We start from the raw sequence: 220,836 nt of genomic DNA, 5'->3' as shown, positions 1-220,836 counted from the left end.
GGATCATCTTTTATTGTAATCGTAGCAAAACCTACTTAATTTAGCTATTACTTGCTAATTATTTTGCATTTACATCTAAACCTTTTTATAATCGTTTTATTTTTTAAATTTATTTGACCTGCATGAAACATTTTTCTCATGACATGAAGTTTAAAAATTACTGACAAAGTTTGAAAACCTTTACAGTTATTTTTATTTTCTCTCTTAGTTTATTTCAATTACACAAAACACTTTTCTCATGATATGTAGTTAGACAGTTAGAATGGCAAATGTTGTTATAAGTTAAATACAAATCAATTTTCTGTCCAAAGACTTTTTTATTACCTGGGCAACGCCGGGTTATACAGCTAGTCATAATATATATGGTAGAATGTGGGGGTATAAAACATTTTTATACTGTAGTTAAGGCAAGTTGGCATCTTTTTTCTTTCTTTGTGAAGTGCTATTCAGGTAAGACTAGATGATGGGCACCGAGCACAGCTCAGTCATGATCGTGCACCTATTTTCTTCATTTCTTTAATGTTTTTCGGTTTGATTATGTCTACACATTGCTTTGACTGCCTGTCCTCTATTGTTTCATGACATTGCAAAATGTTTTCATGATGAATTACGAGTACATGTAATTACCAGAACAGAAGCTGATACTCTTACCCTAGTTCATTATAGAAATTGTGCTCATTTTATTTTGCACTTCAGTGAGTTGGAGAGCTGCCATTTAGTGGTGGCACAGACAGTAGTACTTGGTGAGACCAAGTACTCTGAGCTGAAGCGAAAGCTCTTATAAGAGTTAAGCCTGTCACAAGAAGAGGCAAATCATGTACTAGCTCCAGGCCACAGTTGGTACACGAGCCTCTGCATTGGAGACAGACTATCCACTTGTACAGTGACTGACACTGTATTTCCAGGGTAAAGCCTATCCAAAGATTTGAGCTGTTGTCCTATTATACTTGGATATTCAGTAGCTAGAGGCAGACTAGAACAATGTAGTTTTACTCGAATTTTATTTTACTTAACACATTAGCTTCTAAACTATACGAGCTACTTCTTTTCGGCACTCTGCCAGCACAATAGCAACCTAAACTCTAAAAAGAGAAGTAGGTTGCGATGGGTAGAGTAGCAGGATAGGGTAGCAAGTTGCGATGGGAATGATTCTACATATGACACATATATTATTATAGGACATGGTTCAAACCTGCCTCGGTATTGCTATATAAAAGATGAGCTTTATTCTCTTTAAACCTACGTTTTAGTTTGCTCATACATAAGCCACAACAAATGCTTCTAGTGCAAAGCCACTACTAGGAAACCTGAAAATCTTAAAACTGTTAATTAAACGGATGCTCAAAGGATGAGCTCAAAACTTAGGTACAGCTATTTCCCTTAATCATGTATTTAAAGCTAACCAGAGTTGCGTGACTGGGCTTACAGTAATCTATCACGTCAACACAAAAATCTGAAATAGAAAAAACTTTATGAACAAGTGATTCATTAATACATCCATTTAATTTGAGACATTTCAACCTGAATGATGCTTTTAAAAGTTATATACGCAAACATATTGTGCCTGAAATTTGATATTGAGCACTCGCTGTACGCGTTATCCGTCTTAACGTATCGAATAGCGTCTACTCAAAGACAAAGTCATCCTACTAGTAATATTATTATTGAGTATCGCGTCAGTAACTAACAAAAATGAAACCGGACTGATACGCTACAATAGCTTGTTTCTGTTGACTTCTTTACGTTGTTCAATTGATTGACGAAACCATAGCGTTAAACCCAAACTGTCGTTATGCCGATTTTATGCAAGCTTCCTGGGCTAACTCATATAGCTTTATTGTGACTCGAGACAGTACTTAGTCTTATTTTCGCTGCTAAGCAGGCGAACGGTCAATTTCATCATAAGATTTGAATGAAATTTTGGTAGGATGGTGATATAAATTGCGTAATAAGTGGAAAGATGTTTAATATGTTATCTGTAATATAAATTGTTTGCTTCGTTCCTTATTGTATATAAGTTAGGTTGTTTATCAGCCTTATTAAAACGCATAGAAAGCTGGTGTGGGTCATCGAAGAAATGCAATTTTTGCCGACTAAATGGAGCATAGGCCCGTTTGAGCTAAATACAGATGCTGACCTGAGTAGAAGAATGAAAGTGAATGCAATTCAGTCCAAGGCTATTTGCGTTGAGCTCCTAGGACTGGCGGTGCAAAACGGCGTCTTTTATTGAGTTCACCATGGCACTGAAATTGTTTTTCCAATAAACTATGCCACTCACAAGCTAGTCATAATTTGAGGAACATTGAGCAAAAATTCAATACCTGTGGAGTCTATTGAAAGTACAATAGTCAATATAGCAGGTATATCTCATGATTTATTTAATATTTACTTAATAATTTATTCAATTAAATTTTCATTTACCATATTTATATTAAATTATATTTGATTGTGAAATGTGTATTAAATTATTAAATATTAAACTTAAATATATGTAGGACTATGGTATTAAAATTAAATATTTTATATTATAACAACAAATCATATAAAAATAATACATACCTATGAAATCAACTATATTTTGCAATCTTATCTCTGACTGCAACTATATTGGCCTATATTTGATAATCATCAAAAAGCATTCTACATCTAGTCAATCACAAAATATATTATGTTATTTGATTAAATTTCTATTTACTACTATACATGCAGGTTTGTTATTTTGAGAGTAAACTCCTTCTGGCTACACATTTGGAATATAGAACTTTCTTTTATGTACATATTTACATATACACATTAGTTGCATATATGGTAAAATAATATCATGTACCATGTACATTATACAATGTAACCCGGTTAATGTATAACATAATATGAGGGGAATTGGGCACTCATGTATACATTCTGGTGAGACATTTTCTAGGGAAAGGTATATGAGTGAATAGGGCACATTCTGGGCTTTTCATTGGTTACTCCTGTTAGAGCCTTTGCTTCTAAGGAATGTGATATTTCAGAGGCCAAATTTACAACAATTCATATTAGCTCTAATGGTATAACTGGATATCCGCCGCCAGTGCTTTACCGGAAATCGATCAATGCATCCACTCTCATTCTTCCACTCAGACGCTGACGACAAGATTGAATTTTGGTTTTTTTCATTGCTAGACTAAAAAAATTCCCGAATACTTTTGTCTAATATAGATTGTCAAGTAAACCTACATGGATTTAGTGGTGGCACAGGCAGTAGATTTTAATGCATTATCAACTACAAATATGCTTTTTACTAACCTCAAACAAAAACCGGTTATAAAGTTGTGTAGGACAATAATTATAAGGAACGATTATTTTCCTATTGCTTTCTTTTGATGATATTTATAGGTAAACCAGTTGGAAGTATGTAGTTATCAAAAGAATCCCCATTGACATTTGAGTGTTACCTCTGATGAGGTAGAATGCTCTTTGTCATTGTTGGTGTAGTGATAGTGCTATGATACATGCTGTGATATAATTGGCCGAGTTTCAGCAGTAGCGCTGATCATGCTTAGATGTCAGCTGGTATTCTTGGACAACCCGTTATTTTGCGTATGGTCCTTGGTAGAAAGCTTTGGTGGTAGCATCTTGAGTTTGCAGAAATTGATGTTGGCCCGCCATGAGCTGCTGATCATGTAGTCATTGTTGTTATTGTACGATCATTTACTATCTTGTCATAGGCTGACGAGAGTTCACTGTGAGTGTCCTCTGCTGGCAGGATACGGTCAGCAAGTTCAACCTGTGCTTTATCCATTGATTTTGAAGCTCTCAGTTTTAATCTTTCAAGACATGTACATTATGTATTATTCTATTGTTTATGTTGTCTAAATATTTTGTCAGAATGAGACAAAGGCATCTATAATAATCTTATTATTTACTAGTACATTGAATGGTTATCCATTCTGTCATAATAGGCTATTTACATCTTAAAGAACCATTTATCCTTTTTCATAAAATCACTTCAACATGATTTGGCAATAGCACAACTGAATCTTGGTGGCTTGACGCATAGACACTAATGTTTCAGCATCAGCCATTTTATTGCTTAGCACAGATAGATTTTGCTTACTTTGTTTACCCTGCTCATTCTATCAGAGTTTTTCAGCTACCTCCTTTCTCCACTCCCCTCCCTAAGAATAGTCTCTACAATCGGGAAGTGAAACTAACTAAATGAATCGCTAATCAAGCACAAAAAATGTGTTTATAAACCAGTAAAGCAGGATTATGCTACATGTTACGTCAGATAGTTAGAGCGTATGTGTTAAATAATCTAACCTTACAATTTTTCTGTCAAATTAATAAAAATGATGCTATAACGATACCTACCTACCATATTCTGAAAACTGCTCAAGAACAATATTGTTCTCTATAATTTCCAAGAAAACATCAGAACATAAGATTATCAATTCATGTTGATGAACAAATGGGCTATGAGACAAAAAATATTTGTATTTTTTTAACCATAAATGTTGTACAAAAAAGGTTATTGCGGTACCATATTCATTCTCAGGAAGTGATAGATATGGCTCTTTCTAGACGTCATAGATTACCACGCAAGGTTAAATATTCACCTTTCAACTCACAGAGTATGCTTGCTGAGCAGATATCAGAAGAAGAGATTGATGAAAAAGCAAGTATATCTATTCTTCTTCCTCTGGTCTTCTTTATATTCATCATGAAATGACATCAGGAATCTAAATACACAGTCGAAACTCTATTTACGAAAGACTCTACATATGAAATTTCAAAGTTACAAAACATTTTTTTTAGAAATATTGCTCCAACTCACGAAAGATGTCTGGCGTTTAATATTTTGGTCTTATGTTCCCCGTGTGTACATACAATGGGTCTCACTCAATACCATTTGCTAGTGAAAGTCAAGAAACATATTTTGTTTTCATTCATAGTTTTTTTTTTTAATTTTTAATAACTTCTATTCACTGTCGTTATAATCCTGCAGTTTTTGCTTAGCCTGGTCTTGCTGGGCAGCGTTAAAAGTAAACAAACATCATTTGTGGTTTTATTCATTCTCTCAATTCTTTTATCCATGTGGACTTTCGTTTATTTATTATGCTGTAATACAATTTTAACATGCATTTGTTACAGATTTTAACCATTAATAATTTTTTCAAATCTTATATCCGAGTTTTGAAGGACCTGGAACGAATTAAGGCATTTATATAGTAAAACCTGTTCCTACTTATGAAATTTTCTGCGGACAAAACGGCTTCCAAAACGAACTAATTTTAAAAGTAGAGGTTCTACTGTGTAGGAAAATCATTAAATGCTTTGGTAAAATTTGAGTTACGATTAAAGGCTAATTTGTCCTTAACATACAAACTATTTGCTATTAACTTAGACTTTTTGCATCTTAAGCTGATTAGAGATTCAACTAGATTAAATGGATTTACAACTGTTTCATCATGTTGGTTATATATGTATTGCATGTCTGTAATTGAATGACCTACTGAACTGGATGTCGTTTAGCTTCAATGTATTTCTTGCATTTTCTTAGAAGCATAAGCGAGCCATGGAGCTTATTCAGCATTTGCAAGAACGGCAGGAGCAAGTAGCAATGACTTTGGCAAAACACCATCATGGCGAAAAACTATCAGGTATTTTGTGCTTTTTCTGTTATCCAGACATTGATAGCAAAATCTATCATGTGATTAAACAGTATGTCAAGTCAGTTTTAGATATTAGAAATTGTCTTCTCTTGTATTTAACTTTGGCAGCTAAGCCTTGGTCAAAAATGTGTAATCAATATCAGCAACAAACAACCATAGCCAAATAGCCATAAGATTATTGTGTGCGTAACATTCTATTTGGTAATTTTTCAATCACGAGAAATAAGAAGATTTTTCGTTGTATTTTTTCCATGTTTTTGCCATAAAAGAAGATGTATTAGTAAGTTGACAACAACTCTTTGTGCTTTTTGTTTCAACTTATGCTATATAAGCTTTTTCAATTTTGGTTGTTAAAAAATCTACAGTAGATCTATTTGTGTAAAAATCATTGCTTCGTTTTTGTGAGGTCATACACAGAATAGATACTTTTAAATATAGCTGGTTTGTTGCTTTAAGCATTCTAGATAGCAGCTAGGATGTACGAGCTCGTATATCCTCTTATGATGATATCATGTTTATACGTGTTCATTTGATACGCGTTATTGATAAGTGGCATTGCTGAATCAGGTTTTTAAAATTGTTCTATGTTAAACATCATTAAAGCATCATCTAGAATTTGGTCAAGTAACACAGAAAAGGTCTAGGTGAATGCTTGGAGACAGCATATAGGCATGCGCATTTTGGACCTTTATTGACGGTCTTTGAGACAAAAAATTATTCAAAATACTTTACTTGTGTTCCTAGCGTTTTCCGGACTTTCAGGTGTGTTTCGGTGGAATAATTGACAAGGTATCTGGCTCGGAGGTTTATGGTTGCAAGTTTGGGTTTTACCATGTCCGTAAATAAGTTTTAAGGACATTGAAACTAGCAGGGTTTCACTTAGAAGCATCTAATTTTGCTTTGTACATCGACAATTTTATGTTGGTTATTCTAGAGTTGATAGTAGCAAATACAAAGTACCAAAATATTTGTTTGCTTTGTTCTCAGATGAAAAACCAAAAGTATTGCATACAGAGAAACAAATTTTTGTCTTTATAATCATTTGCTTTGTTATAATCATAATGTAAACATGCATTATTTGATAGTGTGCACTGGTATAGGAAATTATCAGTGAAAATCAACATACACAATTCACAACTATGTCATGCATTTTTTATTTACAAGTAAGACTATATACCGTAGATGTGCTAGTTTGTGGAATTAATGACAGGAAACCTTAGTACTAACAACACAACTTATTTGACTTCATGCTGCCCATCAATACCTAGTACATGCTCAAACCAATCTCTCAAAGTATATTCTTCGTCAAGCAAGAGGGAGAGTAAGGCAAGTAAGGCAAGAGGGAGCAACTCTTATAAAAAAATCCTTGTTGTGTCTGGGTGATGCGGTCAAACTTTAGGCATGCAGTGTACGCTAAGCATAACTGTGTACCATGTTAAAAGGTCTAAACATGGATTCAAGCTAATCATTGATTGGCAAGGTTTCGCATAATCATTTATGAGTATATTTTTATATTGACTGCTCAGAAACTTGTCAACTAATTGAGAGAACTTAGATTTGAACATGCTAAAATTTTAGTTGGTTTTTGTGGTACAACTAGATCTATCCAATGAGACCATGACACTCGACAAGTGCATTTTCAGTTTGTTATTAACAAAAGATTTGGTTGGCTTTTCCTCGGAACTTCTTCACTGCTGGTTAGTTTTTAGAGTTCTTTTTTTACTACCTTATCAATCCTTGAATTATTGGTTTTGTTTATCTAACAAGTTTTACTGTGTTTTATCTAAAAAATAATAATATATAATACATGTATATCCTTGAATGGTGTATGTAGAAGAGGACACAAGTGTCTGATAAAATATTACTCTAACATAGTAATAAGCCATATTACTAGTAGATGTATGAATGGTGTCTGTAGAAGAGGTCCTGGAGAGTGAACTAGAAGCTATAGCAGAGGCACTCAATAGACTTACACGAGTATTTAAGTTGGCTAAAGACCAACTGAACAATAGCCAGTGCTTTACGACAGCTCTTCAATCCACACAGCGAAAGCAGATTCAGATTAATTCCAGGTGTTGAATACTTCTTCATTCTTTTCAAATATAGAGTTGACATACTGATACTTTTTCTGCCAATGTTAGTGCATTGGATCCTATTTACAAAAGCATTGCGGTTTGAAACTAGAGGACAAAACTTCAAGTTTTCTGTATCCGATTGATATCATGTCATGCAATGTACATGTACATCTCTCTTTTTCTATACCTTTTAGGCTCACCAAATGTGCTAAACTAACCCGTGCTCATGGGGCTTTGATGGAGCAGTATGCTGAAGTAAAAGCTCAGACAGAAGAAATGGGCTTTCTGGAAGGCCAGGCTAAGATTGCTGGGAATGGTAACTGTGTGATTATTTACACATCCGAGCAAGTTATTTTATACATATTAAGAAAGAAGTTTCAGTGCTACCGTTTGATTCAAAAATACGATTCATCAAATATATCATAGACCCACAGTACTATCGTAATATTATTATAGTATTTTTATTAGAATGACTCACAGTAAAATACTCTTAATAACTATAAAAAGAACTGTTAGTTAGTATTTACAATTAGTGCAGTGTGTGTATTGTAGATTAGTTGTGGAACATTGGTAGCACATATTACAACTTACAATAAACCTAAAGCATGACTGATAGAGCTGAAAAAATCTTTTTGGCTGAGAAGGGGTAGAAAGGTATATTTTATGCAGGCGGAAGACAAGGTAATAGATACAAGCATTAGTGGTAATTCTCGAGTTAGTCATTTTCTCTAGATAACTGACGTGTCGACAATATTTACAGCCGAGAATAGTTTTGTGATAATCACCGAATGTTTGATCTTGATGCAAGTATGCTGCAGCAATGTCATGCCTCAGTCATGAATTTGAGTGTGAGAATTACATGTGATTTGTGCTCTCTAGCTCTATTGGCAACTTTTACTATAAGCATGCACTGGTTTGGTTAATTGTACTATCATTATTAATTTTTTTCTAATCTTTGCTTAGCTCTTCTACTTTGTTCTCTCTCATTTAGCGCTTGCATCCTTTTTGACAGTTTGCTATTCAGCTTGACCTACTTATATTAAGTAGAGATACGTAGTTTTTGATGGTTAATCAGCAGCTGTTAAATGTATTTTTCCAGCAAAGTAACTTCCAACAAACCAACATCCACCAAAGTATTTACCCACTCAATTTGCAATTGTCAGAGTTATTTTGAAAATATACGAGCAACTCGAGACATAGACCTATTCGCATAGTTTTTACTTTTTAATCTATGCATTTAGCATTCATATCATGTATCCATTTGTTTATTTCACAGATGTCTTTTAAATATCTCCATCATAAAACCTTAACGGTTTACTTGCAACAAAATTCACATTACAGTTATTCGATATCAAATGGTTCACCATGTCTTACTCTGCAATATTGTAGGTGCAAAACATGTGAAAATGTGATTACAAGCTCTTAAAAGCTCAAAAACGAACAATTAATCGCAGCTATCACAAAAACGCCGTAGTTTGGAATCTTTGGAATCTCTTTATTTTGATGATGTTCTCAAAAATTTTGGTTATTGTTTTAACACGTGATGTTATCATTTGAAATTAAATGCTAGGAGCAATAATAGGCTCGATATAAAACATCTGGTAGCACTAGTTTATGACAAACACTTCGGGTTCTACCGAAAAACCTGTATCAAATATAGATGATCGCTACTTTACAGTGTTGTTTTGGCTTGGTCTAATCATCTAGTCGTAATCTGATCACGTGACCCATACTTCCTGCCAAACACCGCGAACAATTTCTGCAGCATTTTTCAATTATCACAGGTGACCAACAGGCTCTTCATGTTTATCAGAGGATGATATTCACCCCTTCGAGCTAAGGTTAAAAAATTAAACCAATTTTCACGGTAGGTTTTGAGATATCAATGCTCAAAATGACAGCATTACGATGATGATGAAATGGACGCGTAAGGGCAATAGATATGGTTTTATTGAATGCATGAAGTATATTTGTGAAAATATTTTGATGAATGAGGTTGCATTAAAGTGTAAACAGAAGCCATCGTGTTCAGCTACGTCCCATTTGAGCCGTTTTGGAAAGGGATTGCAATCTACGGGGTTTTCGTGATGGCTGCGATTAACTGTTCGTTTTTGAGCTTTTTAAGAGCTTGTATTCACATTTTCACATATTTTGCACCTACAACACAGCAGTGTATGGTCAATCTTTTGATACCAAATAACTGTAATGTGAATTTTGTTGCAAGTCAACCTTTAAACCATGAATGAATCATGAGCCATGAATCATGTAGCCTTAAAGTAGTTATCCTACAATTAAATGGTCTTGTGACTAAAAATTATTATGAAAGCAGTTAGGTGTATTCATATAAATGATAAAAGGTTTTTTCTGCATTTCCTAAGGCAAAAGTTCTAACCATTAAATGATCAACTGCAATGATGCGATAAGAAGCCCGTATTTGGTATAAAATTATTAAAAGCTACGAGCATACTTCGGAGCTGATAGGCTGCGAGAGAAAGACCAATGGTAATCAAATGGTTTATGCATCAAGTTTCCTCTATTTATAAACTTATTCAAGTATTGGATGCGTGGTTTCTTCGCCTCCCTATGAATTATCATAATTGATAGATGACAGAAACAAGACATCTGACATGTTTGAATAAGTCTATGGAAAAGTATTATTACATGTATCAGGAATTATTTTATCTCACATAATTGTTTGTTATTGCTAGCTCAAGATAGCTCAGCTCATGAGGAAACAATTTTATTGAATGAAGGGGGAACAGATGAAGATGATGAGATGTGTGACGCCGTTAGCCTTACACAAGAAGATATCCCTTTTAGCCAACAGTTTTACTCTCAGCCACCGCCTTCTCAGCCCCTGTATGTATATCATATATGTACATGTATATCTGTGTATGTATATCATATATGTACATGTATATCTGTGTATGTATGTCATATATGTACATGTATATCTGTGTATGTATATCATATATGTACATGTATATCTGTCTCAGCCCCTGTATGTATATCATATATGTACATGTATATCTGTGTATGTATATCATATATGTACATGTATATCTGTGATCTTTTTGGATAGACCAAAGTTATATGTCGAGTGATGCTACTCAGGGAACACTGGTTGAAGAATAGTATATAGGACACAGATGTTTGTTTGACTGCCAGCTTACTTAAACATAGACCTGTTCTTGTGTATACCATGAGGCAGAGTCAGTGCTAAAATGTTAGGATTTTCTGCAGTGTTTGTAAAAAATTAACCTTTTCTTCAAATGGATTTTATTGGTATCTTTTCTGAGTGGATTTGTCGGCCTAACTATTTAGTTCTGTGGGGTTCCGTCTGCTGCCTTGAATCAATCAGTGTTTGGCAGTTTTATAGTTTTTCAATGGTCTATTCTAAAGCTTCATGCTTTAAGCTTTTAACACATATATTTTTAACAGTTTATGCGACTTTTGACTATTGAAGTTTTTTCGGGTGTTCCAACATACTCTTCATTAATAAAGATACACTTTGTTTTTTAGGTCTGCTGCACAGAGTTTCTTAGATGATCTGCTTTCTTCAGATATCGACGGGGAGACTAGGAGAGCTCCTCCTGCTTTGATTGGCTGTTGCAATGGAAAAATGTTTGCATCACCTCCTCGGCCACTCAGTATGCACTTGCGACCAGCGATTCAGCATTGCAGAACAACTGAGAGACAAGTGCAGCTCAACGAGTCTTGTGCTAGCAATCCAATGGATGCAACAGGAGTCTTCGAACCATCACAAAGAGATGGAAGATTGGCCTTATCTGATTCTGCTTCCACCGTGGATGCTCTCTCAGACACAATGAATGAGGATCCTTTCTTTTTAAGTAAACAAATTATACTTGTTTGGAGGCCCTTCAACTCTGCATTATTTTATTCGTTTTGCCAAATGCGAAGTAGTCTCAGAAGTTTTCTTCTCTTTGATGATAGTACGACTCTAATAGCAGCCAGTCCTCTATTTTAGCTGGCTCAATTTCGGATGTATTGCAATTGAGTAGGATTTTAGAAGTAGTTTGGCTCACAGATGTAGCATGTATGGTATTCTATTAGATAAATGTATCAATAGACAATTGGCTTTATCCATCAGCATGAGCAGTTACATGTATCTTTGCAAAAAGTCTCAAAAACTGTTGAATGCTTATTTTCTATGATGATTTTAAAAATATCCTTAGCAATGTAGAACAAGCAGTGCAGTGATGGCACTAAGCCAAGCAATGTTTAAGTCTATTGCGTTATAGAACTTGAACTACATTCAAGGTACAAGTACTTGTTTTAGACATACAGAAAGCCAAGACAAGCTGCCCTGCGACAAATATTCATCTGACAAATAAATGCGAGATGTAAGTGGTTGAACTGTTCGGAAATTTTGACTACTGCATGTATTGTTTAATCACTGTTCATTTTTTTAACATATGTAGTTTTGTTCTAACAAATGCACATAGTATGATTGCTCATTCATTGCAGCAGTATTGGAAGAGAAACATCTTCAATAGAGAAGGTAAAAATGCCTGATTATGTAATTATTGCTTTAGTGTTGTGCACCACTTTTAGAGAAAACAGACAATTTGTCTTATCTACAACCACCAAAATAGATGTCCTATCTAACAGTGAGCTTACAAGTTCTTCATGCACTGCTTGGTACAGCCTTCCTCAGTCGGCCTTGGACTGCATTGACTCTTGGGACTAGCTTAGAGGTATACATAGCTTATAGCAACATCGCTTTGTTCAAAATCTGTTTTTGTTAATGTAGCTTTGTACTGACAATATATTATCATAATATCTGACGTAATAAAAATGATATACCATGGAATTAAGTAACTATCCGTGCATTTATAACATGGCAATTTCAGAATGTGGGGAATAAATACCAACAGTATCATTGTACAATTTGGTAAATACATAGCTTTGATTCAAAACTAATATTGCTACACATGCGTCTACAGAAAAGTATAATACATTAAGCTCTCTATGATACAAAAATATGCATTTAGTAATAAACTAAGATCTGCATTTAGAATGCAAGTTATTATAATCTACTTAAAATGATTTGTGAGCGACAAATGTGTTAGCTATGTGTTGGACTCCAGAAGTGAGCCAGACAATTGCTGACTAACCCTTTGAAAATGCATAATATTTGGCATGTTGTTCATTTCCAATTCAGGAGAGCTGGCTCTAAAGCGTTCTCGCTCAAGCCAGTCTCGCAAGGTTAATGGTTCTCTATTGCCTCCTGGCTGCAATCTTTGCCAAGCTGTCAAAGTTTCTTCTAGAGGCTCTACACTTGCTTCATTCAACGTCAAATTCTGTTTGGCTTTATATTGAGAAAGTGCATCTTTAAACAGTTCTATGTCTGGTGCTCCACCAACTGTGTGTCGTCTCCTAACCCGTTTCTTCTCATCACTCATATGCCGGTGTATTAGTGGTTTATTCTCATAATTCACACTATTATTGTTTGCCATGTCTCCATCATCATCATCACTGCTGGGATCTCCATGAGCATGATCTCTGTGCGATATGACACTGCCTGTTGCATTAACAACCCGTGTTTGAGTTGTGTTAGTCGCTGGTGGGTAACCCATTGGTTTCATGTCCTTGCGTTCTATTCTGGAGGCAATGCCTACTTTTGCATCTGGACGGTATGGAACACTGCCAACACTTGATGTAGAACCATCAAAACCTCTATCTGAGCTCTGCATGTCCTGTGTAGATGAAAACGACTCACATGCATTCATGTGGTCTTTGTTACTGAGTATACTGAGCAAACTTTCACGACTTTGCTCAGAAGAGCCATGACGTGATGGGCCTGTTGAAGTACTAGTTCTTTCTCGACTACTACTACTCTGTCCAAATGATTGCTCTTCTAAAAGTTTTAATTTGTGATCAAATGTAGCGGTAAGACTTGAAAGCAACCCTGAGCCATCTTGTGACTCTGTGCTTGAGCTTGATGAGTATGCATGGAATGGCTCCAGTGTATCCATCATTGAGTCTAAAGAGCCACGTCGACGTAAGCTAGCTGTTTTTAGTTGACTTTGGATGATTCTCAGAGTTCTTTGAGGAGGCATATGTTCTGGTTTTTCCAATTCTAAATGTTCATAATTCTCATATAGTTGGCGAGGTAGGCCTTCCCACTCGGGGGAATTGATGCACGTGGGTTTTGCGTGGTACAACTGCATAGGTTTTGGCGGCAGCGGTGGTTTAGAGTCAACACCACGAGCGGGTATTGGTGGAGGTGGTGTGCTTTCATGTTCCCCATAGGAGAGCTGTCTCACATGCCTCTCCGAATGATTATTCGAGCGATATGGATACTGGTCATGCGTTCTCTTTTGTGTATGTTCCATGAGAACAGATTCTTCGGAATGCCATCGTGGAATTGTTGAATTATCAATAGGATGTGGGGCTAGCTGTTGACTGCACCTTTCTTTTACTGATGGTGTATTTGTTCCCTGTGCAGCATAATGAGGGACATGCCATTCTCTCAATTCCTTTTCTTTTTGATGCTGCAGCCGTTGATTCCTGGCAGCAGCCTGTTATGTAAAAACGCACATGTTAATACGCAAGCTTGAGAAGTTAACTGTTCAGTGCATACACATGAAGCTTTTTGTCAAACTCCATTATTGTAGTCATTAACCTAATTTAACAAAATAGCATCTGAAATTTTCAAATTGAAAATTTCAATTATAAGTAGTATTTCTTCAAACCTTTACTTTAGCTTTGGGCAATCTGCTAAGTAATTCATTATATTATATGGAGGTATATTCATCAACTGTATAACAAGCCTAAAAAGCGTGTTCAGCTTTCACTGTCATGTATCATTAAAATTATCTATTGTATGAAATGACTCGATGATTCACACAGAACTGTATGAATAAGCGAGTTGTAAATGTGATGCCAATTAATAGCAAAATTAATACCTTTTGCTGAAGATCACGGTTTTTAAATCCGTGGTCATCTCCAGTAGCTTGCTGCTCGTCATTAAGTGGTAAAACAGCTGTCGTGGGAGATGATATGGATACTGGACCATGCGGTGACTTGTTTTTCTTGCCTACGGCACTGGATAGAGCAGACACCAATTGGGCTTTACTTTTTGACTCTAAAATTTGAAAGAAAGTGAGTAAAATGGAGAAGTGCAATGTTCTATTGCCATAAAATTTTAAACCCCTAATATAGATGTTTTATGAAATGTGGAATTGTAAGCAAATGTTAGAAAGACATGGATCTATTTGTAATGACTTTTCTTAATTATTTGAAAAAATGTTTGATGTGGTCATCTATTAGTGTACTAAAAGTCCTATCAACCTTTAGTCAATACTTATGCATGTAACTGATTTGTTTGATGTTCAGTTATAGAGACCGACCAGTCAAGGTCTCAGCTGTTTGGTTAGCTATCATTGTTAAGTCAGTGATGAAACATTAGTGATAAAAAATAAAACTGGCCAAATTGTTAGTAACTCACTGTCACCAGCAATTGCGACTAAATCTACAGCACTCAAGTTGTTCATGGTCTCGCTTATAGGAGCAGCCGAAACAGACACATCTTCCTCGTTGATAGCTGGTGGATTTTCATCAGCGGAGGAAAACATCCAATCACAATAGAGTATAATGCTTTCTATGATACAGCATTGTGCTGACATATCTTTCACAAATGTCATCATATCATCACCAGCCCGCACTATGGTTGGTCCAAAAACAATGGCAATATTTCTTGTATCCATCTGAAAAAGAAATAGATTTCAAGCTTTATACTGATTGTCTAACTCGATATCATCAAATGAATCACAGTAAATAGTTCATTTCAAGCCATTACAAAAAAATATTTTCAAGTTGACAGGATATACGACAACCATAGCTCCACAAAAGGTATTTTGTATGAGAGAATTGATTATCTCGCCACTATCTGTATTTTTAATCTACCGACAACAGCTATTCTTCGCATAAACATGTGTTGATTAATGAACTCATTAATACATTGAACCCATGTTTACTCTGCTTAACCAACAGTGAACTAGGAAGGAATTTTTTTCAAATTACCTTGTTTTGTTCACCATGCTCCGCCACTTTGCGAAGATGAATGGCAAGATATTTGAGTGTCTCATAGTTGTAATCTGGAAGGGTCTTGATCAGCTGTTTAAGCGCAACTAGTCTTGTTCTGGCATCTGTTATTTTATTTGTTTCTATAAAACTTTTGTACTTGTTAGCAGTGATAAGTGAGTCTGGAAGCTGTCGGAAATAAGTTTTTAGCAAGCTGCTGAGGACGTTCACGTCTTTCCACTTGTCGTTCTCTAAGTTTATTATGCCCTGTAAGATTAAACAATCACTTGAGTTGACTGCTATATGCATTGTTTTCACAAAAGCGTCATTGCAGTAGATTAACATGAGCCACAACATATACGGTGTCACTCTTGGCATCATTGACAAGTTAGGTTGTGTTAACACTATACCTGGTTTAGCTCCTTTTTCAGCATTTCTACTGCTGCTTTGTTGCCAGGCACCCTGTAGATGCCCACAAAGTCGAGCCCTCTGTCCTCAATAGCTTTTGTGCATAGTTCGACTACTAAGGGCACAAACTCATTTTCATGAGATGGGGAGCAATCATGAATAGGCATGCCAAAGTCTCCTGATGGTTGCTCTGCTGAATTGTCAAACGGGAATTTGTGTGTTTCAGAACTTGTTTTGGTCATCTTGACATCCCCCTTTTGACTTCCATCTGCCGTTACAATATTGATAGTGGTTAAACACATTCAAGAGTTGTGTTTTGTAGAGAATTCTGGGTAATTAGCATATGATTTCATTAAGCAACTATTTTTATTGTTATAGCTGTTTCTCTACAATAATTATTGACTAAAACATTTGATAACATTTATTTAGTAGAGTTTCAAAAACTTCGGTGTGGCGGCCTTTATATCCTAGAATAACTAAAATGGTAAACAAAAAGTGTAGATGCTGCATGAATTGTAAAAAAAAAGCTCAATCACTCTTACCAGTACCTCTAAATGGAGATGTGTTTTGTTGTTTGGACTTGAATGACAAGCCTCCAAGTGATCTCTTTTTCTTGGTGTGGTGGTTATTAATTCGTCTCACCAGCTCAGCACTAGTTAGCCGCTCAGACTAAAGGAAATGAGTCGACATTACTGTACTGTCAGCTTAGTTGCGCATAAAATATGATAAAATATGTTTCATGTCTAGCAATACCTCAGAGCAGAGTGTATTGTTGTATGGTTTTTGAGAAAACTAGCATGAGCTGTCATAAAAAGAATTTGTCAGAACTGTCTTAAGATACCAAGGATATTTTGAGATATGAGCTTGTAAGAAAATTTTACATGCTTCCCATATTTACTGGTATTTCGGCAGTAAAGGGTTGACGCTTTGACAAGAATTTGTTAATGTTTGCAGCAGTACCTCTGCACTCCTTTGTTACTCACCAGATTGGCGCTCAAAGCTGATTTCTATCTTCAAAATATAATTAAAACTCTGCTAGAGTCCACATCATTTTATAATTTATAAAAATGAATTAAGTTTAATGTCTGACAAGGTTATGTACTAATAGCCATTAATCAATAAAAATGAGTGGAATTTTGTGAACCGGAACAAGACCTCAAATAATCGACATTAGAAAAATTGTTTTGTGTGCAGGATTATAAACAAATTAAACATACACCTCAATATTTATTATTTAGCTCGATAGATTATTAGAGTTTGAAATTATTAAAATTGAGTTATCTCCTGTAGTGAAATATAGAGTATGCCGCATGTCATGCCATCAGCTGCACTATTTGACAGGTTTTAGTCAGCTGTAGTTTTACACATTTTACAACATAGAGATCTGACTTGCTAAGTCTACAGAGGGAAGGAAATGATTGGTTGAAATTCTACAATTAGTAGCATTCATCACTCCACAATCATTCGTACAAACAAGCATAAGACTAAAGACAAAGCGTCAAGCTCGCAATCTTTGAAAAATCAGCCAGTCATTTGAATTATAAAGCGACCCGCAGCCAGGAGAGGGTAGAGATACTAGATCTAGGGAGGCACAAGCATGCATGAAGGTTTGGTATTTTTTTCTTAGGTCACATATAGCTTGTTTGCAAATACTACCTTGATTGAAGAAGACTTCTATAGCATGCAAAAGAACAAAATATCGTTCAAACACGTTCTCTTAGATAGATACCTTTCCAGGACATGTACATTGATTTTGGAAGGAGATAAATGTAAGCGAGGCATTCTAACACTGATGAACCAAATTCGAATACAGCAAGCATCTAGCGAGGTTGAAGCAGCGATGCTCAGTCATATAAAGCTTAACAACATGATAAGGTTCTATATTTTACATAAGAACTCAAAAGACCATTAACAGATCAATAATGTAGCGATTTGTTGATATCCATGTAGCTGAAACATGCGATTTCCATTGTGAGCTGTGAAGGTTCACACAACTCACCTCTTTATCTGGGTGCCTGTTGGCTTCGATGGCTCTGATCCACTCAATCATGTCTCTCTCGTCTTCGGCTTGCAGCAGGTATTCTGACGTAGTTGATGTGATGAGTTTAAAAACATGCCGTTTTTTGGTGTAGGCGTATTCTATGGCTACATAGCAAGCCACAATACAGATTGGTTTCTCATCAATACTGAGGGAACCAGAAGGAGCAGTCAGCTGCAACCATAATCGGGTAGTACAAATGAACGTGTTCTGTTGTTGGTGATAGAATATACTGAAATAATCTTTATTCTGAAAAGTTCTTGTCTTACCATGTTTGCATTTTCTTTTTTGTCTTTTAGTAGATAGAGCATTTCTCGGCTCAGTACTGCTCCCATTCCTCTCCAGGATCGAGTATGAGATTTCTTGCCTTCGATCGCAAGAATTTTTACAGCTAATATTCCAGTCTTTTGCACTTCAAGGTTGTCAGGCAGAGTGAACAGCTCTCGTTGGCTCGAAGGCTGAAGGGCTTTCTCTTGGCCTTCCTTTATCGAAGGAGTGTTTTCTCCAAAAAATTTCTTTAGCTTTCGGTATTTTTGATTTCTGAAGAGAAATAAAAAGTGGGTTGAGGTATGCAAGTATTTTTGTATCGAAAGATCTAAAGTGCTTTTAGTTTTTTTGAAAATAACAACATCTGTCACTGCAAGTTATATAATTTAATTTAAATATTTTTGCCTGTTATAATTTTGGAGCTAGAATTAGTACCTTTTTTAACCACTATCAGATCTCTGCATTAAAGATATATTTGGATGTCACTGTTAGAAATGTAATTCATTTATCCTTCAATACAAAGAATCATCTTGTGTGTTGGAACAGGCTAACAACAGCGCAATATTCTGATGAAATGAGTTGTCGGTAAACCTAATCCAACTTGACTTCAAGAATATAGTCCTAATATGACTATTATAGGAAATGAAATAGTGACAGTCTAAATATTGTGCGAACATATTTTCAAACAGATAATTTTACGTGAATGCCAAATAATTTTTTTTGAAAAATGGCTTATCATGATTGCGCAAGAGAGTTAGCTTAAACCAATGACAAAAGTATTATTATCACCGTTGTTAGGCAGCTTCTCCTAGCTTCAAGCTTTGTTCAAACTGAAAACTTTAAGCTGTTGGCAATGTCTAATTACGATTAAGGCTTTTCTTTAATATAAGGTGTTTGCAGAACATTGTCAAAGATGACTAATGTTGTTGTAGAAAAAAAACTTAGGTCCAATATAATTAGCTTTCTAAGGTTTTCATTGTGAAAGTCAAGTCCATCACATGCAACTCTTTTTCAATCCAAACCTTATCTCATGCGTGTAATATTTAAAAAGTAAATATGTTCAATTTGTATCTTTGTTTTTGTTCAGCTTTTTTCAATATTATAAAAATCAAACACAGAACACTGTATTTAGCTGCATTACAAATCTAAAATACCTAATTTTTCACTATATATGCTTAGATGAACTATTATGCAAACAGCAATAAAAATGTGTAGTTGGAATGTATTTGGATATATGCTATTGCACGAAAGGTATTCAAATCAGTAAATGGTTTTAGCATAAATCGGACCATCAAAAAGTTAGCACTGTTTGAAATTTCTATAAAAAAAAATGTTGTGGTTTTGATGTTATAACTCAACCCAGTATGAGCTCACATTCCTTGATTAAAATTGGGATTTTTATTCCAATTAACTCAGTGTCAAAAGATTTTTATCTGTCTGATCCGAGCTCAGTTTACACATAGGACACACCAATATTTTAGCACCTCATCTTTGCCAAGCGTTTGCAACATTTCTCTAAAAACCAGTTCGGTTGTCCATGAATCTTTTGTGCAAAATGTGCTGATGCTATACGAAGTGGTCATTGAAACATTTATTTGCGTATTTGTCTAATGTAGCATCAACAATATGACTGGTAATCAATTAAATTGCATTTCGTTAGTAGGTTTCGAGTGGTAAGATATAGTTTTTAGCAAAAAACTGCAGTCAGTTAAAAGGTAAGTTGTTGTAATCCTTAAAAATAATAAACTTTTTTTTGTAAATAGTCAGTCTACAGGACGTTATTGGGTATGACTCAATCCAATATGATTGATTTTCCTGTAAACAAAACAAACCGTTGCTTTTTATGTATACAACAGTTTATATAGGTAAACTGCTATTGGTCAAAAAATTATGAATTTCTTGATTATACAATGTGTCGCTTCAGTCAGTATTTATTAGATTCAAACATTTTCCTTACTTTGAGTATCAAAATACATTCATAGACTGCTTTTTAGACTACCATGCGTTTAAGGCTTTTGTGAAAGTTTCAATCATGATGAATTAAGAATGAACTGACTTACCAGAGCATGTAATAATCTTTTCTGAAATCTTAGCATATGCTAATTATAAACACTATCAGCAACTGGGTACATATAATTAACAGTTACTACTTACGGTGTTTTCTGGAGCTCCTCAGTAGGCGATGCTCTCAATGTAGCCATTATATATGATGTTCTACGCTGAATCTTTTGATGAGCTTCTTCTGAAATTTAATTGCTTTTACTGAAACTATGCAATCAATGCTACCATGGAAAGTGGGCTACCACATTCGAGTTGCATGGGGGCCCATTTTAATGTCAAGCTATCAAATATTCCAACTTACAATGATACTAACTGTTAAATAGTGCTTATAAATAGTAGTTCTCCGGTAAGGTGCTATTCAAAATTTTTATGTTTGGTGCAGCAAAATTTTGATACAACCAATCTAAGTGGCTTTAGTTTTTCAAGATTTTATCTTTGCATGATTGTAAAGAGACCTATTGTCTTTTGGCTTTAAACTGCAGGGCTTAATATCCGAATCTAGCATGACTCCAAAGCGTGTTTCAAAAGCATTACTTAGAGTTATTACTAAACCAGTCATAAAAATGGTTGAGTGGTATAAACTTGGAAAGTGTAAGCAAACATGGGTCACACCTGAGCTTCTAAAGCAAAACATAAGGTTACCATGTGTTGCATGTCATCTCAAAGGAATAAAAGTACGGAATAGTAACTCCTTACCCGTTGGAGGTGATGCGTTGTTTCTCAAAACGACAGCTGAAGTAGAATATGCATTCTCCTCATTCCTCGAAATCTCTGGATAAGCAATGTCAGACAATTGTGTTTATAACTGTATGCCATTGAAAAGCGTAATATGATTATATTCACTGTTTGAAAGCTACGGAGCTGTTCCTAACTACTAGCTTCATAGGCAAAAGGAACAGCAAGTTGCTGGCACAGGCCTACATTCTATCTACATAGATCAATCACAGATATTAGCTAATGAACATTTTCCTTGTTACGCTGCCAATGGCCGTCCTAAACACAATCATGCTTTTGTAAGGTGATACATGCAGTTCTAACCATATCCATGACAACAGTATTTACTCACTCGGTCTGATAGGTTTATTCATAGCTGTGAGGTAGGATGGCTGGCGGCTTACAGGAGAGGTTGGAGTTGTACTACCCCTTTTCCTTGTGTATACAGTGGAATCATTGAAAACGTCATCACATGAGTTCACCCTTTGAGTCGGAACACTGAGCTTCTGTGGACGGCTGTTGGCCGTATAGGAATGTCTTGTATTAAGATTGTTCTCTAGTGGTAGGCCGCTAGGGCGACGGACATTACCGGCAGAATCCGATCTCTGAGGAGTTGGCGGTGATGGTGTAATTAGCTGGGCATATTGCGGAAGACTTGTCATGCTACTAGACGCTAAGTAGGGACCTGAAGGTATTGACGTGTTTGAAGAAAATCGGGACGAAGAGGTATACGGTCGGTCTACTTCCGACTCACTGTTAGCACCTCGAATATTTCTGCCATCAACTTGTGATTGTGAAGAGCTATCGCTAGACATTTTACCACTGTTACTTCGCATATCACTATGAGAGGTAGCTTTACGTCTATAGCTCATAGGTTGTGATGGGTGTTGCGCATATGGCATAACTCGTCTGAATGTTCCATAGCTACTAGACTCTTGTCGGGCTGCTCCATAGTTGGGATCGTGTCTAACCGTTCCATAGTTGGGATCATGTCTAACCGTTCCATAGTTGGTATTATGTCTAACTGTCCCATAGCTAGAATTATAATTGACTGGTGATGAATGCCTAGGTTGAGAATATGGCATCCCATTATAGGTCTGAGGTTCGACCGCTCTCATCGGCATTCGTGGGTGTGTGCCATCATTTACGCGAGCATTCGCTATTGTTGACCGGTGATTTCTGTTCATATTGTTATATGCCCTAATCTGGGGAGGTGGAGTGCTGTAAATTCTACCAGGTTGTGGATACATGGTATTGTTGTAGTTTTGCATGATGGATGAAGAACTTTTAGCTGATGGAGACCTGTAAACTGATTTGTTATTGGCTGGTAATTTGACAGCTCGTGGAGACCGATCTTGCATCATTTCTTTAACAGTTTTTTCTCTATACGCTGGTAGAAATCGAATTTTATTTGTGCTTCTCTCAGCGCTTGTATGCTCAGCTCTCTAGAATAGGCAATTCTTGCTGATTAAACATAAGATATTCACACCATTCAGGATTTGAGCAGGCATCAAGTTCAAAGCAGATGATAATCTAAAGTCGATGCGAACAGCAAACAAACTTATAATAGTGCTCACATGCAGAATAGCTATGATTTTGTAGTATGAAAATATAACACTGGTCACACCTCAAGATCAAAACTTTTTAGTGCAGTATAATACAGCTTACCTGAGTGTTACTGTCCAGCGAATGGCAACTATCTTCTCGACTAGTTTCTCCTTCAGATGTGGATATGTTTCGAGGACTAGTTGGCTCAAAGCTCACGTCAGTATTTGTAGTATCAACAAAATCCAACTCTAGCTCTGGTGATGTGGGGTCTTCAATTGTAGCAACAGGAGCTCTTGCACTGTGGATGTGTTGGTGACTCCCTCTTCTTTCGCTTGTTGCATTAAATACCTTTGGACTTGCTGTCAGAGTTTTGGTTGGAAAATGGTCCGTTATTTTAGCAGTCGCTGAGTAGTGGAAAAAGTCTGATAAGCAGTCAGATGATGAAGTATGATTGGTTAATCTTTGGATAGTATTAGCCTCTTCAGAACCTAGGTCATCATGAGCAACAGCAGGACTTGGTGGCAGCGAAAGTTTCAAGCTTTGTTCAAAATTATCTGACGTTGCTTGCCTCAGAGCTGCAAAAAGTAACTAATGTTCACATTGTTTATGGTTTTGCCATTGCTTCTGTACATGTTCAAGTTGGTGAAATATAAATCGAAACTTTTTACTTGAATACGAGTCTTTTTCGAAGGTACACGCAGTTCATCAAGAGATGTTATAAGATTTATAAAGCACATAAAAGTATTTAGCATGTCAGACATCCGCAGTTGACTATAAAAGTTTTGCATTTTCTATGAGCGACTCATTTGTTCAATTTAGCTTTTAGTAAGTAAATACACTGTCTTGTGACTATTTTATTATGTCATATTTTAGCTGCTCACTTAAGCTATTTTTTATATTACTATATATATTACTGGTTATCATTAAATAACGTTCATGCTGTCAGTCGTGCTAAATGACTAGAAATACTACTAGTTCATGCATGTCATTAGAAAATAAAAACAACATTAAAACCATTAGCATAATTTTTGTCTATTATTTCATAATATTTTAGGGGTCAACATGAGTACAAACTTCTAAGGGAATTCTTTGGTGGTTGTTTAATAGCTGTAATTGTAAACGCAGCGGTTTAACGGATGAAAGAAAAATTGCCTTTAAAATTATAGAAAAAATACTTCAACCAGTGAAATTATTTATCAATAAGTCTCAAATATGAGGCGTGTAACTGAAGTTTAGCTGCAAGAATAGTCTGTTTCGATCCTATGAACACATAAGTACTATACTAAAAATAATCTAGTGTATCTAGTAACCTCTGCTACTACCGCGTCAGCTGCAGCTGGTAATTATGGTGTATAGTGCATGTTTCAATATTTTATATATATGAGGTGTCTTGTAATGGGTTTTCCAGATGTAATACAGAAATAGTTACATCCAGTAGGCTTTGCCCCAGTCCCTCCTTGTTTACTATGGTACTTTTACACAAGGGTTCACCATGTCAACTACTTAACCGACACCCTCCCGTCAGAATAAAGAGGGGTGCAAATGAAATAATAATTGTATTATCCCGAGAAACAACAGTTTACATATTTCATGTTTACAAACAACAGTGGTTCAAAGAAATAATATTTGATCAAGGAACTCTGTATTACAGCTAAATTAGAGGATATTTTAGGTATAAGGAAGATAAATCTATTAAACATGTGGATGGCTTAGATTGCAAGATAAACTTTGTGTTATTGTAATATATTGTCTATGATAAGTCAGTTTGAAGGATAATATGTATTAAATTCAAATTAATAGCTTTCAATGACTCATAGTGTCAGCTGACGATCTCTACAGAAGGATGTGATACTTTCAATTTATTAATAGTTGTTGAGAAGGTTGACTTATACGTAAATTGAAAGCTGCATGTATTTTGCTTCATAGCTATCATACTAGACCACATTTGCCAGAGAAATCTAGCAGGCAGATGTTATTAGAGCCCTGTCTCAGACTCTTTCGACACCAGTGTCATTGCTTACATCATGATTGAAGTTTTATACTGTAAACACGTCTTTATAAGGATTCCATGTACTTTGTTATATTAGAGGTATGATTATCAAAGAGTGAAGACCTGTTTATATTGCGTACTCCAGCATGCTGTACATACTTCTCATACATTTAGATAAAGCCCTGTGATTATTATTACCTTTGAACTCGAAAAATGCAAGGGCATGCTGTGTGTGTCAGTTTTGATGAATTGTGTGGTCTAGGAGTATAGCAGCGCACATCATATGCTCATTCATGCATAAACCAAGTTCTTTGTTAATCAACTATAACTTACAAATTTGCACTCCCCGTCTATGCGTCGGCAGTGCCTTAAAGAAGCTAAAAAGAGGTCATTTAATATAAACTTATTAGCCATTGGCTCTATCGACTGATTTAGCCATAACTTCGCTTCGGTGTAAGAAAATTCAAACAGGATAGTAGTGGCTGCTCTTGTGTCCAATTTAAATACAGGTTTACCTGGCTAAACGAAAAAATAGCCTGACTGCAAAGATTGAAGTAATAGCCATGTAGTGGAAAGCTGCAACAGAAATCCTGTGTAAGATAGTTCCTTTTTGCATTAGCGGCGTGGTATAGCAAAGATATATCTAGAGGTAACCTGGAAGGGTGGAAACGGAAATCTTTGTTTGACTGCCTGTTTTTGCAAAACACTCCCTTAATTTTCTCACATGTAACCACAAAATTCCAACTGTTTATCTCCAAAAAAAAAGGTTCCATAAATCACAACTAAAATGCAGTATATGCCAATTATCTGATTATTTCCTTCTACTTATCAACAGACCACAGCACCAAAACGGTGAACTTTTTGAAAATTAGCATTAGAAGTTGTGTTACTTGTACTTAAAGAGAACTAGAATAAGCAGGAATGATAACGAGATACAACTGATAAGATCCACGTCTAGCCTACCTTAAGCCAGTGCTGCCCCATTCTTGTCTGGCTGATTAACGCTAAGGAAGACTGTCCCTCTGCTCTTCCCAACACCCTAGCTACCTATTCTACTTATTGTCCGACAATACTAGCTCCCCTGAAAAGGGGCTAGAATAAGCAGTTATTATACTCATTCTAAGCTAGCAAAGAATTTAATGGCTAATAATGACTAGATATTTAAGCGCCATTGTTAGTCACAGAATAGAATCACTTCTATATGAAATGCCTTTAGAAAACATTGCCAGAACACCCGATTTCTAGTTACAGATTGCCAACAACAGCGCTTCAATTGTAGAAGGTAAAACAAACCTCAAGAAAGAAGCTGCTGAAGGAGCTGAGTGAATGTGAATAAGATATGTTTTGCATAAGTAGTGTAAGAAAAACAGCTGCAAATGATTGCTGCTGCTCCTTTGCCGACACACTGCACCGAGACATAAGCTAAAGCAATGATACAATGAAATCTGATAATGTAACCCAGTCCTTTAAAACAGTCACGAAGTAGCCCAGCCCGAAGTATCACCCGCTCCTCAGTTAGGAGTACAAGGTTACAATTGCTTGATGTAACAAGAATGTTATGATTTGAGCTTGACAGCTTCATTTCACAAACAGCTGACCTTTGTATGTTACTGGTTCAATGTTATGATTAACGCCCTGTGAATAGATTGCCTACTGTTCAGTGGTTTATAAGCTATGATTAACTTGAAGCAGCACCTCAAGGAAATTTTTACACTACAAAAGCAGGACATCAGTAATTTTCAATAGCCCTGGAGCAGGGTAGATCAAAGACTAGGTTATTTCAAGTATTTCTATAAAAAGTTAAAAACGATTACCTTACCTTTATTGCAGCTACATAACCAAAACTAGACTGCCTCTTCAGAAAATCTACTAAAAACTGAAACGCTTTAAAGCGTACATATTACACCAAATGAGCTCTCACACCCTTTTCTGCAGATTCACTCAAGCGTAACAAGCCCTCACCAAACCTCCCCATTCTCTGAATGGTTGCACGTCATACTTACACAATATACAAGCCACCAGGACAAACATGGCTATGACCCAACGTGTTGCAAAAGGTGAGGCAAGACACAGGTGCAAACGCTAAGTGTGCTGGGAAATGTTTAGTTTGGCATAGATGCCTTCCAAAACAGTTGATCATTCTATTTAGTACAAGTCTAAGGTACTCTACCTTGATTAGTAGAAGAAGACATGCACCAGGTAGTAAGAGGACAGCAGCACGCCGGCCACTGCACATGATCTGACTCAAAAAACTAGTACTGAAAACCCCTCAGCTCAATCGACTGCCTTCAGGACATGTCCTCTTCGTCACTGCTCCCGCATTAATGGTTTAACTAGCTTTTATGTACATTGTTGACACGAGTGAGCATTGTAATTTATTGGATTTGCTAACAAGTGATAGTAGGCAGTGAATGTTTGCAAACATCGCTTATGTTAGTATAATAGGCTCAGCACGCAGCAATTATCGATAAAGATGAACAACAACACTCTGACCAGCATCTACTGTTAGTCATGCACAAGCGTTCATCGCGGTCCGTGAGAAGACAGTCTGTTTATTGAGGCGACTGTCTGCTGTCTCGAAAGGCAGGAAGTTCCCTTAGGCTGTTGACCAGTCAGCCAAGTATTGATAGACATAAGCCTATATATTGTATATTCATGATAGGTGCTGCACATTCATCAAGACTACCATGGTAATAATAGCTTTGTGATGGTAGTGCAGTGGATGACAGTAGTTTTTCTAAGCATGGTGCTTTAAGCAATGGTGTTTGGCAACTTCATTTGAAAAGAAACTGTGGTAAGCAAAACAAGGTTTTGCAGCTAACAGATTCAGCAGCCCTGCCAACAATTTTAAACAGCAGTCGCGCAGTAGCCTTAGATCAGTCTTGAAAAAGTTGTCATAGATTTTTACTTGTATTAGTGAGTAAAGCTTGATTTTGGTCAATGAAAGGGTTGCCATACAAGAAGTAACGTGATTACATGCAGTAGGATTCCTAGATCTTGTCTGTACAAACTATATCCACATACATCTATTTGCATTATATTTCAGAATGTAAACATATTAACGAATGCAAGCCTTTTTGGCTACCGGAAAGTTTTGTAATGCTCGAATTGGTGTGAAATTTCAATTCACCCGACTCACTCTATACATTATTTACATAAATTGTGTAAACATTCATTAGAGCACACACTCTGGCCTTAGTTTAGCAAAACTCTAGCAATCTTGAAGGAGACGAAACAGGCGGCAGTTACAAACTCGCATCCATATTTTACTAGCGTTTAGTTGTTGCTACAATTTATTGGCATGCTTGTGGTAGATTCATTGCCCAACCTATAAAGCTTAGCGGTTTTGAGATGAAGGTAATATGATTTAGAAAATGCAGTTTTCAACCGAAGTAATTAATGGAGGTAATTGTAGATGACACGCACTAGCGAGGATTCTGGTTGCTTACCCAGATTTCCATGTGTGTATCTGTTAAATCATTCTGCGCAACAGTATCAAGATCTTTATCGATTTCAAGGATAACATCTTTTAAATTGAATTGAACAGCTTTCATTAGTGATTCACACCAAGTTGTGGAGACAGCTGAAGGCCTATTTGGTGAGATGTAATACTTTCACATTATTGACAGTTTGTCAAGAAGGCGACGGTCTGTATGCAAATTGAAATCTTTGACATGCATGTATTTAACATCTATGAACATGCATGCATGTAAGTATGTATGTTCATAGATATGCTTCATAGATTGCATTGTTTGAGTATTTAGGCAGGTCAGGCACCTGATATTTTATTCATACCCAAGCTGGCATCAAAAGCTGCTGGGAAGTTGTATTGTATTACCTTAAATTGAGTTGTTTTATATTGATGCACAGCCATGTCATTTGGCTGTTGTTCACTTTTGCAGTATAGTTAGTTATAAACCTCCAAAATCATTGTTTTTCCCTAAAAGTTGTCTTCTTTTGATAATCATAAAGAAGACAATTTCAATTTTATTAAACATTTCTCATACTCCTAGACCACTGTAATGCACGCTTATAAGAACACTTATTTGCATATACCAATGAATTATTTCTGTCTGTTCCTAGTTATTCAAGGAATATCAATAAAGGCCAGCATGTTAGTACACCTTTGAAAAGGGCAAGGAAATGTTGAAATTTTAAGCATTTAGCATTAATCTTATTGATGTTAATAAAACATTAACAAAAACAACTTTTAATGACAACTGACAGGTGGTTTTGGTCAATGAATGAATCTATCACAACACAGAAAAGCGAAACACACAAAAACCATCTAGCTGCTATAACCGTGTTTTGATCCTTTTGGTTCGACTGATTATTACGCATCAAGTAAATAACTAACATACCGAGAGTGGCAGCAGACCCTTCAGAAGTCACGCTGCTTGTGGAGTTTTTCCGTGATGTCTTATTGTCAACAGGAGTTGTCGCACCATCGTTTTCCATCGTGTATGGCAAGTTATATGTAGGCCGATTCGGACTCACAAATACCATCGAGCTATATCTAGAAGGTCTACGCAAAGCTAGCTCACCATGCTCTACAAATAGAAATAAGTCTATGGAATATGATTGGCTCTATGTAACCTAACACCAAGGCAGTAAAAGTCTAAAGGTCCGGCCACACGTAACGAATTATTCGTTCAATCTGACCGAATCCACGAATTTCACAGAATTCACAGATCTATTCTGCCGAATATGCTAGATTCGTCTGAGCTGTGCATGCACACCGAATTCGTTACCGAAACGCGTTTAATTGGCTAACCAATTTTTTTAGCGAGCACGATTCTATTAGCTTTGACAAGTAATATAGTCCAAGACACGTACGACGACCCACAATAAAAGTTTTACCGCGATATGACTTGATACATACGATGCAACTGCCTATATGCGCTATTGTTGGTTCTCTCTCGTTGGTTCACCATGACAGGAACTTCTCATCGTGTATCTAGAATTTTTTTTAGATATTTTAGAAGTTATGAATTATTTCTTTTTCAATAATAATAATTTCTTTTTATGCAGCAAAAGCTCCGTCGCAAAAACAGTCGCTATCTCTAGCGCATATAGGCAGTTGCATCGTATGTATCAAGTCATATCGCGGTGATACTTTTATTGTGTGTCGTCGTACGTGTCTTGGACTATATCACTTGTCAAAGCTAATAGAATCGTGCTCGCTAAAAAAATTGGTTAGCCAATTAAACGCGTTTCGGTAACGAATTCGGTGTGCATGCACAGCTCAGACGAATCTAGCATATTCGGCAGAATAGATCTGTGAATTCTGTGAAATTCGTGGATTCGGTCAGATTGAACGAATAATTCGTTACGTGTGGCCGGACCTTAAAGCTAGCTCAACTAGATGAGTTAGCAAGCTTCTAGAACATTCACAGAACTAGCTAGACTTGAGATCACAACTGCTCAACAGTCTTGCGTTTTGTTGCTCGGCTTGAGTAGTAGTTGGTACATTACTCAAGAGTCTGAGCATATCAAGAAAGTTGTTTAAAAAGTTGCGATTAAAAACTATGCTTAAAAACAGACTAACAACTTGCGCATATAGATATGAACATAAGTGAATAGTATGTTTTAAGTGTGACCATAAATAAGGCATTGCACACTGCCTGGTCAGCCAAATGCATGTTATGTAAGGATAGTATTGAGCTAAACACATGCGGTATTTAGCTAGCAGCTGTAAGCAATATGTAGAACAATGAATAAAACTAAATAATTACAAAAACAAGTACATTGATTAAAACACGAGTTATAGCTTTAAATATAGCTAATATTCTATACCTGTGTAATGGCTACCCGATGACGTAAGACTGCACATACATATGGTAAAACAGAAAACAGCATTGCCTCTGTGCAAAATAAACTTGGTGCTGCCAGCTAGCGTATTGGTATTGTTGCAAATACATGTTGAGTGTTGTGCTTATATTGTACCGCAGTCGTTTAAGCTGTTATGTAGATTTGCTCAAGTTGTTGTATTTTCAAGTTTATTTTTCTGTGCCATGAAGTCTGCGTGGCTGCTTGTGGAAAATGGATGATAAGGTTGTTAAACTTTAAAAATGATGGCGAGAATAGCGCTACTTATTTGATTTTTGTGTAACTTAGTTAAGGCTCATTAGTTAGTACTATCATGTTGTTCTCTGTATCCCGGCTTTTCTATTTCCTCTTCAAAAAATATTATCGAAAGCTTTGCCGATTTTAATTACACAGCTTTACTACCTTTATTTTATAATGTTTACTCTGAAATGTAAGGCCACAAAACACGATGAGATCAAAATGAGGCAATAATAATAATGATAATAATGATAATCAAAATATATATCAATAAATCTTACTTTGTAATTGTGTCTGTTAATCTGCCTTAACGCTATGCATGGCCACATTTTTTTGCCGATTTTATACGAATTTTACACGTGCCTTCCAATCCGTGACTTTCGCCAGGATGATAAAAATATTTCGGTTTATAACTTTATCTGGTTCCTGAAAACCAACTTCTTAAACACCCACCTGCAGGCTATCTTATTGATAATGGAAGAAATCCTGACCACCACTGGAATTTTCACTAATCCCACGAGCAAACGAGCGGAGCGATGTGTGGGAGTTTTTATGATAAATGCATGTGCACACAACTTACGAAAATTATTCATCAACAATGAGACGAACCCTTGGCTAGAAATTTCATCAAGAAATTTAAGCATCGGAATGTAAAGTCGTTAAAGTATCATAACGATACAGAACACATTTAAACCTATTTAAATATGTTACCAAGTCTTTGTAAATTATCGGTATTATCTTTAAACTTACCCATCTGATCGGATTATACACAAATAGACAGATTTATTTGAACGAAAATTGCCACAAAAAGCTTGAAAAGCTCGGTTTAATAAAAGTTAAGACCGAAAATTGAAACGCCAATAAAGCCGTGCGACCGATTGTAGAACTATTTAGTAGTGCGTATTTCACGAGAAAACCGTGTTCATTTTACCAGTCTATGGTGCTGTTTACTTGTAATCGAATTTATTCGAAGGTTTTTGTAATAAACGTAGACCGTTTGAGGCGTAGACCGATTTACAGGTACGAAATTGTGGTACACCGTTTATCAGCCTATGTTTTTTGTCCAATCACCGAAGGTTTCATTATTTAAAACGTTAGCCGAAATTCTTTACAACTTACGTACAAGCTAAGGCCAAACTACAATGCCCCTTCATGACGAGAACATTTTTTATTTTGCTACATTTTTATGCGAGTGAATGCTCCTACCCGCTTAGTGTTAAAGATCGCTTATCAAAACCATTCTACATTCAACGCAACCAACTTTCAAACTGTGTATAGTACACAGTAGCTTGCCATTTTACTTCTAATTTTGCATTTCAGAGTTATAATAAACATATTTCTTTATTGTTGTTGAATTACATACATTACAGTAAATTGGGCCTACAGCTTTATAACACTTTTATAACAGCTTTTATTTTGCTGCAGTTTGCAGAAATCTTCGAGACGCAATAACGCTCATAGGTTTTCTATTATTGCTGTATTACTATATTAACAATATTGGTTATTTTAATAATATCAGTGCATTTTACTTATAATATTGACCAACATTGCATTTCTCCTATTGCAAGGGAGAGATATAAACGTATAATATTTTCCTTTCATTGTTGTTGTTTGTCATGACCAAACACTTTTTAAATAAATTTTCTAAAAACCTATATAAATACCACAACTTCTCGATATTGCTACCTATGACGTTTTGAAATGTAAACAAAATTGTGTATTGGTTTTCTATTATTACTATATTAATAAAATTGATTATTCTAAGAATATCAGTGCATTTTACTTCTAATATTGGCCAATATTGCATTTCTCCTGTTGCAGGGGGAAAATATAAACATATTTTCCATTCATTATTGCTTATTGTTGTATATAATAACACCCACACCCAGTACATTACAGCTACCATTGCAGTTATCCTATTGCACTGCAGAGCCATTTGATTGCTAATATTGCATTTCTCAACCATTAGTACCCTTTATTTTTTTGCCAATATCTCTGGCCATCTCTTTGGTCGTGGGCTGTATGACAGTGGAATTTCTAGTAAATAATATATATTACTTCATTGGCAATAGTTTCATTTCAAATGGAAATGTTTTTCAAGTTATGCTATACAAAAATCATAACCCAGGGCAACAGTTAGTCATTTAAATCAAATAAATGGCTTAATATATACCGCTTAAAAAACCTTTCTTTGTTATGAGAACGGATGTTAGGTGGAAGATTTTTAAAGGAGTTTACAATGATATTTAAAACTAATTGTAAAAGTTGTATGCAATCCGCTCATATCACGTAAGTTGAAAGGAGTTGAGTGAAAAACCTGTAATCGGCACATTAAAACTGAGGACACAAACTATGAAAGTAATAATAAATAATAATAATAACATGTTTTTAATTCATGCTCTTATTGTGAATAATTATAACTAAATTTGATTCAGTACCTGTAATTGGCTGTATAATGTATAAATGCACAGCTAATCATGCTCTCATAATAAACTAAAGTTTCATATATTGGTGCCAAACCCACTAAAGTCATCAAGGTCATCCCCAAGGCGGAAACATCAAAACCCGCAAGTCTAGCGAGTTGTGTTACTCTGCAAACTTTTACCAAGTGTTTCATGTTTTCAAAAGATGTAAACAGCACTTGCGAATGATGTGCAAGAAAACACTGCGGAAGCTATTCTATTTGAAGCATTTACTACACTTTATTTGCTCTAATTCCAATTTGACGAAATAAGCGTGTGCTATTATGATCTCTGGCGGAGAATCCTTTATCTTTTGTAACAAAACTGCCGAGTTACTCCGCAGCACCCGAATGTTCATTAAAACACTTATCACACCTTAAGTCTACGTATAATTCCAAATCCACCTCCGCGCAATGGAAACTGTGATTTCTGCGCTACCAGCACTAAACATATCAAACACTAGTGTTACATGTTACGGAGTTTTGTCGTATTTTTCATCTTCGTAGCATGTAAATGGTTCAAAAGGTCGAATCTTTAATTCTTCCAAGCGATTCAAACCTCCATTTCAAGGGGAGTATTTTTGAAAACATCGTAGCAACGAAGTACTGCGTATCATGTAAACATCGATATTCGTATTATTACACAAATCTTTGCGATCGGAGGTTGGATTTTCATAGTTTTCGTTAGTGATGTCCTTACAGCATCTCTGTTTTTAATGCATGTGTTTTAAAAATATTATCTTCAAAATAAAAATTATTAACTTTGAAATTTAAAGAAAAACTTCTTACATGCTTTGACATTGAATTGATGTTTGACCTTGGATGCATTTTAGGAGTGCCAGCCACGATATAAATTTTACAACCCGTTGTAAATAAAAGCGCAACAAACTAGTATAGAAAACGCAGAGTTGTCCGACAATTTCTTCATAGCTCGTAAAATCATCAGCTACTAATAATTGCGAGTTGTGCGACCACTCCTGTTTATCATGTAAATTCGTCCTCCACATGTCTATGATCAAAACCATAACTTTGAAGCTCAAAACTTCGTAGCATGTAACACGAGTGATTGTTAGCATTTTCTTGCTCAAAGACCGAGTGACGTAGAGTCAATAATTGTTTACTCACAACATTCGTCATCCATAATAACCAATGAATACACAAAGAATGTGAAAATGTATCTTGTTTTCATGTGAATAAACCAGTGCTTGAGAACTCCTATTATTTACATTGTTCTGCTCCAATCATTCTTCTACAAGTTGGCTAGTATGTAATAATTAACTGGCTACTAGCTACAATGAGTAGTGACATCGCTCGAGGATAAATTGCGGATCATCTAAACAAGTGAATAGGGAGTGAGAATATGAGCCATGAGACCTAAAGGGGACCTTCAGGAATGCAGATCAATATATATTATCAAAGCAAAAAATGGAATGTTTACAGAAAATGTGCTGCTCAATAGCCCAGCAAATGACTATAGCTCATTATTTACAGACTTCATTGACCATCACGATTGAATTATGCATTGACTAAAGACAGAAATATGAAGTTTGCTTCAAACTCACTCTAGAATATTTATAGTATAATATATTTAATATGATATATTTAATACATATAACAGTTATGTATATATATAATACATATATAGATAGAATTTGTATATACATGTAGATCCATCTCTACATGGTAGAGTTTTGCTCACATCATAAGTTCTGTTCTCGTTGGGAAAATACCCATCCGTGGCGTGTGAAAATAAAAATAATTGAAATAGCATTCAACGTTAAATATTAAACACTGTGAACTCACTAAGTTATAGGTTTTGAAAAAATAGAGTTGTCTTCTCTTGCTTATCTGCTAATAAAGTCTTTTATACGCTTCACGATATGGCTATTTAATCGCTTGGTGGTGATTTTCAAGGTAGTCGATTTAAAAATCGCCAACATTTAAAGAGATATCGCCAATCATATAAACAATATAATAGTGTAATGGCGATTTATCCCATACCTGATGATTTTTAGAGTGAGTGATACTGGAGCTAAAACTAGTGCCTTGTTTTGTAAAATAGAGTTGTCTTTTCTTGCTTATCTGCTTATAAAGTCTTTTATACGCTTCACGATATGGCTATTTAATCGCTTGGTGGTGATTTTCAAGGTAGTCGATTTAAAAATCGCCAACATTTAAAGAGATATCGCTAATCATATAAACAATATAATAGTGTAATGGCGATTTATTCCATACCTGATGATTTTTAGAGTGAGCGATACTGGAGCTAAAACTAGTGCCTTGTTTTGTAAAATAGAGTTGTCTTCTCTTGCTTATCTGCTAATAAAGTCTTTTATACGCTTCACGATATGGCTATTTAATCGCTTGGTGGTGATTTTCAAGGTAGTCGATTTAAAAATCGCCAACATTTAAAGAGATATCGCCAATCATATAAACAATATAATAGTGTAATGGCGATTTATCCCATACCTGATGATTTTTAGAGTGAGTGATACTGGAACTAAAACTGGTGCCTTCTAGTCTTATAATAAGCTCATTCCATGGCCCTCCACACACACGGGCATTCATGAAATAAATGTTTCTAATTATCATGAACACAAACAGTTTCTTTTTAAGTTGAAATATACAAAAAATATTAACAAAAATTTATGTTTTTTTACATAATAATATAGCAATATATCGACGATCATTTTTTTGTAATATCGAATAATTTGGTGATTTTTAGAAATTGGAAAGCTTTACTTTTATACAGCAAACAGGTACTAAAACTTACATCGTTTTGGTTTTGAGGGATTTACAAAATTTTACCGTTCTTGAAATGATTTACAAGTATTACATAGTTATTATAGCTTGGGCTCCAAGTATTACATAGTTGTTATACCTTGGGCTCAATGTATTACATAGTTGTTATACCTTGAGCTCCAACCCTGCTTTGACACATGAATTCACTATCGAGCTTATTCAAGTGACGTCGCTTAATAAACAACGATTAACCTGGATCAGGTCGGTGGAGACTAAAGCAAGCTTATGAGGGCTTTCAAGGACAGGTTCACACTATATCGCCGGATGTTGGAGTTGTCCTTTCGACATTCTTTGTCCACTATGTGCACTGTAAATCGATAGCATCGACGAAACAACGCTGATATGTTGAGAAAGTCTGCAGCTGTTAAGCCTTTTCGATATTTCACTGAGCATTGACGACAGCCTGTACAATATGCACCATTTTGGCGATAGCTATTGGATATAGCGTGATTTATTTTTATTGTTTATGGTAGTTGCTGCCGGAGTAGTATTCGAAAAGTATGCGAAAACAAAGAGGTTTCTTCAAGAAAAATTAAAAAGAAAAATGAGAACACTACGTCACGGAGTATTCGCTGATGTAAACGCGGGTGGGTTTGCCATAGTGCGAACATTGTTATCATCGACAATCACAGAAGTATTGTGATAGCAATGCCAAGATACGGACAGCGATTCAGTACGAACCAGCATTAAGGCTTTGCTAATCGCGGTAAGACTGGAGCGCTCATTGGTTCTTATGTTAAGTTATTGTTTTTCTTACCAATACGAGTACCCTTAATGAGAAAATAGAAAAACCTGTGCCACTTGCCAGCCATTCCATTATAGATAGTCGATATATTATTATGTAGGTAATCTCTTTGTATGTTTGAAATATTCACTATGTTTCCATGGTGCGCAGTACTGCGAAGCCAGACCCCTCCGAAGTCGAGGGGATTGTACGTTTCCATACTGCGCAGTGGATTTCAGCAAATACCGCAAATTAGCCAGAGAAGAGAAATTGTATAAATCGAATCGCCTGATGGAGAAATATAAATGATCACGGATACCGAACGTCATAAACGGTCTTTTTATGATTCTGTCGTCATTATACTTTTATTTACAATACACATTCACAAGGTTTTACAAATCTTAACACACTTTTTACATAGTATTATATTTTTAATAAGTATTTTTAAGTAATATATTATTTAAACGTTAATTTAGGACTTGCCACCTATTTTTCGAAAAGTGTTGGCATCGATAACAAAGTCCAGGAAAGTAATCACCTCATCATCGTCGTGAATGCAGATCATAATTAAATTTATGTGAAAGAAGATCGAAAGAATAGTAAAAAAACAAGATTAGCAGGACAACCTTTGTACTAGTTTATGGCTCTCGAAGAATCCGTCTCCACGACATTACAGCTATGCGCAGCCACTGCGCAGTCGCTGTTTCTTTGCTGCGAATTTGCACTGGCTTCGCACTGATCAGTGCGCAGTGATTTCAGTGCGAAGACGCTGTTTCCATGATTCGGAGATAGCGCAACTCCGAAGCACTGCGCATCATGGAAACATAGTGAATGTCTCTCACCTAACTGGAGTAATAAGCTCTCAAAGTTCACATAGTGACGCCATGTGAACTTTACTAGTAGGCGAGTTTGGTAATAAAGTCTAGGCTAAACCACATCTGGTCAAGCGCAGTTTTTATAGTGAAATCTAGAAGCAAGTTTATAGCTTCACTCCATGTCAAAATAATAAGTACCAGAAGGTCACCAAACATGATCGGGTCTGTACCTATGTTATTGCCATGGGATATCTTCTTGTAAAATGACAATGCCTAATCATATGTACTGAAAGACGAAAATTGTATGGCAACACCTTCCCGATACACACTACTTTGTGTTCGAGGAATAAGTTTAATCCGAAAGTGAACACTTTGCAGACCCTGTCCAGAGCCTTTATACATATGCTATGTTTCCCATGACACGGTCAATCCACAAGTTGGCATCTTCAGAAAAATGGGAACGGCAAAAGTTTCACGAGAAGATGAAACAGCACTGCAAATAAGCGCCAAAAGGTGCCGTGCAAGCGAGACAGAAGTGCGCCGCCATGACCTCTAGCCTAGAATTCCTTTATTTGTTTTAACAAAGCACCCGTGTTAACCCGGCATTAACATGCAGTGTCCACTGAAACTCTTATAACACAGTAACTAAATGTGCACACAATTCCAAATCCACATCATCCGTGTCATGGAAACATAGTGATAGTACCTTTAAATTTGCGTAAAAATCTATGACAATGCATATCCAATGCCATTATATTTTTACTATTTTCATAAGTTTAATTATATGAATTAGACTTATTCTGGTATCATTTCTAAAGCTACTAGATATTGCATCTGCAATGTGACTCGAAAACCCAAATATTCTTTCTGTATTTAACAAAACTGGCATCTTGGGAAATGTCTACATTTAAAATACACAATTTTCAGTCTGTCAATCATTGAAAGACAAAAGAAGTCTGCCAACATTTGCTAGTACATAAATACATGGCGTTAGCTGCAACTGGTACATGCCTCTTCAAACCGCCCTTTTGTCTCCCTCTTTTTCATTTATCACTAATTAGATGACGAATTCGATTGCAACCAGCCTAAAGACTAACTAGTAATATTCACTGTTCTTGTTGATGGGATTATTTGCAGATAACGAAGGTCAAAGTCAAGTTTCACCAGAATGTGTGACGCATTAAATCAGATCTGTCGGCAGCAATAGCAACGAAAGCAAAACGCAAGAGACTCGTTTCTTATTCCTTATCTATAAGTTCACCATTTTTGCTCTTGGTTTCAACTTTCAACAATATTTATATTTGTCAAGTAAGCAATCAGAACAAAGTGACACTTTTTGGTCACTGGATAGTTTGTTAGTCTGTTGCAGCAGCGCATTCTCATTAACCTTGTCTGACACCCGGTTGGCAGGCAGTTACAGTTCCTTAGCCCATGCTCGTTGCAGCATCGTTGCAGCATCTGTTGCAGCATCGGCTATGCACACTTGAGCAATTTCAAACACACCAACATCTGAAAGCATTGTCTACGCCTATGAGCTGCCTATGAGCTCGCATTCAATAAGCATTTATATTTAGTGGCATCTTTTTTAACCGTATGCGTATTCTTTTCTATGCATAATTATTTCATAGTTATTTTAATATGTTGTTAATAAAAATCTTAGAAACATTCAACTACATGCACATACCATATATATTATATACAATATGTGTCATGATCACAGAAACCATGGTTAAGTCAGGATTATAAGATTTAGAGGTATCTGCATTAGCAGAAAGAGAAATTTCTCACAGCCATTTTGCAAAAAAAATTTGATTCTAGCTTAATTACTGCAGATTCTATGGTCAAAAAACTGAATGCATGTTTACCATTAGTGCGAAAACATAGTTCCGAGAAAGCTGGCTTTAAAGTTTGAGAAACGAAAACCAATGCACAATTTTGTTTACATTTCAAAACGTCATAGCAACAAATATCAAGAAGTTGTGATATTTAACTAGATTTCTGTATTTATATTCAAAAGAATTATGCTGAATTTAAAAATCTAAACAGATTTTAGCTGGTTGTCATAAAAATAGCTTTATATTTATAAAAAAACGTATTACTTAATTTTGTAGATATTAAAAACGGCTTGGCAGTATCGCGATATTGGGCCCAGCCGAATCATCAACAAAATCTTAAGAAAAATAACAACAGTAACATATTGCACACCATCGATAACTATATACTTCGATCTTGTAAACTCGAATGATTGTTCTTAAAATTAAATCTGAAAACAATCTTATAAAATCGAATAATTATTCTTACAATTAAATATTGTAATGAGCTTGTAAGAATTGTTAGGAAAATAGAATCGTAATTTCCTTTACTTTCACTGCTTTTGAAATCAGTTGGAATACCAAAGTACTCATTATAAGTGTCCAAAATGTCAAAGTTATCTTTAAAATCGGCAAAAAAGAAATGATTATATTTATCGGACGCCATTTTTCAGTACTTTCTGTTTAGCATAGCAACGGTTTTAAGGGAGTTTTCTGAGGGTTAAAGACTTTTATTGGCTAAACTGACTTCAGATTCAGAAAGATCACTCTTTGATTGGTCCAGATGCACGTGTTACAAAAATCGTTACCAATATTATAAATTCAGTTAGTGCAACTTCAAAGTCGGATAACTCAACTTCGTGATTTGCGACTTAACCATGGTTTCTGTGACCGCGACCCATATATAATTGTATATTATACATTGTTTATTACATATACTACATATAAAATAATTATATGTATATGATATATTATATATACTATATTATATGTTTCAGTGTACATATATATACACTGAGAGAACCCATTCAACGATGTTTTACAGATTTCTATGAACAGAAGAGTTAATGACTAGTAATTGGCTGCTTACATATTAATACATATTAATTGCTGAAAGATTGCTGGCAGCAGTTGCAACATAAGCTTTCATAATTCAATAAATGTTTCAAACATGATTTTGCTATTTTGTTGTTTGTGTAACTTGTGCAATCATACCTTTTCGGCATTCCTGTCTGTCGGTGTGTTCACATTTAGTAAAAAGTTGTCACAACTTTTAATGGGCATGAAAAGGAAAATGGGATCATGTATTCGTGAAATCATGCAAACAGCAATATTTCAAGAGTGGATACATTGGCTGATGTTTAGTATCAAAGACTCAGGTACCAAGAGCTGCATGTCGCTGCTCGCTCAGAGCACTGTTGTCTTGCTTCTATCTGATTGACTAATTCAGTTTGCTATAACTGCGCAGCAGCTTTGAAAAGTTGTGCAAAATGATAAATTCACAATTACAAAAATTTTCTTTGTGACTAGAAACAAAAACAAATAAACCAAATTCCAAAATGATCTTAAATTCATCATGTTATTAGCTACTATACAGCCATAAATGTCAACTATGACAAAATAGCCCTTTGCGGTTTGGAAAGCGCTATAAAAACTTTGGTATTTGCAGAACCAGGCGCATTGACACCCCAATACCAGCTCTTCAAGGCCTCATCTATATTGATAGGTGTTCATCCTTAAATCGATATGATATAAACAGAAAATCTGGAGCAAACAACTTTTTATTTGAGTTGATCAGATCTTTGACACGTAACTGTCGGCCAATAAGAAGTGGGCTAAAAATAGCGACCGTATTGACATCCTAAGTACAAGTGTATTCTGTCTCAGTTTTTCACACTTTGCTGAGTTCTAAAGGAAAGGATTTAGAATAAACTATTTGATTATATAAAACTCTAGTTCTCATTCACGATAAAAATTTGAATAAGTTAAAAATTCTGCGAAGACAATCTATTCACCCTTCACATAATTCGCAGTGTAAATAAAAAGGTGCCAAAGTCCCTCTCAGCATAACAATAAGTGAAATATCACATCTAGCTTAACTTGAGAGCCTAAATTGTCTCAAACAGTCATTCCATAGATAAATCTTTGTGTCTACATCTCTGTTTATCTAATTTCCAACATACAGCGTAACTATTATAGGTTTACCCGCTCACAAGCACCCAGAAGTATGCGTCACCAAGACCACCCACTGGCACTTTATTTCGTAACTTTTCTTATCAGAGAAGGTAGTTACTGGCATCCCCTATCTATGATGTGGTGTGATCTTTGTAGGTTAATGTAGAACGGCGCTGCCTAGTAGAAATTGTAAATGAGTGAGCGCTGTATTGGTGAAAATTCTACTCATAACTCCTTTGACAGGCCATCCCCCAATGCTTAGAAAAAGATGACAGGCATTTTGTAAGCAAAGCATTATGAATGGGGAGAATGGTGACAAACTGGCATGCATCTGGTGTGAAGGAGGATGACACAAGCCATTTTTTATCGTTGAACCAGATGAGCAGAGCCACTGAGTCCGCCATGTGCAAGAAAAACGCTCTTCCAGCGAGCCAACCATGGCTTGTTACCATGTGGACCACTCCATGTTAGAAATTGGTGTGTTGCCACTCTTAAGTTTATGAAAAGAGGACAATTTACAATCAATTTACGATCAAGCATTTTAGTAATTTCGGTCAAAAAGCCTAATTTCTGATACCCAATAAAATGATGAAAATATTGGTACATTATTACTATAGGACACAACTAAAATGTATCACCTCCAGTTACCTAAACATTCACAATAAGAATTGCTCTACGCCATTCAAACGATTTATTTGAAATTTAATAATGGCTCACGCCTTCCAAAATGTTTCTAATTAATGGAGTGGCTAAAGATCTGTTAGTTGATATCCTCTTGTGTGTGCCTATAGCAATAGTAAGTACAGTTACCCGTTATACCATTTGTATCCCATTGGCAGGTTTGTTAGTGAGGCAGGCATTCTAGGTTTTAAAAGTTACCAGAAATAAAGACCTGTCGTTGCAATAATTTTTTTCAAAATTAAATCAAATATCATTGAATGCATAACTTTATCAGCTGAGACAAGGTTTAAGCAATATTACCAGTAGCCTGTGGGTACGTAGCAATGCTAAGGGAGCGTAAGCCTACACGCTCCACCTTTGGAACCACCAAAGCACCAGCACAATCCACCAAGCTGAGCATTGGTGCTCTAAAATGCTAGCCTGTCCAGCCACTCTCTGTAGTTCTACTAGCAGAAACCATTGCAGTCGCAAACGTTGTGGTGCGTGACCTCTTTGAATGGTCAGGTTAAAGTGCTTGATGTAATCTGTTTGAATATATTTAACCACGTATCAAAGTGTGTTTCTATAAAGAGATTTTGGAAGGGTGTCAATGGGTGCGTGTAAGGCTAAATTAGCATGGTTTAGCTGATATAAGACGCTTACGTAGTTGTATGGCTAATTTCTATAGACATTCTGTAACTCAGTAAATGATTGCATAATATCTTCTCTATGTGAACCAGTCTGTTTCCTTCCGGAACCTTTTCACATTATTTTAAGAGCATTTTTTACTACGAAGTGGAAAAGTACAAGATATTATTTTCAATGTCAAATAAATAATTTTTTTCAATTTGAAAATGTTAGCACTGTAGCCATCTTTTATTGCTTGTAGTTATTTTAAAACTGAAATTGATAAATTTCTCTTACTTTTCAGTTAATTAAAAATAGCATTTTCTACCTGTATGTACGTATGCACCTGTATGTACATGTACATAAGTACATACATACATGTACATACATACATGTACATACATACATGTACATGCATGTACATACATACATGTACATGCATACATGTACATACATGTACATGTACATACATGTACATGTACATACATGTACATGTACATACATGTACATGTACATACATGTACATGTACATACATGTACATGTACATACATACATGTATGGACATACACATACACGTATGTATGTAAACTTTCTACTGACATTAGTATTCATCAACCAAATGCTTTTCATTACATACCAAAAAAATGAGTGATTTGAACAAAAGTGTTTTAAAAGTTGGTAATCTAATAGTATCGCGGAGAAGTCGGAATAGGGAATTGAAGGTTGTAGTAACAGAGAGTTCATAAACTGAAACATTCGATGGTGGATGTAGTGTGTTGGCATCACGAAATAGAAAACAATGTTTGTCATACATTTAGAAAGTTAAATACAAATATTCTGGGCAGAGTTTACGCAGCATTTTGAAACTTCTAACACAATGTCAGAAAGATGGTAAGATAAGATGATATACTTTCAAAATAGACTACAGGACATGGACAAACTCTGAGACTAGAATAAGACATGACATTACTGTAACTTATCTAAGCAGAACTCATTAAGGCCGTGATTCTTCTGCAAAGGCAGCAAGCATAGGAAAATAAAGAGTAAAGCCTCTCACTCCTTTTAAATAACTGTCAGCATTAAGATGAAAACACTCTTGAATCATCAAAAGACCGTGACTAAAGCTGGTTCACATTATATCGGCCTATGTCAGTGTTAATCACACAATACCTCGGTGATCGTCTGTAATAACAATGTTCACACTATCACAAACACATCTGCGAAATTTCCTCAGCATTGCGTTCTTATTACACAATGAGGTGGCGAAAACGATGAAATACTAGACCTGCAGCAACTGTTATAAAAGAAAATATGAATCGAGCAACACGCGACGACCAATCACCATTGCCGAAGTGGTACACGTTACACAGGCTGCCATGGACACTCGGCAAACTATCGGAAAGATTTGTCAGCTGCAAACCTTCCCGAAGTATCCGCAGTACCTCGACGATGCTTTCGGTCTACAGTATACATAATCGACAAGTAGTTGTTGACAGGACGACACTGACATATAGCCTTCACATTTGGAAAACTTAACTCAAGACTTTCCTACCTCTTTACATTATACTATTAGTGAGTAAATTCACAATGCTAAACCGTTTTTCTAAACCATTTGAGGAAACCATTACAGAACTATAAGTGCAAGAAGAATAGTGGCCGTAACTGATCCCTAGTTTCACTCAAATTTACTAACTCATAAAGTCTGTCTCTTGCTCAAATGCATCAGGCAAACCTCAAAGCCTCATATCTAGAGAACCCAGACAATAGAAGATTAAGGAAAGGACACAGGAGTCGTCTCGCTTGTTAACACCTCATAAATTATGCAAACTGTCATCATTCATGCTCGGTCTTACGATTCTCTTGTTGATTGAGATCGTATTTCGCTATTCCAATGTTTGACATCAACTGTTACATTGACGTTGGTAAACAAACCAAGGGTGTCATTATATCTTAGTTGTTGTGAGATAACTATGGTTGATGCAAGGTTTCCTCAATGAGTGTAACAAAAAGGCAAAAACCATTTCTGGCATTTCCTTGTAACTTATCGCGTCACAACTGATGTTCAAATAGATCATGGGATCTTTACTTGGAAATATATGTCATGATGCAATGAGAATTTCAATAGAGATTAGACCATGACCTCTCTGTTGGCAAGGTCAAAGTTTCCTTGGCCGTTAACCCAGCATTCCACCCTATAGATTACTAGGTGACAATGCTAGAGGCATGATCTGCAGGTTATTTAAGCGTGAAGGAACTCAGAGACTTTACCTGCCTTGGAGGAATTCCTCATAGCAAGCCATCTACAATCTGCTAATCTTGGCAAATAAATGCAGAATCTTTACTCTAATAAAAATCGTATTCGTCTGAAGCCCCGGCTGGAGGTAGAAGAAAAGATTGCTCCATAGAGGATTTGAACTTATGACCTACAGCATGGTATATTAACACTCTATCACCTTGGTCAGTCAACTACCATACAATACTTAGGAATAATTGTAGGCATATTTCTTTCATCTAACATCTCTCACAGCACACTAAACCGCCAGGGTATTGGTAGACAATAAACCACGTATTCATTGTTTGCTTGTAAACTTTGTGCATTTCACCAAATGGTGTTGCATCGATTGAAAGAGCTTATCTTCAAATGCAATGATGAAAGACAAAATGACCGACACTTCCTCTCCTGTAGGTTCACATAAAGGTGAGCGAGAGCCGCTGTAATGGCCATGGCAATATTGAATGACAAACAGTTGCCATTGCAACAAAACGGCTATTCGCAGCCATTCACTTTGAAGTGACTTAAAAGAAATTTCATAACTTTTCAGCTAAAAACATGTTTAACCAAACTTAATGCAAATATTTATAATCAAGTGAACAACTATGCTGCAGTAGGCAGAAGGTGACCAACTGGGTCATCAGCCACGGGCATTTTATCACGTAATACCTGGCGGCAGCAGCAGTAAGGATGAACTCCGTAATGTTTTAAACAAGAACAACAAGCTATGAAACAGAAAACAAACTATGCCATAAAGCCAAACTAACAAAAACACTCTGATATTGCTCAGAGTAGAAAGCAAAGCTATTTGAAAACAAGCTCTTCTCAACACGCTCAAGCCTGTTCGCATGCTGGTTGCTCTGTGGTTATAGCCGTCTCTTTGTTATGCGTTTCATAAACACAGCTCAGTGACCCCTGCAAACCAAGAGACCGCCTTATCTCCTCAAGCTACCAACAAACAAGGTCAGTCGTGACCAGCAGACCTCACCATCATTGATTGCGATACCTCTTAGCTATAGAATTTTTACAAAACAAGTATACCATTTAACCCTTTGAGTAGTGACTTCAAAATTTCCCAGAAGGCCAAAAACAATTTGCTCTTTTTGAGAGTTTATTTATAGCATCTAGATTCTAGTGAGAGCATTAGTTGTTGCAAAATGACAAATCAGATGTTAGTGGAAGTCTTTCAATATAAGTGCGCACATACAGGTATGGCTCATCTTGATTTAAACCATAACTGTCACGTACAACTTTTATCGTACTTTTTTACTTTTTCTTCGCTTTTTTACAGCGTTTTAATATCGGTCTCGAAAACAACACGATTGGCACAACAAGCTCCACCCATAAATATGTGACGTATCCTAGCTTTTTATGAACGGAAGTTAGAGATGTTTCGCCCGATTTGGAATAATAGAAATGGGTGTCTTAAAACCCATTATTATCTAAATTCAGCCTTCAAAATAATCTCAGTATTTTCTGGAAGGTAGATAAGCTATTTAACATTGCATATTTAAAAATGAGCTCAAACAAGCGCGATAACAACACTAGCTTGTAATAAAATCGGCGCTTTTTTGAGCTGGTTTTTCTCAGCGTTCAGCCTATTAACCCAATACATGCATATTATGTTACATGTTTATATGTTTATATGTTACACGTTACATGCATATTATGTTACATGTTTATACGTAACACATTACATGCATATTATGTTACATGTTTATATGTTACACATTACATGATATTATGGAGCTTACTTTCCCATTCCCTAGTCTGGCCTAGACCTTCTTGGTACCCCAATAGAGCATGAGCGTGTGCGGACATTCAACTCGAATTCATCAATTCCGTGAGCATTAATTTCCTCCGCAGAAATGAAAGCAAACTTTCCAGTGCAAAGTAGCTGAGTGGCGTGTGTAGGGCTTAGACCTACATCGCTACTGTCTCTACTGTGTCACAATCTCATACTTACTAGATCTGACAAAATAGTGGCTATTTATGGCAGCAGAAAGAATAGAACGCATGTAATTAGACTCATTTCATGGTAGCAGATCAATAGCAATAAAAGTTAAGAACCATGAAAGCTAGAACATATGGCTACGATTTCATAAGCCAGTTAGCAAGCCATATAGCATAAGCCATATAGCGAGTTTGAGCTACTCGCATTATGGAAATAGCAAATAGCAAACACCCTTAAGTTAAGCGAGTTTTGTTAGTTGGTTCCGCTGCTAAGAGAGACAGGAGTGCGGAGAAGAGAACTCTGGTGTAGAATTCTTTATCTCTTTTAACAAAGCGCCTACGTTAATCCACAGCATGTGAATGTTCATTGAAACGCTTGTCACAAGGTCACTCAAAGTGTCCGCAGTTCCGAATTCGAATTCCATCGCCAGCTCAATAAATACCACCAAATCCATTCGTAGCCATTGAGAGCTGCAGCTAACTTAACCACTGAAAAACCACAGTTCGCGATTCCACCCACCTACCTTCTCTGTACTTTGGAATAATTACTACGATATTACCAGGGCGTTGTGCGCCACACTGCTCCTAGTTTCACAGAACATGCGCTAATGAACATTTCAGATCAGCAAACAAGCCTCTTTTCAAGCAGGAACCACAACAATTTGTGTAAACAAACATTCTAAACTGTTTTATAGGCGTATCACTCGATGACTAAGTCGATAAACTGCCATCTCTGCGTAAGGTTACTTACGATGATTATACTAACACGCACTTAGTCGCTCCACCAACGATTTATCAGTAAAAGATGATCGCATAATTTTGACACGAATGGCTATCTGTGACTACGTCATCTGGGAAGAGCTGAGAGAAAAGTTGCCAAGCATGATTTAATCGAAACTAATGGATAAGGAAACAAAAATAAGTTGGAAATTCCTATGATCTCTAAATTGACTTCACGTGTCGTTTTGCTGGCACTGCTGTCAGATTAACGGCAATTAGAGGCATCACATTCAATCATCAAGTTTCTTGCTGCAGTTAATTGCGTGATGCCGAAAGAATTTAATCAAGATGCCAAAATGTTTCGAGTCATGCAGAGCCACTGGTGTCTTATTCTGGCCTATTAGTCAGGGATATTTGAGTGAGAAGTCCAGTAAAAACTTTTAAGAGAGAATCAAAGAAAGTATATCTTCAAGATGAGCTTACACAAAATCTTACTCAATCTTATCAGAAAGTATCGGTATTTTTTAACATTTGCAGTCGATTCTGATGTTTGAGGTGATCTGACTGCCAGGACACTTTAAGATTAAAATCTACAACATTTGACCGAGGTTAAAACGCTCAAAACTAGCAAAAATGTGATTATGATGTCTATAGTTGCGAAGAGCCCGACGGAATAGAGACGCGTAACGCTGCAACTCGAATGCAATAGCCGATAACAACCAGTGACGTCATTTGGCAAGTATTCTCCTGAGCTTTTTAACCGCGATCAAGATTTCTCGATTTTTATCTTAAAACATCAGAGCAGTCAGATCGCCCAATATTTTTGTCTCCAACTCGAAATGACAACACACAGGATCTGGCACAAGAATGATTTCTATAAAACATAAATGCTTGATAATGATAGTGACGAATATATTTCTTAGCGAAACAAGAGCTTCCTTGGAGACGTGAGTGTCTACAGGAACTGACGGCCTCCGAGAATACTTAGCTGAGCTTTTGTATAAATTAATACCTAATAAACCAATTCTCTGCGTCAGAGTCAACAAAGAGCTCTAGTGTTACATGAGTAATCACACAAAGTGTTAAGGAGACAGACTTGGGTGGCACAGCCTTCCACTTTAACAAATCGCTCCACTCGTCCAACAGGAAGTCAAACCTACCTCGGCGAGTTGTGCACCAGAGAAGAATATTGGCTACCTCATTTGATCATTCCAGTACTTGTCAAGCTAAATGAACTTCTATGATTACATGACATTTACTTCGTCTTAACAGAATCAGCGCTGTTGCTATGCTCGGACTCGTCACCGCCAATAATACAGCGAATAGTCAGTAGTACGCTGGAGCTGCTGGAGCTTCGAGTCTCCATCTATTGTAGCTGTAATGTTAATCTCTCGTGTCAAGTAGACCAGCTCAGTACGTTCACCTCAGAGCTAAAACAGGCTCCGGCCACTAGTTTCTCTAATAATGCCAACTTAGAATAATATTACAAAGTGCAGCATCCTCAGTTATAAGCAGATGGTCGAGCAATCGATGCTGCCTCTGTGGCTGTGGCAGCTTCAGTAAATTTCTAGCTGTTTAGTTATGCTTCAGTAGCAACCCTAGCAAGCTTGACTTATATTTACTCCGCTTCCTCTAAATCACCCACCACCCCTTCCCCACAACAGTCCAATATCGATACACCATGATAGGTCTGCGCATAAAGAAACAGAGAACCAGATAATCAACTTTGAAATGTTTGGTAAATACTGTCATTTTAAGAGAATTTTGCGCTTTTCTATTTACTTTCTTTTAATGGCTGCAGTTTTCAAAATATAACAAAAACGACTTTTAACATTTTGAGCAAGGCTGATTTGTCGAGAAGTGTGAGAGAAAGAAAGTCTGTGAACAAAGAGGAAGCCATTGCCAAAAGCATTTTATACCAATACTGCTTGCCTTAGCAACTGAAACCAAATTTAAGGATTGACAAGACAATATGCTGGCACCTCTAGAACACTTGCTATAGCTGTCAATCTGAAATGGCTAGCTTTATCTAATGAATTTTGAAAACTATTTTTTCTCAGTAAAGGAAATGGTGCTTCACCTACTCTGGTGGCTGTAGGGTGGCAGTTCATACCACCCTACAACCTCTCACCTCAATCACAGCCTTACGTACTAGCTGACGACTGCAAGCAATTTTACATGCCATCTATTTGAATCAACAAACTTAGCAACAATTTAAAGATGAACAGGCACAAGATATTAGTAGATGTTATCCAAAAGTATTTTTTCATCATTTGCGATGTTTTTTTTATTTGAAGTGATCTGACTGACAGGATGTTTAAAGATTAATTTCAACAAAACTTGAACAAGGTTAAAATGCTCAGATCAAGCGAAAGCGTGATTATGACGTCTGCAGTTTCAATGAGACCGACAGAATAGAGAAGTGTTTGAAAACTGAAATTTGTGTTTGTGTTAGTGATGTGTTTGTAACGGAAATTTGAATATTGACAATCCAATATCAACTATAGCAACTAGTTATGCCATTTCGCACGTAATTTTCTCCTGAGCAATATAACCACGATCAAATTTTGTCAATTTTAATCTAGAAATGTTCTGGCAGTCAGTTCAAACCAAACTTCAAAAAACAATCGCAAATGATAGAAACGTACCAATACTTTCTGAAAAAATCTACTAAAATTTTGTATCTGTTCATCTTTAAGCTTTCTATCATATTTTGCTAAGACTTTTGGATAACATGAACAGTAACGAGCTTCACTTAGAAACTGAGGCTAGCTTTCCTATTAGTCACTAATGTTTTGACTAAGTTCAGATTACTCAGCTTGGCTGTTGTAATTACTTTCATAAACAACTAGCTATATCCCATCGGAGTATTGCGATACCTGACCTATAAGCCTTGAGCTAGAGATATAACGAACCCTAAACCACTACCCTGACGACTCCCCTGCTGCAATGATAAACATCTTTTGTGTTAGGTTTATAGCGGGAATCACCTCTGCCCTGAATAGATTGGCAAACGAACACATATTGAACAGTTTTGCGAGAAAGTAAAAATCTCCGTTAAGATATGGCGAGAAGGCTGAGGTTGTAGAGCGTATCTCATGAAGTGACACAAAAAGTTGTAGATAAGGAATAAGTTTGATAGGAAAAGGGAGTTCATGGCCATCAAAGGCTGATAGTAAAACCATAGACTTGACTTAAACATGAGAAGGCAAATACAAAAAAGTGAAAAAAGGCAAAATTGACCACACACTAGTTTTGTAGATATATAGAGAGAATGTTTGTCTGCTAGTTTCATTGGATTCTAGAGAAAAATAATGATTTTAACAGCTACGAAATGTAGGACTGGTTTTGCGATGGATGATGTTGCAATCGCTGAACTGTCTCAATGCTATCTTGTTTGTTTAAAAAACCACTCCGTGTGAGTGTGGTTGGAGTGTCATTGTGAAATAATTTGTACAAGTGCAGAGCCGAGTACAAAACCTGTCTAGTGAAAACTAGTATCACATTTTTAAATACTCCTGGAATGAATTCAAAGCCCTGAACCAATGGAATCCTGACTGATGAAGCATCGGAAGGGCTACTAGCAGATTTAGTTTTGACATTTCAAAAGATTAATTGGTAATACAGATGTGTGTAATAACGAACAATTAAAAATAATATTTCTCTCATCAACTAAACAAGTTGCGTTATGTTTCTAATGACCTAAGGCTAAGCTAAGGCTAAGCTAAGGCTAAGCTAAGGCTAAGCCAAGTTAAACTCGCTAAGTGTTCTGCTTTCTGAATTTTATACATAGTTATAGAACCAGCACAAATCAGTAACCAAATTTATAATTAGATATAACCTAGCTGTCATCAAAATCAGGGTGGATGTAGCAAATTCCAACATCTACTAAACAAGGAGACTATGAAATAAGGCCAATTCAACTCCCTCATATTTAACCATCTCACCTCGAAAAATAAAACCAGACCACTTAGAAAAAACTGATGAGCGTGAAGTGGGCATTCCAAATTTCAAAATCTCAAATGGGCATTCCATTTACAACCACTGGTCAACAACTACTACCCGTTTAGTAAAACACATTTTACAACTAATCCTAGCATCTGGCCAGTTTTTAAGTGAGCTCTTCAGCTGGTGCAAACAACACCAATAATTACAATACTGATGAGAGGTCTTTTGCAAAGCTGTGTCATACATTCATTGTGCGCTATTCAATTGCAAAGGATTTGAGTACACAACATTAACATCTCATCTTATCCCATAATTCCTTGCACTACCAGTAAGACATTCCTTCAGAGATAAATGTTTGGAGTGACCGCGGGAATGGGTGATTGTAAGGTGTAATCATTTAGGTTTGTTTATAAATAGGTTTAAATTGAAACCTGACACTTTGCCAGTCTGGCGTTATGACATGTAAACAATACTTATATCGGTAGTACATCATGGAACAAGAGAAGACAATGGGGTCTGGTATCAGCTCCATCTGAAAGCTCGAATCACTTATGCTAAATTCTTTCGAAGTTATCTGAGAATAGAGATATAAATCTTTTTAACTGTCCCTTAGCTGTATTATGATTGTGACTTCATAAGTTTTGGTTAGGAAATCTTTATGCAAACTGCAAACATTCCACAAGAAAACCGGCCAGGTGTTCAGTTTAATGAAGTTGGGAGCGATTGAAAAATTTCCAACAAAAACTGTTCGATTTTTGTTTAAGGCTGCAAGTGAAATACTGGCTAATGAGGGAACATACACGCTCAAGCCCGAGTTAAGTTACTGCGACAGTCGAGGATGAGATATACTAGAACAACAAATAAATAAGACCATCAACTTAAGGCAAAGAATGCTCATGTCAAGCATCGCTATTCTGCAGACGCCTACTCTCTTCATTCAAAACGACAATATTAGCCGATTAAATGCTCAATAAACCTCGGAGGATGTTGAATCTCACACCAATAATTAAAGCCATTAGCTTCGCCTTCCTGATACCTAATAACTTTTCCCTAGAGGCCAATCAATAGACAGGTCGCTGCCTAAAGATACTCAGGAAATACTGTGACAAGATGAGATCAATATGCAATTCCTGTTGGGACTAGAACAACAACATAGGCTTTTAATAAGCCTGACCAGTTTTAGGTTAAATATTTCAAGTCTGATTGAGTAAGTCCATTGTAATAATTTAACTAGCAAATCTAAGTTAGAAACCGAACGTAGTAACGAAGGCTTGAAAACGAGTGTCACCATCATTGAAAAGTTGTATTTGCGCAAACTTTCATCTTACAGACGAGGCTTTTACTGCGTATCAGCGATCTCCGCTGCACTCTATTTTGTGTAACAATTTTAGCCGTTGCGGTGTCTCCGTCTCGTTTTTCAATGTCTCCCCTGATGTTTTTTCCCCATGTGAACTTAGGGCAAGGCCGTACTTATATAAAAAAATTGAAATGTGAAACCAGCTAGACTCTTCGAAAAACATTCCGCCATAAACAGAAAAAAAACAGTCACGCTTCGCTTAACGTTCTTCTTGTTTAGCAGAGTGAAGGTGGGCGTGGTCCTGCTAAATACGCTGGCCTGCTAAACATGCGAGCATGCCTCACATTTTGTATACGTAGAAAGTACGTTAGCAGTGCCTCTAGTGCAATAAGATATCAACAAACGGGAAGCAGAGCTGTGCAGGGCTCGTCTGGCTGTGTTTGCTCTACGACTAGAGGCATTTAAGATAACTAGCTGTTTAGTCGATGAGAGTCAACATAGTAATCAGCAGTTGGAGTGTCTCTTGATGGATATCTCGCTGGTCTACACGGCGCCATTATGTCATAACTGACCAGAAATGAAGTCGTAAAACTTTCTAAGTATGCAGCTGTTATGAGGCAACTATACCACCTAGTAAATCGCTCTCTTAGATGAGGGTTCAGTAGAATACTGTCCCATACTTTGTGATGGGCTGTAATGGCAACCAAATGTCACTGAACTGAGAGAGCAGAAGTTATCTTGCAAGGTGCCAGTCCATGGCTCACTCTTACTGTTTGAAAATTGAGTGGGATGGACATGAAAAGGTCTAAATATTGGTCACCATTAGATTTTTCAGACAAACTAATACAGTAAGTACTGTACATAGTATGTACATTACTTTACTGTATTAGGTAATGCGCTTAGTGTACGGTCTTGATTGCTCATTTTCTTGCTAAAATTCACATGGTCGGATCCCACGTGAAAGACCTCAATTGCTCATGATTTTTATTACAATTCAGCGCCTCTTTTTATGGCTGCTTTTATTTAAAATCAAACTCCATTAAATGATTTTGAAAGCGTTAAAATTCTGCAGTCTGCAAACACACGAACACGCCCTCACTTGCCATTTTTCACAATTTTGAAGACATAAGCTAAACTTGACACCGTCCGACCAGCAAAAAACCACTAAAGATACATAACATGAATTATTGCAACTTACACAAGCGAGTGAGCGATAACTTTTAATCCAGAGAAATAGTCCAAGGAACGTGTACTAGACGTGGGCCTTCCAACGACTGCCAATGGCTGAGAAGGCTAGCTCAGGATTAACTATCAATTGAGGATAAATCAATGCCGTGACATAACATCAATCAATGTAGAGCAGTTGACATGAGAGATGATAATAAAGCCAAGTGGACTGCATCGGAGCGCGAGACACCAGAGTGAGCAAACGTGGAGAGCTAGTCGCTCGAGATTGACCTATCACATGATCCGCTCTTCAGTGCTTTGTCATAAAGCTATGGTCCGCTACCTCACCTCCCTTAATCATCTACGACTGATAAACTGCACGTGGCCCACACGATGAAATTTGAACCTTTGTACTTTTTAGAATAAACGCCTTCGCCGTTGAGATATTCTCCAAATAGATTGTTGAAATTTGTAATACAAGAGACAGCCTTAGAGCCATTAAGACCTTAAATGTTACTGACTATAGTCGTGAGCTGGCAGTTTCATCGACCCAAGTCTCTGATTAGTGAGCAGAGTAGCTGGACATAAATGGTGGATTGCTTTGGCCCATGCTTTAAACTAGCTTCAATTTGATAGTTTTTTTTGTTGAGATCATTGTCTCACTCACACCTGATTAACTAAACCTGTAGGGAACATTTTTGTCGCCCTTGTGTCAAATTGGCTACTTTTGTTGAGAGCACTTCCGCATCAAGAGTGTGGTTGGTTAATTCCGTTAGTAGCATTTTATGTCACTCACATCTGATTGGCTAATTCTGTTGAGAATGTTTTTGTGTCAATGACTTCTGATTGGCTAATTCTTTTAGTGATGAGCCTTCTTTCTGTGCATTGAAAAGTTACTATAAATAGTAAGCTCAACATTTTAGTAATCTTTGTGCGAATAATGAAAAATTAATTGAAATAAAGTTCTGAATGTGTAATTTTATTGGTCAGTAAACAAATAGGTCCACCATTACGTGTTTAAAAGTATCCTGAAGTCGACATTGAGGCTGAGAGCTAGTCGTAACATTCTGTTCAAAGACACAACACACCAGTGGTAAAGGTTCATTCTTCAACCTACTTAGGACAGCCAGTTGCATGCATATTCATCGGCTGTAAGGTGTTGACAGTTCATCATCACCTCAGCTGTTGCAATAAGCTGGTAGCTACAGTTAAGCTTTCAAATATTCAGCTGTCAGGGCACTTGGCGCAGGCTGTCGCAGCAACTTGCTGTCGAACTTACGCAAGTTGCTGGCAGCCGCGAGATCACTAGTTTACACATTGTGCTTCTAGGATTGATTGCATAAGATTGAGAGCTATTTTTTGTTTGAGATCTCTAATATTATATCAATTATATTCTAATATTATATCACTATAAACACTGAGTAAAATCTACTTTTTGCAAAAGAATAACTCAATTTTGAATATCATTATTTCAAAAAAAATACCGCAAAGATATCTAAAAAAACAAGTGGCTTCCTACAAAAATTGATAACTTGAAAAATGCACCAAACAGAGAAAGATCGGAGTTTCCCTCTCTCTAGGTACACGCAGCTGACCATAATGTGCATGTGCTTTAGGTTGACCCCTGACAGTATAGTTTTCTAGCTGACATGGTGACAAACTACCATAGCTTACTATACCTGCTTATTGACAGTTGAGTTATGCCTCAGTAACTGCATAGGTGTATCTGTAATGAGACTCTGGAAGGTGCCATTTGACCTCTCATTGATTAACGTGTTTTCAAGGTCTTATATGATACTGAGTATTGACCAGTGCACTAGACCATAGCCCAAAAGACTGAGGTAGTATAAATGCCTAGTTTCAATCAGGTAATTCTTGAAAAACTTAGTATTGCCAATTCTGTTACCAAACAGGAAAACACCGACGGATTTAACAGGTTTTGAACCACCATCCTCCAGTTTGAAAATGAGATGCTCTTGCAAAAGCATCCAATCCATCCTAATTGGTGTAGAGTGACAGACTAGAGCTTTCGTGGTTGCTATGCTTTTCAGCTGCTGGTCAAAGCCATAAAGTTAGTTTTCAATTAATTTTTCTTATGAATTCGATCGAACACAGATGCCCAGCCTTTTTAACAACTATAGTAGAAATTCGACAAGCAAAGATCGACGCAATAAGATCAATAGAATTTCGAATGATGATTCTCTTGAATAAAGCGGGTGCTTCAAAATTAACCCAACTTGGCCTAAAAGTAATGATGCAAAGCAATCAATATGGCCGAAAGATGAAGACAAACAGTATATGTCAATACTGTTTGTCATCAGGTTCTAAACCTTTTAGTAGTTACTAGCAGTAAGTCCAGTCATGACCAAGATTTGGACAAATATGGAGAGTCATCTATTGTTGCTACCAACCTTGACTTATAATTTGTATGATTATGACCTATTACTTACATGTTGTGAAGTAAGTAATTGCTACTTACATGTTACTTATAATTTTATATGTTACTTATAATTATATTTGGCACCTTTTTTTAAAGCGGGAAAGCCCACTATTCAAGAAGCTAAAGATTTCATTTTAGTGAGAATAGAAAAAAATTAAAAAATTAACATTATACAAAATCGGCAAAAACCTAATACTAACCGGTTGGAGTGGAAAGACCAGTTGGCACAACGGAATTGCTCAGGCAAGCCAATCACTGCCACATCAAACTTGTAGCGAGTATATTTGCTTTCTTTTTTACACGGCGCTCAAATTTTTATTATTGCATCATCAGTTTACCAGAAGCCATAGCCAAACACTCAATAGTGTCATGCATTCAGTATTCAGGTATTGAACAATTTATGAAACTTTTAAAACCCCAGGCTATTTGGTTAGATATAGATTTTGTGTGAGGAACTTCAACTTACCAGCAACTTGGTGTTCTGTCGCAATGTTAGTGTAAACATGTGTTGAGATTTGACAGTCGTCAGTAAACAAACATAGAAGCGATACGCCTTTATTATATATGTAATTAATAGATAGCTGCCAATGTATGGCTCTGTGACTGTTTTAATAAAATAATTAAGCTGATAACTCCAAAAGTCAGAAATTGTAAGTTAAAGAAAAGTTTCCAGCTTCCCCTGTCATCTTTAGCTAAGTAAGATCTGTCTTGTTCATTAATTTGTTGTAAGTTAAAACAGTATTAGTGCGGCATCAGCGCATTAGGATGATAAAAAACCGGCAATCCAGTTGTCTATGATGCGCTCTGATGAAGTTACCATGACATTGAGACGTCAACACCATGGCTAGCTACTTAGGAGGCTAAATATGCTGTATGAACGTTCAGCTGATACCCAGTCATGTCAAGGTTATAGCGCAGTTAGGCAATACAAGTTATTTACACGCTGCCGAGCAGCCCATTGCTGATGATATTATAACTAAAATCCAACTGGTGATCAAATATGGGATTAGAAAGAATTTTAATCTGAGATAAGTTTTTCTGTGGAATGAACAATGACAAAGTCCACAGTGAGTGTCACTGACCATCAGCTTACCTAATATAGAGTGGAGTTTTTGGTGAGAGGCAAACATCTGTCGCTTCTCCGCCTGCATCTCGGCCCGGCTTACTTTGGAGCGCCTGTACTCGGGCTAAAGTCAAATAGCAGAAAAATGTAGCCAGCTAATTTCTCTTAAAATACATTAGCTATTAGATATAGTAGGTTGGAGATCTATATCAACATGGTATTAAAATCTGAGAAAACGTAATTCTCTTGGCATATGGTTATTGAGTTAGTAAATTGTAATTTTAATGAGCTATACCCCTTTTTTTTTTTACTAATAATGCAAAACCTTTTCTTTCTCTCTTTACTCTGTGTTTATTTCTCTTCCTCTCGGCCCCTCTTCCCCTCTCTTTCTGTCTCTTTTTCTGTCTCTCTCCCTCTCGCTCTCTTTCTCTGTTACTCTCTTTTTCTCTCTCTTCTTCTCTCCGCCCCCCCCCCCTCTCTCTCTTTCACCCTCTCCCGCTCTCCTAACCCTCTTCTCTCTCTCTCTCTCCCTCTCCCTCCCTCTCCCTCCCTCTCCCTCCCTCTCCATTCTTTCCTGTCCCTCTCTCTCCATCCTCTCCCTCCCCGTCCCTCTCTCTCCATCCTCTCCCTCTTTCTCTCTCCCTCTATCCCCTCCTTTCTCTCACACCATCTCTCACATTATCTCTCTCACTCTCTTCCTCTCTCTCTCACTCTCTTCCTCTCCCTCTCCCTTCTCTTCTCCTCTCTCCGTCTCTCCCTCTCTCTCCCTCCTTCTCTTCCTCGTCTCCCTCTCTCATTCTCGTTCTCTTCCTCCTCTCTCTTTTTTCTCCCTCTTTCTCTCTCCCTTCCTTACTACCCCTTTCTCTCTCCCTTCCTTACTACCCCTTTCTCTCTCTCTCTCTCTCTCTCTCTCTCTCTCTCTCTCTCTCTCTCTCTCTCTCTCTTTTTCTCTCTCCATCTTTCTCTCTCTTTTTTTATTCCTCTCTGACTCTATATCGCTGGTTCTCACCTTTTTAGCTTTTCCAGTAATACGTGGTCATAAGGAACAATGTCATGTTAGTATTATTCAATAGTATTATTACTGTATATTATCACCTTTACAAATATAATTGGTTACTAAAAATGTAAGGAAAACTTTACTGGTATTAAAAAAATAAAATGCAATTTAGGCCTGCATTAAAACAGATATTTTTATTGAAATCTTAAAATAATAGCTTCCTTAATATGCTCAGTGATATATTCTGACATTTCACACAAATCATGATAAAACAGGAAGGGCAAATATGTCTGGACAATTGCATCATTAATAATTTTTATGCTGATAATGATGACACGCGCTCTGTTTTGCGTTGGGTACACCAACCGCAATAAACGTTGAGCAGACACCCAAATAATTAACCTGGAAGCAGGATATAATAAGCCACATTTTATAATACAACTTGGATCATCAAAAGGTTGACAAGCAAAGATCGACATAATAAGTTCAATAGAATTTCGAATTATGATTCTCTTGAATAAAGCGGGTGCTTCAAAGTTAACCCAACTTGGCCTAAAAGTAATAATGCAAAGCATTCAATATGGCCGAAAGATGATGACAAACAGTATATGTCAATACTGTTTGTCTTCAGATTCTAAACCTTTTAGTACTTACTAGCAGTAAGTCCAATGATGACCAAGATTTAGACAAATATGGAGAGTCATCTATTGTTGCTACCGACCTTGACTTATAATTTGTACGATTATGACCTATCATTTACATGTTAATACATTGTCATTATTATGTTGGCTATTACTTGTTCATGTTCAACTACACTAAGAATGAGACATAGTGGAGTGGATAAAATATTGATCTTGTGAAGTTTTACCGACCTACTGACAGAGATCGCAATTTTGCATCTACAATGATTTATTATTTAGAAGATCGATCAAATTTCAATCATGGCCTATGAGCGTACCATAGGAGGTTGCAACTCTTTTTGCAACCTATTTTGAATAGCTCATTTTCATTTTATCGCATTATTAGTACAGTTGAATGTCTAGCCAGGCTAAAAAGAGCAAAATGAGGTGCTCAGAGAAAAAGCTGCAATAAACAAATAATTACTTGATCCTCATTTCTGTTACTGAAGAAAGAGCTGAGCTAAACAATTTGTTTGACTATTTGGTGAAATTATGAACCATAACAAAATAAGATTAACTTTATTATTTCGTTATGCAGTTTTCAGCCAACTAGAGCTTATTAATAAACACTGTGAATATCTTATTTAAAATATAATAATTATTGACTAAATACGAACCAAAAATTTAAATAAAAATAACACCAAAGTCAGGCGATCACAGCTCACACCACGGCTTTTATATGCGGTGACTAGCTGAAGGCTGAATTCATCGTGTCAACCTAATGATCATGTGACAGTTCTATCGTTACATTACTAATCTCGTGTGCCTGCATTACTGCTCATTCTGAAATAAGTTTTTTACCATCCCTTAACTCTCCCTTCCTCTCGCATACTTATCCACTCGATCTAATAAGATCTCAATACTGTTTGTCATCAGATTCTAACCCTTTAGTAAATACTAGTAGTAAGTCCATTGTTGACCAAGACTTCTTTTAAGTTAAATTATATAGCCAACAGGTAGATGTTTAGAAGGCTGGTTCTCTAAAACCAGAAGAAGTTTTAAAACCAAATATTTTTACTGATGTGATGAAAGGCATGGAGTGTATTTAGGTGAAGATTGCATGAAATCGACCAAAAAATGTAGCAAGGCACAGCATATACACAGACTAACAGACAGACACACATAATGACACAGTGGAATTTATTAATACTGTGGACTCTCACCATATGATTTTAATTCTTTCCAGTGTTGGCATCATAAGGCAAAAATGTCGTATATACGGGTATAGAAACCCACAGTAATTATCTGATGCAAACACTTTCTGGTAGAAAACATCAAAAATTTATATACGTACTGCACTTATTAAAAATTACTAACAAAATAGTACGTTAAATCTAGTAACTATAGCTACTTACAGTGACTTTAGTGTATTTAGTGGTGATGATCTGCAGTAAAATGTAATATTACAATGTACTGTGCGCAATGCGTACAGTAGGGAGTTCTTACCTTTGAGGTAGATGTATAATAAAAACATTGAATTTTACTTAAATGAATTAAGCTTACAGAACACACACTTGAAGACAAGTTTTAGTATGTATTTTACTGAACTAAACTGTAAGTTTGTCATCGTCTAAACTTTCATCACCTATCTGTTTCTGGTTTCGTTTTTATAACTTATAACGAATAACGGTGATTTAAAAGCGAGAGCGAGCACCATATCTCTTTCAGGCATTGTTGCAGAGATTTCATTGAATAGAATATCGGCAGCTCCGTTATGCCGACATATTCAGTGCACCGACTGCAAATTTGAATTTTGAGAAAATTTGTTGTTGATATTGTTGATGTCGTGTGGTGAAAACCATGTTGTATGGCGGGGTAAAAAACCATCGTGTTCCACATAGTGAAGCGAAAAAATTGTATAACAGGGTAATTGTAACTCGGGGGTGCACTGTATAGATGTGAAATTACTATATTGATTTAAATTTATTATGGCTCCACCAACATTGGTACTAAATCAGCTTGTCTTTGACAAATCTTAATAAAACTTATTAAAATTATAAATCTATGAAAGGCTTTTCAACTATATTAGCATAGTTTAGCTGCGTGCGCAGTGAGAATAGTTTGAGTTTTGTAAGGTTACAGTGATGTTACTTGCATGTATACTATGGCTCCATGTTGTCATGGAAAGTAACTCAGATTCAATCCTGATGGACAAAGACAATATTTTCATGAAATAAAAAAAAAAACTTTTTCAAGGTCAATTATTTATGATCATAATTAAAAGTATTCCTTATGAGGTTTAAAACAAAACTATATTTAAAACTATTAATAAAAATAAAGACGAGCGCAAGCAACGATACTCTTGGTGCATGCTTCTGATAAAACCAACACTAAGTTCCAAGGAGTTGTTGCTTGTATGGTGCATTTGTACATGGTTTGGACATCATTGGCTAATTCTCTCATCAGCAAATACACTTTTTGTGTTTTTTTAATTTATTGTCAATTCCAATAATAAATTACCAACAAATAGCAATAATTTTTTTTGCAGCAAATAGCAAAAAGAAAATAGTTGAAAATAACTTTCCCACCAAAAGTATTGAACTAGAACTAGTGCAGGTATTATGGAAAAAACTATTTTGTATAAATTATCATAAAGATAGAACCAACAACCATGTTCAAGCTGCTTAGCCACCTACACACCAACATGATGCTTTTATGTTTAACATGATGCCTCTATGTTTAATATGATGCCTCTATGTTTAACATGATGCCTCTATGTTTAACATGATGCCTCTATGTTTAATATGCTGCCTCTATGTTTAACATGATGGCTCTATGTTTAATATGATGCCTCTATGTTTAATATGATGCTTCTATGTTTAACATGATGGCTCTATGTTTAATATGATGCCTCTATGTTTAACATTGATAACCTAAAAGTCAGCTTGCGTAGCAACTCTGAATTGAAAAAAAAAACCGAACATATTTACTGGCATATCAGTCAGTTAAGAGACAACATACAATATTAGATGTGATAATCAACATACTTTTTGGAAACTTTTTTATAGGAGAAAAACTTAACTGTCAAAGTTACCTTCTCATGAGATTTGTGTTGAATGTTAGTTGGCAACTGAATGCATTCTATTTAATGAAATGTCATGTTTTCAAAAATGACTATTAACCGTTTTGTTAACTTAGACCAACTTTTAGCTCTACACGAATGACAGCCACTATGAACTGCGTAGTTGAATCATGTTGCAAGACATAACTACCGATTTACTTGTTAGGATGGTTTTAAAAGACTGACTACAAGCAAAGATTTGCCTACAGAAGATCATAAAATAACATTTAAGTACCTTGTCGAAGTATCATACTTTCTAGTATCTTTTTTGCATGTTGGCATATCACAGCGATATGTCTTTATAACTCAGAGCTATGACTGTTTACAACTATAATCATAAATGGTTTTGCAGGTTGTTGGTTGCCATGGTTACAGACCATTCAATCTATGCTCTTCATTTTGCAACAAAGAATATTGACAATTGCCATTGTATTCTCAATCCCGTTGCTGACTAGAAACTAGCAATATCAACTGCTGTAATCTCTCGATGTCATTTAAAAGGGTGACCCAAGGCCACCCCTTTTGCGATTCTATCTTAGGCTATCAGAATATTTATAGATATTAGCCCTAAGCTAATTGCCCCATTACGCACATGACTGGCCAAGCGTTCAGTGCGTCCAAAATGACTTCATCATGCTGGAGCATCTGAAGGAATTATTACAATCATTACAAGCTAGCAACTTAGTAATATTTGGTTTAGTAGCCACGTAAGGAGGGGTGGGGTAGCACGGGTTGATGTTGAAGGCTTTTATTTTTGACATTCGGTCAGAGGTTACACAGGTCATGCATGCATGACTATGTTCCTTATATACAAAATATCTATTAATAATACCTGCTATGACTATATATTAGTGAATAAAGTGTTTGGTTCAAGATCACATTTCATGATAATTTAATATTTCCGTTAGTTGCGAAAAAATATATAATTGAAAGCTTTTAGTTTTAGGCAAGATATGAAAATAACTAAGTGTGCTCACCGTGAACAAATTGAGAAGCAATGAGAAGCAAGTACTGTAAAAACACAAAAATGTTGCATCTAGTGCTGATGCCAGCAACAGTATTTGCTGATTGCATCAGCACCTGGAATCCTGGTTTACATTATTTTGTATAGCCATTCCTTAGGCTTGATGTCAGTTTGTGAAATATTTTATATTCCAATAAATGGTGAAATTTATAGATTTTTAATGACTGTGTTATAGACAATTCAGTTGAGATAAATTTCATGTGAATTATTGAAATTCCAAAAGCTAACTTGCAGTTTGCTATAAGCCACCAGAGCATATGAGTACCCGCTTGTGTCACATGTTCAGTTCTTCAGCTTTTATCATCAGAGATGTTTGTTTGATGATGAGTGTAAGCACAGTCCAAAAAGGATGACAGCAAATTCTACTGAAATCTTACAAAGCAAATCTGAACTGCTCAAGATCAACTGTGCAGTCGTTAAGACTCGGCAGCTCAGTGTGCTGTACGAGATCATTAGGTGTTCTAAACAAATTGTGGATAAAGCACAGCGAATCAGATTTGCTCAATTATTCTTAAATGCTAGGACGTTGGTCGTTTGGTGCAAGAGTAAGAATATTGGCTATGAAGAAAATCGCCTGTTCAAATCCTGTACTAGGTAATATTTTGTCTCAACTTCGAACCGTGGCTCAGACAGATGAACTGATGAACACTTTATTATGGTATAGCTTTATGACAGCCACACCTTCACGCAGCCGATTTGAAAACCTTGCATTTCCAAGTTAGATTATAGAACAGTGCAAAATCTTTATAAATATTTTAATGCCTTGAGGCTATGATTCCCGTACATCAACCTTATAAAACACATTCAGCATAAGCTGTATTTACCAGATTCATTCTCAGGTCATCTATGGAGTAATCACCGTATCAGTCACATATCATTGAAAGTGGCATATGTTTTATTTTAACCTCTAGCACTGGTTTCAGATAGACGGATGGACAAACAGACACCGCTCTCATAGTAAAGATATATTTTTGTTTTGCTTTATTTTGAACATATACTTTTTTCTTTGCAGTGAAAGTCTTGCTGAGTAAAAAAAGAAAAATCGATTTAAACTGACACTGAAGGTGTACGCTCTCTTTAGCTTAACGTAAATTTACCGCAATCTCGAACCTTAAACCAGTGAAAATGATAAGCAAAAAGTGAAAAGGTGTCGATGCAAACCTATAATGCCACAGTTACTGCAAAGTCATTAAATTAAAAAGTTATGTTTAATTTTTTCTTTTTGAATTGCCAAAAGGGTGAGTTTGAGAAGATCTTGGAATCATTTTACGGTTTGTATAGTGTGAAATCAGTATAACATAAATTTTCTCAGAACTGATTATTTACATTGTAGAAGTGTCTACTGTTTGACCATTTCTCAATATCTCTCACTTCTGCCGTATCCACTAAACCACCTGACCTGTTTGACCTCGCTGCCAGTGAATAGCCAACAGATTTGTTAAATTCATTTTTGCTCATGCTCACTAACTTCTTGTATTACGGTAGAATTAGCCAAATAACTAGAGACGATTTGCCACACCTAAACGCATCTATGAAAATAGATAAACTTACGTGCAGAAAGCCAAATCCGTGTTCGTCAGCCGGGATCAGCAGCAAACTGAGGAATGAGCTGCAAAATTGTGGCAGTAATAAGATAAGAAGTGCTTAGGATCTGATATGATAGCAAATTAGACGCATGAGCCGTGATAATAGGCTTTGGAATAAACACGGAGATAAGTCGCAGATGTCTGCACAAGGTCGTAACTTATTTTATGGTGAGGAAAAGTAAGTGTTTGAAGGCACTCTTGTCAAAGAGTATTCCAAGGCGTATTTATCATTTTGTTGATTAGCAAAGGAAGGATTAGCCTATAATGTGCTTGCACAATATGTATTAAAAATTACGGTTTATTTTATGAAGGATAAAGGGAGTTGTGACCCTTTTCACACGTAATCAAACAACCACTTGTAGATGTTCCGCTACCGCAAAACTTGGGAAACCATAGAAACATGAATAAAAGGTGTTCTACAAAAGAAATAACAGAGCTGATTTCCTGAAAAATGTTTTTTATTAAAAATAATATATTAGAATAAACATTTATCTAAATATTGATTTAGTTTATTTAATTTGATATTTGATTTGTCTAGGTATAAATAGAAACATAGTTGCTTTCACCACAATGTGAACGTTGCTTTGCAAAAATTATTACGACTTTAAGGGGTTTATGGTTACAAATTTGTTATTATTATATATATTTCAATATATTAGTGTAGAATGAAAACAACACTAAAAAAAGTTACCTATTTGTGTCAGTAAAAAGACTACAATAACTTTGTTACAGATTCTTAATAATTATGCGTTACTTTTAAATTATTATATACGAGATGCATGAATTATAAACAAATATTAGCTTGTAGTCTAACAATTGCACACATTGAACTATATTATTTTTCTACTAACATTCTGTTATGATTATGATTTATCAATTAAAGTGTCAATATCGTAAAATTTATAGTACAATCTTTACTATAATAAGAGCAGTGTCTGTCTGTCTGTTCATTCATCCACCCATCTGTCTGTCCGTTCATCGGTCCGACGCCCCGCTAAGAGTGATAGGGAAAAAAGTGCCCAACACGAGAGTCGAACCCGGTGCACCAGATTCAAAAAGGAAATTCACTACCACTACACCACTTGGGACACTTTGTGCTTTGTGGGATAAATATTCATATACTGTTTACACATGACGATCTCTCACAGTCCACAAGCTGGCAAGCATATCAGTATTACATAATTTGCCTAAAAAGGTTTTTGGTAACCATGGAAAACTATTAGAATTTAATAAATGCAATATTTCTAAATAATGCTTGGGTGTCAAATAAATGCTATTAAAATGATGATAGTTTTTTTTTGAAATTTACTCTAACTGTAAAAAAGTTAATTTTGTTTGACTAGCAGTCATTATTATCGTTATTATATTTTGGCAGTTTTTTCAGAATTCCATAAATCTTATTTTTAATTCATTTGCATTCATGTAGACGAGTAGTGTTTGCATGGTCAGTGTTTGTGCTCCTCACCAGAAATGAAGAATTATATTAAATAAAATTTGCAAGAATAAATTTTTGAAAATAAGGAGAATTTTTATAAGACAGTCTGAATTGCGCTAAACTGCTAAAGGTATCTATACTTCTGACTATATCCTAGTATATAATTAGTACACTGCTGTTTGCTAAATAGATTGTAATTACTTTTCAATTATACCGAAGCTATGCATAACCAGTGTTCCTTGAGAGGGAAGATGTAAGAGAGTGATCACCATAGGATCATAGATTAACGAATACATTGTAGATAGTATTACCGAATAGCAGGCAGAGTTGAATGGTTGATACATTCACAGCACTTGATGTAAATAGTTTGGTTACAAAAAGGAATTTGCGTAACATTGATTATTCTTATTATTGTGCTTAACAGATATAATACAATTGAATTGTTTTATTTAAAAACTCAATCAATAGATACTGGCATATTATTTATAAACAAGTTTTTTCATAAAAAAATTCATTTGTTCTAACATTTGCTTTATATGTCAAAATTGTTGCATGTTGAAATAAATTTTTTTATGTGAATGGAAAAAAAACATCTAAAAATAAGCATATATAAAACAACTTATTAAATTAATTAATAAAAATTTCTTTAAATTCTTACTTTAGAAATATTAGTAGAGAAGTGCTGATCTGACATCTGACGAAGTAGAGGTTCATAGGTAGAAGTGATGATATACAGTTATATGGTGTAACTTACTATAATTGAGTCTAGGTGTAATTTAAACCGACTTACCTTATATATATTTGATTATTGTTTTATGTTTTATTTATAAGGTTTACAGGCTATATGCTCCCTAGCAAAATTGTAATATTTCAAGAAGTTTTAAATTTCATCTATTGGAAATTACATTGAGTGCAAAGGAAACTATTTAACAAAATTTTATGTCACAATTTATATGTTGTAGTGATATGAAGTTAGCTGTATAATTGAACATACTTTGACTAATTTCTTTAATATTGATTATTGCTGAATTAAATAACATATCCTTACACTATTAAATTGTTCTCTGAAACCGCAACCTTTGAATTGTTGAATGAATTTTAAAGCATACAGTTTATGTATTTTATGAAAACAAATCTTTCTTCCATAATCTTCTTTACATAAATATGTAACTTATATAACTATGGATAATCTATAGATACAAATTTCAAAGTTTGTCATCTGTTCGGATGTCTGTCTGTCCAGCTATAGCTATTAAAATCTTGAAATGCAGAGACCGCATCGCAGAAGATTTGATTTCGCAGCCTTCCATTCTCCAGACAAAAAGCTAAACCATTGAGCTATGCGAGGAGATTGATGAGTTCATTAGGCAATATATGTCACTATGTAGGTGAAAATACGCACACCGCTCTGCGTTACAGCGCAACATCATTTAATGCTTGCTCTCACGGATCTTATTAGTAAGTTTAGCAATACTAGCTTACTCAATTTAGCCATTGGCAATGTGCCAGGCTAATAGCAAGTGACAAACAACTAAATTACTTGCAACTGTTTATAAGCTGGTTTTGATACTCAACGCCGGGCATTCGGTTAGTTTTATATAAAGGTACCACTTTTGTTAATAGCTAATATAACAATTACCTTTGAGCGACTATTGAGAGAACAGAGGAGTTGTCAAACCCTGTAACACTGATACCATTAAGAGACACAATCCTGTCTCCTGTGCACATGTCTGTCTGGTCAGCACAGCTACCAGCAATGATGTCTCCAACGAAATAGAGCTGGAGATTATCTGAACTTCCTGCGAAAGATTTTAATAAATTATCAAACATAATTAAGGGTCGTGTTCTCTAAAACCGGCAGAATACAACTAACTGGGATACACTGATATATCTAAAAATGTTGCAAAGACACTTTTTAAAGTTAATCTTTACTATAGTAAAAGCTGTGTCTGTCTGTCTGTGTGTCCAAAGCTATTCTTAGAGATTAGGAAAATAATGGCTTTCGATGAAATTCAAACTCGTAATTTTCAGCTTGGTAGACTAATACTCTACCACCTGCCTTCCTCAACAACCTTGTTGCAGTTTGAAATATTTGTGCTCTTAATTATTACACTTGATCATCTCCCATGACGCACTGGACTGCCAGGATATAAATATTTATAATTTTGTTCTTGTGAGCAGTTATTTATACTCTCTACTTTGACAGCTAATATGCAAACATGATACTAAAAGTCAATAGAGTTCAACAGACTCGACAAATCACCAACTAAATCCACTTTTCAAATCTAAAAATTACTTTAGGCTTATCAAATTACAGCAGATGAAATTGTTTCTTTATAAACAAAAATTATATTTTTTTTGACGACAATCCCAAAGCCACGACTTGCGTATTACGGGCTTCATCACTCTTCCAGCTTTTTTCTTTTGCTCAACTAATTTTGTTGATGAGAATAAATCACAAATCACATAAACGCAAAAATTTTGTATTAATGTTTCAGTGCTCTAGTAATAAGTTTGAGTGCTGTTAGCCTTTTGCAAGTCAGCCTGTCTGTAAGTCAGCGTGTCTAGACATACGCATCATTAGCTTTGTGAATGCTCTCTTATTAAAATACATAAATGCAAAATGTGATTCTAGTTTCTGCCACGTAGCTATGATTATTGTCCGCCGTATGTTGCCAACGACTTGATGAGACGATGTGACTCACTGAACAATTTACAGCTGAGCTCTCTTTAGCCAAAACTCTCAAGTTTAGACAATCCTTTTTGAGCCGATATCATAAATATTCCTGATGTCAAAAAGGCCAAATAACAGTCCATAACTGCTTTGCACCACTCTAGAATTGATATGAATATTAATGTAATATTTCCAGAAACTTCTAATAACATTTCTATCACCCTTGTTATTCGATCCTGTTGTTTATGCTACAAAAGGCTGCCAAAACCAGAATTAGAAATAGCCACAGCACAAAGAAGCGCGATGATTCAAAAGGGTTCCAGAATACAAGCAATATTATTTCAACGAAAAAGTTCCTGTTGGGACACGTTGCTACCTTTGTGACATCACTGCAGCAATCAAGTTATTTTGGCTATTTTTACTCGGTGAATCACAATCTTTCTGGAATTTTCAAATTTTCAACACTGTATTTTGTCAGCAAGTGTTTGTCTTCATCAATTTTACACCAGAGCTTTAACTGTCAAGATGGGAGTTCACTGGTTTTACGTATTTCAGATATATGTTATATCTGACAGCGACAATCGATTATATCTTACTCATACTATTCAAGCATCTTATACATATATTCTGCAAGTATTTTATATGCAAGTAAACTGAGTTTCTACGAGCACTTAACTAACTCTCTTCTGGGAAGGTGCAATAAGGTCTGGTTATACATTTTTATCTCTTGAATTTGTTGTAATTGCATCTTAACTATAAATCACCTTTATTTTGGTTGTTATTTTAAACCCAACATTACTGTAACTGTACTTGTGCCTTTCTTGCAATGTTTCATTACTTATATCATTTTATGTAGCAACATTATGTTAGCCAAATGTATATATCTTTGTAGTTTCACGGTGTTCTGTGGTGTGTATGAATAAAGCTACATATATACATCCTAACACCGGTGTATCATACGCAACAAAATCCAGGGGAGCAGTTACAATTAAATAAACATAACACTTGTTCCATCAGAGAAACATGGTAAAAATTCTGTCCAATTTTTTTTACCCATAATGCAACTGGTTTCCCAAAATTTAAAATTTAAATTGTCACTCACATCAAATTTTAAAACATTTTATTAGAAAGTATGAATATTTTTTATAATTAGAAATTTAGTTTGCTGTTTTAGTTGATCTGATTGGCAGAATATTTTTAAATAAAATTTGTAAAAAACTGATCTTGAGTAAAACGATTAAACGAAGAGAAGGATGCGCCCAGATTCCTCCCAAAATAACATCAAGAGTCATGCATATTGTTTGTAAGTGATAAATATAGTTTCATCATTATCGTTACCCATATGTTTAAAGAGCATTTAGAGGAAAACAATGGAACAAATTCAAACCAATTACTTTTAAATAATTTGAAACATTTACAGAAATGTACATCTGAGGCTATGTTTGAAGTTTTATTCCAACAATCATGAGCCTACTTATTGTGTTTCTTGTACAGTCATACATGCTGTTTATGCCTTCGGGAAGTTACGCTAACATAGTATTTCACACATGCACAGTATTTCCACCTGTTTAGTAGAAATCTTGCTAGTTTTCCATCTTTTTATAGTAAATGATAGCAAACATGAACCAAACCTAATGACCCGAAAATTTTTGTAATAGTTTGGTCTGCATGAAATGGTTTCAAGTATATGAATGGCCACCAAGAACCAAGAATCAAGAGTTTGAATGAGAATACTTTATAAAATGACCTTTGAACAGTCTCTCTAATAAACAAAATTCTTTAGACATAACAGCCAGCACAAACCTTTCTAATACCCTAAAACAGACCTGAGCACTTTTTACGAATTACTGTTTGAAGAGTTAAAATCAGACACTATAAAAAGATGCATTTTAAAGTATGAGTAATGTATTGCCAACAGTACAATTATTAACATTGAGAAATCTCATATCATAACATTTAAGAGCAAAGGACATAATTTTTGTCTATTTATTTGGGTCTCTTAGAGTAACTGAAAGGACAAAATAGTTAGGTTTCCACATTAACAAGTCATTGTCTTGGAATAAGCATTTGGAAGAATCGACTGCCACAATCAGTAAATAAATAAACCCATTACAGACGCTTCCCAGCTTATGAATGAGATTTGTTCTGGATGATCATTCGTTACGCGAATTTGTTTGTATCTTGACTCAGACTATAACTTGTGTAGTGTGCTTGGGCTAAAAGTTCATCTTTTTCCGCAAAAACTTTTTCAAATAACAAAGTGTAAAAGTTGCTCTGCTAAAAGATTTGTTTGAACGCTAACATCAACTAGTTCAGCAGTACAGAAAAACAGTTGAAGTAAGCAAACACTTTGGAAGGAATTGAACAGGTAAAAGAAAATCGTTCAATACACATCAAAAAGGCCACCAGCCAAACAAACGATGCAAGTATTTTGTTTGAAAAATGTTGAGTTTCTGTTTCTGTATATATGATAATAATGGTTTGTTTATGTCACTTGTTCTTAAATATATATTCGCAGCATTTGATAGATTATTATATAACTTATAAGCTTGCAGGTTTGTAGCATATTATTTCATAGCATCATTGCAGTTATGCAGTTATATAAACTGGACTTACAATGGGTTGATGCTCATTATCCCGTCTTCTATTGCACATAAAAAGCCAGTTTTTGCTACAAATTGTTGCAAACATATCAATGAGCGCACTGAGCTTTAATGTAACATCGTTAAAAATAGTTATAGAAGGTTATAGGGTAGCGCCTGTACGAGCAACACTGTCCGTGTCTACTGTTGTTTGTAACATGAATGTTCGTGAGTAAATTCTTTGATGCCATTTCTTTTGCCTGGCAGTTTTATAATCAATTCATTCAAATCTATTTTTTTTATTTAAATACAAGTTTATTGCAGTTGATATTCTAAATATCTGACGGAATCTTTGTTTTTGTGTCTAAATTTTGGAGTTGTCATCAATGTGCATATAATGGGTTTGTACATCATCTATGCAGTCCCTTTTGTAGTTGCACTAAATACTTTGGCTTTGTTTATACAGTTTTTAAAAGACCGTCCAAGTTACATACCTATCTGATCTTTTTGTATTAAGCCCAGATCATTATCCAAGGAGAGACAACTACTTACTTCCCCATCCTACTGACAGACTCAATAATACCATTACCACTACATTCCCCTCACTGCTGAAATACAGCAGTGTTATTCAGAGTCCCTTTCCTAAAATCTAGCTTGTTGTCACTTTTCTTTAAATTATGATTTTGAATAGCCCATCACAAAAACTTTTTTTTTTGGGAATGATATTTACGCAAAATAAAGTTTATAAGAAAAATATTTTGGTATGAATTCCAAAATTTTTAGGAAATTTTTTGCCTGTATGTATGAAATAATTCTACTCAGCGTTGCCATTAAATCTGCTTGGGTGGCCAAAGTGTAGCGGGAGCAATGCATTATGTATATTTGAGTATGTTGTGTTCTCAGTGTTAGGGCATATGAACGATTACACCTACTTATGCCAGGAAGTATCAACTTAGTAGTAGATAGCAAAAGTAAAAACTAGCTGATTATTGCTTTAATATTTGTATCATAAACCATAACTTTCATATTTCCTGAGTAATCCATAATTTTATTCTCTGAAGTACAACATGAAATGCAAGTTGTCCTACCTTGACTTTCTATTTAAATACAAAAATTTGCTCAAAAGCGTTTAAAAGTATCCTGTAAACCCTGTCAGGTAGCTTGTGAAAATGTTTACACTTCAAGCCTCAGGGAGTCATGCCTTCTACATTTCATCTCCTTGGCTAGTACCATGCATCTATAGCCTTAGGATTTACACAAAAGGTTGGGGCAGGTATAATGTACCCTCCATAGTCACAAGCAAGCTTTGGCCAAAATCTTTAGGCCGCTGTTTTGCTAATAACTTCCATGAATAAAGCCCATAACAATAGTTGGTACAATGTAAGCAGTTCATCTATTGGTCGAAACATATAGCCAATGGGTACAGGAATTATCAAATGATGACATTCTCATATCCTCATAATATTTCATAAAAACGATCTTTTGTTACATTGAGCTGACGTTAGTAGCTTCTCAACATGCGCTTCATTTTATATTTTGATTATCTGCTATATTTATTAGTCCCAATTACATTTGTATATATTTATCTTCACATATCTTTTTCTATTTATACCATGTACATTTGTATATATATGTAATTCTCAGTGTCTGTCTTTTTGACCTTTTGCTGTTTTGTTAAACCTGTGTCCAGTTATAGCAATTAAAATCTAGATATAAAAAATCACCTTTGTACTGGATTCAAACTGGTGAAACGCTGATCTCAAATCTACTAACAAGCACGCATAACCACAAAGATAAGCCATTTATACCGCAACCATCTCTCTTACCATATACTATATATATAAAAATAAAAATATAAAATAATATATATATATATTATTTTCGATTGCACATGCTAAATTATTAATTAATACTATATTAATTAATATTATGGGTTACAATGCCTAGTTATAATATTTTTTTCACCTTACATTATAGAACACGATATATCTTTTGTCCTCGCCATTCAAAGACAAAAAATTTTAAACCATAAAAATTTGGCAGTGGCTGTACTGATTAAGACAAAATAATGAAATTTTCCAAGATCTCTCCCAAATTGTCTCAACGAAATATGATGCTCACTCACCTCTATCTCACTTCAGCATTATTTGTTATAAGTTATGCAAAACTGAAAACATATAAGTGATAAACGTTTAGCCTAAAGCTAAATTCATTTAAGTTAAATTCAACATTTACCATAAAACCTCTAATTGAACGCCACCTCTATTTGAACGTCACCTCCAATTGACCACCACCCTGAGAGAAGAGTTGAACAATACACCGCCACTCTCCAATTGAACGCCATCTCCATTTGACCACCACTTTGACATAGTTTGATCTTTTCGAGCCCATATTATCAACTGATCAGTAGAAAACTGTTCAGAAAATTGTATTCAAAATGAATCGTTTATATCAATAACAGTTATTTCTCTTGTTGTCCAATTCTAAAGCTTTTCCTTTTGTTCGTTAAAACTTTGAAAGCAACACTGTAGGAGTTATCAATAATGGTCTCAGGCTAGTAGTAGCTTTCTGTTTAACGCGGTCGCTTTATTCCGAAGTAACCTATATACATGTATATAAAAATGGTTTAAATTTACGATGGTAGATGGAACTTGGAAAGCAACGCCATAGAAATAACTACTAACTATCTCAGACTAATAGTAGTTCCTTGCCCTAATACTTTAAAAGACATGCATATAAAAACCGGTTCACACGTTTTGGACCAAAGGTTATACGTTTAGCAAGCAAACTTTTAGCACTACATCAGTGCTAAATGCAGCGCGTAAAAGTTTTGCTCTGCCGACAATTTGTTTGAACGCTAATATTGGCTGGTTCAGCAGTGCAGAAGAAGAATTGAATGCAGAAGATATTGTGGAAGGTATTGGATAACCAGAAGATGTTCATTCCATCAAAAACAACAACCAGAACGCAGCTATCCAAGCGAACGATGGAAATTTTTTGTTTTGTTTTAAAAACGTTCATTTTTGTTTCTGCATGTAATATAAATGTGGTTCGTTTATATCACTTGTTCATGAATATATATTTGTATCATTTAATAGATTATTGTTGTATAACTTATATTTATGCAGATGTGTAGCATGTTATTTATAGCATTTTGCGGCTATCTCAACACGGCTTACAATGGATCGATGCTCATAACTCCTCTTCTATTGCACATATAAAGCTAGTTTTGGCTCCAAACTGTAGCAAACATATCAGTGAGTGCAATGAGCTTTTATGCAAGATTTTGAAATATAGATATAAAATAAAAATATGTCTTCAACTATAGAATGAAATAAAAATTGAAAATGCCAACAAATTGTAAAACAGGACGCAGGCTATAATATCATCGCAGGTCAATTGCAAGCAATAGATATCAACTAGTAGAGATATTTCTCGGTTTCTTGATGCATATTTATTAAGAGATCTTTGACATGTTAAAGGTAAGTTAGCATAGGTATTTATTGCAGTCAAAAGGTTTAATATCGCTCCACCGGAAAAAGAGGGAAAAATATAGGCGACATTCGCTTCGCCCGCAATAGAGCTAAATTTATCTTCCGAAAATTCTGACAAGCTATTTGAAAAATCGACCGCCAGCCTCTATTTAAACGCCGCCTCCAATTGATCGCCACTGGAGAAGAAGGGTTGAAAAATAGAGCGCCATGGCATTCAATTAGAGGTTTTACGGTATATTATAGGCCTACGTGTCTTGAAGGTAAGAACACTCCACAGTACGTACTGCACATAGGACATTGTAATGTTACATTTTTTGCAGATCACAACCACTAAATACACGAAAGTCACTTTAAGTAACTATAGTTACTAGGGTTAACATGCATTATTTTGTTCCTAATTTTTAATATGTACAATACATTTATAAAATTTTGATGATTTTTACCTGAGGTGTTTGAATTAAATAATTACTACGGGTTTCTATACCCCACTATATGACATTTTTGCCTTACGATGCCAATGCTTAAAGAAATTAAAATCATATAATTGTATACCAAATCATCTTTTAATTCTAACCGTAAGAAAACAGGCTTTATTTAGTAATTACTTGATAATTATTTCACACTCAAATTCAAACACCTTTACAGTTATTTTATTTTCTCCTAATATATTTCAACTGCACAAAACTCTTTTTCACGATATGAAGTTTGAAAGTTTGAACGGTAACTGTTGTTATATGTCCAATAAGATAATTTTTTGTGCAAAGACTTTTTTCTTACCTATTATTAAATAAAAAGAGTCTACGATCAAAAGAGTACCTTCATGTACAAGTAATAGACAGAGATTAATGCAATGCTTAAATAAAAAGAATTTTTAGCAAAACAAATCATAATTGGCTGGCATCATAGACACCGAAAAAACCGAGCATCTACATTTGAGACCAGATTTACCAGTGATGTCACAAAGAAGGAATTGAGTTTCTGCCAATTCAACTGTAAAAATCTAAGTGATTTTAATATCTACAAAATCATAAGTAAAAGTTTACCAATGTGTACCAATTCAAAGCCAAGATAATACAACCTCCTATTTTATGAAATATACATGTAGTATGGCTGAGAGTTACTCTGAGCTGTAAAGAGTAACTATTCGCTATTCTAGGTAAAAGTTTTATAACACTAATTAAATTGCTTGTAGTATCCACTAGTTGTAAAGAACTAGTTTTACATGGTAGGGGTAATGAGATGATTTACTGTTTGACAATATTGCTTTAGATGTGCTTTCACACAGCTATCAATCCTTATTCTCAATGCTCTCACACTACCATCATACTAAATCCTTTTAAGTTTAACTGTATTCTCAATGCTTCCACGCTGTTATCATACCAAATCCTTCTGCTTATGCTCCATCAAACTTGGTTAACTTTGAAGATCGAACAGGTTATGTTCATCTCAATCCGGTCAAACTTGTCCTAATAAAAGGTATTTACTTTGTGTTTGTGTTTGTATTTTAATTATTTGTGTTATATTGTATTTACATAATTAATTGTAGATTTTTTTGCTCAACGCAATGCTACACATATGAAATTTATTTCTATTGAAGGCGCATACGGTATCTGTAATAAATAAGACATTTGGTTGTTTAGCCTTAAAATGTGCTTTGCATCTTTGCACCACGGTTTATCAGTTGCTGTCAGATATCATTTCGGCTGATGCAAGCGTTTAGCTGACTTTTTGACCTAAAATCTAACAAAATTGGCTCAGATAGCACTCATCAAAATGCTATAAACATTGAAATGCAATTTCCAAAACACTGTGGTCAACTGTTTGATGTGGTTGGAATAAATATTTTAGCTGTAGGATATCCCAGTACTTTCTCAGTCTACCACACTTGTGAGTGCACTAAAACTTGAAGACATGACACATGACACATTGCATGGTTCAGGATCTACTCTGTAGGTTTCTATGATTGAGAGACAGATGCAGAAAACTAGAAGTACACAAAAAATTGATCACAACTCCTCTTCCATTTTGAGCTTTCTTAAAATTTATAGTCTTTGAAGATTCCGGCTTTACTAAAACCAGAACCCTTGTCCATGTTCTAGTGCAATGAGAAATACACCTTCACTCAGGTCACAAGACTCCATATGCTGTATAAAAAGAATCAAACTCATTAAAAATTTTAATGCATTTATTTTAGTTTCAAAGCCAACGATGTTTAAAAATTCTGAAATTTTCATATGGAATAATTTTTGAGCCCAAGCCATTAACCTCTAGAAATACTTTAGCTTTACGAGTCTGTCACTTCAGACCTCTTGTCATTAGATCTATTAGTGCATTATGATTACTACGCTCTGCTAGTTTGGAATGTTGAGTGATCTAGAATGACCTTTGTTTATATACATGGGTCCTGAAGGTCAAACAAATAAAAAAGTGGACAATATCTTCGCAGTGAACTTCGCAGATCATGTCATTGCGAGTCACCGCCTTTCTCTACTGGCTTCTTCTATCAACAACCACTTCAATGGTTAAAGGTCATACCAACGTCTGTCAAAGGTCATCAAAGCTAAAACTACTTCTTACCGTCTGTCAAAACAATCACGGCAGCAGAGGTTTCTAATATAAGATTATCATAACAACTGTTCAGTTGCAGTCGGCTGAGTAAGGAGATATTAGCATAAATTGGGAGAGACTGGAGTCAAACAGATACTGTTCTGATTTGCTCAGTGCTCATCCTCACCCTCTCTCTCTCTCTCTCTCTCTCTCTCTCTTCCTCTCTCCCACTCCATCTCTTCCTCTCTGTCTTTCTATTTCCCTATCTCCCTCTCTCTCTCCCTCTTTCTCACTCTCCCTCTCTCCCTTTTCCCTCTTTCTCATTCTCCCTCTCTCCCTTTCCCTCTGCCTCTGCCTCTGCCTCTTCCTCTCCCATTCCCTCTTCTTCTCCGACTCCCTCTCTCTCTCTCCCGCTCTCTCCTTCCCTCTTCCTCTTTCCCTCTCTCACTCACTCTCTCCCTCTCTCCCTCTCTCACTCCCTCTCTCTCATCCTTCTTTCACCTAATGTTTTGCTTACTATTGTCTATCACTATGAGCAGTACAATATCACTATTGCAATGGCTCAAAAGTTAGAAAAGTCAAAAGTTGGCCGTAGCCGACACCCGATGTCTATATAGCTATATAGAAAGGTTACTGTCTCGCTACGTTGCAAGGTTTTCAAGAGTTGAACATGTGGTCCAGTCTCTCATAGTTATTGTTATCCCAATAAGATAAGTCAACTGATAACACAAGAGTGCAATGTTTCACCTTGACTAAATTCTGGTGGCTCACTCTATTTAATGACTAACACAGCCAGTTTGTTGTCGGAATATTGTTACCTATGAGTATCTATGTCGACTGCAAACGTATTTGTCTGTCAGCTGAGAGCTTATCAGGTTCAAAAGATGCAAGTGTTAAGTGCCATTATTGCCATCATATCATTATATTTTGTGAATATGCTAAAGTATTTATTCTTTTCTCTAAATGTCGACAGGTTTTAACACAGAGGTTATAAATAGAGCATAAATATTATTAATCTTCGAGTTTAGATATCATTTTGTGCTGATATACAGCAAGTCTCATCTCTGTCATTTTGCATTAAACTGTGTGTTTACTTTTGTAATGACCAATTTGTGCTGCAAATTAGCGCAAAGCTCGATCTATCTATCCGACAAACATTATGTGTACCATACCGATGCATTTGTTATTTTATTGGTTTTTAGGGCATTACAACAAATGATGAAATTTATATTTACAATTGCAAGTTGAAATCTTACTCTACTTGAGTAAGTTGAACTGTGCGCTTCATCTGCTCTGATTGGTTGCCAGGACAGAAATATCATCTGCAGGTCAAGCTGCAGTAACAAGTTCAAACTATACAATTGCTAGGCACATTTTTAGCCAGCCAAAATAAATAGTTGTCAAAATTTACTGGCTAATAGAGCTTTTGGCAAAACTACCTTGATTGTTGTCTAGCACAGACATACAGCTTTACTTTTGAAGTGAAGAACAGTGCTTTTTATTTTTGTAAATACTTGCTAGGAGAACTGGCAGCAGTTGCTATGGTTGGCAGCAGCAGTTTAATGATTTACAAACATAACGGCCTCAAGAAGCCATTAACTAAATCCCCAAAATAAAGAAAATACAAAAAATAAAATTGATCTCTTATAATTTCACAAATTTGTTTCAATTGTAATTCTATTCCACTAATATCAATAAATATCAAGACTTTACATTAACCTTTCTTCAATATTCACTGACATCAACTACCAATTCATTCGCTATGGCAGCTTGAAGACTGCTATAAGCAAGATGACACTAACCATTTTGAGATGTAGAAGCAGGGGCCCTCTCTGTGCATCTTCGTATAACAAATCCATATCCTCTAGCACCTCTCTTCAAGCTGACATGCTTCAGACCGAAGGCTTTACGTGGTGACATGCTTGCATGCGGCACAAAAAAGCTGCTTTTTTTCAATGCTATATGTAAACCTACAAAATTGCTAGGTAGAGTGAGGAGTGATTGGCTTATGGTAACAACGCTATCAACAAAAGCAATTAGAGAACACAGTAAGTAAACAATAATGAATAGTAATAAAAAAGTTTGAGATCAAGGAAAAGAGGTATAGATGAACAAAGAAACAAATATGATAGCAACATAGAGAGATAGCAATAGAGGAACATAGGGATATATTAATAGAGGAACATAGGGATATCAATAGAGGAACATAGGGATATAGCAATAGAGGAACATGGGGATATCAATAGAGGAACATAAGGAGAGAGCAGTGGGGTGAGAGGGGTACAGAGAAATGGTGAGATAGAGGCACAGAGAAACAAAATGACTGAGAGACAGAAGGACATAAACGTGTGAGAACATAGGGATACTGGAACATAGAAAAATAATGACATTAAGAACACAAAAATATAGGAACCCGGAATCACAGAAACAATAGAACCTAAGAACACAGGAGAGCCCAGAAACCCGGAAACAGCTTAACCTAGAAAAACGTAAACATGAGAACCCAAGAGCTCAGCAACAGCAGAGCCCAACAGGCAGGGCCTAGGAACACAGAAACATGAAACTTAGGAACATAAGACCAAAGTGTTGGAAAAACTTAGAAATAGAGAGGCAGAATGACATGGGAAAAAGGACAATAAAAACCTAATAACATGAGAACATAGATACACACAAAGGGACATAAGAGCAGGGAAACATAGAGATAAATAAACGGAGAATCAGATAAACTCGAGTCAGACGCAGTAATAGCAACATAGAGAGAGGGGGGAGAAGAGGGAAGGGGGAGGAAGAGGAAGAGGAAGAGGAAGAGAGAGAGAGAGAGAGAGAGAGAGAGAAGGAGGGAGGGAGGGAAGGAGGGAAGGAGGGAAGGAGGGAAGGAGGGAAGGAGGGAGAGGGAGAGAGGGAGAGAGGGAGAGAGGGAGAGAGGGAGAGAGGGAGAGAGGGAGAGAGGGAGAGAGGGAGAGAGGGAGAGAGGAGAGAGAGAGAGAAAGAGAGAGAGAGAGAAAGAGAGAGAGGTAGATCTACACACAGAAGTTGAATCCAAGCTGAGTATTCCATGTGATTAATTATTCCAAGCATGAATATTACTCCCAAAATTCTATAAGTAATTCTAATAATAAAATTCTATTCTATAAGGAATTTGTTTTGTTGTCTGATATCGATGTACTGGATTAATGATATTTTAACATATGCAACTTACCTGAAGCATTTTGTTCTTTAATCAGAACATAATTCCTTGAAATGGATAAGAATTCTCACTCCCGATGCATTGAAAAACCGAACTAGAATGTCAAAATAGAACTCACAAAAAGTCGTAAAGCTTTTCTAGCACGACATGTACCCTACGACTGCACTCAAGCTGTGCACATCTTTCATCCACTCCAATTCCCATTAGACATGAATAGCCATTAGCGAAGCACTATGGAATAGTCATGTGTGGATACAAAACAAACAGCTGTGGAGTATGACAATTCCCTGCATATAAGCAACACGTGTCACACAGCCATGTGCTGTAATTCCTTGCGTATAAGCTTGCTTTGAGATCGGTTAAGGAGAAAGCTGACAATGCTATTATTTATTGTGTTCATAATGAATCGAACTGCATTGTTCTAGTACAGCTTATGATATGTGCATTCTATAGTCATGTACTGAATACAGAAACACAAAAAATAGATATATATAGAACTGCAATGTTCTGCCAACACCTGCATGACACATGCACTCGGAAGGCCTCTCCTGCAATGATAGAAGCGTGCTCAAACAACATTAGATACGCTATGATCTCATGCTTTATGTTTGTCCTACCTCTATGGCTTCAGAACTGTTACTTCAGCTCTAGGAGTAGGTTTAAACGCTGCTTGGAGCAGCACTGGCCAGATGTGAACAGTTTGTCTGTCTAATGAATGAACAGTTATTCAGTGCCTTGCTTGTCTCTAACGTAATTGTCATTCTTTGAGACCGGAATGGGTTGATGAAGGGTGGATAGAGATCACTCTCTGGAGAGTATAGGTATATATAACACATGTGTATGCAATAATACAGAAAGGAGAGGTGAATATAGTGTTACAGTAAAATATACATAACACGTGTGTAGAGCTTGCATAAAGCATTTATAGAGCTTGCATAGAGCTTACATAGAGCATTCATAGAGCTTACATAGAGCATTCATAGAGCTTACATAGAGCATTCATAGAGCATTCATAGAGCATTCATAGAGCTTACATAGAGCATTTATAGAGCTTACATAGAGCATTCATAGAGCTTACATAGAGCATTCATAGAGCATTCGTAGAGCATTCATAGAGCATTCATAGAGCTTACATAGAGCATTTATAGAGCTTACATAGAGCATTCATAGAGCATTCATAGAGCATTCATAGAGTTTACATAAAGTATACACTGAAAATGAATGAAGTATGCAAAACATATGTAAAGGATACATAGAGCGTACATAGTCTGTAGCAACAAATACATCCACAGAAATTAATGCTCACATACATGTAGATATAGAGAAGTAAACGTAAAGCATGCTTAGAGAACACAGTCTAAGTATAAAATATGAGTTGCATATAGATTGTAGTAGCACTTGTCAGTCTCGAGCGCTTTGAGAGATCATCAGGTGTAATAAGTATCAGCACAATTATTCCACAATACAGCAAGGTGATTGAGTGGTTTAGATGATAGCGTACTTTGAATCTAAATATTCGGGTTCAATTTCTGCAAGGTAATCGTTTTCCCAACACTCTATAGTTTCGGACAGAGAGATGGACACAGCACTTATTATAGTAAAGATTCCTGAATGCCCGGCGCTACACGCTGTCTTAACTGAATACCCAGCGTTGCACGAGTAATGAATAAGTTTGTGCATAAGAGATTTATCCTCGATCAACATATACAACATTTACCATTCTGACTTTTAAATGAAGATGTTTGTTTGTTTCTTTGTGTGTCCGACCAATGCATAATTCAAATATTTGAAAACTCGACGCATTGCTAAAACAGATTGTTGATAAACATTTCTTACTTTTAATGCTAAACATTCGCCCAAGATTTAAAACAGCTTATAAACAGTGGCAGGAGATGTAGTTGCCATTGGCTAAGTCTCTTTACCCTATGAATTTTAGCAACTTGAGCTAGTAACTTAAGCTAATATTTTAATCTTTACTATAATAAAAGCCGTGCCTATCTAAAGGCAGCTAAAAGCATCAGGAAAAAAGATTGCACCTTACAGGAATTGAACCTGAACATTCCGATGCATATATGTGAGGCTAAGCGCACTACCACTAACACATGCAGCCACTTTGTCGATCTTCGGAATAATTTGGCACATAATCATTGCACAGCATGATCTTTCACAGTGCACTCGACTGCAAACATGCAAGTGTGCATATTTTAACCAATCGCTATTACAGTAACTGGAAATACGAACGACGGCAGACACACACTTGATTTTATACATGTGTATTATCCCACGACCAAACAAGTGGAGCGAATGTTTGAGAGTTTTATGATAAATGCATGTGCACACAACTCACAAAAATTATTCATCAGCAACGCCGCAAACCCTTGTACCGAAATCTCATCAACAAATTTAACCATTTTTTTGTAGAGTCGTTTAAGTATAATAACGATACAAAACACATATAAACCTAATTAAATATGTTACCAAGTCTTTGAAAAGTGTCGAAAGTATTTTAAAACTTACCCATCTAAACGGATTATACACAAATAGACAGATTAATTTGGCCGAAAATCGTTATTAAAACTTACCAAGCCTTACTTTTATCAAAATTAAGACCGGCAATTGAAACACCGAGTGACAGAGAATATAACCATTAAGTCGTGCGCATTTCACAAAAAAATAACGTGCACATTTCACCAGTCTATAGCATTGTCGAATTGCCAAAGGTTTCTGTAAGTAACGTAGCAGTACCGAAATATTATCGTTTCTTTTTTGCCGATTTTAAAGTAACTGACATTTTAAACACTTTTGAGTACTTTGGTATTCTAACTGATGTTCAACGCAGTGAAAGCAATAATATACAGCCCCCATGGGGGGCTGTATATCATTGGTGAAAGTAAAGGAAATGACGATGATATTTTTTTCTAACAATTCTTATGAGATTATTACAATATTCAATTATAAGTTTGGATGACTACTGAAGTGTTATAGTCACACTAACAACATCAATGATGGGCAATATGTTACTGTTATTATTTTTTCTAAATAGTTTTGTTAAATAGATTTTCTAAAAATTTATATAAATATCACAACTTGTTGATATTGTTAGCTATAACGTTTTGAAATGTAAACAAAATTGTGCATTGGTTTTCTATTATTACTGTATTACTATATTAATAATAATGGTTATTCTAAAAATATCACTGCATTTTACTTCTAATATTGCATTTCTCCTATTGCAGGGGGAGAGATATAAACATATAATCCTTTCCTTTCATTATTGCTGTTTGTTGTACATAATAGCACCCACACCCAGTACATTACAGCTACCATTGCAGTTATCCTATTGCACTGCAGTGCCATTTGACTGCTAATATTGCATTTCTTTTCCAATATCACTTTGGTCATGGGCTGTATGACAGTGGAATTTCTAGTTATTATTATTACTAGAAATTCCCCTGTCATACAGCCCCCTTTTCAAAGACTTGGTAATATATTTAAATAGGTTTATATGTGTTTTGTGTTGATATTATACTTAAACAACTCCACAGAAAAATGGTTAAATTTGTTGATGAGATTTCGGTACAAGGGTTTGCGGCGTTGTTGATGAATAATTTTCGTGAGTTGTGTGCACATGCATTTATCATAAAACTCTCAAACATTAGCTCCGCTCGTTTGGTCGTGGGATTATTATTATTATAGTAAAGCAAGAAGTAATAAGAGACTAGCATCGGTATAATGCAGCCTGAAGGTCAACCTTTAAACTGCCAACTCAGGGTGAAGAAGATCAAAGGGAGAATCCAAACTGTGACTATTTGTTTGACAAGCACTAAAATATAGTATCTCTCAACTGACTCAGTCTATCTCTATTAAAGGCAAAAGATGCTGTGATTGATGTGAATGACTAGATGCTAGAAACAATGGTATGCATCGAGCAGATTTCTAATACAAATGCTGAGAAAGGTATGACCAAGCAGTAAAAGAAAAGCATCACAGGCTGAGTTTGACATATTAGAAGGTGGGTGTCAGTGAAGCAGTATAAATACCGATTAAATGATGTCAATAAAATGTGAGAAAAGAAGTTCAGGTTAAAAAATTTTGTGTTTGTCTTTGTCCTTTGTCCTTGGATACTATAATTTCGGAGTTATGTTCCTAAAAGGGGAGATACTTCAAGCATCAATCTTAAAAACAACGTTCTGTCTTGAATTTTTTCTCTTTTAATGGCTCATGTAATAAAATGGTACTAAAGCAGATACAATATAAGAAATAGTTTTAGTATATAAAAAGGCAACTTCTGACTGGTGCCTACTCAATTTAGGTTATCGACAATAAAACATTCCTGGTCAATTATTTTGTTGATTTTAATCAATAACTGATGATGTTTATTCAATTTTAATAAAAAGCAACAATTTATTCAAAAAGATCTTGGTAGCAGTTAACAGGGCGAGTGTGTATGCATTCATTAAGACAGATGATCTCAAGTAAGATTTGCCCCATCACGAAAAGATAACTCCCAGTTTATGTAGGCAACAGCAGTCAAGAGGGCCCTTCAAAAGATGAACTTTCGCAAAATTCTAGTAGATTGTGTCAGAAAGTTTCGGCATGTTTCTTTTAATTGTGATTGTTTCTGATGTTTGAGGTGATCTGATTACTAGGATGTTTCAAGATTAAAATTGAAAAAACTTTATCGTGATTGAAGCACTCAGGACAAGCAAAAGTGCCATTATGGCGTCTGCAGCTGCAAAGAGACTGACAGAATAGAAATGCGTAACGCTGCAACTTGATAGCAATAGCTGATATCAACTATTGACACGATAACAACTAGTACCATCATTTTGCATATCTTTTCCTTGTGAGAGTTTTTAACTGTAACTAAGTAATGTCGATTTTGATTTTGAAGCATCCTGGTAGTCAGATCATCTCAAACATCAAAATCAATCACAAATAATACAAAAATATCGAAACTTTTATATGAAATCAACTAAAATTTTGTCTAAGTTCATTTTTAATAACATGATATAGACCTTGCATTCTAAGGTACAAGTTTCTTTAAAAACACATTGATTAAAAACTGACGATTACAACAACTATAGAGTGATTACAACAATTATAGAGTGATTACAACAATAATAGAGCGATTACAACAATTATAGAGCAATTACAACAACTGTAGAGCGATTACAACAACTATAGAGGGATTACAACAACTATAGAGTGATTACAACTACTATAGAGTGATTACAACAACTATAGAGTGATTACAACAACTATAGAGTGATTACAACAACTATAGAGTGATTACAACAACTATAGAGTGATTACAACAACTATAGAGTGATAACAACAATTATAGAGTGATTACAACAACTATAGAGTGATTACAACAACTATAGAGCGATTACAACTATAGAGTGAGTCACAATATCAAGTAGACTTGACTAATAGGCCTATAATACAGTTGTACAATAGTTTAAGGCAGTCCACGAGTTTTGCGGGATTAAGTCTTCAATAACATACATTCAATAAATATAACTATTTTATATAAATTATGTTTATTCAATGTGTCAGGAAGGCGTTACGTTATGTATACATCAATTATTAGCTATATTATTAGGCATATAGTAGATATTAATGAGTAAGCAAATTCTATGGTATTCTTCATAGATATACTAGGGTTTACTATATCTATGGTATTCCTCATAGGTATACATGTAGTAGGGTTTACTATAACTATGGTGTTCCTCCATTCCTAGAACAAACTAGTCTTAATGTACATTTATTTAGGGTAGGTATCAGCCGCTGATGAATACTTAGTTTTGCAGCATACATGTCTTGTATGTACAGTACTTTTTTTTTACTGACTAACGGCCGTTGTGTATGGTCCCTCGCGTTTCCACAGATAACTAAAAATTATCGATTTCTGAAAGGTGCATACTTCTCTAAGATGTGCATATATACCTATTAGATTTTTGCTAACCTTGAACACAAGTTATCTTCTGGTGAGCACTTATGTCTGGTTTGCTTAAATCCTGGCGTTTTCTTTTGATATGTACTTGTTCTCAGCAAATACTTACCCTTGATGTGTATTTACTCCTAGTATGTACAAGGAGGATCACAGACAAACTACGGTGATGTCAGAAAGATATCAGAGAGCAATTTTATTTTAAAAGAACATTTATCTGAGTCCCATTGCTGGAGCACAAAGCACAACGGTGATATAAAGACAAGCCAAGGTGTCTGTTTAATGAGATCTTCTGCAAGATTTAATAAAAACCATAACAGTGTCCTCGATACACTCAGTTAAAGATTATAGATAGAAGAAAATAAACTCTAGCATCTGGACTATAACATATAGACTACCCGTGGCAGACCACACGTAAAGTACAGGATGTAGACTATAGATTGTAGAACCTAGACTATAATATATAGACTATAGATTTATAAGCTATAACATATATGTAGACTATAGATTAGAGCCTTTGTCATAGAGACTCTAGAGTGTAGACTATGACATATAGGCTATAGATTATAGAACATAGACTATAACATGTAGAATATACATTATAGAATATAGATCATAGAACATAGATTATAACATATAGGCTATAGATTATAGAATATAAACTATGACATATAGGCTATAGAACATAAGAATTGAGAGATATGATTGCAAGAAAAGTCAACGCACTGGATAAATTTGGAACCAAAAGAAAAATATTCAAAAAATAAAATTATAATGGCACATTTTTCATGAAGCAAAACAAAAACAAATGTTAGAATATCCCAAAACAGCAGTAAATAGCGTTATCACAGAAAAATAAAACTTCTATTGGCACAAGTAGTTTCGTAGAACTTAGAATGTGGTTTCTATCATGGCAATTACCATTTATCTTTCAGTTTACCACAATCAAACTAAATTCTACAAGACTTCCCATGTTGAAAATGCAAATTCTTTTTCTAGTTGGTAGCGGTAGTCGCCGGTCGTTTCTGATCGACAATGTACTCTGGGATACAACACACGCAACAGGTCTGTCGGAACCTTTTCGTGCATCCAGGCTTAGACTCATCTGGTTCAACCTGGGCTCTTGCAAAGTTGATGAATACTTGCTCGAGCGTCGTCTGGCTTACTGAGTAGTCTTCAATGTTAAGGGCTGCTTTGTTTTGCTCAAGCTTCTCAAAGACAATAGCCCAAGTAAGCTCTCCTTTGTCTATGTGGTACTGCAAGCAGATACCATAATCTATGAGTGAATACAAGTGTCTATGTGGTACTTTAAGCAGAGATCATAATCTATGAGTGAATACGAGTGTCTATGTGGTACTTTAAGCAGAGATCATAATCTATGAGTGAATACGAGTGTCTATGTGGTACTGCAAGCAGATATCATAATCTATGAGTGAATACGAGTGTCTATGTGGTACTTTAAGCAGAGATCATAATCTATGAGTGAATACGAGTGTCTATGTGGTACTGCAAGCAGATATCATAATCTATGAGTGAATACGAGTGTCTATGTGGTACTGCAAGCAGATATCATAATCTATGTGTGAATACGAGTGTCTATGTGGTACTGCAAGCAGATATCATAATCTATGAGTGAATACTAGTGTATATGTGGTACTGCAAGCAGATATCATAATCTATGTGTGAATACAAGAGTCTATGTAGTACTGCAAGCAGATATCATAATCTATGTGTGAACACGAGTGTCTATGTGGTACTGCAAGCAGATATGATAATCTATGAGTGAATACTAGTGTATATGTGGTACTGCAAGCAGATATCATAATCTATGAGTGAATACGAGTGTCTATGTGGTACTGCAAGCAGATATCATAATCTATGTGTGAATACAAGTGTCTATGTGGTACTGCAAGCAGATATCATAATCTATGAGTGAATACGAGTGTCTATGTGGTACTGCAAGCAGATATCATAATCTATGTGTGAATACAAGAGTATATGTGGTACTGCAAGCAGATATCATAATCTATGTGTGAATACAAGTGTCTATGTGGTACTGCAAGCAGATATCATAATCTATGTGTGGATACAAGTGGCTCTACATTCAGGTACAGGAATGCTTACTTCAGTTTCTATAAGAAGACTATTGCCAACAGCCAACATAAATAAACAACAAATGACCAAAAACTGCAATATCACGATTGCAAATATTTTGTTTTAATTTTTAAATAAAATTGTTTTGGATTTATTTTTAGATTTATTACTAGAAATTCCACTGTCATACAGCCCACGACCAAAGAGATGGCCAGAGATACTGGCAAAAAAATAAAGGGTACTGATGGTTGAGAAATGCAATATTAGCAATCAAATGGCTCTGCAGTGCAATAGGATAACTGCAATGGTAGCTGTAATGTACTGGGTGTGGGTGTTATTATATACAACAATAAGCAATAATGAATGGAAAAGATGTTTATATTTTCCCCCTGCAATAGGAGAAATGCAATATTGGCCAATATTAGAAGTAAAATGCACTGATATTCTTAGAATAATCAATTTTATTAATATAGTAATAATAGAAAAACAATGCACAATTTTGATTACATTTCAAAACGTAATAGGTAGCAATATCGAGAAGTGGTATTTATATAGGTTTTTAGAAAATTTATTTAAAAAGTGTTTGGTCATGACAAACAACAACAATGAAAGGAAAATATTACACGTTTATATCTCTCCCTTGCAATAGGAGAAATGCAATGTTGACCAATATTATAAGTAAAATGCACTGATATTAAAATAACCAATATTGTTAATATAGTAATACAGCAATAATAGAAAACCTATGAGCGTTCATGCGTCTCGAAGATTTCTGCAAACTGCAGCAAAATAAAAGCTGTTATTAAAGTGTTATAAAGCTGTAGGCCTAATTTACTGTAATGTATGTAATTCAACAACAATAAAGAAATATGTTTATTATAACTCTGAAATGCAAAATTAGAAGTAAAATGGCAAGCTACTGTGTACTATACACAGTTTGAAAGTTGGTTGCGTTGAATGTAGAATGGTTTTGATAAGCGATCTTTAACAGAAATTCTAGAATTCTAGAAATTCCACTGTCATACAGCCCACGACCAAAGTGATATTGGAAAAAAGAAAGGGTACTGATGGTTGAGAAATGCAATATTAGCAGTCAAATAGGATAACTGCAATGGTAGCTGTAATGTACTGGGTGTTATTATATACAACAAATAGTAATAATGAAAGGAAAAGATTATATGTTTATATCTCTCCTCCTGCAAAAAAAGAAATGCAATATTGGCCAATATTAGAAGTAAAATGCATTGATATTATTAGAATAACCAATATTATTTATATAGTAATAATAAAAAACCAATGCACAATTTTGTTTACATTTCAAAACGGCATAGATAACAATATCATGAAGTTGTGATATTTATATAGATTTTTAGAAAATCTGTACTACGTAGTCATTGTCCTGTAGTCATCCAAACTTATAATTAATTATTGCAATAATCTCATTAGAACCGTTAGAAAAAATATCATCGTCATGCCTTTACTTACACTGCGTTAGATTTTTAGAAAGTCTGTACTACGTAGTCATTGTTCTGTAGTCGTCCAAACTTATAGTTAATTATTGTAATAAGAAACGTTAAAAAATATCATCGTCATTTGCTTGCCTTTACTTATACTGCGTTGGACATCAGTTAGAATGGGAAAGTATTTAAATGTGTTGGCAAATGAAAATGAAAAAATTGAAATCAGCAAAAATGAAACGATTTCTGTACTCCTATGTTAATGGCCAAAACCTTCGGCAATTCGACAATGCTATAGACTGGTGAAAAGTGCATGTTATTTTTTCGTGAAATGCGCAAGACATCTCCATACTTCATCGTTCTATTATCTGTCCCTCGGCGTTTTAATTTCCGGTCTTAACTTTTATTAAACCAAGCTTTTCAAGCGTTTTGTGGCGATTTTCGTTGAAATTAATCTGTCTATTTGTGTATAATCCGATCGGATGGGTAAGTTTTAAGATATTATCATAGGTTTACAAAGACTTGGTAACATATTTAAATAGTTTTAAATGTGTTTTGTATCGTTATTATACTTTAACGACTTTAAATTCCGATGCTTAAATTTTTTGATGAAATTTCTTGACAAGGGTTCGTCTCATTTTTGATTAATAATTTTCGTAAGTTGTGTGCGCATGCATTTATCATAAAACTCCCACACTTCCGCTCCGCTCGTGTGGTCGTGGGATAACCTCTACCTATGAGTTTGGGCTTCATCAGGTCTGCACTTCTGTTCAAGTATTTCTAAAGTAACAATACGAAACATATTTTGATGAATTATAGCTTTATTAGTTTATTTTTATATATGATTTTTGTAGATGTATTTTATACATTCGGATAAAAAGATTTACTTCAACAAACAAAAATTTTGACATAAAAACTAATCTTGGAATGAATTATTGTCATATGACAAAGTTTGTCAATAGATGAAAAAGTTAGTATCTGTAAATTGAGTATTCAAATATAATAATTGTTATTATATCTATCATTGGATTGAAATCTAATTTCAGAATGATTTTAAAATGGCAGCAACAGCTAAGGCTAATATTTTGATACGAAACTAAAGTTTTGTAGGTTGGTAATTTCTTTTTCAAGAGAAAGCAACTACAAAGTAGAATGCCTGGTGCCCCAACATTTAACTTAAAATTTTGACTAAAACTGATAGCAGTAGATGGACATAAATTTAGCATTGGGCAGAACTCTTTTTCCAAACTAAATAACACGATATGCTAAACCAGTGAGCTGCCCGAGATTGATGGATTCATTGAGTGATTATGTCGCTATGTGGGTGAACATACACATGGCGCATAGCGTTATGGCGCATAGTGTTATGGCGCAACGTTAATAAAGATATGGATAGTAGCGGATAGTCAATACGGATAGTAGCGTACTCAAATTAGTCATTGGCAATGTGCCAGGCTAATGGCAAGTGGCAGGCCACTACATTACCTACCAATATTTATAAGTTGTTTTTAATACTCGTGCAACGCCGGGAATTCCGCTAGTCATCGATAAACAGACAATTGTTGTCCATACCTGAACCAAGTTTTGGTGCTTATCCTTGAGGACAGAACCAGGAAAATTCTGCTCAACAAAGGTTTGAACAGCCTGAATGTCAGGAAGAGAGCCATCTTCTGGATAACTGACTCTGGCAATTAGGGTGTAACCAGCTCCAAACTTGTTCTTCAGGTGCTGAGTGCTGCCAAGGCATCTGTACTTGCCATTTACCATGATGGCCATTCTGGTGCATAGAGCCTCACACTCCTCCATACTGAAATACAATAGGAGTGATCAAACTCAATGTGTGACAACTCCAACATGCATAAGGTATTGGCTATTAGTATAAAACGTTTAGGCAAGCCCATATTATGTGAGCTGTTCTGGATTCAAAAAGTCGCATGCATATTCATCCAATAAAATGAATCAGCACCTGCAACCATTCGGCATGAAAGTAAATATTCAACCGTAACATGTGAAAATTGACTTAAGTGCACAAAATGGTTTTCAAGTGCGTGAAAAGGAGCAGAAACTGACATTCCGTACAAGAATATGCAGCAAGAAACAAACATAAGGATATGATGTAAGTAACAAACATGCCATATAAGGCTGTATTGCATCAAACAAACCTTATAAGGATGCGGTGTAATAAACATACCATATAAGGCTGTACTGCAACAGACAAACTTCATGAGAATATGGTGCAATATTATATAAGCTGTACTGTTAGGGACAAACCTAATGAGAATATGATGTAATAATCATACCATATAAGACTGTACAGTAAGAGAAACCATATAAGAAAATGATGTAATCAACATATTATAGAACACTGTACTGCAACAGACACCATTTACTAAGATGGGCTACAACAAGCATATTTTATAAAGTTGTAGTAATTAGAACTATCATATAAGGCTGTACTGCGACAGACCAATTTTACGAAAAACAATTTGTGTGGCTTTCAAAGCTTAAAATAAAAACCGTAAAGATTTGGAGTTTGAAAACGTACATAATGTTTTTAATTTTTAAAAATGTTTTTAACATTTCAAAGTTAGAATCATCCATAATAATAGTTGTTATTACGTCGTACGGTGTTCCTTAAAAGTACTCTCATCATTCATCAAAATGCTTTAGTCTTCAGGTAAGATTGTAAAGCACATTAAGGACGAGGCTGAAAACAATGGATATGATTTAAGACTTAGTGACTTCGAATTAAAGTGTAGTTCTGATGATTGTGACGATTGATCTTCTCAGGTATACCGTCACTAAAATCATGGCAACCACTAAAGCCACAACGAAAAAAGTTAATTGTTATTGATATAACCGAGTCATTATTATTTATTAATACTACTTTGTAGACACTTTTCTACTGATCACTTCCTATTATGAGTTCATTAAAATCAATAAATGTCAAAGAGGCAGGCAAATAGAGGTGCCATTCAATTAAAGGGTGGTGTTGCATTTTTTAACCCTTCTTCTATAATTATAATAGTGTTATATTAGAAGTGGCATTCTATTAGAGGTGGCATTCAATTAAAGGTTTCACGGTGTATATAATATATTTACCAGTGTCTGTCTGCCATCGCTCGTCTGTCCAATTATAGAAATGAAAAATTCACTTTGTACTATATTTGAATCCGTCACCTCCAGGACTGGAGGCGATGAGCTTACCCATTAGACTACGTGTTCAACTGACCTTGGCAGTGAAAATATTCATTACATCGGTTAAAATATGTATAACAATGTTGCGCCACATGTAACAGTCACAAGCTGGCCTCACAGCTCACAGCCTCACAAGGTGAAAGATCGGCGTTGCACGGCTCATAAAAACAGCTTATAAACAGTTGTAAATAATGCAGTGTAAAGGTAATATATTAGGTAAGGTAATGTAGATAATGTAATGTTTATAAGCTGTTCTTTATTACCTGTGCAACACAGAGCATTCATCTAGTGAGGCCTTGAGGCTAGCTGCTCATCATTACGTGTGACACAACGTCATAGAACCAACCAATATCATAAAACCAACCTGTGAGAAGTGAGTATGAGTGTTTTACCACTGTCCCTCACTTTAGTCAGAGTTTCCCACAACATTCGGCGGGCAACAGGGTCCATACCCGTAGTTGGTTCATCCAAAAAGACTATTGGTGGGTTCCCAATCAAAGCAATGGCTGTGCTTAGCTTGCGCTTGTTACCTCCACTAAAATAATACAAATGAAAAATTGAAACAACATAATTGATCTTTGGTCAAAATTGAAGTTACTAGCAACTACTACTAAAACTCAAAGCCAACCTGTAGTCTTTAGTGTTTTTCTTCTTATGTTTATTGAGAAGTAGAGCTTTGAGCAAATCGTCAACTATCCCAGGAATAGATGGTTCCGGAATGCCACGCAGTCTGGCATACATGTACAGCGTTTCTTCTCCTGTCATTTGGTCTATGAGTGCATCAAATTGTGGACAATAGCCTATGGACTTCTGCACATCATGGATGTCAGTTCTGACATTCTTTCCAGCCATAAAAGCTGTTCCACCAGAAATAGTTTCATCACCGGTCAGCATTCTGAATGTTGTGGTTTTTCCAGCACCGTTCACACCTGTAGAAACATGTTAGACTGTTTTAACATCTAGCCAGAACACAATAGCACAGGTTAGACAATTATACATTGAATCTCACCAAGTCTTTATTAACAACGGCGATTTGATAAGATACAACTAGTCCAACACCTTCTGCAACTCATTACCATGTACTACGAATCAGTCATCTAGTCCAACACCTTCTGTAATTCATTACTATGTACCACGAATCAGTCAACTAGTCCAACACCTTCTGCAGCTTATTACCATGACCCATTAATAAGTCGACTAGTCCAACACCTGCAACTCATTACCATGTTTCATGACTCAGTCAACTAGTCCAACACCTTTTGCAACTCATTACTATGTACTACAAATCAGTCAACTAGTCCAACACCTTCTGCAACTCATTACTATGTACTATGAATCAGTCAACTAGTGCAACACCTTCTGCAGCTTATTACCATGACCCATTAATCAGTCAACTAGTCCAACACCTTCTGTAATTCATTACTATGTACCACGAATCAGTCAACTAGTCCAACACCTTCTGCAGCTTATTACCATGACCCATTAATCAGTCAACTAGTCCAACACCTTCTGCAACTCATTACCATGTTTCATGACTCAATCAACTAGTCCAACACCTTCTGTAATTCATTACTATGTACCACGAATCAGTCATCTAGTCCAACACCTTCTGTAATTCATTACTATGTACCACGAATCAGCCAACTAGTCCAACACCTTCTGCAACTTATTACCATGTTTCATGAATCAGTCAACTTGTCTATAACCAATAATTCTACCTTTTATAGCATAGGATAAGACTAACCGAGGAGACCGAAGCACTCTCCTTGCGGTACAGAAAGGTAGATATCATCAACAGCTTTGTGGTTTGCAAAATATTTGGTGAGCCCAGTGATCAGAATTTGGCTTTCTTCCAGATTTGTCTTCTCTGAGTTGAGAAGAATCTTCTCTTTCTGTGCAGTGACATCTTCATCTTGTATTTCATCTCTGCATTCAGAGCAGGAGCACAGGCTAAGGCATCACCGCAATTAATTTAGAGGAGCACATGCTAAGTCATCACCAGAGTAAATTCATTATTTATGTAAAAGAATTTTTTATACATAGATTCTTGAATACAGTGATAAGCACAGTGTTGCCTATGCACATGCTAGAAGTATTATAGCGCATGCTTCAGAAGTATTGTTGAATGTATAAAAAGTTTACATGGGAGTTTTTGTAATGTAACAAAAGTGGTGCTACGATGTGAATAAATGAGGCATAAGGGAGGTCTAACAGACCAGCTACTCAAGGCTTATGACAGTCAAATTAGTTCTCCTTAGATACCCAAATTTATGCCTCGGCAAGAATACAAATGTTTGTATCTGATAAGAGGTTTCTGACCACAATGAATTAGGTAATAGCTATGGTACCCTATTGATCTGCATTTATTATATAATATGATCATATAGATGCATATACATGTATGCGTAAGATGTTATAGCAATGATATGACATTGCAGTGAAACATCTCTTCAGACATCAATTGTGAGCAAGTACAGACAGTCATCTCCTATGTAACAAGTTTCAGAAAGTGTCAAAATCACGCTTATAAATTTAAACAAACATTACTAAGCTTTGTTTATGATAAATTACAGTGACTCGGTCAGAGCCATATGATTATCTGTTAGCAACCATAAAATACAAAAAATTTGTTTATAAATACCCACTGCTCAGGGCTGATGAGAACTTTAGGCCGAACCATGTAGAAAAGCTTGAGTAGGATTTCAGTTTCAATGATAATAATGATGAGCCAGAAAAATGCTGCCTGTACTCCGAGGAAGGTCAGCTGTCGACCGATGCCAAGACTTTCCCATGCAAAATAGTTCTCCTGGAAGTCCAGACAATTCGCTCCACAGTTGTCTGCGGAAAGAATTAAAAACAAATACAAACAAGTTTATCCCAGTCGTTGGCCAATTGAAACAGCCAGTAGTAGGGCAGCCATAACTACTTGTAATACCGATTTTAGGACAAGAGAGTAAGGAAACACCATTTCCTATTTAGAAGATAATTTTTGGCCTCAAGAAAATTCATATCAGGTGTTAACACATATTTGAAAACAAGTATGCCTTTATTTATATCCTACTCAAAAAATGGCTGGAGCCAGCACTGGTCCACATCATAGTCCACATTATGGTCCACAGAGCCATAATCAGGTATACAACCACCATTAGCCTCCAACACAATTAGCTAGCAGCCTGTCACAATCTCTGCATTGCCAGGTTGCAAGTAGTATACATCCTTTTTAGGAGTTGTTATTCCTTTAAAAATGAACTTACACAAAATCTTAGTATATTTTATCCTAATGCATCGGAATTTTTCCATCATTTGCAATTGTTTTGATGGTTGATCTGACTGCCAAGAAGTTTCAAGATTAAAATCGACAAAACTTGATCGCGGTTAAAACTAATTCTCTGTATATAAATTCTGCTGCTCGCTTGAGAAATTATTTATAAATAATCTGATGCTTTATAATTTTGGGGCTGAATTATAAACACGATAAATAAACAGATAAGAATAGTTGAAATAAAAATTACACTAGTGGTCTAGAACAAAAGTTAGTAATCACTTGTGTTGATTAAAATCTTTAAAGAATACCACCTAACAACAAATACGATAAAACATAATTTGAAGAATGAAATCATCATAGCTTCACATGTTTTCATGCATCAATAGATACTACAAAAGACCAACTTTCATATCATGGTAACTCAGACCAATAAATCATTCAAAATTTACCCAATAGCAATCTCTAAATCAATCGGCTGTTTACCCTACAAGTACTTACCCTACAAGTACTTACCCTACAAGTACTTACCCTTGCAGCATGGAAACTCTATGCCAAAATCTTTAAAACTATCGCAGAGTTGGTCGAGCGCCGATTGACCCGTCTTTTCCAGCGTCTCATTAGGAAACCTGACGAGACATAGATCGAGGTACTGGTAGTTGCTAAAAAGGTTGGCGACACCCTGTCCCATGTTGTAGTTGGGAAGGATGACTATGAAGATCCAATCTATAACCTTGGCCACGTCGCGTGTACTTTCAATAGCCAGTAGGATGGTGATTATGAGCTGAGGAAAAATACCTGCAAGAAGGTTTACGAAATTGGACAACAAGAAAAAGTAAACACATGTAGTTGGATTATGATTGCGCTTACAATAACCTACAAATACAAGAGGAGATATAAATGACGAGGAGATATATAGAAGTAGCGCTTACCTGTCAGCATGTTGAAGAAAACGAGTACCACATAGCCTGTTGCGGGTCCAGTAAAAATAAACTGTAGAGCATAGATGTTGGGAAGAAATGCTACCCCATATAGGACCATCAACACTATAAGGTACAGCGGCTGAAGTTTTCCATCAGAAATATCTAAAAGCATTAAGAAGAAAATACAAACTATAGCAGCCTTATTTTAAAGCGGAAAAAGTGAAGGAATATTGCTGAGAAAAATAAAAAGGTACCTGAGAAATTTTCAACTCGAGCAATGGCGAAGAGAGTGACAACAGCGAGAGCAGGAATGAGGTAGTTGATGAGATCCCAAGTAAAGGTGGAGAGCCAGAAATTGTACCATTTCACACCACTCACTATCTGGCTGTGCTTTATTTTCCTGTAAATATAAAAAACGAAGTGTCTGCCCATTGTTAGACACTGTTTACTTCTACAGAGCCATATATATGTGTCTAATACTAACAGCTGTACACTTCTACAGAGTCATATACAGGCTTATGTCTGGGGAAGTGGAGGTAGTGGTACAAATTCATGTTAATATTTGACAAGAAGCCGAAAACTTGGAAATGGCAAACTAAGCCTGATATACCCATCATGCAATACCAATATGTAATCTCATTTCAAAAAGGCAAGCGAACCGTTACACACATGTGGGAACATCTGGAAATATAAGTTACATTCTGTAGTGCACTATGATACCCTAGTGCATCAGGTTAGCTTAGGCTCCTGCAAAAAACAACAGTAATTCCCAGTACACTAACCTGCTTCTTTCTGTAATAAGGAAGAAAGAAAAGCTCGCTGAAAGGAAAGCGAAACCAAACATCATGTTAGCCGCATAAGAAAAGGAATCACCGCTAAAGACATCATTGGCTTCAGACTGTATTTCTGCCTGAGATGACTGGGGCAGTGGGTGATTTGCGACAGTGAAAACATAGCTATCATTGACGAAGCGTTGCAGAAGAGCCTGGTCGGAATAAAGAAGAGCCACGGCGGAGGCATGATACGGTGTCGGGTTAAAGATCAGCGATATAGCTGACCCATTATTCCTCGTTAGGTTGTAGTCTGCTGCCATGATGGTATCATAGTTGTAAACCTGCAAAGGATTATTAGGCATATTAGTGCCGAGCTGGACTAAATCTGTTATACTTTTATGTTAGAGATATTGTGTTAAACTGCTAACAGGTTTTCATGAGAGTTTATAAGCAGCAGGAAACCGACAAAACATGGATGTTAAGCTTTCATTTGAAATGAAATGTCTTCACATGATATAATATATGTTTTCACATGAAATGCGTTGAATGACACACATTCAGTATTACTAGATCATCTGATGAAGTGGCATGTATATGTAAAATGGATTTTTATTATATGGGAGTGGTTATAAAGCTCAACCGTTTCATATATTGGCGTCACTAAAAATAAATAAGATCGAGTAAAAATATGAGGAAGGCAGACAAAAACACAATTTTTTTTGGTAAATGCATTCACTTTCTAGGCCTCCATAGATTAAATTACTATAACTTCCTTAAGAGTTGGAAACTAACTCTTATCGAATTAAGTCTTACAATTGGCAAGATATATTTCAGAGAATAGGTCATTAGTATTCTGTTATTAACAGCTTAGAGACTGACCCGGAGACTAGCGTTTGCGATAGCGAGAATCTCATCCCTCGGGTCATCGACTCTGCTGAGATTGGAAAACTCAAGCGTATCAAAATACCGCTGGAGAGCTTGGGGGACAGTGTTGTTGAAGGGCGACGATGGGTCTGTGCTATACAGTGACTGCAAACAGTACAAATAAAGTAAAATAGCTGTGATAGTAGTGGTATTTAAAATGATTATATCGAAATCTGCAAACAAATATCTCAACTTTTCCTTGCTTTTGTGTGGCAGCCTGAGATGAGCAAGAAATGGCCCGGCAAGAAAATATGTACATGGTTGTATAACTACATTCTTAAATATCTGTCTGATATCCTAATACGCGATGAATACAAAAGAATAAGAATATCATAGTGGCAAGATTTAAAATAGCCTATAAACAGTGGCAGGTAATGTTGTTGCTATTGGCTACATGGCAACCACAATTCTTTACCCAATGAATTTTAGTAACTTAAGCTATTAACTTGAGCTAATATTTTAATATTTACTATAATAAGAGCCATGTCTGTCCTTTCGTTTGGGTGTAAGAAAAATGATTGCACCTTATGAGAATCAACCCCATACATTCTGATGCACAGATGATAAGCCAAGTACACTACCACCAAACCATGCAGCCACCTTCCAACAGCTTGGAATAATTGTGCTTATAATCATTAGTCATTACACATCATCATCTCTGACAGCGCATCGAGCTGCAAGCGTTGTTTTCGGGAAAGCATGGGCATGCATTTTTCTTCTAGTAGTTCAAGCGTGCTTCTAGTAGTTTGCTTCTAGTAGTTCAAGCGGCGCAAGCGTGCGTATTTTAACCAATCGCTATAAATTGGACATACAACAGACAAACGAACAAACACCTAGATTTATATATATAGATTGAGCAACATGTTTAACAGCTTTGAGCAAAACCAATATGCAAAACAAAATACCAGAATACAGTAAAATGTAGTGTAATGAATAAGCCATCATCCAATTCATCCTAATCGACGCCCCGAGATCTGGAGGTCCTGAGATCAAATCCAGTGCAATATGCATTTTTCATTGCTAGATTTTAAATGCTATAACTGGACACAGGGTATAACAAACAGACAAACTGGACATAGGGAGGGACTATAACTGGACATAGGGAAGGAAACAAATAGAAAACAAACACAGATTTATATATACTATACATGTATATATACTAGTACAGTGTAAGTTGTTTACAGAGCAAAACCGACTATAACCAAAAATAACTGTTTATAAATATCTCAGTCTCCATGTTGCATCCTCAGTCTATCTACTGTCTACAAAGTCTAACCGACTTGCTTATCGCGAACACTTCACCGTAATTCTATTACAGTTTTTATGAGTATTTTTAGCCCATAGTGTATCAGCTACGAGTAGAATATCTTATATTATATTAGAATATCATTATGACAATCATTAAATATCTTGTAGACCTTCAAAAACCATTTTATAATGTGAAGAGAACAGGCATCAACAGCCTTTTTAAAAAATGAGGCAGATCATTTCTGGTTCAACCATTCTGGAGCAAGCTATATAGCTGACTGCGTGCCAAAAGCAAGTGAAACAATTTTTTTCTTCACAGGACACCACGTTGTGATGTCCCCACCCTCCCTGAGTCTTACATCTTGTAACACTTGAGGAGGGGAGGGTTAGAGGGGAGGGGTTAAAGGGGGGAAAGGAGTGGGTAGAGAGGGAGAGGGTGGGGCATCACTTGTAACGACTCATCAATGGTAATTGATTGAGTTGTTCACGGACAAAGACACAATAGACATGACGTTTTATGACAAAAGGTTTGCTGTGAATAAAACTTAGCAATGCACCTGAGTCTCGGCAAACATCTGAAGGTCGAGAGGTCGTTTGTCAGCGAGACCATCATTTTGAGGCGCTGTCTTGAGAATGACGACGGTGAGAGCTGTGAAGATGAGAGGTAGGAGAAGCTGTGATAAGGTGAGAAGTTTATTCCTCAGCGTGTAGAGAATTCTTTTGAGGATCATGGCCTTGAACTGCTGGTTAAAGAGAGTTACGCCGGTGTTCTTCTTTACGTCGTGTACAACTACGGCAGATACGAGTCAGCACTAAAGGTCAATAGCTACATATACCAGCTAGTCACAAGAGTTTTCTACTCTTTTACAAGGCGATACAAGGAATCGTTATATAAACACAAATTTTTACAGCTGACTTTTCAGTTAAGTAGGTTTTCATTTGCTTACCTCAGTTTATGAACTTTCTGCTACTAAAGCCAACAATTCACTTTCCTGACTCATCTATTAGATTACCAACTTTTAAAACACTTTTGTTCAACTTACCCAATAATTCCTGAAATTTGTTTTCTCATTTTTGTTGTTGGCATGTAATGAGAAAGATCACTCTTCTAGATGATTTGCTAATGCCAGTAAAATTTATACATACTGTTTTGCGGTTTGCAAAGTGTGAGAAAATCTAACTAACATCAACCAATAGGAATTTGGGGTTAACTGACTTACATCAAAACAAAGGTATCTACAGCCTTACAAATGGTTGCTGCTAACACAAAAATGCTAAAGTTTGGCACCTTTACAACAAAAGATTGAATTCTTCCACAGAATTCTGACAATACTGAAGCTAAAACAGGTAAAACAGGTAAAATATACAAACCAAAGTAGACAGCACAAGATAATAACAACTGAGAAGCCAACATAAATGAATAGCGATCTTACCCTCCTTAATAACACCTCCAGCTACAAGCATAACAGTGGACAAGCTATAGCACAAAAGAGAACGAATACTAAGTGGCACAGAACAGGAAATACCTTTAATATCACATGTCAATGCTGATAGGTCAACTGTTGATATGCGGTTATTATCCTTGCCAATATTTGCAAGTCTTGTACCTTCAATGGTCTCTATGCCATCTTCATCCTCCGCTGTCATCTGACCCTCACCAACCCTGTATAAAGGAAGCATTGACTCTCAAGGGTCAGCCGAAGGCAGCACTATCACAATGTCAGAGCTTATTTTCTACTGTTGCAATATTTTGCCTGTCACAACTGTCTACTGTGAGCAGAATATAGAATCGCTAAAAAAGGGTCGTATTTGTCGTATGCCATCGCATATAGGCAGTACTTAGTCCGGTGATACATATAAGCTAGATGAAGTCAACTTACTTCATAAAGACTTCCTCCATGGTAGTAACGGAAGCTCCAAATCCCAGAATTCCCAGTGACTCTTTGGTGTTTTCCAATTCGGCGAACATCTGAGGAAACGCGGAGACTTTGTCGTCAGGCAAGATGTAGGATAATTCGGCACCAACATTACCTAGAGGCGGAAGGATTATGGCTTGAAGTGAGGGCTTAGTGAATGTGTGACAGAAGATTTTAATGGATGTGTGATAAAAGGTTTTCGCACTTTCTAAAAAGCAACTATTTTTAGCTTTCAATTTAGCGCTACAAATAAACTAAAAACTACCCTCTCTGGACACAGTTTCTCACAATGTATGAAGAGGCATTGCTGACTCTTACAGCTGCCTAAGCAAAAGTTCATATGAGTGAATCCCTTGAGAAACACCGCAGTTTTCATAATTGTTGACTAGCTAAAATAGGACATTTCATGCTGAGAAAGTAGTGGAGCAGTTGCTCAACTTTGTGTGTGGTAATACGATGTTCAATATGAGTCAATGAAGGGTTTTTATTGTTATGTATTGCAATCACAACTCTGTGATGTGATAACGTGACAGCTAGTTGAACTTTCACAATAGTTGGTTTGCATTATTAAACCATTAAAGACATATGAAGCAGAGGGAGAGAGTAAAGTAGATGCATATATATTCTATGTTAAGACAAGACAATAAAAATTTTTATTGTCACTAATTACGCTAAACTCTAAAATAAAAATTGGGTCACTAATTAAGATAAACTTTTCACGAAACTATGAAACCTTGAAGCAGATTAACTTCTAAAAGCCAATCCACTAGAGAACAACTTAATACTCTGTCAAGTAATAAGACACCATTGAGTGCCTCAAGTGAGCGCAACAACTTCCTAAGAAACTCCTGTGAAGGTAAAGCTGTTGGGCAGCCATATTGTCTGCAAGCCGAGTTTAGACACATTTTGTACTTGATGTCGTCAAGGGACTCTCAGTACTACCATAAGCTACACTGAGGATTTTCAACTTTAAACTTCTGTTGGATATTTAAAAAGTAGAGAGCTCTATGCAGCCCTATATATTATGGGGTGCACGGGGTCTTAAGGTACAGCGTTAAGGTTCTTACTCTCAAGTTTAGCCTCAGGAACATGCTTGGTCAGGAGGGCCTGAACATTTTCTACATTACAGTTGTCCGCTTTTGTCATGACCATGTGATAGCCGGCACCTGAAATAAGACAATCGATCAACTTATTAGAGATATACCTTATGAAAGGGGAATAGGCATTACTAAAAGGTTTAACAATGTAAGAACGTTGTGTAACTGATACAATACAAAAAATACATGCAACCATGAAGTCTCACCATATTTTTTCTTCAGAAAAAGGGAGCTGCCGCAGCACTGGACAACTCCGTCAGCAAGAATAGCTATCCTGTCACCGAGGTGGTCAGCTTCATCCATGAAATGTGTAGAAAGTATCATAGTTCTACCAGCCCTCTGAGCCTGCAGCACGTCCCACATGTGTCTCCTCGCTGATGGGTCCATTCCTGATGTTGGCTCATCCAGTATGACTATCTATGGAATAAATTAATTATCTATAAGTTATAGAAAAACTACAAATTAGAAAGAACAACTTCGAACAACCATGTACAACATAAAAAAGAGTGGTAAATGGAACAGCTATCAACATAAAATATGTATCTATAAAATATAATGAATAAACATCAATATAGAAAGAAGGAATAACCATGACTTCTACTAAACGTTAGAAGTCTCACACAAAGTTATTAAATGAGATACATGAAACCATTAGCTAGTATATTTAGCAACATGTGGAAGTATAGATACAATGAACGAAAAATTGAATATTTTGAGTTGATAGCAGCTTCAGAAATATTCTGCATTGGCACTGACAGTAGATGATTTTGGTTTGATAGATTAAAGTCAGACAACCTGCTAGTAATATTCTCATAACTATTGTGACATGAATGACCATGAATGACAGCTAATGCGATTACAACATTGACTGTATTTGGAGTTAAGGAACAGAGAATGTGAATGCAGGCTAACACAGTACCAGATAAGGAGTAACAGAAGATATAACGAAGATATGACATTTTTTTTATGAGGGGAGATATGATATATGAATGTTCATCACAGTACTGTCTCTAATGTACACAGAAACATACCTTGCTGTCTCCGATCAATGCAATGCCAACAGAGAGTTTTCGTTTCTGACCACCAGAGAGTGTGTGGGAGAACGCATTTCTTTTCTCCTCGATGCCAAGAGTCTTAATGTAGTAGTCAATCTGCTCATCTATTTTTTCTGGAGGGCAACGCTTGAGCTGAAACAGTCACAACTTTTCATCTAAAATATGTCTTTAGTCAAAACTCTGCAATCTAAGATATAATAATATATATCTATAATAACAACTCTGTCATCTAATATTTGTCTATAGTCACAACTCTGTCATCAAGCAACTGTCTAGAGCCATAACTTTGTTATCTAAAGTTTTTCTATAGTTCCAACTATGTTATTTAATTCGTGTTCTATATTTATAACTTTGTCATCTAATGTATTGTACTCTCAGCCCTGTTTTGTGTCATGTTATCCCATGACCAAACACAAGAGAAGCGATTGTTTGGGGGATTTATGATAAATGCATATGTGCACACAAATCATGAAAATTATTCATCAACAGCCATCGCAAACCCTTGTACCGAAATCTCATCAACAAATTTAACCATTTTTCAATGGAGTCGTTCAAGTATAATAACGATTCAAAGCACATATAAACCTATTTAAATATGTTGCCAAGTCTTTATTATTTGTAGAAAATTTCCTAAACCTTTCCCATCTGATCGGATTATACATAAATAGACAGATTAATTCGGCCTAAAATCGTTTTTAAAACTTGCCAAACCTTATTTTTATCAAAATTAAGACCGGCAAACGAAATGCCGAGCGACAGAGATTAGAACTATTAAGTTGTGCGCATTTCACGAAAAAAACGTGCGCATTTCACCAGTTTATAGCATTGTCCAATTGCCGAAAGCTTCTGTAATTAACGTAAAAGTACTGAAAAGTAATCGTATCTTTTTTGCCGATTTCAAAGTAACTGACATTTTGGACACTTATGAGTACTTTGGTATTCCAACTGATGTCCAAAGCAGTGAAAGTAAAGGAAATAACAATTATATTTTTTTTAACGATTCTTATGAGATTATTATAATATTTAATTATAAGAATATTGTTCGATTTTATAAGATTTAATTATAAGAATAATTATTCGATTTTATAAGATTTAATTATAAAAATAAGCATTCGAATTTACAAGATCGAAGTATATAGTGACCGACGCTGGGCAATATGTTACTGTTATTATTTTTTCTAAATAGTTTTGTTAAATAGATTTTCTAAAAATCTATATGAATATCACAACTTCTTGATATTGTAAGCTATGACGTTTTGAAATGTAAACAAAATTGTGCATTGGTTTTTTATTATTACTGTATTACTATATTAATAATAATGGTTATTTTAATAATATCAGTGCATTTTACTTCTAATATTGCATTTCTCCTATTGCAGGGGGAGAGATATAAACATATAATCCTTTCCTTTCATTATTGCTGTTTGTTGTACATAATAACACCCACACCCAGTACATTACAGCTACCATTGCAGTTCTCCTATTGCACTGCAGTGCCATTTGACTGCTAATATTGCATTTCTTAACCATCAGTAACCTTTCTTTTTTCCAATATCACTTTGGTCGGGGGGGGGGGGGGGGGGCTGTATGACAGGGGAATTTCTAGTTATGATAACAAAAATAGATACTTTAGTAAGGCTTGAGAGATATCGTGTATTTACTAATATTTCATGCAGTCATGGTACTAAAGTGAAAATGTTTGGAATTGGGCTATTGCATTACTTGTATCAATCCAGTATGATGTCGTTACGTCTGGTTACAACTGGTTACAACCGGTTACTAGGTAGAGTGCTGAAAGATGTGTGAATGAACTGGATGTTAAATGTGTAAGCAGAAAATTTTCAACTAATGTCTAATTTAGCTTTAGACTAGTAAATAACTTGTAACCATTGCTTACCATGTCCATGCATCAGTATATGACACTGACTGATGTACTTCTCTATCCAAAATTATCAAAACGACAGAGTTCGGTTAGATATTACCGGTAGACTGAAATCCTACCTTAGCAAAGAAGTAGAGATGTTCCTCAACTGTTAGGTTGTCAAACAGTATGTCGTGTTGGGGACAAAGTCCAAGACTCGACCTGACGCTGCTGATATCCGTTCTTATGTCATAACCATTGACCAGCGCTGTTCCACTAGTTGGAGGCATGAACCCTGCAGAAGGAGGATTAGAACTGATCACAAACGGAGGGATCAAAATAATCTACCTCAAGGCCTTAGACATCTTCAGATTAGAAACTTTCATAACTTTCATTTATGACGAGTTCAGGTCCACTTCGAAAAACAAGATGTTTACTTTACAAAAAAGTCTAGTATGCTGTTCCGTTGCCAGCAGCAGTTACCTCTTGTAACTTAAAGTGGTACCAGCAGCAGTTACCTCTTGTAACTTAAAGTGGTACCAGCAGCAGTTACCTCTTGTAACTTAAAGAGGTACCAGCAGCAGTTACCTTTTGTAACTTCAAGTGATACCAGCAGCAGTTACCTCTTGTAACTTAAAGTGATACCAGCAGCAGTTACCTCTTGTAACTTCAAGTGATATCAGCAGCAGTTACCTCTTGTAGCTTAAAGTGATACCAGCAGCAGTTACCTCTTGTAACTTAAAGTGATACCAGCAGCAGTTACCTCTTGTAACTTAAAGTGATACCTGCAGCGGTTACCTCTTGTAACTTAAAGTGATACCAACAGAAGTTACCTCTTGTAACTTAAAGTGACACCAGCAGCAGTTACCCCTTGTAACTTAAAGTGTTGTCAAAAGAATTCTTACCAGTAAGCATAAACATGGTAGTTGTCTTTCCTGCTCCATTGTGTCCTAGAAGGGCCGTAATCTGTCCATCATACATGTTGAGAGAGAGGTTGTCGACTGCCACCTGCAAACACCGCCATGTTAAAGAACAACTCGAGCAACTTGTCCTGCAAGTCTTATTCCTATAGTTAGCAGTAGATTTAGATTGGTTGATGGTGATTTCTATGGTGATTATGCTAAACACCATAGAAACTATCCGTGACTAACTATCGCCTTAAGTAACCTCTGAGGCCGAACTCTATATTTACCTTGTTAAACAAGTTGTTCAACAAAGTTAAACAATATGTATATTATGCATACTAGTACCCTGGCAGTTCGGTGTAATAAGTAAATGCACAATGATTACAAATACATGAAGGTGGTTGATTGGCACAGTTGATATAGTGTTGGGTCAACCAACATGAAAGTCAAGAGTTGGAATCCTGTTAAAAGTGATCCTTTTTCCTCACTTTGAACGTGGCTTCGGACAGACGGACAGAAACAGCTCTTATTATAGAAAAGGTTAGAAAACAGTAGTCTGCCCTTGACACGGTCAACATTTCCACAATTATAGCCTCAGCAGGTCAATTATTTTGGTACGATAGATAGGAAGAAATAATTCTCGTGCCTCAGCGGTACTCAGTTCAATTTTAAGTAGCAATTTTATTGAGCAAGGGAGTTGCCTTCTCTATGCATTTAACTAGCAACCTCAGAAGTGTTTGAACCCTTCCTCACGTGGAATTATATAAACGGGTGAATGAAGAAACATTTAGAAACATGATAGTAAAAGCCGATGGCAATGCATGCGGAGCATTCACATGGCTTATAACCTATAGAGCAAAGGCTATACCCTGCTAAGGATCTGCACTAAACACATTAATACACCTTCATTACAGGCAGTTTAGTAGAGCCAACTAGTACTGGTTACATAGTGTTGGAAAACCTATGACAACAAATCACAATTACGCAAAAGAGAGAAAGTGCTAAGAAATGCGTTAGCCTCAGCTTTCAAGCGTCAACTCCAAACTAGTAACAAAGATGAACTTATGCAAAATATTAGTAAATTTTATCAGAAAGTATCCGTATTTTTTTATCATTTGCCATTGTTTTCAGTGTTTGAGGTGATCTGACTGCCAGGATGTTTCAGGATTAAAATTGACAAAACTTGATCATGGTTTTATAACGCTCAGAAAAAAAAAGTGCCAAAATAGCATCACTAGTTGCTATCATTGCTATCATAGATATATTGGCTATTGTATTCAAGGTGCAGCGTTACGCGTCTCTATTCTGTCAGTCTCTTTGCAACTACAGACATGATAATCGCACTTTCATTTGATCTGACTGTTTTAACCGCCATCAAGTTTCATTGATTTTAATCTTGAAACATCCTGGCAGTCAGATCACCTCAAGCATCAAAAACAATCGCAAATGATAGAAAAATATCGATATTTTCTGATAAAATCTACTAAAATGTTGTGTAAATCCATCATTAAGCTGTGGAATTTCGAAGCCTTCTGCCCAAAAGTAAACTTAGCTAGGATGCACAATCTTACCTTGTTCTTGCCCTTAGATTTGAACTTCTTTGTCAGCCCCTTGATAGATATTCCTGCCGTGCTGTCGACAGGCTCCTCTTCAAAGTACTCACTTTTCTTCACGCCCTTTTTCTCGCTGACACTCACACGAGAGTTGTTCACATTTAGCGCCGCATTTGGTCTCGTTCCACACCAGTACGAAGGCTGTTGACAAAGGCAAAAACCTTATTCTCAAGAAGTTTCCAAGAGAAGATAGAAATTGTGGTAAAACTTAAGCAAATATTTGACTATACACGTAATTCTCAGCGTACAATGTTGAGCTTCTTAAAGATACAGTGAAAAGGTTGGTGAAAATCAGAATGACAACATAAAAACCATAAAAAGAATAAAATAGCTATAAGCTAGGTTACTAAACTCAAACAGGTTTGGAGTAAGTTACGGTGCGTATCACTATCAACCCTTTAACCTCTGAACCCAAGCACCACTGAGTCTCTACTTCTGATTTTCTTGAAACTAGATTCACAATAAAAACCTCTTTTTATTCATTTTTAGTTTGTTACAGTCATACCTCGACATATGAGAAAATCGAGATACGAGAATATATTTCGAGTGAGTTACTGCCTTGAGATACAAGAAACCCTTGAGATATGAACATATGAGCCAGTTCTCGATAGTCATAAAATGGCTAAGTATGCAAGAGGATGTTTCCGAGAACAGCAACAATCGGTCTTTGTCGTCACATTAGTTTAAAAAGTTTTAATAAGGTTGGTTAAAAGTTAGAGTGAGGCAAAAAGTGTCAAGCCAAAAACAAATAACAAACAATAAAAATGATGACAACATTAAAGTTAAGTTTAGTAAAAGATTAAACTTAGCTCTAAGTGTGTGTTTAGTGAGTTAAATTAATTTAAGTTAAATTAATTTAAGTTAAATTCAAAGTTTCTATTACGTAGCGTCACAAAAGTCTAGTGTACTGAATGCATTGCTGTCAAGTCTCTCTCACACTGCTGTTAGCCACTATGTCTGTCTCGCAGGTAAAAACTCCATACAGTACTGTACATAGTCATGTTACAATTTATTGCAGATCATAGGTAATGGTTTCACATTGTGAGTGTAGGTACTTAATTACAACAATTAAAAGCTCATTTTTCCATCGTAATATCTTGTTTTTAGGTGGTGTTCTCGGTGGTAGTATAAGAACCGATTATTTTGTATTTATTTACTTTATATAGGAAATACTGCATTGACATACGAGCACATTGAGCTCAGTCTCAGAACACATTAAGCTAGTTTGTCGAGGTATGATTGAAATTTAGTTATTCCACATAACTTAATTTTTATTAAAGCATTTGTTTTAAGGCCATGGGTAATTACCTGAAGTATTTACTAAGGGATATCAATGGCTTTAGACCTGCAGTGCAGATCTCTGAGAGAATTCACTTTCAATGTAAAGATTTGACTGTAGATAATTCTTACTCTCAGTTAAAAAGAAAGGGTATAATAAACACTAATATTAAAACACGTTCAAGATGTCATCAGACTATATATAGTGAATGAAGAAAGTTGACTTATAAAGCGTATACTCAGAGGAGTGATAGATGGGGGCCAGATAATGCTCCAGCCATCTCACTTATCGAGGATCATTGTTAAAAGAACAGCGTACTGATGAGATAAGGAGTTGCCCATCCTTTGACCCATCAACTCATAATAATCGTAGTCATCAGAGACCGGTTATAATCAAGATCTACTAACTACTAATCTAGAATAAACTGCAGATCTTGTTGCTTTCCTGGCAGCCATTATTATGGAGCAGCCTATGAACAATAGAGACTCTATTTTAGTTAATGTAATATCAGCTCGCTGGTTATCAACAAAAGCGCATGCACTGATGAAAGCGTATAGAATTGTTCAATGACCATTTTCAAAAACTTTAACTTCCTTCTGATAGCATTAATTCAGTTCATGCAATATTTACAATAGATGTGAAGCAGTTGTGCAGTGCTTGTCATATGCTCGGGAGAGTAAGGCAGTTGTTCAATGCTTGTCATATGACCGGGAGAGTGAAAGGAACTCACGAGCACAAAGAAGTACGGTGGTTGGGGAATGCCGTAGTTACCGGGGAAGACGGCCTCGATATACCACATGAGCACAAGGTGAATAATCGAGTCGAAAAACAGCATCATGAGAATGTCTCCGAGAGAGAGATTATCATCGACTGATACCGGCTGGTTCAGATTATTCCACTGCACACCATCTATAAACAAGAAACAAACTATGATGTTAAAAGAACGTTCTCTGTATCAATGAAATCAATAATTATGAAAAGAAAAAGCCGATTGTTTTATCCTATAGAGGAAAAGCAAATATTTTCTTTGGTGTAATTTAAAAGACAAGACTTTGATCAATACTCCACAATCAATTTTGCTATTTAAAGATGAGTATTCTGTACTACAACTCCATCATCTATAGGCTACTCAAATAATGAACAGCGCAAGGCCTTCACCGTGTGACAGACTGGCTGACCACACACCACACAGACACCTGTTATTAAATGACAGTGAGAGAACAGCGCAAGGCCTTCACTATGTGACATTGTAACTGACCACAAACCACACAGACACCTGTTAGTATATGACAGTGAGGGAACAGGCCTTCACCACAAGGCCTTCACCATGTGACATTGTAGCTGACCACACCCCACACAGACACCTGTTATTACATGACAGTGAGGGAACAGCGCAAGGTCTTCACTGTGTGACATTGTAGCTGACCACACCCCACACAGACACCTGTTATTACATGACAGTGAGGGAACAGCGCAAGGCCTTTACTGTGTGACATTGTAGCTGACCACACACCACACAGACACCTATTAGTAAATGACAGTGAGGAAGGGGTAAAGGACACATGGTTTAATGAAAAAGTAGAGCAGTTAAGCTCTTAGCCAATAGCTGAGCATAAACAATGAGCCAGGTGACATGCGTGATATTTTTACCTTAAGACGGTGTACCGGTTCATAAATTATAATTTTTAAATAATACATAAAAATGAAGTAATTCATATTATTACGGTTCACAGTTTCTGTCATTGGCTGGTCGAGTCAGTTGATTTGTTGAATGAAGAAAAAGAAGAGCAAATGAGAAGGTATTTACTTGTTGTGATTATTTTGTGTGATGGTCTCGTTCAGCCCCTCATGAGAGTGTGGCTGATGACGTAAACACACTGTGACCCTGAAGGCAGGTTCACACTATATTACAGTATGTCGGTGTTAATCCCATAATATTTTGTGTAGTTAACACATCAGCAAATAGTGTGCGGCATAGTGTTCTAATTATACAATGCAGTCGCGAAAACGATGAAATACGAGTCCCGCAGCAACTGTCGTAAAAGAAAATATAGATCAAGCAATTCACCGATGGCCAATCACTATCACCGAAGTGGTGCGCATTGCACAGGCTGTCATGGATGCTCGGCGAACTATCAGAAAAGTTTGATAGATACAATCTTTCCCGACGTATTCTCATTGCTTCGACGATGCCTTCGGTTTACGGTGCAAATAGTTGACAAATAATCAGAGAGAGGACAACACGACCTACGGCACTATATCAACCTTCGGCGATATAGTGTGAACTAACCTTTACAATATAGCGGTGATACAATTACTTGCATAGATGTGAACTAAGTCTTGCCAATAAACTGAGGTTTAAAGAAGGCGTGATGTCTAGCGACCTACCTGTTCCTTCAAATCGCCCAATGACGATCATGCCCAATGGCATTGCCAAGTTCAAGTTGAGACTACATAACATCTTGGCACCTCTGCCCATAGTGTCGTATCTCGGTGACACAAATGAGAAGGGAATGTAACTGAGAAAGAATATAATCCCTCCAGCAGCAGCGGCAGCATTGGCTAAAAGATCAGCAGAAGGACTCAAGTGAGTGCCGGAGTACTTCATACAAGCCACCGGAACTACTTAAGGTGAACTTACACCATTGAAGTGATGCAAATGAAAATAATATTAATATAAAGCTACGACATCAAACTTCAATTTGATGTAATTTTTGTCTCCTAAACCCATTTAGTACAGAGATATAATAGTTTGAATGCGATCATTTCTTGGAATACTCAGATTCAAACCTAAGTGTGATTATGGCGTCTAATAGTTGCACTTAGGCAAAGCGACTGACAGAATTATAGAGACGCATAACACTCCAACTTGAACACAATAGCTGATATCAATAATAACAGAGACAGGCAGCTAATGACATCGTTTTGGCAAGTATCTTTCTTCAGAGTGTTTTAACTGCAATCAAGTTTTGTCAATTTTAATCATGAAACATCCTGACAATCAGATCATCTCAAACATAAAAAACAATCACAAATGATAGAAAAATACTAATACTTTTTTGATAAAATCTACCTAAAATTTTTGTAAGTTGATCTTTAAGATAATGCTTCGTCAGAATAGGTGAAACCTGTTCAGGGACTGACATACAGGCAAAAGGTTGACACATTACTAGATCGGTACAAGTGCTGACATAAACAGAATTACAGCAACCAAAATAGAGCCTTTAGAATTGCTGTAATGCAGTTTTAAAGACTAACCATGCCGAGCAAATACTGTCAATAGACGTATTATTGGCAGCGCAGGTCAGCGTATAGAAAGGGTAATATTGATCTATACATTGCAACCTCTCTCTATTGCTAATTAAAGCTTATAGAGAAAATACTTTTCACAGAAGAAAGTTGGATCTGAAACATCATCAAAAAGTAGCAAGATGCTCGCAAACCAATAAATATGATGATTCCAATTTTAGTTTTAAAAAATTTGTTATAGAAGAAAATGCTAGAAATAGCGCAAGTTTTTGTAATTTATGCGACCGACCATGGCAGATGGCCGTTACATTTGTTACTTTAGTTCTCATCGACACCTAGAATGAGCCGATTAAAAACTTTTGATCCTATGGAATGCCATGAACCAATAGGCTAATATGATTCTAAGTTTTCGTGATGCATATTTTCTGAAGATGAGTTAGACACAGATACTGGGATGAGAAAGACAGAGGGCAGTCTTCAAACCTTCATGTAAATGATAGAACATACATAAACAAAACCACAAAGCTATGAGCAATCAAAGGAACAAAAAATTATAACAAGCTATAACAATGTATATAAATGCCATTGAATGAACTTAATGCTTTTGTAAGAATCAACAACATGGGGTGACTATATATGAATTGGGAGAGTAATAGATCCGTAAAACTATTGCTAGCTATAACAATGTATATAAATGCCATTGAATGAACTTAATGCTTTTGTAAGAATCAACAACATGGGGTGACTATATATGAATTGGGAGAGTAATAGATCCGTAAAACTATTGCTAGCTATAACAATGAATATAAATGCCATTGAATGAACTTAATGCTTATGTAAGAATCAACTACATGGGGTGACTATATATGAATTGGGAGAGTAGTAGATCCGTAAAACTATGGCCTCCATTACATCATGAGTTGACACAAACAACAGGCCAATGTATGTATTGTTGCCAAGCATTTAACGAGTTTTCACCAGCAATAGAGAGATTACAATGTATAGATCAATACAACCCGTCCTATACGCTGACCTCTGTGAACAATACATACATCCATTGACAGCGCGAGTATCAAGAGGCTGGCTTCTCTATAATATTATATTCTAAGGACAAAAGGTGTCACTCAAAGGCGTCTACTAACATGATGTAATCTGAGTTCATTTCAAACAGCATGATATAAAGATGACTGACCTTTGTTGAAGATGACGCTGACGTTAAAGCAGAAGCAGATGATGCAGGTGGCGTAGAGAAGGAAAAAGAGCCAGATAATAAGAAAGTTGGAGTTTGGCAGGACTGTGAACTTGGCGGAAGCCTTTAAAAATACAACCGTACAACAGTGTTAAGGATGCACAGCTGAGACATAACGGAACATCAGAATGTTAGTCCGTTGCACCTAGTCACATACTTGGTTCAAACAGTGTAAGAAAATACATTCAACGCAACACTAGTGTGGCATTTAAAATCCTTAGTGACTATGTAGGTTTTGACAATGAAGTCTGTGTGTAAAGCTCTTGTCGTAGAGCATAAACTTGCAAATCATGAACGATTCATGTCTGACACGTAAACAAGCTGACGCAGTCAACATGACAGATCTTAACATGCATAGCAGGGTATTATAACAAGTCTTGGCATATCTACAAAATTATTCCAAAATTCAGCTAGGTGATGGATTGGTGTAGATGGGAGTGCACCAGTTGCACAAGTTGCTGAGCTAGATGTTGTGGGTTCGAACCCTGTGTGATGCAATATTTTCTCAACATCCAACCGTGGCCATGGACATACATGACTCCTATTATCGATATTCCGTGGCTATGGAGATATACGGCTGTGAATATGGCTACATATGGCTGTGAACACACATGTCACCTATTACCGTGAAGATTGCTGGTCAGGCTATAACTAACTGCTACTGGCATCCTCTGGGGCAGGTGCATATTGTTACACATATTCAATGCAACCGACAACAGAACTGCTCAATTGGAAAGTGTCTACTGATATATCATTTGGAGATTCTCTTTTGTATTTAAATCCCTATTATGCAGATGCCGGATTAACATTTCATCTACCGTAGTTTTGGGGCCAGAATATTCAGGCGCATTATTTGGGGAAAATTTTTTGGTTTAATGTACTTATTATAATAAAACACAAGTAAATGCTAATTTTGAGTCAGAAAATAACTTGAAACAAAAGAAAATGCAAGCATACTCTGAACTATAGATGATTTCATATAACATATAATAAATACTTACCTAACATTCTAGCAAGTGAACACTTGCTTGGAAAAATGTGTGAAAGCATTTTAAAAAGAAAAGAATGTTTTAGCTCAGCCTAAATAAAAGGGAAGCTACAAGCGCCTGAGAGCACCTTGAATAAATTGCTGTGTTTTCATCATCCATATTTTCCACCATCTGAATGATGACATCAGCACCAAAGTGTGAAGCCTTCAGTTGTGCTGTATTTGAACTGCAGATTTAAAATTCGAACATTTTAAATTTCCAAAAAAACTAGAACCTATTAAAAAGATCATTTGAGAAAGATTAAAATTGGATATTTTTAAAATACATTTAGATATTTACGTTGAATGGAGGGCAGAGGAGGAAGGACATGAGGAATGTCACAACAAGTAGGAACAGGAAATACTTAAAGAAGGCAGAGGTCCACTGAAGCCAGTTGGCCATGCCCATCATCCTCATCGATTCCTACAGCAAGAGAAACTGCATCTACATATAATGATTATTGTCGAGTAAGTCCTATTGTATAATTACAAATGACTGTCATATATATATATATATATATGTATAAGTATATATATATGTATATATATGTAGGTATATACGTCTATATATATATATATATATATACTAACTGTGCCACCCGGCGTTGCCAGAATAATAAAAAAGTCTTTGGACAAAAAATTGATTTGTATTTAACATATAACAACATTTGCCATTCTAACTTTCAAACTACATATTATGAGAAAAGTGTTTTGTGTAATTGAAATAAATTGAGAGAGAAAATAAAACAACTGTAAAGGTTTTCAAACTTTGCTAAACAACATTTAAACTTCATATCATGAGGAAAATGTTTCGTGTAGGTCAAATAAATTAAAAAAATAAAACGACTACAAAAAGATTTAGATGTAAATGTGAAATAATTAGCAAGTAATAGCTAAATTAAGTTGGTTTTGCTACGATTACAATAAAAGATGATTCGGTAATCATACAATTAATACGAACTGAGAAAACAAAATAAAAATAGTCAATATGTTGAATTAATAATAACAATTCTTGCATAGAAGTGTGTGTTTGTGTCTATAAAAAGGGTTACTGTTCCACCAGAAGCTATCCATCAAAACTTTGAATACGGCGATAGTGGTACCTCTTGATACCGGTACAAATGTAAAAATGAGATAACGCACTGTTTTTGTATGACCGAACGGGGAGATAATGTCGAGGCTTTTCCCACGGAGACCATTTAATTCTCCTCGCGAGAAGAATTGGCCTTGACCCCAGATATAGTAGTTGAACATTATGAAAAATATTTCTTAACAGGGGCATCGTAACGCTTGGCCGCATCGGTAAAATAATCAGTATGCGCTATAGCTATATCTACAGCCGGAATGACAGACACACTTGGAGAAATATATATAGATATACAATCGACAGGTACATCGAGACAGCCGATGGTGACATCTGCATGGTGAGCTGTCATATACACACAGCCAACAGGTATATCAACACAGTCGATGGTGGCATCTGCACGATAAGCTGTCACATCCACACAGTCGACAGGTATATCGAGACAGCTGATGGTAACATCTGCATTGTGAGCTGTCATATACACACAGTCGACAGGTACATCGAGACAGCCGATGGTGACATCTGCATTGTGAGTTGTCATATATATACAGTCGACAAGTTGACTATCATTGACAGTTGATTGTGGTTACCTGAACAATCGGTGCAAGGTTTGAACAATTGTCAGTACAAGGTGTAGTACTGACAATTGTTCAAGGTTTGTCAGTACAAGGTTTGAACAATTCTATCAACTAACAACCTTTCAGTTGCTTGGTGCACTTTCTAGCGTCGAAGTCACATAGTAGAAGCTTACTTCTTCAAGGTTACATGGTCAGACATATACCATAGGCAAAACGCGTGATCAGTATACATATACATATATTGGCCCGTTGTTTGTGCCAACTCATGGTATACTCAAGGTGATAGTTTTACGAATCTATTACTTTCCCAAGTTTAAGTCTAATCACTCCATGTAGTTGATTCTTACATAAACATTAAGTTCATTCAATGGCATTCCTATTCATTGTTATAACTAGCAGCGGAGTTAATGGAAATATATGTATACCTTGAGTTTCTTCTCCTTTTCAAGTGTCACCTCCTTGGGAATGTTGAGGGCAAAGAAGATGAAGCAAAGGAGGATGAAAAAAGAAAAGTTGAGCTGAATGATAAGCAAGAAGAGGTCGTCCGTGTAGGGTGGGTAAGGGAACTGCTCCATCACCGTGTCATACTCAGAGATATTTGCGCTAGGGTTGAGAATGTCTATGACACTCATTTGGATGGCATGCTGAATTTGGAGGAACCCCTCGTCATAGTAATCTAAAACCAATTGTTAAGTGTCATCTTTGTGACTTTTGAAGGTTGTAGCACCATCTGCTGAAGTGGAAATGGATTTCATCTATGAATTTAGTTTATTTGTATGCAACAATCATCAATCACTCAACAAATTTGCATTTGGGGTAAAAAACTGCAAAAGAGATTTTGTGATTGATTTTTGGTTATGTTTAGTCAGTATTGGTACAAATCAAAAGAAATAAAAATACATTCGGAAATTCTTCTAGCATGGATAATTTTAAGAGTAAAACAAAAATGTGAACGGATACAACTTTATTAATGATGGTTAGAAGGCATAACAATGAACTCAGTAAATAAACAACATGCAAAACAAAGTTATAAAGCGGTGCTATCAAACAGGTTGGAGCAGTTACAATGAAACCTTAAATAGTTAACCTATAATTATTGTACAGTATATAGTTAAGGTAATGGTAAACCTGATGTTGATACATGTATAACAAAACCTGACGATGATATATACGTCAAAAAACCTGTGTCAGTATAGTTAAGTCTGATGTTGATATAGTTAAACTTAATGTTAATATAGTTATACTTGACGTTGATACAGTTGAGCTCAATGATGATATAGTTACACTTGATGTTGATATAGTTAAACTCGATGTTGATATGGTTACACTTGATGTTTATATAGTTATAAGCGATTATGATATAGTTAAACTTGATGTTTGTATAGATAAACTGAATGTTGATATAGTTAACCTTGATATTGATACAGTTAAAGATGATGTTGATATAGTTTAACTTAATGTTGATACAGTTGAAACTTGATATCGATATAGTTAAACTTGATGTCGATATAGTTGAAACTTGATATCGATATTATTAAATAACTACTACGATAATTAAACCTGCATCACTAAAGGGTCTTGCAAAAAATGGCTCCTAGCAAGTCTAACAACAAACAAGTTTAGAGATGTGTGCTGGAGAGCAGTGAAGTTCAAAGGAGAATAAGCAATGTTAAATTAGGACAAGAAACAAGAAGCATTAAAGCAGTTGTACAACATAATTCATACTAGGGATACTAGAGAAATTGTCCCCACTAGGACCAGGAAAGACTAGTGAAGGATAGACTTGGTTCGTATTCCATTCACTGCCAACAGAATCGGCAGTCCTCAGGTTGTATTTACCCCTATAACATTCCAATATGCATTGATGTTAGCATACATTGACAGTTGGCGAATTAACCATGGTCACAATTTTTGATGATACCAACAACATACATGTAAATTATCCAATTGCCATGCTGTCTTTACGCTGCTAGTGCTGGCATATAGTTAAAAGGCCAGCATTGTAACCAGCTATTACATCATTGTGACCTGATGAATGCTGATTGCTTCTGATCAATTTTAGTAGGCTAGTTATATAATTAACAATTGGTGCAATCTATACAAAAAAGAAATTCTATCAACTACTTTGTGCTTTCACTTTTTTTAGCAAAATATCTTTAGTTTTACATCGTTTCTGACAATAAGTAATCCAATAGTAAAATAAGTTTATTTGAGAGTAAAAACAATTTACTTGGAACAGTATTTTAACGCATAGCTTCCAAAATAAGTCAGGACTAAAACGCTAACCACTTGTAACAAAATGCATCCTTTCAAAACTATGTTGCTTTTTATGACAGTTCTTACCTAATGGTAAATGAAATATTGTTGGGTATGCTTGAATTGTAAGCTTCAGGATTGTCAAACACTACAGCAGCAAGATAGACAATTTCATTGTTGACGGTGTCATTATTGAAAACCATCAAGTCAACAAGCTCCTTCTCCGAATCAACTCCTTTAACTAAAACAGAGATACGCCATTAAAAACACTGTCGCATTGGTGATTATAAAAACTTTAAGTGCACAATATATTCCTATGATAATCAACAACAAAATTTAAATGGCATAAGATATAACATCAAAACTTTAAACATTCCTTATTTAAAACAAAAAATCTAAAACATTGATCATGAACATGGAATTGACTGTTCCATGTTCGTGAACATGGATTAACTTGGTCAGATGCGATGAAATCATCTAACAAGTTATATAAATCAAATTTAAACTAAGTGTGTAACAAAGTAAGCCCTTAAAAGTTTAAGAAGACAAAATTGGAGCAATGTCTTACCAACAAAAAGTGTTACCTACTATTGAATTTAAAAGTAAAGAATACTCGAGTCAGTAATAGTAATATTTTCACATTCCCTATAATATATGTCACTTACATGGAGGAAGTGGTGGAAAAGGTGGACGAAGGTACTGCTGCGAGCGTTGCATAATCAGATCAGTGTATGTAGATTTAGGGGTGTAAGCTACATTAAGGAATCCAAGTTGACCTGGAAGTTGATCGATTGAGAAAGATGGAAAGTAAGTTGGATCAGGAAATTCCGTCACAACGACAATTGATCTGAGCATCACCATCACAAAACACAAAAAGACAGGAATAAGAAACTCAAATGCTGTAACGAGCTTCTTCCGGAATTGAAGCTTCCAGCTCTTGTATTGCAACAAGTAAAATTGGGTAGAGATTGACATTGTTGCAGTATCTACAACAAACGAACAGGCATATATATTATTTCAGTGTTTAACTCAGCAAAAATGCAGAATGTTATCTGATAGAAAGGATGGCAACTATGTTATGTTTGACTATTAATCATGCAAGGTAGGAGTAAGATCTTTGACAAGCATAATGCCAGTCTCGATCACTCTAAAATTTGTTGCCAATACAAACCAAATATTGGAAAATTCACCACACACAAAAAGAAGTATGAATAAAAATTGCCAAGCATTATAGTATCAATAATATTATTCCCCCATTTTTTATGGAGAGTGTTCATATCATTGATAGTTTTAAGATTAGTTTTGGTTAAAATTCAATTATTCAATCATTGATTAAAATTTACAATAAAAACAAAATTCAATAAAATATATAAGCAAAAAATAATAAAGCAGATTTTTTAACTACGTATCTTCATAATAAAAGTCAAACAGCGATGAGAAAGTGTAATGAAATGTTGTTGTAAATAAGTTATTTTAGATTGCAAGTAATAGGCCTATAGGTGTTGTATAAATGTGTACACTTACATGTATTGATGTGAAGATGAGCCTCCACCTTTCATTACCCTCCCTTATATCCTCCCCATACTGCCTTATACTACCTAATCTACTAGCTTTACCCTCTAGCTTTATCCAGCTTTATGCACTCACCGTAATTACCAAGACCACCTGTACTGCCTTGAGCTCTGACACCCACATAGCCTGAGCCTAACAAATCTCATAATACAACAATGTAAAAATGGTTTAATCAACAAAAAAAGAGTTATACAATGAGCACTTTAACAAAAACATGTTAAAGTGTTGATATTTACCGGTTCTTGCTCTTGTACTCTAGAAAACAACGGATGTGCGAAAAGCATGCATCACTTGATTCAAATATTTTAGGTCAAATGAACAATATAAACAATCGTGACGATTCTTTAAAACGCTGATCGTGATATTGCCGTTATCAATAAGTCCCAAAAGAAATAAAGAGACCAGTCCGCTATATCGTTACACTCCTTTTGGTGCTATTGTATGGCTATCGGCAACATCACCAAGGTAAGAATAAAAACCACAAGTGTAGTCGTTGTGTAGCAATAGACCGTGCGGCACATACGTGTACACAAGTAATAAGTTTTTTAACTAATCTTTGTGTGAATAAACATAGAGCCCAAGCTAAATTATGTAATATAACGTTATGAGCATAGAGACGATAACTACTCAGAACAAAGGAGTACCAGAACGTGTAGCTATCTTTGTTGTATGGAAATATCACCAAAACTCACAAAATATCACAAACAGAGAGTGATGCTAAACCACAAGATAAGCATACAATATTACAAGCAGCAAGACATCAAAAAATCCAAGAACTAGAAAATGTCAAAAAGCAAATTAGAAACTCTAAAGTAGAAAGAATCCATCACAGAAAATTAGTCAATCGCCATGCCGGAACACCACCAAAGAAACATTGGAAACAAATCAGATGATTACATACTGTATATACAGATTTGTCAGACACAATCTAGATGCCAAGAGTAAGTCACGAACTCCACCCTACATGTCTAAATCATGTACACCAGCTAGAGACTTGATGCAAACAAGATATCATCGCACACCTGACATAAAGCATTGAGCGTTAATGCTCAATCTACTCCCCACAGACTATCATTTTCACATGCTAGACATCTATAAATAAAACAGCTCTAATGACTCAGCCTCTCTCTTTTCCAATGGCTTGCAGCTCTCTCTTTCTTACCCAAGGGCCTGTTTAGGCACTCTCTCCTCTGTCTACTAAAGAGCTGCTCTCTCTTTCCAATGATATACACCCCCCATGGGGGGGGGGCTGTATATTATTGCTCTTTCTCTTTTCTACCTGTGAAGTCTCTTTTCTCCCACGAACTGCTGAAGTTTTTTACTTATGAACTGTCATGACTTTCATTTGACTGTCAAGACTGAAAAAATGAGTATATAATTTATGGCCGTTTGAGTAAGGGTGTAACATTTATTAGCTATTTAATTCTTTTGTCATAAATACTTTTGTTTAGAATTTGTTAGTTGTGTATTTTAATTGTTGAACTTATAGAATAAAGAAGTAACTTTTACTGCTAAATATCAGTATTGCTTACAATAGCTTAAATCACTTGTACCCAAACCAATAATGATCAATTCAGTTCCCAAAAGCTAAGCAAAAGTACACAAACCAAACACAGGTAGTCAAAAGAGAATAGAATGACAAAGCAATTTCAACACTGATGTTGTTTGTCAATTCGGATTAATTATGAATAATATAATTCTTTCATATCTGCCTGTAGCAACTTCATTCTGATTGTTAGTATTGTGAAGCATGGAAAATTAATAAAACTGTGACAACTTCATTACAGAGCTAGTGTATATTTTAGTTTCTATTCACTCATTTGCTAGAAACGTATTTTTTTTAGCTCTTAAAGATGAAACCTTTTGCAGTAATAAGTGCCAGGAATTCATTTATATCGCCACTCACGTTAATATTGTGAATAAAGGTTATCTTAGTGTGGTTGTTCAGACTGCTTCAGAGATTCTATTGGGCAAAGGAAGGTTTGCTCCTTTGGTACTTGAACCAAAATCTACTGCCGGCGCATCTGGAGATTTGCTCAGTAGCATAGTACAGTGCTGAAAGGCAGTATCACAATTGTGAGTGGTATATTGTAACAGGGTAGAGAGAATGGCTTACTAATCGAGTGTAGTTATTGATGGTGATATCTTTGTTCCAGCAATGCTCTCTTTTCTACCAATATAATGAGGAATATCAAGGAGCTCATGACTTGCCTGTATTCCATCCTTTGATATGTTTGAGCGCTTAGGCTTTGCTGGACTTCCCCTTTGATCCACAGAGCTTACACTTCTGTTCAGGTGTCTTCATAAAAATGTCTTTTACTAATTATTCCATTGCCACCATAGTTTTTCTGTACGAGCCAAACTTCTGCATAATTCTGTGCATTAATTGCATTTTTGGATTAAATTGCATTTGTTTTAATGTTATGCATAATAAATTACCCATATATTTGCCAAAGGTCTCTGGTCGGTGAAACAAATCAAACACAAGGTATTCTTACAGGAACACCCGCTCCAACATACAGCACTAAACTTTCAAGAACTGATTTTATTAAGAACTTTATACTGATGACTTTACAGTGATGCACTAGTGAGCTGAACGAGGACCCTAACTTTAGAAAGGTCAATCTATGAAAGTGTGTTGAATTTATTGGTCGATTGTTAAAACATTTCTGCAGTTTGTGTAGAAATCACATCACTTCAGCATATCTTGACAACATATATATATACATATATACATGTAAATACAAATGAGCATACATGTAACAAATGTATGCTCATTTGTTGCACGTATGCAACAAATGTGCAACAAAACTCTACTTTAACTGTGGCAATGTTGACAAGTACCTCAAAACTCTAGTAATCTGTGAAAACTGTTAACATTTGCCAAAGCATTAGTGATCAGTGATAATTTTAACACGTGCATCAAACCTGTAGCAATTCATGTAAATTCTAATATGCGACTCAGAACACTGGTGATGTCTGACTATGTTGCCGTGTGCCTCAAAACTTTAGTTATCAGTGATTAGTTACTCAAAGATAGTAATCTACTTCAATGTTATTAATTATTATGTAGTTATACCCGTACAGCTAGTTGAGAACGACTAGCCCTAAGATGCTGAAGGAATCAGCGAAACTTCTCCCACCCTAAACAACAGAGAAGTGCGATAAGGTTGCCATATATTTTTTCCACAACTTCAAACATCACTAACTTTGATATTTTAGGAAAATATTCGAGATACGTCTATTGTGAGCAAGAACAGGCATGATTGGTATTTCATAAATACTTTAGCTGACCGCATGTCAGTAATCGTGCGAATGAACTTGAAATGAATGCAGAACTTGAAAACAAACCAAACTTGTGAAACGAAAGTAAAAATTCAGACCACAATTTGCACTTAAAAGTTAAAATTAGCATAACGTTTGGTAAACAATTAGGAAAGAACTATAAATTTTATGAAACAATATCAAATGCCTACAATAAATTTAAGAATGATCACCTTATATCATAATATTTTAAAGAATTACAAAAATAACTTTCTAACAATTATAATGAAAGAAAATATCAAATAAAACACAAAATATCTAAATGTATAGAATAGATAATATTTTGCAACACAATATAAAGGATCTTAAGTATATGACTGCATTGGCTAACAAAAAATAGAGGCGGAACAGAAACTTGAGCAGAAATCAGTTAACAATTTGACGACTAGTATTTTCTACGACGTATTCTGGTATACAACACAGGCAGCAGCACTGCCTCATCTGGCTTGAGCAGTCTTTCTCTCTCTCTTCAGGGTCTATCTGTGCACGCGCAAAGTTGATGAAAACTTGCTCTAGTGTAGTCTGACTGACGGAGTAGTCCTCTATGAGTAAACGTTTCTTGTTGTCCTCCATTGTCTTGAAAATCATGGCCCAGCTCAGATCACCCTTCGGTATTTGATACTGAAAACAAAGCTCTGTGACTAAACACAATGTTTAAGAAGGTTCAATTCTTCCAAACTCTCTGACAATCTTACCTGTAGTCCTTGAGTCAATACAAATAGAAGTATGAAACATGAAATGTTAAAGAACTAGAGAGTGAACGGGACCAGAGAGCTTATGGGACAACGGAGCAACAGAGTCGAAGAAGCATAAAGGCTATGTGACCAGAGGCTATACAGAACCAAAGTGTTTGCAGGACTGGACTTTGACGCCTAGAAACTTAGTGGGACCAAACATTGATGAAGCAGAAACATTCCGAAATTGCAAGACAAGAGAGTTACACCACTAGAATAGTTATGAGACCAGAGAATTTAAATAAGAAAAGGGTGTACATGACCGGAGAGTGTGTGATACCAGAATGCTCACTAAACCAGAAAACTTGCTGAAGCAGAGGAATTAAAAGTTTTAAGAACAAAGCAGCTTACAGAATCAAGTATATTACATGACTCATAAACTTTACATGTTCTTGAGGTAGAGGAATCTACCAGCTTCTAAAATCTATCGAAGTATTGACTTCAACTTAAACTAGCTGACAATCCTACCTTTACTAAAACCTGCTCACATTCCTACCTGAACTAAAACCTGCTGACAATCCTACCTTTTCTAAAACCTGCTGACAATCCTACCTTTTCTAAAACCTGCTGACAATCCTACCTTTTCTAAAACCTGCTGACAATCCTACCTTTTCTAAAACCTGCTGACAATCCTACTTTTCCTAAAACCTGTTGATATTCCTGCATTCGCTAAAACCAGCTGATATTTCTACCTGAACTAAATTCTGATGTTTATCTTTCAACAGAGCCCCAGCAAATGTCTCCTCAATAAACCGCTGAAGAGACTGAACATCTGGCATGGAGCCATCAGCAGGATAGCCCAGCCTAGCTATGAGTGTGTAACCAGCACCAAACTTGTTTATAAGGTGCTGAGTGCTGCCGAGGCATCTGTATTTGCCATTCACCATGATGGCCATTCTAGTGCATAGAGCCTCACACTCCTCCATACTGAAATACAATAGAGAGTGATCCTACTCAATGTGTGACAACTCCAACATGCACACACACTCCTCCATACTGAAATACAATAGTGATCATACTCAATGTGTGACAACTCCAACATGCACACACACACTCCTCCGTACTGAAATATAATACAAAATGTAGAACAAAAAATTTAAATCCTAGCTCCAGTTATAATTTGGTTAGAATTTAAAAAATACAAAGTGTGTTTGTTAAACTTGTTTTGTATTACATGAGAAATAGTTTAGATAAAGCAATGCATGAAGGAGTACTCATGTGGAGCACTAACCGGTGTTTTGTCAAAAACTATAAATGATGAAATGCCATGCATATCACTCCTTCAAGTACCTGCTAATATCTGCGTTTATATTTCTTTAAACATTACCAACGGAATGTTTGTTGGACTCCATACAAAAAATTCACTGATATACACTAGACAAGCTATTGCGTTTTTACGTTATACAAAGCTTCAAATACATGTATGTAATTAGCCTAATCTGTTGCCAGATCTTCACACATTTACCCCTTTGGCCCTGAAAGTGAAAAATTTTTCAACTATATTTGGATTTTGAGTATTTTCTGTGTTGTTTCTATCAATGAGTCCTTCCAATAAACAAAAAGGGCAACAAAGGGTGTAAAAAAGTGATGAAGCCTTAGAGGACACACATAGTTTTACAATGTATTGGCATGTATATATAAAACAATAAAACATGCAATATACTGATATTACAAAGCAAACAACAAAAACATATGTAAAAGATATCCCTGATACATCGGTCTCTCCCCCCAAGTATGTCAAAAGAGAAAAAACGATACTTTTGAAGTTTTTAAGAGGTTCCATCGACATGAAACCTTATGTTATATGGAACATTTTATGTAACACGACACAAAAAGCTTTACATGAATTCTTTATGTTCATTAGAATTTATGTAGGAGGTTTAGGTTATGTGAGATACTACTGTATCCTTTATTTTATAAATATACTGAAGGGCTATATGTTTCAGATACAGTTTAGGTGACGTCCAATTTGGGTACATCAACAGTGAAGACCCTAAACCAATCTTCTAACACATCGGTATCATGAAGGGGCAGAAGGGCTGATCCTGCTGATCCAGACCTTACAACCAACTAACTAGAAGTTGGTCATCTTATAGAACTACACGTAGCAGACATGCTAACAATGATTTGATCAATGCGCTAGTCATCACTTCAATACATTTTTAGGATCATCTGTGTCTCGGTAGTTAGTTAATATGTAGACCTCTAATTTGTTAGACTAATAAAGGTGCCAACGGTTACTACGGTTACTACACGTATCACGGTTACTCCGGTTACTACACGTATCATGGTTACTACACGTATCACGGTTACTATGGTTACTACACGTATCGCGGTTACCATGGTTACTACACGTATCATGGTTACTACACGTATTACGGTTACTATGGTTACTACACGTATCGCGGTTACCATGGTTACTACACGTATCACAGTTACTATGGTTACTACACATATCACGGTTACTATGGTTACAACACGTATCATGTTTACTACATGTATCACGGTTACTATGGTTACTACACGTATCACGGTTACTACGGTTACCACACGTATCACGGTTACTATGGTTACTACACGTATCACGGTTACTATGGTTACTACACGTATCATGGTCACTATGGTTACTACACGTATCAGGGCGCCGAGTTTTCAGCAGTTCAACGAACCTGTGAGAAGTGAGTATGAGCGTTTTGCCGCTATTCCTAACTTTAGTCAGAGTTTCCCACAACATTCTGCGAGCAACTGGGTCCATGCCCGTAGTTGGCTCATCCAAAAAGACTATTGGAGGATTTCCCATCAGAGCAATGGCCGTGCTGAGTTTACGCTTGTTGCCACCGCTAAAATATATACCATAGACTATTCAGACCACGATACATAGAACACAAAAGTAGAAAACATACATTGAAGGCTGCACAAAAGCAAATTGTGGAATGTGGTCGATAACAGATATAAGGTTAAAACTTAAATTTTTGAAAAAATAAAAGTATTTAACCATGCTTTCTAATTTTATCAAAAGTATGTCCACAGATGATTATACTGTTCTGCGATGACTAGAATTTTATGTAGTAAACATAAGATTATTAAGTAAGTGTAAGCTTATTATCTTAAACAGATAATAAGGTCATGTTATGACCTTATTATCTGTTCATTTTTTGTTCTAACTGCAATGAGTAGACTTGACGATAAACTCCACGACTTCCTTTTGTGTGGCATGTAAATATAAACATATATATGCATACTTTGTTGCTGCTAGGAGTGGTATAAAACGGATACACTTCCTTTTAGGGTCAAATAATATGACTAATGATTTCCTGTTACTGTGAATTGCATTGACACTCGACAGTAATTTTATATTCTTGACCTGGTCTGATGTTGTCAATATAATTAGCATGACGAATGTACCTGTATTCACTAGTGAGTTTCTTTCGGTGCTTATTTAAAAGAAGCGCTGTGAGCAAATCATCAACTATTCCAGGAATAGAAGTATCCGGAATGCCACGCAGTCTGGCATACATGTACAGCGTTTCTTCTCCTGTCAACTCATCTATGAGTGCATCAAATTGTGGACAATAGCCTATGGACTTCTGCACATCATGGATGTCAGTTCTGACATTCTTTCCAGCCATAAAAGCTGTTCCACCAGAAATAGTTTCATCACCGGTCAGCATTTTAAATGTTGTGGTTTTTCCAGCACCGTTTACACCTGTTAAAATAAGTAAACTAGAATAGCTATAAACCAATTGATAGCTTTATTCCTCAAGTATATACATTATTTATTCATGCCCAAAACTGTTTTACATCTTCCACTACAACATTTTTTACTTGTTCTGACGAAATTATTTTTTGCCGAAAAACCTTTGATGACATACACTCGGTATTTTTGCTGTTCAAGCTTAGATTTTTGTCATAGAGCTTTAATCTTAAGTTTTTTTAAAAATCAACTGAGAACTCTGCACAAAAATCAATACATTTAAAAACAGGAGCCATGTTTAATACGTTTTTTAGCTCAGTGAGTCCGGATGCAAAAGAAAAAATGTTATCATTTTCGACAGTCTGACAAGAATACAGACCACTATTTCTAATATAAAAATATAGTTATGGGAAATATCTGAGGCCAACTACTGGAGAATTTCCCAGGCAAAATAAGTTTGGGTCTGTTTACGGTCTTTTTTTTCATTCATTCTGAGCTGAAAATAAAAAAATTGGAAACTACGATATCATGCTGTGAGTTTTGAGTGAAAAAACCATCGGGCCAGTTATTTTTTAGGTGGCAAAATGATAACCAAATATCCCAAATTTATTATGCCAAAATTTTGAATTTGATCTATTAACTCTGTGATTCGCGTTCGATGTGTATGCATAAGTACTAAGGCGAGCTATTGTAAAGTATTTTCGTAGCGAAAGAATCAAACAATACATTAGACTAAAGTTATCAGTTGTTATAACTATGAAGGATATACAAGCAGTACATTAGACTAGAGTTGGTAGTTGTTATAACTATGAAGGATATACAAGCAGTACATTAGACTAGAGTTGGTAGTTGTTATAACTATGAAGGATATACAAGCAGTACATTAGACTAGAGTTGGTAGTTGTTATAACTATGAAGGATATACAAGCAGTACATTAGACTAGAGTTGGTAGTTGTTATAACTATGAAGGATATACAAGCAGTACATTAGACTAGAGTTGGTAGTTGTTATAACTATGAATGATATACAAGCAGTACACCAGACTAGAGTTGGTAGTTGTTATAACTATGAAAGATATACAAACTGCTAACCAAGAAGGCCAAAGCACTCTCCCTGCGGCACACAGAGGTAAACATTATCAACAGCCTGATGATCAGCATAGTACTTTGTCAGGCCTGATATGACAACTTGGGCATCCTCACTGCTCATTGCATCAGCATTAAACAGTACTTTATCCTTTTCTGCTAGGACATCATCATCCTCTAGTATATCACCACTTCTAAAACCAATGTACACAGGATGAATCATACATCTGTAATTGTGACGATCAGCTGAGCAGACAGGCAGCCGACAGCAATAAAAAAGATTAATAAATCAAATGAGATAGCAACTTTTGGTAATGCTACAATAGGAGACTCCTCAAGAAGACTCTGTTCCTGCATATAAGCCTATCTCACATATAAGCCGACCCTAGCAAATACAGCTGCAAGGAAATTAATAAGAATTCGCATATAAGCCGGCCCTATAAATCGTAACACAACGTACGACGTCCGTACCTATAAAAGAAAAATGTTTGTGATGGGCGAGTAGTTGTATATTTAATATATCGTGTCTCTGCTTAATCAAAGGAAACAATCCTGTTTGTGTTGAACCAATGGAAAACATGTTTGCATTTCATGCTGACCTTAGTTTCGCTTTGAAAAAACACATTTTTATTGCTATTTCTTCTATGCGATGATCAGACATATTACAGCTACATGTAGGTTTCACATAATGGTAGATCAATAGACTTTTGATGATTGTCTATTGGGCAATAGTAGTAGAGACAGTGAGTAGTTATTTTTAACAGTAATAATAGTGCAGTAAGCTATAGTAATAATTGTAACTGGACTGACTCAAAACCTGCTCAACTCCTCAACCATGATATGAAGAGGACAACAAGTGTCCGGACTCAATCGGCAACACATTTGTGCCATTCTAATATTTACTTAGCTCGATAAAAAAAATTATTTGGTAGCGAAAGAGTTAGTGATATTGCTAACCAGTTAATCAGTTATCCTGTTAATCATTAACATTTTTATTTTATGTTATGCTTTATTTTATTAATAATGGTAAGAAATGTCTCAATCTTTGAAATTCGTTAAAAATTATGTTAGCATAATGTCATTTCGTTTGCTTCCAATCAGAGTTAACTTTATTTTCCGTTCTAGAATTGGCTTATATGCAGGGATATACGGTACTTCTAATCCCCGGTAAACCTGCCCCTAACTGGGGAAATTAATTAGAAACTAGTCAAGTGTTGGATGCAGGTTAGTAATTCGATATACAAGTAATATAGCAAACTTGGAGTACTGCCCAGCCCGCTATTTATGATCACTTTATCATACCAATACTCAAAATAAGTTGCCAGTTAAAGTAACAGTATAAATTTTTATTGCTGATTATTAATCTTTTAATTTGGATTTTTTAATAGCTGCATTTGTTACATAGTTTTTATAAAACATTTGCTACAATTACAATCAATTCCTTAAAATAATTATCACTGTTTAAGGGTACGGAACAAATTAAACAAAATCCAATGTATTCATGAAGAGCATTTAGGGAGGTAAGAATATACACATACTGTTGCTGGGTAACGATAACCTTCGGTCTGAAGATATAGAAGAGTTTAACGAGGACCTCTGTCTCTATGATGACTACTATCAGCCAGAATATAACAGCTTGCAGAGAGAGGAAAAACAACGGTTTGCCTATCCCTAGGTCAGGCCAGGTAAGATAGTTATCCTGGTAGGTGAAGCAGTTGTCACCACATGAATCTACATCATATCATGTAATGCACATACATGTAAGTATATTATTACAGTTCATAGCAGTCAGGATACGATTGGCTTCTGTCAGATGAAAACCATTTTTACTATCATGGTAAGTAGCTTCACACATTACAAAAAATACAATAAAAACCATTTTAGCAAAAAATGACTGCAATAAAAACTGAATGCAATAGAGCTGCATGCAATACGAAAATATTGAAAGAATACAAACTGCATGCAATACATTTGCATGCATTAAAATTGTATTGCATGCAATACAATTGCATGCAATCAATATACAATTGTATTGTGCAATACAATTGTATTGTATACAATTACAATTGTAGTGTATACAATTTTATTTTGTATTGCATACAATTAAATTGCATGTACTGTATGCAATACAATGGCATGCAGTACCTCTGCATGCAACACAATTGCATGCAAAACAACTGTATGCAATACAACTGTATGCAATACAAGTGCATGTAGTACAATTGCATTCAATACAATTGCATGCAATTGTATTGAATGCATTAAAAACAGAAAATCCATACTATTCAGGTAAAAAATTAACATAGTGCTGCAAATAATAATTTCTGATTCCTTACAAACTCGTGTTTATAGTGAACTTGATCGTGTGAGGAAAGGAGAGCAATGGCCATATTACAGAGACTAGTCTTGATTAGAATTCAATACAACTAATAGTTACTATATTGCAGTGGTTCCCAACTACCTTGGAGTCGTGGACCCCCTGAGCTCCTTATCTAAAAGTCACGGACCCCTTTATAAACATCATAATATATGGTGTTTATAACAATGCATTGTAAATTGAAATGTTTTATTTTCCATGGATCTTAGTATATCGCTGAAATTGAAGAGGAAGAATTACGTGTTTGCTGGTTACAGGTTTTGTTGTTTTGTACTACTAACTGGAAATCAGGTACTATCCAGCGATTGATGCACATAGGTAATAAAAGTCTGGACTCAAAATCCTACCAAGACAACGCGACCACCTCGGGGGAATTGCATTAGCCCCGAAATCCAGGCTAGCACAATCCCAACTGAGCTCGATCATTAAACCCCGCCCATATGATTGCCGTCGCCTATCCTTTTAGGGTTTTATATCATTGATCTAATCACTACAAGACAGAAATAGCTGCAAATAACTAGCTAGAAAAACCAATCCTGGCACCAGCCTGTGGACCCCCTCAAAACCTCCTTTGGACCCCTAGGGGGTCCATGGACCACCAGTTGGAAACCACTGCTATATTGCTTCATATTGCTATAAACAATCTTGCATGTACCTTTACAGCAGGGAAATGATGTGAATATCTTGCACACTTTGTCCAATGAGTCTTTTCCTTTAGCCAAACCTAAGGCATCGGGCAGCTGATTGTAGCAAAGATCTTGCTGTTGATAATTGGTGTAGAGGTTTGATATGCCGATGCCCATATTGTAATTAGGTAAGAGGACTATAAAAGCCAAGTTGGCTTGCTTAGCCGCCTCCTTAGTGGACTCAATAAACTGAAGGATAGTGATGACAAGCTGTGGAAAGGTACCTGCAAAAATTGTCAGTCATTCTATTACAAACATGAGTATAGTGATGACAAGCTGTAAAAAAGATGAATCAGATGACAACCATTACAGGTAGATACATACCTACACTGACTGTCATTTTATTCAAACTTTAAACAAGCTTGTAGATTCCTATAAATATATCGCCACATCCAACAAGAGAATTCATGCAAGTCATCGCAATGATACATATATGTATGCACCAGTACACTTCATGTATGAATGCATGCACATAAACTGACGCATAGGCACGAACATTTAAAGACGCTTACAAAAAACACAGCTAAAACAACTCAAGGCCATGAGTGTTACTTGGAAATAAATAATTTTACATAGAACGACTATGTTGGTGATGTTACAACAAGATGAGATGACTGTTTTAAGACATCCTAGCTAATAACTAGCCCGCTATATAACATTCCAGCCATGGCTGAGCTGTTCCTCAGCACTTAGCTCATGACTGGAGTGTTGAACGATGCTCCATCCAATGACTTACTGTTTTATAACATCTTAGCCAATCACTGCTAGTCTTACAACATTGAAGACAGTAACTGATTTGCTATAAGAATCCCATCAAAATGGCTGTTCTATGAGGCATCAACCAATGACAGAACATAATCATAATAGCCACACATAGTGTCTAAGGCACCTTTATTATAGTGGTTGTACTCGCCTGAAAGCACCTCAAATAATCACTTAAAAGTGAACTTACAGCATTGAAGTGATACAAATGAAAATAATATTAATATAAAGCTACGACATCAAACTTCAATTTGATGTAATTTTTGTCTCCTAAAGCCATCAAGTCCAGAGATATAATAGTTTGAATGAGACTCTTTCTTGGAATGCCCATACTCAAGCCAATGTGCAATTATTACATCTATAGTTGCGCTCCGGCAATGAAACCAACAGAATTGAGTCGCGTAACGCTGCAACCTGAACGGAATAGCTGATATCAACAATGAGAGAGACAGGCAGCCACACAACTAGTGATGTTAGGAGATCAAGTTTTATCGATTTTATTCTTGAAACATTCTGGCTGTCAGATAACCTCAAACATCAAAAACAATCTCAAAAGATATAAAAATAGTGATACTGTTGAATAAAATCTACAAAAATTGTGAAGAAGTTCATCCCTAATAACCATGACGATGACATCAAACTGAACGGATAACATGGAGAATATACCTGCTCTATAGCAACATAACGAATAATTGAAAGAAAGCCTACATCGCACCAACCTGTGAGGAGGTTGTAGAAGACAATGATGACGTATCCAGTCGCTGGCTTAACGAAGAGATACTGGAGTACATACATGTTGGGGAGCAAGGCCATGCCATATATGAGCATTAGGAGGATAACATAAAAGGGCTGAGCATTTCCATTCTGGACATCTGCAAACCAACCAGATTATTACTATATACCTGTGAGTTAATCCTACTAATACTGTACACTTGTGAGTCAATCCTACTAATACTGTATACCTGTGAGTTAATCCTACTAATACTGTACACCTGTGAGTCAATCCTACTAATACTGTATACCTGTGAGTTAATCCTACTAATACTGTACACCTGTGAGTCAATCCTACTAATACTGTACACCTGTGAGTCAATCCTACTAATACTGTATACCTGTGAGTTAATCCTACTAATACTGTACACCTGTGAGTCAATCCTACTAATACTGTACACCTGTGAGTCAATCCTACTAATACTGTATATCTTTGAGTCATTCCTACTAATACTGTACACCTGTGAGTTAATCCTACTAATACTGCACACCTGTGAGTTAATCCTACTAATACTGTACACCTGTGAGTCAATCCTACTAATACTGTATACCTGTGAGTTAATCCTACTAATACTGTACACCTGTGAGTTAATCCTACTAATACTGTATACCTGTGAGTTAATCCTACTAATACTGTACACCTGTGAGTCAATCCTACTAATACTGTACACCTGTGAGTTAATCCTACTAATACTGTACACCTGTGAGTCAATCCTACTAATACTGTACACCTGTGAGTAAATCCTACTAATACTGTATATCTGTGAGTCAATCCTACTAATACTGCACACCTGTGAGTTAATCCCACTAATACTGTATACCTGTGAGTTAATCCTACTAATACTGTATATCTTTGAGTCATTCCTACTAATACTGTACACCTGTGAGTTAATCCTACTAATACTGCACACCTGTGAGTTAATCCTACTAATACTGTACACCTGTGAGTCAATCCTACTAATACTGTATACCTGTGAGTTAATCCTACTAATACTGTACACCTGTGAGTTAATCCTACTAATACTGTATACCTGTGAGTTAATCCTACTAATACTGTACACCTGTGAGTCAATCCTACTAATACTGTAGACCTGTGAGTTAATCCTACTAATACTGTACACCTGTGAGTCAATCCTACTAATACTGTACACCTGTGAGTAAATCCTACTAATACTGTATATCTGTGAGTCAATCCTACTAATACTGCACACCTGTGAGTTAATCCCACTAATACTGTATACCTGTGAGTTAATCCTACTAATACTGTATATTTGTGAGTCAATCCTACTAATACTGTACACCTGTGAATTAATTCTACTAATGCTATACACCTGTGAGTCAATCCTACTAATACTGTACACCTGTGAGTCAATCCTACTAATACTGTATATCTGTGAGTCAATCCTACTAATACTGTATACCTGTGAGTTAATCTTACTAATACTGTACACCTGCGAGTTAATCCTACTAATACTGTATATCTGTTTAACAAAGATCATCCCACTCATTATTTCCAAATAGATGAGACAATGCAAGTCATGGTAGTCTTCAAGTTGTTTTCTCTTTGATAGGGACAAAGCTTGATAGTTGAGCTTACCTGAAAGATTTTTAACACTAGCAGCACCGTAGAGACAAACGGTGAGAAGAGCAGGAATGAGGTAGTTGATGAGATCCCAAGTGAAGGTGGAGAGCCAGAAATTGTACCATTTCACACCACTCACTATCTGGCTGTGCTTTATTTTCCTATATGTTCACGAGGACCGAAATGGTTAGCTGGACATGTAACAGTTTGTTGCAAATATTATACTATGAGATAAATTTCAATGAATACTACAATTTCAAAGGTTAAAACTGAGAGATAAATTATTACCCTAGGACACTTATATTTCGCTAGTATTTAGTTTCGTGAGTAGCATACAGAGTAAAATTTCGATGCAACTTAATTTCGCAGCCCTGATGAGTGCGAAAATATAGTGATGTGAAAATAAATGCAGTGGAACAAGCATAATTAGATTCCTCAGGTTGGGTTCACCGGCAAGAAAAAAATTTCAATTTGGGACTAGTTTGTAATTGTAAACCGCAGGTAGAATTTTGTGGTCGAGATCGGTAATGCAATTTGATCGCTCGCTGCCATTTGTATCTTGGACTATCGACAAACAAAGCTATTTAATTCCGCGTTTTCGCTCATTCGTTATGATAGTTTAGTTTCGCTGATGAAATTTTCGCGAAAGGATGACTCCGCGAAAACGTGAAAGTTAGATGAGGCGAATACATAAGTGTCCTAGGGTATGCCTATTTTTCTGAGGTGACAACTTTAATAAACTATTATTCCAACAATCTAGACCTACACTAAAAATGGATGAACTACCAAAAAACCAAAGACTTGAGAATCGCTGGTGTTAAAAATGAATTTGCACAAAATTTTAGCCTATGATATCAAAAAATATCAGTACTTTTCTATCATTTGCAATTATTTGTGATGTTTGAGTTGGTCTGACTGACAGAATGTTTCAAGATTAACATCGACAAAACTTGATTGCTGGTAAAATGCTCGGATCAAGCGAAAGTGCGATTATGACGTCTGTAGTTGCAAAGAGACTGACAGAAAAGAGATGCGTGAACGTGTCTCTTTTCTGTCAGTTAGAGCAACTTGAACGACTTAGAGAGCAATTTGAACACAATAGCCGATAGCAATGATAAAAATTAATGACATCATTCTGCACATATTTTTCTTCTTAGCGTTTTAATAGCGATCATCATTCGTCAATTTTAATCTTAAAACATCCCGGCAATTAGGTCACCTCAAACATGAAAAACAATCGCAAATGATAGAAAAATTTCAATACTTTCTGAGGAAATCTACTTACATTTTGTGAAAGTTCATCTTGAACACCAGAATCACAAGTAACCAGCGTATTAAAATACTCTGCATTCTACAAACACCAGAAATCTTGAATGAAGCTTACCTTGATCGTTCCGTGATGAGAAAAACCACAAAACTGGCAGCGAGGAATGAGAAGCCGAACATAATATTGGAAGCGTATGCAAAAGAGTCGAAATTGAGGGAATCTTTAGCAAGGCTTTGGATCTTTGAAATGGTGGTCTGCGGAAGTGGGTGATTAGCTGCCGAAAAACTGTACGTATCATTTACAAAATCTTTGAGAAGTGCATTGTCAGCGTAGAGTAGGGCAGTTGGAGCAGAATGATAGGCCTGAGCATTAAAGAATACGGTAACATTGGAGTTGTTGTTCCGGGCTGTGTTGTAATCAGCAGCGATCATTGTTTGATAGTTGTACTCCTGCAGACAAAACATCCCATGATTCAACAGCCAAGATACTACATGACAAAAACGCTTCGCAGTGGAATCGAACTCAGAAACTCCAGCTAGACAAATATGCACATTAACCACTGCACCACGCATCCACCTTGCCACTTTATGGAATAGTTAGCAGTAATGCTAATACTAGCAAACCTGAAGATCATGATTGCACAACATATCATGACACGTAATGATTATAAATACAATGATTATTTGTCATGGCAAGCTAGCTGCATAGCTTAGTGGTAGTGCGCTTGGCTTCCAATCTGTGAAAATATGAATTCAATTCTTGTGATATGCAACCTTTTTTCTTAACCCCCAGATAGAAAGACAGACATGGATCTTATTATAGTAAATATTATGACTAGCTTAAGTTACTAGCTTAAGTTACTAAAATTCATTGGTAAAAAACTTAGACAATGGGAAGTACATCACCTGCCACTGTTTATGAACTGTTTTAAAGCTTGAACAAATTTGTAGCAGAAAAAGTAAAAAATTTTTTTCAACAATCTTTTTTAGCAATGTCTCGAGTTTTCAAATATTTAAATTATGCATTGGTCGGACACACAAAGAAACAAACAAACGCATTCATTTAAAAGTCAGAATGGTAAACGTTGTATTTGTTGATTAAAAATAAATGTTCTGTGCAAAAACCTTTTTATTATCAGTGCAATGTTGGACATTCAACCAGTCTTTATCATAATAAGAGCAGTGTCCGTCTGTCTGTCCAAATTTTTACTATAATAAGAGCCGTGTTCACCCAGAGTCACAAGTGGATGTTGGGAAAAAGGTTGCGTTGTACAAAATTCAGACTTGTTACAGTTAGCTTGAAAAACCAAAATTCTAACACCTGCACAAATCAACCTATTTACTGCATCTTGGAATAATTGTACAGATCGTTATTACACCTGGCAATCTCTCACCACAAGCCAGACTGCTGGGTACTTATAGCAATAATAACGATGGTAAGTCATTATAACGTCATTCCAGTAGAAAATCAGCCAAAGCATATATCAACTCTCAACAGGAATTCGAAGGACTCTCTCAATATTCAATAGTGGCTCATGGCATGTGACACTTTTCTGACCAGCGACTCGACTGAAAATTTGTACCGTACTTTTCGGACTATTAGTTGGTACTTTTTTCAGACATTTTGAGCCATGCGGCTTATTTAGAGGCTGCAGCTATTCTGTGGTTTTTCTTTCACTTCTAGGGTGGCACTAAATGGAATCTCCAGTTAGCGCACCCCAATCGGTGAAAGAAAAGACGAAACAGTGCCTATCAGTACTGTTCTGTTAAGCACTGGGTTGAAAAGCGGCGGTTTATGCGATGTATGTGCGTTGATGTATGTGTGTTTATACGGAGCAGTGCCGTTAGGCACTGGTCCGTATAAACCAGCAAAGTTGCTGCCGCGTTAAAAAGCACTATCATGCGTTCTGCGGCCTATACAAAAGGTGCGACCTATGTATTGTTTTATAATCGGTTTTTTTAAAATAGAGCAGATGCGACTTATATAGGGGTGCGGTTAATAGTCTGAAAAAACACGGTAAATTGATTTGCCTCGAGGACTCTTCATGTATGTATCAACTGTAATACAACCTCGGAAACAGGCACAAATGGCAAACAGGCACAGGTGACAAACCTTCATGCTTTTCTCTGCCACATCGATTATAGAATCTACTAAATCATCACTTTTTATGGCAGTCTGTTGATCAGAAGAAGAAAACTGCTTGGCGTACATAGAAGAGACTGAATTCGATACCATTCCCACCTCAGGAGAGTAATACTCCTACAAAAATGGGGAAGAGGCATAAGCAACATTAATAATTGTCGGTCAAATGTGCATGGAATAGTAATCACTTGGTTCCTTAAACTATGGTGTTCTAGTGAATATATATAGAGGTGAAGAGCGATGGAGTTAAGTTGGATGGTTGAATGTTTTAGCTGATCTTTATGTGAGCTGAGCGCAAGCAAGTCTCTCACCACTTTAGTCATTTTAAGCTGCACTTTTTTGTCATACAAATTTTTCTTTATATATTTATATTATATATAGTAATTATATAATTTTATATTTATTCTTTATATATATATTTGTTTTTATATTCTTTATATATTTTTCTGTCACATTTCATGTTTCACAACTCACTGCCTTTTAATCACCTCCAGAATTTCGCTTTCATGTTCTTCAAATGCATATTGACAAATTTCAATTTTTATATCACTGCCTGTGAGTATTTGTATTTGAAAGTTATCAGTAACACTCATTTGTTTTCTAGACAAGGATATGTCCTTTTTACAGTTTCACTTTTTAATAGATGTATCTATACATGTGTTGACACTGACTATATTAGGATCCATCTATGTGCTTATACTCACTGTAATTGGATAGTTCTGCGTCTAGACCAACAATTTGGTCACATGATACCGTATACAGTCAATACTTGTACTCGCTTGAAACTCTTCAGTATCGATGGCAAATATACACGCATCATCAAACATAAATTTTTTTAAAGGTTTATGTTAAAATCTGAGGCTAAGAAAACAACAACATGCTTATGTTTTTCGGAAGAGTTAAAAACAGATGATTAATTCAGTTTAATATTACCATTTGCACATGCATACTTTTAGTAACTTACCAAAAACGTGAACCGCAGTTTTGGTTAAAATATTTCAAGATAAAAAATTATTTATCTAGATTTATATTTATTTAGTAGCATTTTTTATATTGTACTTTGTGTGTTCTAAATTTACAAAAAATTTATATGTAACAATGATTATTCTGGTATAGCAGTATTAATTGAAAATATAGCAAGAAATGTATTCTTTGTCAACTCAAGCATGTGACCAGGTAAAAGGTAAAGATTACACCGAGCAGTCAACAAGCGCTAACGAATTATAATAGCAATATGTAACTGTGATGAATAGCAACAACAGAATGCAAAATATAGATTATTAATTCTGATTGACTGGGCACACAAGCAAATCTTGGTGCACACATGATCAAATATGAGCTCTTCAAGATCTCATTTATAGATCAATTTATACATATTAATATACATGTATATATCAATATAGAGATTAATATCATACTAGTAGAATACTAAAAAATAGCAACATACCACTGTTTTTCCATACTTGTCAAGGCTGAGAGGCAATTTAGGAGCTGTGCCATCGGTACCGGGCAAAGTTTTGAGGACGATAATAGTTAGCAATGTGAACAGAAGTGGAAGCACAATTTGAGAGAGAGTAAGTTTCTTGTTTCTCAATGTATAGAGGATTCGCTTGATGAGCATGGCAGTGAACTGCTGAGTGAACAGAGCTGCCCCCTTGTTCTTTTCGACTTCGTGTACGACTGCAAAACCCTCAGACATTACTACCTAGACTGCTACACATGCATTGGACACATCTTCTAGACAATACATGTGTTTGACTGATGCTCTTACTATATTACATATGGGTATCTGAAATGCTTAAAGGTTGACTTGCAACAAAATTCACATTACAGTTATATGGTATCAAAAGATTCACCATGTCTTACTCTGCTGTGTTGTAGGTGCAAAATATGTGGAAATGTGATTAAAAGCTCTTAAAAGCTCAAAATTTGATTAATTTTCCAACCTTAGCTTGAAGGAGTGCATATCATTCTCTGATAAACATGACAAGCCTGTTAGTCACCTGTGATAATCGAAAAATGCTGCAGAAATTATCCGCAAAGTATGGGTCACATGATCAGATTATGATTAGATGATTAGACCAAGCCGAAACAAAACTGTAAAGTAGCGAGCATCTATATTTGATATGGTTTCTTCGGTAAAATCCGAAGTGTTTGTCATAAACTAGTGCTACAAGAAGTTTTATATTGAGCCTTTTATTGGCCTTTCCATTTACGTGAGAACATCACGTGACAAAACAATAACCAAATGTAATGACTACGTCAGAGAAATAAACTGATTCCAATCTACGGCGGTTTCGTGATGGCTGCAATCAACTGTTCGTTTTTGAGCTTTTAAGAGCTTGTAATCACATTTCCACATATTTTGCACCTAGAACACAGCAGAGTAAGACACGGTGAATCTTTTGATATCAAATAACTGTAATGTGAATTTTGTTGAAAGTCAACCTTTAATAAACTGTCTGCACACATCTGATGAACTAGCTAAACTATACATACACACCTGATAGGCTTACACTAACTACAATGCACATATATAGTTGATGCATCAGCCATATTATGTGTACAATTATTAGAGTACCTATTATAACTAGACAAAGACTAACAAGACAAATATATATATATATATATATATATATATATATATATATATACATTTTTGTATATATAGAAGTTCCAGAGAATCTTAGCGCGGTCCTTCTCATTGACCTATATATATATACAAAATCAATAAAACAGAGTATAATTTTAAATAAAACACTTTATTACTAATAGTTTCATGCTTGGTAAGAGCAATTTATTGGCAAGATTGCTCTTACCAAGCATGAAACTATTAGTAATGAAGTGTTTTATCTAAAATTATAGTCTGTTTTATTGATTTTAACTTGCTCTGATTTTATCATTGAGCACTCTGCACGGATCTTACGCTTTTACACACACACACACGCACGCGCGCACGCACGCACACACACATATATATATCTATATATATATATATATTTATATAGTATATAAGCTATAAAACTCGCAACTGAAATTACCATCCATATGGGTTAACCGAGGTGAGGAAACAATTATTTATATATATATACATACTAGTTATGGAAAACAGTTGCACTTATCTTTGCAGCTACAGGCAGTTTCATGACAGGAGAGGCAAGACATTGTATATAAATAATGATTAATTATATATTATTTAATAATTATTATATTAATTAATTATTAAATGTTATAAGAGTTATACTATATATCATTGTTACAATAAAGAATTGAACTCATCTATATCCGATGATAAATGACAAAATTATGCTGATACTCGCAGGGTGCTAATTAATGAAGTTATACAGAATTATTAGATTGTAACAGACTTTACCGATTTTCACCTTTACCAACTTGACACTCGACTAGCTAGCAATTGAATACCACGAAAGGAATAGGTGCAAATCAACGCCTTGAGTATGATACGAGCGAAGAAAACTGATTGATATGAGCACAGGCTAAGAAAGGCTATACCTGGAGGATGATCGTTTTCATCTAAAAGTCAGCAAATAAACAAAATGATCATCATTATTTGCATGAGATTTAGGCTTAACCCTCTGCCAACAGGTTTACTACCCACAAGTTATAACACATCGAGTGAGTTACCTTTAAACCATATTTTCATATGTGATATATCGATCAACGATCAAATAATGGAATAATTTTCCAAAATCTGAATAGAAGGGATGAACAAAACTGTTTCTTATTTGAAAATCTGAGGTAATCTGTGGAATCATGCTGAGCGGTGGCGGGTGCTTGCCAGGTGCTGGCAGGTGCTTGAGGAGCAAAGATAAAATCTGTGGCGGAGGGATAAACCGAGCGCTGCCTCGCATCAAGAATACCTGAAACATTACTGCTCCTCGTCTCAAATTCATGTTCATCCGGCTCAGTGCTGTCAAACCTCACATAGTTACCTGTGTTCGCGGAGTCATGGTCACCAGCGTCATCTGATGCCTTAATATTGCCAACTCTGTAAGCAGTTAAAAGCCAACTGTCAGCTTCATAGAGTCAGCAAAATTATAAACATGTCAGCGCTGACTTCTCAACTGTTGTTTATAATGCAGCCAAATCACTGAACCGTTTTACTGAAAAAGTCATTAAACTTTGCTGGCTGGTGAAAGTACCGGCAATGTGTACTGTCAAAGCTTGACAAATGCAATTAATTTATTCTGATGATATGTTCATATGTCAAAACCATCAGTTACTGGTGCAAGTATTCTAGTGAAAATACATTGTGTTGTGTTTAATTCTTTCTAGAGTCTAAAACTACGAGAAATACTTCAAGTAGTTACATATAATGTAACATTAAAACAACAGAGTTTTATAAAACTACATAAAATGTATATCAAACTCTGAAGTATACATAAAAGAAAAATTAAATTTTGGTCATAATCAGTAAGAAAGTATTTATTTTTACTTAACTTATGAGACACGTGAATGGAAATGTGAGTTGAGCAGTTGAGTCATAGACACACACAGCTTATATTACTCCAACTTACACTAGATTTACCCTAGTTAGTCAATTTATTTATTGTTTACTATTTACATGGCTATCAATCATTTCTACAAGCTTATTTTCACTCTTACAGAAGTTTTTGAAAAACTTCAAACATCACACTTGATATAATATTTACTACAAACTTTAGTTCATTACATGTATATAACTATATATATAACTAATTCGTGAGCCATGGGTCCTAAGACTGATAATGACTTTAAAGGAAAAAAATGATTTTACAAAATTGATTGAAAAAATTTCAGACATCACATGCTGGGAGATTACTCCACATGTTGAGACAAATATTAGTTCAAACTTTATGTCCGATGTCAGGAAATCCATTTGTAAAGGCGATTGTGAGTCAATGTTCGACTTTATAAACTTCATCAATAGGAATAGATCTGTTCTATATAGTGTAACGAGTAGCTAAATTATGCCCAATATAAATACAATAATACCAACAGAAACGCCTAGATTTCAGCCATATGAATGAAAGAATGTTTAGTAGGTTGCATACCTACTTTACAGATTCAATTAGGTAAAGGTTCACCTTAAGTAAGTTTATCGAACAGAAATACTAAGTCGTCAAATATGTTCCTATAAAGCAGATAGTGAAATTGTATAATGATAACATTCATTATTGTAGCCTGATGAACTCTGCCAAATGTCTAAAGTCTATTTTAAAAAAGGAGACAACTCCTGATATCTAACCATATACTGGGATACATGAATAATATAGAAGCTTTAGCAAACAAATAAAAAAAATTGTTGATTATAAAGCCTTCACAGCATCAGCGTGAAAGAGCTAGGCCAGTTTCATGATTCGTGGGCCAAGTGACAGCTTCCTGAAATTGTAAACTAGTTAGAGCAGTTTCGTAAAGCTTTCACTCGATTGGTTGATTGCTGTTGACATAAAAGATAGACACACTATAGATTATACTAAAACAATAAAAATGGTTGAGACCGTGTTTAAACCCACAGTTAGAGTACAGTTTAAATATGTAAAGCCATATTTTGAAATCAGACACAATGAGACCGTTGATGCTGTTTTACCAAACTTGACTTTTAGAAAATGTAAGAAGATTATAGCATACTTTTATTTTAAAAAATCATGCATGTACAAGACACCTTAAAAATTATGCTCTCGCACAATGCAGACTGATGACATCGCAAATACAAGTGTCTGTAACACGTTCGTAAATCTACATTCCCTAACATGGTATGAAATCAACACAATAGCTGATACTGCTGACTAAAGACAGCACTACAGTTTCAAGTGATGGCAGCAGCTATTGGTTCACTTCGTTTAAAATAAAAAAGAGGAGAAAACTCCTGCTATCCACATACTTCATAAAAACTTCCTCCATTGTGGTAACCGAAGCTCCAAATCCCAAAATCCCGAGCGAATCTTTGCTTTTTTCCAAGGTAGAAAACATCTCTGGGAAGGCGGAGACTTGATCATCAGGAAGAATGTAGGACAACTCCGCACCGACATTGCCTAGTAATGAGCAGAGAAGAGACGTAGGTTCTATCAGAGATATGCCAGACCGAGGTCGGGCAATCTGGTGACCTAATATAAAGCACCTCTCTTTCTTCTCCATATTCAATTTTCAAATATGTCTTAAATAAGCCTCCCATAGACTCGTCACAATGTACGCGTGCTCTATGGATGCTGTAACATGCTCTTACTCCATAAACAAGAAATCTAACGCTTGCCAGCACTGTGGTATGCCTCACATTAGCATGAGTTCCCGTGTTAATCAGCTAAACTTTAAAAGAAAGCATTTACACAAGTATTGCATAGTGATATTTCACATTTAGGGTGATAATGACTCAAATGTGATTTCACTCAATCAGCCGGACCCTTTCCAGTGTGTATCTGCCCAACACATATATGATGTTCATACTCGCTGTTTCTGTGGGTGGAAATTATGAAAACTATCCACATATCGTTATCTCAAAAGCCTGTGGATCAAAATATTTGATATTTTTAGGAAAGTTCTATTATCTGGATATCATTAAAACGAAGTAGCATTCATAAAAAGGGTATTTACTTTTGCGTGTTAAATTATAATCACATATGGCTGCACACGCATCACATTTCAATTCAACCAATTGATAAACTGAACGGCAACTAAAATCTACATTACTTACATGCAGGGTTGTTCTTTTTGACCAACATTTTAATCACAATATATCCAGATAATATTATCTCAACTCTGAAAATGCATAAACATTAGCTGACCCGGGTGACAGTTATATGCTTTTAACTGCTTGTTACTTGAATATTTATTTTTTATGCTTCATTCAATTGAAATATGGAATTTCCATACTATTTTATTCACATACATAAAGTAGCTAATATCCAGATAATTGTTTATACTGGAATAAGCAATTAGTACTCAATTAGATTTCTAGTACATTTCGTAACTCTATGAATAAAAAGGAACTAATACTTCTTAAAGTCACACATTTTCATTGTTTTTGAAAGGAATGACAATCCTGAGCACAATAGCAGAGCGATTGTTTCCACCCAAAACTCGTCCCGAAAGGTTTAGTAGCGCCTGGCAAATGTGATGATAGTCTATAAAACATTAAAGAGTATCAATATTTATATCTATGAACTAGTCAGAGCTCTTACTTTCTAGCTTGGCCTGAGGAACAAACTTTTTTAACAAGTTGTTTACTGTCTCCACATCACAGTCTGCCCTCTTAGTCATCACCATATGGTAACCAGCCCCTGAAATGGGAAACAATGTTTTCACTGATGTTTCTAAGCAGGAATAAGTTGTGTTGACACATTATTCATCGCAGTTCCAGACAAGAAGATAACATACAATAAGATAGTGTCAAGCGAATAATGCTATTTCCTAGAATTTAAAATCATTTTCATGTTCTATTTTGGCAAGTGATGTGATTGCGCAAATGCGTATCAACTTCAAATGGTGAGTTATGTTGGCAGCCCTAGTGTCTCCATAGTGTCTCCATAGCGTCTCCATAGTGTCTCCATAGTGTCTCCATAGTGTAATTGTATCGGCACGACAGCAAAATCTAGCGACCTGAAGGAGCTTTAGAGCCCGGAAACACCCCAACTGACCACATAGCTGCACTGAATCATACATCTGATCACATAGCTGCACTGAATCATATATCTGACCGCATAGCTGCACCGAATCATACATCTGACCACATAACTGCACTGAATCATACATCTGACCACATAGCTGCACCGAATCATACATCTGATCACATAGCTGCACCGAATCATACATCTGACCGCATAGCTGCACTGAATCATACATCTGATAACATAGCTGCACTGAATCATACATCTGACCGCATAGCTGCACTGAATCATACATCTGACCACTTAGATGCACTGAATCATACATTGACCACATAGCTGCACCGAATCATACATCTGACCACATAGCTGCACTGAATCATACATCTGACCACTTAGATGCACTGAATCATACATCTGACCACTTAGATGCACTGAATCATACATTGACCACATAGCTGCACCGAATCATACATTGACCACATAGCTGCACCGAATCATACATCTGACCACATAGCTGCACCGAATCATACTTTTTCACCTTTTTGATAAGAAATTTTAGGCTAAGAGGTTGAAAGGCAATTGTGGAAATAGAAGCAAATGTTGTATTCATCTAGACTTTGTTGGTCTTTTAAGCATTAAAACAGCAATAATATGGTGCTTTGAGAAGAAGTCACAGTTGGAAATAAAAATAGTATTTTCTGTAATGAGTTGATGAGTATAAGTTTGATTTGCACCCAACTTCTACAATGTAATCTTTATTGATTGATTCATGCTTGTAGATAACTGTGATGAGTAATAGGAAAGTCTTTGCTGGCACCTTAAAAATGGCAAGTTGTCAGTTTTACTTCCCTTCCAATTTTTGCGGTCTTATGGATGACCATAAACAGTCTAAAGACAATGTCATTGATTATTTATTCTAAAGATTTCTGGTTTGTGTTAGGAAAAGAGTATTTGCAGCCATTAAAGTGTATAAAATATAGTGAACGCAGCAGGCAATAGAAAACTAAGTGTCCTCGAGTGCATTGACCATAGCCACAGTTCTGACCATTGCAATACGTGTCATCACAAAATAACTTATTTCTGAAAATAAAATAATTGATAGTTGCTAACCATATTTTTTCTTGAGAAAAAGAGAGCTGCCGCAGCACTGGACGACTCCGTCAGCGAGAATAGCTATCCTGTCACCGAGGTGGTCAGCTTCATCCATGAAATGTGTAGAAAGTATCATAGTTCTACCTGCCCTCTGAGCCTGCAGTACGTCCCACATGTGTCTCCTCGCTGACGGGTCCATTCCTGATGTTGGCTCATCCAGTATGACTATCTATGAAATAAATTTATTCTTGAAATAAAAAAATTATATATAAAATATATCAAATTTTCTATAGGCTATATAAAAACTGCACATTAGAAAGAACAATCTACATGTAGAACAATCATGTAGAGTTATAACAGTATCTGATGCATATAAAATAACCATAAAAAATATTAGGTTGCATAGATATAGACAAAAACCGATGTGAGACAAAAGAGAGCAACTACCTAATCCTCCATCATATATAAATCGGATACTGCGCATATCTTATTCAAGGAGTGTCACTAACTTGCAATAGCAAAATGTGTGTTAAAAACACTTTCTAAAAATAAGTGGAAACTGGCAGTGGTACACACAGATATTGATGTGACCAGGCAGTAGTACACACATATATTGATGTGACCAGGCAGTAGTACACACATATATTGATGTGACCAAGCAGTAGTACACACAGATATTGATGTGACCAGGCAGTAGTACACATAGATATTGATGTGACCAGGCAGTGATACACGCAGATGGTGTTGCGACCAGGCAGTAATATGCAAAGATATTGGTTAGGTCAAATAGTACTACAACAATGAAATGGCCAGCAACAAACGGGTTTCACAAACTAAGCCCTGCTCATTATGAATAGTGCACCACTAGAGTGGTTATTTCCGATGCATAAAAGATTGTGATAATGTTGTTATATATATGATTGTAGCTGGTTAAGAAGTGAGGCTAGGTATTGGCATGACTTGGCAAAGATGTAGTTAGGAATTAGTGTGGCAAAGTAACAAACAGAAAATTGATGCCACAATCATGTAATGCAAATCAGTGAGACTTTGTCATACATATAGGATATAGCTCTCATTTTCCTCATTCCTAATTTTCCTGTTTACAACTATTCCTAATAAAACTATTTGATTAGATAAAAACTTATTCATTTGATAAATACACAACTTTTCATTTTAAACTTGCCAGGCAACCTAACCATTACCAAATACATCCAGGAAAAATATTTTGAAAATTTTGATTAAAAATATCTACGACTTGGAAACTTGATTTTAAAGCGAAATCCTTTATTACGTCAGTTTCTTTCTAATATGTGAGATGGCAGTGACAAACATTGTTTTACTGCGGCCATGATGTATGAGTGCGAACATTTGAAAACAACGCGATTACCACACAGCGTAATATGTGAGCATAACATTGTTATACAACACACAAATACGTGCATTACAAACAGAATTAAAGATAAACAATATAGCTATACACTGAGTGATGATCACAATGACTCCAACTGACTGTTTTCAGACTCAGCGGAACAGGATACTGGAATACTGAGAAAACGGATAAATCAGCTCTTGCATTCTCCCACAAGTCTGTTACAAACACATGATTTGTTGTTGCTACACTAATGCAGTGAGTATTTAGGCTCCGCTTGAGATTTAGAAATGATGAGGATAGCTTTTCAATCAACATTTTTAAAATGAATTTAAATCTCGCTGTCTACGAGGTCAAATTATAGAACACTTCTTTGATGAAATCAGAAGGTCGCTCTTTCTCGGAGCAGTACTATGTAGACGGTTATAATAATAATAATTGTTACTACAATAATAATCTGTCCATCCGAAGCCACAGCTGGATGCTGTGAAAAAAGATGGCATCACACAAGATTAAAACACCAAAATTCAGCTCAGAACCCAGGAACCTTCTGCACCTGGGTTCCAGCCACAGAAGGCACACCCTCTGTGCCACTCAACCACCCTCCTGAATTTTAGTATAATTGTATATATAGTTATTACACCTAGCAATCTCTCATGGCTGACCGGACTACCAGGGTGCTAGTACTAATAAAAAGAGATCTAAATGCTGAACAAAAACTATGATTCAATATTAGAGGCAATTACAGTTGCCTACAAATATTGAGGACATGTCCACTAAAGCTAAGTAGGACATGGTTATATTAGAGGCAACTACAGTTGTCTACAAACATTGAGGACATGTCCACTAAGGCTATGTAGGACATGGTTATATTAGAGGCAACTACAGTTGTCTACAAACATTGAGGACATGTCCACTAAGGCTAAGTAGGACATGATTATATTAGAGGCAACTACAGTTGTCTACAAACATTGAGGACATGTTCACTAAGGCTAAGTAGGACATGATTATATTAGAGTCAACTACAGTTGCCTACAAACATTGAGGACATGTCCACTAAGGCTAAGTGGGACATGGTTAATTAGAGGCAACTACAGTTGCCTACATATTGCGGACATGTCCACTAAGGCTATGTAGGACATGATTATATTAGAGGCAACAACAGTTGTCTACAAACATTGAGGACATGTCCACTAAGGCTAAGTAGGACATGATTATATTAGAGTCAACTACAGTTGCCTACATATTGCCGACATGTCCACTACGTTGCCTACAGTTGCGAACATGTCCACTAAAGATATGTATGACATGTCTAGCCTTATCACCAGTTATCTATTACTCCACTCTACTCTCATGACAGGAAGGAGGCTGACACTGATAATGCTACTAGTAGTAAACACGCCCATTGAAAACTCTTACTAATCACTGATTGTAGGATTTAGTTGCGACATTCTGCTTATACAACCCTTTATTGAGGCACAAGACTGACGTCCCGATAAGCTTTACGCCATTTAGTCTTAAACAACTGCTCCAAGCACCAATCCTAATGACTTGCAACATACACTAACTTCCTGCATGACTTACCAACATGTGATAAGAGTGCTCTGCGTCAATAAAACAACCTTATGTTTAACATGGTATTGGCTCATACTAAGAGTGCAGTGGGGTTCGTGTTAGCAGGGAGTATGTCTATGGAATAAGGGTATTCCAGTGACTTACCCCTCACAACTGTGGAAGAATTGCGCTAGTTCTTACATGATTTGGGTTAGCTGTAGAGGCTATGGTGACAATAGTTGCGCATATGCCACTGTGAGGTATCATGGAAAGTGTAGCCGAAGATTTTCATCGATGCTTAATATTTGTAGACTAAGCTAACCGACCCCAAGATATTACCAAATATAACAGATATATTTGATAATACCCAAAATGTTGTTAATGGATTAATTCGCGAATCTCTCTTATTCCAATAGAGCAATGAACATGTCAATCATATGTTAAAAAATGTTCTGTATGGGATAGCTACCAGTGCATGGCTACACCTACCTAGTCTACCAGTGCATGGCTACACCTACCTAGTCTACCAGTGCATGGCTACACCTACCTAGTCTACCAGTGCATGGCTACACCTACCTGTCTTTAAAGATAACTTATACCAAATTTTAGTAGATTCTGTAAAAAAGTATCAGTATTTTTCTATCCTTTGCGATTGTTTTTGATGTTTGAGGTAATCTGACTGCCAGGATGTTTCAAGATTAAAATCAACAAAACTAAATCGTGGTTAAAATACTCAGATCAAGCAGAATAGTGATTATGAAGTCCATAATTGCAAAGAAACTGACAGAATAGAGACACGTAACGCTGCAACTTGAATCAATAGCCGATATCAACAATCGCAACATTGATAACGTTTTAACAGCGATCAAGTTTTGTCGATTTCAATCTTGAAACATCCTGGCAGTCAGATCATCTCAAACATCAACAACAATCGCAAATGGTTGAAAAATACTGATACTTTCTAATAAAATCTGCTACAAATTTGTGTAAGTTCATCGTTAAAGTTTCCTCATAGCCTACACTTAGTTAATGATGGAGACCTACATAAGAGAGATTTACCTAGAAACATCTATTTTGGTTGCAGCATAGCGAACTACCAGCAGTTTTAGATATACCTTAAAGGGAACCTGGCAGCCTGCAGACGACTCTAACAGCTGACTGTACCTAGCCAGTCCAAAAACTGACTAGCGTATACATCCCACAAACACAAGTGAGATAAATTACCTTGCTATCACCAATCAGAGCGATTCCAACTGAGAGCTTGCGTTTCTGTCCGCCAGAGAGTGTCGAGGCAAAACTCGATCGTTTCTCCTCGAGGCCGAGAGTTTTGATATAGTAGTCTATTTCAGTCTTCAGCTGTTCACTCTTACAACGTTTGAGCTAAGAGATAGATAATATAATATTAGTTCATTTCTAGCCTTTCCCTCATCATTGAAGCGAGATGAGACACAAACCAAAAATATATTGTGGATTTGTCTCCCCACCAACACTCGGCCAACTGTATACAGTAGACACACAAATGGCAACACCAAATAAAAGCCTTCGTAGAAATTTATGAGCTCTATGTCAAGGACTTTACTTCAAATGTTATTGAATTTTATTCTAATCTGCATTGATGCACACAATGAACACTTACCACACTCTATAATACATCGATCCAAACAGGTAATGTTCTCATACATGTACATACATTTCCAACAGCGAAGGTTGATCATAAGCTTGTTAAATGTTGTGTCAGGTTTTACTACATATTAATATAGAATTATTCTATACTCCCAGCACTGCAGGTAATGTTGACCAGTTAGGCGAGTTGGAGAATCGCTATTGTATGGCTTTAAGTAAGCTGCTTGTCAGATTAACTCTTGGGTCAGATTAAATAAGTACAAACTCAGTAGGGCAATTCATCTTGCCGTGCCTTTTGGGACTGCACAAATATTGCCTATCAGTATTACCGCTAACATATGTCCGCAAGCAATGCACAGTTAGAGTGCACCACCCAGCGAGCAATGCACAGTTAGAGTGCACTACCCAGCAAGCAATGCACAGTTAGGGTGCACCACCCAGCAAGCGATGCACAGTTAGAATGCACCACCCAGCAAGCAATGCACAGTTAGAGTGCACCACCCAGCAAGCAATGCACAGTTAGAGTGCACCACCCAGCAAGCAATGTACAGTTAGAGTGTACAGTTAGACCAGCCAGCAAGCAATGCACAGTTAGAGTGCACCACCCAGCAAGATTCGCATGAATTTTATGTCATTTTTGTACTCTGTTGGTTATTAGACTTTCTCAATGATTGTTGTTTTATTTTGTTTGCTATTGTTTTTACTATTAGCAAACAATATACTCAAACACAATAGTAATATAGCTAATACATATTTTGGTAGATATTAATGATATTTAATAGTAAATGTGGGTAGAATTTTATATATATGGTAGCTGTTTACTAGAGACACAAAGTACATTCTCAAATACAGTCATACAGTTGTTTAGAGAGAATGGTGTTTCCTGCAATGCTTAGATGTATGATTATCTACTTTTAAGCTTATGCGCAACACATTGGTGAAAGTACAGCCATGATATGCAAGTGAAAGCATAATCAGAACATGGGAGAGAAAGTATGCCTATGACATGTAAAAAACCTACTCATGACGTTTGTATGAGTGTGTAACGTCAATGTACGGATAAAAAACCTCTATGACATGTTAGAGAAAGCATATCTGTGGCATGTTGGAGAAAGCATATCTGTGGCATGTGGGAAGAAGCATATATATGGCATGTGGGGACAAACACATCTATGGCGTGTAGGAAAAAACACATATATGGCGTGTGGGAAAAATACATCTATGGCGTGTGTGAGGAAGCATACCTAGTACTCGTGGGCATAAGCACATGTAAAACATGTGAATGAATGAGAAGTAATTTTAGCTAGCAATGTGTGGGGTTAACTTATGTCCTAGAGGCAGTCTTTCACTTCTTAGTTTGTATGCAGAGGTCTGCTATCTTTAACCATTGTGAGATAAGGCATGTTAGTTACTGATAACAGTTCCATGACTGGTAGTACAGTGTGCTATAGTATTACTACGGGCTTTTCTACACCTCTATACAACATTTTCGCCTTATAATGCCAACAAAATAATGTTGTATGGCAGGGTAAACTGTATAGTTTATGAGCAAATAAAGTGACCAGCGAACAATAATAGGAGTTGTCACAGAAATAAAGAATGGTACACTATTTAGCAAGTGAACCGAGTTGAACGAAGGAGATTCCACTCAATGCAGAAGAAAAGGTCGTGGCACCTAGACTGATATTCTACCTTAGCAAAGAAGTAGAGATGTTCCTCAACGGTCAGGTTATCAAACAGTATGTCGTGTTGAGGACACAGTCCAAGACTCGACCTGATGCTGCTGATGTCCTTCCTTATGTCATAACCATTGACCATTGCTGTTCCACTCGTTGGAGGCATGAACCCTGCAGGAGTAGCAACTCTTCATAAAATTCAATAAGCCTGCCCCATATAAACAATACATCAGCGTTTTGGTTCATGATAAGCAAAGATAACCTGGTTCAAACACTATTTAACTATAACATTATATGTGTGACGCAATACACTAGGCAAACAAGTGGTAGCAGTAATAGTGGTGTGCAGTATTTCAGCATGGCCACTTAACGAATGGGTGGAAACAGCTACACAAAGGGTGAATTATACCAGTATAACCAGAAATTAGCTGTACATGCATAATCATACTCAAATATAAACAGTTAAACAACCAAATGTAAGTGTTGGAGAGAAGCTTCATGGATGCGAGAAAGAAGATCGTTCTTATATGCATATCAAGTCGAGACTGAACGTGTTTACACATTGAAAATGTGACGCATAACCGTAATGTTGAGAAATGTGTGAACTCAACAAGCCAAACAGTACCGTAGCACAATAATACATGCCAAAAGTGTAAGCTATAACACCACGAAACTAGTCAATTTTTTAAAGACTAGCTTATAAATGAACGGCTGACATATTTTACGTCATGCAGGAAAAAGAACTGCTAAGGCAGAGTTAGGAGAGCACTAACATAGGAAGAGATGCAAATAGATGGCTCAGTCCTTCCTAACAACTTAAACCTTGAAGTTTTACACACATTTTAACAGGACTTGATGAAGGCCCTACCGGTAAGCATAAACATGGTAGTTGTCTTTCCTGCTCCATTGTGTCCTAGAAGAGCCGTGATTTGTCCGTCATACATGTTTAGAGAGAGGTTGTTGACTGCCACCTGCAAGAGTTGTATGTTAAAATATCTGATGTCGTCAACAACTTTCGTGACTGGTTCATGACTTGTCTCTCGCCAGGAGACTGTAGAGACATTTCGATTTTCTGTTTCATAATGATATAAATACTAGATGAATACTCGATGTTGCCCAGGTGATTTAAAGTCTTTGTACAGAAATTTATTTTTATGTAACATATAATAACTGTTACCATTCTAACTTTCAAATTTCATATCATGAGAATAGTGCTTTGTGCAGTTCAAATAACCTAGGAAAAAATAAAACAAATGTAAAGGTGTTTAAATGTGAAATAATTACAAAGTAATGGCTAGATAAATTCAGTTTTGTTACAACTATGGAGAAAAATGATTTAATACTGATACAATTAATACAAACTGAGCAAATAAAATAAAAATCATGAATGTTGAATTAATAATAACAATGAGTGCGTAGAAGTGTGTGTATAAAAAAGGTTACTGTTGCAGCAGGAGCTATCCATCAAAACTTTGAATACAACGATACTGGTACCTCTCGATACTGGTATAAATGTAGAAACGAGATATCGGACTGTCTTGTTTGGTACTTCATCTGACCAAACGGAAAGAGAATGTAAAGGCAATTCTTACTCGAGATAATACGATTGTCAATGTGAAAAGTATTTGGTCTTTGCAGATTTAGCGATTGACCTTAGAAAAAAACGGAAATAAGAGTGTAACGGGCACACTTGAAATTGAAATGGCACATTTGAAAATTACAAATAAAAAAGGTAATGGGTTATGGTAAAAAAATTTTTTTTTTTTAATGTTCCAAAGAAAAACAAACGCAAAAAGGTAATATTAGTTACTAATAAAAAGTACATGTTTACCATATGCAATCGCGATAAGGATAGATAAACAATTGAGAATGATAAGATGGTCTAGCCTAGTAGTTACACGCTTGTTAGTAGACTTGCGGTTGGAATGTTACGAGTTCAGATCCAGTACGATGGTGATTTTTCGTTGCTAAAACTGGACAGACAGACGACAGACATTGAGACTTATATTTACGTATGGACTATTAATTATAAACAGTAAATTTGACAATTCAGTTCTGATGCCATTGGTGTAAATCAAAACAGATTGCATAGTAAGAGATAGCATGGTAAGAAGCTAGGCCGGCTAGAAAAATAAAATGTATGAAGCTGATGTATTAGACATGACCAGAGAAGTGGATAAACTATAAACACAGAAAAGAGGAATTAGCATTGCGGTAAGTCGTAGCAAAGGTGTTGTTATGGTCGATTGAAAGAAAGGTAGTACAAACAGACATTATCACCACATGTTCAGCACAGAATTATCATTTGTACCACCACATCACTTTACCTCTAGAACATGGCTGGTGAATAATAAATATTTATTTAACTGATTAATCAAGATGATTGTTTCAAAGCTAACAGCTCAGCTCTATCTGGTAGTCGCAATATAAACTAGCTAGAATTCTCTTCACACGCAAATATTTATTGTTGAATATTAATCCCATTTTTATAAATCTAAAATAAACTAATTAAATAAACTTAAATTAAATCCATAGCTTTTATATCCTAATACAATTAGATGTAGCATATCGTCAGCAAAATGAACTTAAAGTAGTCAGACTATCAGAAAAGGCTTCGACCTTGCTACACTACAGTGAGAGGATTTTAATATTGTTTATTCTGCCATTCCTTTATGGAGTATTAACATGGCTAGAAAATTACTGATGAAGTGTAACAGAATTCATAGGGTTAGGTTCTCACTATGGAGAAGAAGGCCTTGCCAGGAACAGCTTTATGAACAAAAATGTGTAAATCTTAGTGAGAAAGACATAGATATGCAACACAATCCATCGTTTTTTTAGACATCATCAAGTCGTTTGCACATGCGCTCGTTCACGAAAAAGCCACCATATTTGTAGAAAACAATCATTTTTCTTTTATTTACTAGTACTTTTTGGTGTTGTTTTGGTACTATAATAAAAAAATTGCAAACAAAAACATCGGTTTCAAATTATCATTGCAAAAGCTTTGTGTTTTTAACGATAAAATTGTCTATAAAGATGGCCGGCAACGATAAAATGACGTCACGAAAAACGAAGGATATAACAAAATCCTGAAATGGAGCCATTATGGTCACGTATACAATAAAACTGAGTATATGACAGGTTTTCTTGCAATTTATTCATCAGAATATAAATCGCCTCCTGTTCACCTTCAATATAGATGAACAAGTACAGCAATTGACCGAGTCCAAACCAAAAGGTTTGCAACACTTACCTTTTTTGAACCAAACTTCTTTGTTAAGTTGCGAATCTCTATCCCAGCATCGAGGTTGCGCGGCTCTTCCTCAAAATAATCAGAGTTTTGCTCGGAGTAGCCATCCACGGTGGTAGTGGAAGTGGCCCTGTGCCGGCCCGCATTTTGTCTTGTACCACACCAGTACGAAGGCTATCAAAGCACAACCCAACATGTTCAACAAGCCAGCTGTTACAGGTTACACTGCCCACATACAAACTGTGTGTAAAATACATGTATAACCGATCAATATACATCCCTGCATGGTTAAATATTCCAACAAATCACATCGTGCCACTTTTTTCATCTGCAGATCCTTTTCTGAGACAACAAACTGTGTGATACAGATAACAGATGATGTCTTGCTATCAAATACAGTGGAACCTCGGTTCTCGAAAACAATTCGTTCCAGAAGGTTGTTCGAAAGCCGGGTTGTTTGATATCCGAAACAATTTTTCCCATTAGAATTAATGAATGTTAATTCGTTCCAAATCGAAAAAAACAACTTTGGTAAAATATTTTTTTAACATTTTACACCATAAACGGTACTGTATACTGCATACTATAAATAAAAATGGGTAGATATACGGTAGATCATGTTTATTTGCAATAAAAGATTTTCTATCTATGATGATGAAAAAATAAAACAAAAAGCAAACATTTCATGTGTTTTGCTCTTAGAATATCGAAAACATTAAAGGTTAAGATACAATACAAAAAATTGCAGAAATTGATAATGAAACAGCAAGAAATGCAACAGATCAGTTACATCAAAAATCGAAAGAAAAAGAAAATATAAACAGCAATGACACGTTTACTTCATGTCTTTGAAGAAGAATCCTTCTCCAAAACAATTTAGAGTAACTCGACTAGAGGAGTTGTCTCCCTAGCAAATCTCTTCGGTAGAGGAGACGCCGTCCCAGATCGTTCCCTCCTTTTTGTAAAGAATTTATTAAGTGTAATTTGCTTATTCCTTTGTTTGTAGAGCCTTTTGAAAGCATAGCATATATTTGCTGTTTTCGTAGCTGTCCCGAACGCTTAATTTCAATGCGCATGCTTCGGTTTGGTCGAAAACCGAATTTATGTTCGAGATCCAAAACGAACAGATCTCAGATTTTTTGGTCGAAAATCGAGTTGGTCGAGAACCGAAGTATTCGAGAACCGAGATTCCACTGAATAATAATTTAATTGATTATAATTTTTTTATTCCTTAGCTAAAAGTTAATGCTAATTGAAAGGGTTCTGAGGAAGACCTGCTCCTCCTATTTACCATCTAAACAATGTGTAAAGCAACCTCGATAAAAGACCGCAGTGTTGTTATACAAGGGCTATTTGAGCAATAGGAAATGGGTCATAGGTCAAATAGGTCAAATGTAACACAGAGGTTGGCTACGTAAGAGGCACAACACTTGGGCAAACATGAGATCTGTATAATGAAGATTATCAATAGTTTGAACACCAATATACACAGTTTCATATTAATATTGATAAGTACATAATAACGTGTAGAGATAGTCAAAACACAACTGTACTGTAGCAATGTTTACACAATTTGTGATAAGAATATCTTGGCAGTTTTTATTACTATTAATATTAGACAAAAAAATGTTAATTTCAACCTCAAATTAACATGTAGCCATACATTTTTAATACCAAACATAAAAACCTTATTCAGATAAACTACTGTCAATAAAATCAATAACAAAAACAAAAGTATATACATTTTGAATATATTTTTATTAATATCAAATCTGACACCAAGCTATCTTTAATTTCATCAAATATTTGCTAGAGTATGAAGTGAGCAGGCGACAGTTATGTTATGCGTTATGTTACAGGTTATGTTACGTTTTATGTTACGTGTTATGTTACGTGTTATGTTACGTGTTATGTTACGTGTTATGTTACGTGTTGTGGTACGTGTTGTGGTACGTGTTATGTTACCTGTTATGTTACCTGTTATGTTACGTGTTATGTTACGTGTTATGTCCACATAACAAGTACAGCAGTATCTTACCAGAAACAGGAAGTACGGTTTCTGAGGAATGCCAAAAGGACCGGGAAAGACGGCTTCAATATACCACATGAAGATGAGGTAGATGACAGAGTCAATGAAGAGCATGAGGAGGAGCTGTCCAAAGGTGAGGTTGTCATCGACGCTGACTGGCTGGTTAAGGTTGTTCCACTGCACTCCGATTCCTAACAATTAACTACATCTAAGCAACGATATTTGTGACATCATAAGTCGAGATTCGATTATATAAAAGATGTCAAGGATGTGATTACTTTTCAATTAGATCATAGAGTTATGGCCTGACTTATATGAATGTGCTATTCAACATACCTGCGTGGTGAAATGCTTTGTTTATAAGCCACTAGGTTTAACGCAATATATGCAATAAAACTACGCTGTTTCCTACCAAATAAAAGTCATTAGAATCTGTCGAGAGGAAACATCATAATTTACCGACAAGTTATCGATATAAAACGCTCTAAAACACAACCAACCAACCTGCTCCTTCAAACTTGCCGATGAGTACCATTCCGTAGGACATGGCAAGGTTGAAATCAATGCTGCTGCCGAGCTTGGCCTGCAGAGACAGGGTGTCATAGCGAGGAGATATGAATGAGTAGGGGATATACAGTAGAAAGAAGAAGACACCACCAGCTGCTGCTGCACTGTTGGCTAAAACAGAATAAATTTTATTTAGTGGAACACACCTAAACAAGCAAGATATCGAGTTGCTCGATATGTCGCTTGTTAGGTAGAACACACCTAACAAGCGACATATCGAGTTGTTCATTCTAGATAGCCATAAATCCTCAAGGTAACTTTGGTGATGCGTGTTGGAGTCCCACAACATTCTGAGATACCGTGCAAGCCCTATGCAGCACCTCAGTGATACTCAGCATATTCAGTGATAAGCATGCCTCTTCCATTTCTGCATTTATATAGCAAAACATCTAAAAGAGTTCCTACTGTATACAGTCAACACCCAAAACCTAGGCTACTAATTACAGAATCGGAAGCACAGGTCGAGACAATGACAGAAAACAACTGATGAACAGTTTTAGGAATATTTACATTGAGTGATTGAAAATATGAAATCGGACAAAATTATCAAGCAATATTAAAATCAAGTGATATGCGACTCATTTCGTTACCTCAGCAATAAGCAGATAAACAGTAGGATTACTTGGAGAGCAGCCAATCGGAGTAAAGAAATAATATTCAGTATATAAATTTCCTTTTAAAAATTAATTACCAATAACATGAAATACGTGTGAAAGAATGTTGTCACTGCGGTAGGTAGTAATAGATATAAAATATGTAATATACCTACATGAAAGTCCGATACTATCTGCTGTTGAACACTATTTATAACAGACCAGCACAGATATTTTTAGACAGTAATCGCAGAGAAACATAGTGGGATTAATAATTGGCCATTTGCAGCACCCACTTAAAACCTGCAAAATGGCCTTATGTGAACTTTTCTTTACATTTGTTATACAATTTAGAACTTCTACTGTAAGGATCGCAGACACCCAACTAGTTGGTTCACCTAGTAAACACACCGTTAGCTGAGAGGGGTAACAGATATGGTTATAGGATTTAAAGGGTTACTCACATCTGATTCATAATATTTTATCAGAAAGTATAGATATTTTTTATCGTTTGAGATTTTATATGTTGTTTTAGGTGATCTGACTGCCAAGATATTTCAGGATTAAAATCGTCAAAACTTAAAATGCTCAGAAGAAAAATACTTCTCCAAAAATTATGTCAGTAATCGCACTTCCTGTTTGTTCTTCTCGTTATGACATCGGCTGTTGCATTCACGTTGCACGCTGACATATTTTATTTTATCCCGTATTTGCTATTTGATTGTTAGAATAAAACTTCAAGTATAACTGCAGATACATTGGTATAGATGTTTCAGATGATTTAAATATAGGTTGGTTATAATTTGCCGCATTGTGTTCCTCTAAATGCCATGTAAACATGTGACTACCCGATGAGACGGTGTATTTATTACTTATAAACATTATGAACGACTACTGAAGTCATTTTTGGAAGTGTCTAGGCACATCTTTTTTTTAACAAAAACTGCTGATTCCTGGGAGTGCCGGTGCTTGCAAAGACCAGCTAGCGAATATTAACAAAACTAGAAATCAAATCAGGAGATAATTGAAACTCCACTCACCTTTAGAGAAGATTGCACTGATAAGGAAAGAGTAGCAGATTATGGAGATGGAGTACATCATCAAAAAAAACCAGATAAGGGAAAAACTGGAGAAAGTGAAAATATTCATGGTCTTTGGAACCTGTAACAAACAGAAGAGAAATGCTTGCTGGGCGGAACTGACATCGATGCATGTCAGTTGAACGAAAAGCAAATCATCGGTGTCATTTGGTTTAAAGTGGCCAGACATAAAAATTTGTACAGTGCTAAAGGAATCCATCCAGAAAAAAAACAAGCAAATTTCAAAAATGTTTTGCATTTTACTTTTGTAAAAGAGCTGGCTGAATGCCCAGCTTGCACGGGTAATAAAAAATTTATTGTACAGATAATTTATTTTTAATCAACATATACTATTCTAAATTTAAATGCAAAAGTTTGTTTATTTCTGTGTGGGCTACAAGTTTAATTCAGTTTATGCTACATATACACATGTACATATATTTATAGCATTTTGGAAAAGTCTGGGCAGGTATTTTTCTAGTAGTTCAAGCATGCTAGCTGAAGTGTGAAGTTTGCATTTTTTTTAAATCGCCATTGAAGATTGACAGGTGTAATAAGCATGTGCGCAATTACTCCATAGTATGGCAAGTAGGCCATGTGGCATAGTGGATATCACTGCCCAATAAAAATATATATATGACAATATGAATGCTATAAAACACCAAACTTGGAAATTATCCTCCGCATGTGTTGGTGGTCACCACTATTCGCTCCCCAGTTCTGCGATATTAATTAATAAAGACCGTTTGCTATAACATAAAAGTTCATGAAACCAGAAGAGTTTGGCAACAGACGGTCATATAACGTTTAAGTAAACTGAAGGTGAAGAAAATGACAAAACATAGCTCAAGACTCACCGTGAACGGAGGGCAGAGGATGAGGCTCATGAGAAAGGTTGTGCAGAGAAGAAACACAAAATATTTCACGAACCAGGAAAACCACTGGAGCCAGTTGGACATGCCCATCATTCTCATGGACTCCTACATTCAGAACACATATCTCGTACTGTCATATCTTGCACTGTCACATCTCACAGTGTCACATCTCCCATGACGGTAAATTCAAACAATTCCAGTGGTGCCACCCAAAATTTAAATGATCCCATGAACAGGGAAAATTCAAAGGATTCAATTATTGCTAACAAAAATTCAGACCATCCGATTTTTACTAGTACAAGTTGTATTACAGCTATGCTATGGCATTACCTAGTCATAACAGGCATTTGATACCAATACCTCTCTAAGGATTGAGTTACCCAAGCGCATTTAACCTAAGTGCACAAGACTTTTCGTTATGAGCTACCACTAAAGTTGTGTATGAACATACAGGTTTCATATTACAGGCTTACCCGGAACCACCATGGGTGGTTTCGGGTAAGCCAAACCACCCATGGTGGTTTTGGCACAGATTACCATGGGTGGTTTGGCTTACCCAAAACCACCATGAGTGTTTTCGGGTAAGCCAAACCACCCATGGAGGTTTTGACACAAACTACCATGGGTGGTTTGGAATGATCACAAATGCGATGAGCACAAACCTTGAGCTTATTTTGTTTTTCTAGGGTCACTTCCTTTGGAATGTTGAGAGAGAAGAAGATCATACACAGCATGATAAAAAATGGAAAGTTTTGTTGGATAGCAGTCAGGAACGTGTCGTCAGTGTACGGAGGGTATGGAAAGCGCTCCATAAGTGTAGAATATGAGGAGGGATTAGCATTAGGATTGAGTTCTTCTATCATAGCTTCATGAATAGCGTGCTGAAGCGTGATAAACCCCTCATTGAAGTAATCTAAAAAATACCCACATCGTAAAAAAAATTGATAAGATGTGAATACTGATTGCCAAAGCAGGTAAAAGTAAATTAACTAGGCACAAAATGTGCTAAAATACAGCTAAGTGCAAGAAGAGCTTCACGATATGGCGATTTAATTTTTTGTTAGTGATTTTCAAGGTAGACGATTTGAAAATCGTTAACACTTGAAGCGATATCGCCAATCATATAAACAATATAATTGTGTAATGACGATTTATATCACACCTGACAATTTTCAGAATGAGTGATACTGGAGCTAAAACTGGTGCCTTCTAGTCTTATAATAAGCTCATTCCATGGCCCTCCACACACACGGGCATTCATGTAATAAATGTTTCTAATTATCATGAACACAAAACAGTTTCTTTTTTAGTTAAAATATAATCAATATTATATTTTAAAGGTCAAATCTAAACTTCATGAGTATTTAACGTTTAGTGAAGTTTAAGAGATTTTAGCGAGGAATCAAGGCAAAGGATACAAGAACTATTTTTAGTACTTGGCTAGTATTCAGCTCTCAGCCAATAACAAGATTTAGTTATTTAGAGATTTAGTTTAGCAGGCAAAGTAACCAGGAAGTTTTCTCATCCACATGATAGAGTTGAATAAGAGTGTTTAATCAGCTAAGGTTGCACGTCTGAAGATAAATTTACTAAAAAGAATAACTCTTTGCCAGCATTACAAGGTGAAGATGACTAATGACACTTAACATTCTGAAAATAAGTCATAAGTCTTGCAGCACTCCGCTCACTAACACCATTATCTGCGACTTACTTGGATCTCCTCCAGTTTTATTTTTCCTGCTCCTCGGTCCAGGAACAGAAAAAGGAGGAAAAAGGTAATCAGTAGCCCAGGTATTAAGCAGACTTAGTTTGAAAGTGTCTCCTCTAGGGCTGAACAGTGGCCTGAAATAGATATGAAAGTTAAGAAAAGCGAAACAGCAAACTGGACGATATGCTAATTACTTGAGCAGAAGCATGCCTCAGGTATCTCAATTTTTAATAGACATCTTATTAGTAGCTAGATACGTACTTATTTGGCCAAGGCCATTTCAAATAGTCAGCTTTTAACAATTTAAAACAATAGAATAATCACAATAGAGGCAGAACTACTTACCAAAATTTTATAGAGATCAAAATATGCTTAAAGGTTGACTTGCAACAAAATTCACATTACAGTTATTTGATATGAAAAGATTCACCATGTCTTACTCTGTTGTGTTGTAGGTGCAAAATATGTGGAAAGGTGATTACAAGCTCTTAAAAGCTCAAAAATGAACAGAAAATCGCAGCCACACGAGACCGCCGTAGTTTGGATTCTCTTTCCAAAACGGCTCAAATGTGACGTAGTTGTGAGAGATGGTTTCTGTTTACGGTTTCATGCAACCTTATTCGTCGAAATATTTTCACAAATATACTTCACGCATTCAATAAAACCATGTCTATTGTTCTTACGCGTCTGTTTTATCGTCATCATAATGCTGTCACTTTTAGCAGTGATATCCTATAACTTACCGTAAAAATTCGTTTAATTTTTTAGCCTTAGCTTGAAGGAGTACATATCATTGTCTGATAATCATGACGAGCCTGTTGGTCACTTGTGATAATCGAAAAGTGCTGCAAAAATTATTTGCGTAGTACTGGGTCACATGATGAGATTACGACTTGCCAATTAGACCAAACCGAAACAAAACTGTCAAGTAGCGAGCATCTATATTTGATAAGGGGTTCTTCGGTAAAACCCGAAGTGTTTGTCATAAACTAGTGCTACGATAAATTTTATATTGAGCTTTTTACTGGCCTTTCAATTCACGTGAGAACATCACGTGACAAGACAATAACCAAATTTCATGGCTACGTCATCGAAACAAAGAGATTCCAATATACGGCGGCTTTTCGTTTTTGAGCTTTTAAGAGCTTGTAATCACATTTCCACATATTTGGCACCTACAACACAACATAGTAAGACATGGTGAATCTTTTGATACCAAATAACTGTAATGTGAATTTTATTGCAAGTTAACCTTTAAGGTTTAAAAATGGAATTAATCAGAAAACAAGAATGCAGCAAAAATATTCCTCAATGTGCTGCAACCTATCACCACAAACTAAAAGCACATTGTTGAAACCTCAGTCTCTACACCATCCATCCTATGCAACGGTAGCTCATCTATCTCAAAAAACATGTTAGGGATGCTCAAAAAATCACGCAAGGCTACAAAGATGAACACCCTAAACCCTAATTTTTAAGCATTTAATAGAAATCTGCGCAAATGCTTGACTCTACATCTTGAATCGTTTTCAAATTTTAAGTTTCTTGAAACATTGCAACTTTTTACATAAAGGTTTAGAGGCAGGTGGAAATTAAAAATGATAGTTCATAAAAAATAATAAAACATTCATAAGCTAATTTAGTTTAAGCAGAACTTAGGCTAGAGCTGAGAAAGTTACGTCATGCGCCCCTATCATCGTCTCCACCCCTAAAACCATACATAGCCTAGCAACATACACGTGCTTCTTATGTCTCTTGAGGAAAGTAACCAAAACTTTTGAATTGATTATCAGTTTATTAATTTACTATTTTGCATGCAATTTAGTTTTTCACATATAGTTTTTTACTATTTAATATTAATGTTATGTGCAATACCTGCAGTATTTATTATGGCGTTATCACAGGTTTTTGGGCTGTGGAACGAATTGCATGAATTATAGTGTAATCTTATGAGAATATTCGTTTTAGCATGCAACAGTCTTAACATATAAAGAAAATTTCAAATTTTTTTTACTCGATTTGCTGATCTTTCACTGCATAGGAAATAGGAAGACAAAAGATTCACTAGCCTAATAGTATAAGATATATTGTGGGGAATAATCCCTTTCTTGTAACTCTCGGTATCGTCAAAGACAACTCCTGCAAGATAGACCTGCTCAACAGAGAAGGAGCGGTTTTGGTAAGTAACGTTCCCTGATAGGAAGTTGACCATATCCTCCTCAGTTTCATTACCTGTCGCTGAAATAAGAAAACATAATTGAAGCAACTGTCTCACTCAATAGGCAATCTGCTGCTACTGATCTAAAAAGTTTACAAACGTTCACCATTTACTCTAGTTAACGAATAAAACATTGTTGCTAAAATAATAAACCCCATGTCATTGCGCATTAGTCTGTGTAAAAGTTATGTATTGCAGCATTATTTTGGTGATTCCGTCCAAACTTCACAAGCATGCCTCTCACTAGGTTGCCAAAAAATATTCGGTTTTAAAACTCTGTCGGGTTCCTGAGAATCAGCCTCTTAAACACCCATCCGATTAAAAGCTTGAGAATGCGCCTTCACATGCTTCAAGGACAATTGTCTTCATTCAAGGATTCCTTCACTCCTTCGTTCATAGATTCCTTCACTCTTTCGTTCATGGATTCCTTCACTCCTTCCCTCATGGATTCCTTCATTCCTTCGTTCATGAACCTTCACTCCTTCGTTCATAGATTCCTTCACTCTTTCGTTCATGGATTCCTTCGCTCCTTCGTTCATGGATTCCTTCACTCCTTCGTTCATAGATTCCTTCACTCCTTCGTTCATAGATTCCTTCATTCCTTCGTTCATGGATTCCTTCGCTCCTTCGTTCATGGATTCCTTCGCTCCTTCGTTCATGGATTCCTTCGCTCCTTCGTTCATGGATTCCTTCACTCCTTCGTTCATGGATTCCTTCACTCCTTCGTTCATGGATTCCTTCACTCCTTCGTTGGTCATGGATTCCTTCACTCCTTCGTTCATAGATTCCTTCAGTCCTTCGTTCAAGGATTCCTTCACTCCTTCGTTCATGGATTCCTTCACTCCTTCGTTCATGGATTCCTTCACGCCTTCGTTCATGGATTCCTTCGCTCCTTCATTCATGGATTCCTTCACTCCTTCATTCATGGATTCCTTCACTTCTTCGTTCATGGATTCCTTCGCTCCTTCATTCATGGATTCCTTCACTCCTTCGTTCAAGGATTCCTTCCCTCCTTCGTTCATGGATTCCTTCACTCATTCGTTCATGGATTCCTTCGCTCATGGATTCCTTCGCTCCTTTGTTCATGGATTCCTTCACTCCTTCGTTCATGGATTCCTTCACTCCTTCGTTCATGGATTCCTTCACTCATTCATTCATGGATTCCTTCACTCCTTCGTTCATGGATTCCTTCACTCCTTCGTTCATGGATTCCTTCGTTCATGGATTCCTTCGCTCCTTCGTTCATAGATTCCTTCACTCTTTCGTTCATGGATTCCTTCGCTCCTTCCTTCATGGATTCCTTCGCTCCTTCGTTCATGGATTCCATCGCTCCTTCGTTCATGGATTCCTTCACTCCTTCGTTCATGGATTCCTTCACTCATTCATTCATGGATTCCTTCACTCCTTCGTTCATGGATTCCTTCACTCCTTCGTTCATGGATTCCTTCGCTCCTTCGTTCATAGATTCCTTCACTCTTTCGTTCATGAATTCCTTCGCTCCTTCCTTTATGGATTCCTTCGCTCATGGATTCCTTCGCTCCTTCGTTCATGGATTCCTTCATTCCTTCGTTCATGGATTCCTTCACTCATTCATTCATGGATTCCTTCACTCCTTCGTTCATGGATTCCTTCACTCCTTTGTTCATAGATTCCTTCACTCCTTCGTTCATGGATTCCTTCACTCCTTCGTTCATGAATTCCTTCGCTCCTTCGTTCATGGATTCCTTCACTCCTTCGTTCATGGATTCCTTCACTCCTTCGTTCATGGATTACTTCACTCTTTCGTTCATGGATTCCTTCACCCCTTCGTTCATAGATTCCTTCGCTCCTTCGTTCATGGATTCCTTCACTTCTTCGTTCATGGATTCCTTCGCTCTTTCATTCATGGATTCCTTCACTCCTTCATTCATAGATTCCTTCACTCCTTCGTTCAAGGATTCCTTCCCTCCTTCATTCATGGATTCCTTCACTCATTCGTTCATGGATTCCTTCGCTCCTTCGTTCATGGATTCCTTCGCTCCTTCGTTCATGGATTCCTTCACTCCTTCGTTCAAGGATTCCTTCACTTCTTCGTTCATGGATTCCTTCACTCCTTCGTTCATAAATTCCTTCACTCCTTCGTTCATGGATTCCTTCACTCCTTCGTTCATAGATTCCTTCGCCTCTTCGTTCATAGATTCCTTCACTCCTTCGTTCATGGATTCCTTCACTCCTTCGTTCATAGATTCCTTCACTCCTTCATTCATGGATTCCTTCACTCCTTCGTTCATGGATTCCTTCGCTCCTTCGTTCATGGATTCCTTCACTCCTTCGTTCATGGATTCCTTCACCCCTTCGTTCATAGATTCCTTCGCTCCTTCGTTCATGGATTCCTTCACTTCTTCGTTCATGGATTCCTTCGCTCTTTCATTCATGGATTCCTTCACTCCTTCATTCATAGATTCCTTCACTCCTTCGTTCAAGGATTCCTTCCCTCCTTCATTCATGGATTCCTTCACTCATTCGTTCATGGATTCCTTCGCTCCTTCGTTCATGGATTCCTTCGCTCCTTCGTTCATGGATTCCTTCACTCCTTCGTTCAAGGATTCCTTCACTTCTTCGTTCATGGATTCCTTCACTCCTTCGTTCATAAATTCCTTCACTCCTTCGTTCATGGATTCCTTCACTCCTTCGTTCATAGATTCCTTCGCCTCTTCGTTCATAGATTCCTTCACTCCTTCGTTCATGGATTCCTTCACTCCTTCGTTCATAGATTCCTTCACTCCTTCATTCATGGATTCCTTCACTCCTTCGTTCATGGATTCCTTCGCTCCTTCGTTCATGGATTCCTTCACTCCTTCGTTCATGGATTCCTTCACTCCTTCGTTCATGGATTCCTTCACTCCTTCGTTGGTCATGGATTCCTTCACCCCTTCGTTCATAGATTCCTTCGCTCCTTCGTTCATGGATTCCTTCACTTCTTCGTTCATGGATTCCTTCGCTCTTTCATTCATGGATTCCTTCACTCCTTCATTCATAGATTCCTTCACTCCTTCGTTCAAGGATTCCTTCCCTCCTTCATTCATGGATTCCTTCACTCATTCGTTCATGGATTTCTTCGCTCCTTCGTTCATGGATTCCTTCGCTCCTTCGTTCATGGATTCCTTCACTCCTTCGTTCAAGGATTCCTTCACTTCTTCGTTCATGGATTCCTTCACTCCTTCGTTCATAAATTCCTTCACTCCTTCGTTCATGGATTCCTTCACTCCTTCGTTCATAGATTCCTTCGCCTCTTCGTTCATAGATTCCTTCGCCTCTTCATTCATGGATTCCTTCCCTCCTTCGTTCATGGATTCCTTCACTTCTTCGTTCAAGGATTCCTTCACTTCTTCGTTCATGGATTCCGTCACTCCTTCGTTCATAGATTCCTTCGCCTCTTCATTCATGGATTCCTTCACTCCTTCATTCATGGATTCCTTCACTTCTTCGTTCATGGATTCCTTCGCTCCTTCATTCATGGATTCCTTCGCTCCTTCATTCATGGATTCCTTCACTCCTTCACTCATGGATTCCTTCACTCCTTCGTTCATAGATTCCTTCCCTCCTTCGTTCATGGATTCCTTCACTCCTTCGTTCATGGATTCCTTCACTCCTTCGTTCATGGATTCCTTCACTCCTTCGTTCGTGGATTCCTTCCCTCCTTCGTTCATGGACTCCTTCACTTCTTCGTTCATGGATTCCTTCACTTCTTCGTTCATGGATTCCATCACTCCTTCGTTCATAGATTCCTTCGCCTCTTCATTCATGGATTCCTTCCCTCCTTCGTTCATGGATTCCTTCACTCCTTCGTTCATGGAATCCTTCATTTCTTCATTCATGGATTCCTTCACTCCTTCGTTCATGGATTCCTTCACTTCTTCGTTCATGGATTCCTTCACTCCTTCGTTCATGGATTCCTTCACTCCTTCGTTCATGGATTGTTGTCGTGAAAGAAGCGTAGCAATTTGCATTGAAAATCTACATGCGTACTGCGGCCTATCTGATTGAAAATGAAGAAAAACCTGGACAACACCGGGCTTAATGCTAGTTATTGCTAAAATTTTTGGCCTACAGCCGCTTTTACCAGATTATACATCCATGTAGGGGTTATTCAAATAAATATCAAATTTTTATCAAATTCCTTGTAAAAATCTCACTTAGAGTTTACACAGACTTTCTTACCGTAGTATTAGCCAAACCTTAATATTCAAACATGAAAGCATCTTTTTAAACTCAACCAATCACGGACATAGTATGCTTTGAATTGACACACTATAGATTTTGTTTAGACTCAACCAATCATGTGTATACATAATATTATATATACAATATATATATTGTATATATAATATATACAATATATTTTGTATATATAATATATATACAATATATATATATATATACATATTATTGATTGTGTATATATATACACAGTCAAGAATATTTGTGAATATCCAAGCATCAATTCGTTTTAGTTTTACTAAATGTATGATTTGATGAAAGTAAACACAAATCATCATTTTAACAAGTAACAGAGGGAGCCTTTGGATTGCCAACGCATAGCTCTCTGGGGAAGGCATGACAAATTATCTATTGAAAAAAAGAGATATGCGATAAGCAATCGTCGATAATTACGTTTACCCGTAACCTTGGAGTTAACCTAATAATTACCAATAAAGAGTTGACCCAAGGATAAATCCAATTACAATATTTCTAACATTTACCGAGCGTACCTGTTACACAGCTAGTTGCCAGTAATCAATACCTACTAGTGCTCTGGCAGTCCTGTGCGTTGTGAAAAATCGTCATGTGTAATAACTATGCGCACAATTATTCTTAGATGTGCAAAGGCAGTTGAGTGACGAGGATAGTAGCGCGCTTGGCTAGAAAATGGAATATTTGGATTTGATTCCTGTGTAAGTTTTTTCCAGTGATATTTGACAGCTTTCAGCCAGATGGATGGACACGGCTCTTATTATAGTAAACATTTACAGTCTTTGGTCCACCACTTTAAAGGTTTCGAAAAGCAGCCGTTAGCTTACTGCTAATGAGGCTCGAGTGTAAGTGATTGCATACCTCAATCAGGACAAAGACTACGATAACTCTTGCAATGGTAAAATAAACAGAATTGGAAGGAGAAAGGTGCACCTCGGATGTATACACACTCGTATGGCGCAACCGGAAAAATAGGTACAGGTACATTTTTAATGAGCTTACCCATTCCAAGCATCCCACTTTTAGTAGCAATCTTCTGCACTACCTGGTTCATAATTTTCATGGTGAGTGGTGTTTTTGGCGCGTAAGCAACCAGCAGGATTGGAACAGGGATTTTTGAAGCAGGATTCTTGAACATATCAACAAGCTTATCTGGAAGCTTGTCAATTTCATACGAAGAATATGTTGTAACATTCTTATACTCGGTGACCACGACGAGAGTCCTGATAGCGACCATAAGAAAGCATAATGCAACAGGGATGAGTATCTCTATAACTGTAACAATCTTTTTTCTAAACTGAAGTTTCCAGTTCTTGTATTGCAGCAAGTAAAACTGGGTCAGTAGCTCCATGCCTCACTACCACCTGAAATGTAAAGATCTGAAACTGCATTTGCAGGAATGAAAATGATAGCATGGAAGCCCCCTGAAAGACCCTATTATATCAGTGGCTTGGCTCAGCATCTACCAGAGGCTATAATAAATACACCAACAAACAAATATCGGTTTTGACTCATCAAAATTTACTATAGCTTCAAATGTGAGTGATTGATATGAGCTCCAATCAACGGCGACCTCGGAGAGATCATTCACCACATGTTCGGCTAAAACATCATAACATAACAAGTGACCAGAATAGCCTTAGCACCTTATCCAAGATGGGGTTTATACTGGTGAGTCCAAAATGAAGAATAGTTATAATGCAAGAAGTACGGAGAGAGTGTTGACACAGAGGCTCATCAAGTTAGGTAGTTATGAAGGTGAAGGGTGAATTTTCATTAGCCTTTATATATTTCCTTACAGAGATGCAATGTTTTTTACAAACTGTAGAAACATTTGGGTGTAATTTGTCTGGGATACTGGATTTATTTGGGTGTAAATCAAATACTTGCTCTAATTTTACGTAGGCCTACGTATGTTAGAGAATTCTTACAACAAGGTGAACATGAGCAGAAGTTTAACTGTGACTTTAATTGTTTAACTGTGATTATATTTTAACATTTACAATTACATGTAAATGTTAACACTTATGATTAAATTTTAGTATTTATAATTAGATGTTGATATAATATTTGTCATTGTATCTTAACATTGCATGTTATATGTTAGCATTTATATGTATATGTTAACACTTAAAAATAATGATTATCACTAGCTGGCTAAATAGCAAGACAGATGCTGATTTTTGAAGTCTGAAGGTTGTAGAGACTTCTGTTTTTATATATCTAAATGAAAACACCAAAAAAGATATATGTTAATATTAGCCGAATGGCTGGCGTTGCATCGGTAATAGAATAATTACCTAATGAATTTGACTAACTTACCTGGAAAGCTAGCTCTCTACTAAAATATTTACTAAAACAATACTTGCGTTTTGGGTCAACTAGCACTGTTGACTGTTCGTTACAAACAGTCAACAGTGCTAGTTATTAACCCCAAGCAAGCGCTTCAAGTGTAAGTATCTTAACCAATGTAATGACTACTTGCCCGAAACATCCATTGAAGTCCGTGTAGCTCAATGGTTAAGTTCACGACCTCAGATCTGAAGGTACTGAGATCATATCCAGTGTCAGACAGATTTTTCATTGTTAGATTTCAATTAATAATTGGACAAAGGGTGTAACAAAAAAGACAAACACTGAGAGTTATAGAGATAGATACAATTGTCAGTAATAAAATCTACAGTAGTAGCACATAATATTCTACAGAACAGAAGAGCTGGCAACTGACAGAAAACGAAATAGTCATAATAAACTTGTATCAACCTTGAAAAGAAACTCAATTGTCATTCATTGCCTGCTTGATAATTTCAATTGAATACTAAACTAACAAAATATTTTAGGGCTAAAAATATATATGAAACCTTTATTTGTAATCTTGAGCAAGGAGGAATTATATGGATAAAATCTAGCATGGTAAATGCTAAGTTCTTCACAACTATCTATTTTACCCACATCTGAAGCAGAGCTTTACAGAGGATACTGTCTAGATATTTGTATAATCATATACGCAGTAGTATCACAGGATCAGACTATCAGGTTCAACAATAGCAGAACCAAATATGTAACAATCTACATGTACATATAAATCTCAGTGTTTGTCTGTCATCTGTGTGTCCAGTTATAATGTAACAAAAACAACAAAGCAACAAAAACGAGCAACAAAAACTGCTTCGCACTGGACTACAAATCGGAACCTCCGGGTCTGCAGGCAGACATTCTACCCAGGACACTAAACTGTCCTTATCCATTTTAAATATCATCTAAAATATATTGGTTCGGCATTGTTTTCCTGCTTCGCATTAGTTCAGCATATCGGAGTTGCATTCCCACTTTTCTAGCTGCGACTGAAGGTTACAAGCTAAGTAGGTACTTTTTATTACTAATTGATGTTACCTTCTGCTTTTGTTTTTCTTTTGAAAGTCTTTTGAAAGCTTTAAACTCATTACCATTTTTTAATTAATCATTTTCAAATACGTCATTTCAATTTCCACGCATTCGATTTCCAATTATACAAGTAACTAGTAGTAAAATACAAGTTGTATTTCATGAGACATGCAAACCAAAGCTCTTTGCGTACCTACGATATGATTATACTAGTAAAGTTGAATTATAAATACTGTGGAGAAGAGTTCCTAACCTAGCGCAACACCTTATCAGTAGTAGGCTTACCTACAGCCAGCATGTTATCTTATCAAACTCACTTGAAATTAGTTGAGCATGGATTTGTAAGGTATAAAATGTGCTAAATAGTTTTACGACTTGCGCATCCATTGTCGCAATTTACTATCTTGTTGCAGTCACTCGTTGCATTTGACCACGTCTCTCTTAACAAATTTTTAATGATTTTATCAATAGTTGACAGTAAATTGGAAAGAGATCTGCTACGGTATTAGCGAGAAAGTTTGTTAAAAACAGATACAGTCAAATGCAGAAGTTAACCACAACACGATAGTAAATCGTGATACTGGAGTACAACGGACTTACACTTTGGCACCTAAAACCGACAATCGTTGTACTTGAGCTGCTGGAGTTTCAAATACTAGGGCTCCCTCGACAGAGGAAGCCCCGTATTTCACAACCACAAAGTGAATGCTTGGCTGGGTAAGGATAACTCCGATGACGCCTACTTTTAGCTGTTTTTTCCTCTGAATCGACCATCAGATGCTATTTTAAACTCACAAATTTTTGTAATTCTAGTATTTTTAGCTATTTGTACAAACTGCTATGCAACAAAACATGGATAAAGATAAGTTCTTTCTGCATGAAAGCAAAGGATGCCAACGCATATATTGTGGCAACTGCACAAAAACCTGTGAATTCGGTGAATTATAGACCATTATTGTGCAAAACTCAATTAAATCAGTGAATTATTGGCTATCAAAAACAACTGCAATTTTAAATACGCTGTTTACTTGATTTAGTACAACCTTTGAATAATTCTATGAATAACATAGAATTAATGAAACTTACAGTCAGATCTCCGGTAGTGGAATGTGAATAAATTAAATTGCTCAATCCGTGATAAGCAACTTTAAGAATTATGAACTTAAACATTTTTTAAGGAATCTTATTTTTAGTTGACAGGCCTGACGTTATGTACAGTAAATAAACTGTAAAAGGACAGTAAATGAACTGAAATGCAAGCTCCACTTATTGCTCTAGCTACGTGTTACAGTTCTCAAGTATAATATTATTACAGATGTCGACAGCGCCAAGTTTAACTGACGCATGCTCCCATGAGAACTTTCATTGTCCTTACCATGAACTGCTACTACTCAGGCACAAAGTTTCATGCTACCAATATAGTGTCTTTGTTATCAAAATATCGCTGCGTACCTTAACGGTAGTTTGAAGTGCAAAGCAATTCATCAGTTAAACTGGGTTAACGAGTAAGATCTTAGTGAAATTCATGCTGCCAGTAACAATGTTAAATAAAAAAAAGTTCAGCACTGTACAATAGCCTATAGTTTTAAATATATTGCTGAGATTTCAGTTCTAAGGGCTACACTTGTAAAACCCTAAAGCTTACCTACATGGCAGCTTCATACATACGTAAAAGAAACATAAAAATAAATAAGTTCACACAATATCTTACCGCACCAAAATCACTTATAACCACTACACATAACATTGGCCTGCTACTCTGTGCTTTAATAGGTAGGTGTGCATGAAACTAAGAAAAGCTGTCAAAGTGATGAAGGGGTTAGGAACAACAAATAATAATTCTGTATAAAACAGAAACATCGTTTCTGTACTTAAAACCAATACTAAAATATAAGGTACCTCTAATAGCGTTCTCTGTTGATATTGTGGGTAGCGGGAGAATTAACAAGACATGGCAAGCTTCCCCTTGGTAGCTAACAATCCAATAAGTTGTTGCCGCGATCCTAACGAAGGGAGGAAGAGACATACAATCCCCCTTCTGCGTTTGTTAGCGTATAACCTCTCGTGCTATACAGCCATGTGACTACAAACTTGGTGAGTCAGGATTTACGCTGAGTGGAGTAAGAATTTACGTAAACTCAGGATTTACGTACAATCGTAGTCCATCGTAGACTTAGATTTTATTTCACAACCACAAAGTGACTACAAACTTCGTGAGTCAAGATTTACGCACACAATAAGTTTATCATAGACTTAGATCTTATCTCATAACCACAAAGTGAATGCTTGGCTAGGTAAGGATAACTCCGATGACGCCTATTTTTAGCTGTTTTTTCTCTGAATCGACCATCGGATGCTATTTGCTTTCTGTCAAGCTTTTTAAATATTGTACTCAATTTTACAGAGTTAAAAACGGACGGTTTAAAGACACTAGGTATATTGAACAGCAAAAATCAATTTTTTTAAATTTTGTTGTGCTAAGTTTTGAAAAACATAGCTTGCACTTGAGAACCATTTGTTTGACTAATGATATAAACCCCCACAAGATTAGGGTGTAAATATCCTCAGTTTGACAAAATGTTAAAAAGCAAATTACCAACTCTGGAATTGTTATAGCTAGTAAGTAGCACTTTACTTTAACTGATTAGCAAATAAAATGTTTGAGTTTTGTAGATGCTGTAACACCACAAAGTTATAAGTTGCGCTTGTCACTCAAATTGATTTCCAAGCATGAGAAAATTACAAACTACCCTAGTTATTGTTATAACTGAACGTGCCTATTCTTATATGCATTTGCAGGAGTTATCTCCAACAAGAGTAGAAAAATCCAAATTTCTGTTTGAATAGTATTGCAACGACTAATGAGCGTACATGTATTATATAAGACATGAGTTGTTAGTAGTACCAATTATATTTTTAGTTCCAAAATTCCTGTTCAATCACAACACTGATTAATAAGAAGCATCTACAGAGCAAGGATTGGCACTTTCTAGATAAACCTGTTCAAAACAGTTGCGCAAAAAGTATCAGCAATCACGATGTTCTCAAAGCTTTGAATTGAAATATCATTGCATTTGAGAAAAGTGGAAGAAATTTACAAATTCATTTGCATAACCTAGTCCAATATCGACTACATAATGAAATTTAATGCTGCAAAAATATTGCTTTCTACAAAACACAAAGTTACAGATCTGCATAGCTTTATTCATCATACGAAGAATGCATGAAATGCATTAAGTTTTTTGACAAGCTCAAGAATATATACAATAATACCATATACATCTGAACAAGACATAAAGGCCATAATTTTTCTATTCTGCTTGCCAATATTTGTAACAAGAACACAATGGAAGCTGAGAACACGACAAAAATACTCATCAACCTATACATTTATTGCTACTGTTATTGCTAATTGATCAATTCGTCAAAATACAGTATAAAATTCATTTAATGATTGTCACAATATAATGGATCAATGCGGGCATTGCAAAAATACAATAAATATATACAGCACATGTACCTTGTTAGAGTAATAAAAAAGAAGGTAGGACTAACGTGTTGAGCTTATGTAAAGTAAGCGTGTCTAAATACAAACACTCATATGACTGTGTCATTAGATTTAGGAGTATGGCCACTGACCTGCGATACCGTCGACATGTCTGGACATGAAGCACTAGCTGATAAATTCTGACCGTGGTCATGAGATTCCGTAAAAACAATAAGTAATGTCATAAAAATACAACCGAGCATCATCAGTGCCATTTTGAAACCAGGATTTGAAGATGATATAACGCTAGGAACGATCTCAATAAATAGTACAAAAAGAAAGGTGCCCGTAGCGACACCCTGCAAAATAGCAGTGAGCAAAAGACCCGCCACACCATTAACCTGACCGACTGCCATACCAAGCGCGATGCCGACAGGCATCATTAAACTAAATATTAAACAGACTACCATAGCTGCTTTAGTGGATATTTTCTGTTTGGACAAGTTAACACCGAGAGCAACAGCGCAGCACAGCTCATGGAACAGTACTGCGACAGCCAATGCCACCAATGTGTCTATGTTATCGACGAGGCCAATGGCCATACCCTCAAACAGTGTATGCAGACCAAGTGTAACGACCAAAATTACGCTGTGGAGTAACGACTTGGCATCAAAGCTGTGGCTGTGTGAGTGGCTAGTGCTGCCGTGATGTGAAGATTGGGCGCCGCTTGACGGCTCTTCATCAGAGAATAATGTTTCTTGCTCCTCATGTGATGCCATCTGTATGTGAGCTGCAAGCAGTGAGCCAGTTTCATTGCTAAAGTTGTAATATGATGCGCAAAGATAGGCTGCTTTTTATTTACTTGCTAAGCCTTCGTATAGCGAACGGATCCAATCTGGCAATATCATCTGACAGTAGAATTTAAACCAATTATGTTAATTAATTGCGTCTGATGACTCCTTTTTTTAAAAGGTAATAATTTTAATGCTTAATTTACCAACTGCTTCGCAGACTATGGTCCCATCATAAAATACCTGAATGCGATATAGTTTTGAAAAGAACAATAAAAATCCCCCTCGCATTTGTCTTGTGAGTCTGCCTTTACACAGTTGCAGGAAAGGGGATAAAACTTGGCAAACAACTACTCATAATAAGGATTGTACCCTCTCTCTAGAAGCCTGTTACCCATGAGCAAGTACTGTAAAATGCAAGACTGTAAGGTTTGCATAACCAATCTATAAACCCAGGTAATATGGGATGCAGGTAAGCTGATATAGGCTATCAAACCACAAGTGGTGACTATTATCAGAATACAAAATGAGTGATATCAAAACCAAAGCCATATAATGTAGGTTAGAAACTTTAAACCAAAAAGAGGCAGCCGGGCTGATGCAAAGGAAGGATAACACAACTCATCAACAATTTTAGTGTCTTCAGAAAAATACAATGAATCGTATTGCCAATACTGAAGCTGAAATGCTGACAAGTGCTAATCATCCAAAGGAACACAATATGCTCGGTACAATAAAACAAGTTTCTGTGTTTCAAAAATAGCTGCTTGAGATATCAACAACCAGAATCTGAAGTATGTTAGTAAAAGATTATTAGGAGACGGTAAGGTGTAATATGCGCTCTTAGATATTACTAAAGAGCCTTTTTTAATCACATTTTTTAATGCCTAGCATTGCCCGGGTAATAAAAGTCTTTGCATAGAAGGTTTATTTTTATTTAACATAATAACAAGTTACATTTCTAACTTTCAAACTTCATATCATGAGAAAAGTGTTTGACGCAGTTCAAATAAATTAAGCGAAAAAATGAAACCAAGGGTATTCAAACTGTTTCAAACAACTGCAACTTTTAAACTTCATATAATGAAAAAAAGGGTTTTTTGTAGTTAAAAGAAATTAAAAGAAAAATAAAACAACTGTAAGTGTTTAAATGTAAAGTAAATAGCAAGTAATGGCTAAATTAAGTCTATTTTTCTACGATTACAATAAAAAACGATTTGGTATACAATCATACGATTTAGTTCATTTTGGTGTTGGCATAGTAAGGCAGCAATGTTGTATAGAGTAGTATAGAAACCTATAGTAATTATTTAATACAAACACTCCTGATAAAAATCATCAAAACTTATATACGTACTGTAAATATTAAAAATTAGTAACAAAATAATATGTTAAACTTAGTAACTATAGTAACTTACAGTAACTTTAGTGAATTTATTGGTTATGATCGTCAATAAAATGTAGCATTACAATGTACTATGTGCAGTACGTACCATAGGAAGTTCCTATCTTCGTATCAGGAGTATAATACAAATGTTGAATTTAACTTAAATGAATTTAGCTTATCAAACTCATACTCAACGCTTTAGTATGTATTTTACTAACCCACACTTCAACTTTGGTCAAGGCCAATTCTTCTCACGCGGACAATTATGTTGTCTCCGTAAAAGAGTCTCGACATTATCTCTCCATTCAGTCCGAGAAAGACAGTGCGTTATCTCATTTTCACATTTGTACCGGTATCAAGAGGTACCAGCATCGCCGTATTCAAAGTTTTGATGGATAGCTTCTGGTGAAACAGTAACCTTTTTTATAGACACACTTCTATGCAAGAATTGTTATTATTAATTTTACACATTTAGGATTTTTGTTTTCTCAGTTCGTATTCATTGTATCATTACCGGATCATCTTTTATTGTAATCGTAGCAAAACAGCCTTAATTTAGCTATTACTTGCTAATTATTTTCATTTACATCTAAACCTTTTAATAGTCGTCTTATTTTTTTAATTTATTTGACCTGCATGAAACATTTTCCTCATGATATGAAGTTTAAAAGTTGTTTGATAAAGTTTGAAAACCTTTACAGTTGTTTTTATTTTTCTCTCTTAATTTATTTCAATTATACAAAACACTTCTCTCTTGATATGTAGTTTGAAAATTAGAATGGCACATGTTGTTATATGTTAAATACAAACAATTTTCTGCCAAGAGTTTTTTATAACCCCGGGCAACGCCGGATAGCACAGCTAGTGATAGTACAAAGAAACTATTGTCATAAGCAGTTTAATAGATCATAAAAATGAATCGGTTGATATGATCACACCGGCTAATAGGATAACTGAGACAGCTTAGCAACATAAGCTAAGGCTCAATTTACCTGCATTCTTTACATTAGCCCGTCTTTGTTGCACTAGGGTGACAAGTTGCTCAATGAATACAACTAAAAAGAACCCCGAGAGAATAGTAATCTCAGCAAAGGGACGATCAATGTGTGGAGAGTTCATTGCTAAGAGGGCATTCTTGTATGAGTTCTCGACTAAGGGAACGAGAGCAATGAAACACGTCGCAAGGAGCACCCCACCTGCAATACATGAGTAGTTACATGCTAAACATGCAATATATTATATTCCGCTAGATGTTATATCACTGAACACAAAACAACATAAAAAGCATTACATGGATACACCGTAGGTCTTACCTCCAATACTATTACTAACATCAATAATACTGTGGCAACGATCGTGGGAAGACAACTTTGACTCATTTCGACGAGCGAGTAGTATGGGAGCAATCGTTGCGATTAGAGCTGTGAGAAAGAACACTAACACGACCACTAGGTGTCCTGTTAGAATATCCATGAAAGCCAACCCTAGTCTTGCGTGGTCAACATCTAGCACTGAAAGAAAACGAAAAAAAACATTACCAAAATAATTTCAGACAAACTTCAAATGTGTAGGCAACAAAATGATTACAAATCGAAGAAAATGCTTCAAGATGATTAAAGGTTTTGAGATGTAAACTGATGCAACCAATTTCTATTTTAGAAATGACTCCTCTATTCTTAAATACTAAAAAAACATAAAAACAATAAACATACTAGTGCTAGTAACAGATGATAATTATTTATTAACAAAAAGGCATCCGAATAATATTTGTCTAATTAGATATCAAAATGATCAAATAAAAATGATTCTGATCATTGCATCCTGAATAATAACTGTGCAGGTGTAATAAAACAACCTGCCACTTCGTATCCAACACACATGTCACCTTCCCTACATAAGACTAGTGACTATCATGGTCTAGGAATAGCAAGATAAGATAGAAGTAATGCACAAAAAGCAACAAAATTATTCAGATGTCGTTTCCCAGAAGATTGACTGCCAATTGCAACGAAGCCTTTGCCTTCTGCAGCTAGTTTATCTTTTGAAATTAACAAAAATGTGAGTTGTTCGATAGTGCTTTGGGAATGCGTTATTTATTATAAGATCTTGCAGTCACAGGTTACCAACTTAGAATGTTGATGAAATATGGAACCTAGAACAAAAGCTTGGGGGACATGTGATCAGGGTTGGAAAAAACCATGGTTTTATGAAAAAATCAGGTTTTTTGGTTTAAACCGGTTTTTATGGTTTAAACCGGTTTTTATAATTTTACCAAGGTTTTTGCAATTTTAAGTCTAATTAACATCACTTAATATAGCTGCATGATTGAGTATTGAACACACAAATGTGAAATCATCTGTTAAAGATGGTACCGTGGGAGTTGTTATAGGAAAAAAGAAAAAAACATAGAAATTTCGGACTGAGTCTTTAATCAAACATGATTGATGAAATACAGAGAAGAAATCTTTTCACATGAAGTGAATATTTTACATACAGCTCTATGTATAAGTAGGAATTTGAATCCCAGTGATTAGTCGTGTGGTAGTGTAGAGCAGAGCATAATGCAGATGCATTGCTAGTGTTTGGAGCAGTGGCAGATGACTCAACTTCTATCACCTGAATACTAGCATCACTGTCTAAATTGGTGTTTTCAGCTTGACATTTTGCTACGCGAGCTTTAAGCCTGTCTGCGTGACCTCGCGTTATGACAGGACACCCATTACGTTTTGCCTTAAAACCTTTGCCTATTGCAGTTTGAGTGAAAAACTGCCAAACGGGATCCTGTTTGCGAGGCATGTTGGAAATTTGAGGCACAACTTTAACTTTTCAAAACACAAAAATCTTGATACATGTAAACTGAATTCTAACAATCCAACTACTTTGGCTTGTGCCGAATAAATGAAATATTAGTTGGCAAACTTAAAACTTTTGCCCAAAAGGATTTTATTGTTTTAATTTCTAATCATAAGTAATACTTTCTCACTGGCCAGACTTGAGAAAGTATTCATTCATTATTAGAGATGATTGGATTAGTATATATCACATGGTTTTTATATGTCATCATTGAAGAAATCATTATATCACTTGAAAAAAGCAATTGAAAATGAAATTCACAAATTCATTGTTGTGCTAGGATTTCATGTAGTTTCAACTTGAGCTCTACCATCAATTTACATTTGTACTACTCTGTCCTAAATAAACTTCCACAGCTGATAATTACATATAATTGCATTTCTACCGCACATGAACCACTAGGAGCTTAAAATATTATGTTTTTCACAAAAAATAATGAAAAACCCAAAAAAACCGGTTTTTGCGGTTAGTTTAAACCAGATTTAAACCGCTCGGTTTAAACCGCTTGGTTTAAACCAAGCCAACCATGCATGTAATAATAATGGGAACATATTAATAATGTGGCAAAATAATAAAAATTGAATTAACAATAATCTGCACTAGTGGCGATGAGATTGAAATATCGAGTGACTACCTGACTGGACTCAACTCCAAGATCTGCGCATTTTCTGATCGCGGTGATTTCATAATTATAAAAAAAAGAAAAAATGCATGACAGCTATCAATTTATGAACGACATTTTTTACGAACTATACCGATATAAACCTATATACCTAACTATAAAGCGTAACAATAACAATGAAATAGATTTGCTCTTTTTTTAAACAGTACATCGGCAGTTTTCTGCAGCTAAAAAATTGTGATAGGTAAAGCTTCACGAGCAAATGAACTATATCTACAGTATTTTCTTCCTTCTGATCATCCGCGATCGACCTCATAAAGTATGCAACTATACAGCCATACTAAGTTAATCTATCTCTCATGTTTATAATTCATATATAACCTCTCAAGTTCTATAATCTATATATAACCTCTTAAGCTCCATATTCTATATATAGCCTCTCAAGTTCTATAATCTATATATAACCTCTTAAGTTCTATAATCTACATATAACCTCTTAAGTTCCATATTCTATATATAACCTCTCAAGTTCTATAATCTATATATAACCTCTTAAGTTCCATATTCTATATATAACCTCTCAAGTTCTATAATCAATATATAACCTCTCAAGTTCTATATTCTATATACAACCGGTCAAGTTCTATATTCTATAAATATAGCCTCTCAAGTTCTATACCGGTAATCTATATATAACTTCTTAAAGGTTGACTTGCAATAAAATTTACATAACAGTTATTTGGTATCAAAAGATTCACCGTGTCTTACTCTGTTGTGTTGTAGGTGCCAAATATGTGGAAATGTGATTAAAAGCTCTTAAAAGCTCAAAAACGAAAAGCCGCCGTAGATTGGAATCTCTTTATGTCGATGACGTAGCCATGAAATTTGGTTATTGTCTTGTCACGTGATGTTCTCACGTGAATTGAAAGGCCAATAAAAAGCTCAATATAAAACTTATCGTAGCACTAGTTTATGACAAACACTTCGGGTTTTACCGAAGACCCAGTATCAAATATAGATGCTCGCTACTTTACAGTTTTGTTTTGGTTTGGTCTAATCGGCAAGTCGACATCTGATCATGTGACCCAATACTTCGCAAATAATTTCTGCAGCACTTTTCGATTATCACAAGTGACCAACAAGCTCATCATGATTATCAGACAATGATATGTACTCCTTCAAGCTAAGGCTAAAAAATTAAACGAATTTTTATGGTAAGTTATAGGTTATCACGGCTAAAAATGACAACATTACGATGACGATAAAACAGACGCGTAAGAACAATAGACACGGTTTTATTGAATGCGTGAAGTATATTTGTGAAAATATTTCGACGAATAAGGTTGCATGAAAGTGTAAACAGAAAAGATCTCTCACAGCTACGTCATATTTGAGCCGTTTTGGAAAGAGAATCCAAACTACGGCGGTCTCGTGTGGCTGCGATTTTCTGTTCGTTTTTGAGCTTTTAAGAGCTTGTAATCACCTTTCCACATATTTTGCACCTACAACACAACCGAGTAAGACATGGTGAATCTTTTCATATCAAATAACTGTGGCCAACTGTAATGTGAATTTTGTTGCAAGTCAACATTTAAGTTTTATAATCTACTGTATATATAGCCTTTCAAGTTCTTAATCCTACCTGTTAAGTTCAACTCACATATGTCTTGATTTTTGTCTGTTTAGTTTTTTAATTTTTTGGAATGTAATGAAAAACATCATTTTATTGATGATTACCAATGCCAATAGAAGGTTAAACATACATACCTCGACAATTGCTTCAAATGATCAAGCAGATACTCCTATAAAAAGAAATTGCATGTTGTTAATTCCTTCCAGATCGAAAACCAATAGTAAATACTTTAGCTAATTATGTATAGAACAAGTGCATTATATAGAATTATGCAGACAACGAAAACTTATAATCGTAAATCATATGTAAAATGAAATTAATAACAAAATCAGTAAAAATGCTACTTCACTTTACATATAAGTAAATGGAATTATAGGTTCGGCAGTGTATAAGTTCGTCAGTGAAACGATCAAAGGAAATAGAGGGTGCAACCTACTCAACTTGAATTAATACAGTTAAAATAATATTAATTCATATTTACTAGTATTTTAACTTTTTATTTTTAATTTCCACTACATTTTTTGGAATTTCTTACAAAATAACTTTTTGAAAAATTTCAGATGTTGTATGATGAAAATCATGATGCAGGTTGATGAGAGAAATATTTTCTCTCAGTTTTTCATCATACAATGAAAAAATGGTATATTGATGAGTCAAGATTTGACTGCGTGCAAATGTATATTTAGCTGTGCATTAGCTAATACCCTTCACTAATAGATCTGTAGTCTCACCACTATAGTTGATGGTAGCGAGAGAGTGCTAATAATGAAAATATTAGTCATATGTGACAGCTTTAAACTCTCATCCGATGTCAGATCATTTTCATCTCGGAATGACATACTGTTAAATGATTTATTTAGAAGTTTGGGATCCTGAAAAAATGTAGCTATCTGGTCATCTTGTACATTTGCTATAAAATAGCTTACGTTGCCGCATTCTGACTTTTAAAGCAGCATTACACCATACAAAGTCTGCTTCATGAATACAATTTTTTAGGATTGAAATTGGACATAAACCAAACAAAAATGCTTGCCGCTACATTTTTAGTATAAATGTGCCTAAGCTGATCGTTAAATTTTTATTTAACAAGTATGCGTTAACACACATGAATGTGTTAGCTCATGCTCGTGAAATGCCAAATTTGAATAGCGGAGTTGTAACAAAACTCATTTACAGATTTCTATTTACATTTTCAATGAAGATGTTTCAAAGGTCTAAAAAAGGGGTCGAAAGAGTAAAATCGACTATATGACCAACTCACTTCATGAGTCAAAAGCTTTAATCGATCGCAAAAAATTCGGCAAAACTCAATTAGCATGCATCTGTATAAAACATTATCAAGTTCACAATCTTATATTAAGGAAGTCAAAAGTATTTTTCAAACTGTACTAACTAAAATAAAGAGCCACAATTCGCTACCCATTGGTCACACAGTAGGTGGATACGAAACAAGTGTGATCAACCAACCGACTGTTGTTATATTGACATTTCACTAAAACTCGATACCGACAGGGAATGGAGTCAGACCACCACATTATGTCGTTGCTTGGAGATATTAAGACACCGACAAAGAATGGAGTAAGACCAGAAGACATACATACGATACATGGAATGGGATGCACAGGTAGCGAGCCACAATAGCAACAAGACCTTTGAAGGCATCCAAAGTCTAATAATTAAAAAGCAGCAACAAGCTAATTAGGAACTGCAATTAGGAATTCCAAACTGAGAAAAATCAACCACAGAAGATGAGCTAATCACACATCAGAGAAGCCACTGAGAGAAGTTGAAATCCATTCTCCTGCCAGCTAACAGCGAACGTTGTCAAAATAACTGGAACCATCTGATTAATTTCTGATAAAGTACCCAAAGACAGTGCGCCCTCAATGACCAACCTCAATAACCTAAAGACACAACCCTGAACACTTATACATGTATGTCTACCCTCAAGCTAATCAAATGCCTATAAAAGAGACCAATTAAAATAGTTCATCCTCTTTTGACATTGAAGCCTTGTAGACGCACAGGACTGAGCTTAAGAGCAGACATGGCCATTGGCGTAAGATATATATTTTATATTACTTAGCTTTTACTACTTATGATTATCTTTGCTCTATTCTAGAATTGTGCTACTCAAGTATTAGGTTTTGGTATTGAGAATAAAGAATATTTCTATAGCTACATTAAACACCTGAGAAATAGTATAGTTCGACTTGCACTAAAAATCTGGGTCAAGTTCTATAAATTGAACTCTCAACAGCCATATCGAAATAAGGCGGCTAGCCTTTGAGTAACCAATCATAAAAGCATAGTCTGAACAGAATGAGAACATAGTAGTTACTAATCAATGATGTTAGTGCGGTGTTCAAATGAGTAAATTCCTTAAATACCACATATAAAACTGTCACTGACTTGGTCATAAAAAGAAAGCATGATGATGTGAAAAACTGTTTTAAGAACAGAACAATATACAAAGTTTTCGAGAACTAAATAATTGATTTGACAAAGTTGTTGAAATATGAAAAAGACCTATTTGCATTAAGCAAAAACTTCAACTTCTTAAATTCAGAATAAATTTATTGAGATCCTGTGTGCCAAATTAAGCAAATTAACGAACGTAATTACTAGCTACTTGCGTTATATCTTAATTAATCAGAGAGGGATTAACAGCTTTGCACTAAGGTGCTAACAGGTTAATAGCAAACATTAAAACACACCATATTCTGTCAGCAAAAGTAACATGATTTTAAAAGATGGATTTACTTTTGACCGTGGGCCCGGGAGTAATTACAAGACTTGCTAACACCTAAGATATGCGGTTTTCAAAGGTGTGTTCATGACGATTTAATGAAAAACCATGCCACCTATGTTGGTGTAACAACAAATTCAATTCGGAAGATTGTTATAAATAATCACAAGAGGAAACTGTATGTCCTCACATTATCTTGCTTTAGGTCAGTTTAGGAGAAGCATGTTTTGTTCAGTGAAGTTAACATCAACTAATTAAAAAGATATGATAGACCAAAAATTGCAACTACGATGTATAACAAAATAACGACACGACTGTATATAAAAATATACATGTACAATGTATTGTACATGTACAATATACATTTAGTTGAAGCAGAGTTTTTGAGTAAGATTGAAGAAAGTAGAGTAGATCCACCCGATTACTTCGTATATGCCTCTTTTGTACGAGACAAACATAGAAAAACTGCCCGTTATTGAAATTGTCGCTCTTTCACTAGAACAAAACTAAGAACGCATTCACGTTTAGTTGGTACCACAGACTACGACTAGCATGTTGATCAATAGGAAGATATCGCTTCTACTATTGGCCAGTTTGTTAAAACAATTTTGTACGGCGTAAACGTCCATATCCGTAAGAAGGCTTTAACCAATCACGGCGCAGTTGACTTTCTTTTCGCCATGTCGTCATTCACATGTTGAACGAAATTGGCATATGCGAGGTATTGTTTTATTTGTAAATTCTAATGTAGAAGAAGCAGATAGCTCCTGTGAAGCATATTAAGCTATATTGTTATTTTGAGATTTTTGTTGTTAAAATGGAAATCTAGTAAGTGCTGAGAATCGCACTTTAACACAATCAAAAGTCAAGTTATTATTTGTTGACATCTAGATATTACGCCATCATGGTTCGTACATTCGTCAATATTATACTTTCATTACGCAATTAAGCATATATTGTTCATCCAACCTTCTGTAGGGGTCCTACGCAACGGTTAGAAATTGGACAACTGTTTCCTAGAACACCCTTGCCGTCATCATGTCTGCAGAGTTGGCATCAGCTCACGCTGCCCAAAATGGAGTACAAGGAGAACCTAATTCTGCTGACAAAAATGTTGAAATGTGGAAAATTAAAAAGCTTATTAAAAGTTTAGAAGCTGCTCGGGGGTAAGAGGTTATTATGTACTGGATTGTGAATTATGAGGGTTTGTGTTATTTAGTATCGCACATAGAAAATGGTCATTTGTTTCTGTTGATTCACTTTTAGCAATGGTACCAGTATGATATCGTTGATTATTCCACCAAAAGACCAGATATCACGAATCAGTCGGATGCTTGCAGATGAATATGGAACAGCTTCTAACATTAAAAGCAGAGTAAACAGGCTTTCCGTATTAGGTGCTATCACTTCTGTACAACAGAGGCTTAAGCTTTACAACAGAGGTGATAATATATCATTAACCTATAGGTTTCGGATGAGATGTGCACTTCATCAACCTTAAATATCTGTGGACCCTTTTCAAAATATCGTAAGATACTTCATTTATATATTTTCTTTTATAAATTCTTGGACCAATGACCATATCTTCAAGAAGTTTACTTTTTGAAAAGATTATCCGACTCAAAGTTGTGTCAAATGTTCAGCATTATCTTCATTCTTAGTGTACTAATCAAACAATTGACAGGATATTGCCTTGTTTGACCGTTACAGGTCGTTGGGGATTTTATGCTTCAATTTCAAACAAACTGTTGTTGTATCTTAGCATTTGCTTTTTTCATTTACAAAAAAATTGTTTCATGTTAGAAATAGACACCGATTCAAGTTTAAAGATAGCTGTTTGTTTTATAGCCATCTCAGTGTTTCATAATAAGGTGTGTTTTTTATTTAGCTATATAAAAGCCCACATAAAACTATATTTAATCCAAAAATGATATAGTTAGGCAGGCATATTAATACGAACAGGCTTGCAGCTTCATACTCAAGAACTAAGTCAAAACTAATGATCACGCGTGAAGTACATTACAAATTGTGAACTGTGGATGCAGAAATGAATGCAAGATAAGCTCCTGTTATGATCTTGAAGACTTATTCGATTCTGGTTTTGTTTTGCGTGTGACAAATGCTGCCTGAGCCATTGCTAAAGCTATCAATGAAGGCGATAATTAAATCACATGTAAAAGTTTGTTTTTCTATTTCATGAACTTGTAGCATACATAAGATTCTAGTAAATTGTTATGCTAGTAGAAAAGTTTTCCAAAGTAGAAAAAAAACAGTAGAGTCATACAAATTTTTCTGATTTTCATAATAGTCAGGGTATATAGCGCCACTTTTTCTCTGCTATATTAACTCATGCGCTCCGAAATGTTTTATTCGCACTTACAATACCTTTGTTTAGTTTTAATCTTAATTTTTGCAGTTCCTCCAAATGGTCTTGTTGTGTACTGTGGTACCATAGTAACGGATGAAGGCAAAGAGAAAAAAGTGAACATAGACTTTGAACCTTTCAGGCCTATCAATACGTCACTATATTTATGTGATAACAAATTTCACACCGAGGTATGAAAATCCAAGCTTCGCGGATGCGCATGCATGTATCATGATGTAACCTTGCTTGTATTTCTTTGCTGGTCTGTTCAAAATATTTTGTCATCAATAGAAAACTGTTTTTCATAAAACGTTTTACGTAGGCCAGGTAATTGGTTTGATATCGAAGTAAACATAATTGGGGTAGTTCAGGGTAGTTTTAATCAATGTATATTTTTTATCAATCTATTCTTGGCTTCCTACAAATCCCTGTTAAATCGGTATATATATGGGTTAGCTCCCGTTCAATTAAATAAGGTAAACCATGTTTATGTGAAACAATTTGTTAATGCCATGCCGCGTAGCAAAATAATTTACATATAAACATCAAATTTTGGTCTAGTTGAAACATTTTTGTAGTTTGCTGAAATATATGCATGTATGCGTATTTGGTCCCGACGCAAGCATCTATGGTCTTAACCAGTGGTTTGACGATGTATGCGTTCACCCACTTGCCATTGTTTTTGGCAGTTGTTCAATGAATTCTCAGTAACCTTAATTCTGTATATATGGAAAAATTGTGTGCAACTGATAATGAAATTTCTCAGTTATGCTATTGAATGAAACTAAATCATTGTTGAGGCTGATATGGGACCATCTCACTAGCATCTGTTTTATGATTTGTAATAATATCCCAGTTTCAACAAGTTTTTAGACTTTAAAACCAAAATATGTTTGACGTATTTTGGCAAATTTTGTTCTTTAAATATCTCTGACAAGACCACTATGACTGAGCAATAAATTGTGTAGTTGGTTAAGTCTCTCAGGCATATTGGATGTATTGCTAAATTTTGTGTTATTCAGGCGTTGAACGCCCTGCTAGAAGATGACAATAAGTTTGGTTTTATTGTGATGGATGGTAATGGAGCATTGTTTGGCACTTTATCTGGCAATACGCGAGAGGTGCTACACAAGTTCACAGTTGATCTCCCCAAGAAACACGGTAAGCGTTGTAGGAGGCTGATGATGAATGTTCAGTGTCCTCAGATATTGATCAGAGTTACTTATGATATGGGTAGTTCCAGATAATTGGAAGCTCAAGTTAGTATTGTATTTGATGTACCTAACCGTTAACTGCTGCATGACTTTGCTTTTGTTTCATTATTCAAGGTCGTGGAGGTCAATCAGCACTTCGGTTTGCTCGTCTGCGTCTGGAAAAACGACACAACTATGTGCGAAAGGTAGCTGAGACTGCCGTGCAGATGTTCATAACAAATGATAGACCAAATGTGTCAGGTCTTGTCATGGCTGGTTCCGCTGACTTCAAGACTGAGCTCAGTCAGTCAGACATGTTTGATCAGGTAAGTTACCTAAGCAATCGGTACTAAAGTCACAGTTAGTCATTCACAACTTGTCGAAGTGTTCAGAGGGCTTTCCGATCCCCTACTCGTACCACATTTAAGAATATCTATCATCTAATCGTGTTCGCGATAAGCATTCGTTTTAACCCTATTCATTCATAAACCTGTGTCATCTTTGACATTCTGCATTCAACCACCTCGGTGATTTCTCTATCGATGGTCTGTGAATTAATTCACTAGAATGTTTTTGGCATATTCAAATGTGTTGTACAGCGAGCTTTCAGTTATTGTAGCCTGCAAATGTAAACTATTTATTAAAACCCTAGGCTACAGCTTTTACTGTTGCATCAACGCATGTGTATTGTCAACATATCCTACCCGACTTGGTTACTAACTTACTGTATACTCTCATGCAACAATCAAGGCACCAACTACTGAGGTACTCCAGCAATTATAAGCAGTGCACCTATGGAATCTAAATGCTTGTGTGTGGAGAATCCGAATTTCCAACAAGATATAGTTTTTTTTCACATTTAATGCGTACAAATCATTTATTTCTGGTTGTATTTGCAGAGATTACAAGCTAAAATTTTGAAGATTGTTGATGTTTCCTACGGAGGAGAAAATGGCTTTAATCAAGCCATTGAATTGTCGGCTGATTCATTAGCCAATGTCAAGTTTATTCAAGAAAAACGACTTATAGGTAATGCTGTTTTAGTCAAATTGCTCTTGGTTTTTGCTTGACCTACTCCCCTCACTTATTTGGGTCTAGTAACGGGAAACTTTGGCATCTTCATTTTAGGCAAATATTTTGATGAGATATCACAGGACACCGGACGATATTGTTTTGGTGTGAATGACACACTAAAGTCCTTGGAGATGGGAGCCATAGAGATACTTATTGTCTGGGAAAATCTCGAAGTGACTCGATATGTTCTAAAGGACCACTCTGCAGACAGTGAGTTCATCTTCATCTAGTTACTAGTAATTACCTGCCAATCAGTATCTACATTACATATCTTTAGTTGCTGAAGTTTATGTTAGTAATCGCTGTTTTCTTTCGTTGTTTCTATTCCATTTTGTCTTGCAATACCATTTGGTAGTGCAAGACCATTCATTTACACGCTACTGCTTTGATGACAGGTGAGTCGAAGCTCTTTTTGCGGCCTGATCAGGAAAAGGACAAAACAAATTTTATTGACAAGGAAACTGGTGTGGAGATGGAGGTGGTCGACAGCATGCCTCTTCTTGAGTGGTTTGCCAACCATTACAAAGACTTTGGTGCGACTCTGGAGATCATAACTGACCGGTCACAAGAGGGCGCTCAGTTTGTGAGGGGCTTTGGAGGCATAGGAGGTATGTGCTATGCTCAGCTCATTGGGTAGTAGGGACCCCTAACTTAGCATGAAGGGCTTTGTTCTCAATATCACTGCTCAAAAGCTGCAAGCCGACGAATTATGATCGGAAGTTCCTTGTTCAATAATAAATTGTTGTACAGTGGACCCCTGCCCATACCACATCGATTCGTTCATGTTGGCCGCGTAAGGTGAAAATTCCCTATAGAGGGCTATAGAACCCCATGGCAATCATTTAATGCAAACACCCCCTGGTAAAAAACATCAAAATTTGACGTTAGAAAAAAAGACCAGTTTTGGAGACAAAAACAATTGCGATGTGAGCTCCAAGTTGTGAATTAAGGGCGTCATTTCTTTTTGATAAAACGTAAGCTTGTAAATTACGAAATCTACGCCGAAGATTAGCCAGTGTGTGAATATGAGACAAAAACACTTCTCTTGCCCCCCCCCCCCCCCATGTAGTTGCAAGACTACGTTGTTATGGTTACTCAACATGACAGATAATTATAACACAAGGACGAAGTAGATTCCACTAATATCAAAAAGGTCTGACATGTTTATACCTCCCGCATTAACTTATGAGTGGTGGCTATAGATTATAGCAATTAGCTTGGGTGTGCATCTTGTGCAGTGCTCTAGCAAAAAATTATTCCTTTGCCCAAAACGGAAATATAGAAAATTTTCTGTAAAATTTAGCTATTATCGAAAGTCATCTGTTTAAAACCTGTTAATGTCTGCTTTGCTTTCATGAATAAGGTTTTTAAATGGACAACTTTTAAATAATCTAGTTTAAAAATGAATAATTTTAATATAATTATATAGCTTCACATTATTTGCGGTCAATATTTTGCAGAAATCGCAAATCTTCCTTTCTATTTTCAACTCTTAAAATGTTGATAAAAGCTGGTATTTGGACTAAATGTTACAAAAATGTTATTAAAACATCAATCTGTAATGTTATCTGCTGCTGTTAATGCAATAAAGATTTGTGCTGTCAGTTAACCCTTAATAGTCGATGTTTGATTACTTGAGGCTTTCATAGTAAATACTCTAAGTGTCTTATGCAGTGTAATTTTAGTAAGGTGATTCAGTTGCAATCGCTGCCCTGCTTTTTCCTAAGCCTTAGCTTATGCGGCAACATTCGACCTGTGTCTACTTTGGCCTGAACGTCTTCCATCCGATAGATTCAAATGTAAATTGTGTACTTTTATGGATTTGATATTTTAGTAACAATAACATGATTAGTTTCTGTTAGGCCTCTCCAACTAAACATTATTGAGTCATTTGTAAAGCACTGCTATATATATGCCAGGGCGCCAAAATGGTTTTTTTTCAGACAGAAATTTTAATAACTTGAAAAAAAGTTAATAACTTTTAATAAATTGAACCTCATCTAGCATATTTAAGTATTTTATGTTGCAAAATCTGTTGGAGCTTTTTCTTGTTTTAGGTGACTGTTATTTAGTATTTTCGATGTTGTTTGTGTGAGATTATAGGAGGTAAACATCTGGTCTGAGCCATCACTCTTAATTGATAGTCTTACCACTGGTTTCTTTGTATTGTTTGTCAGAGTCGACCAAACTCTTGGTCACTCATGACACTCACGCCAAATTTTAAAATTTTTATCAGGAAGTAGGTCTATAGATATTGTTCAATCATTTGAGATTTTTGTGGTTTCATGTTATTTGATTACCAGGTTTGTTATGAATAAAATCGGTAAAACTTGATCACAGTTTAAACTATTAGAAAAAACTGTGCCAAGACTTCTCAAAAATAGTGTCAGTAGTCGTGCATATTATTTTTAAGTGATGATTATATGGTCTCATCAGCATCAGGCACCTATATGTTTACTTGGCATTTCGAGGAAATAATGTGGCAAATCTTCAAATTATTTGAAACATCTATAGAAATGTATCTGAAGCTATATTTAACATTTTATTCTAACAATCATGAGCAAATAGAACATTAAGTATTTGTCAATAGAGACACGTAACAATGCAACTGGAATACAATAGCCGGTGTCACAACAGGCGCGGCAAGCAGGAATCACTACTACTGACATCATTTTTAAAGATATGTCATTCTTCTAATCGTTTTAACCGCAATCATGTTTTGTTGATATCAATCTTGAAACATCTTGGCAGTTAGATCACCTCAAACAGCAAACAAAATCTCCAATGATAGAGAAATATCTAAACTTGCCAGGAGTAATCCTTTAAATGTGTAATCAATGGCCGATGTGGCACACCTATCAACACTATTTAGCGGGCTATGCTTTGCTGTGTTTCGTTTTCAAGAAAAAAAACTTATATGCTTCTCTATAAAGCAGTTGCAACTATATTTTATGTTGCTACTGCTCACAATTTTCCTTCTAAAATCTGACATCAAACCAAAGGATTCATTCATATCTCAACGTTATTAACATCTGCACATTAAGTGCCACCTACATTTACCTGATATGTACTTACTCAGAAATTTCAAATTTCGTGTGTCGTAGTTTCGGGGGTCGCTAGATATTTTGCTGTATTGTAGGGATACTCCGCTATCAAGTAGACTTGCAGCAGTTGGAGGCACTTGAGGAAGGATTTGAAGACTTTGACCTCGATGACTACGATTAAACTCATGGCAAGCAAATCGTCTACTATACCTTGCCACATCCTCACAACATCTCACCTCCTCGATGCCTGCATATATTCATACCGCTCTAGAGCACCTGATGGCCACTAGTCATATTGATGTATGGCCAGTAGTATTTGATCTGCTGTATATGTCAATGGAAGGACTTGGTTTGCTCCAAATTACACAAATGGAATAACTACTATTTAATATTTCATAATAAATGTGGCTCGTTACATATTGTGACACCGCTATATGTATTATGGTCTCGTTACGAGACAATGTTTCAAGGTTTTACATTGATAACACATATGTCTGACTGTTCACTCAGAATATTTGCTTCCGCTCTCTGCTTTATAGTCAAGGTTTTTGGGGCCAAGTTTTGTCTAATTACTTCATCCATGCAGTTACTCGCTCGCTAAGTCCTGCTTTTTATATAAATATGCGTCATGCTTTTAATACACTCACATTTGCATCTGTAATTCTACAATAAACATGATAATGCGAACTCAAGTGTGTTAGACCGAGAACTATTGATTAAACAAAGCCTTTGTGAGTTCGGGCCAGCTGATGGTTCAATAAAAAGAGCAATGCAAATTCTATGGTTCTATGCAGTCAATGTTTCAAGATAGTCAAATTTTTATCTAGTGTTAGCGAACTATGCCAGTAATAAATTTTTATACACATTGCGTAGTGTGGTAATGTACTGAGGCTTGCCATCTCTTAAGCTACTAACGGTGAAAGGAACGAACCTTGCGAGTTGCCGCCATAATGAATTGCCTATTTTAATTGGAAATACGCTTTAAAAATATAGACACTTGAAATATATTTACATACTATATTACTGTTAGTCATCAGTCCTATGTTCACGCATTTTAAACACAAATATCATTAAGTGTTATATTTTCAATTGATAGTTTTATAAGAAGACGACAGCAAACGCTACTAGAGACATTCAAAATTTATAATATAATCTTGATGAGATTTTATATTATAATAAAGTGTTCATTTATCTTTATTGCCAATAAAGTACTATATATATACATGTAATATATATATAGTACTTTATTGCCAATAAAGTACTATATATACATGTAATATATATATAATACTTTATTGTCAATAAAGTACTATATATACATGTAATATATATATAATACTTTATTGGCAATAAATTACTATATATACATGTAATATATATATAATTCTTCATTGGCAATAAAGTATTATATATATTACATGTACATATATATACGGTATGAGTTTTTATAGGTAGTGGTGTGAAGTTCAGAAATGCATTTGATTGAGAAACACGGATAGTCTGAATAGAATCAATAACATTTCTAAAACATGATCGCCTAAGGCAGTGCCACAAAGCTAGAGTATTTGTGGCTTACACGTACATATGGCTGGATTGTAGATAATTACCAATTGAGAACAAAGGAGCTAAGAAATAAAAAAGGTATGTTTTTCATTCAATTGAATAGATTGTGAACTGCCAGTAGATCCTTCTGCAAGGCTGAGCTAAATTCTATGATGAATAGCATTATTAGTGTTTTCATAAGCGAAAGCCAACATCACCTTATCGAGTTTTTTGGGGTTGACATACTGGTATCATATAAAATTAAAACCATACCAGCTGATTTTAAATTATAACAAATTTAACAAACTATCAAGTTGGTTTATATGTAATTCTATAACTTTAACCAAATGGCAGGACACAACTCTAAGACTGATGCAGCCATAAGATTGAGGAAGAACTCACTATAATAGGTGAACTGAACAAAACCTGAACAAAAGTTCAAATTTGTGTTACATTCTAGCATACTTTACATATAGCACAGCATAATTTTGTATAACCAAGGACATCTTTACTTTAGGCATCACCATTTTGCTTTTGCTATCACTTGGCCATACTATGACTGAGTTGTATTGATCAAGTAGAACTTTACAGTTTTAGTTAGTAGAAAAGTTCAGCAAAATTCAGGTTAACTTTGAACCAAATTGATGCCCTCCTGTGATTAGCTTAGTGTAATATTATGATATTCGGGATTGGCTAGCATGCTAATTTTACCAAGTATCACATTCTTGGAAATGTTTAATGGTGGGCTCATATGTCAGATAAACTAATATCCAAGTGTTTTATGATGAAAATTATTGATGGAATGCGTCACTGTCCCTTCAATTATGAGAAACAAAAGCACCGCTGCTAAAGCTATAGTTGAACTAGACTGATAGTTCCGTGTTTTAACATACTTTGTGTGAAGAGCTCACAAGTGGTTCTTGTTATTATACATTGACTTACTCCGGCAGTAAGTTAAATGTGATTTATCTCAGATTCTTCTGTTAGTCGATTAATATGTCAAGTGTAAATAGCACGCTTGTCATCCAGCATCAAGTCAGCATTTATGAGCAGCTGTTCTACTCTGCTGCCACACTCTGTCAGCATAGAAAACAAGTCTCTCAAAAAGGAGAAGGTGAGATTATTCAGCGGTAAGTTAACGTGGCAAGCATGCCTGGTATAGTCATAACTGTTCTTTGTCAGGACATTAATAAAAGAGCATGAAGGGTGTTCATCAACTTACCATATTTATCCATTACAATCCTTTTCTATGTAGTAACTGAAGGTGCTCAGAGGTATTAATTTGACATTCTATCTACTTGAAGTTTTACCGTTTTGACTGACTTTTGTCACTTGCCCATGAAGTTTCAATTGGAGTGAACATATGAGCATCAACATGATTCTAGCAGCATTTACCCATCAAAACTACAGTAGTGTGAGTATATGATCACACGAGTTGACTATGTGTTCCCATGAATTAGTAATAATTATTACTATACCATGAATCGATCATGCTCTAATATACTTTTTTTGGGCTAGATTTTTATGCTTCGCATATCTATATCTTTAAATAAAATCTATCACAACAAAAAATGCACCTTGAGTTTTCACTTTTCTTGTTACAGACACCATCAGCAGCCAGTTTTACAACTTCTCTTGTTTTTCGTACTATTTCATGCAGCTCGGCATGTATCATATAACATTTCTCAGTCATGGAAATGTGTATCCAGTAGCATATAACTAGCAACTTCATAATTTCACCAGTAGCCAAATGCAATGGCACTGTTAGTCGCTGTATTTTCTTAAAATCTCTTCTTTCTTAAATTTACAGCACCGTATTGTAGTCGCTATTAGAAAGTTTAGTTTTTAGACCCAAGATCTTTTTGTAATGTATGTTTTTGTGTCTTTTTTGGGAGCATGACGTAAGATAAAGAACAAAAAAAATTTGGTTACTTCTTGCTGTGTGTCATTTGTTACAAATCCTTTTATGCAAGTGAACATGACATCCACTGCTGAGAAGCTATTGAAAGTGCTCGATTCAACCTGTATACTGGACAGGTAAAGATAGAATTTCTGACACTGCAAAATGACCTTCACCTTAAAACCTATCCGTTTGCATCAAGCTTTAGCAGCCTTGTGAACATAAAGAAAGACAGTGGTGTATGCACAACAGCCATGAAAGTTGCATGCCTTTTTGGTTTAACGTATCTCTGTGAATCAGCCTTTTTCAATATGAACTTTATCAAAATAAACGCAGAACCTGGCTAAGGATGCATATTTACAAGACTCACTCAAATGGGCAATGTCAAATTATTCTCAAGTTCACACTACCTTAATGAGAAGAATGCAGTGCCAGGCTGCTTATTTACAGACAGTATAGGTAGAAATACCATGTTTGAATTAAAAGTACTGTAACATTAATCTGAAAACGGTGTACTAACATGGGAAAATTGTTCGAAAAGACTCGTTGTCGACTCGAAGTCGTTGTGACTTGACTAATGATTTCCTTGGCATTATCTCCTGAATTTTAAATGTGGGAACAGATGAATATAAATAAATGTTCCATGTTTAAATATTACTACCATCATTTTTGTGTACATGTGGTAAATAATTAACACCAGTATGATCAATAGTATTATGGCAACCATAATATTATTATTACTAAAAAGGAATTTATGCAGTTTTAATGTTGAGAAAGTTTGTATGAAAAGTAGCCTTTTGTACTACTCAGTTCCCTTGAGGTAGCCTTCAGTCCTAGAAAGGTTGGTGACCCCTACTTTATATTATAATCTACACACTACGCCAGCTAATATAACTTACATGCGTATTTTGCAAGAACCTCAAGCCAAAGAAAAGTTACTTGCATACAATTAACATCTACAGTATATAGTAACCATATACAGTGCTGTGCAAAATTATGAGACCACCTCCGATTTTGAGATGATTGCAGAGTTCCATAGGAGCTTACAACCTCCAACTCACCCTATTGTTAACAATGTGTATATTAATGAGTGCAGAATTTTGTGTTCTATACAATGGTACCTAATAAATTTGTGTTAAATCATTTAACTAAACCTAATTAACAGATTAGTGGCACCAGATTAAAGTAAAACAAATCTAATAAAAGCCGAGTATGATTGGAGTTGGGCTTAGGCTTATTGAGAGACGTTCTGCTCAACAATGTGTAATCACATAATGCATGACATAATGTTTTGCAGTTTGCAAACATTGTTACCCATGACAAGTGTCTCTTTGTTGGCAAAACTTGTAATTAGGTCAAGGTTTTCACCTGGTTTACTTCAGTCCTCAAAATGCCATCCCACTAGACTAAAGAAAAACGATACTCGATCATTCATTTGTACAAAAGGGGATTTCTCAACCAACCAGCTGTATGTAATACACTAAAGACAGAGCACCGATACAAGACATTTTCTTCATTTACTAATGAAAACCTGACAATTTACAATCAGACGACATTTAATAAGACTAATAGGTAATATAATAGTAACAAAAATACATATCATAAACGTTTTTACAACAATTAATTGTAATAGTATCATGAAATTGTTCGAAATTTGATGGTGAACGGTTTGGCATTCCAGCTGAATATTCTATGCAATATACTAGGGCTGTATAAAGAGCCCACAAAAAGGAGTAAGATATTTAAAATCTACAAAAGGAAAGTTTTTTATTTAATGATGAGGAGCAGAGCAAGCATATAATTATTGCGACAATAAAGAAGCATGTAGCTTTCATTGCTATATCTAGACAGGAGAGTAGAAAAAGTAAAACAAAAGGTAGTTTAGAATGTTTCATCAAATCACAATTCTTACGTCATATGATCAGTCAGTGTAGAAATGATCTGATGTGACAACCACTGCCGCAAGTCACAGAAACATAAAAACCGTAATTTGAATTTGATAATTTAAGCAGAAAGCTGGCTAACTCTCACATATCAACAAAGCAGCTAACAAAAGGCGTGTCGTGTAATACAGAAATACATGAGATCTAGTAAGTTATCGAGTGAAACAAAGTTGAAGGTAGAATGTCATATGTGAAAGAAACAAACTTAGTTGTACATTACTGTTACTAGGTAATTAGTACCGTGATTACAATGTGTCATGCTTCAAGTTTTAGCCATGAAGAAGGAAAAAGATGATTTCTAGATAGTTCAGTCATGAGATGAATTGGTAAGAAAGTTTAGTAATGATAACAATGAATAAAGGCTATACAAAAGTAGACTGGACTGAATGTTTAGTAAAGTCCCATATAGTAGTCATATCAAGGTCAAACTATGCATACAATAAAATCACATTTAGAACTTCAAAACGAAAAGCAGAGTGAATTTGAATATACTAAGAAATAAGAAATTGACTTTTCTTTACAATTTTTAACAAACTGATGGAAAAACAAAAAACTGCATCTTGCTCCACAAAGAACAAATATATCACAAAGTTGGGCTTCAAATTATTATTTACCAGTTATGCTAGTGATCTCAAATAACACAAACTGTGTGAAATATGTACCCAACCTTTTCTACGTTCTAGCAATACAAATTTCTCACTCGAGCCAAGTTCACAGACCTTAGTCTGAGTCTCAAAATTCACTGCCAAACATTTGGGTGTACTCATGCACAAGACGACACAGTGAAACTGGCTTTTTGTGAATGTTCAGACAGCTTGACGAAAGGCAGCGCTTGGTCTTTGAAGACACAGTACTGGCTTGAAGTTATCTCTTCTGAATAAAATAAATGAACATATTAATCTATGACAGTAATGGTAGTGAGCTTAGGCATGGCCTTATCAGATCATAAAGTATAACAGTATTGTTCGCTGTTGCTGAGGCGAGCAAAGTATAGAGTAATGACTTTTAATCAATCAGATGCACACCAAAACGCAGATCAGTGTAATAAATCAGCAGATAAGAATAAATAAGCAATGTTAAAAGGGTTGGAAAGGTTTAGTTTAAACTAAATTAAGACAGGCGTTTATAGTTTTATTTAGCTCACTGTGTTACTGTTAACACATATAAAAACAGCAGAGAAAGGCTTTGTGTTCAAATGCTGCACATAGCTGGACAACATTATTGAAGTGAGAGGGGGTCTATGCTCACCCTAAAGGTGTCATGTTGAAAAAAGATCCTCAGCAATTTTATAAAATTACATATAATAACAATGGTTGTATGAGAAAGTAATTTGGTTGTTTGTAAATTAGGATTTCATACATTATTATACATACAGAGTTGCTTAATACAATCCTTTGGAAGCAGTTCAAAAATGTTTAAGTATGAACAAGCCTCATGAAAAGTTTAAAAATGATTCTTTGTTTTGATCGCAAGATTGGTATCAATATGTTTCTTACCATCACTGAAGTCAACACTCTTGATGCCTGTTACAGATCCCTTCATTTGTCTAACACCTTCTTGAAGAGAGAAGACAACTCCTGGTTTTATGCATGAAGCAAGATCTAGCAATTCATCTGGTGTAAAGCTGCGGTTGTAGATGTTAAGACAAGCCAGCCATCCAGCACTAGCCTGGCGAGTTTGAAATCCTCCTAAAATTAACAGATACTTCAAGTTAGTGTTAAGTCCTTTCTATAGACATATGAAATGGACATAAAAAAGTATAGCATAAATTCCATAGATGTTGACGTTGAAGTGTATATGTAGTTAGATGTAGGTAAACTTATTATAGTAGTTTAAATTCGTGGCGACCCTTTACTGCTCCACAATGAAACAAACCACTCGAGTGAAAGGCAATAAATATACATTTCGCAAACATGCTACAGTCATGAGTAGTGCACCCACAAATAACTGCATATAGCAAGACTTCCAGGTGCTCTGGTCTTTGTTGCTTCTGCGGCTCCTTTTATACCTTTCACTTCTTGTTTGGCTTCTCTCTTTGGTAGCGTGGCCGACTCGGCTGCCAACCTTCGGTTAGTCAGAAGTATTATCAGGGACCGTTTCGCCTGCCGAATCGGGGCTTGGCTAGCCTGTCTTGACAAACTGCTGTTTTTGCGGAGTTGTCCCCATCAAGCGGAGCGACCAAAACAACAGTTGTTTTGCTCACCCCGCTTGACAGGGACAACTTCGCAAAAACAACGGTTTGTCAAGACAGGCTAGGGCTTGGCCTGGTCGTGGCATTGGCCACCTCCTCAGTGTCGGCTCGGCATCTGGCTCTGGCCCCTGACGATCTTTCACCACACAATACATATATTATATAGTCAATGTTTGCGCATATACAAAAACTGTTTGCTATGAGGCTGCTCTGTAGTCTGATCTACTGGCACAAGGCAGTCTCATTTTATTGTGGTAATCTCCGCCTCTCTTTTCCGAGGGTTGGCTGGTCCTTTTAGTGCCGGCCCGATACCCTGCAGGTCCCATTAATATGTATGTATTTAATATGTACATATTAAATAGTGCCAGCTGGTGGCCGCGTGAACCAGGTCGGCCATTCTCTTGGGCAAACTGGTTCTTCCTCCTTTCGAACCCGTAGAGCCGAGCCATTCCCTTCTTGGTTTGGCGAGGCAGAGCCCTCTCCTTGCCAGACATACAATGCTGCAGCCAGCTTGTCGACTGAGTCTTTGGCCAAGCTGGGGGTCAAACAGCATCTGCCGCAAATCAGCTTACAGTAAAAATGATAAAATAGGTTTCATTCTATTGAAATCACAGATTTTAGTCAATCACTTTATGTCAGTTTTTCATACCAACAAGTTTGCTCAGAGATAACATGTCAGTATTAAATTGTCACCCATAGACTATATGAATTTCTCATTTTGTTGGTGGGCTCTCGCATTCATTATATTTCGCAGATCGATTTGACTGATCTCTGAGTCAACCTATTATATGTCATAGTTTCAAAGCTAGCAGTGCTCAATACAGATTAAGTTGACAAAAAACATTGCAGTAAGCGCAAATTCAAGACAAACATTAACATTCTAATATAATACAGATAACTAGAAATTTCCCTGTCATACAGCCCACGACCAGAGTGATAATGGAAAAAAAGAGTACTGCTGGTTGAGAAATGCAATATTAGCAGTCAAATGGCAGTGCAGCGCAATAGTAGAACTGCAATGGTAGCTGCAATGGTAACTGTAATGTACTGGGTGTTATTATGTACAACAAACAGCAATAATGAAAGGAAAAGATGATGTTTATATATCTCCCTGCAATAGGAGAAATGCAATACTAGAAGTAAAGTGGCAAGCTGCTATGTAACATACACAGTTTGAAAGTTGTGTTGGAAAGTTGATTGTGTTGAATGTAGAATGGTTTTGACAGCGATATGTAACAGAAAGCAAGTATTAGCATTAACGCTTCTGGAAGTTTTCTGCAAACTGGAGTAAAATAAAGAAATATTCTTATCACAAAGAGGCATTGTAGTTCGGCCCTAGCTTGTAGATAAGATGTAAAGAAATCTGGCTAATGTTCTAGATAATTTTAAAAACCTTCGGTAATTAGACAAAAAACGTAGGCTGACAAATTGTGTACCACATTTTCGTACCTGTAAATCGGTCTACGCCTCAAACAGTCTACGTTAATTTTACAAACTTTCGGCAATTAAACAATGCTAATAGAATTGCTAATAAAAAAATGCTAATAATTTCTCGTGAAATTCTGGCGACTTAATTTTCTACTCTGTCGCACGGCTTTATCGGTGTTTTGTATGCCGGTCTTAATTTTGATTAAAGTAGGCTTGTAAAGTTTTTATTTCGATTCAAGGCCAAATTAATTTGTCTATTTATGTATAATCCGATCAGATGGGTTAGTTTTAAGATGTTGCAGAAACCTTTCAGACTTGGTAACATATTTAAATAGGTTTATATGTGTTTTGTATCATTATTATACTTGAACGACTCTACACAAAAATGGTTAAATTTGTTGAAGAGATTTCGGTACAAGGGTTTGGTAACGGCCGTAAACGGATAACTTTTCAGAAGTTGTGTGCACATATGCATTTATCATAACTATCCCAAACAATCACTTTGCTCGTGTTTGGTCGCGGGACAATTTTATTATTACAAAAAAGAGAGCTTTACCATAAGCACTTCACCATTTCTAACACCTGCTTGACACTTTATGATAGGAAAATTACTCTATTATAATTTCTTCTATAAGTCTCATCCTTCCAAATGGTGACAGCGTTATTTTAGCATACTACTTTATGTATTGTTCTAGTTTGGCCAAAACAATTGCGAGTACCAGCTGTTCCTGAAATAAATAATTATATATAACTCAAGCAGAAGACACACTCTATCATCCCGCTAAGCAGGTAACACAATCATATTTAGGAACACATGTGATACTGATATAATTATTAATCATGGCATATACAGTAGTATAAGTAAAGACTGTCTCAATATTAACATAGGTATGCTTATTCACACAAGTTCTGAAAAGTTGACCTTTTATATAAAAGCTTGAATGTTTCATCAGATGACTCATTCATCAAAATGTTCACAGGTAATGATAAAACCACAGGCTAATTCTTGTGGTGAATTTAGCTATAAAATAAGAGTTGGGCTATTAAGAATACATACTTCCAAAACATAATGTTTCACTGACCTCCAACCATATCTTGCTCATTAAAAATGACAAGAGTGCCTTTTTTACTGCTCTTCTGGATAATCATAAAATTCAGAGACGTGCTTTTCAGGGTCAATCCAGGAGAAAACAACTCTTTCACATAATACTACAAATTTTTTAAAAAACAGATGACCAGCTAGAAAGTCTAGTTTGTTTTATGCAGCTGTTTAAACTAAGCAATAAAATTAGTTGATCATTTTTATGCATATAGCTCTCAGCGTTTGTTTGTCTGTCATCTGCTTTTCGTTTGTCCAGTTATAGTGATAAAGTTTTAGGAATGAACAACCACTCCGTACTGGCATTGAACTCAGAAACTCAGGTTGGTCAGCCCTCCCTCGCTATTGTAATAGTAGCAAGCTAGCCTATGTGGCCAACTGTCTCACATGTGGTCCTGGCAACTGCACAATATGCAGTTGGGTGACCTGACACAGCTGTTAGGCTTCACTCGAATCTATCTGACAAGACCTGGTTTTCCATGGCGAGCTCCTTCCTGGTCATTCCACCATCTCTCAACTCAATTAGTTCACATTGCCGACAGTCCTCGCACGTCTGTCTGCTCAGTCCATCAACATTCTCGTGGCATAGTTCGGCTCGGTGCTCAAGGGTAAAATAGAACTCGACTAGGATTTCCAACCATCTGGCTACCTGGTTTAAGGGCTCTCTCAAAATGCATAGTCAGCAGAGTGAGGCATGTTCGATGCGGAGTAGGAACTGTCATCCATAAAGGTGAGATCGGAAGTGCTCCGCGGTCTTGACCACGGCCAACAACTTTCTCGGGGTAATGCAATAGTTTTTATGTGTGGATTCCAAGGCTTGCTCAAGTATGCAATGACTCTCTCAGTGCCATCCTGTACTTGGGATAACACTGCACTCACTATCTACCCGTTTGCATCCGTGGCCAGAATATAAGGCTGGCTCGAGCTGGAATAGACCAGGACGGTGGCCGAGAAAACATGGCTTTTCAGCTTTTCGAAGGCCAACTGCTCTTCTTCACCCCGCATCCACTTCTTGTTTTATTCTGTCAACTAGTGCAAGGGCTAAGCAAGAGCCATGCTATGGCAGCGGAGCTTGGAATGTACTGACAAAAGTATCCCACCACGCCCAGAAAGCCTTGCAGTTTTCTGAGCCCCTAGAGAGTCGACCATTCTCTAACCACCCTTGTTTTCTCAGAGTCATTAGCAACTCCTTCAGCACTGACTACATGGTCCAGATAGAGCACCTGTGACTGGAACAACTTGCACTTGGTTGGTTTAAGCTTGAGTCCGACTCTCCTCAGTCATTGGAACATCTCTTCCAGTTGGTGTAGGGGGTGTGTCAAAGTCTGAGTAATGACTATGGTGTCATTCAGATAGAGCAACACTGTCTTCCAAGGCAAGCCAGACACAACATATAGAACCTCCAGACATTTGCATGGCCCATCAACCTCCATTTATCATTCACCTTTGAAAGGTGGCTGGTATATCAACCTCTAAAAGGTGGCTGGTGCAAAGGTAAGTCCATTTTTACAGGTCAGAGCAAGTAGCAAATGCTGACTTCTCTTGTGCATCAGCATCTAATGGCACCTGCCACTAGCCACTGACTAGGTACAGTGCATTAAAGAATCTTCTGCCAAAGAGGGCATCGAAGCTGTCATTGATCCGAAAAAGAGGATAAGCATCTTGTACAGTGACTGAAGTCAGCTGATGGTAACTCACACAAAACAGCCATTTTCCATTCTTCTTCCAGACCAAAACCATCGGAAGCTCCAAGCACTATTACTGAGAAGATCTTGCACTTGTCATTCTGCATCGGTTCTCCTTTCAGATCCAAGCCGGTGAAGAAGTTGACGTATAGGTCGGGTTTCCTAGTTCAGTAAAAAGGAGCGCTCCATCTCAGAGGTCCGCCTCATGTCTCTGTCACTGGTGCTGAACATGGTTTGGTAACCTGTTAGCAATTTTGCAAGCCTTTCAGCTTGCCCCTGCTTCACACAATTTTTCTTCGCTGTCAAAAACAGGTTCTCTAAATAGACTGACACCTCTACCTCCAGCATACAGTGTATTTGCATTCTGTGTTGCGAGTCGTGAGCTTGAAAGGGGTGGCTCGTCATCTACCTGGTGGTCTTCCACACCTGTGTAAGTGCCTAACGTGATAGTGGCTCAAAGATGTAGAGGCTGGTTCATGAAGTTTAGGCACCGCATGACTATGCTTACCTTTGGCTCAGGCCAGTTAAGCTGAGACACGGACTACCTGGCCAATGTATTGGGAAGGCTGATTATGGTGCCTTAGACTAGTCGTAACCATCTGTTTGAAGCGCTTCAATCCACAGGTACTAGGGACAAATACCCCAAGACTTCGATGCACAGGAAAGGTCAGCATTTGTGACCTATTCCAATCTCTTGGAGTGCAAGGTTCTACCCTTTGGGCTAACCTCAGCACTAGCCATCTTCTAGAGGTTAATGGGGCAAGTACTGTGTAGCCTTTATTGGTGAATGCTGTTGCTTTACTTGAGTAAGATCATAGTCATTGTACCAGATTTTGACAACCACCTGCATAGGCCGGAGAAGGTATTCCAATGGCTGAAGGGACTAAGGCTCAAGCCCAGACTAACCAAAATGTGAACTCTCTTTAGCCACGTGTTTGCTACCTAAGCCGTGTGGTGACCAGATGAGGGGTGGCTTGAAAACATAGGAAGCTCAGGAAACTGCAAGGCTTCCTGGGCACAGTAGGTTACTAAAGGCAGTAAACCCCGAGCTTCGCCACCATGGCACACCCCTGCACAAAGAGACAAAAAAATAGAGGCATAGACATGGGGGATTGAAGAACAAGGGACCTTCAAGAACCTGAAGGACAGCACCTTCTCTGCACCCATCCTGAAATACCCCGATTTGATTCAGCCATACATACTGGATATGGATGCTAGCAAATCCGAGGTAGGGGGCAGGATGGTCTTAAACTCATGGCAGGATGGAAAGGCTGATTGCCTACATAAGCAAGACTCTGCCACTTGCAAAGAGCAATGGCAGGATAGGGTGGTGGTGGTCAAGGCTGTTAAGCACTTCTGACCCTACTTATCTGACCAAAAAGTTTTGTAATGAACTGCCCATACCTCACTCTGTTGGCTGCGCAAGAGGATGGAGCCATCCAACCAGGTAGCTCAATGGATTGAAAGTTTGGTGGTCTAGCCACTCCCTGAAGCACTTAGCTAGGCTATGCCATAAAGATGCCAATGGGCTGAGCTGGCAGACCTGTGAGAGCTGCCAGCAATATGAGCTCATCGATTTGAGGGAGGACAAATCTACTTGAAAGGAACTAGTCAGGGAGGATCAGAACTTACTTTGCAAACATGAGGGAAACTCAGAAGACGTGGCAAAGATTGCCAGAACTGAGTGCACGAGGGTTGACCATTTGAATCAACCTGCTACCTTTAAAGTGGCAGCCAGAGGGGTTGACCCAAGGCTAGCCGAGGTTACTCTGAGACCTTGTGAAACTGCTTGGGTAAATACTTGATGTGTCATGGGTAAGGAACTGGCACAGCTGCAGGCAACCAGTAGAGAACCAGTAACTATCATGTACACCGGGCACTTTACAGAGGCAAAGAGCTGACTTGGGAGCAGCTGGTGCTGGAGGGACAGAAGCTTTGGAAATGACACAAAGTTCATTAGTTTTTTAGGAAATAGTCAGATAGAGTGTTAGAGGCCTGGGGTTTGCCTCTCGAACAGCCCGGATGGTGTGCTGTTTGCCCATGGTCTGTCTAAGAGATTGCCGTGTGGCAAGCGCATGCTTTGGCTAATTTTGGGGTGGACAAGATGACCCGCCACCTCCACTCAACTTGGTACTCTTCAGGTCTGACAGCAACCGCAAAGCGACTAGTCCAGAGCTGTGTGGTGTACCAAGAGGGCAAACCCAATGAGATAAAGACAGCCGGAGGAAGGCAGAGGCTTTATGCTGGTTCCCTCAAGTAAAAAATGATGGTGGACTTAGTGACCCCCTGCCAGCAACACCAACGAGTAACAAGTAGATCTTTATGCTGACTGACTACTTTACACGGTGCCTTAGCCTTCTCAGAAGCTACTTTTTAGTGGTGGCCGTCACCCTGGATGAACAAGCGTTCTGTTAAAAGGCCTTGCCAGAACAGATTCACACAGACCTGAGAGCACAGTTCGAGAGCCAGTTAAATGCAGAACTGTGTCAACTGTGGTGTGTGAAGAAATTAGTCATCACTCCATACCACCCAAAAGCGGACCGAATAGTAGAGAACAATAAAAGGCAACTGGATGACTCACTCAGGGCACTACTGCTAAGGCAAGAGGAATACTACCAGGAGCATACCAGGGTAAGACACACTTAGTCCTGAAGGAGAAGGCAAATATGCTAATGCTTGAACAAGAGCTGTGAGTGCCAGACCAGCTGGAGTACTAACTTCCTCTTATGGAGTTTTGCCTGACGCATGAGTACAAGGAGACATGCAGACGAGACTGTAAAAAGCTTATAGCACCCTTCGCCAAATGCAAATGGAAACTTGACAGGAAGACCTAGAAAAGCAATCTCTTTATGCCCTAGGGGACTGGGTCTAGATGATGCACAAAATGTGGAAAGAAGAGACAATCTGGAGCTGCAAGTCAGATTTGTAGAACACTACCAAGCAATAAAAGCCTGGCTCAACATGTATATGGTAGAATAACAGGGACAGTGCTTCATCTCGACCAAGGGTCGGTTATAGCCCTACCACTCCTGCTCAGAAAAGCTGGAATGAGCTCAGGTTACTGTAGAACCATAAAGAGGGCCCAACATGAAAGGGTCTAGGCCGGCACGAAAAGGCCCAAAACTCCAGTCAAAAGAGATAATGGAGATGCTCCTTTCAAAAGCTGGAAATCCATAACCCTTTTTAGCTGGTTTTGGATTGCAAGCACTTTGAGAGAAGCCAGCTGTAGCAATGCAAAAAGCTTTGAAAAAACTATTCCAAGACAGCCAGTACAGCCTGAGCCCATGAGAACCAGTTCAAACCTAATGAAGGGAAAGCGACAAAACTTTTATTAGCTAAATTAGACTATATTATATGTGGAAGCTGAAAATAAGACCATAGCTGATGTACTTCTTTAGCTATTCCATTTAGAACACATTATCATCATCCTTCATGAGTCTATTAAGGGGTCTTGTAGATGTCACTCACCTCTAAATTATACAAAGAGTTAATAAAGACTACAGTACAGCAGTGAAACTGCCAGTTTACGCTGAAGGTGTAGTCAATCCAGAGACTTCGAATGTACTGGAAATGAACTGTTCGTCTATCTTTTGTGTCGCATATGGTAAAATAGTTATCTGTGTCTGTAATGAAATTACATTACAAGTTTGATCATAATAATTGGAAGCATTGAGTTCTGTTTAAAAAGATCCAAAATTTCAGGGTCAAACAGCTGCTATAAACGTAGTATAAAAAATTTACCATGTGCAAAAAAACTATATACTGATAATAAAAACAAACACAATCATAAAAACTGATACATATTTATGTTTTTTTATACATATACATACAAATATATAAATATATATCAATTTTTGTTATTGTGTTTATTTTTATTATCAATAAATAGTTTTTTTGTAATGAGTATGTCTACAATCATCGCAATGTATAGCAATGTACCCGTATGGCCTAGTGGTTTAGAATATCTGTTGACAGACCTTAGGGTGCCGAGTCCCAATCCAATGCAAAACAGAATTTTTGTTCTTAGATTTTAATTGCTGTAACTGGACACATGAACGACAGACAACGGGCAGACAAACAAACGCTGAGATTTACGCGTGTAAACAGGTGTACAGGCGTCCATACGCCCATACGCGTAATTGCATAGGCGCAACGCGTACACGCAGAACTTGAAAGATGCGTAGGTGCGTAGACATGTAGGCACATGTATATATACATATATATATATATATATAGGCCTACAACATTTACCATTTTCAATTTTAAACTTTATCATGAGAAAAGTGTTTTGTGCAGTTTAAATAATAAATACCAACAGTATTTCAATAGTAAAATGGTAATAGAATTAAATAATAAAGAGTTATACATGTACATACCTTCTGTTGCTATGCTGAGCCAACATGACATTTCTTGTCTCATCTCATTACATTTCCACCAGAAACAAACCGAGTTATCATAGTCAGAGAGCGTCAGCGGAGAGATGTAATAGTGTTCAGTTGATGGCTCAGAGTTGAAAAGAGTGTAGACATGTTTATATGTGCTGCTAGAGACAAGCACTAAAACAGAAGTTATTAAATTCTACATCTAATCTAAAGTGATGTTAAGGCATATATGAAAATTGGTGATTTGAGATGTTAGTTATAGCTCTTTGTTTCTGTTTTAATATATTTGTATACTTTTTTCTACATATACAGAATATAAATGTATTAGTTATCTTCTTAGACTTATCTGATAGTTTTTTACTACGTTATATTGTGAAAACCAAGGTTAAAACATTCGAAAGCTTTTTTACGGAAAAATGTTTTCAATGTTCAATGTGTGATGAACCTGTGTTCAAAACTGCTGTTATTACAAAAGCAAAGTTTTAGCAAGAAACTACAGTACTACTCTGTTGTGATGGCTGTTACATCCTCTTATAATAATTTTCAACACATTATTTTATTTGTTATGTAATTTACTACATCACCACACTAGCCTAACTAATAGAACATTAATTAACTTTGTAGTAACATGCTATATATAGAATATAATCTGCAAGTAATTTTTATACGCACATATAGATATGCCGACACTCATAAATAAAATTGCTTCTTCCAGAGTTCTGATAATCATCATATTGGTAGAGCTGTTGGTGCGCTGAACTTTAGCGTTTGCTGGTTAGAAGTGACTGTGCTTTTTCTTGCGGCATCACTTGCATTAGCAGGTAAATTATTGATTAATATGCCTGTTCATACCGTTCCGTAACAGTGTTCTAAAGCATGATAGTTCTATTGTTACTATAGAGATATCAGTTGTATACTAATAATTCTCCTTCATTGTCCCTATATTACTATAAGATATGTTATATCAGTTGATAAAGTACTGAATATAATATGGAGAAATATATTTATACATCCTCATTGTAGTACTCTAAACCAGTCCCTTAAAACTACAGCCTGCGAGCCGTAAACAGCTCAATTCTACACCTATTTGTACATCCTCATCACAGATCAAAGGTAATTTGATGGCCACTCGTCACAGAGCTAATATAGAGCTACCAACAATTATCTAAAACTTATTATGAATTACTTGCTATGAAACTTTTCAAAGTAAATTGAAACCTTCATGGGATCAGTTTAAGCTTATTTTAAAGATTCTAATTATATACAGTATTAATAGCATGAAGGTTTATCTTATAAACACGAAAGGTATAAAGGAAGCATTAGCTGATAAGGACGGATAACTCTTCATCATGAACCATTTAAGAAAGAACAAATAATCCCATGTTATTGTCCTTTAACTGACTTCATTAACTGGCTTCAAGTTGGATGTACGCCCACAGCTTCTTAATTGAAGTCACTTCAATGGATCTTATGCAGTTTTACATCAAGAACGCACCAATTTTGTACAATGACGCATGTTGTGTAATGTGATGGTTGTCACATGTAGACTAATTCATTCCCCCATCTTTGTTTGTATCGAACTGATCAATCAGCTTTGCTAGCTTTTTGTTTCAGAAGTACAGAGAGATCTCAAGGTAGTATATTTTATTGGCTGCAATCACTATACTTGATTGTTTTATGTCATCATGAACTCGTGCACGAAAAGTAGTACTGTTAATCATAACCATGGGCTGCAGAGTATACTTGTCTGCTCTACAAAGCGTTTATCTGGAAGTGAATAGCATCATGAATTAACAACTTGCAGCAGCAACATTTGCGTCAAAGTTATAAGTAAATTCCAAGTGAAAAAGACACTGACAAGAAATGATACAGAGCTATAAATTTTTTAAAAAGTAATTTTTGACCCAATTTTAACTTTCTCAAAGCAAGATAATGTAGTGGAGAATTTGATAACTGCACTAAAAGCTAAAAAAAGGTTTTTATGACTTGTGATGCTCAAATGAGTCCATGACAGCAAGTTTACATATTGAAGTGTGCAAAGAGGCAGCGAAGATTGATTTTCGTGTTGGTAAACGTGACAGCCACTCAAATGTAAGCATTTATGTCTCTGCTGCACTAGTCTAATATCAGCTAAACAATAAAGACATGATTGAAATCAATACAACTGTTTAAAGTGTATGATATATTCTTTGTATGTATAAAATATTCTTATCTGTCTACCGTTATACTTTCAGAATAGAAGTAGGCTATCTATCTTTCCTTTGTATTCTCTCAACTAATTTAGATAATATTTCAAAATCCAACAAACACTTAAGATTTTCATAAAATGAGAGTAAAATAAGAAAAGGAACCTTCTATTTGTGTCTATAGAAAAAATATTCCTTATCACTTGAAGTACATGATGTATTACTTTCTAGTTATAGAAACTTATTCTCATTCTGCCCTTATATCTTTAGAATAAAATTGTCACATTTTTTTTTAATTTTATTCTCTCAACTAATTCGAACAATTTTTTAGGATCTAAGACAGGGGTTCCCAATTAGGTTCGCTGGTTTCCCCAATTCCAGACTACGAAAACTCTTTTCCCCCTATTCTATCAGGCTTCGCTTTGCTTTCAATCGGCATACTTCTTCATATTTTGTCATTTCTGAATTCCGCAGCACCAAATATTAAGTATCACAACATTTAGTAGTTTAACTATCTTTATAAAGGTCTGGTCAGCATCTTATTGGTGACAAGAAAGTGGAAAATCCCCAGAGTTATAGAAAGTATGATGAAACTGAAACACAAGATAGCACACAATGTAATAAACACTCAGTTTATTAACAACAAACAACAATATGCAGCATGTAACTATTATGCACAGCTTTGCAAATACAATGTATCAGCAAAAATTTATAAATGAAGGCCAGAATTCTCTCATGAAAATGATAATTTCTCCCTTGGGGGAATTCCCCACCATTTGGGAGCCACTGATCTAAGAGATACTTAAGAATTTCATAAAATGAGAGTCTTTAAAGTGTTTGAGTCAAAGCTTTTGAATATGAAACTACGAAACAACATAAACTGCAAACTGCGGTAACAGCAGTTTGCTGTTATCCAGCTGTTATTGATGCTGTTTTGACGTGCTAAAATCAAACAAGAATTTAGTTTTACTGCCATATATCTTGTCTAGCTGTTTTCCTGTCGCTGATTGAAACAGATTAAAATAAGAATTTAAATGCGTACATGTAAAAAACATCTTATATCTAGGCTAGAATAAAAGTAACTCAGATCACTGTTTGGATCAGATTGAAAATTACTTGGTACGTCGAGACAAAATTTTTTAGATGTATAATCATTCATGCATTTTTATGTTAAATGTTAAAATTTGCATGTAAAGGTAACCGTAATTTGTATGTAGAGGTAGCCTTAATTTGTATGTAGAGGTAACCGTAATTTGTATGTAGAGGTCCGTAATTTGCATGTAGAGGTAACCGTAATTTGCATGTAGAGGTAACCATAATTTGCATGTAGAGGTAACCGTAATTTGAGGTCTTGGTGTACATATAATGGTCTTGGTGTCTGCAATAGAATTACCTTTACAAAACACTCTAAATACCCTTACAATACACTAGAGTAAACTAATTGATAACTTCATACCTTGTTACTATTCTAAACACAGGTGTCCTTTAGCGAGGACATTGCCGAAGCCGAGACCGGGCCATAGTCTACACACACAAAAAACAACAAAGGTCCACATAGTTATGAGCAAAAACAAAGGTATTCACCCAAATATCTCACCAATCCGATGAGCAGCACACACAAAAATTAAACCAATCGATAGAGCCACCCATCATGTCAAAATATTCCAAGTTTCAAGTCATGTCTTGCACAACTCACCTTATGGTTTGTCAAAACTTGTCCCAAAGTCCCTATTAATTTGAGACTGTTCAATATCTGTTTTAGAAATGGTCGCCGCTAGCCTAGCCTAACGTCCTGATTCAACATCTTAGTAACTATCGGGGCTTTGCTGAGTGCTTCCAATCTTTTAGAGTCTTTCTTAAGCATGCAAGAACCAATCAAAATCGGGTTAACACTATTGTAAACAAAACTTTAGATTCGCCGATGGCCCCTTTAACTGACTCAATTCTTTTTCCAAAACACGACCCATTTGACTGGCTCATTCTTTTTCCAGCAGACGACCTACTTGATTAGTTCAATTTTTTCTTAGCAGGCAGCCCATTTAATTGGCTTTTAAATGGGATGTTTTCATTTTTAACAGACGACCATTTTCTTTCTTAGCAGACGACCCGTTTGACTGGCTCAATTCTTTGTACAGCAGACGAGCCACTTACTGGTGTAAATTCATTGTCTGCACACAAACCGTTTGATTAGCACAATTCAATTTTGGAAGACAACGGTCAAACTGCAGTCAAACAGATTGCTACATGATGGTTATAATGAAAGTAAGAATGTGGTAATCAAATAAAATATAGTATCATACAATAATATTGTATTATAGTATAGCATAGTATATTGCAATGTTCTGTATTGGATGACATTACCCGTGTATCCTTTTAAACAAGCTATTAACATCTTTGCTATAGATGTTCTGTAAAGTTGTTGAATCACTGACAACTCAGTCTCGTTGACACTAGCAACGGTTCACTATAACTCTGCATCCCTAATTAATGCGTTAGCGATCAGCTCGTAAGCTTACATTAGCAACTGCGTAACTTTTGTGCAGTAAAATGCAATTAATTGTTACTCACTTACCTAGCTATGCCAGTGATTAAAAATTACATAAATATGAATTACAAACATCTACATATATTAAACAAAAGCCATCGTTTTGTCTAATGTATCATTGTCAACTCTAAATAAACAACTACATAGCATATACTTGAGAAAAACAAGCAAACAATATTTTTGCATATTTTTATGTTATCTATATTCGTTGTGTGATATGAATCACATGACAATTGCAAGTGATGTGACCATAATTACCATAATGTGAATTTAGAATTTGAATGTTTTTTTTAAATATGTTAAAATGATCATGCAAAGATCTACTATAAAAAACACAGAATCCTGTTTTATCCACAATCACCTTGTAGCTGATTAGAGTAACCTGTACAATCTAACTTTTAACTTTAAGTTGTTCAGCCTGTTAAAAATCTGGTCTGCTGACTTGCAGAAGTTACGGTAGACCCTGGCTGGCGGAAGTTACAAGTTATGCTGACATCAAGAAGTCTCAATTAACAAACACACAGAGAGGTTTTTCACTAATTATGACAGGCAGCGATTATGATCTAAGCGGACAGCGAGACATTAGGCTTTAGCTGACTGGTAAAGGTCATGATATGCTTCAAGAATTTATTCAAAAATAGGAATTTATTTATTTACTACACTTGACGGTACAATTTTTCCACCATGAAAAATTGCGTGCAAGCAAAATATTGTTACAAAAACACTGCAATATATAGAGCATTATTTGGTAATAGCTAAATGGTCCAGTCGAGGTTTCTGCGCCAATAGTGGTAGATGTTACATGTGACAAGCAATTCTTTTTTACTCTGGTGTCTGGTAGATGTACAGTACATTGCTTTACCTACTCTCTTTGTCCAGTAAGCCAGGTTGCTGCATCAGTGAGCAAGGGTGGTAAATTTCGGTTATGGTACTCCCTCCCTCTGTTTGTCTGGTAAGCTCAACTCTATAGATATTTGCTGTGCCTGATGCATTGTTCTGCTGTTTCCTTAGTCTACCATGTAGAGTTCTTGTGCATGCGGCAGTGTTTAATACGTGTTCATTGCATCACTCTTCTCTTAGTCAAGTATATCAGGCTCTTACACATCTGTCGTGTCTGGGACATGTCCACTCCTACTTGTTGTTTAATGTGGTCAAATCCAAAGCTAGCTGTGGTGTCTGGTGCATGTCATAACTGTTATCATTCATAACCAAGCGTGTCAAGCTGTTGTGCATGTAATAGTATCTGGTGCGTATCGGTTACACTATTCCAATTATTATTGTTTTTTGTTCTTTTTGTGTAATGTGTCAAGCTCCAGGCTAATGTGCCAGTTGTGGTGCCTGTAGCAGGTATTACGTTCTAGCGTTGTGAGATTGTGGGAAACTAATATAAAAGCCGAGCAAACATTCGACTTCGGAGTTATTTTCAGTGCATGTTTTTCAGTGAAGGAATATTGTGCCATCGCTTTCATACCTCATGTTTTGATGTAAGACAACTATTGTGATTTCATTAAAAATGTGGGATAATATTGAAATGTATTTTTATTATTCACATGCCTCCACATTACATTGTTAACCTTATTAATTCTTACTCATCAAATAAATGTTCAATTCACTCAACCAAACTTCTTTTTAATACAGTTCAAATAAATAATTAAAATAATCAGTGTTTGGTTTTAATACTAGCGTTAAACCAATCATTCCTATCTAAACAAGTAAAACTTGTAACATCCTGACTCTCAAACTCTGTCATAACATCCTACCAAATAAGAAAAGTTTTATGATTGTTATTTGGAAAAAGCTGTACGGCTCCTAACGGAGCTCTTCTGTTCAACTTATAACAGAGTTGTGACCAGTATGGAAACATTATAACTGTGCATAGATAAGCACTGTAAAGTGCATTACACTTGCAACAACTTTTTGCCTGGATATTAATGCAGTTGTATTAGTGGCGCGGTAGCAGTAATCAACATGTCACACTCATGTAGTATGCAGTATAATTGCATTGCCCATTTTTACCACTGCTCAGTATGCAGTGTACGTATCTATGGAGTACAAAGGTTTTCTAGTGTGCAGTAAGCGGTATTGCTGCAGTGGTGGTGTTAGCAAATGCACAGTGTGAAGTGCGGGATGCAGTGGAAGTGTTATACTGGGAGCACAACACGAGAATACAATACAAAGATCTCAATTTCATCGGAACAGTAATATTGCCTGATTCCTTATTTTTAAACGATATTAGAGTAAGAGCACAAGTTCATGAGCTTGTTAAGCATACATAGCATAGCATTACATAGCATTTGAAAATTTTGTGCAAAGCAATACAGATGCTCAGAAAGCCAACAGTGTCAGTTGATCCACAGTATCAAATTCATACTAATGCGCAGGTGAAGTACCCATGCAGTTTCGAGTTTTGAAAAATGCTCATTCACAATATGTGTTTCAGGTAACGCATCATCAAAGTAAATGTGCAGTAGATCGCAGTGGGCAATTTACAATAGGATTGCAGTTACAGTAGCCGTAAATGTCTACTATGCATTAGATTGTTATAACGCACTGCAAAATTACAGCGAACTACACTGCAATGTTGCAGGGTAGTTCTAATACGTCACAACCTTACTTATACACAATTAAGCAAGGGGGTGCATAGTGAATAGCGTGTGCAAGTTCTACAATAACATTTTGTTATCGGGAACCTCAATCAATGCAAAAATGACCCTGATTTTCCTTAAAACATAAAAGTCATGTGATTGGAGTTTTAATGGTTCACGTGTACCTTAGTTCAGTACACCCGAAGCATCAGTAATCCATAAGTACCATGATTCAGACATGTTTTTGATTAAATGAATATTGCATAGAGGTGGTTGACCTATATAAATGCTATTTCAGCAGAACTAAATTATTAAGGTCATCAAGCAAAGTATTCTATATTTCATATAATTGAGTGCCATTAAAGTGATGCTCTAGCGACTTGCACATGTTCTATATAAGCTGATGTAGATGTCTATGAGCACATATTACAAGTTGGTTGTTAGTTTCAATGCATGGTGTTTATTGTTAATATTGTTAGTGTTATAGGGAGTCGTCTTCACATTATTATACACATCACTCTTGCTCATCACCATAGCTCTCCAGTTGTATAGTAGTGGCCGAAGTGTTAACATCTAGGACTCATGCCATTACAATTATAATGCTTAAATTAAATAATTATTTACTTGTCAATTACAGCATACAATCAATAAGCTGTTGTTAAGAACACTAAAAATCACTATACTGACCACTATACCATACAACCTCTAATTGAACGCCATGGCGCTCTATTTATCAACCCTTCCTCTGTAGTGGCAGTCAATTGGAGGTGGCATTCAATTAAAGGTTTTATGGTAGATATGTTCACTTCCACTGTCCTCATCTGATGCCAGAATGACCAATCTAGCCTGCAGCGTATCCACCTATTATGGCAGCAAGAAGCTTGATGCTAACGATTGTTCAATCTTGGCGTAAGAAAGACCAGCCATGATCTTGTAAGTTTTAGAGGCTGACCATTTGTGTGAGCTGGCTCCAACTGAGCCTATCTTGGCTTTAGTTATCAAGCTGCTAAAGTGCAAGTGGTTGTTTAACAATAATTAGCTCAGCAATGTCTAGCAACAGTTTTAGCCTGAGTACCTTGGTTAAGTCTGTTCACTAATAATGGTCAATAACGAAATAATAGCTTGTTGATTGCAAGAGCAAGTAGCAAGTTTATAACTTTATATGATGATTCGTAAAGGGACTACACATTATGAATGTCAGCAAGGGAGTTGTCCTCTTTC

The 220,836-nt window shown here is 36.1% G+C and overlaps 10 protein-coding genes and 1 long non-coding RNA gene across 14 annotated transcripts; 2 read left to right on the top strand and 9 right to left on the bottom strand.

Annotated features, from left to right (window-relative positions):
• Nucleotides 1-7,937: 7,937 nt before the first annotated feature.
• On the top strand, nucleotides 7,938-12,506 carry LOC137399824 (uncharacterized). The gene is made up of 5 exons (XM_068086062.1): nucleotides 7,938-8,045; nucleotides 10,483-10,588; nucleotides 11,252-11,580; nucleotides 12,030-12,093; nucleotides 12,305-12,506. The coding sequence occupies exons 1-5, from the start codon at nucleotides 7,967-7,969 to the stop codon at nucleotides 12,438-12,440; spliced, it is 714 nt and encodes a 237-aa protein (XP_067942163.1). The 5' UTR covers nucleotides 7,938-7,966; the 3' UTR covers nucleotides 12,441-12,506.
• Nucleotides 12,501-65,138, bottom strand: LOC137399799 (rho GTPase-activating protein 21-like). Of its 4 annotated transcripts, XM_068086027.1 has the most exons (16): nucleotides 65,120-65,138; nucleotides 57,837-57,930; nucleotides 29,166-29,354; nucleotides 22,935-23,389; nucleotides 21,619-22,711; nucleotides 21,249-21,323; nucleotides 20,646-20,733; nucleotides 18,494-18,764; nucleotides 18,186-18,398; nucleotides 17,843-17,860; nucleotides 16,735-16,855; nucleotides 16,189-16,454; nucleotides 15,779-16,045; nucleotides 15,204-15,462; nucleotides 14,662-14,840; nucleotides 12,501-14,274 (listed from the first exon to the last, which is right to left on the bottom strand). In XM_068086027.1, the coding sequence occupies exons 2-16, from the start codon at nucleotides 57,892-57,894 to the stop codon at nucleotides 12,823-12,825; spliced, it is 5,004 nt and encodes a 1,667-aa protein (XP_067942128.1). In that variant the 5' UTR covers nucleotides 57,895-57,930; nucleotides 65,120-65,138; the 3' UTR covers nucleotides 12,501-12,822. The 4 variants fall into 4 exon arrangements, with proteins under 4 accessions (XP_067942128.1, XP_067942136.1, XP_067942144.1 ...); XM_068086035.1 differs by lacking the exon at nucleotides 17,843-17,860; XM_068086043.1 differs by lacking the exons at nucleotides 57,837-57,930; nucleotides 65,120-65,138 and adding an exon at nucleotides 54,335-54,473.
• Nucleotides 65,139-68,267: 3,129 nt separating this feature from the next.
• LOC137399833 (uncharacterized) lies at nucleotides 68,268-81,182 on the bottom strand. Its single transcript, XR_010979185.1, has 3 exons — nucleotides 81,086-81,182; nucleotides 79,689-79,856; nucleotides 68,268-68,388 (listed from the first exon to the last, which is right to left on the bottom strand). It is a non-coding gene; the product is annotated as an uncharacterized lncRNA (long non-coding RNA).
• A 6,082-nt stretch (nucleotides 81,183-87,264) lies between these two features.
• LOC137410588 (phospholipid-transporting ATPase ABCA3-like) lies at nucleotides 87,265-165,226 on the bottom strand. Its single transcript, XM_068096032.1, has 26 exons — nucleotides 165,100-165,226; nucleotides 164,051-164,301; nucleotides 163,371-163,493; nucleotides 162,475-162,595; nucleotides 160,779-160,952; nucleotides 160,284-160,465; nucleotides 158,249-158,419; nucleotides 155,861-155,963; nucleotides 155,009-155,163; nucleotides 152,918-153,073; nucleotides 148,789-148,999; nucleotides 147,253-147,351; nucleotides 145,959-146,109; nucleotides 143,956-144,083; nucleotides 141,522-141,754; nucleotides 140,045-140,191; nucleotides 138,050-138,381; nucleotides 136,681-136,826; nucleotides 135,032-135,184; nucleotides 133,520-133,774; nucleotides 132,026-132,218; nucleotides 130,494-130,681; nucleotides 94,407-94,707; nucleotides 94,143-94,313; nucleotides 92,153-92,387; nucleotides 87,265-88,285 (listed from the first exon to the last, which is right to left on the bottom strand). The coding sequence occupies exons 2-26, from the start codon at nucleotides 164,249-164,251 to the stop codon at nucleotides 88,025-88,027; spliced, it is 4,590 nt and encodes a 1,529-aa protein (XP_067952133.1). The 5' UTR covers nucleotides 164,252-164,301; nucleotides 165,100-165,226; the 3' UTR covers nucleotides 87,265-88,024.
• Nucleotides 95,518-129,101, bottom strand: LOC137385323 (phospholipid-transporting ATPase ABCA3-like). Its single transcript, XM_068071772.1, has 29 exons — nucleotides 128,950-129,101; nucleotides 128,377-128,547; nucleotides 126,400-126,634; nucleotides 125,407-125,594; nucleotides 120,743-120,924; nucleotides 120,165-120,318; nucleotides 119,547-119,662; nucleotides 118,247-118,497; nucleotides 116,461-116,583; nucleotides 115,076-115,196; nucleotides 113,023-113,196; nucleotides 111,365-111,543; nucleotides 109,314-109,496; nucleotides 107,743-107,845; nucleotides 106,978-107,132; nucleotides 104,953-105,108; nucleotides 104,128-104,338; nucleotides 103,892-103,990; nucleotides 102,789-102,939; nucleotides 102,516-102,571; nucleotides 102,342-102,362; nucleotides 101,466-101,698; nucleotides 99,616-99,765; nucleotides 98,746-99,077; nucleotides 98,218-98,363; nucleotides 97,973-98,125; nucleotides 97,572-97,838; nucleotides 96,424-96,616; nucleotides 95,518-95,704 (listed from the first exon to the last, which is right to left on the bottom strand). The coding sequence occupies exons 1-29, from the start codon at nucleotides 129,099-129,101 to the stop codon at nucleotides 95,518-95,520; spliced, it is 4,842 nt and encodes a 1,613-aa protein (XP_067927873.1).
• A 2,453-nt stretch (nucleotides 165,227-167,679) lies between the features above and the next one.
• LOC137388307 (fap1 adhesin-like) lies at nucleotides 167,680-168,336 on the bottom strand. Its single transcript, XM_068074799.1, has one exon. The coding sequence runs from the start codon at nucleotides 168,334-168,336 to the stop codon at nucleotides 167,680-167,682; it is 657 nt and encodes a 218-aa protein (XP_067930900.1).
• A 128-nt stretch (nucleotides 168,337-168,464) lies between these two features.
• On the bottom strand, nucleotides 168,465-169,272 carry LOC137388296 (fap1 adhesin-like). The gene is made up of 2 exons (XM_068074789.1): nucleotides 169,093-169,272; nucleotides 168,465-168,686 (listed from the first exon to the last, which is right to left on the bottom strand). Exons 1-2 carry the CDS (start codon nucleotides 169,270-169,272, stop codon nucleotides 168,465-168,467), a joined length of 402 nt encoding a protein of 133 aa, XP_067930890.1.
• Nucleotides 169,273-169,284: 12 nt separating this feature from the next.
• LOC137388288 (fap1 adhesin-like) lies at nucleotides 169,285-169,800 on the bottom strand. Its single transcript, XM_068074781.1, has one exon. It carries the CDS (start codon nucleotides 169,798-169,800, stop codon nucleotides 169,285-169,287), a length of 516 nt encoding a protein of 171 aa, XP_067930882.1.
• Nucleotides 169,801-169,812: 12 nt separating this feature from the next.
• LOC137388282 (fap1 adhesin-like) lies at nucleotides 169,813-170,379 on the bottom strand. Its single transcript, XM_068074773.1, has one exon. The coding sequence runs from the start codon at nucleotides 170,377-170,379 to the stop codon at nucleotides 169,813-169,815; it is 567 nt and encodes a 188-aa protein (XP_067930874.1).
• Nucleotides 170,380-178,011: 7,632 nt separating this feature from the next.
• Nucleotides 178,012-185,875, bottom strand: LOC137406982 (zinc transporter ZIP3-like). Its single transcript, XM_068093584.1, has 4 exons — nucleotides 185,839-185,875; nucleotides 181,910-182,107; nucleotides 181,589-181,792; nucleotides 178,012-179,208 (listed from the first exon to the last, which is right to left on the bottom strand). Exons 2-4 carry the CDS (start codon nucleotides 182,067-182,069, stop codon nucleotides 178,529-178,531), a joined length of 1,044 nt encoding a protein of 347 aa, XP_067949685.1. The 5' UTR covers nucleotides 182,070-182,107; nucleotides 185,839-185,875; the 3' UTR covers nucleotides 178,012-178,528.
• A 3,241-nt stretch (nucleotides 185,876-189,116) lies between these two features.
• On the top strand, nucleotides 189,117-196,548 carry LOC137385793 (eukaryotic peptide chain release factor subunit 1). The gene is made up of 10 exons (XM_068072355.1): nucleotides 189,117-189,174; nucleotides 189,432-189,619; nucleotides 189,720-189,895; nucleotides 190,870-191,009; nucleotides 191,841-191,979; nucleotides 192,147-192,337; nucleotides 192,911-193,040; nucleotides 193,140-193,295; nucleotides 193,481-193,693; nucleotides 196,225-196,548. The coding sequence occupies exons 2-10, from the start codon at nucleotides 189,492-189,494 to the stop codon at nucleotides 196,308-196,310; spliced, it is 1,359 nt and encodes a 452-aa protein (XP_067928456.1). The 5' UTR covers nucleotides 189,117-189,174; nucleotides 189,432-189,491; the 3' UTR covers nucleotides 196,311-196,548.
• Nucleotides 196,549-220,836: the final 24,288 nt, after the last annotated feature.

Source organism: Watersipora subatra, chromosome 1 (assembly GCF_963576615.1).
Source record: "Watersipora subatra chromosome 1, tzWatSuba1.1, whole genome shotgun sequence".
In the NCBI taxonomy this organism is placed as follows: domain Eukaryota; kingdom Metazoa; phylum Bryozoa; class Gymnolaemata; order Cheilostomatida; family Watersiporidae; genus Watersipora; species Watersipora subatra.
The sequence above is the reverse complement of the archived record's forward strand: the minus strand, read 5'-3'. Positions and strand labels throughout refer to the sequence as shown.

Coding starts and splice junctions, on each gene's coding strand:
- LOC137388288 (XM_068074781.1), bottom strand. CDS start 169,800: ATGAATGAAGGAGGGAAGGAATCCTTGAACGAAGGAGTGAAGGAATCT.
- LOC137388307 (XM_068074799.1), bottom strand. CDS start 168,336: ATGAACGAAGGAGGGAAGGAATCCTTGAACGAAGGAGTGAAGGAATCC.
- LOC137410588 (XM_068096032.1), bottom strand. CDS start 164,251: ATGATAGAAGAACTCAATCCTAATGCTAATCCCTCCTCATATTCTACA. Junction 149,000..152,917: donor CTCTGATTGGTGATAGCAAG/GTAATTTATCTC, acceptor TTTATTTCATAG/ATAGTCATACTGGATGAGCC. Junction 92,388..94,142: donor CTCATACTCACTTCTCACAG/GTTGGTTTTATG, acceptor ATTGTATTTCAG/TATGGAGGAGTGTGAGGCTC.
- LOC137399799 (XM_068086027.1), bottom strand. CDS start 57,894: ATGCAGGCGGAGAAGCGACAGATGTTTGCCTCTCACCAAAAACTCCAC. Junction 22,712..22,934: donor CGCTGGACAGTAACACTCAG/GTAAGCTGTATT, acceptor TGCCTATTCTAG/AGAGCTGAGCATACAAGCGC. Junction 15,463..15,778: donor AGCATGGTGAACAAAACAAG/GTAATTTGAAAA, acceptor TTTCTTTTTCAG/ATGGATACAAGAAATATTGC.
- LOC137385323 (XM_068071772.1), bottom strand. CDS start 129,101: ATGCTAATTATATTGACAACATCAGACCAGGTCAAGAATATAAAATTA. Junction 125,595..126,399: donor AACATCAGAATTTAGTTCAG/GTAGAAATATCA, acceptor CTTTGTTTTCAG/TATCAAATACCGAAGGGTGA. Junction 104,339..104,952: donor CATTGATCGGAGACAGCAAG/GTATGTTTCTGT, acceptor TTTATTCCATAG/ATAGTCATACTGGATGAGCC.
- LOC137406982 (XM_068093584.1), bottom strand. CDS start 182,069: ATGGATATTCTAACAGGACACCTAGTGGTCGTGTTAGTGTTCTTTCTC. Junction 181,793..181,909: donor TGTTAGTAATAGTATTGGAG/GTAAGACCTACG, acceptor CATGTATTGCAG/GTGGGGTGCTCCTTGCGACG. Junction 179,209..181,588: donor GGCTAATGTAAAGAATGCAG/GTAAATTGAGCC, acceptor CACTGCTTGCAG/CTCACATACAGATGGCATCA.
- LOC137399824 (XM_068086062.1), top strand. CDS start 7,967: ATGGAGCAGTATGCTGAAGTAAAAGCTCAGACAGAAGAAATGGGCTTT. Junction 10,589..11,251: donor CCACCGCCTTCTCAGCCCCT/GTATGTATATCA, acceptor TTTGTTTTTTAG/GTCTGCTGCACAGAGTTTCT. Junction 11,581..12,029: donor TGAGGATCCTTTCTTTTTAA/GTAAACAAATTA, acceptor TACTTGTTTTAG/ACATACAGAAAGCCAAGACA.
- LOC137388296 (XM_068074789.1), bottom strand. CDS start 169,272: ATGAATGAAGGAGGGAAGGAATCCTTGAACGAAGGAGTGAAGGAATCT. Junction 168,687..169,092: donor AGGAATCCATGAACGAAAGA/GTGAAGTAATCC, acceptor GAATGAGTGAAG/GAATCCATGAACGAAGGAGT.
- LOC137385793 (XM_068072355.1), top strand. CDS start 189,492: ATGTCTGCAGAGTTGGCATCAGCTCACGCTGCCCAAAATGGAGTACAA. Junction 193,041..193,139: donor TCAAGAAAAACGACTTATAG/GTAATGCTGTTT, acceptor TCTTCATTTTAG/GCAAATATTTTGATGAGATA. Junction 193,296..193,480: donor AAAGGACCACTCTGCAGACA/GTGAGTTCATCT, acceptor CTTTGATGACAG/GTGAGTCGAAGCTCTTTTTG.
- LOC137388282 (XM_068074773.1), bottom strand. CDS start 170,379: ATGAATGAAGGAGGGAAGGAATCCTTGAACGAAGGAGTGAAGGAATCT.